At 46.8% G+C, this 237,363-nt stretch overlaps 4 protein-coding genes, 1 long non-coding RNA gene and 1 pseudogene across 23 annotated transcripts; 1 reads left to right on the top strand and 5 right to left on the bottom strand.

Moving 5' to 3' along the window:
* Positions 1 to 3,090: 3,090 nt before the first annotated feature.
* Positions 3,091 to 32,586, bottom strand: LOC102451003 (cytochrome P450 2J2-like). 5 transcript variants are annotated; one of them, XM_075938136.1, is made up of 11 exons: positions 32,462 to 32,586; positions 29,853 to 29,980; positions 27,520 to 27,738; positions 18,909 to 19,071; positions 17,515 to 17,664; positions 13,338 to 13,498; positions 11,592 to 11,768; positions 10,931 to 11,072; positions 7,515 to 7,702; positions 4,627 to 4,768; positions 3,091 to 3,330 (listed from the first exon to the last, which is right to left on the bottom strand). In XM_075938136.1, exons 2-11 carry the CDS (start codon positions 29,883 to 29,885, stop codon positions 3,152 to 3,154), a joined length of 1,554 nt encoding a protein of 517 aa, XP_075794251.1. In that variant the 5' UTR covers positions 29,886 to 29,980; positions 32,462 to 32,586; the 3' UTR covers positions 3,091 to 3,151. The 5 variants fall into 5 exon arrangements, with proteins under 5 accessions (XP_075794251.1, XP_075794250.1, XP_075794253.1 ...); XM_075938135.1 differs by having other exon boundaries at positions 27,520 to 29,665; positions 32,462 to 32,585; XM_075938138.1 differs by lacking the exons at positions 29,853 to 29,980; positions 32,462 to 32,586 and adding an exon at positions 29,604 to 29,621.
* Positions 32,587 to 43,166: 10,580 nt separating this feature from the next.
* Positions 43,167 to 49,075, bottom strand: LOC112543926 (uncharacterized). Its single transcript, XR_012906322.1, has 3 exons — positions 48,627 to 49,075; positions 47,131 to 47,306; positions 43,167 to 45,885 (listed from the first exon to the last, which is right to left on the bottom strand). It is a non-coding gene; the product is annotated as an uncharacterized LOC112543926 (long non-coding RNA).
* LOC102451242 (cytochrome P450 2J2-like) lies at positions 44,488 to 59,278 on the top strand (annotated as a pseudogene).
* Positions 59,279 to 60,654: 1,376 nt separating this feature from the next.
* CAPN10 (calpain 10) lies at positions 60,655 to 85,168 on the bottom strand. Of its 8 annotated transcripts, XM_075938133.1 has the most exons (15): positions 85,037 to 85,168; positions 83,894 to 83,970; positions 83,604 to 83,805; positions 81,006 to 81,137; positions 80,175 to 80,371; positions 77,231 to 77,448; positions 76,520 to 76,661; positions 73,691 to 73,857; positions 71,122 to 71,405; positions 69,121 to 69,323; positions 67,392 to 67,444; positions 67,189 to 67,274; positions 65,392 to 65,591; positions 63,807 to 63,852; positions 61,640 to 62,089 (listed from the first exon to the last, which is right to left on the bottom strand). In XM_075938133.1, the coding sequence occupies exons 3-15, from the start codon at positions 83,745 to 83,747 to the stop codon at positions 61,982 to 61,984; spliced, it is 1,980 nt and encodes a 659-aa protein (XP_075794248.1). In that variant the 5' UTR covers positions 83,748 to 83,805; positions 83,894 to 83,970; positions 85,037 to 85,168; the 3' UTR covers positions 61,640 to 61,981. The 8 variants fall into 8 exon arrangements, with proteins under 8 accessions (XP_006138506.2, XP_075794247.1, XP_006138507.2 ...); XM_006138444.3 differs by lacking the exon at positions 61,640 to 62,089 and adding an exon at positions 60,655 to 61,632 and having other exon boundaries at positions 67,189 to 67,444; positions 85,037 to 85,163; XM_075938132.1 differs by lacking the exon at positions 61,640 to 62,089 and adding an exon at positions 60,655 to 61,537 and having other exon boundaries at positions 63,768 to 63,852; positions 67,189 to 67,444; positions 85,037 to 85,162.
* A 2,799-nt stretch (positions 85,169 to 87,967) lies between these two features.
* RNPEPL1 (arginyl aminopeptidase like 1) lies at positions 87,968 to 118,954 on the bottom strand. The gene is made up of 11 exons (XM_006138520.2): positions 118,199 to 118,954; positions 107,639 to 107,779; positions 106,917 to 107,068; positions 103,689 to 103,805; positions 98,021 to 98,256; positions 96,839 to 96,952; positions 94,616 to 94,728; positions 93,162 to 93,270; positions 91,891 to 92,118; positions 91,547 to 91,689; positions 87,968 to 90,779 (listed from the first exon to the last, which is right to left on the bottom strand). The coding sequence occupies exons 1-11, from the start codon at positions 118,823 to 118,825 to the stop codon at positions 90,507 to 90,509; spliced, it is 2,253 nt and encodes a 750-aa protein (XP_006138582.2). The 5' UTR covers positions 118,826 to 118,954; the 3' UTR covers positions 87,968 to 90,506.
* An 8,283-nt stretch (positions 118,955 to 127,237) lies between these two features.
* ABCC5 (ATP binding cassette subfamily C member 5) lies at positions 127,238 to 214,950 on the bottom strand. Of its 8 annotated transcripts, XM_075938121.1 has the most exons (30): positions 214,813 to 214,950; positions 212,440 to 212,620; positions 182,767 to 182,924; positions 182,380 to 182,535; positions 180,330 to 180,477; positions 175,548 to 175,781; positions 175,277 to 175,450; positions 171,605 to 171,752; positions 170,546 to 170,694; positions 169,570 to 169,677; positions 165,767 to 166,117; positions 163,615 to 163,686; positions 162,968 to 163,092; positions 160,862 to 160,934; positions 160,021 to 160,224; positions 159,162 to 159,305; positions 156,335 to 156,437; positions 154,656 to 154,840; positions 148,362 to 148,508; positions 147,807 to 147,936; positions 146,833 to 146,986; positions 146,569 to 146,697; positions 144,159 to 144,345; positions 141,826 to 141,915; positions 137,952 to 138,141; positions 136,863 to 137,022; positions 132,821 to 132,899; positions 132,373 to 132,486; positions 130,513 to 130,677; positions 127,238 to 128,855 (listed from the first exon to the last, which is right to left on the bottom strand). In XM_075938121.1, the coding sequence occupies exons 2-30, from the start codon at positions 212,566 to 212,568 to the stop codon at positions 128,754 to 128,756; spliced, it is 4,308 nt and encodes a 1,435-aa protein (XP_075794236.1). In that variant the 5' UTR covers positions 212,569 to 212,620; positions 214,813 to 214,950; the 3' UTR covers positions 127,238 to 128,753. The 8 variants fall into 8 exon arrangements, with proteins under 8 accessions (XP_075794236.1, XP_075794237.1, XP_075794238.1 ...); XM_075938122.1 differs by lacking the exons at positions 180,330 to 180,477; positions 182,380 to 182,535; positions 182,767 to 182,924; positions 212,440 to 212,620; positions 214,813 to 214,950 and adding an exon at positions 178,061 to 180,229 and having other exon boundaries at positions 175,548 to 177,769; XM_075938123.1 differs by lacking the exons at positions 180,330 to 180,477; positions 182,380 to 182,535; positions 182,767 to 182,924; positions 212,440 to 212,620; positions 214,813 to 214,950 and adding an exon at positions 178,061 to 180,229.
* Positions 214,951 to 237,363: the final 22,413 nt, after the last annotated feature.

The raw sequence follows: 237,363 nt of genomic DNA, 5'->3' as shown, positions 1-237,363 counted from the left end.
CGCATTTCTTCAGCTATGCCCACCCCATCTGTGGGGCTGCAGGGAGCCCTTCTTGGGTTGGCTAAAACGCCCATTTACCAAACCAGGAGCAGGAAGTGCAGCTCGGAGGGTCTTTGCTACTGGGGCATGCATCGCGGTTCCTTACTGCTATGCAGGTGGTCTCTCCTGACTCCTTCGCGCAGCAGTGGGTGCTCTCCAGGGTTCTCTGCTCAGGATCCCTGTTTGCTTCCCCTATTTTGAATCTTTGACTTTCACTTCTGTCCTCTCCGACCCGCATCTGTTCTCTTTTCAGGCCCTGAGGTCCTCCCCAGATTGAGAAGCAATTAATTTGTTCTAGCTATAATTAGGCTCCCTGTTTTAGGATGCAAATCAGCCTATATTACCTGGCTGCAGTATGGGCCCCTGGGCAGTTGGACTAGTGTAGCTGCACCTGGCTCATGTTCTCTTCCTGCCCTTGAGGGCTGGCATTGAAAAAGACAGACCTAAATGTTCAAAGACCTGAAGCAGGCACTCCGACCACATGGTGCTGCCCTACATGCCTGTTCACTTCTAATCTCTCTTCCCCCTCTCAGCCCTGGAAGCCCTTCTTGGAAGTTGGGTTCAACACCAGAAAATATCAGATCACTTATTGAGGGGCTTAAATTTCTGCTCCTGGGGAGCAAATGCCTGCTGCCTTCAGGCTGACACTGGCCCCACGTCAGGCTTCTATATGGTTACAATATTTGCTAGCATAACAACTCAGGCCAGAACAAAAGACAGGACTATGCAGCACTTTAAAGACTAACAAGGTGGTTTATTAGGTGATGAGCTTTTGTGGGCACCTAAAACACCATCTTGTTAGTCTTAAAGTGCTGCATAGTTCTTTCTCTTGTTTCAGCATGATCAGACTAACACGGCTACATCTCTATTACAACTCAGGCCAGAAACACTTAAGCATGATTTTCTCAACCTCTTCACTTGAATTATCCAACAGCCAGATGAACTCTGCTAGATAATAAAGATTATCTTTGTTTTTCTTTCCAAATTCCATTTTATTTAATGGGTGTGTAATCTAATGAGTCAAGAAAATATATTTTTTTAAAATCTTATTTTTAATGAACAACCATGGCCATTAGATGGCGACATTGGCTTGCAATTACACTGACTATTATAACTGCCTATCTGGAGTAATGTGCAGTTCAGAGATGTTCCATTCACCAGCAGAAATTGGTCCAATCAAATATTTTACCTTACCCACCTTGTCTCTCTGAGAAGCCTTTTAAGAGCAGCCCTGGGTTTGGGGTAGCTCTGATGAAATTAGGGTTGTGTGAAACACTAATTTGGTTTGGTTTGGTGGCAGATCTGGGAGGAAAAATAATCAGGAACAGAATTTTGTCTCAGGGTAAGCTGAAATGAAAATGTGGAATTTTTGACAAGCTGCAATGTCTAAAAAAAGTTTTGTTTCACATCGCCCAAAATGAATTTTTTTTTTATTTCAATTTTCAGGCCTATTTTAAATTAAAAAAAATAAAATAAAATGGAGGGCATTGCCAAAGCAAAACACCTTTCCAAAACAAAAAGTCAACACATTTTTTTTTAAATGCTGAACAAACTCTTTTGACCTCCAGATTTTGTTTTAATTCTGACAAAAACAATGAGCTGTTCTAGACCCAGATCTGCAATTTGTGTTCATCCGCCCAAATCTTCAGTTTGCAATGGAAAAAGATTTTGTAATGGGAATGATTTTGCCCAGCAGGGGTGGATGAGAGTTTTGCGGGGCCCACAGCATGGGACCTATTGAAGCACGGGACCCAAGGCAGCACAATTTTGCCAACAGGTAGTAACGCATGCACGGGGCCTATTGAAGCGCAGGGCCCAGGGCAGCCGTACCGCTCGCCCTGCCTTATATCCGCAGCTGTTGCCCAGCTCTCCTTGTGCTGTCTTGGTCGCATATTTTGAAAAGCACCCCTGAATGCCCAGACTTCTGCTGACATTTTGGGTTCTTGGTGCTTCTGAGAGACACAGAGCCTCTGCAAGTACTGCTGCTCCCTTAAGTGTGTCAAGCTGGGCTCCCAAAGTCTGAGACGGTTCAAATCAGTGGCTGCTTTTTAAACTGTGCTAGAGCAGTTTCAACCTTTTTTTATAAAGTACCCCTTTTTAAATATATATATATATATATACACACACACACACACACACACACACACACACACACACACACACACACACGGCTCGACGATCCCAGCAAAAGCCACTCGCCAGACCCACACTGCACATGCGCATGCCCCGCATTGAGCATGCGCGCGCCGCCAGCAAACGGGGCACCAGGCTGAAATCTACTCGCCACAGGTGAGTAGATACAATACTTTGTCGAGTCCTGTGTCTATATATATATATATAAAAAAGTACCCCCAGTACCTACAGTTTTCAGACACACAATTTTTTTCTACCATTGCAACACGTTTGTTTAAACAACTTAATCGTAGCCGGGTGGGCGATGAAATGTTGGGGTGTAAAAAGTACACAAATAATAAAGCGCTGTAAAACTTACAACAAAAATTCAGTTTTCTCCAAATTTCAGTTGTGCTGACGTACCGCCCAGACGTCTCTCGTGTCCCCCTAAGGGTACTCGTACCACTGGCTGAGACACACCGCGCTAGAGCACTGCTCCGTACACTCTGGGCAGCACTAAGGGCTGTGGGAGGCACGCTGCACTCCAGGCCACGCTCAGGGCTGGCCGTCCCTGCCCTTCTGCCTGAGGCTCTGCCCCTTTCAGAAGCACAGAGCTGCCCACCCCCCCACACACCCCGTCCAGGGGCCTGCAGAGGCTGTCAGAGCCCCTGGGTTTGGGGGAGAAGAATTCAGGGATGTGTATGAGGATTTCTGGAAATGTTGGGTCACAGAATCAGGTTTAGAAGGGACTGGCAGGGTCAGTGACTTTCAAGGAGGAGGAGTGGGAAAAACCCATTGTCATGGGGCAGGCACATCACCTGATGCAGCTCCCTTCCAGCCCTTGTTTCTACATATATATATAAAAAAATACTCCCTAGAGTCTCCCTGCCAGCACTCAGCTTCCTGGCCAGCCATAAATAACACCAGGTGCTAGCACTCTTTGTTTTGTCGTTTGTTTATTCGCTACAAGAGACACCCCGGCTATCGGCTTTCCTGCCACCTAGCGAGGAATAGCACAGATCTTATAGTGGTGAGGCTGCAATAGGCCACCCAAAATCCGCTCTGTGTTAATTTCAGTCACTCCCTCCGGCAGGCTGAACGTGAAGGCCCGTAGCAGGTTGGTGAAGAAGATGAAGAGCTCAGTCCGTGCCAGGCGCTCCCCCAAACACACACGGTGCCCTGCCGGGGGAGAGGGGACGGGCAGTTAGTGAATTTAAAAAAACCTGTTTCCTTTCTATTGCCTGTGTAACTCTCAAATGTGAGACTGAGAAATTTCAGGTGTGGCCGGATTCTAGTCCTTAGGGAGGAAGGAAAAATGAGAACTGTTTAAAGAGCAAAATCACATTTTACCTGTGAAGTCAAAGCATCCAACTGATCACTATATTTGGGGTCTGGAAGGAATTCTGCCCTGGGTCAGATTGGCAGAGACTCGGGGGGGGTTTCATCCTCCTCTGCAGCAAGGGTCACGTACAAATTTAAACTAATGTCAATGTGAATTTTCTGTAACTTGACCTCTTTAAACCATGACGTGAGGACTTCCCTAGCTCAGCCTGAGACTGAGGGTCTGTTACAGGCAGGGCTGTCCCGAGGGAAGCACGAGACCCAGGGCAACTCCCCCTCCAGTGCCCCAGGCATGGGGCCCAGGACAACCCCCCCCACCACAGGCCCTGCCCCATCCCTGCTCCTGCCACAGAGAAGCTGAGTGCAGCAGACCGGGAGGCTGCCAGGCTGCTCTGGATCCCGCCACCCACACGGTGAGTGTGGGGAGGATCACCCCTACTGTTGCCCCATGTGAAGTCCCCATATACCCCTAGGTCCCTCCCATCCATAAGACAGTTTGGGCAGCTGCCACAGGACCCCCAAAAGTGCAGGGCCCGTGGCGGCGCCCAGAACCATCCTGGTACAGGAGGGAGGGGCTGTGGCCGGCAACGTGCACGATTCTCCCTCCTGACCTTACAGTCTATGAGTCTCTCCAGCAGTTGCCATTAAAAAGTCGATATCTGAATGTTAAAGCATGTTAACAGAGGGGAAGCCCGTCTCTCAGCGGCCACGCTGTGGCAACTAGCGGCAGTACGGGTTGCCATTGCAATGCTGTGGGCTGTGATTTGCGGACAAATAATGCAATTGTGCAGGAGAAGAGTCCGCCGCAGCATCCTGAGGGGAGTTTGCCATCCCAAGGACAAAGTATTAGCAAGCTTTAACTATACCTGTCTGTCATAGGTGACTTAGAATCATAGCGCACTAGAACTGGAAGGGACCTCGAAAGGTCATCGAGTCCAGTCCCCTGCCCTCATGGCAGGACCCAGCATGGTCTGACCATCCCACTTGTAGTGGTCCCTGGGGGTGCACCATCTCCCTATGGCCCTACCAAAACTGTAATTGCTAAATGGGGTGCCCCCTTGTCCCCTCCCTGCAACCCTCTCCCCACAGGTACCCCTGCCCCATGAAAAATGGTTCCGCTGCCGGTGCCTTTACCCGCTGAGAACGGTAAGAAAGCATCTCTGCTCATGAAGTTTCCCTCCTTGTCCAAGAAGTGAGCTGGGTTGAACTGACGAGGCGTCTCCCACTGCTCAGGATCAGCCAAGACAGAACAAATATTTGGCAAGATGACGGTGCCCTGCAAGGAAGAGCATCTGGCTGAGTTCTCGCCCTCAGAGAGGTGGTTAAAGAGGCGGTTTTCAGTCTTGTGTATTGCTGTGCACAGCATGGCCCCTGGGGAGAAAGCTGTCTCATGGAGCCAACTGGAAGATTACTGGGTGCCACCTTTTTATTTCTGAGTCACCTGCTAGCAGTGGCCAGGCAGCTGGCCACACGGAGCCCAAGAGAAGAGGCAGTTCCCCAGCATTCTCCCTGCTTTAATACTGGGGAATGCTGTAAAATGTTAAGGAAAATACAGGACAATGTAGCACTTTAAAGACTAACAAGATGGTTTATTAGATGAGGAGCTTTCGTGGGCCAGACCCACTTCCTCAGATCAAACAGTGGAAGAAAATAGTCACAACCATATATACCAAAGTCACAACCATATACAGGCAGTCCCCGGGTTACGTACAAGATAGGGACTGTAGGTTTGTTCTTAAGTTGAATTTGTATGTAAGTCGGAACTGGCTCCAGATTCAGCAGCTGCTGAAACTGATCAGCTGCTGACTACAGGAAGCCGTAGGAAGAGTTGCTCTGCCCCCGGCTTCCTGGAATCAGCCGCTGATCAGTTTCAACAGCGGCTGAATCTGGACTCCTGGGACAGAAGAGCTGGGGCACTGCCGGGTAGGTCCCCGCAGGACCAACCCGGCAGCACCCCAGCTGCTCTACCCCAAGTGTCCCGCAACAAAAGCCTGGTCTGCTGGGGGGGGGGTGCACTAGCTGCGCCCCTCCCCCCCAGCACAGCAGGGAGACCCGAGCAAAGCCACACAGGCGGCGGGACCCCGCTGCCCGTGCGGCTTTGCTCCTTTGCCCCGGAGCAAAGCCGCACAGGCGGCGGGTTCCCCCGCCTCTGTGGCTTTGCTCCTGTCTCCCTGCTGTGCTGGGGGAGTTCCCCCCAGCACAGCAGGGAGACCCGAGCAAAGCCGCACAGGAGCAAAGCTGCAGAGACGGGGGACCCCACCGCCTGTGCGGCTTTGCTCCGGGGCAAAGGTGCAAAGCCGCACGGGCAGCGGGGTCCCGCCGCCTGTGCGGCTTTGCTTGGGTCTCCCTGCTGTGCTGGGGAGTCCCCCCCAGCACACCAGGGAGACCCGGAGCAGCTTTTCTCGCCCCGGAGGACGCGGTGGCGGGACCGCTGCACTCTGGGCGGTCCCGCCGCCCGCGAGCTCTGGGACGAGAAAAGCCCCGTTCGTAAGTGCAGATCCGACATAAGTCGGATCCACGTAAGTCAGGGACTGCCTGTATACAATTAAAAAAAAGAACACATATGAAATGGTTGAAATGGCAAGAAACTGTTTTTTCTTTGTGATCCTGTCTAATATCTGTTTTGTGGGCATTCAATCACAAAGAAAAAACAGTTTCTTGCCATTTCAACCAGAAAGGACACTGTCTCAACGACTTAATTACCTGCAACCTGCTTCAAAAGCCTTTTAAAACTGCACTTGAAAGGGAATCCTCTGAACTGTTATTCATGCTAAAATTCGACACTTTGCACGTGGGTCTTAACAAAGACTCTAGTTATCTTACCCATTACAAAGATAGCTTCCCCAATTATCACCTCTAATATCATTAGCTCACAGACATTTACCTCCCCCCCCCCCCCCCCCGCATCTCCCTTCTGTTACGAAATTTGATTTGTCCTTTTCATATGTGTTCATTTTTTTAATTGTATCCTTTGGTATATATGGTTGTGACTATTTTCTTCCACTATTTTGATCTGAGGAAGTGTGTCTGGCCCACGAAAGCTCATCATCTAATAAACCATCTTGTTAGTCTTTAAAGTGCTACATAGTCCTGTATTTTGCTTCAGCTACCCCAGACTAACACGGCTACATTTCTATCACGTAAAATGTTAAGACTTTGAATCTTAAATGCTTCAGATTAACAAAGTAATATTCATCTGTCAAAGCTGCAAATCCAGTGAGTGTGTAAAGGTGGGCACTCACCCCCCACGCTGCCTCCTGCTGGTCCCTCGGGGAATCAGCGCTCCCACCTCAGAGCGCTCTCTGCTGGTCAGTGCCCCAGCCTCTGGCACAGGTCCTCTGCTGGTTCAGCTCCGTGTCCCTTCCTGGCCACGGTGCCCTTTCCTCCTCACACTGTCCTAGGAAATTGTCCCTGCACTTTGGGGTCCTCCCCTCCCAGGGAACCCCCAATTCCCCTAGACCCACCTTGGCTACTCATCATTGGCAAGGGAGTGTGGACCTGCTGCCTTTGCCTATCCTGGCTGTCTCCCTGCAGGCCTTGTACTCACAAGCCTTGCCTCGGGCCCAGCAGCTCCGGCTCCCCAGCTCTGCCTGCCTTTCCCCGGTCCTGATAGTTTCAGGCTCCGTCTGTAGCTTCCCTGGCAGCCAGGTCCCTCCTGCTCCACAGCGAGAACCAGAGTGTGTGTGTGCTCCTTCCCTCTAGGAGCCCTTATATATACAGCCCCAGCTGGGCCCTAATTATCTGTGTCTGCCTCACCTGCAGGCACCCTCCCCGTCACAGGCTGAAAAATAATTTGCAAATTAGAACCAGCATGACATATGGAGAAAGAAACACTGCATCTGATGAGCCCCAATCTTGTACTTTGCATCACGTTACAGGCACGTGTGCAAAGGAGGTGCACGTTGCTGTCGCACGTTGCCCTCGTGCCGATGACTTCAGAGGGTGCCAGGAGAGGAATGTGAGATTCCTAGTGACCCCTGTGATGGGAGGGGAGGGTGTAAGCATGGAGAGCGTCTCTGTACCTTTGGGACAGGTGACCCCAGGAGCGTCGTGTCCTTCACACACTGTCTGGGGACCCCGACCGGGGCAATGCAGTGGTAGCGCTGGATCTCATGGATGACGGCGTTGGTGTAGGGCAGGTTCTTCCGATCCTCATAGCAGATTAATTGGGAGGAACCCAGCACGACATCCAGCTCCTGCTGGACTTTCTCTGAGGGGAGACATTCTGCTTGATGCAAATGGAAGGGGACGTATTTGGGCAGCGAGTGCATGCCAGGCATGGGGATGCCTATTCTGGGGCTCCGTCATTTCCCTGCAGAATTCCCTTAGGCTGAAGGAGAACTTACTCTTTCAATGCTGCTAACTGCAATGGGCCACTCCAAGGGCATCAGCCATGCTGGTTATTCCTCCAACTTCACCTCTAAGCGGGACCTGCGCTTTCCCTGCAGACTCGCAGCTGCTGGTTGAAACTCGGTGTCAGGGCCAAGTTCAGAACCCCGCTGCCCCTTGCTTTGCTGCGAGAGGGAACTATGGCTTGTTGGCATGTCAAACCAGCTTTTGACAGCAGTAAACGCTTCTGCAGATACCGAGAACATGAGAACGGCCACACTGGGTCAGACCAATGGTTCACCCAGACCCGTATCCTGTCTGCCAACAGTGGCCAATGCCAGATGCCCCAGAGGGAGGGGACACAACCGGTAATCCTCATGTGATCCCTCCCCTGTCACCCACTTCCGGAGAAACAGAGGCTAGGGACACCATTCCTACCCATCCTGGCTAATAACCATTAATGGACCTAACCTCTATGAATCTATCTAGCTCTTTTTTGAACCCTGTGAAAGTCCTAGCCTTCACCACATCCTGTGGCAAGGAGTTCCACAGGTTGACTGTGCCAGGGCACCAAGGCAAGCTGCAGCAGCAGCATCCCAAAAAGCCAGCAGTGCTGTGGAAGATTCTCCTCACTTCATTCCCTTGTTAAACCCCCCTACTTGTCTAATGCGCCCAGCAGCTGATCAGCAGCCTGATGCAAATCCTCGTGTCTGGTACCATAAGCCCTGCTGGCTCAGGGAGCTGGAACTGCAGATGGAGGGGTGGAATGGGGCACCAAAAGTCTCCGCTGTTCAGGAGTTAGCCAGGCACAGAACAATGGCCGATGAATATGTTTATAGCAGGCAAGTATATTTGTCACGGTTCCTTAACCTGAAAGTGACCAAATAGCCTGAGCACAAAACCCTTCCAAGGCAAACAGGAATCACCTGGTATTTGTCTGGTACCCCGCTCTTCTTAGCAAAGTCCACCCAAGAGAAAAGCGCTGTCGGTGAGCCGAAATCGGGTTCCCCCTAGGGCAGCAGGCTCACGTGTATGACTGAGCTGGGGGCAGCTGCCCTCTTGCCATGCTCAAATAGCCGTCGCTGTTTTGTAAGGGCCGCTGAGCGTGACCCTAAGAACCCCTCCACGCCAATGGATAAAGGGGGAATAAGATTATTCTGATACTGCTCTGGGCATTTGGGTTCCCCAAAGGACGTCATGGGACATCTTAAATGAAAACCAGCACCATGCTGGTCATTGCTAGTGCTGTGAAGTGTCTGTGTCTGTGTCGTGCCGAGGGCATATTCGATTCAAAACAGAGCTAGATAAATTCATGGAGGCTAAGTCCACCAGTGGCTGTTAGCCAGGATGGATAGGAATGGTGTCCCTAACCTCTGTTTGTCAGAAGCTGGGAATGGATGACAGGGGATGGATCACTTGCAATTCCCTGTTCTGTCCATGCCCTCTGGGGCACCTGGCATTGGTCACTGTTGGCAGACGGGATCGTGGGCTAGATGGATCTGTGGTCTGACCCAGTGTGGCCATTCCTATGGTATATCTATATGGGAAATATAAGTCAGCTTATGTCAGGTCAACGTACAACCCCCACAGTAATTGAAATGGGCAAGAATGACAGTCAAGAGCTGATGTAAGGAACACAGGGTCTATACCAGTGTTCCCTGTATGCTGGGTGCTTGTGCAGCTGCTCAGAAGAGATTCAGATGCCACCCAGCTGATTAGCAGAGTGCCCACCGCTAGGTTTTGTTTCTACGGGTGGTGCACACGCTTTGGTGCACATACAATTTTATTCCGCACATGGATGGAAAAGATTAGAGGGAACATTGCTCTCAGTGGTTCTTAACCCATTTATCATTGTTGGTCATAGGTTGAGACTCACAGTGCCCCGCACCTAGAAATCCCTCCACTGAGCAGAGCCCGGGGCACGGGGCTCGTAGCTGGGTCCCAGCCCCGCAATACAGGGCCAGACAGCAGGACCTCACAACCTAGACCTTTCTCAGCATAGGGCCACCCCCCACTCCGAATCCCACTGTGTGGGGCCAAAACCTGCCACACAGGGCTGGGCAGCCAGATCCATTGACCCACCGCCTGGAGCCAGGCAGCTGACAGCTGGAATCTGGATCCCACTACCTGGGGCTGGGCAGCTGGGTCCTAGACCCTGCTGGCACCGTGAAGATGGGACCCCAGACACAGGGCCAGAAGTGGAGCCCCACCTACAACCTGGGGGTGCAGCAAACCCCTAATTCCCTCACTGCCCAGAGCCTCCCCAAACCTGCCCAGGGACCCACCCTGCTCCCCAGCAGCACTCATTAGCCCTGTTCCTGCAGGCTGCCAAACGCTGTCTCCCCCTCAGCCAGCCCAGAACAGCAAATTTAGTTTTTTTAGCAGCCAGCGGAGCCACAACTGTGTGTTCATTGGGCTGCATGTGGCCTGCCGGCTGAGAACAGCTGGTCCCCACAGACACTGTGTCACCCTAACTACACCAGCGGAAGCGCTTTGCCTCTCGTGGAGGAGTTGTTGTGTCAGTGTAGCACGGCACTTACATTGGTGAGAGCAAGGCTGTTGCGGTCACCCTGATTCTGCACTGTAGGCCAAGCCTGAGGAAGTATATGTGTGCACTGAAAATATGGTCCTACAGTCTGTATCAAGGTAGAGCTAACAATGACGTTAGGAGCCAGGGCCACAGCTGGGAATGGAGCCATGGCCAGGGGCTGAGGCTGGGGGTGGGGCCAGACACCACCCCCCACATGGAGAGGGAAGGGGCAGTTCGGGGCAGGATGAACGCAGGACAGGGAGAGGAAGAGCAGAGCTCGGCTAGGCCTGGATTTCCCACCGTAAGGTCTCTGAGCTTTACTGCAAGGACCAATCCTGCAGTGGGGATGGTGAGGGAAACGGGTGGCCTAGCATCTCCAGAGAGCCTCTCTATTTCTAATGTCTACAGTTCGCTGTAGGACCAGTGATCTGACTGCATTTCTGGCTGCAGCTCAACTGATTCAGCAGCCGTCAATGGGCAGTCTTAGAACTCACATTTGTCTAATAAAAAGGGGCAGAACCGGGTCACTTCCCACATGCCAGGCATCCAGGTGTGTCCCCTCTTTGGCCTTTCGCTCACCTTGGACATCGGGATGGAGGACCAGGCTGATCAGTGCCCAGCGCAGGGTCGTGGCGGTGCTCTCTGTACCAGCTATGAAGAGGTCCAAGATGGTGTGAATCAGGCTGTCTTCGTCAAACGTCGAGGTGGGGTCATCTCTGCACTGCGGGTGAGAGTCAGAGGGATAAATTAGGGCTGTGGCGGAGGAGAGTCCAAGTGGCGTAACTCGCTCATTCTTGTGACCCCCTGCTAGCCTACATTTGATTTCAGAGAATCTCAAAGAACAGAACAAATGTTTTGTCCGATGCTTGTCGGGTTCTTGTTTTTGTCACTTCCCATCACCTCCTTCAATTCTAGTTCTGCTCTGGGGTCCGTCGCAACACCCTTCAGATGCTGCTTGGGCTGTGCCCTTTGGACAAAGGATCCTGCCTCTGTATAGCTGGGTTTTCTGGAGACTAATGAGCTGCAATTGACACTGACCTGTCTTTAATCCTCTGCCTGCCTAAGCGGGAGCCTTCTAGATTTCTGACCCTGCCACTCTCCCACCCATCTGCACACCTGAGGGGCCACACAGATCCCTCCACAAGCTGCTGGTTTTCTGTTTTACTCTGCAGCAGTATGTGCTGGAGGGGTGCAACGGCCTCGCAGAGGAGTTAGAGCCGCATCCGGCGCAGAAACGTACTTTGACCATCTGGGCCAGGTAGAAGTCAATGAAGTCCTGCGGCTCATCTGGTACCCCTCTCTCTCTGTGGCACCTGATCTCTTCCTTTGCAAAACGATACATAAACTCGTGGGATGACACCATCTTCTTGTGAGGCCCTGGAAGGTGGTCCATGAGCCAGGGGAAAGTATTGTACAGCTGAAGGAAAGACACAAAGAAGCTGGTTTCATTCTTTGCCATTACCAAGTTCCTGATGGAGCTCTCCAAAGACCCAAGTGCCCAGTGTGGGGAATTTTGCTACGAGATCAATTGCTTTGAAGGACACATTTTCAGTATCGCGTATGGGGATTCCGCCTATAAATGCCAATTAACATTAATTATAGATACCGATGGTTAAAACTCTTTAGAAAGAGTTTTCAGTGTCCAGAAAGGACAGTCGTTTGGATAGACAGAGGGAGGGAGGGAGATGTGCCAGGTTCCCCTTGTTACGTCTTTTTCTTCTGGGCTTAGAATCATGGAATAGGTGGAGAATAAAGGCCTCCTGAAGGCTTGTCTATCCTGATCCCAAGATCAATGCTTAAGAGATCGATCTTCTGATGTTCAATTTAGCAGGTTTAGAAAGGACCTGCTAAATCGATCGCCTCTTCATCGACCCCGGTACTCCACCAGATCGCAAGGAGTGAGGGAAGTCAACAGGAGAAATATAACCCTGCCCCTTCCTGCTCTTATGTTTCTCCCCTCCCCAGCTTGCCACCCTGCCAAGGACTCCAGCTGTGACCCTCTATGAGCCTGTGACCCTCCAGGGGCCTGTCTCTTCCACAGAGACTTGTCCCCCTTAGCCTGTCTCCCTGCATCCCATTGCTCCCACTCACCCACTGCATCATGCTGCAAATTAAATGGCAATTTGGAGCAGGGCCTGTGTCCTCAGGTAGCCCCGAACGTGCTGTGTTCAACCACAACAACAGCAAAAACAAGGCGCCAATGACATCGAGAAGGGTTTGGTGATCCAGGTGTCTCCAAAGAGCAGATGGTGTGAGACTGGACAAGCCGCTGGGGGGACTTTGACCTAAGCAGGCTGGCTGGGTGGGCTTTACACCAAAGGGATTTTGTGTAACTCAGGCGCCCTGGGAAGTATTTTCAGACTGAGTAAGATGGTGGCCCGGGGGCCCTGACAGGTCTTTTCAGACCTGAATTTCTCTCATTTTAAGATGAAGGTATTGGGGGGTTTCGGGGCTCCGACAGCCGGACGTTATTAAATGTCAGCATAGCAAATGACAGTGTAATGGGTATCAGACCCTGCGTTTGCTCTGGGTCAGTCACCAGGGGGGTGAGGTGATCCCCGTGTTTTAGTTTACCCTCATTAAGCCACCTCTCTGGGTGTGAGTCGGTCACGGAGCTCACAGTCTCAGTGGTTTTAAGAGAGGTCTGTGTTTTTGCCCCATGGGTGCCAGGGCTGCTGTTAAGGGGCAACAAGGAGCACAATTACCCAGGAGCTTTGCAAATCTAAGTTATGGGCCCTGTGGCCCATAACATGGCTTCTTGGAGCCCCCTGTGGCATGGGATAATTGCCCTGCTTGCTGGCCCTATGTACATTCCCACAATATAAAGTTTGCCCTGTCCATGCTTTTTACCTGTGTCAGAATCATAGCCATAGTCCTGTCTAATTCAGCTGGCAACTCTGGGCAACCATCTTCTATTTAGGGAGGGGACTGGCACAGATTTGGGGGCGGGGCCAAAAGAAATAAGAGGGACAGATGGTGAACTCACTCTCTCGCTGAGGGAGCCCCCGGATTTGAGCAAACAGTCATTGGCTTCAAGCAACTGCTGCAAGGTCTCATCGTCAGTGGAGAAGCGATGTCCCAAAACCACAGCACAAATGACGTTGGAGAAGGCTTGGCTGAAGGAGACACTAGGGTCCAAGGGCTGTCCTGCAAACACAGTTATCAGCATTAATGTCGCCTGCTACCGGGTTTCTCCTGCTGGGATAAGACTCAAGTCCTGGAGCCTGGGACTGAACAGGACTTGTCAGTCGTGAACATATCTGAGTCTGTGATTGCAGGATCCAGCATCATTCACCGATAAACATTTAAAAAGCCAATCAAAGAAAACTTGAACTGGACACAAATCAACTCAGTGCCAATGGTTCAGTGCGTTAAAGGGACCCTGCCCATCTCTGCAGCTGTCCACACAGTGGCAGTACATCACTGGTAACTCGGTGAAGTGAGCACGGCTCCTGGCCGGTAACACCCCTCATGTGCCAACAGGGTCTCCAATCCTGGGTGGCGTGAGAGAGACTGCTTGGCTTGTTACAATTTCCTCCCCAGCCCCTGTGAACTCCCACTAAACTCACGAGACCAGATTTTCTGCAGTGGCTGGGATGTGCTTGGTGCAGCAGATAGGAGGATGTGGAGCATCAGGGAGCTGGTTACAGCTCCTGGATTCTCTGCTTGGCTCTTTCTCTAAGGCTGTGTCTACAAGGGGAAAGTTTGGTGACGAAAGTCCCGTCGACATGCAAAAGCTGGCAAATGTGAAAACCAGTCAAACTGGTTTTTCTGCCTCCCATTGTCGACATTTCATGACCACATGGCTAGCTCCCCTTTCGACAGACAGAGCAAAGCATTGTGGGTAAGCATCCCACAGGGCAGAGCTGATCCCTGAACTTCTTGGGCTTCCCTTGTAGCTCTGGGCGCTCTCCGTGCTGAGGAATATCAAAGCAGCACAGCCGTCTCTCCAGCCCTCCCCCTGCAGCAGCAGTCGGCCTCCCGCTGTGTTCCTAGCAGGGCAGAACAGGAGCATTCCCATGATTTGTTCTTTGTTCCCCAAAGGGAGCAGCTCACTTAGCTGTCAAATACTTCCCAGAGCTTTGAAAGGGGAGGGACACCTGCCTGCAGGGCAGCAGAGATCACAAAACACTGAGCAGAGCCATCAGGGCTGGAATTGTGGGATACTGGCGGAAGCCAGGTCTCTCGACAAAACAAACAGCAGAGTCCACATTGGCTCAGTGTTGACAATAAAGGGAGGGGAAAAGACTAAAGTTCCAGGGGTGGAAGTTTTTGTCACCAAAACTGAGTATTTTTCCTGGCAAAAGTCATACGGCAGTGTAAAGGCTCTCACTGTTTTGTTGCCAAAGGTAATTTTTTGGCAACAAAAAGTGCCAGTGCAGACCAGGGCTACACCACTCCAGCAGGCCAAAAGAAGTAGAACAAGGTGGTAAATATGTTCCATTGTTTTGTAATAAGCTGTGAGCAGAGTATCCTTTAACGTAGGCAGGCAGCCCAGCTTCACAGGTGATTAATCAGCCCTGCCCAAGTCAGAGACTCAGGGCTTCATGGACGGACTGGGCGGGGCTGATTAATCACCTGTGAAGCTGGGCTGCCCGCACAGCTTAGAGGGAACTGTGGCTGTGGGACACCTTGACTATGGGTCCATCGTACGTGTCACCAAAGCCCCCTTTGCTATTTCCAAGCTAGTTGCTATGCTCACTCCCCCAATCATTACAGACACTGGCATCCATTTTACATTCATTTCCAGGATCCATCACTCCAGTTAGACCCAGTGATAGTATGGATACAGTACTAGGATTTAGTTGTTGGTGATCTCACATAGCACTGGGCTAAGGCTGTGGGGTTACTTCTGTCCTAAGTCATCGTCCATGGCACCTGAGCAACTGCACTCATGTTGACGGCAGGGTGGAAATTGGTCCCATAGGCTTGATCTCAGAGAGAGCTGGGGCTTTGCAACATTGGGGCCTGGATGAAGGCTAGAGGTCTTAACCCAGACAAGATGGAACATAGCATGGAGTGGAGATGATGTAACAGAAATTAGCTATGTAGACAAGCAGGGGGATTGGGAGAAACAGAGGGGATGGTGGAGTTGCTATCATCTCTGATAGAAGAGGTTCCATCGCCCTTCTGTAGGAGGGCTAAGGGTGTTTCTGGCTTCCCTGCTGTTTTGGATGCTAGAAAAGCAACAGCCAAGAGAGTATTGTCACCTAGGTGTGGGAAAGAGATTGTGATTTTCCTCTCACATGGGGGCCTTGCCATAGTTCTTACTTTTTAGGCACACAAAACTGCCCACCTTCTGTTTGTTAATCTATTACTCCGGGGGCCTCTGTCATCACATCAGAAGGAACAACACAACTAAAACCAATGGCAATGTCCGTGGAAAACTCAGGCCCCAGCTTGACAGAGTCAAAGGTCTGTACTGTGCCAAACTTGCATCCCCTACTGCCAAAAACCTCCATGAGGCTCCTCCAAACACTCAGGTGAAAGGGATGAAGGTCAACAGTACCAGGCTATTTCGGACCCGGGGGGGAACCTTTTCCAGAGCTGAGGGCCCTCCACGGAAACGATCTAACAGTGCCCCTTGCAGTAAGTCAAGGGCTGTCCAGCTCACCAGGACACTGCTGACTGTAACGGTGGCAGCGTGGAACAGGGTGGAACAGAGAGGCCGTCCAAGCTTTGTAGGTCAAAGCAAACACCTTCAATTCTACCCAGAGGCAGCAGACCCCCTTTTCCCAGTGCAGCTCTCCGAGCAGCGGTGCCTAGACCTGTGGGTAACAGACACCGGTTATCCAAATCTGGAGGTGTCTTTCCCATCGTCCTCTTGCCTTGCTCCCTCTTGTTGAAGGAACTGCAGCCTCTTCTCCATGACTTGGCCCTCCCGCCAGTTCACTACATAGTTCCCCCTACCGGAGGGGTATCAAAATGGCGCCATGCAAAATTGGCGAGGAGTCCTGTGGCACGTTATAGACTAACAGATTGATTGGAGCATAAGCTTTCATGGGCAGAGACCCACTTCCTCAGATGTATGCCGGTCCTTGCCCATGAAAGCTTATGCTCCAATAAATCTGTTGGTTTGTAACATGCCACAGGACTCCTCGTCGAGTCTGCAGATTCAGACTACCCCTCCGATACTTGACGCCATACAAAATGGCAGCCTTTGCTTCACTGCTCTGAACACACCCCTTCTTCACTGGCTGGGCCCGTCCTCTGCTCTGGGTTCATGCTCAGGGACCCTCTGATCAGCTGCCAAAGCACTTCAATTCCTGGTTACTTTTCCTCTGAGCTTTCCCCTGCATTCCTGGCTTCCCTGCTCTCCGAACTCCCTGCTCCCAGGGAGTAACTGTGGTCTATTCTCTGTCGGCCCAACACACCTCCCTTCACCCAGGCAGTGACTAGCCTCCAGTTCCTGCCCAGCCGAGCTATGTCTAATCAATTCCCTGCTCCTTGGCTCCTCCTCCAGGTGTAACCTAGGCCGTTAATTGACCTACCTGGCACCTTAACCCTTCTGTGGCTTGTGTGAAGTGGACATCAAGCCTTTGTTGCCTCGGGAACGGATTAGTGAAATATCCTCCATGGGGGCTGCCTCTGAAGACGATGCTGAAATGTCAGCTAGCGCACAGTGCAAGCTGACCACTTTCTTGGCGGTTGTTCCTACAGAAAATTCACTACCCCCTGGCTCTGTAGCCAGCACTGGTTTCCAGTTCATGTCCGGATGTGAGTCAAGGTGTTGGTTTTGACCTAGAAAGCCCTCGGTGGTTTGGCTACTAGCTACCGTAGTGACCGGCTTCTGACAGTTGAGATGGGGAATATTAACCCAAATGCCTTGTCTGATATTAAACCCTCTGAGGTTTAGAAGCCAAGTGACCTCTGTGAGAAGGCCTCCCCTCCAGACTTCACTCTTCCTGTGGGTCTGACAGGAAAATAGGGTTCTGGGAAGCAGGGGCGGATGAGGTGCCGTGGGGCCCAGGGCAGCGCCGCGGGGCCCTAGGCAGCAAAATTTCGTGCCCCCCCCCTTTGACACAGCGCATGCGCCGTGGTGCCAAGGCGCATGCGCGGGGCCTCGGGAAGCGCGGGGCCCGGGGCAGCCGCCCCGCTTGCCCTGCCCTAAATCCGCCGCTGCTGGGAAGTGAAAAGCCCCAAACATGCTGGCAATGATGTACCTCTCTCACTCGTTAAGTACTCCACCAGGTAACGGGCCTCCTCTTGGATTAGCTGCTCCAGGCCTTTCTTGCCCATCCCCAAGTTCCGCAGGGTCATCAGCCCAAAACGTCTCTGTTGCTTCCAGGTGTGACCGCTCGTCAGAATAATACCTGAGGCCATTGAGAATCAGTGATGTGCATATAGCAAAATCATTCCCCTCGTTCGAGTTCAAATTAGATAATATATGTTCTAACATGAGACCAAAATCTAAATGAATGAGCACTTGGTTAATTTCTTTAGCTGAGGCTTTGGGCACGGAACAGATTGTGACCGCTCCTCTCCTATTTGGAGGGGTTTGTGGCTTTTTGAACAGAAAGCAGAGCTTCAAACACACAGGATACAGTGTTCATAATTCATGGGTGCCCTGAAAATGTGAGGTTCACTTTGCAGCTGGGGACATACACAGAGAGATCGGGGAGGGGGGTTACTTCCCAGATGTGGGGTGAGACGGTTTCAGTGCAGAACGTGGATAAAAAAAATAACTGATGGTTTTGTTTGAATGACAGCACAGGGCTCCGATTTGTAGCCCATCAAGTAGGAAGATCCTGTCCACGTTCCAAAAACCTTCACACTATGAATATCCCAAAATGAGTGTTGTAGCAAAGTCCCGTCTAGTGCAGCAATTGGCCACCTAGGCTAGTGAGTGGGCTGCGTGAGTGGCCCTCCATCTCAGTGGGCCGCAAGGTTGTCGTCACCAAGACCGTCTCCCGGGAGAGAGTCGTTTTGCTCACTGCGCTTGCGTGCCTAGAATGTGCAGGGTGTGCCGACTGAACTGTAGCAGCGCTGTGATTGGATATGAGGGAGCTCATGGCTCTCTCAGTCAGTGTTGTGTGCAGTCAGCATGCACCTCCCTTCACGTGTGGGTAATACCATTAGGAAAGAAACGTGGACAGAAACCAGTGGAATCTGGCAACCCTGCACGGGGGCAAGAGTAAACAAAATGTCTCGCAGGCCGCACGTAGAACCCCAATGGGCTGCAGGTTGCCCACCACTGGTCTAGTGGGACACTGAATGATGCTCATGCTCCAAGATGAAAGCCTGCCAACAACAGTGCTGCTCACAGGACAATGACTAACTAAAGGCCTGTGCATTATTTAGATGCCTAACTCCCACTGATTTTGAAGATCTAGGCCCGAGAGACCGTGAAAGGTTCAAACACGTTCCTTCACACTCAGGATTTGGCCCCTTCAGTGACTGCTTGCCCCATTACTCGTCCCCAGACCAGCGATTCAGGTAGATATTGTTGAAGTTTGGAGACACAGCTCCATGGGGAGGTAACTATGGAATAATGGAACCTCCACTTACAATGGGCACCCTGATTTTCTGCACAGTGTCTGTAGATAGAAAACGTTACCCTTGTCACTGGCCTTTTCGTTGAAGAAAGGTGTTGTTGGCCGACCGGAAACATCTTCTGGGTTGTTGGTCAGACCGTCCTTCACTGCTTGGAATCCATGCAGTACAATCACGGGGCTCTGTCCCAGCCACAGGGTGAAAATATTCCCATGAATCTGTGCCAGCTAGAGACACGATCAATGTTAGGAAAGCACATGCCTGAAAAACTGCATACAATAAACTGTGACCCCAGAACCTCTTGATGCCCACAGGGATGTCCTGATTCTGGTGTTAGGGGGTAGCAAGCAAGCAAGATTCTGGGTGGGTGTTCCCCCTCCACTCAGTCCTGAGGCCCTGCCCGCTGTCTCTCCACTTCTTTGCATCCATGCTCCTCCCCCTCCTCCCTGCCCACAGTCAAACAGCTGATTGGTGGGGGGCTGATCAGCTGATAGCTGGTGGATGGAGCACCCACAGAGCTGACATGTAGGCTGGCATGTCCATCGTGGTTCACCCAAAAATGTCACGTGAAGTCTTACAGGAAAGCGGGTGTCACACTAGTTATTAACATCTGGGTGAAAAGCATGTACGGATATTATAGAAGGAGTTATGTATACCTCAACTCAACATAGATTCTTAAGTCTGCATGAAAGCATTAGTCACCATCAGAGGTGAAAAACAAACTTTTCTGTCAGAGTTGTTCATTCACCTAAGTGGGTGTCAGGATGTAAATTGCACACAACGTAAGCTAACACAATGATTAGCCATTTACACACAAAGCCAGAGGATGTGAAATCAACAGGAAAGGAGCACAGAAGAAAAACACAAGCCACCGAGGAGTTGTCCTGTCTCTGAGTAAAGACAGCGAACTTTGCAGGTACTTCTACAAGATAAAGAAGTCATCCTGGCAGCCTTCACTGAAGAAGACAGAGCTTATTACTCAATGAACTAGAGGTCTCCACCAGCCATGGTTGAAAAAACGGAAGAGAACGTCAGGTGAGATCAAACTGGTTTAGGCAGGACCTCTTAGAAAAGTTTCATCTTTAGAAGGCAGGCTACGATGGTGTTTGGTTCCCACTCTCCTTGCCCTCTACGACTTGAATCTCTGCTGACAAACATATTCTTGTTTTCAGTAGAAACGTATCTAAGTGCTATGGTGTTAAGCAACATGCTGCTCCCGAGCTGACTCTCACAAGCTGGCATGTGCCTTTGGGCAGAGCAGACACAGGTGCCAATGTTCTCAATTCCCAGCGGCACTTGACCCCTACTCCACTCCAAGCCCCAGCCCCAGGGGAGTCGACAGCCTGCTCGGGCCCCAGGGCAAGGTGGGGGGAGCTCAGCTCTCTGCTCCCAGAAGGGGTGGGGCCTCAGATGGAAAAGGTGGGTCCAGGGCAGCCAGACCTCAGTGTCACCCAGAGCGTGGTACCCCCCTTCCTTAGTGTGGCACAGAGCACATGGAATAGGCCTCCAGGAGTGATTTGGAGAGCCCAAAGCAGCAGATGCTGCCACTATCCTCTTCCCCCCCCCATCAGGGGACCTGCCCATCCCCACCCCACCTCTTCCTAAGACCCTGCCCTTGCTCCATCTCTTCCCATTCCACCTCCTCCATCTCTTCCCGTCCCTGCTGTGCCCCCCTCCTCCCAGCACTTCCTGTCTGCCACTGATCAGCTGATCTACAGCAGGTGTGAGACACCTGGTGGGAGGCAGAGAAGCTGATTGGCAGGGTCTTCTGGTGGGCGCTGAACACCCACTTTTTTTTTCTGTGAGTGCTCCAGCCCCCCGAGTACCCACAGAATCAGTGCCTGTGAACACAGACGTGGTAATTCTGTGGGTGTTCAGCAGGGAAGGGACTGGAACGTCTGGAGTGCTCCAAGAATTCAGGGTGGGCGAGGTATACTGTCGCTATGTATACCTACTCAGCCCAGTCTGCAGGGACATAGCAGGCCGAGCTCATGTTGATAGAGGCTGTGGGTTTCAGGAAACTGACAGCAAGCACAGTCGAGACTCATTCATGCTAAGGGCAGGTAGTAGTGAAATTTCTCACGGCCCTAGGTCTTCGATGGGAACATTACACAAAGCAGTGGCCCAACTCTCTTTAGACTGCCCCTCAGAGGCTCTGTGATGGAGAAGTCCCTGGCTCTGTAGCACTTTCTCACTGAGACCTTATGCCATGGTGCAAGAAACGAAGCCAGAACATAGGAACTGGGTCAGACTCAGGGTTCATCTAGTCTAGCGGCTTGTCTCTGAGGATGGCCAGAAGCTTCTGAAAAAGACACAAGCAATCCCAGAGCGGACATGTACCTACCAGTAGAGGAAGGTTTTTCTTAAAACTCTGTGTTCTTATCTGATTAAAATATAACCATGTAGACCATTGTTGCTACCACTGTTACATAAGTGCAACCAATTTTATATGAAGCATGTCAAGTAAAGTGACAACAAAAAAAGTTACAATTTGCTAAATATGATTGTTATTTGTAAGCATGTATCATTTTTGGAAATTTTGAAGTTATGAGTATATCCATGGGTGGATGCAGAGGGCTCACATGATGTTTACCTGTTGTGTTCCCTCCCTCTGGGGCATTGGCCACTGTCGGCAGAGAGGATACTAAGCTAGATGGACCTTTGGTCTGACCCAGTATGGCCGTTCTTATGTTGACATCCGCAGCTCATTTTTGTGACTAGAGATGCAGATGCCGATTCAAAGTTTTGTATCCGCACAGGGCTCTACCCATCAGGGGGATCCCAGTGCCTGTCATGTAAATGAAAAACACAGTACAAAAGGAGTATTACAAATCTGCAAATCAACAGACATTTCCTCTCCTGCATCATCACCAGCTGCACTCTTCACTGAGCAGAGCGAACACCGTCTGAAAGCACAGTCCAGTCGAACAGTCGGTCAGCAAAATGGGGCAGATTTCAGACCAAGAAAGGAGCACATCTCAAAGGTTGGGGCCCATCAGAGAATGATCTACCAGCGTCCCCTGTCTGAAATGCCTCTGCTGATCTCAGTTGCTGCCTGGGGAGCATGTGAGAAGGAAGTTAATTAAGTACATAACAATAATTACCTTCTCCAGAGTCTCAGGATGAAGTTTAAATCCCAACAACCACAAGTTCCCAATGAAGGGGAGGGGAGTTGGTCCAGGGGGAAGCTGCCTCCCTGCCCATTGCAGTTTCAGAAACTGCACAATCAAGAGAAATGCAACTAGAGCCACTAAAAACTCACTGATCCCGAACATCTTCTCGCTCTTGCCTTTAACATCTGGCTCTGGACAAACCTATTGGAGCAAGCAGGCTAAGTTCTCGCTTTGCTGGAATCTGACTAGTTCCCAGAGAGCTTTCACCCCTCCTATGAGCCCTACTTCCTGTTTTGTTTCTCTTCCTGTAGACGCACATTGGACTGGAGTCTGGAGACAAGCCAGGCTCAAGTTTATCTGAGCAAACTTTTATACCACATACTTTGTCCTCACCAGCCAAACCACTCCCACGAGACCTTAACCTTTGAGTTCCCAACCATGGCAGTCTCCTTGGCATTGGGAAAAAGTGTGGATTTGGGAGCTCGCTGAGTGAAAATTATGTGTAAAGTTATTTGAAAATGTTATTACATAACAGCTACATCTAGGCATGAGATTTCATTTGCTGAAGGTGAAGCCCCAGCCCCTCCGCGGCTTTGCAAAGCCTCGGGGGAAGCCGGCGGCGGGACAGCCCAGGCGCACCTGGGCTGTCCCACTGCGGGCGTGCTCCAAGGCTTTGCTCCCTGTCTCCCTGGTCTGACCAAAGACCAGGGAGATGGGGAGCAAAGCCTCGGAGCATGCCAGCAGTGGGACAGCCGCGGCGCGCCTGGACTGTCCCGCTGCCCGCGTGCTCTGCGGCTTTGCTCCGCGTCTCCCAGGTCAGCAGACCAGGGAGACGGAGCAAAGCCGTGGAGGACTTGGGCGTCCCGCCACCCCCGTCTCCCTGGTCTGCTGGGGGAGGGGTGCAGCTAGTGCCCCCCCCCAGCAGACCAGGCTTTTCTTGCCTACCCCTGGGGTAGAGCAGCTGGGGGCTGCCGGGTTGGTCCCGCAGCGCCGCTCCGGACCAACCCGGCAGCACCCCAGCTGCTCTGCCCCAGGAGTCCTGATTCAGCCACTGCTGGTCAGTTTCCTTGGTTGAAAGTTGTGGAACTGCACATTATTATTTATTTTATGTATTATTTATTGTTATTTCAAATTGGATGGATTTTGTGCTCATAGAGGGAGCAGAATACTTTACTTCAGATCTGTTTTGTACATCTAAAAGGAGAATGTTTTCTCCAATTAAATTATTATTAAGGACAGGAATGAAGGTAAAATAATGGATGATCCTAGAGGAAGAAAGAATAGTATTTAAGAAGTACTGACATTTTCTGAAAATGCAAGACCATAATCACCAGCTGAAGAGGAACAAATCTAGTTCAGTTTTTCAAGTCTGATTTGTTTATTTATTAAGCTTTTTCCTACAGCAAATTTTGCATCAGATGATATAGGTCAGTTCTACAGCCACATGCCCTCTGGATTAATTGGTCTCTTCATGCGTGAAACTGTATAATGTGCAGGATTGAGACTGCCCACTATTTTTAAGATTGTCCAATATTTTGCATTATAAGACTCTGTTTTAGTTGCTTGTAACTTTGCCAAACTTTAATTGTTTGGGTTGAAATTTTCCACACAAAGGTATCCTCCAAGCAGAAATTGTTTGAGAAAATGTAAGCCAAAATGTTTCAGCCATGTCTAAGAATGTGTCTTGGAGAATATATGTTGTTTTGCCCATATTAAAAAATGTATGGTAATCTTTTCTTTGAACCACTCTGGTGCCACTCTGTTAGAAATTTGGCAAGGGGTGGCCTTAATGTCAGAGATGTACCTTTTGCCATTCCTATAAAAATATGCCTGAATTTGGCCAAATTCTGACTGTTTGAAAAATCACCATTCAACCATCACCATTAGAAACTTCGTAGATTTTAACAGCTGACTTGCCTAAAACTTGCATCCACATTGGGCATATTCCAGCCCAGATGTGAGCAGGCTTTCCCTGCAATTGCATCTGTAGACTCCTTTGGTCAGGTCTGGCTGGGATCAAGTACCAGAACTGAAAGCAAGGATCTATGTCTTTTGAGCACTCAGTGACCCCTTTGCTGGATCCAGGCAGCATGGAGGAACAAGCTCCCTGATTCAAATGCTGAAGAGGCATGAGCCAGACTTGAGGCTGTGTGTGCAGGGAATTACATTGGAGCAAGGAGCCTGTGGGAGGGAAAGTGCATGACTTGGAGGATGTGGGGTTGAGGGGGAAATTGGAACTGGTTGTTGGGGTGAAGAGAGAGACCTGGAGCTGGAGAGGAAGACTGGGACTGGGTGGGCGAAAAGACAGGGTTTGGGAGATGGGGCAGACTGAGACTGGCTGGAAGAGGAGATTTAGACTAGTGGGCCAGGATACCAGGCTGGGGGACCACAGAAGGAAATGGGGGAAAGAGAAGAACTGAGACTGGATGAGGAGATGGAGGAGCCTGGGACCGGCTGGGCAAACAGTCTGGGACAATGAGCCAATCTGGGGAGCGAATGTGGGACTGTAAGCTAATGGGGACAAGGAATGAGTGTGGAGGGGAGGGATGACTGGAAGCCAAGTGACAGGAGGGAGACAAATAAGATTAGGAGCCAGGAGGAAGGGAATAGGATTCGCTGGGCAAGAATACTGCACACAAGGAACTAGGGAGACAAGGAATGGGCATGGCTGGGCTTTGAGACTGGAATGGAAAATGTGAAGGGAAAAATTAGGTTTTGATGTGCAAGGAGGCTGGGATAAGAAGTTAATTTTTTCTCTTCACTGGGTTTTCAATGTGCACATTTGCTAAAAGAGACATAAAGCTACTATTAAGAGTTCTGGTACTGCTACTAAATATACACCTCTATTCAACAGTAGGTCAGCATCATTAACACCACGTTTCTGACACGCAAGGAGGTAAAGTGACTTTTCTAAAGTTACCTGTGGTCTAGTAGCAGAGCCAGGAATAGAACCCATGTCTTCTAAGTCCGGTGTGCTTTCTATCACCAGTACCACTATATAGGCAGTCCCCGGGTTACGTCAGTCTGACTTAAGTCAGACCCCTAGTTATGAACTGGGGGGGGGAGGCCCAGCTAGTGCGGGGTGCCTCCCCCACTGTCGCTGCCTCCTGCGGCGCGGAGGGCACTTCCCCCCAGCAGACCAGGGAGACACGGAGCTAGCGCCCCGCCCCAGCAGACCAGGGAGACTGGGAGTGGCTTTTCTCGCCACGGAGGACGCGGGCAGCGGGACCGCTGAGACGTGCCACGGCTCCGCCGCCCGCGTCCTCCGCGGTGAGAAAAGCCGCTCCACGTCTCCCTGGTCTGCTGGGGGGGGGGGGATGCAGCTAGTGCACCCCTCCCCCCCCCAGCAGACCAGCCTTTTCTCGCCGTAGAGGATGCGGGCGGCGGGACCGTGGCGCGTCTCGGCGGTCCCGCCGCCCGCATCCTCCGTGGCGAGAAAAGCCGCACCGCATCTCCCTGGTCTGCTGGGAGGGGGGCGCAGCTAGTGCGCCACCTCCCTCCCAGCAGACCAGGCTTTTCTCGCTGACGCCTGGGGTACAGCAGCTGGGATGCTGCTGGGTTGGTCCCGCCGCGCCAAGGGTCGGCGCTACCAGACCAACCCAGCAGTACTCCAGCTGCTCTGCCCCAGGCGTGTCTGATTCAGCCGCTGCTGGTCAGTTTCAACAGCAGCTGAATCTGGACGCCAGTTCCGACTTACATACAAATTCAACTAAGAACAAACCTACGGTCCCTATCTTGTACGTAACCCGGGGACTGCCTGTATTACAAATCTGCAGATCAACAGACATTTCCTCTCCTGCATCATCACCAGCTGCACTCTTCAGTGAGCACAGCGAACACCGTCTGAAAGCACAGCCCAGTCGAACAGTCGGTCAGCAAAATGGGGCAGATTTCAGACCAGGAAAGGAGCACATCTCAAAGGTTGGGGCCCATCAGAGAATGATCTACCAGCGTCCCCTGTCTGAAATGCCTCTGCTGATCTCAGTTGCTGCCTGGGGAGCATGTGAGAAGGATGTTAATTAAATACACAACAATAATTACCTTCTCCAGAGTCTCAGGATGAAGTTTAAATCCCAACAACCACAAGTTCCCAATGAAGGGGAGGGGAGTTGGTCCAGGGGGAAGCTGCCTCCCTGCCCATTGCAGTTTCAGAAACTGCACAATCAAGAGAAATGCAACCAGAGCCACTAAAAACTCACTGATCCCCAACATCTTCTCGCTCTTGCCTTTAGCATCTGGCTCTGGACAAACCTACTAGAGCAAGCAGGCTAAGTTCTCGCTTTGCTGGAATCTGACTCATTCCCAGAGAGCTTTCACCCCTCCTGTGAGTCCTACTTCCTGTTTTGTTTCTCTTCCTGTAGACGCACATTGGACTGGAGTCTGGAGACAAGCCAGGCTCAAGTTTATCTGAGCAAACTTTTATACCACATACTTTGTCCTCACCAGCCAAACCACTCCCACGAGACCTTAACCTTTGAGTTCCCAACCATGGCAGTCTCCTTGGCATTGGGAAAAAGTGTGGATTTGGGAGCTCGCTGAGTGAAAATTATGTGTAAAGTTATTTGAAAATGTTATTGCATAACAGCTACATCTAGGCATGAGATTTCATTTGCTGAAGGTGAAGCTCTCCCAGAAATCAATGGGTTCTGATTTTAACCCAACCCCCCTCAAAGCTTCTGAGGCGGAAGCTCTCTTAAGCTCCGGGTAAAACTTGCTGCTGTGTGACTGTTTATAATTGTGTTTCCCGGCTGCACCTGTTCTCTAGACCTTTAATCATTTTTGTTGCTCTTTTCTGGACCCTCTCCAATTTCTCCACATCTTTCTTGAAATGTGGTGCCCAGAACTGAACACAATACTCCAACTGAGGCCTAACCAGCGCAGAGTAGAGCAGAAGAATGACTTCTCGTGTCTTGCTCACAACACACCTGTTAATGCATCCCAGAATCATGTTTACTTTTTTTGCAACAGCATCACACTACTGACTCATATTCAGCTTGTAGTCCACTATAACCTCTAGATCCCTTTCTGCCGTACTCCTTCCCAGACAGTCGCTTCCCATTCTGTACGTGTGAAACGGATTGTTCCTTCCTAAGTGGAGCACTTTGCATTTGTCTTTATTAAACTTCATCGGCTGCATCTAGACTGGCTTGATTTTGAGGAAATACTTTTTCCGTTAAAAGTATTTCCACAAAAGAGCATCTAGATTGGCACAGATGCTTTTGTGCAAAAAGTGCTTTTGTGCAAAAGCATCCGTGGCCCGACTAGACGCGATTTTGCTCAAGAAAGCCCCAATCACCATTTTAGCCATCAGGACTTTTTTGCACAAAACAGTTCTTCCCTGTCTACACTGGCCCTCTTGCGCAAGTATTCTTGTGCAAGAGGGTTTTTTCCCGAGCCGGAGCGTGAAAGTATTTGCGCAAGAAGCACTGATTTTGTACATTACAAAGTCAGTGCTCTTGTGCAAATTCAAGCGGTCAGTGTAGACAGCTGGCAAGTTTTTGCACAAAAGCACTCGCTTTTGCGCAAAATCTTGCCAGTCTAGACGCACCCCATCCTGTTTACCTCAGACCAGAAGAAGACTATGGTGAGTTGGAGTACCATGTCTTGCTTCAGCTTAGGTTTCTTTCCATAGTTCAGTCTATAACCAGCAACAGCGATTGCAAGCGCTGCAACAGCAAGTGGTATAAATACAAAAAGTTCATGATGGTTTCCCGGATCCACACCAGCGCTGGGAGGGATACATCCCACTGGAACACTGTTCAGGGCCATTGCCTCAGTTTCCTGTAATAAAACAAAAAGTTTGCCGGTCTTGGATACAATCCAAGCCTCAGTAATGGTTATTGGTGTTAGCCCAGCGTCTGCAGTGGTCCAGACTCCTTTTCCCTTGTAGGAGTGCAGTACGCGGGTTTGCATTCCCAAACTGGGGTGTTTGATTACCACAGTGTCTTCAGGTGCATATTTAGAATCTTTGAGTGGCACAGTGTGGCTAGGAGAGGTTCTCCCTGTAAGGAAGAAATCTCTTACTGATCGGACTGCCCGTAGGGGTTTGCTCTATAGTATTTAATCTGTTTTCTCATTTGCCATTTGGGTCCTCATGGATTCTTTACTTCCCCACTCCCATGGGTAGGCACGGGGGAGATGGAGATTCACTACCATAAGGGCTGGTTGGTCAAAGCTATCCTATTCTTCAATACTGGCCTTCTAATTTAATTTAGTTCCATTAATTAACAATCTAATTAGTCTCTGGTCTAAATATCTGGTTAGGTCTAGTGAAGTGGACACAGAGCTGGACAAATCCTTCAAACTATTCAGGATCAGTCGGTTAGCTTGGCTGGTGTCTAGGCCTTTACAGGCACTGGATATTACTGCATTTACCAGCCTGGATTCTCATACAATTTCTGGACTATGACATAAGTGTTGCTGACAGAGTTTCCAGGCCTAAACCAATCTGCGATGGTATCTGTTAAGCCCTGTCGTTGCCTAATTAGGCACTTGCCAATTTGATTAGCCAGTCTAGCACACAGCTGGTCTATACCAGTGTGGAACATCACTAAGGTAAGGACCAGTGACAGTTGTCCTGGTTCTGGGACAGGGGTATGTTCAGGGCATGATGCACAATTGGGAGGCTCTATTTTGTCCTCAAGGACCTGGTTAATAATATGGCAAGTTAGCAATGGCCATTGTTTAACAAATGACAGCCATGCCTCAGGGGTTACCTTTGTCTGGGCTTTAAGTGGTAAGCCCCAGTGGGAGTCAGTAGGTCCAACTCCAGTGGCCTAATGTTAGTGTTTAGCTTCTTTCCCACAATATTCCATACAAACTTTAACTCAGAGGACTGTGTAGTCTTTGTCCTCGTAGTGTTCATGTTGTTACAATAAACAAAATAATTCTGTGTGAATGAGGGGAGGCCCAAGGCCGTGTATTCTCATTGCGATTAGCTTGTATTTTTCCTATGTATGTGACTTGAAGGAGGTTACGTTGATTACAGTCGCTGTTTCTCTTATAGGACCAAGCATGGTTCACAGATGTTTAATTGTTAACCCATGCAATTCCATAATTCTTAAGGCCTTTTAAGGCATCAGGCACCAATGAGTAGCAGGGCAAGTAGCTGTTGTTGCAATGGTGAGGTTACTAGTTTCCTCATTGTTGTGGGCATCTTTACTTAAATATGCTGATATCTTACTTACCCATGTTGTTACTTATAGATTTCTTATTATCTCTGGCTAAACCACTTTTATGGTTAGTGTGCAAATTTACAGAAGCTAAATATTTCATTTGTGTGGCCATTAAAACAAAACCAATCTGGTGGGGGAGAGGGCTGGTACCCCACTCCCAGTCCTCTGTTCACGTGATGCACTCTTTGCTTCCTTCCAGTTTCTTCTTTATTTACCTGTGGAGACATTGTTAACATTCTCCTAGCCTAAACAATTACTAAACTATCATCCCTTCACTAAAGTTTAAAGTTGCCAATTGATTGGGCCCAATTATTAATTTTGTTGGTTTAAATTCATGCTTCTGCTTTACTCAAAGTATCCTTTCATTAAAACAATATCTTACACACAACAATATTTGCAATTCGTATTACAATTAAGACACACAAGACAAACTTGGACAGAACACAAACTTATTGTGTCATGACACAGAACCATGGTTTTTGTTGTTGTTGTTTGTTGTTTTTCTTCAGCTGGCACCAGCACTTTCTGATGATCTGAAAGACAAGAAAACATTTCTACTCCCATCGGGGTGGCCTATTATAACTTAAAATACTGCCTAAGATCTGTTAGGGGAACCTGTTACAGCTAGTTCCTTAACACTTCTATGGGCGAGTGAGCTACAACTTTCCTAGAACAAGGGTGCTTTATCGGTACTCATGACCTTCCACTCCCTCGAATTACCTTTGAGTTGCTAGCCTTCCCCAACAGTGGCATGCCTCAGTTTCCCTCTTGTACCACAGATTAGGATTAATGTGTGAGGCTATAATGCTTTTCTTTAGCACGAGGTGTTGGTTGGCCAGTTACTGTTCCTGCAAGCAAAAAGATTTTATTTTCCTAAAAAGAATCATATGTACAATGTTACAGGCTTACTTATGAGGGACAGTTAGTTTCACACCTCTTCAGAACAGAAAGGCAGTCTGCACTTACTTACAACCTTGGATCGGAGAGCAAGCTAAAAGTGTTATCAACTCAGCCTTGACCATAGACACAGTGAAGTTTCAGAGTTTGGATTCTTAAAACAATAACTTGGTTTTCTTAGAGAGCAAATTTAACCTTAAAAGTTGAATGCCCAACACAAGCACTAGCCAATTTGTGCTTTGTCTGTTTGCAATTTTAAGCAAGAGGACATTATCCAAAACAAAATAAAACTAGTTAATTTGAAACCCACAAAATAAAGTTACAATATATAGAGCTCATTCTTTTATGCAGTTAACCAATTAAGTTTCAGTAGAATCCTTAATTTTCCTTTTGCAGATTTAACAAAGTGTCTGTAGACAAATGTTTACATTTGATTGTTTCTTTGCCTAGATGGTTTGCACAGTGCTTAAGAAAGAGGCTGCAAAGAAACGAGGTGTCATTTTTAAAGCAGGTTTCCCTTCACATATTACAACAATCGGTTAATTCTTTCTACACTCCCTCGGAGTTCACTTTTTTACCTTCACATGCTTTTTCCTCTTAGGATGCATCCTGATTTCTGCTAAATGACTTTTCTCAATGGCACAGGTTTGTTCAGTATCAATTTGGTAAGGAGGTGGGCTTTCCAATTAGCTCCACACACACCTCCTGATTCCTTTCAGTAGGTAAATCTGACTGTGTGTTATTGCAGTCAGCTATTACTAATTTTAAACTTCTCAGTATAGGGTTTTCATAACATCCATGCTGCAGCAGAGTCGGTGGTGTAAATAGAGTGCTCATCTTTGGACAGTCATTTTCTTTTGGGCTATTCCCGGTGGCAACTCTTTTCCCTCTAATATGGGCTTAATGCTTGGGAGAGGAGTGTGAAGTGTTATGGCTTGAGTTTGGATTAGCTCCTCTGTTTCCCTTAGTGCTGTGTAGGCTGTCAAAAGCACTTTTCATAAAGCGTGTAATTTAACTGTGACCCTTGCCATAACTTCGAGCCAAACTGTATGGGGCGGCGGGGTACAGTTTCTCCTTGCCATAAGGCATAGGACATCCCTGTGTTTCCCACAGTGAGGTACAAATGAAATGGGGCATTAGGGTAAATCAGACCCATAGACTGATAAGTGCATATCTTGTTATCAGCTGTCTCTCAGAGCTTCCTCATGGGGGGGGGGGGGGGCTCATTCCCAGCGAGCATGCTTCCTGAGCAAATTATACTGGGAGTAGGTACAAATTAAGATTCCCTGTTTTTCTAAATCTTTAATTAGTTTACAGACCGGAGCCATAGCTTCGGCTGGAATGCTGTACTGTTTTATCTTGGTTACAGTGAAAGGCGGGAGAGCGGGGGTTTGAGCCAGCAACGTTTTAAAGCCAGCTCCAAAAGCTCATTTTTCTCTATTAATTACTTTCTCCTTCCCCTTTTTACCCTCAGGAGGAGCCGTTCCTGTAGGTGCTCCATGTCCTTATTTAGGGTTCGCACCCGGGTATCCAGGTTCTGGCATTGCTCCCAGAGTTCGTATCTCTCTCTCTGCACTCTGATAAGCTCTGTTTCTAACTTCCAGTAGCTAGTACAGGCTGCTTGCCACACACCCTTTAACAGCCAGATGCAAGCGCCTTTCTCTAAAATCTCTTTATCCCATTTAGGGTTGCCCCATCCCTCTCGGGCAAACTCCTTTTCTATACAGCTAAAATCCATGTCAATCGTGACAGGCTTCACGTTGCTGTATATGAACCAATAACACAATCCTGCCGACTACGCCAATTCTGTCAGCCGACGGTCAGGGCAGTGTGTGTGTGTATGCTTCTGAGAAAAGGTTTAACGTCCGTGTCTTTACTGCTAGGACCGGGGTCCCATCGCAGAGGGTAGCCAGCAGGCCAACAGACGCCCCGTTATATAGGAAGAGCTTATTACACCTTAGATTTTAGCTGCTAGAACACAGGGGTTCCTTCGCAGCAGGCAGCCTAGGAAAGGCTGAAAAGGTGCCCCAACGGATCTTGTCACCTGGGAGTGACACAGATCCAAACGCCCAAGCTTTCCCTATGTCTGTCCCTTTATGACCGGCTGAAGTTCTTTTAAATTGTGCTTGGTTCTGTTACAGCAACTGGAGGAGTCAGGTTAAAGCTTAAACAGTTACAGGTTTATTAAAAGACTTATAAAAGTATATGGTTACAATGGCTATTGCTCTATTTCTTAAATGCTAGCAAATATATATATATGTCTTAAAAATGATCACAGGAAAAAGGTAAAGATAGAAAATAGAAATAATGGTACCAAATGACAGCTTAATCTTTAAGAGCTCTAACACTATGTGTATATATATATATATATATATATATATATATATATACACACACTTAAGCAAAGGACCACATCCAGGTACAATTTTTACCCCTTTCTGTGCCTCTCGACTCCAGCGTGTCAGGCCAGGGCCGGTCTCTCAATTCCTAGGAAAGACGAATACGAGGTGGGCGTCCCCTCTGGAACCTCGGGAGATCAAACACCTAACCCAACCAGCAGATAGATGGTAGATTGACACTCAGAGAAAATGTGCTGCTGGACCCATCTATATACCCCTGGGGGCCCGTATCCTCTTTCTTATCTAAGAGGCCAAATTCTACTGGTCCGTTTTGTGGTGCCAGTTCTTACAAGCAAGTTTCAAATTAATTTACACTTGCAAGAGAGATAACTAAATTGTGAGTACTAGACATTTTTTTACTGGGCGAGAGATTCCTCCCCCCGCGGATGGATGTGTGTTCGTATCAATATGGGTTTGAGTCAAGGGCACTCCTTGGCAGCCTCTTGGTCAGCAATTGGCGTATCTCTGTTTACAGCCATTCATGGTCACAGCAGCCTGGGCCTTCTGCTCTGTGTGCCCTGTATGCTCCAGGCAAGCAAAAATGGATGTTACAAGGGGGGTTCCTGTCTGGCTACAATCATCTGCAAACTTAATAAGTGTACTTTCAATGCCAATATCTAAATCGTTGATGAAGATATTGAATAGAGCCAGTCCCAAAACAGACCCTTACGGAATCCCACTTGTTATACCTTTCCAGCAGGATTGAGAACCATTAATAACTACTCTCTGAGTACAGTTATCCAGCCAGTTATGTACCCACTTTATAGTATCCCCATCTAAGTTGTATTTGCCTAGTTTATTGATAAAAATATCATGCAAGACCGTATCAAACGCCTTACTAAAGTCTAGGTATACCACATCCACCACTTCTCCCTTATCCACAAGACTCATTATCCTGTCAAAGAAAGCTATCAGATTGGTTTGACATGATTTGTTCTTTACAAATCCATGCTGGCTGTTCCCTATCACTTTACCACCTTCCAGGTGTTTGCAGATGATTTCCTTAATTACTTGCACCATTATCTTCCCTGGCACAGAAGTTAAACTAACTGGTCTATAGTTGCCTGGGTTGTTCTTATTTCCCTTTTTATAGAGGGCACTATATTTGCCCTTTTCCAGTCTTCTGGAATCTCTCCTGTCTTCCATGATTTTCCAAAGATGATAGCTAGAGGCTCAGATACCTCCTCTATCAGCATGGAATACAAGCAGCCAAGCGCTTCAAGCAGCATGTGGAAGAGTAAAACTAGCAGTGAGCTTTAACCTGACTGGCTATGCAAGTGTTCTGCCCCTTTGCTCCTATCTGTGCATAGGCCTGAGGGTGCTGCACTAGCCAGGATGAAAGAGTCACTGCCCTTCCTGACAGGGTCTGTCAGAGCTTTGCCATTCTGTTTCTGACCCATTGAGCCTCGCAGGGCTGCAGGTTAACCCTTTCTTTCTGCTGCTACACCTCCAACTTCAGTGAGACAGCTAACAAATTCCTGGTCCACCCTAACTAAAGCCTGACTCTCTAATGCCTTGTTTCACATTTTCTTTCTCTGCTCTGTGCAGGAGGAAACCTGGGCAGTGATCAGTAATGAAGTGGCAATGGGCTGCAGATGAATTGTCCCAGGTCTAATAGATCGAGAAATGGACTCCACACACCTGAACTGACACAACCATCAAAGTGGGACGTAAGAAGAGAAGGTGAAAATTCACAAGCACATGCCTGCCAGCCTAATGGCTCTTCCAGTGCTTTGTGGGGAGGTGCAGCCCAGCAAATGGAAGCACAGATTTTATAGGGGTGGGGCTTGAACGGACCCTCCGGAATGGACCTGGTGTCAATTTCCTTCACTCCCTCCGGCAGGCTGGACGTGAACGCCCTTAGCAAGCTGGGGAAGATGAAGATCTCAGGCTTTACCAGCTGCTCCCCCAAACACACACAGTGTCCTGCAAGAGCAGAGGGACAGTAGTTAAGATGGGGAAATGCAGGGAAGGCGGTTCCATTTGAAAAAATGAATTACAATTGGACTGAATGTGTTCTAATTCTTAAGTCCAAGCTCAACCTACTTCTCACTGGTGGAAGAAAAATACCACCTGCTTCAAGTGAAGTCAGTCAATTAGTGCATCTGGATTTATTGGGGTCTGAGGATAGACCTAGGCACATGCGGCACAGTTGGTTCTGTTCTCTGAAACATGTGACCATGTAGGAAAGATGCAGTCACTTTCCATGTAACAGCTACTCTACCGTGGATGATAATAGTTATTGCCTTCTGAATTCTAAATACAACAGAATTATTTGTACTAACAAATGGGAGGGCCAATGCATATTCATTACTTTTCCAAATTAGCAAGTGAACGGACCATTAAAATCAATCTCAGAATATATCTTCCTTTATTTTGACGATTATTATTTTAGTATGAATAAGAACAAAAAAGTAGCCACACTGGGTCACACCAGCGGTCCATCTAATCCCGTATCTTGTCTTCTGACAGTGGCCAAAGACAGAGGGAATGACCAGAACAGGCCAATTATTGAGTGATCCATCTCATCTTTTGGCAATCAGAGCCTGAACCCTGGGGTTGCATACTGACCATCTTGGCAAATAGCTAATGATGGACCCATCTTCCATACATTATTTTTAATTCTATTTTTGAACCAAGTTATACTTTTGGCCTTCTCATCATCTCCTGGCAGTAAGTTCCACAGGTTAACTGCACTGTGTGATGAAGCACTCCTTTATGTTCATTTTAAACCTGCAGTGATTGCTTTCATTGCATGACCTCAGTTCTTTGTCTCATATGAAAGTGTAACTGACACTTCCCTGTTCACTTTCTCCACCCCAGTCATGATTTTATAGACCTTTATCATGCCCCGGAGTCATCTCCGTTCCCAGCTGAAAAGTCCTGGTCTTTTTAATTTCTCCTCCTATGGAAGCTATTTCATACTCCTAATCATTTTTGCGGCCCTTCTCAGCACCTTTTCCAATTCTAATGGATCTTTTTTTGAGACAGAGTGATGAGATCGGCACACAGTATTCAAGGTGTTGGTGTACCATGGAGTTATACAGCGGCATTATGATATTTTCTGTTTTATTATCTCCCTCTTTTCAAATGGTTCCTAACATTCCATTAGCTTTATTGAGTGCTGCTTCATGCGGAGCAAATGTTTTCAAAGAACTGTCCATGAGGACTCCCAAGACCTCTTTCTTGATTGGTAACATACAATTTAGAACCCATTATTTCCTGAATTTCCAATATAATGATTGCCATTAAAATATCAGTGTTTGGATTTTTAAGTAGCAAAAAGGGTCTCTCATATGCTACAATGTGGAACCTTGCGGCATATCTTGACATTTTCATCACACCCAGGCTGCAGTTGTACATTTTGCAAAAATAACAAAGTTCTAACAATACAAGAGCCCCCTACAGCAATGAGGGGCAACTTAGGCTAGTGAATGGGCTGCGTAAGTAGCCTCCTTCATCTCTGTGGGTGGCAATATTATCATAACCAAGATGCTTGGTGGATTCGTGCTCCATCCCCACTTCTCCCCCTCCCCGCCAGAGCTGGAGCGCCACAGATCAGCTGTCCATGGCTCCTCCATGCTGGTAGGGAAGGAGAAGAGCAGGAAGTGTGGGGCTCTGGTGCCCTGGTGCGCAAGAGGCATGTGAGGGAGGGGAGCGGGAGGGAGTTTATGGGCCACAGGTAGAGCCCCTAGGGGTCACATGAAGCCCACCGGCCACAGATTGCCCACTACTGCTTTCATTTAACGACATGCTATTATGTCATTAAAAATGTTCACTGGTGCATGTTTGCTGTAAAAATACAAGTATATGATAACGCAGCAGTAAAAACATCTGCAGACAGAGGTCACTGTCGAAAATGTAGCTTAGGAAACAGAAGCTACTTTGGGGAAGAGAACAATCAGTTTCACACATACAGAATGGGAAGTGACTGTCTAGGAAAGAGCACTACAGAAAAAGAAAACCTTTCCCATTTTCTCTAAAGGAGATTCATGCCTTACTAATATACTAGAGTTCTTTGAGGGGGTCAACAAACATGTGAACAAGGGGGATCCAGTGGATATAGTGTACTTAGATTTCTAGAAAGCCTTTAACAAGGTCCCTCATCAAAGACTCTTAAGTAAAGTAAGTTGTCATAGGATAAGAGGGAAGGTCCTCTCATACACTGATAACTGGTTAAAAGACAGAAAACAAAGGGTAGGAATAAATGGTCAGTTTTCCGAGTGGAGAAAGGTAACTAGTGGGATCCCCCAAGGGTCTGTCCTGGAACCAGTCCTATTCAACTTGTTTATAAATGACCTGGAGAAAGGGGTAAATGGTGAGGTGGTAAATTTTGCAGATACCAAACTATTCAAGAGCTTCAGGGGGTAGCCGAGTTAGTCTGTTACAGGAAAAAAAACAGCAAGCGAATGGTCTGGTAGCACTTTATAGACTAACAAAACATGTAGATGGGATCATGAGCTTTCGTGGGTACAGCCCACTTCTTCAGATGACCGGAGTTATGATTAGAGGACAAGGAAACTTAAAATAAATAGGAGAAGGGAAGGGGGCGAAAGAAAGATGTTCTGTCGCCCACCCCCCTACCTCTATGCATAAAGTATCAGGAGAAAGGGTGCTAAACCTGGGTGGATAAAGATCACAGTCAATGGATGGATAAGGCAGGAAGGATACCATTCAGAAAGTAGCTAGCACCTTCATTGATAAAAGTTCCACCACCCCATATCTTAAGTCCATAATTAATTGAATTGGATTTGCATATGTACTGTGATTCCAAGCTTTCCCTAAAAGCGGCGAGGAGTCCTATGGCACCTTATAGACTAACTGAAGTGTAGGAGCATAAGCTTTCGTGGGCAAAGACCCACTTCGTCAGATGCATGTCTTTGCCCACGAAAGAAAGCTTATGCTCCTACACTTCAGTTAGTCTATAAGGTGCCACAGGACTCCTCGCCGCTTTTGCAGATTCAGACTAACACAGCTACCCCTCTGATACTTGACAAGCTTTCCCTGTAGATTTGGCTCGAGGAACTGGCCAGTGACAAGACTGCCACCTTCAGATCTGTGAGATTATGGTTAGATAAACAGAAATGTTCTGCCACTGGCTTCTGAGTATTTTCTTTAAGTATATCCCATTTGTGTCCATTGATTCTTTCACGTAGAGAACGTCCAGTTTGACCAATATATATTGGGATATGTGAAGATATGTATATCTTTAAAGATGGGGACTAATTTAGCTACAACTACTCAAGAGAGAGAGATCTTGGAGTCATTGTGGATAGTTCTCTGCAAACCCCCACTCAATGTGCAGCGGCAGTCAAAAAAGCAAATAGAATGTTAGGAGTCATTAAAAAAGGGATAGAGAATAAGACAGAGAATATCTTATTGCCTCGATATAAAACCATGGTACGCTCACATCTTGAATACTTCATACAGGTGTGGTCCCCTCACCTCAAAAAAGTTATATTGGCATTGGAAAAGGTTCCAAAAAGGGCAACAAAAATGATTAGGCATTTGGAATGGGTAACACATGAAGAGAGATTAAAAAGACTTGGGCTTTTCTGCTTAGAAAAGAGGAGACTAAGAAGGGGTATGATAGAGGTCTAATACAATCACGACTGCTATGGAAAAAGTGAATAAGGAAAAGTTTACTTATTCTCACATAAGAACATAAGAACGGCCGTACTGGGTCAGACCAAAGGTCCATCTAGCCCAGTATCCTGTCTACCGACAGTGGCCAGCACCAAGTGCCCCAGAGAGGGTGGACTGAAGACAATGATCAAGCGATTTGTCTCCTGCCATCCCTCTCCAGCCTCTGACAAACAGAGGCCAAGGACACTATTTTATCCCCTGGCTAATTGCCTTTTATGGACCTAACCTCCATGAAATTATCTAGCTTCTCTTTAAACTCTATTATAGTCCTAGCCTTCACAGCCTCCTCTGGCAAGGAGTTCCACAGGTTGACTATGCGTGGTGTGAAGAAGAACTTTCTTTTACTAGTTTTAAACCTGCTACCCATTAATTTCATTTGGTGTCCTCTAGTTCTTCTATTTAGGGAACTAATAAATAACTTTTCTTTATCGGCCCTCTCCACACCATTCATGATTTTATAGACCTCTATCATATCCCCCCTCAGTCTCCTCTTTTCTAAACTGAAAAGTCCCAGTTGCTTTAACCTCTCCTCATATGGGACCCGTTCCAAACGCCTAATCATTTTAGTTGCCCTAGGTATGTCTACACTACCCCCTAGTTCGAACTGGGGGGGGGGGTAATGTAGTCATACGGAGTTGCAAATGAAGCCCGGGATTTGAATTTCCCGGGCTTCATTTGCATAAAGCCGGCCGGCGCCATTTTTAAATGCCGGCTAGTTCGGACCCTGAGCCACGTGGCTACACGCGGCACGGACTAGCTAGCTTGGATTAGGCTTCCTAATCCGAACTAGCTGTACGCCTCATGGAACGAGGAACGAGGTGTACAGCTAGTTCGGATTAGGAAGCCTAATCCGAACTAGCTAGTCCGTGCCGCGTGTAGCCGCGCGGCACGGGGTCCGAACTAGCCGGCATTTAAAAATGGCGCCGGGCGGCTTTATGCAAATGAAGCCCGGGAAATTCAAATCCCGGGCTTCATTTGCAACTCCGTATGACTACATTACCCCCCCCCAGTTCGAACTAGGGGGGTAGTGTAGACATACCCCCTTTTCTGAACCCTTTCCAAGGCCACAATATAAGAACTAGGGAGTCACCAAATGAAATTAATAGGCAGCAGGTTTAAAACAAACAAAAGGAAGTTTTTCTTCACTCAGTGCACAGTCAACCTGTGGAACTCCTTGCCAGAGGGTGTGGTGAAGACTAGGACATTAACAGGGTTTTAAAAAGAGCTAGATAGATTCATGACATATATTTTGTACCCTGGCATGACTGTGTCCCACTGACTGTCCTCATTCCACCATGTTTGTGATGCTTAGTATATCATACTGTGAGCAAAACTTCTTCAAGCATCAACAGCATGGTCAGCTGTTGTAAAAGATGGCACAAGTAGACATCATATCTCTGTGCCCTGAAAAATGTACAATCTAAATGGATACGAGACTCACTTGTCCAACCCAGAAAAGAGAGCTAGCTGATGGATTTTCCTCTCTCCCCCACAGATATGGGTTATTACTCACATCATCCGCTTAGCTCAGAGAAGTTAAGTGAGTTCAGATCACACAACATATCAGGAGCATAGCTGGAAACAGAACCAAGGTCTTCCAACTCCCTCTCCACTGGAGCGCAGCCTTCACAACACTCTTATTTTAAAAGATGCTACAATAAGTCCTCTGCAGCAGTGATCCCAAACACAGCAATGATGCTATTAGCTGCAGTATCTCAGGCCATTACTTGAGCCTACTGCAGTATATAGGCTAACCCCGTGTTTGTGTCCATGCAATTAGCAAACCATGGTTCTTGAACAAGCTTCTAAGTTCTGTGTATGTAAACAAAACACATTCATTCACACAGCAGGGCACAATCATCGTGTGAGCAAAGCCTTTGAGAGATTTGTCAGGGTTCAAAGGCATAGGGACTAGTTTTACCTGGAAATTCCAATATCACTACCCCCCCATGACTTTCCATTCAGAGGATCAATCACTTAGCTCAAAGTTATTGTAACCTTTGGACCCTGGCACAGAGTTATTCTGGAACTGATAGCAGTGAGTGCTGAAACCATCAGAAAGGGGGGGGGGGGGAAGCGGTGGTTATCTACACTATGCCCTCTCTTTTAGCTCCCCAGATGCAAAAGGAGAGAAGTTTTTAAACAGTGCTGGGTAGCAAAGGCTTTTCTGCTTTCAACCCACTCTGTCTTTCCTTCTTCTTTGCCCTCCTAACACATCCCCGAGTTTCATTTCCCTAGGATATTAATGGAGAGAAGGAAACACACTGGCAGACTGTTCTCCTTTGAGCACCATCTTCTAATGGCTCTTCTGTTCCCAGATTGTGTGTGTATAGTAAGGTATGTACATGTGCAAAATTCTGGGGCAAAATTTCTGGGTGGTCTATGATGGGTTAGACCACAGAAATCCCCTTGGTTTATTCCCCAGTGAGATGATCACATGACTACGCCCACCTTCCAGTGCCCTGGGGCTCCCTTCACCCTGTCCTGCTGGGCCAGAACTTTTGGTCTCCCCCAGACAAAGCACCCCCTTGCAGAGCAACACAGATGCTGAATCAGTTCAGCTCAGGGAGGGCTCAGCTACAAGTTCTCAGCAGCCAGAAAACCAATCCCCCAAAGGGACCAAAACCCTACATAAATCCATCTTACTCGGTGTAAAAGTTTTATACAGAGAAAGCTCATCAGGTCAGGCTGACCCTCTTTATCAATGAAAGAGAGATATGCACAGTGGTTGCTGCCCCTTCTCTCTCCCGGTAACAAATATTTATATTGGGCTTGACAATAAACAAGTGTTTTATGAAGTATAAAAAGTAGAATGTAAGTAGTTACAAGTGTAAATAGATCAAAGTCACTAAATTTTTATGAACAAAAATGCAAGCTAGTTCTAATACACTAAGAAACTTGCTACATGCAAATTCATGCCCTAAATTGCTGTTCTCATCTCAGGCAAAAAACTTTAAGTCAGAGTTGATCTTTCTTTGGCCTGGGTCCACACTTTCTTCAAAGTTTTTTTTATTCTCTGAGGGTGGGCCAGGCAGTTTCAAAGGCCAGCTGAAGACAAAGGAACATCTCCCCATTGCTTAAATAGACTTTCCCCCATCTCCATGGAAAGTTACCAGGTTCAAGATGGATTCCAGTACCAGGTGGCATGGTCACATGTCTTCAAAGACCAGCCACAGTTTTGGCTTATCGGACAAAAACAATCATTCAGAGATTGTTGGTTTGAGTACTGAGTTGCTGTGTCAGAAGCATCAGTAATGGCCCTCGTTAGCACATTTAGAATTAAAAGCAGATTCACACTTTATATTTCTAACTTCACAGACAGGAATGATCCATGCACAAAAATAGGATGCACAGATTCAGCAGATTGTGACTGTAAAGCTGGTACGTTATATGACCATAAAGCAGCTTCAAGTTATGCATATTCACATCCATAAGCCAATTTTCATCAAGCATGGGGGCATCCCATGACAGTAGCCCATCAACAGAGTTAAGCGGAGGCTGTCTGCAGAGGGACTTCATCAAGGGTTATGGAGCATCTCCACCGTAAAAGGAGCGTGTTATCTGGGGCCCTAAGTAGTAGATTGCCTACCAAATTGAGCTGAAGATTAGTCTGGAGCTAGTAAAGAAGGCACAAAGGGATACTGTGATTTATATACTGACTGCAACAGCTTAAAATTGCAACAGCTTCATTCACATCAGAGGGAGGGGGAAAAATCCCTCAGAGGTTTGAAATTAATTAATCAGATGTTCCCCAGATAGAAATAATGGGACATAATTCAAGACTGAAGGATGGAACATGCTCTATATTTGGCACTCTAATTTCCTCTCACTCCACCTGCAAAGTGAACACAACAAAACAAAAGCCTACAGCTGTCAGGCATAATCACCCCTGTCACTCAGACACCTGTTTGGTGTTCAGATGAATTCAGTGGAGTTCATACTGTTGCCTGCCTTAACGAAGTATTGGCACTAAATTGTTGGCTCTGAGCGCAGATTCACAATGTGTCCAAAGTCTGATTCAGTAACCTGGAGTCTGCTGAGGAGATATTAGTCTGGAAACTGAAGCTGGCACACTGAAACAACTGCTTAAATATGATATGACACTTGCTTATTAGTGGGCAGTTTACTAGAGCTCCTTTGAGTTGACTTCTACACAGATTCATTCCTCAGGTGCTGAAGAAACATTAATTATTTACTTTCAAAGGTGTCAAAAATCAAATACACAAAGCAGCTTATCCAGAAGCTACATACATTGGAAGATTTGATCTTCCGCAGGCAGTCAACAGGGAAAGAAAGGCCAGTAACAGAAAGGGAGTGAAAAGACTGTACTAAAGGTCCAATTGTGAAGAAATGTACACACCACAAACAAATAATTCTAAGAAGTGTTGCATATCTGGGAGTGGCCCAAAACACACAACCCAAGTGGCCCATGCCAAGTCTGTTAGCAAATTTGATATCCTAGCCAGCTGCCATGATCTGAGCCTTCCTGAGCACACACCTTGTTCAACACTAGTGTCTCTTTGAGTCCCCAGGAAAGCTTTTTACTCCAATCATCCTCTCAGGATGCTTGCCTGTCCATAGAGTGTTCCTGGCTATTTCTCCTAACTTTATTTTGAGGGCCTGCAGAAACTTTTTAAAACCTATCAACTGATTCCACCTCCAGCTTCTGCTGGGATGAAATAAACATCTGGACTGCATCTAGATTGGCAAGTTTTTCTGCAAAAACTTGCCAACTGTCTACACTGGCCGCTTGATTTTGCGCAAAAGCACTGACGTTCTACTATCCGAAATCAGTGCTTCTTGCACAAATGCTTTGACGTTCCCGTTCGGGCAAAAGCCCTTTTCCGGAAATGTTTTTGCACAAGAGGGCCAGTGTAGACAGCTAAAAACTGTTTTGTGCAAAAAAGCCCTGATGGCGAAAATGGCGATCGGGGCTTTCTTGCGCAAAACCACGTCTAGATTGGCACGGACGCTTTTCCGCAAAAAGTGCTTTTGCAGAAAAGCGTCCGTGCCAATCTAGACGCTCCTTTCCGCAAATGTTTTTAACAGAAAACTTTTCTGTTAAAAGCATTTGTGGAAAATCATGCCAGTCTAGCTGTAGCCCAGATGTTTTATCAATCAGGCGAAACATAAACATCAACCTAATATATGTTCAGAAACCTCCCTACTTCTTATTCCAGTAGCCAGAGCCTATTCTTACAAGGACCTAGCCCTGCTTCCTTTCACAACTGCAGTCTAGCTTTCCAACACCCTGTAAGATCCTTCTCCTGCAACCCTTAGCAGACAACCCTTCAAATTCCACCCTCCAAATCCCAAATGGGGGGGGAGGGGAGGGGAGAGTGTCTATCCAGGAGTCCAAGTCTTTGTGTCTTGTGCACACAGCACCATGTTCTTTTTTGACCTTTGTCCTATTATTTATCCCATAATATGATTTTGCTTAATATTTGATCTTATGACCACATCTCTTACCAAACCAGCATCACTCATTTGTCGCATCAGCTCATGTGCCAGCTGCATTCATTCGCTTTGGCCCCTCTCAGCTATGGTGCTCAGAGAGTGATCCATCAGGTTCACAAGTGGCTTGCCTTCAGCCAAGAGAATACCAGTCTTGCTGCTCCACCAAGAAGGGGACAGGGAAGACGCTAGGGTTGAAATCCTGTTCCCAGCCAAGTCAATGGGAGTTCTGATTTTTGCCCCCAAAATGGAAGGCCCTCAAGAGGTGTTTGTTTTTAAATCTAAACTGTGAATTTTTCCATCTTCAGGCTTTCTGCACAGAGAGCAAATTCTTCCTTGCCCATTTGCACTGTTTTGGTATTCCCAGTAACAAGAATCATGTTATACTCTTACTATTCACTAGCTCCATTCAAAGTGGCTTCACTTGGATATATTTTATCTTCAAACTGTTTTCCTATTTTTTGTCTTTAAACTAATTTCCTTATATAATTAGTTATATTATCTTGTTTCGGGTTGGTTGCTTTGCTAAATAAGGTATTAATTCTATAGTTTCTTGTGTATGTCTTCCCCCTTTTTGTAATTACTGCAATCACTTCATAGAAAAGCATGATACAAGGAACATATTCCTAGTTGTTTTTAATACACCACTATATGAGAAGCTCTGATACCAATGAATCACAAGTACAGAGCCAATAGCATGCAGTGTCGATAGCCACTCTAACTAGAAGAGATTCTCATTGAAAGGAAAGACCGATCGCACTAAAAGATCACAAAACAGGGGGTGGGAGTGGCTTGATGAACTGAACTGGATCACATATTTCAAAGTTTACTAAAAACCACTTAGCTTGGCAAGTGTAGAGTATATCAAAGAGAAGAAACAATAGAGCGAGCAAGAGATGACTGGAAAAGGCAAATGCTCTTAGCAAAGAACAAAACCTACCCGAAAGTGAGCCCAGTCTATGCAACTCCAGAACAATTTTCAGAGAGACAGTGCTCCAGGGAGAAAGGAAACTAATAAAGCAGCACAGTGAGATGCTGGGAATTACTGAGGTTTCAGTCTGTCTGATTGTGTTTCTTCTGATTGCGCAGTTTCTGAAGTTGCAATGGAGATGTAGCCGGCTTCCTCCTGGACCAACTCCCCTACCAATCATTGGCAACTTATTGCTGCTGGACTTCAAACTTCACCGAGATAATCTTGTTAAGGTATTTGTTTTTGCAGAATTCTGTACTTGACTAAAGTAGAGGGGCTTGGAATGATTGGATTTAAAATTAGTACTGCACAGGAGTTTCCTAATTAATCATAGGGTATTCTCCAACCCGACTTAATTATTACTCAAACACAAGACAGTTGAGGAACAGCATTACAGGGGAAAAAAGAATCATCACTTTCGATTTGCTATTTGTTTTCTTTGCACTTGCTGTTCTAAGAATGTCCCAACAGGTATATTTATAATGCACAGTCTCTATTATCACAAGCCCAGTGTGTAAATAGCAGTGAGAGCCCAATCCAAAATCCAGTGATATAATGGGAGTCTTTCCATTGACTTTGTTGAATTTTAGATCAGGCCTTATGGTTTCCAAAGTGGTTCTGAGACAATGTAGATATCCTGTTTTGCCAAAGGCAGAACCGCTCATCCCTTGTCTGGTATTTCTTTCTTACTGAGAGTAGCACTGGGTAACAGATACAGAAAATTCAGCCTTCTTCTAAAAATCACTCATATTCTATTGATGGTTGGGACTCACTCTCTGTGATATAGAATCATAGAATCACAGAATACTAGGACTGGAAGGGACCTCGAGAGGTCATCGAGTCCAGTCCCCTGCCCTCATGGCAGGACCTAGTACTGTCTAGACCAGGGGTTCCCAACCTGGGGTACGCGTACCCTCAAGGGGTACAAGAAGCTTGTCAAGGGGGCAGGGAATATTTCATAAATAACGAGATTATCCTAATTGAGATATTCCAAAAGTAGTAGTGTTAGTGAAAAAAGTTGTGGATTCTAGAGTCTGGAATTTATTTCCTTTCATATTGAATAGGGGGTATGGGAAGGTTTAGTAAAAGCCAAGGGAGTACGGGGACTGAAAAAGGTTGGGAACTCCTGGTCTAGACCATCCCTGACAGACATTTATCTAACCTGCTCTTAAATATCTCCAGAGATGGAGATTCCACAACCTCCCTGGGCAATTTATTCCAGTGTTTAGCCACTCTAATAGTTAGGAAGTTTTTCCTAATGTCCAACCTAAATCTATATTGTGGGTATCTCAATTTACAAGGCATTCATGACAGGACTTTTCTTGCAGGCAGCACTGTCTCCAGACAGTGAGAACTTTGATCTCCATACCATGACCAATTGTACAACCTAAAACAAAACAAAACAAAACCAAAATTTGCAGCAACCTAGATAGGTGGTTCTAAGCAGTGTTTTTTTTGTGATGGTACTGCCCGGAACTCAGTACCTGCAAGCGGTACCAGTCAGAGCTCAACAACTTTTCCCCTGGAATACCAGCACTTTTTTTTTTTTAAATAAAAAAAGCACTGGTTCTAAGACAGAGCAGGAAAAGCTGTATTCCTGCTTTGCTGAAGTGTCATTCTCTTGAGAAACAGTTTAAATAATTCCAGTGGTAAAAAATTCACTTCACACTGTTTCAGGAGAAAATACAAGTATACTCCAAGAAAAGTCAATGAGAAGAAAGATAAGAAAAATCGCAGGGAAGCAGTAAGAAATGTAAAGTGCAAAAATTGTTTGCTTCTCTCAGTGTCGATGGCGGCAAATACAATTCACAATAAATGAAAAGAAAAAGAAAAAATAAAAAATACAGGCAGTCCCCGAGTTACGCGGATCCGACCTATGTCGGATCCACAGTTACGAATGGGGTCCTCTCCCTGGTCTCCAGCAGACCAGGGAGAGGAAGCAAAGCAGCGGAACACGCGGGCAGCGGACAGCCCAGACGCGTCTGGGCTGTCCGCTGCCCGCGTGCTCCGGGGCTTTGCTCTGCTTTGCTCCCCGTCCCCCTGGTCTGCAGAAGCCTTTTAACAGATCTGCTGGCGGCTTTCAATTTTTCTGACTTACTGTGTTTGACTCTCCAGTTAACCAACATCTATGGCAACATCTACACAGTATGGATGGGAGAGACCCCCATCGTGATACTGAATGGATTTCAAGCTGTAAAAGATGGTGTTGTCTCCCATTCAGAAGAGATTTCTGGACGGCCTCTCTCCCCCTTCTATAGGGATATGATGGGAAACAAAGGTAAAAGATGCTGCTTTTTTGCATGGCATAATAATGAAGTATGAAGGTGGCATTCTAAGGAAGAGAGTTCTTCCCCGGACTGTCTTGCACAACTGGATAGCAGGGTGCCATGAATAAATGGAATACTAAGAGAGAGAAAAATAAAACAAAAAAGACAAATCTTATATTACTTACTCACATAACACACCATTGACTATGCCGCTTTTCATTCCATAGGATTCAGAAAAAGATTTGCCTACCAATATGGCCTTAATTTGGCTTAATTTTTAAAGAGACAATGTCTCCACATACCACTCACCCACAACCTACATATACTCAAAGGTGTGCCTATAGAATTAAGCAAGTCTCACCCACCAGTAGAGGAGTTATTCTTACAGCCCTGCAAATCTGGAGATATCCGCTTTATATCTGCAGGTATCAAAATCCACAGCTCATATTTCCAGATGCAGATGCAAATTTTGTATCCGCGCAGGGCTCTGGTTATTCTATCCTCTCCAAAAGCTGTCTCCACGGAGCTTCCAGTGACATGACTATAAAAGATATATAGTTATATTAATGGTGATAGAAACCTAAACAACAAATCACAGCTCAAAATCTATGAAGTATGTTATTGTTTCCTCTTACTAGAAAAATACATCTTAATGTAAACTCATCTCTGATATAAAAGGATTTCCCTTCCTAGCAAGAGCAGAACAGTATTTCTGTTGCTCTCAGGCATTTTCCTGACAAGTGGTCACACCTGGAAGCAGCAGAGACGCTTCGTGATGACATTTTTAAGGAGCCTGGCACTGGGTAAGAGAACCCTGGAGCACCGAATACAAGAGGAGGCCAGACACATGGTTGAGGTCTTTGCAAGTCACAAAGGTAAATTCTTTTAAAGATTGAAATGTAGAGCTGTTCCCCTTTCTGTAAGGCAGGCTGTGGGAGTGATCATGGATCTAAAAACACTTCTGTTCTAGAACGAGGCAGAGATGGTACCTCATACTGGTTTCTTAATTGCCTAAGAGGACGAAGCACGTTAGGAAAGTGCTCAAGTTTTAGTGTTCATATTGACATTTTACCTTTTTTTTTTAACCAATACGCCAAAACCAGGGGGAAAAGCTGCATTCAGGGCCATAAGGGCAGGAGCTGTAGGGAACAGCCCAGAGTTGAAGGGGGGCAGGGTAGGGCGGCAGCAAGTAATGGGCCTGCTCCTGCACTCACCAGGAGATTCAGGAAGCAGAGCAACCCAGCCCTAGCCTGCTCCACTCCCCTGGCTCCCAGCCACATCATTCAGGGGAAGGGCTGGGAGAAAGGGGTGGAATAGGAACAGGGCAGGGGCAGAAAGAGGCAGGGCGGGGACAGAGCAGGAGCAAGGGCTTCGGAAAGTGGATGGAGCATAGGCAGGATGGAGGTGGAGCTGGGGGTGTCCCAGGCTCTGCATGCCCCTAGAGATGACCTTGCTGGGCACAGTCTATGGGGGAGCTGGTTTTGGGATGGGACTGATTACTGGAGTTGGCACCACCCCATACGCAGCATGCAGATGCCTAGGGCACCACAACATTTTGTGATGCCCTATAAGGCTGAATATTTTGTGTACTGGTAGGTACAGCCTGGGGTACCTCAATGTCCAGACCTCTTCCCCCCAATGGCTAATGGGGCTTTAGTGTGGACTCAGGCCCATCCACTACTCTGGGGTCCTAGCCCAGGGACCCTGTAGATAGCAGCTGTCTGCTGGGTCCATTCATTCAAGTTCCACCACTGTTATAATTCCCTGGGCCACTTTCTCAGGGCCCTGCACTCTCTTTGCCCTCACCTGAGGACTTTGTCCAAAACAGAATCCTAGAAACCAACTCAGCGCTCCTACTTACTCTCTCCAGCACCTGACAGTACCACCTTGTCTGGGGTTCTGCAGCTCTGCCAGCCAGCCAGCCAGCCAGCCAGCCATACTGTCCACGCTCCTACAGCTCAAGCAAGGAACTGACCGGCTCCCTGGCCCAGCAGTTCTCTTTATACTAGCTTGCTGGACCCTGATTGGTTGTTTCTCACACAGCCACTCCAGCGAGCTGGGAGGACTTCTCTACTGTTCTTTTCAAGGGCAGAGCATGGCAGGTTCAAAAAGCCTCCAGCAGGGGGCCTCAGGGCCTAGTCCACACCATTATACATGCCTTTCCTTTTCTCCCATGAAATTTCATTCAGTTCTGGATGAAATATAAACCACTGAAAATCATCATCCCACGTCCCTCACTCGTGTTCTTCAGTAACCATTGTGGCAGAACACCAAGAGAATAATAACTGAACATAAATATTCTAAAAAATCATATCCACACCACCACAGAAGCAGCACCCCATGCTGTATGTCCTGTAGCTCCAGAAGCAGCAGTCTTTGGTATAGCGATGCAGATTCAGGGTACAAACAAACCCCAACGATGTATGGGAAGAGGGGCTGTAATTGTTACTAGCGCACAATAGATGGCTTGTTTTTTCCCCTTTTCCTTCGGAACTGCCTTCCAGAAAGAACACACAGAAAACCACATAAAAATCAACTATTTAGGTTGCAAAGTCAAGCACCTGAAAGATAGAAAATGCCAGATTTAAGACTGTAGTATGTAATATCAATTTAGAATGAATCCAAGTATATGAAATGAATAATCTACCTTAGATTTTAATTACTGCTTTGGAAACGTGAATATTTAGAAATCGTTTGTTAAAGCCCCAATCCCAACTCCCACTATAATCAATCAAAAACAACAAATAATCTGGTGGAAGAACCTTAAAGATTAACAAAACATGTTGATGGTATCATGAGCTTTCGTGAGCACAACCCATTTCTTCAGATGACATGAAAGCTCATGATACCATCTCCATGTTTTGTTAGTCTTTAAGATGCTACCAGACTATTTGTTGTTTTTAAGTTTTTCCTGTTACAGACTAACTCAGCTATCCCTCTGAAGCTTGTAGTCAATCAGTTTTTCTATCTTTTCTAATGGGAGCTGGATCAGACCCTAAGAGAGGAGCGATATAACAAATCTTTTTCATTTTACAAACATGCTTTTGACCCACGAGGTAAGCCTTGTGTTGAACCACATTTGTCGCTGAAAAAATTAACTAGAAATTTTAAAATGGCACCAGAGCTCCTGAAGTGGGTCATTTCAAATGATGGGTCATTTCAAAACTTGGATGAAACTAAAACTTTGGCGGTAAAAAGGAAACATTAAAAACTCCTGTCTAGAAACTTGAGAAACTATGCTTTTATTTCAATCCATGGCTCAGAGAGGAGGAAAAAAAAGCAGTCATTCTACAAAACATGATGGACCAAATAGGGAAATGCAGATGCAACGTTTGTTTCCTCCAAACCTAGTTAAGGACAAGGAGTAACAAAAATAAATTCCAAGAATCTCTTAAAAAATATCTTACTCCAAAAGAACCAAAGGAAGCCCTCTCCAGGATCTAGTTCCTCTGTTTAGTTTACATTAAATAGAATTCACTCCTTTGTAAAATGTCTCACTTATCTAAAAGTTATTCAATCTCCTTTATGTTGTACAACTGCTAGAAGTATTGTGCAGATTCCTTCATGTCTCAAATTAACTTTCCTCACTGTAGTCCATTCAATGGTTCTAACTGACATCAGCTGTATTTGCAGGGAAACTTTTTGACCCCCATATCCACATGATCCACGCTATCGCAAACGTGATTTGCTCTGTGAGTTTTGGTCATCGCTTCTCTAGCGAGGATGATTCTTTCAACCGGCTCATCAAAGCCATCTCTTCTGTGGTGTACTTTAATGCCACGACCTGGGGCAGGGTGAGCATTCGGTTATTTTAATTCTTATCACTGTAAGTTTATCTGTGTTAACTGGGAATACCAGAGGTGTTAATGGTTACCGTATAAACATAGCACAGAGATCAACATCTGCCACAGGACATAATTTAAAGTATTGTGCAGGATTTTGGCTTTTGAGGCAATAAATATGCACTTCTTCATTCTCATGTCTTATTTATAGAACCCCATCAGTAAACCATCAAGGAGGCAGGTGGCACTTCAAAGACAAACAAATTAGAAATCTGGTTCAAGGCACACAAGTTTATGTAAACATCTCTTGGTTTACATAAACAGTCAATGGTTTGGAAATCGACTGCCAATAGAATTAAGGATTTGTACTAATAACTCAAGTCTTAGTGTGACTTCAGAGCTAATTAAATCAGAGTGGATGGCTCTCATTACAACAGATAATTTCCCCCTCAGATATTCTCTTTCATCTTCTTATTGCTCTGGGAGGTGAACCACATCCATTCTGATTTAACTAGCACTTATGTCACATTCCCATCTCTGTCTCCCTGCCTTTTTTCTTTTCTTTTCTCTTCAAGCATCTGAAGAAGTGAGTTGCATCTCATGAAAGCTTATGCCCTAATAAATGTGTTAGTCTTTAAAGTGCCACTGGACTCCTTGTTGGTTTTGCTGAAATAGACTGACATGGCTACCTCTCTGAAACCTGTCATCAGAAAATCATGTAGCCCAAGACTTGAGTTATTAGTACAAATCATTAATTCAGTTGGAAGTCGATTTCCAAACCATTGAGTGTGTTCCAAAACTAAGAGATGTTTACATAAACTTCTGTGCCATGAACCAGATTTCTAAATGCTAGCACTAAACCTAGCAAACACTCACTCTTGGAATGCAGATTTTGTATTTGGAAACTGAGACATAAAAGTACAGTTCATAAAATCCAAAACTTTGAAGCCCTGCCATTTTGAGCAGATTTCTGATCAGTCTTGCTCAAGATCGGCTCCTCAAAGCCTAACTGGATGTTCTATACCACAGTATCTGACAGAATTTAGGTTTAAACATGGACTTGTCTAACATTTTAACTAAACTGCATGTCTTTTATATGGATTAGGGATGTTAAAATGCGATTATTTACTAATCGAGTAGTTGATAAGGGTGGGCAGTTCCAACGTGCAGTCTGGCTCACGCCGATTCACAGCATAACCTCCCCAGCTGCCGCTCTGCATTTTAGAGCACAGGGAAGTCTCTTATTAAAAGACCCATGGAGCAAGGACTGACCCAGCTTCTCTGTGCACTGGATGTACAAAGAGTTGAGGGACCCAGAGCCCAGCCTGAGCCCCGGCACCCGAATTAGCTGACAGGGGCCAGCCGAGGGTGTTTCACTGCAGTATAGACAACTTAAAAAACAGTCCACCAAAGCTTCAGGATAAAGACTGTGGTCAGCCATGATGCAGGAGCATTCAACATCTGGAGGTGGTCCAAGACTGTGGATTAAATTTCCCCAGGCACTAAAAAGCATGACAGATCTAAGTACTTTCTGCACCTCCTGAAAGTGCATTTCTTTAACCTTGCCTTCTCTTACCTAGACTCACACCACAACAAGTATATTTATGTAAAAAAACACCCTACTGAAAGAAAACACTCCACTGCACACGCTTCTCCCTTTGGGGGGCAGAATAAGAGAACAAACATGATAGGTATGCGGACACATTGTTTAATGAACACCAAAGAGCGCTCGGCTACTACCATGAATGAGCAGAGTATATGAATATAGAACAGAATATCAGTTTAGCCCAGCTCAGAAGTGACCACTTAAAGTAGAGGTTAAAAATTTCATATTCCTGCTAGAATTAAAAACCCTCCAGTCCTTTCATGAGTTTAAGTTATCATGATACTTCAAACTCACTCAGGTTCACTTGATTATATCAAAGAACTCACATCATCTCCCCTATGTTTTACCCATAGTTGTATGATGTGTTCCCATGGGTTATGCATTATCTCCCAGGACCTCACCAGAAAGTGTTTGCATACAATGATTTTATGCACAATTTAGTTAGAAATGAGATCCGAAGTCATGAGGAGAGATGGAAAGCAGATGATCCACAGGATTTCATTGACCTCTACTTGGACCAGATAGCAAAAGTAAGTACCTGTACTCTGTCTAATACTAGTTGTTTCTTAGCCTCACTGTCCGCTGCAAAGAAACTTAGTTGAAGGATTGTGTTACACAGGTTGAAGCTCTAGTCAGGCTTTCTCTGGTCCAGTCACTTCCATGGTCCGGCATGCTTTTAGTTAGCTGGATGGCCTCTTATCATGGGTGTGGTCAACTTTCCCGCCGTCCCATAAAGTCCGTTGACAGCCACCAGTCCTAGCTCTCAGTGTTCTGTGCTGTCATTTAACTCTAATTTATTCCTAAATGTCTTCTAAGAGCCCAGTAACCAGTGGAAGTGTTGGCAATGCTGCTAGATGATATTAACCTTCTGTGGTTCAACAATTTTTCTGGTTTGGTCAGATTCCGAGGGTGCGGGACTAGAGATGTTCAACCTGTAGATTGATATTTCAAATCTTCCTGTAACTGGTGACTTCTGAAGTGGTTTTGGTTCCCCTCCACATTTGATAGACATGAGAAGTTTTCATCCAGCAACACTAACTGGGTCAACTGCCTCCTGTGTGCCCCTTTTGGGCTAGGGGAGGTGCTGCATTACGCAGCCTCAGTTTGTGAAAGCTTCTTGGTTCCTCAGTCACTTCAAAAGAGGCTTTCACAAATCCAACAGCAGCACTTCTTGGGGATGGTTTTAACATCCCAAAGTTACAAAACAACCACAAACTTTTCCATTCAGCCTTAACCCAGGCAGAGCTCCTTTTTGCTGAGGTATTGCTTCCTCTTCTTCTGACCACCGGAGGAGATGCAAAGCCTCGCCCCCATCTTGGTGTCTCGCCAAAAAGGGGGGGAAAAAAACCCACCAGAAACTTTCAGATGAGTCTTTCTACCCAGCCCCAGCTCCTTTTCTCAGGAACCACTGCAGGAGACACTCTTCCTGCATCTTCACTCTGTAACCACCATTTGGTCATCCACCAGCCTCTGTTTTTCTACCCTCATAGAGGTATGGGTTTAGTCCAGGGGCGGGGAACCTTTTTGGGTCAGGTGCCACTGGCCCATAGAAAAATCAGCCAGGGGTGAGAACCAAAAGAGAAAAACCAACCCGTTCCCAACTGAAAAGGAAAAAAAGACACATCCCACATACCCCTCATTCACCAGAGCCTAGTGAGGGCCAAGCTAGTAGATTTTGTGTGCTCCAACCTCATGGTGGGATGATAGAGGGGCTGGAGCACCAGTGTGGGCTCTCCAATGCTGGGGGGGGGGAGCCCTGAGCCTTGGGGGTTGGATCCCGGCAAGCCAGGGGCCACATATGGCCCCCAGGCTTTAGATTCCCTGAGCCTAGCTTAGTCACATGCCTGCCTAATGACTTGATTCATTGTCTCCACCAGAGGCGGATTAGCTGCATCACAGGTAGGCTAAGACCAACCTCCCTTTAAAAGGGCCAGCCAACCTGTGAAAAATGTTAATTACTACATAGTCAGTAGTACCTCTCTAGAACCTTCTGCTTTCAAATCTTGTGAATGTCACCTACAGACCAAAGATGACCCCACCTCCACCTTTAATGAAGATAACATGGTTCAGAGTGTGGTTGATCTTTTGGTGGGAGGGACAGAAACCACAACTACCTCTCTGTGCTGGGCTCTCCTCTATATGCTGCAATACCCAGATATCCAAGGTATGTGAAATGTGCATCAAAGGGACACCCATTAAAGTTTGCACATGGTTACTAAACAAATATTAACTCAGACTAACAGTGTATTGTAAAACAAAGTGACCTGCCAGCATCGAAAATCAGTGCTCAGCTGTTAATATCTAACAGCAGCTCGGAGAGGAGAATTTAATCACAGAATACTAGAACTGGAAAGGACCTTGAGAGTGAACGGGGCAAGAAATATTTCAGATTTCTATGAAATATTATGAAAAGAAATGGAAGTGTGCTATCTCTGCTCCAGCTACCTGAAATGCAACACCAGCAGGGCTACGTCTACACTGGCATGATTTTCGGAAAAGCGTGTCTAGATTGGCAGGACGCTTTTCCGCAAAAGCACTTTTTGCGGAAAAGTGTCCGTGGCCAACCTAGAAGCGCTTTTCCGCAAAAAAGCCCCGATCGCCATTTTCGCAATCGGGGCTTCTTTGCGGAAAACACTACTGTGCTGTTTACACTGGCCCATTTGCGCAAGAGGGCTTTTGCCCCAATGGGAGCAGCACAGTATTTCCGCAAGAACACTGACGATCTTACATGAGATCGTCAGTGTTCTTGCAGAAATTCAAGCGGCCAGTGTAGACAGCTGGCAAGTGTTTCCGCAAAAGCAGATGATTTTGCAGAAAAACTTGCCAGTCTAGACACAGCCCAGGTGTTTAGGCTAATTAGTCTCTCTCCTTCCTACTAAGACAATAGAAAGGGGAGACAGCAGGCTAAAGGGACAATTTCATGAGTAAAACATGTTGGGCTCGTCTACACTGGCCCCTTTTCCGGAAGGGGCATGTTAATTTCAGCTATCGTAGTAGGGAAATCCGCGGGGGATTTAAATATCCCCCGCGGCATTTAAATAAAAATGTCCGCCGCTTTTTTCCGGCTTTTCTAAAAGCCGGAAAAAAGCGGCGGACATTTTTATTTAAATGCCGCGGGTGATATTTAAATCCCCCGCGGATTTCCCTACTACGATAGCTGAAATTAACATGCCCCTTCCGGAAAAGGGGCCAGTGTAGACGTAGCCGTTTATTTTTTTCTTACTAATACTTTCCTCATTGACCGACTGGAAACAGTGAACAGCATATTTTTTAAAAATTACATAAGCTGACATGTATTTATAACTTTCCTGACAAAAGATAAGGTGAATATAATGGAAATATGTCAAAGTCCCTCATTTCATCTATTTCTGGAGATGGGAGCATTCAAGCACTTCTGTAAAGATTACTTTGAAAAGAGAACTACTATTTGAGAAATAGTCTCGAGCTCCGAGGACACGCTGCCTCTCTCTCTAAGGACCAAATTCAAACCAATGCCAGGATCAAACCATAGTCCAAAGCATCTCATAGCAAAGTATTCGTATTTTTATAAGCCCCTGCACTGTGTATGTCCAGTCAAGGGGGACACAGCATGTTAACACAGCTTAGTAAAGAGTATATTGGAAAGAAAATCAGAAAAAGGGATGAAAAATGTTCCTCAGTTGTAAGTAAAACCAAGTATTTCTCTGCAGAGAAAGTCCAGAAGGAGCTAGAAACTGTTCTGGAACCTTCCCAGCTAATCTGCTACGAGGACCGGAATAAACTGCCGTACACAAATGCTGTGATTCATGAGACTTTGCGTTACAGCAACATTACTGCTGTCGGGACCTTTCGACAATGTGTGAAGGATACAGCAGTGCTGGGGGTTCCCATTGAAAAGGTACAATGGTATACGCCAGGTTAACACCACCTGCATCTTTTGCATCATTATTTAGAGCACATCTACACTACCGACTTATATCAACTAGGGATGGTAAAATGCATTTTTTTAGGCAAACGTGTCACCGCTGAAAATGTCAGTGATTACGCATTTACACGAGGGGAAAGGCAGCTCCTCAGGAGCCACTTCATGTGGGGAGCCAGCTTTTAAGCTGGTTTCCTGCCCGTACCAGATCCTGCGGAGCCACCTCACTCTCACCGCCCCATGTTGCTGTCTCTATCAGAGGCAGCAGTGCAGGGAGGGCGGGGAGGAGGTGTAGCGGGGGGCAAGGGCCTGAGTGTAATCATGAAGGCTAACCATGTATACAAGTTTACACTTTCACATCCCTAATGTCAACCTATGTGAGGCCAACTTGCAGTCAACCTATGTTAGGCCCAGCTTACAGTAGGGTTGGGCAAGAGGCTGTCAGTGGGCCAGATCCAGCCTGCTTAGCCCTTTCATCCCACCTGTGGCAAGTCCCGGCCCTGCCTCCTAATGCATTACCTGGGAGTCGCTGCAGAGGCATGAGCCCTTTCAATTCCTGCTATTTAAAGGGATTGTGTCTCCCTGGCAGCTCCCAGGCAATACGTAAGAGGCAGGGCTAGGAGCTGTGAGCCCTTTCAACTGCTTCTATTTAAAGGGCTCGCACCTTCCAGGTGGCTGCTCAGGCACGAACCCTTTAAATAGAAGGAGCTGAAAGGGCTCACAGCCCCCGGCCCTACCGCTAACACGCTGCCTGGGAGCTAAAGAGGAGGCACGAGCCCTTCAACTCCTGCTATTCAAAGTCTCCGCCCCTTTTGCCTGAGGCCCTGCCCCTTCCGGCCCACAACCATTTCGGAAATTTTTGAAGTGCCCCCCCCTTCAAAAATTATTGCCCACCCTGGGTTAGACAGTCTATGAGCCACACAGCTGCTACATAAGGACATAGCCTTTTGAAGCTACATTGATTTACCCCAAGTGACACTCTCCTCTGGTCTTGTTTTCTATACTTTGCTAACAAAAACTAAACCACAAAGAGAAGACAATTATGTTTTGCTTTTTTTCAGAACACAATTGTATTGCCAAACTTACACTCTGTTGTATTCGATTCTGAACACTGGGAGACCCCAGGGAAGTTTAACCCAAATCACTTTCTTGATTCTGATGGCAACTTTGTAAACAATGAAGCATTCTTTCCTTTTTCAGCAGGTAATGCATTGACTTCTAACTCTGCCAGGTTTGTGTACCTTGAAGTAAGAGCGAAGGAAATTAGCTGTTCCAAGAGTTAAAAATATGCACGACTCGGGTAAAATTATCTGACTAATAAACTGCAGAGATTTAGATTCAGTGTTCTAATGTAATAAACACAAAAGTTGTGCACATGTCTAGCATTTCACACCTACACATAATCAAGTTGAAGATGCAGAAAAACAAGGGAGAAACCTGTCTATTGAGGTACTTACATGGCCCATTTCCATAGCAACTCAACACTTCACAATCTTTAATGCATTTATCCTCACACAACCCCTGTGAGGTACAGAAGTGTCATTATCCTCATTTTACAATTGGCAAGCTGAGTGACAAGAGTCTACAGGACATGCAGGAAGTCTGCCAAGGAGAAGAAACTGAACCTGGGTTTTCCAAAGCCTAGAGAAATACTATAATCCCTCGACAAACTTTCCTCTCTGGTAGCTAGAAAAAAAATCAGAACTCTAATTTCTTCTGTGGAATTTCACTAGGTAGATCTTCAGTCAGAATCCGACTCTTTATACAGCAATGTTACACACTACATGGCATGAGAAACAAATATCTAACTTTTGATTACATAAAGAAACAGACAAAAGCACTAAGGAATAGACAGCTGACCAAAAATTAACACTGCAAGTATGCACGCCAGATTCTCTGGCAACCAGGTTGGAAACAAAGGCAGCATAAAGCAGCATATAGGTCACAGTAATTGGAGATTTAATTGGAAAAATAAATTTAAAAATACTGACAGAGCAATCAGCCACTAGACAAAATGCTAACTGAGCCAGCAGCAATGTAAAAAAGGACTGCGGGTTCAAAGTAGGTGACGGATTAACTATGAATTTACTGTGTCATGCTGTGGCAATAAAAGCAAACACTATTCTGGGATGTATATACAGCAGTCGGATTAAAAAGAGTGAATCTAATTTCCGAAAGTGGCTGCTGAAACTGTGCAGATCCTGCTGTCATGTACAACGAGGCACTTGAACAACTGCAGACACACAATTGAGGCAATCATTTAAAAATTGGGTATGACACGATGGGGGAGGGATGGTTTACACCGGTTAGAGTGAAGCAGAAGGAGTATCACATTGGCCTGATAAATTATCAACATGAACTAGAGTTGTACGGTTATTTTCCTATGCACATCTTCAAAATGTTGCCACGATTTTTTTCCAAAGTGACGTCTACGGGAGATAAGGGTCCTCATACCTCAACTCCTACACTGAAGCATCTTGGACTTGGAACAGATCAGAGGAAGGGAAAGGCAAGAGCCAGGATGCAATCACTGTGAATATAGTACCTACTGACCGAGGCTATGCCTACACTTTGAGGTGTTGTTTCCAATTCAAGCCAACATAACACTAGCTCTGAGCGAGCTGGTGTACTAAAAGCAGAGTGTAGATGCAGCAGCACAAGGGATGTGACATGGGAAGAGTTAGCTGCTCCATATATGTACACATCTCAGATGCTAGCTACGTACATGGGGCAACTACCCATTCCTGCTAGTCCCACGGGGCAGCCACATTTTAGTTTAGTGCCTCTGCTAAGTCACATCTTCAAAACCTGCCTGTGAGTTACATCCCGAGCTTGAAGCATAGATATACAGTTAGCATCACAGATGTTGCTTGACCCGAGTCTGGTTTAAGGAGGTGCAACCTGTATACAAATTATTTCCCTCAGAGGCAGCTTCTCACCTTAGAGAGTTCATGAGACTCAACAGAATTTTGTTTGGAAATTCATTTTGACTCATTCTGTGCAATCATTTGTAGAAGTAATTCCTTGCTCTTGTTTCTTCTGTAGGGCACCGAGTATGTCTGGGGGAACAGATGGCAAAAACTGAGCTCTTCATCTTCTTTGTCACCCTGCTGCGGGCATTTACATTCCAGCTTCCAGAAGGAGTGAAGGAAGCCAATATGGACTATATTTTAGGGGTTATATTACAACCACATCCATATAAGCTCCATGCTATTCCACGTTAGTCTGAAATGAACCATAAAGCGGAGGTGATTCTTCCTTTTTAAAATAGCCATCCTATACTTTATCTTATTAAACGAATTTGATCATTCAATATTGTGACAATGGCCGGAGATGTTTTTATTTAGGAACACAGACCTGCAAAATTTTAACTTTTAAAAAATAAATGCATTTGCCAAAAATCAAGAGCTCTTCACTGTACACAAGTGGAAAGTAACATCTATTGAAAATATTTATCTACACTATTTCTACATGGTAAAGATAGGGGTGAATTAGCTAAGGTATTTTAGAAAGTCCGCATTACCATGCAAAGCTTACTAGAGATGCCTGCTCAATGTACTAGTAAGGTGTTGAACTGTATTTTAAATGTCAAAAACAGCAGAACATGAAATGGCATTATATGAACTGATGATTCAGTCCCACCTTTGCTGCACAATTGTCTAGATGCAATAAAAATGCTTAATTTTAACTGAACTTCCATGTACTTCTTTCTTTCAAAGTTAATTGCACATGTTTTTAATCTAAGGACTATCAATGCACTTTTGGCACCTTTCCTTTTACTCTCTCTTGGGGAACTAGTCACAGTAATAAAGTTAAGCATGTGTACACCTGAAATATTAGGTCCTCTCATTTCCTCTCAAAATCGCTGTTCTTTTGAAAATCCCTTTAGTTTTGGTAATGTGACATGTAACTTTAGTGTCAGATTCTTTTCATATGCCTTCTTTCCTTGTGAGATGTGTACTGTCTCTTCAAAACTGCTTATTCATCTGTTTTATTATATCAATCATAGCATCTTGAACTAGCTTTTGTTTTTGTAAATCCCTCATTTCCTCTTACAACTCCATTTTCTTTTGAGTGGAACATCATTCTTCTATTGGTTACTTCAAAGGAGGTCACTGAACTGTTGAGAACTTGATAAATTAGATAAAATTACCTCTATTTTGCTGGGAGGGGACACTCATAAATATGGCATCATTCTATGCAAATTATGAGTTTGGTGCATTTGATACTATATTTTGTTGGGTACCCAATCCATTGAGCTCAACAAAATGCATAGCCCCTGACCGATTCCACTTCCGAAAAGGTTTTGTTGTTTTCAGCTCCAGTACATGGAACCTAGTTTTTTCAGTTTCTGAAGTTCAATAGGAAAAAGTGTAAGATTCTGGAGTGCAAACTGAAACTGAAAGTATTATTCTGCATGTGAATCTGCTGTAAAATCAGGTAAGAAGGGAATCAAATTCTCAAGATCTGCTTTTCAACACCCACTTAATGGAAATCAGGTGACTCTATAAGATTGCAATGCTTGCTGCACCATAAAGGTTAAAGAAACCTAAAGAGATTGAAATGATCAATTACATTAACAGAAAACACTGTAAACTCATTAATATCATCTTTCTTTTATTACAGAAAATACAATATCTAAAAAACCCACACTTAAGTAACCAATGTTTTAACAGCAATTAAGAAGAGTTTGTTAACCTCATGGTATGCTACAGTAAGAGGAGCTCTCTCAGAAAACATTCTGGGTATCAGTAACAAAAATACTGTCTTGTATGAATTATCAAACTAGCAGCTTTGCAAAAGTCATTGTTCTCTTTCCACCCAGATGTTCAAATGGTGCAAGACAAACTCACCTAAATTCCTCTTTTCCAACTTACAGTTTCATGACAAATAGTAGCAGGGCCCATGATAAAGTGCTCAGTAATAAGATTGGCAGTGATTACAGACCTTGTCTATCCCTATTCCAGTGTACTTTGTTGGCTCTTATGGTCTTCCTTTCCTGAAAAGGGGACTTCAACGTTTCTTTTCCATATACTCCTCCTCTTCTCCTCTAGTCTCCTGAGGTTGATCTGTAAACTTGATATTTTTCACCAAATAGTCTTTCATTATGTATATGCAGATCATATTTTTTACTGTTTTAATTTTAAAACTGCAGCTTGAATTATATGCTCACATATCCTTTGTCCATATTTCTGGAGAACTGAGGTATAACAAGAAGTCCAGTTGTATGTTGCTGGTTGTAAAACACACAGGGAAGACAAGTGCTCATCAGGAAGAACATTATTAAGGAGGTATTTTTACAGAGCAGACATCACCTGGCTGGCAGTCAGGAGGAATGGAAAACCACTGGGCTCAGCATACTTTCTGGTTACTTCATTTCAAACTGAAACTATCCAGACATCAGACTTTTGTCTCTCCACTGTTTGTTATGATGTTGATGCAAGAATTCCACATTACCTTCTCATCACAGCTGTAAAGGAGACCTACAAGAAGAGGCTGAGTTGAAGCTATTTCATAGGTTACAATCTGTAGCTTTGTAATGTGTTAACAGTCTCAGGGGGGGAAAGGTTGGCCTTAGCTAGACAGAGAAAAGAAAGTTTCAGGAATTAAGGCCAAATATCATTACACATTCTCTTTTTGTTAAATTGATACATTTACATGGCCTCAAGACAGTAATGCAAACCCTGTAACTTCAGTGTAATCTGGAACCAGACTATATAGAAACCATAAATATACACAATGCAGTACACCAGTGGCATCAGCTCTACAGATCTCTTTGTTCTATTTTCCACTTGTCCCAGTGCCTGAGACACACAACTACTTGAATGAAAAGCAATGGAGCTCAGAGGAAAGGGGACGGTCTCATGATGCTAGTGGCCTTGTCACCGCTCCTACTCAACCAAACAGCAGCTGTAACCAAAAATGCTTTAATATTCGACTAACAAGGAGTCTACAACTTTTCTTTTGGATGGAGAGCCAGCACAGTAAGCCATGTTTCCATCTCCGTCAGGCTGAACTACAGCAGTGCACTCCACCTGGCACAGAGCAGGAAGGACACACAAAAGCTTTAGTTAACACACAGCGGCTGATATTCTAGGTGAGGCAGGCTAACAAAACCACATCACAAAAATGGTCTATGCTCTCCACTGGATGTCCTTCAAATACCTGAACTGCTTCTAGGTCCTAGTCTTTCTAATCTTCACCCAGGTAGGACTTGTTAAACTCCTCAGAGATCATCTCTTCCAGTATCTTACCCTGATAGCTGCACTCAATGAGGTGACTGGGGCTGTCACCTCCAAACTGAAATTGTCCGAGGTTTGAAGTAGGGTATTCTTTGGGGATGGCCACTGGCTGTGTACTCTGCCACTGGGCAGTAGGGTAGGCCCAAGTCTTATTACCCTTAGGAAGCAATGTAAGAATTGTCTCTCTAGATAGGCCCATCTCTCAGTAACAACATTTGCCAGAGACAGGCAAGAATCTTACCCAAGAATGAAATGAATAATGAACAAGGAATGGAAGTGCTAATATTAATTAGTTTATAGTTCCTAGATTCTAAAGTAATAACTACCATTATAAACGTACATATATGTCTTTTCCAGCTCCAATTTCTGTGAAATACAGAAAGTCCTGATTTGGGTTTTTGTGTGGTTTTGCTGATAAAGTATAGTCATGGGTCAACAAAACCTAGAGCAGGAAAATTAGTGAGCCAACTAATATCTGGTGTGATGTGTGGGTGTTTTTTGTTTGCCTGTTTTTAGTGTGTGCCCCTTTCCATCTTCAAGATTGTATCTGGTTGGTATCTGTCTTGCCTAATAAGTAAATACTGTTATCAAGAACACACACTGATCTAAAATACAAGATTTTATTTTAAATGGTTGCAAAAAATTAATATTTTTGGAGCTCTCTCACCCTCAAATAAAAATATCATAAATGCCAGGAACGGAGAACTCATTCCAAAGTCTGAAACAACAGTATGTGCAGAAAAAAAAGTGAAATGTTGAATATGTTGCATTAACTTGGCCAGAACAGCTCATAGCCCAGGGTGAATTATCATTATACCATAGTGTGTAAAAGCAAACACAAATGTAGACCTTTTAAGGTGTGTAGGGCAATCACCTCCAGGTCTTCTCCTCTCTTTTCCCCATTTATTCTTGTATTGTTAATAGTACTAGTACTTCTAGTAGTAGTAGTTTCTAAACACTGCAGTAATGCCTAAACATCCAATAGGGTGGGGAAAGGTATTTCATGTAGCAGTAAAAAGGTAAGAATGATGATGATCATATGAAGGGAGAAGACTATTTTGGTCACCACTCACGCTGTTTCCTGCAATGTCTCTACCTCCCTTGCCCCCCACAGAGATGGTGTCAGGGGGAACTGATTTTTAAGATGGCTCCCCCCAGCACTGGCTCCTGTGCCCCCCCTGCTGCCTCTAATAGAGGCAGGAAGGGGGGGGGGGCGGAGTGACTAGTTGCATCACTAGTCAACTATCTGATAAGCTTATGCTTATTGGATAGTCAACTAGTCACTTACAGCCCTAATTATGTTTGTTTGTTTCTTTGCAGATAGAAAAATGCAGACAAGTTTACTGATGTGCCCAAGATCGAACAGTCAGCTTCAGAGTGGAATCAGAACTTTCAAATTCCTGTCTTGCACAGTCTCTGGCACAAAAAAATTAGCTAGTTTGTGTGTTTGCCTCTCTGTCTTCCAAAGTACCTCAATCTGACTGCCACTGATAAATTCAATGTCACCTACTTCTTGCAATATTTGTCCAAGGGTCTCCTGGCTCTGAATGCATTTCCTATTTGAAAAGAAAAAGAAGAAAACAATTACTTTAGTGCAAACCATTATTCATTTCCTACTGTCTCATCTCCCAGGAAACTCTACCTGTGTTTTCGAGACCCAACCTCCCTACTTTCTACAGACCTTATATCAGAGCCCCTCACAGTCCTAACCTACTTCCCACTGGTGATGCACGAGGTGGGGGCAAAGGGGATATGTGCTCCCCCAAAACACTGTGGGCAGGAGGGGCAAGGGGCCAGAGTCTCTGGGTGGCCCGAGGACTAACGGGGGAGCCTGGCGCTGGCAGCAGGGGTCAGATTCCCTCATACTCACTGGCAGTGAGGGATGGAAATGGAGCAATGCATCTCCACTTCCCCCCTCTTCCCCCCAGCTCCCAGACATGTGACTCGGGGGAGGACAGGAACTGCCCCTTGCACTCACCAATGGGAAGCACTGCAACACAGGAAGGAGCCCGGGGAGTGAAGTCATGCAGCTTTTCTTCCCCTGCCACTGCCAGTGAGTGTGAGGGGGCCTGACCCCTGCTGCCATTGCCAGCCCCCACCCTTCTACTCCTCCAAGCTGTCATTCAGAGGAGAAAGCTTGGGGGAAGGAAAAGGGGTGGGGTGGGGCCTGGGGAAAAAGGGGCACTGTCCCAGTTCTCCCTGGGTAGCGTGGGAAGGAGGTATGTGACAGTTGCCCCCACACCAATCACCCCTGCTACTTCCTGCAGATTTTCTCTCTCAGTTCTCTCAGGGTATGTATAGACTACATGGCTCTGTTGCCAGAGCCATGTAGATTAGTTTACTAGACATACCCAAATGAAGGGGCGATTTAAATAATAGCCGCTTCATTTAAATTTAAATGGCTGCTGCGCTGTGCCGATCAGCTGTTTGGCGGCACAGCGCTGTAGTCTGGACACTCCATGGTCGACATCAAAGGCATTTGTTGACCTCCCCGTTATGCCTCGTGGGATGAGGTTTACTGGGGAGGTCGACAAACGCCTTTGATGTTGACCGCGGAGCGTCCAGACTACAGCGCTGTGCCGCCAAACAGCTGATCAGCACAGCGCAGCAGCCACTTCATTTAAATTTAAGCGGCTATTATTTAAATCGCCCCTTCATTTGGGTATGTCTAGTACTGTAAACTAATCTACATGGCTCTAGCGACAGAGCCATGTAGTCTAGACATACCCTCAGACTTTTTGTGGCCAAGTGTTCATGAGGCTAATACCTCACAAGAGGGGCTAGTAATTATGGCATAGATGAAGTTAGCCCTATTTCCCTTAAAGGGCCCGGTCACAAGTAGTTGTAGGCAACCCTTAGTCCCAAGAGAGAACGGGCATGTACCCCTGAGAGGTAAAGAACGTACTCAGCTGGCTTTATGGCAATCACAAAATGTGGCTGAAGAGATCCCTTGAGACAGACAATCTGTGATACTGGTATAAAGATGTTATAATCAAAATGGAAACATTACTATTATGAATTATCATGTAGTGTTGTCCTATGGCTTTCTACATATGAATTTAGAAACCTAAAAACACATAGCTATATATTTTTACCTGTCTATTTTGGTTGTTATGATCACTGTAAATTTGCCTTCAGTATTAGGCAAGTAGGTTGATGGTACAATTACATAATTCCCTGCAGAGAGTTTACAGAGCTGGCTCACTTCCTGTGAGTAGCAATGAGGAACACAGCTAACAAGTGGCTCCAAGTGCAGAAAAGAAGAAGTGTGTGATTTCCAACTGCTATTAGGCACCTGAAGAAATTAAAATAATTTCAGATCTCACACCTTTAAAACAAACCAGTATGATCCATTAAAAAATCCACCCAGTCAAATACACACCTTATTCCATATAATGACCCTGTTTGCTCAAGATCACTTAACAGACAAGAAAAAAATATTTTAGAAGGTGGGTTTCACACCTATTCACCAAGATTGAATTTCAGACACCAAATATTCGAACTATTTGCACCTGTGCACAAATGAAAAAAACCCGCTCACTTTAAAAAAAGTGAGCAATTTCATACATAGAATCATAGAACACTAGAACTGGAAGGGACCTTGAGATATCATCAAGTCAGTCCCCTGCCCTCATGGCAAGACCAAGCACCGTCTAGACTATCCCTGACAGGTGTCTTCTTAAATATCTCCAGAGATATAGATTCCACAACCTCCCGAGGCAACTTATTCCAGTGTTTAACCACCCTGACAGTTAGGAAGTTTTTCCTAACGTCCAACCTAAACCTCCCTTGCTGCAGTTTAAGCCCATTGCTTCTTGTCCTATCACCAGAGGCCAAAGAGAACAATTTTTCCCCCTCCTCTTTGTGACACCCTTTTAGATACTTGAAAACTGCTATCATGTCCCCTCAGTCTTCTCTTTTCCAAACTAAACAAGCCCAATTCTTTCACACTCTTCCCTCATAGCTCATGTTTTCTAGACCTTTAATCATTTTTGTTGCTCTTCTCTGGACCTTCTCCAATTTTTCCACATCTTACTTTATATGTGGTGCCCAGAACTGAACACAATACTCCAACTGAGGGCTAATCAGCGCAGAGTAGAGAGGAAGAATGACTTCTCGTGTCTTGCTCACAACACATCTGTTAATGCATCATGTTTGCTTTTTTTACAAGAGCGTCACACTGTTGACTCATATTTAGCTTGTGGGCCACTATGACCTCTAGATCCCTTTCTGCAGTACTCCTTCCTAGACAGTCACTTCCCTTTCTGTCTATGTGAAACAGATTGTTCCTTCCTAAGTGGAGTATTTTGCATTTGTCCTTATTAAACGTCATCCTATTTACCTCAGACCATTTCTCCAGATCATTTTGAATTATGACGCTATCCTCCAAAGTAGTTGCATCCCCTCCCAGCTTGGTATCATCTGCAAACTTAATAAGCGTACTCTCTTTGCCATCATCTAAATCACTGATGAAGATATTGAACAGAACCAGTCCCAAAACAGATGCCTGCGGTATCCCACTTGTTATGCCTTTCCAGCATGATTGTGAACCATTAATTGTTAACTAGCAACAGTCTTAGTGTTAAATAAAACCCTTCAAATGAACAGAAAATCTAAAAGTACTGACTGCTGCATGACTTCTGAACCCTTGTCATATCCTGGTTCAGTGGAATCAGAAATGTGGTTGCTATGCTATCAAATCATTCATTGTTATACCTTAAGCTCTACTATACCTGTGAAATAATCTAGCTCAAATGTCTAATTGTGTGGGCCCAAAAGGGATCATTTATAGGCTGCATTCCCATTCTCCAAGGTAAAAGGCACCTAAATAAATTATGAATTTTGTTTATTCGTGTAAATGAAACAATCACATTGACTGGGGTAAATTATACCTGGAAGATATGAAACCCTATTGGACGAAACTTGCTATCTTGACAGTGCTGGCGGAGGGTGACTTTCACGTTGCGCTCTCCTGTTTCTAAAGGGATGGAGAGGGGAAAGCAGGGATTGGTATGGAAGGAGTGGAAGTTCCTGCTACCTCCAGCACTTTGGCCATTTTTCCAGCATCCTTGTAGCTGCACAGTCTCCCATTCACCTGGTGAGAGCTCTTCACAGAGGGCAGCATCAGCGGGTGGTGGTTTTATCTCACTGTCAAATGTAAGACAGAAAGGAAAACTAGTGCACGAAATGCGAAAGGTTTCCATGACTGCAATTCATCATCCCTCCATGCAATTCACTATCCTAGCTGAGCAATCATGGAAATACTATTAATGAAAAATACATGTCAAAAAAATGCAAACGCTTGCCAGTCAAGCATTCCCAGTAACAGTCAATCTAATCATCACATATAATTAAATGCAAAATCTGAACATTTGCAGAACAGAGAAAATAAAGTAAAACTTAAGATCCTGACAGCACCTTTAATCTGGCCAAATTGCACAATGTCAATTTAAAGTATACACACATTAATATGTATTTAAGCAATAGCAATAGAAAATACAACATGCTGAACTAGTTACTGTAAATTAGCAAATATAACCCACAGGTTATACACATTTTTACAACCCCCCGGCCCCGCGGGGTATACATGTCCGCATCTTTACATGTTGATTTTTACTCCTTGGAGTCCCCGTGGGAACATCAGTTCCCCTAAGTGGCTTTTCCCAGCCCCCCAATAAAACTGGGTCAGCTCCGCTGCAGGGGGACAGGGTGGGTCTGACGAGCTTCCAGCATGCCTGCACTGCACTCTCCATTCCCCCCGCCTGGAAGAGGGTGGGTGGCGCCTGGCTGCAGCTGCGCGGGGTGGGCCTGGGTGTGAGCACGGCTCCCCTCCCGCAGGCCAGCCAGCTCTCTGGCAGCAGGATGGCCATCGCCTTGTGTCTGCTCTCTACCTCCTCACCTCGGCGCTGCTGCTTAAGTGCCCAGAGCTGCTGCACCGGCCACATCTCCCACCGCGGCATCAAAGATCACTTTTTATGAAGGCAGCAGAAGTCTCTGCGGGTTATTTACATCCGTGGGTAATCTAATTTTTTAAAAATTTTATTTAATTTATTTATGTATTTTACATTTTAGGTGTAACAAAGTGTAACTGAGATCTTTGGGGAATAAAGTAGAAAAACTGCGGGTAATACATGGATGCGGGTTATATTCGCTAATTGATTAAATTTATCTTTTCAATTCCCTATCAATGATGTATTTAGTTTCTTAATTTTCCATGAATTTATATTTTTGCATTTAAATTTCCCTAATTCTCCTCCCCAACAGATCAGGGGGAGAAAGAAAAGAGGAAAATACAAAAACAATGTAGCTCCCAGAGTCCTTCTCCACTGCCCACAGAGCTCCAAAAGACATCTACCCTGGATGAAGCGAGAACTCCACAGAACTGTGTAACATTCAAAATGTACTGATGCTTGAAGTAATTGTGCAGCAATGTGATTCTTGTATAAGACACACCAGACTCTGGATGAAGTATGTTCTCCACAAACTACACACTACGGAGAACTACACCGGTTCACCTCTGAAAAGGGTACTCTTTTTCCAGACTCTCTCTCTCTCAGGTCAAAAAGAGATTTAGATCGTCACCCCCAGATACTTTAAGGGAAGGATTTCAGCAGCTTGAGACCCCCAATCATAAAGCTAGGAAAGGTGCACATTAAGCAGCCACACGAATTACCTGTTCTCAAAAGAATTAACACCCTTTTTACATGGGCTTCCCTTAACTGTAGTTCAGGTCACATCAAGCCCTCATCAAGGGCATACTCTTTACATAAACTGTTTGCAATGTTTTCAGGGGGTTTGCTAGGTCTCTTCCTTTTTTAACATACCTGAGGCAGATTCTCCCTGTTGAGAATACACGAAGCAGAAAGTCTCTCTCTGCATCCTTCAGAAAGGTGCTAGGGACAATAAGGTAATAACCAGGGGCAAGGTCACAGCGCACATGTACTTCTCTGTCATAAGAATGGCAAATGGTTCCTACAACTGGAGGAGCAGAAAGAGTCTTGGGCAGATTAAACCGCTTCTTCTCCACCTAGAATAGACACATAACATGGCATAGCATTATAGGAAAGTTGACAAAATTATAGCAAAATTAAATGGGATCATATATTCAGTTAACAAACCCTAAGCCCATAGCACTATGAGTGTGTGCTTTGCCACCTGGCAGATCATGCGCATTGTAGAGTTATTTCCAACCCTGTCTCAAAGGATCCAAATCAGGATAGCACTTGGGAGGGTGAGCATTCTGGGGTGGGGGAATGAAATCTGTCTCGCCCTTGAGCAGATACTCGACAGAATTTCACTGGGGACTGTAGTCCCTGCTGCCACATAGCTTCCCTGTGGAACTTAATGTCAGAAAGGAGGCAAAAAAGGGTCAGGTAAATGCAGGGAAATGGTTCACTATGTCACTCATGCATCAGCCAACAGAGCAAACCAGGCATAGCACTTTCCATCACCTCAAAAGGTCACAGTGTATTACTCTGGGATATTCATCCTAGGAGTTCACAGGAAGAAATCTGTCCTAGGTAGAATTGCTTTTGGGGGCATGAGATACAAACTGGCCCCATTCAAAGCAGATCCAGCATGCCTCAGAGCCCTCACCGGAGAAATTGGCCCACAGGAACACAAAACTCAGACACACCTAATAAGCTCAGAGTCTAGCATGTAAAGTGAGGTGCTTTTAACTGTTCTTTAAAACAATAAAGTGAAAACAATTTGCTTTAATTTGCTCTCTTCAAAATAAAAGAACTGAGTAGACTGGAGCAATTCAGACCCAGGCTGGAAACCTGTCTGCCACATGTCAGCTGAAAAGAAATATTTTCAGTGAAGGGCAAACATTTTAATTCTTTTGCAACATTTTAGGTGTAACAAAGTGTAACTGAGATCTTTGGGGAACTAATGGGTAATTAAGAGAGAAATACTACTCCTATTTTGAGTTTGGCCTCCCCATCAGTAAAATAAGCTTTCATCCACTACTAATTATATTCTTATTTACAAAAGTCAAGAAAAAACTATTAAAAGAGATTTTCATAGAGCAAACTAAATGTGGAAGTGACGTGATATTAATGAACCAAGAGGCATTGATCAATACATAATTGCCTGCATAAAAACACATATGTGAAGTTTTTGAACACCTCAATGACAGCCTGAGTATGCAAAACAGAGTTGCACAACATTGCATATATAAGTGAACAGAATTATTTTTAGCTGCACTTGACACTTCTAGAATTAGTGTTCTTCCTATTGCATACTGTGTTGCATTCTGTGTACACACATTATTAAACAGAAAAGCATGAAGTAAAAAGTAACAAAAACAAGTAGGGTGGTGAAAGGACTGACTTATGAAAAAAATAACAAAGATTTTCAGGTGATAATTAAGGGAAGGGTATAGATCAGCATACAAACATGTGAAGGGTGTAAACACCAAGACAAGAGAGGAACCTCTTAGGCTAGTACAAGAGGCTGAACTATAAGAAAGGAACCAACATTAAGAAAAAGAAAAATTAGGCAGATTATCAGGAAAAACTTTTTAATATTGCAATGTACTGACAGTGGAACAGTCTCCAAAGAGAATTAGTGGAAGCTTCCTTGTTTAGACTGTTTAAAATACCCTGAATAAAGCACTGATAGATGTGTTGTAGGCAACAATCCTGGAATGACCCTGTGATATGGGAAGAGTCATCTAATAGGTCTTTTACACCCCTGACTTTTATAAACAATTAACTCATGGAATTGCTATAGCAAATGAATGATTATGGCAGATCTTCCTGTGGTTCCAGGAACATTTCTTCTTGACCCAGCTAGGAGTTTGAGGAGTTACCCCCAATTACCTTCCAGACGTGCAGTCCCACTGCCTGGTAATTCTTCCCTTGAATGCCTTCAGTCAGAGATGGGCCTTCCTCTGCTAAGTGGGTCAGATTCTGAATTCTTCCAGCCCAATCAGCACTGTACTTCCGGGGTTTCTGCAGAAGAGCAATGTAGACCTCACTCTGCTCCCATATCCTCAGCCAGAACTTGGGGTTAATAGGGAAGCTGCTATTGTTACGGCAACCACCAGCAGACTGGCCTTTCACCCAGGATCCACACAGGTGCTGTGTATGACTCAGCACTTGCTCTAATAAAGAAAAAAGGTACCACGCATTAGCCATTGAAAACAATTCATTTTTGTGGCTTCAGTCCCCAGACTGAAAGCATTGCTGTGGCAATGCCACTTTCTGCGAGTGAATGTTCATGGCCATAGTATCTCAAGAGATCTGAAATCCAAGTCAGAGTGGAAAACTAAGGAACTTTATCCTTAAATTAAAGGTCATATACAGAACTATTTCTACAAGTCTGAAATCTCAAACTTGTCTCTCTTTTGGATACAGGGCTCCCCAATACAATTTTCTTCAGGAAAGCACTACCCCCCCCCCCCCCCCCCCGCACCAAGGGGCCAGACATAGCACACAATTCTTCAGCCTAAAATGAAAGGCTTAAAAACTTCTGTGCAATCTCCTTCTTTCCTCCTAGCAGTAAGGGACACAAGAAAGACTCACAGGCAGGGAGGGAAGAGAGTAAAATACTGATACTTCTGCTTTTAAATACTTTATAAAAGTTACTGGAGGAAACAAGAACCATAAAATAACCTAGATACAGATCATCTAATCTGCAAACATAGGCTGATGCATACGTCAGAATTACAGTTTGCTATTCCATACATCATCTTGAGGTGGGAAGAATGTGTAAGTGAGACACCTACACCACTGGAAGTATGGAGGAGGGGGAGAGCTAATATTTTAGTTAACATGACCTTAATTCAGCAAACAATCTACATTCTTCAAAGCACCTAAGTGCCTATTTTAGATATTAGCACATAATTTAATACTTTGGTGAACTGGAACTGACTTACAAACGTGTTTACATGTTCTGCCAAATCAGATCAAAATGCTAATTACTAGTCTTTCCTTGGAGAAAGCACAGAACCATAGAAATGAAGGGCAGAAGAGACCTTGAGGAGTCATCAAGTCCAGTCTCCTACACAGAGGCAGGATTAAGTAAACCCGGCTCCATTCCCCAAGCTTCTGTTCCTCTAGTGCTGCTCAGACAACCCAATTCAGAACCAGACTCTCCCCTCATGTGGCATCAGCAACTTAACTCCCCAGGCCTCAGCTACTGCACTGCTCTCCAGACAACTAGCTTGACAGCTTACACTTCCGTTTTGCCCCCTCCCGCCTGTGAGCTGAGCTCCAGCTACCACTTGCAAACCTCCTGATGCCTGGGCTGCACTGAATGGTGCATGGAGCATGCACTTTAACCGTAAGAGTTAGAAACGTTTTGTTAAATGGATGAGATTTCAGAGCACAGTTCTGCATCAGAGAGATCAGCAGAGCCTCAAAGTACATGAGTTCCTGAGGCTGGCATAACCACATTCACTTACAACCGAAGTTTCCTCTAAGCTGTGCAGCCATGCAGGTGCTGATTAAGCCTCATGTAGGGGCTCAAGGCTTTGGCAGAGGAAAGGCCCCTCTCTCCCTGACAACCCCAGCATAGACCTGTCCATAGACTTGCAGCTGGGGGAGAGGAATCCCAGTCCCAACCCAGGAATGGACCTGTTGTGACCGTGGTGGTCTCACCCGGCCCCAAGCTGTTGCAGTGAGAGAGGGCCAAGAGTAGTCCTCTCTCAACAGGATAACTTGCATACTGAACCCCTCATCCCCAACCCCAACCCAGTGCCTGCACCCCCACCCAGAGCCCTCACTTCCCTCCACTCCAACCCTGAGCCCCCTTCCACACTCCAAACTCCTCGTCTCCACCCTGTCACACACCCTGCATATGCAGAATGAATTCTGATATGTGCACCAATATGGAGGTGATGTGTTACGCATCATCTCCATAATGGTGCATAAGAAAATTCATTCTGCACATGCACATAAATTGGAAGGAACACAGCTTTGCAACTCTTAAAATCATTGGAAAATAAGGAAGCAGATTTTTCCTGTCAATCAGAGAAACATAGAGAAAGCAGAAAGTTAGTAAGTTTAGTTTAACAAACAAGAAGGGGCCAGTCCCAGCGTACACGTATACTCAATAAAAAAAAAAAATTAAAAATTGGAAACCCCAAAGGCCTAATGCTAAACAAATCTACTGTTGGCCCTTTTTAATTCAAATCAGACTTTCCTATTAAACCAATCTGATTTGTTAAGAATAGTTCCTTTGTCCACAAGTAGGTGTTCCCTGTACACTAAGCACTTGGGCAGCCACCCAGGAGAGATTCAAATGCCACCCAGATAATTAGCAGTGCCCATGGCCAGCTACATGAGTTTCTACTGGACGTGCACATTCACACATGCCACAGTGCCCATAAAATTTATTCTGCACATAGACAGAAAAAATTAGAGGGAACATTAGTCCGCATAATACCTGTATAGAGGCTCTGAAATTGTCCCTCTTCAGTGACTGGAAACCCAATGGTAATCTCATCAAATTCCTTGAAAAACTCTTCCTCCTCAACCCAGAATTCTCCTTCCTGGATCTGGGAAAGCAATTCTGAAGCAACTACTGGATCCAATTGGCTCCACCCTTGACCACTGCAAAAAAATGCACAAAAGTCTATATCTAGGCTTTTTGCTCAGACTCCCAATAGAGTCCAACAAAAATCTTCAATGAAAAAGAGGTGTTTAATGAGAAAAAACATGGCATTTTTTCATTTTCATTTTACTGTTGTGTTCATCCATACAACACTTCCTCTAGTTATTCATCAATTGGGACTGGAAACAGATATTACAGAAAGGCAATCTCCGCAAAGGAAGACCAGAAACTAGCCAAATCAGAGAGTGAGGGATTATGGAACATGCCTCCAGGTAAAATAGCTAATTTACTTACAATGAAGAACATTGAACAATGTGCAAAGTACCTCTATGTTTGTTTATTGTTTAAAAAAAAACCCCACAGGTTTTAGAAGTTTTGCATGATGGAAAAAGGAAGTGGAAAACAGAACTCCAAACACAAACCAGTGATTCAACAAATAACATCAAATATGACTGTTTTAGAAGGGTTTTTGGTGCCACTTATGTAGCCCCTTATATCACCAACATACTATTTCCATAGAGCAGTTGGGTGAGATATTTTTAGCACGTTGGCTACCAAGTTACTACAATGTTGAAGATCTGCCTCACCAACTAATAGTCCTTCTAATTGCTGGGCACCTTCAACTCCCATTAACTTCACTGATACTGAAAAACACTCTGCACTTCATAGAACAGGGCACTACTTTAAGTCCTTGGAGGCAAGACATGTGTCTTCCTTTATATTTTATGCAACCAAGATTTCCTCGTTTTTGTTAAATACAGGGTGGAACAGATTGTTTAGCATAACCAATGAATACATAATTCAAGGAGAAGTGACTCATTTAACACACCTTTCCAGTCACAAAATATATATTAGGTTAGTGGTCTTCAACCTGTGATCTGTGGACTATGTCTAAGAGGTCCAGAAAAAGTGACTATGAAAATAAAATTTCAGATCCCAGAAAAGGCATTTTGTTTTTCTGATCAAAGGTACATGAATACCCCCACCTAGTGATCAAAACCTGAAAATGTTGTCATCATCATAAAAGTCCACCGTTAGCACCCTGCTATATCAAATGCCACGTTGAGCATGTGCAACATCTATAATTTACTTCCATTCAGTCAATCTAAGACTTCTATGGGAGGGGCCCGCAGTCCACAGGTTGAATTTCCAAAGAAAGTCCACAATGCCACTCAAAATTTTTTTAGGGGTCTGCAAATGAAAAAGAGGTTGAAAACCACTGATGTAGGAGAAATGAGACAGCCATTATGCTCTCAGAACCCATACAGAAATATGATAAAAAGACAAGCACAATATCACCTGTGGGTGAACACTTTTCAGTCATCAGCCTCAAAAGCAAACTTGCACAATCCCTTCATATCATGAGCCTAAGAGCACAAATTCATACATTTTCTATATACCAAAAATCATAGACTGACTAGACATTGGATTTATGGCTTATTTCAATACTCTATAACCCATGTATCCCTCCTCCCCAGCACCAAAAACCACATTTCCTATCAACATAGCATGTATTTGGAAATCTAGATTTCCAGACCCAAAGGCTCAAAAAATTAAGACAACAAGAACCATGATGTTGTATAATAAGGACATTAAAAAGCGGGTACAGGAAAACTCCAATTGACCGGCATCCAGTGGTCTGGCACTCCTGATAGTCTGGAACCCGGAAGTGTTCCGGCCAGCCGGACAATTGGAGCTGCTCTGCCCACATCTTTCCCACATCTGCCGCTGGTCAGTTTCAGCAGTGGTGGACCTGGGAAGCCCTGGGGCAGAGCACCCCAGCTGCTCTGCCCCCAGCTTCCCCAAGTCCGCTGCTGCTGAAACTTACCAGCAGCTGACTTGGGGAAGCCGGGGGCAGAGCAGCTGGAGTGCTGTCGGGTTGGTCCTGCAGCATCGCTCAGGTGAGGGGCAGCACTGCGGGACCAACCCAGCAGCACCCCAGCTGCTCTGCCCCCGGCTTCCCAAAGTCTGCCACTGCTGACCGGCGGCGGACTTGGGGAAGCCGGGGACAGAGCAGCTGGAGTGCTGCCGGGTTGGTCCCCTAGTGCCGCCCCTTACCTGAACGGCGCTGCTGAAACTGACCAGCGGCTGACTTGGGGGAAGCCGGGGGCAGAGCAGCTGGGATGCTGCAGGGTTGGTCCTGCAGCACCGCCCTCTCTCATGCTGCGCAGTTCCCCGCCGACCCCCCCCTTCCGGTACTCTGGCATATCTGATACTCTGGCACCGGAAGTTTACTGTAATTGGGTAACTGTGTAACTGCTAAAAATTTCAGCCATTACATGCACCTGTAGCGCATAGCAGCAGCCAGCTCCCCGGGAAGCAGCGCATACCAGCTCCCGGCTCCTGCTCCTAGACACAGAGCCAGCAATGTGGGGCAGCAGCTGGCTTCCTGGGACCAGGGCAGAAGCCTGCATGTAACCATTAATGGTAATTGATAAGCCCAGGCTTATCAATTAACCATGTAAACAGTTATCCTATAACATTCCTATTGTATACTGAACTCAGAAAAAGGTTTTACAACACAAGACTATCATAAACTCTCCTCTGTGGTTGCCTATTAGGAATGTTACTTTTAGTGTTACATTGTGTGCTCAGAAACAGTAAATACATTTTCATGGAAGTACCTTAAAAGAATATTCTAAATGAAAACAAGCCCTTTACCCTTCTCTCCAGTGTCCTTTCCAACACCGCCTCCCCCAAGGGTTTCGTATCCGTAGCAAGATGATTTCCTTGCCCGAGACTCTGGAGAGATGAAGCATATCTATGACAATAAAGGCATGAAATTCTCCCAGTTCACTGGCACCTGTGCAGGAAAGATAGCCATCGTTAGTAGGCAGAAAACTAGCTAGCATTCCTTTTCAAGACAAGAGGAAGTAAATGCTCCACCCGTTGTGAAAGAGATTCATTTTCTACTCAAGAAAGCTGCTACAAATCCACTGCTCTGTCTGTAAACACAATGGATGAACATGCAGCCCACACTGCACGCAAGCAGTTATTTGTCTCTGATTCATGTATCTATGAAGAGAAGATTGAAGAAAAAAAATCTGGACCATCAAAATACCTAAAAACATACAAACGAGCTGGTTTTGAGGATCCACAGAGCAGCGGTGCTGAAGCACTGCTTTCCCTCATGGATTTGCCAGTCATGATAAATTAGCTTCCCTACCCTAAGCCTGAATAGCATTCTTACGTCTTCATTTCTCCAATCTTCAAAACAATTAAATCAAGAAGCACCAGTGGCAGAATTTAAAGTCACAAAATATTAGTGCAGCTGAATTATTATAGGACAAAATTGCTGGTTACCTTGTTTTCTGAAGCATATGGTTTACTTGGCTTTGCTGTGTTTAAGAATCTCTAGAACGTCCATATTACCTTGCCTGGAGCTGAGGACTGAGCAACTTATCATGCACCGTTCCTTCAGGTTCATCAGTCTCCTAAATACCATCTTCTCCAGAACTCTACCAGTCCTCTCTCTTTCCATGCTTCTTCCAGGGTCTGTTAATGTCCATCTCTCAGCTAGACCTCCAGTCAAGTCAACTAAAGCATCTGCCACCTGCCCTGCCCACAACTGCTCATAAGACCCATGCACCCTATAAAAACAAAAAAGAAACAGTGGCACATACTTCAAACTTTACTCCTAAAATGAATATTGTTCTGTCTTTATTTTAATGACACATGTCCCCATTGAGAGCCTAATGTTAATATGAAATAAAAGGTGCCACTGTGGCTATAGAAGATGTAGGGCAGGGATCTCAAACGCATAGATTAAAGGCCAGAGCATATTTGTAATCCAGCCTGGGAAACCCTGTGGCCCAGGGGGCATGTCCAAACCCATCCCCAAAGCCCTGCCCCTTCCACCCCACGCCCTTGGCACCCCATCTTGAGGGATGCGGACCCAAGGATTACCAGAGGGCCAGGCAGGGGGTGATAGCAGTGGTCATGCCCCTCGGCACTCCCCGCAGTTGCAGGAGCGCAAGGGGCCCAACTGTTACTGCTGCCCCACGCCAGACCTCCCTGGTAATCCCCATGACCACATCCCTCTGGGGACGGAGTGCCATGGAACGGAGTGGGGGTGATGGCACTCCATCTCCAGGGCCGGATTGTGAACATGCTCTCGCCCCTGATGTAGTGCCATCAGACACGTCACATATTCAACAAAGTGTCTAGGTGACTGCTGGTGCCCCGGGCTGTGATTCTGTGAGGTACCAGATGGCCCTGTCCAGATGGTGATGGTTTTGTATGATAGTTTCATGACACAAGGAAAAAAATCGCTCCCCCCCATTACTCCAGTGTAACAGATCATTCTGAGGTGACGGTTGGGCTCCACCATGGACCAGTGTTTAGTATATTACTTTTCAAACAGAGGCACTTGAAATGACCTGAAGCCATTGAAATGAGATGTTTGAGGGAGTGAGAGAGAAGACACTGCTGGAACATGTGTGGAAGGATGACATCAGGAGTCAGACCAAGATCTAAAGCTGCAAGAGAGGAAGTTGTGACGGTGTGGGCATGTCTGAAAGATGAATAAGGGAATATTTTAAAGGGGGCATTTGGGACTATAATACACTGGCTGAGAACAAGAAGATAGCCAAGGAAATGGTTGATAGACTGTGTATGAGAGGATAGAGTCGATATGGAGTGAGTGTTGGCCCAGCCAACCTGGAAAGACTGACAGGCTAGCCAATCCCGATTAGATAGGAGAAGAGGAAGAAAAAGATGACATCCCACTGCATTATGGAAAGCTTGGTACAATCCTTTTCTGTACAGAAACTGCTCGCGGCTTGTTACTCGCATCTCATCATCTTCGGATTTTAATCGCCCTTCACAATGCACAACATAGCTGATAATGTTTTGAAAATAACGTTTCTAACATACTTCCCCTCAATATATTCGTTGTTTGCTAAGCATGCTCAAACTAGCTTTTTTCTCCCAGCTGTTTTATTTTGTGGGGTCAGGGAGGATGCGTTATTATTTGCAGTAACTATAAAGCAGAGTACATGAACACACAGAAAAAGTATTAAGCCAGATTCATACGATTTCTGTATGAAATGGTCAAAAAATATTGACCTGGCAAATCCACGGTAAAAAGAAAAGTTAATGTGCCAAAGGTGCCTTTGCAGAAACACGTACCTTAACTTCTGCGTATCTATAGCTAGATGAGAGTAACTTCACCTAAAAAGGTGTTTGTCCTTTGCTGGGGGCTAAACAAACCCTTCTCTAAGATGTTCTAACAGTCTGGTGTCCATCTTATCCTAAGCAATTAGTCTCTAAACTGTTTGGTTGGTCTGCATCATAGACTGGGCTGAGATAGTATTTTTCTGCTTTGTTTTATAAAACAATGGCCCTACTGTCAAACATAAAATAACAAGAAGAAGAATATTTCGAGGTCCATAACTCCTGACAAAGCCAACAAACAAGTAAGTGGCCAGGTATGGTTAGGCAACAGTATGAGAGAAAGAAAAAAATATTCAGGGCTTGAGCATCAGTTAGCATAAAATGGCGTAGCTTCATGATTTCCCACGAGCAATACATATTTAAAATAGCTCACGATCTGACCCTTGATGTCTACCTTAATCTTTTCAAATAATGCAACAGGGAAAACTTTCTTTTGTCTGACTAAAGTAGGCAATCTGCAGCTAATAGCTAACTGAGCATCACTGCAGTCTATCAGTTGCAGGATCATTTAAACTAGGGCTGTAAAAGGTTAACCAATTAACCAGTTACTTGGTAAGCATTAGCCTTACTAGCAATGCTTACCCGGTAACCGGTTAATTGGAAGACCCGAGGGGGCAGGAGCTGAGGACCAGCCAGCAGAACCCTACGAGACCAGAACAGTTCTTCACCTGTAGTGCAGCAGGGCCCCAGTCAAAACAGCCCCCTCCCACCCACCGAAAGCTGGGCCAGAAGAGCTCCCTGCCCTCAAGGGGCTGTCCGGACCCTGGTTAACTGACTGAACGATTAAAATTATACTGTTTAACCAGTTAACTTTTTAAATGAATATTTACATCCCTAATTTAAAAACTCTTATTTTTTTATTATTTCACAATTCCTTTCAGTAAGAAAATCTCACTCTATGTGACAGCAGAACTGTATCTGAGTGATCCTGGAAAATACTGGACTTCTACAGAATCTAATATAGGAAAAAAGCCTAGCAATTATCAGTCTCTATTCAGTAAAACATAAACAGCTCAAGTCATAGAGAGGGATCTGGAAGCCTACGTGGCAGAAATGAAATCAAATCAAACAAAACACTATGTAGAAGACATGCTCCTCATTACTGCAATTTAAGTCACCTCCTCCAGAGAAGTTTACATACTTGGCATAGACCTTTTCCAGTAAGGGAAGCCAAAACACATCTTCTCTCTGACACTGGGAGAAGCAGAGTTTTCCCCCAAGGCAAGGCAGGCGATCATCAATGGTTACTTCCACCCAATGTCCAAACTGCCAGATTTGACAAGTGAAACAGCCTGTGTACGTCTCATCTGTCCAACTGGGCTGACCTGGAGGGATTACCTGGGAGAAGACAATATTAGCAAAATCAAGTAGGGATGTAAGCGATTAGTCCACTAGCCAATAAGCATAAGCTCATCATATAATCAAGTAGTAACTCAACTAGTCGCTTCCCCTCCCACCTCAGCAAGGTGCGGGAGGGGAGGAGCCGGAGCTGCGGGGAGCTGGCTTAAAAGGTCAGACTCCGACTGCTGCCCTTGTAGGTCTCTTGCTACATTTCAAAGGCTGAAGCACTGCAGTGGGAACACGCTTGCTCTTCTGCCTTTTAAATATAGTAAGAGCCGTGGGCAGCTATAGCAAGCGCCCTACCTCCCCCTTATCGACCAATCGAGTAGTCGATGGAAACTCCATCGACTACTCGATTAGCTGATTATTCAAAATGTAACATTCCTAAAATCGAGACAAACAGACTTTCTTTTCAGGAAGCCACCACTTAAAACAAGGTCAATTCTAGCTATTCTACATCTTAGCATAGATACAAGTATGTCATAACACACCAAAAATTAAAGCCAGAGCATCAGAGTACCATCTTAGAAATCTCACTGCGTTGGAAGAGGATAGGGAAAAATAAAAATGTTAATGGAGCATACAGGAGACTCTGCTAGGACATAAAACATTACAAGAAACTTTTCTATACCTTAGTTAGCAAGTATTTGCTCTTCTGCAATGCAACACAGGCACACAGGAACCAACAGTCTCCCAAAATCCCTTGCTTCACTTGCACCTCCTGTGGACTATCTGAAAACAATCGAGGAGTAGAACAAATTTCCTAAAATAAAGAAGCATTAAGATTTATTTTTTCAACTGTCATGCAGGAGAAGCCAAACAAGTCTGTACTGTGGGATTGAATGGCTCAGGAGATAGTTAACACAATAAAGAGCCTTACACCTTTCCTTCCTTTTTGAAACCAGCACAGATAAGCACTGACTGACAGTTGTTACAGTATGACTATTCAGTAGGTGACCTGTGTGAAATAAGTTTAGCAGGTCTCAGTCCAGATTTTTGTAGATAAGAGTCCATCGTCATTAACAGACATTACGCTTTACAATCTCCGCAAAGGAGTGACTGAACAAAGAGAGAAATTAATCCACTCTATATTAGGGATGTTAAAAAGTGGTTACACAATTACATGCAGCAGCAGCCAACTCCTGGCGTGCACTGGTTCCTGCCTGCCTACTGCCTCTGTATCAGAGAAAGCCACGTGGGGTGCCAGCCAGCTCCCTGAAAGACACCAGCTCCCGCCTGCAGCCCTGCACTGCTGCCTCTGATACAGAGACAGTAGCGCAGGGCAGCAGCCTCTCCCAGCATGCACCGGCTCCCGTCTGGAGCCCCACTCCTGGAGAGCCAGCTGCTGCCTCTGATACAGATGCATCAGCACAGGGTGGCAGCTGGCTCCTCAGGAGCAGAACGGGATTCTGTGTGTAACCATGAACATTACCCAATAAGCCCAGGCCTATCAGTTAACCGTTTACATGGTTATATGCTCACACCCCTATTCCCTAGTAGCTGTGCAGGTCACAATTCACAAGCAAGGTTGAGATAAATTAGTAGGAGTACAAGCTATGAAAGAATTCAGCATCCCAATACAAAAAACATTTTGTCTGGACAAGGAAAACTCATTTTGACATTGTTAAGCAAGCTACTGATCTAAACTGCAAAACAACCAGTTAGTCTGATATGCCGAAATTAAGAAATGGGTCTCCCTTCACGTTTCTTGTAAATGTTACAGAGGGCAGAAAAATGAATGCATTAGCTCTCCTAAGCTGCTGCTTTGCTTCTTTTCAACTTGGCTAGCTAAGCCCCACACTGCACTCGGGGAAATAAGCTTATTAGTTATTATTTATTTTACCATAAGGTGTAGGAGCCCCAGTCATGGACCATGATGGTCCATGACTCCCCTGTCCTACACGCTGTATAAGCAAAGATCAAAGAGAGGGTTGCTGCCATAAAGAGCTTACAATCTAAATATAAAACAAGAAACAACAGATAGATATAGACAATAAGGGAGTACAAGGAAACAATGAGTCTCAGCAGACAATGGTCTTGGCACACGAGCAGCTAGCTTGTCAGGTATTTGTCAGCAAAGGAAAGTAATTAGGTAGTTTTGCAGTCCTTATGGTGCACTGCTCCCAAGAATGAGGGGAAACACAGGAGAAAGGACAAAGGTGTTAGTTTGAAAATGTAACAAATGGGCTATGGAGATCGGCATCAACATCTCAGTACCAAATGAGAGATGATTGAGGGGAGATAGGTATGAAGGCCTTTGAAACTGAAAACAAGCAGCTTATGTTTGATGAGACAAGGAAGGGGGAGCTAGAGGAAGGATTCAAAGAGAGGGGTGACATCACTGAAGTGCCAAACTAGAAGAATAATCTTTGCAGCAGTGCTCTGAATGGATATGGGAGAGGCAAATAGCATTTATCAAGGCAAGAGATTTTCTGCAATCAATATCTAAGATGATGAGAATCTGCATGAGAATTCAGCTGATGTGCAGAAATACCGGGCATGATTTAGACATAGCCTCGATGTGCAAACCAAGAGAGCTGCCTGCCCCATTCCCACTGCCTCCCACAGAGGCAGTGGCAGAAGCAGGTGGGGCTGATGCTTATGGCTTTTTAAACTGGCTCCTTCTGAACACTGGCTACAGCTCGCCCTCGCTCCCTCCTCCCATCTCCCACCTCCCATGCTGCTGCCCCTATCAGAGGCAACATTGCAGGGAGGGTGGGCAGGAGAGGTGCCATGGAGCAACCTCTGTCCGTGGCAGGCCCAGGCTCTCCACAGACAGAGGTTGCTCTGTGGATGCCGGCGCAGCTCCTGTCTGTGGGGAGACTAGGCCCACCACAGAGAGGGGCTGCTGCCTCTGTATCAGAGACACAATGCAGGGTGGCAGGGGGCACCCCGGGAGTGGGACCAAGAGTACACTGGCTACCAGCCCCACCTGCAGGGACTATCAAATAGTCATGTAACCACTAAAATTTGATGTGGTTACACGACTATTCAGTTATGCACTAACATCCCAGAAGTGGACTGTACCCACAAAAGCTCATGATACCATCTACTTGTTTTGTTAATAGCTGCTAGACTATTCACTGTTTTTTAAGTTTTTTCAGTTACAGACTAAATCGGCTACCCCTCTGAAGCTACTAGAAACGATAACTGAACACTAGGCCATTCACTCATTAATGGAAAGTCAAATTTTGCTAAACCATTAAGCTATCACATCTCAAAAACTCACCTGAGGTCTCAGCCAGGAAATCTCCCCTCTGAATTGTGAGAGTGGGGTGGAATAGTTAAAAAAGACAGAGGTGTCACTTGCTGGAAACGTGGGGTCTTTGTAAAGATTTTCTTTTGTAGCTGATGGCACTCCATCTCCCAGCATTTTCAACACAACTGACGCTCTGTCGACACTTCCAAGACTTCAAGTTTCCAACTGAAATCTGCAATACAAATTAAAATGAACCAAGACTCATAATTTTGGAAGTGGGTGAATAAGGCTGGTAAACTCACAAGTAAAAAGTCACTAACCATTTCCACTTAGGGGTTTGAACCATGTTAGCTGAAATTGTACTTAAATTCAGTTGCAGGCCCTGTAGAATCCAATACTAAAAAAAACCAAACAAACACATCAGTCTGAGTAGTTGTCCCAGTGCAGCCTGACCCTTCCTCTCATTTAAGTAATCTCCTCACGAACTTACAGGCCAAGCTAGACAGAAGAATGAGAGAGAGATAAACCTTATTGGGAGTACAGACACCTGCTACTGCTCGGGCTACGGTCTCAAAAGGTATTTGTTAATGCCTTTCTCTGCACATCCCTGGCCAGATATCTCCCTAAAGTTCTTCTCCTAAAACTTCCAAGACCCTTCCCCAACTACATGCCAACCCAGACTCCACCTTCATAGATCTCTCTCAAACCAGTCTCCCCAGACACATTCTCCAGAGATCTGTCTAGATTTTTCTTACACAGAACTCCGTCCCCAGCTCCCCCCTTTCCCACACAGGCACAGCCATGCCAAACCCCTCCTCACACCCCTTACTCCTCCTCACCTGCCCTCCCAGAACCTTTCCCCACAGGACTCCCCTGACACCTGCCCTCTCAGACCCACCCATTTCAACGTTCCCTAGACCCCTCCCAACGCACCTGCCTCCTCCCTCCATGGCCCCCTCCCCCACACAGCCCCCCACAGACACTCACCCTCCCAGCCCCTTTCCCACACCCCTCCCAGCCCCTTTCCCACACCCCTCCCCCACAAACACTCACCCTCCCACGCCCCTTTCCCACACCCCTCCCCCTTCCAAGCCCCTCCCAGCCCCTTTCCCACACCCCTCCCCCACAAACACTCACCCTCCCAGCCCCTTTCCCACACCCCTCCCCCTTCCAAGCCCCTCCCAGCCCCTTTCCCACACCCCTCCCCCACAAACACTCACCCTCCCAGCCCCTTTCCCACACCCCTCCCCCTCCCACGCCCCTCCCCCACACCCCTCCCCCTCCCACGCCCCTTTCCCACAGACACTCCCCCTCCCAGCCCCTTTCCCACACCCCTCCCCCACAGACACCCACCCTCCCAAGCCCCTCCCCCATACAGCCCGTGGCCCCCACAGCCTCCCAGCCCCCTGAGCCGGGCCCCAGCTGCCATCCCGGCCGGGACCCACCAGCTGCCGACCCGTTACCTGGGCAACATTCGGGCCGCTCTACCCACTCCAGTGACAGCCGACTCGACTATCAGCCAATCAGGGGCAAACACGGGAGCACGTGGCACCGGAACACCAATTATAACCCCTCCCGGCAGACTTACGATCCCAGCTCCCCGCCACTGGCTCAGGGGACTACCGATCCCAGCATGCACCGCGGAGCAGAAAGACTACAGCTCCCAGCGTGCCTGGCTCCTGGGCTTTCCCCACGTGGCGGCGGAGCCGGGAGGATTTCTACAGCTGTCGCTTGCAGCACGTGTCCAGCCAGCCCTTGCGCGGGGGAGCAGCACAGGCAGCCGAGCGCCCCGCCGGACTTCAGCCTGGAGCCCAGGGCGCTGCGGGCGGGTGGCTCGGCCCCGCAAATGCTGGGAGGCGGCAGCGGGGCCGCGTTCGACTAAGGGGAGCCCAGAGCACCAGCCAGGGCAGGGGGCAGCTCCTCCGAGCCCCTCCACTCTCAGCCCCGCTGGAAACTCGAGCCTGGTCCTGTTGCAGGAGGGACGTGATTTCAAGCCTGGCCTGAAGCCAGCTTCCCCTGGGCAGGAGAAACCCCAGCCCTCTAATGAGTGACCCGCTGGGACCTAGTGCTGCTGCTGCAGGCAGAGCTCTCTCCTCACAAACATCTTTAAAGAACGAGTAGTACTGCGTCTGGTTTGTTTTTAAAGTGGCAGACTAACCCGGCTTCCCTTGGGAGCCTCTCTCCTCAGCCACTCAAAGCCATTCTTAAGAAAGCTAAGGCGAGACCACGAACGATGGGGCCTTCCCCTCCATTTTCCCCTCTGTGCGCAACAGGGATGGAATAAGGGGTTTGGCTGCTCCTGTTTCCCTCTGCACTAGCTGGCCTAGCAAGGAGCAGAGGGAGCTCCTGGAACTGCTCCCATCCCACCTCAAGCTTCAAGATGACAGTTCTACTCCTCTGACCCACTTGCATTCTCTAAAATAAGGGTCCGGCCTGTCTGTGCAGGAGAGGACTTTCTCCCCCCCTCCCTCGGGACACCACAAACCTCACCACTTTCTACTCCCAGTGCAGGCGTGTTTCTCTGACCCACTTTCTCTCTCAGAAATACATAGCAATACATACTTTTTTTAAAAAAGAAAGCCTATAAAAAGACACTACAGTGCACATACTTCCCACACCTGCTCCTTAGGGAAAGGATGAGAGAACCACTCTGACAGAGATTGGTCATGTTGCATAATAGATGACTGGAAAGTGCTCAGATACTTATACAATGATGGTCTCAGGCTGCTCCTGCAAACACTGCATGGGTAAGAGACTGCTGACAGCAAATAACGCCTTCATTTGGCAGAAAAAGGCACAGTATGAATCCAAAGCTAGACTAAAATTAGGCACTTTTTTTAAGCAACAAAGGTTAATTAACAATTGGAGCAATTTATCTAGGGCAAAGAGATTTTAGAAAGATATTCACTCCAGCATTTAAAAGATATGCTATAGTTCAAGCAGAAGAACCTTATACAGCCATTTCTTCTACAGCCTATGTAATGTAGGATGTCACACTTAGACCATAACGGTTTTTCCTGGCCTCAAAACACATAAGAGAATCAGGTAAAACAAATATCACTAGATTTATAAAGGGTTTAAAATGTCAGAGCAGGAGGCTGCCTAAAGAATTTTCTTACTTTATATCAGCAAAAGGAAAGCTTTGCCAGTCACAAACACGCTTCCATTTTTTATCCCTCTGTAATAGCAATGCACCCCTAGTTCATTGAGGGATTCTGAGCCCTTTGATAATGGAACATACAATATTTTTACCAAAACCTAAGCATGAGATTTTGGGTGAGCTAGAGAACAATTTTCATGAAAACAATCTCTCCATGAGATTTTACAGAGATCAGGGTGAAAACACCAACTCAAATCTTGAATTCTTTATTCAGGAAAAACATCTATTGGTTTTGAGGAGTGTTTCTTTCCCATCCATGCACTTATCTCAGCTGGATTTTGTAGCCAATGTACAAGTAGTGGGATATAAGTTTAAGGCAGATATACGAGAAGCCTACAGAAGACATTAGCTTAAGCATTTAGCACAAGTTAGGCCTCTTAGGTTTTAGCATAAATAAGTTGACCAAGTCACAAGACCACAGAGGATATAAACTGTAATACGCACGTCTCCTGAAATTCTGAATAAAATGCTCATAACTAACCACAAGAATTCAGTTGATGCCAGTTTGGGTATTTCAGAATAGAAACATAAACAGATGCTTAGCCACAGGGTTGCTAATAGTAATGGATGTATATGTCAATATGTTTGAAATAGTAAATAGTAAATATATTAACCTATAGAATAAGGACCTCGCAACATTATTAGGACAAGAAAATTAGTTATGAGCAAAGGAAGCCAAACACTTATGAATATTCATGGCAATCACTAGACCCTATAGTAGGGCTAAGCATGGCCTAGATGAGATAGGATAGGATCTCATAGGTTACCTCTGGTCTCCTTTGATCTCCACAAGGATTGAAAGAGTATGCCTCTGGCACAAGACTAGAAATAAAATTAATACTGCATTACTGTTACCTTCTTGTTTGGATCAGCACTTCTGAGTACTTACTATGTTAACAAAATTAATGAAAGCTCAGAACATTTTTAAGTGTGATTGTTGCAACTTAAATTGGGGTTTCCAATTTAACCATAATTCTAACCCTGGGACTAGTCTAGGAACTGTCAAACCTCAAAGAGTCAATTCATCAGCTGGGGATTATTGTTCATACACAACAAATAGATCCGGTAATAAATAAATAATAATTAATAATAATAAATAGCATTAATAAATAAATTACATTAGACTGGGGACTTTTGTCTGAGGCAGTCATGTTTTTGCCAGACAGCCTTGATGTAGCTTCTAAGATTCAGGTACACCTTCCGCAACAACAAAACAAAAGACAACACACGTTGCTTGCTCTTCCATCTGTTTATAAAATTCCACCAATTTTCATTAAAATTGCACAGCATTGGGATGGGCACAAAGGACAAGAATAGCCACCTTACATTAAGAAAAATGCTCAACTGGTCAGAATCGTCATGGTTGTTCAGTCTCTTCCCCAAGACTATTCCAGCACTCCCCACACAATTGTGTCTCTCTCTCACACACTCCATGCCCCACTACTCTTTCCAGCCGTGCTCCTCTGTCATGTTCCCTCTCCAGTCAACAGTACAATGCTCGCCGGGACAATGACAGGCAGAAAGGCTTCACACACCACAAAGCTTAGTTTAATTTGATATTTAATCATAAGGCATCAATGTAAATTTAAAAAATTTCCACCAGGGTCATATACATTCTCCCACAAAATAAAATGCTGTAAGACCAAGGCCTGGTGCTGCAAATGAGGCTAGTGGTCACAGGCTGTCACTGCCGGCAGTGGTGTCCAGGGTACTCAGTGCCAAGAATGGCAATAAAGGAAGCGGAAAGGTCAATTTGCATAAATCAGCGTAACAAGGTAATAGGGAGTGAAAGGAAAGAATTGTACGGAAAACACCATTGCAGGGGTGAGGGGAGGGAGGAAAGGTTAATCCCAATAAAAGAGTAAAGAGCACAGCTTGGAGATGCCACGCCCCAGAACGCTGATGGCACATTTTGGAAGTGTCTGTAGAACTATGGAGGCCTGAGTTTATTATTGCTTTATCCCAGCTTGGCCCAGGCTAAGGCGAATGTGAAATCCAACGCCATTTAAGGCCAGAAAAACAGCTCAGTAACAGCACCTAAATCCCCATCCGTACATGGGTGTAAATTGATTTCATTTGGTGTAATGTCTCTCAAGTTTTCTTCCTTGCCTGTGCTATGTACGTCTTTCACAGCAGCCCTAAAACATGCCAGAACAAATAACATTACATGGAAACCACTGGGGATGTCTCTAGGAGTGGGTAAAAACAGGAACTTAAGCCCCCCTCAGAAAACACAAGCAGACTTATTTTAAAATCATAGTGTTTCTTCCCAAAAAGATTGCTTCCAACTCAGTTCTCCTTTAGCTGAGACTACTCCGAAGCTTTCATGCTTTGCTTCAGCTAGCTTACTTGCTACAATGCTACATCATTTCCAAGAGAGCTGCAGGGAGCCCCCAGAGAGGCACTTAGAAACTGCCCACATTTTAGTCCCGAAAAGGTTCTTTAGAACCTATCGTCCGTGTTGGGTCATTTGTTGGGGCTGCACTAGCAATTCCCAAAGGACTCTCCGTGTGTTTTATCTCTGATGAGCAACTAAAACCATGCTTTGCCCACGGGGAATGGGCAGTGGAGGTGTTCTCTCTCTCTCTGTTAGTAACAGTCAGGTGTGCCTTGCCAGCGATCCTGAGAAAGCACCCTGGGTCGGTGCCTTGGCATTGCATTGCCCTTAGGAGTCAGAGAGCAAGCTTGGGTACAGTGGGGTTTAGGCTCCAGCGCTTTGCATCCAGAGAAAGGTTGCTTCCTTCATCTTTCCTCTAACAGACTGTTATTCAGAGCAAGGGGAAAAAATATATAAACCAGAATCAGTATGGTCACCATCTTCATGGTTGTCTTGCAGGTCCAGTGCATGCAGGTGATTTTTTCTCAATTAAATAAAGGTCCCATTTCTTATTCTCGAAAGAGAGTCAACAGGAAAAACACGGGTTATTTGGAGGATGCAGACACTCTCCTTGCCAGGGAACTAATGAGAATTGAAGCTGGACTTATCAAAGGAGTTTAGGGGATTTAGGTCTCCAACTTCCATTGAAATTCAATTGCATTTGGACACGGAACTCCATTGCGCCCTTTTGAGAATCCCAATCTGTTTGCTCATCAGTCCTAGTCAGTGCAAAGGGAACAAAGATGGTAGGGTTGAGTGAATGGGGAGGATTTTAAATCTTCCATGCTGTTTCCATGCTCTCCATACAGAAACTATATATATATATATATGTATCCATCTAGATGAAACCCAAGTGCTGTTTTAAACTAGATTCTCACCTTACGTAAGGATTAGTTCTCCACTGCCCAAATCCCACGTTTCTGTCTCAGTAAACAGCACAAGCAGAAAACATGTTGGCTACCACTTTAAAATCTTAAAAGACTATTCTTTACAGAGCTCTGGCCCTAATCCCCTTTATCCTGCTTTTTGACCCTGATGCTACACACAGCAGGTACTGCGTGTCGCCTCAGTTTACTCAACACAAACCAGTTCATAAGAGCCCCCAAGAAGAAAACTGTCCACTTGCAGAGGGAAAACGCCATGAAATCCCTGCCCATGATGCAACGAATCAAAATAGCCATCCCACTGTAGTTCCTGCTCACTTCTGAAAGAGATCCCTGAAACCCAGCTGTGTCGGGCACTTGAAGGCACATTTGCTGTGTGTCTGGGGAATTTTTAAAACATCCAGTCACAAAAGACTGCAGCTGTTAGGCTGAGAAAAAGGAGGCAGCGTCCTGCATTTTTCCTCTGTTCCTGTCCGCTGCCTTAAGCTTCCTGCCTGGTATGAGATGGTGATCTAAGCAGACACGTTAACATCCCTGAGTGAAATGGCACTGTTAGCGGCCTCTGAGGGCTTGTCCTCAAGCACCATAGTTGGCGTGTCTATGGCAACTGCTGTAGTGTCTATGGTGGGAAGCGGATTCAAGCCCTGTGTCAAGATCTGCTGAATGGTTTTCCGCAAGTTGGGGTGCAGCTGGTGCTGGGTCTGGTAGAAAACTTCTAAGGCAAAGGACTTCAGGGTGCCAGTGCAGAGGTCCTCATACAGTGGAATTGTGTACATTCGAGACATCTACAATACAAATAAAGCTGGATAACATAATGCATACAAAGGGTAAGCGACTCAGCTGGGCAAAGAATGCACCAGCCAGTTCTTCACAACAAGATCAGAGGCAGTCACTGTATTTCTTCACACTCACTCTTTGTTAAGACTTTTATCAAATTACATTAAGTCAGCTCAACCTGAAAGAGACGGGTACCAGTAAAACAATAAGGCTTCTCTTTGAATGTCTGTCTGAGAACAGTTAATTCCATGACTCATGCACAACAAACAGCTCATCCGGCAGGCCAAAGAGAAAGGACACAGGGATCACATGCCCTAACTTTTCACTTCTGCTCAATCCTGTAACTAACAAATGGAGCTCCTAGTCTATGGATATTTATCCACTGGACAACAAAACTATCACACACATCAATATGGGTTGCAGTCTCTGTTGTACAGGCCCGGAAAAGCAGGGCAGAAGTGATGGTGGTTTGGGCAGAGCTGGGCTGTGGCGGGGAGCCAGAGCAGAAGAGTACAGATTATGCATAGAAAAGTCACAGGACATCCTCGCCAATCCTTCTGTGCTAAAGAGAAATAAAGTCAGGACCATGTTGTGTTCTCTCACTGACAGCCATCCCCACCCACGAGGAGGTGAACCCCACTCAGCTCCTTCACAACACACCTGATCTATACTTGGCCAGGAAGCAGAAGTTCCAAGGTCTCTTTCACGTCGCATGATTCATGCACATGTCTCATGCACTGAGAGGTGCAGTGTTTTTTAATCCAGCAGTTAGTACCTGGTATTCCAAGAAGTGTCGGACTTTGTAAAGATCTGGGTGATAGTCATTTCGGACTACGATCTGCAACCAGCGGATACGGATCTCTGCATTCATGGAGTCTAGCTGAGAGGAGTAACAGTCTGAAAGCTTTTTTATCACCTCTGAAGAAAACACAGAGAGAGCGCGAGTTTGTTACTGGAGGTATTTTGCCAGGTTTAAAAGCAATTAGGTAAAAGTGGATGAAAAGCATTAAGTTAGGGTGAGGGACTATGTGTTAGGTAAGCGAAGTAAGCTAAAACATTATTTCCTTCACACTTTGCCCAGGAACACTTGGCTTGCTGCATTATTGGTGCAATACTCACCATGAGGCAGCGGTGACCCATCCAGCAATCTGTCCAAAAAAAGCACAGTTTGGAACGTTCTCCATTTAGTGATGTCAACGCTGCTGGCAGCAGCAACGGCATCAAGAGGCTCTGTGGTCCAGAGTTTGAAGAGTGTCTCCACTGGTCTGATCAGACTGGATCCCTGAGATAAGTCTGGCTCAACTAATGGAGGTCCTGTAGCATTAAGCCAACGTTCAAACTCCAGCCCTGGAATGAGGAGCACCGAAAAGGTGAAGCAGGAGTCTCTGCAGCTGACTTGACTTTCTCAAGACCCAGGACTGCTTCTAGCATAGTTAAGTAGCTTTAACAACAACAACTGGATCAACTTCTAATGGTAGCAGTACAGCAGGGTAATATCCTCTGTTTGTCTGGACAAGAGAAGGATCACGTGATGATTACCTGTTGTGTTCCCTCTCTCTGTGGCATCCAGCAGACAGGATACTGGGCTAGATGGACCTTTACTCTGACCCAGTATGGCCATTTCTATGTTCTTATCCTAACAATGACCCTATCAGGCTTAGCTATTTTTCTGCATTGACTGTATAGCAGTTACCTGGTTCCCTTCCAACCATAACACATCTCTATCTAATACTAGCACTTAGTCACCATAGTGATGGTAACTCAAATATCCAAGATGATAATGTTGAGATAGACAGAAAGGAAGACGAGGCATTTTTTATTCAACTTTCACACTCCCCTTCATGTGTGTCACTCTTAGCAATTCTAAGACCTCAGTTCTGACAAACACTCAAGTAAGCAATTGAGGCAGGTCTACAGAAAGGGGACAAGTTACTGCCCCAATAGTGGGAATGGAAGTGATTTCAGATTTATTTCCACGATCCAAAGAAAGACCAACATAATCTCCTATAATGCACAGAGCCCTACAAACCCACTTGTAGAATCAATGGCAGGAGAGCCCATTACAGAAAAGCATTTAGAGATGAACTTTTGGGAAGTATACAGCCTGCAGCTTCATAGCGACAGAAATGTGCGTCTAAATTCCATTTCTATTTTACTTACAGAAAATATTTCTCTTCTATCCTCTTTCTCTAGCTTTGATGACTGGCATTATAAGCAGAGCGATAATGGCATGAATTACATTTATAATGATCTGAATGCCAAAGATGAATAAGTAAGGAAGTTTCCATTTTCTTCAGATCCAGCATTTCCTTATACACCATCTAATCCAAGCCTAGCCTTGTTCCTTTCAAACTTTCTTTGCTTAAACAAAGAAACTCTCTCTTTCCCACCTTCTTTGTTGTCAACACATTGCTCTTTCAGTTCTGGAAAAAAATTCAGGAAGGAATCCAAAAGATCTTGGGCTACAACGCTGGTGAACTTGTATTTCTCAATGTATGCCTGAAACAGAATGAAAGAGTGAATTATGGTTAGGAAGACAGTGAGAGTTGGATGAAGAATCATGAGCCTTATGTGAAAATACAGAGATGGTAGAGCGAGCACAGTTATTGGAAAGGGGTTCTGGTACAAAAGGACAGTGAAGAGGAAGGAAGATCTGTACTAGGAGCTTTCGTGAAACTCAAGGTAAGAGAACAATGGTGCAGTCATGGAAAGGTTCCAAATTCAATACAAACTGCACAAATCAAGAGTTCTGCCACATGAAGTGTCCACAGAAGGAGGGGACGGTTTCAGCACATTCACACTTGTGAGAATTAGGACACAATTGACCACCAAGCAAGTCACCAACAGGATACAGATTACAGGAGACATACAAATGTCTCTGTACATGCTTGATGGATTAAAGAAGAGAAATAAGATGAGTTAAAGGGAAGAGAGTAAGAGAAAGAGCACAATGAGGTGGCAGCAATGTGAAAGGAAAGGAGAAAAAAGTTAGAGAAGAGCAAATGAGCTTTGATGTCAATTTTTATACAAAATTCAGTAAAAGACCTCAATGTATACAGCATTTGCCATGGTGCCATTAGACACCAAGGCTTTCCCACCTATTATAAAAAGTGCTCTCTCTAGGGAATCCTGATCGTTGGATTTGCTAGCCACGCATGCAAAAGCCACAGCAAACTAAGGCATCTCTGTAGCAAACTAAAGGGAATCCCATCAATAACCAACCTATTCCATGCGGTGCTTCCCATTGACTTGAAGCCCTAAACAATGAGCTGCAAAGATACACTAGTTGTCAGAACACGGTTAATTAAGCCATTGGCAATCTCATGACACCCTCGCAGCTTGCAGGTGGAGATGGTTTGGTTCATGGCCATGTGGAGATGACCCGGGAGATTCTTTTCCTCTTTGGGTGTCTGGCAGAAGGAACGGCAGTACTGTTCTTCTGTCTCAGATCTAACTGCCTCTCTGCCCCTCATCACTTAGGCCACGCCTCCCCTATCACTTATGTGGCTCAGAGATGTGAAGAAAAAAAAGCAACTCCCTGAGGGACATACGTTTCGCCAGCATAAGTGTTAACGGGCACAGCACAGTGAGAATCTCTCCTGCCTGCACAGCTCTGCCGCTCATTCAGGTGGCTTTATTAGGCCAACAAAAGTTCTCTCCCCCCCATTAGCACAGAGGAGCTACACGAACAACCTTTTAGCAGCACGGCGGCATCGGTACAGCTGTGCCACTGTCCGCTTGCTAGTGCGCACATGGCCTTAGCTGCAGTGACAAAACCTGAGGCCACGGCAGTCAGCAACCCAAATGGAAAAGTGCGCAGGATGAGGTATGTATTCACACTAACTCTGAGGAAGGAGTCAAAGTGTTTGGGGTCTCCGCAAAGCTGGGACAGGTAGTAAACAAAACAGTAGCCTTTCTCGTAGGTGAACAGGTTCATCAGATTGCTGGGATTCACACCTGAAAGTAAAAGAAAAACAGCAGCATTGTAGAGCGCTGTATACTCTGGGATATTAGCTAAATGCCTATGACTTGAGTCATTTCAAATTCCAGACCAGTCTCTAAGGCCTCCCTTTGGAAGCAGATCTTTTCCTCAGACCCATATTCTTCAGTGCAAACTTTAAGAACCTTCCGCACACACAAAGTGCTGCTAATTGCCTTATTAGTGACTCTTGAGATGCCAACAGATGGAACCTTCAGTATTTTTCAGTCTGCCACTAACATCTTACATGATTTTTTTTCTCTGTGTAGCATGTAGCCTGTATGAGTACCTCATGGTCTGGTGCTCACTATCCCCTTTGCACTGTGAAAAAAATATATATAAACAAGGTACAAAGACAGAAAACCAGCACCAAAGAAAAACACATAGTAAGGGTGTAGAAATACATTTAGCTGACCAGTCTCTAATATTGCAGAGCTGAATCAACAGCAAAGCAAATCATGATTTTTTAATCTGTGCCTATATTCCTATCTATGCACAAGTATATCTTCTTACTATATATTTTAGAAATATGTGTCTGTCTGTGAGCCTATTTAAGAACTCCTCCTAAACGGTAAGAGCTAGGACCAAATTTGGTATGCAGCTTCCTCTTATCATAACTTAAAATGGGGTAAGGGTTTGGTTGTGCCAGGACAATGGGATGTGCATAGAATTCAATAGTATCTGATAAAATAGAAAGGGAGGTGTCTGGTAGTTATACTACAGAATGATCACAGCAGGGTGTGCAAGGGGCCACTGATGGGGACTGGGATAGCTATAACCCTACTGGGGCAGCAGGAGACAGCTATCTACTATATTTGAGAGAGTTTGTCTGTGTGTCTGTCTTTCCCCAACTGAGAGACATGCATCCCTCTCCCATCAGTACCCAGTGCAGCAGCCATGGACAGCCAATTCTTACTTGGCCCCAAGCTGCTGTGGGGAGAGAGGCCTGAAGCTGTCCTTTCTCCTGGGGGCAGCCCACATACTGACCCCCTCATCCTCTGCCCCGCCCCAAAGCAATGATTTAAATGAAGAAAAAGAAAATGTATTTAAGTTAAAAACCCGAGCCACGCCGGGTAAATGGTCTAGTACAAGTATATAATTATTATATATGTGCACAGAGCATCTAACGGAGCAGACTTTCACCAAGGTTGCTAAACAAATCATTTCCACTAGAACAACTTATTTTGTCATGTTAAAATTTTCAAAGGCATTCAGTTTTCAGGGCAGAAACTTTCCACATTTGGTCCAGATTTATTTTGGAAACTGAAGAAAAAAACCCCCAAACATCTCAGTTTAAAAAAAGTTTTTTAAAAATACCGTTAAAAAACCCCTATTTATTTTTAAAGACAGGGCCACAGTGAAAAATGCCAGAGAATTAGATGCTCACCAAAGGCAAGTTCCTTCATTTATATTTAAGTCAACGATGGGCAACCAAAAACAGCGAGTGGACTGCCTGGGCGAACCACCTTCCTCAGTGAGCCACTGGGGCCTGTGGCCTGGTGAGGTTCCACCTGCAGTGGGGTTCCACGGCTGATTCGCAGTGTTCCAGCTCTGGGAGGGTGGGGGAGGAGCAGGGACAGAGCGTGAATCAGGCTATTTATGGGTTGCTGGAAGGGAAGGGGAGGAGTAGGAAGTGCAAGGCTCCGGTGCCCCAGTGCGCATGAGAGAAGGGAACAGAGAAGGGGTCTGCGGGCCACAGGTGGAGCCCCAGTGGGCCGCATACAGTCCAGGGGCCACAGGTTGCCCACCATGGATTTAAATTGTTCTTCAAATTTAACAGATTGCAAATATAGGCCAACATTTTCAAGAGTTGGGCGTCTAAACTTAGACTCCTGAGCAGCAGTCCCTCTAATCTTTTCCATCTACGTGTGGGATAATTTTATGTGCACTGTGGCACATGTGAATGTGCACCACCGGCAGAAACACAAAACCTAGCTGTGGGCGCTCTGCTAGCTGGGTGGCCTTTGAATCTCTCCCAAGTGGCCACACGAGCACATAGCTGACAGGGAACATTGCTCCTGAGGACATATTTAGGCATTTAAATATATGATCTGTTTCTCCCAACAGCATCTCCAGGAACAGCCATACCTGGCTCCAGCTTAACCTGAAGCTTGCTAACTGGGTTGTCCTCCCCAAGAAGTTTCATCTGTCTGTGGAGGGCATCAAGACGGAATGCAGTCTCCAGGCAGGTGAAGGCAGCACCTGCCCCACAAGAGAAATTATACACGTTATCCAATGTCAGGCAGATAACTGCATCACCAGTACATGTAAAAGATACAGGCTACTTGACAGTGAAAGACAAATGTCACAACAGGAGAAATTCACATAGACTTACTCACAGGGGCTATGTTTAGACTGCATCCCTCTGTCGACAGAGGGATGCAAATCAAGCACTTTGAAAGTGCAAATGAAGCCAGGATTTAAATATCCGGCACCTCATTAGCATAAACAATGGCTGCCGCTTTTTTCGAAACAGAGCTTTTTCGAAAAAACGGCAGTCTAGACACGATCTTTCGAAAATACAGCCCTTTTTCGAAAGATCCCTTATCCCTCGAAAAAGGGTTGTATTTTCAAAACATATCGTCTAGACTGCCTTTCCCCCCCTAAAAAAAAGCACCGTTTCAGAAAAAGCGGCAGCCATGTTTATGCTAATGAGGCACGGGATATTTAAATCCCAGCTTCATTAGCAATTTCGATGTGCTTGATTTTTTGCTGTCTTTCACCAGTGTAATTGTGACCACTCAGGAAAGAGACCTGAGCAACACTGTGGAGTGGTCAATGCACAATGGCAGTTAAACAAGGGAACAAAAGGATACTACGGAATCCAAACAACACTGACAAATGCAATGAAACATAATGGATTCCTTTGTGTAAATTGATGGCATCCTCTCCTGAGTTCTATTCTGGTAGCTCTGCCTCAAAAACATCCCAATAGAGGTGGAGTGCAAAAGGGGACAACAAAAGTGATGAGAAGCCTGGCAAGGCTGCTGAGCAAGACTGAAAAGAATGGGATTGTTTACACAGGCCTCAGAGAGAAGCCAGCAGGTGGCCTGCGTGACCTCTCATCCCAGACAAGCCCCAGCCCACACCAGCTAAGCCTTCTAATATTTTATATTAGGACCCTGAAATCCCAGCTCTCAGCTCCAACGGGTTGAAAGGAAAATCTTCATGTGTCTCCTTCCTCTTCGTCTACCAACCTTTTTCCCACGAGCTGGGGGAAGAACAGCGTGGGTTACACATGCCAAACAAAAACAATCGCTACAGCTATACCACAGGTCTCAGTGGTGATCCGGCGCTGTGCATATGTGGCCAGCCCCTCGCTCAGCCACATCTCCTCCCAGGTGGCATTGGTGACGGCATTGCCAAACCAGCTGTGTGCAACCTCATGAATGATGTCGATGATGAGGAACTCGTCACTCTCCAGAATGGAAGAGATGATGAAGGTCAGGCATGGGTTCTCCATGGCAACAATGGGGAAGGATGGCGGAAGGAAAACAATATCGTATCTGGAACGGAGAGAGAAGAGATAGGAGCCGAATTAATTTATCCAAGACTACACAAGAACTTTGCTGAAGGAATGCTTATCTGAAGGCTACTGGGTTTTCCCCATTTCACCCCCTAGCCCAGTGGTCTCTAACCTTTTTACACTCAAGATCACTTTTGAAATGTAAGAACAAGCCAAGATCTACCTCCCCATCCTTCCCCCAAAACCCCACCCCTTCCTTGAAGCCCCGCCCTCTCTGTTCTCCTCCTCTCCATCACTTGCTATCCCCAGCCCTTATACACTCTCAGCGTACAGCTACACTGCCACTTTTTTTTCGATTCTTCTGTAGGAAGAGGTTTTTCCAACATTTGGCCTGTCTAGACTGGGTCAAATGTCAGAAAAGCCCCTTCTTTTGGAAGCCCCTTATTCCTCATAGAATGAGGAATACAGGGGTTACCGAAAGAGCATGTTTGCTCTTCCGCTAAAAAAAGCAGAAGAACAACATGTCCCTAGATGCGGTAGAGTTTTTCCAGGATACCTCTGGAATCCCGGAAAAACTCCTGAAGTCTAGCCATACCCTATAACTGCATGTCGGGGTTCCCCCGATCCTACACCCCCATAGCAGCCAGAACAGACTCCACCAGCCAGTAGAACAGAGGGGGTTTATTGCTTCTCCAGGATACAGCCCAGCACAGATGTGATGTGGTTACAGTCATCAGGGCCAGGCTGCCTCAGACCCCTTGGGTTAGGCGGGGATCCATCGCCCTCTCAACTCTCAGCTTAGTCTGTTCCCTTCATCTTTCCCAGCCAGAAACTGCCTCCCTCCCAGACTCTGCCCCCCCCAGCCAGGTTGCCGTCTCCACCTCCCTTCCTTTGTCTCTCTCTCTCAAGAGCCTTGTTATCTGCTCACGCTGGGACTAGGTGTCCAGGCCAATACACATGTGGGTGAATCAGTGGGATTCACACATTACAGCGCAGGGGAACCCCGGGTTACAGAGCAGACCGCGCCCCCACTGGGTGGTGGCAGAGCGGCACTGTATGTGAAAGATAATGTAGAATCAAATGAAATAAAAATATTAAATGAATCAACATGTTCAATAGAATCACTATGGATAGTAAGTCCATGCTCCAATAATAAGAAATTAGCAGTAGGGATATATTACCGACCACCTGACCAGGACAGCGATACTGACATTGAAATGCTGAGGGAGATTAGAGAGGCTACCAAAATAAAAAACTCTATAATAATGGGGGATTTTAATTATCCCCATATTGACTGGGTACATGTCACCTCAGGAAGAGAAGCAGAGATAAAATCTCTCAATGGCTTAAATGACTGCTTCTTGGAGCAGCTGGTACAGGAACCCACAAGGGGAGAGGCAATTCTCGATTTAGTCCTGAGTGGAGCACAGGATCAGGTCCAGGATATAACCGTTACAGGGCCGCTTGGGAATAGTGACCATAATATAATAACATTTAACATTCCCGTGGTGGGAAAAACACCTCAGCAGTCCAGCACTCTGGCATTTAATTTCAAAAAGGGGAATTAGACAAAAATGAGGAGGTTAGTTAAACGGAAATTAAAAGGCACAATGACTAGAGCCAAATCCCTGCAAGCTGCACGGAAACTTTTTAAAGACGCTGTAATAGAGGCCCAACTTAAACGTATACTCCAAATTAGAAAACATAGCAAGAGACCTAAAAGAGAGTCACCATGGCTTAACCACCATGTAAAAGAAGCAGTGAGGGACAAAAAGGCATCTTTTAAGAAGTAGAAGTCCCATCATAGTGAGAGAAATAGAAAGGAACATAAACACTGTGAAATCAAGTGTAAAAATGTAATAAGAAAAGCAAAAAAAGATTTTGAGGAACAACTAGCCAAAAACTCAAAAAGAAATAAAATGTTTTTTAAGAACATTAGAAGCAGGAAGCCTGCTAAAAAGCCTGTGGGTCCCCTAGATGATCAAACTATAAAAGGAGCAATCAAGGATGATAAAGCCATTGCGGAGAAACTAAATGATTTCTTTGCTTCAGTCTTCATGGCTGAGGACGTTGGGGAGATTCCCAAATCTGCACTGTCCTTTGTGGGTGATGAATCTGAGGAACTGTCCCGGATTGAAGTGTCAGTAGAGGAGGTTTTGGAACAAATAGAAAAACTTAATGTTAACAAATCTCCGGGACCGGATGGCATTTATCCAAGGGTTCTAAAAGAACTCAAATGAGAAATTGCTGAGCTATTATCTGTGGTTTGTAACCTATCCTTTAAATTGGCTTCTGTACCTAATGACTGGAAGGTAGCCAATGTGACACCAATATTTAAAAAGGGCTCTAGAGGCGATCCTGGCAATTACAGACTGGTAAGTTTACCTTCAGTACCGGGCAAATTAGTCGAAACAATAGTAAAGAATAAAATTGTGAGGCACGTAGAGGAACATAATTTGTTGGACAAATGTCAACATGGTTTCTGTAAAGGGAAATCCTGTCTTACTAATCTGTTAGAGTTCTTTGAAGGGGTTAACAAACATGCGGACAAGGGGGTAACTAGTGGTGTCCCCCAAGGGTCAGTCCTGGGACCAGTCCTTTTCAACTTATTCATAAATGATCTGGAGAAAGGGGTAAGCAGTGAGGCTCAGATCTAGGGTCGGGGGAAGAGGGGGAATTGCAGGAGTGTTATGATGCTACAGCCAGATGGGGGTTTGTTGGCCAGGCTTTATATTTAAATAAAATACTATGTCAAACACAAAAAGTTTCAGCATTGTCTTTATTTATGAGAAGAGCAGGGAACCTGTTTTTAGTCAGGGGTCACTGACCCACAGAAAAGTCAGTTGGGGGCGACAAGTGAGATGCAAAAAAATAACTCCTCCAAACCCTCCTCCCCCCAAGCCTCACTAATGTGGCCCCAACTGTGCTGGTGGGAGCAGGGGACATGGTGCTGGGGAAGGGTGCTAGTGGGTGCTGGGGCAGGGGACAGGGTGCCAGTGGGGGCAGGGTTCTGTGGCTGGGGTCAGGGACAGGGTGTTGGTGGGGACAGGGAGTCTCCAGCACATGCCTCCCCCCTCAGGACTCCTACCCCCCTAGCCCCCCACAGAGGAGGGAAGCCCTGACGCACGCCTCCTCTGGAGACTCCTACCACCCCCCCACTGAGGGGTGAAGCCCTGGCACACGCCTCCTCCCAGGACTCCTCCCCCACCTCACAGAGGAGGAAAGCCCCAGCACGCGCCTCCTCCTGGGACTCCTCCCCCCTCCCCCCCCCCCCCCCAGAGGAGGGAAGCTCTGTCACGCACCTCCTCTGGGGACTCCTACCCCCTACCCCCCCATGCAGCAAGTCCCCAGTGCGCCACAGACCTGGGTTGTGCTACCGCGCCGGCTGTTTGGGGGAGGGGGAGCAGTCAGTGCACTTCCTGAAACCCCGGAAGTGGCACGCAGCTGCTGGACTTTCTTCCACCCCGCAGGAAGCTGGCACTACCTCCGTTGTCGCTGGAGGTAGGTAGTGGGGCTTCTTGGGGGGGGAGGGGAGAAATGGGAGGGACCCCAACACCTTGCGATCAACTGGTCGAGCCCTCCCAATCAACTAGTCAGTTGCAATTGACAGGTTGGTGACCATGTTCCTAGCCCACTACTTAAGCCCTCTAGCCAACGCATTCCAGGTCAAACTGCAGCAATACTGACCTCCCCACCAACTGATCAGCATAGGCCCAGTGGGCATCAGCCAGAGAGCCCTGCATTTAGCTTTGCTGGGTAGGAAACCTTTCCCCTGCCTCTCCTTAACAAAGAAATACAGAAGCCCTGTGTACATAGCTAACCCAAGAACAAAAGCAATTCCCTCAAATACGACAGACTCATCCGAGAGTATCAAAGCCAAACTGAACTCCAGCCAGTGGTGATAGAGGGTGTGGGGCCCTCCCTTGCATGGTGCTGAGCGCCATCAACTCTCACTTCAACAGGAGACGAGTGTGTTTAGCACCTCACCAAAGGCTCTCTGCACCTTGCAAGACTGAGCGCCAAGCGAAGCGCTTGGCTAGGTGAGGTTCAAACCCACCTTGTCCCAAGGACGTAATACAAAAGTAAAAGGAAAGGGCTGGAATGAAAGAAATGGGGGAAGTGTTCCGGCTGCAAACTCCAGCCTGCATCTGGCTCATCAGCTGTTTGACTCCCACTCTCAAGCACCTGCTAAGGAGCGGGGTTTGCCCTGCTCCGAGCGGCTCCCGGAAGCAGCAGCATGACCCTACTCGGGCTCCTATACATAGAGGCAGCCAGAGGGCTCTGTGCACTGCCCCAAGTACCACTGTAGCCAATAGGAGCTGCAGGGGTGGTGTCTGTGGATGGGGATGAGAGCAGAGAGCTGCATAGCTGTGTAGGACCCAGCAGAAAGGGGAAGATACCACTAGAGATGCCAGGTGTCCGGTATTCACCCGGACAGTCTGATATTTTCGCCTCCTGTCCGGTAAAAAAATTCAGAGAATACCAGACACCTGAGATATCTGGTATTCTCTGAATTTTTCCCTGGCCAGGAGGCGAAAATGCCGGGCACCTGGCAACCCTACAAACACTCAACACCCTGAGCCCGCCCGTTCCAGCCCTGTGGGGCCCACTGCAGGCAGAGGCTGCTCCAGCTGGCCAGAACAGTCTCTGTCTGTGGTGAGCCCGGCCCAGCCCAGGTTAGATGCTGTGGCTCCCCAGGAGTGGGGCCGGCAGTCCCGGCCGACCACACTCCCGGGAAGGCAGCTTCACCATGATACCATAACCTCCCCTCTGGGCAGCAAAGCCTCCCCCACAAAAGCGGAGCCGGCAGACCTGGCAACCCGCGAGGCTCTGCAGTGGAAAGCAAAGCTACGCTATATACCGCAGAGCTCCCAGGCGTGTGTAACGCTAAGATTTTAGTGGTTACATGGTTACCTCCCTAGTAGACATCAGAAACATTTCTCACTCAGCTGGGAATTCCAACGCTTCCTGGGGACATGCGGTGTGAACAAGGATATTGGAGACTACTCACAAAAGAAAAGAGCACTGAGTCAGCATATCGGCTAGAAGAACCGGTTAGGGCTAGGCACAGGCAAGTTAGCCCAAAGAGTCTGCAGCTTTCTGGAAGGCACTGAGCTTTGCCCCGTGCCGCATCCTTTACACTTTCGCTGAAGACTGACTAGCCAGCTGAGCTTCACTGGGCTTCATAAGTGAACTGAACAGAGATGTCGTGTTGATAGCAGATGGTCCAGTCATTTCCTTTTGGAAAATTAAGCTGAAAAACAAGCTAGAACGTCTGAGCCTCTGCACTGACCTCAGCCAAAAGCAGGTCCAAAGCTGAAGCAAGACTCTCCAGTCAGTTATTAACTCCACATCATACATTCCTCAGAGGCCTATCAGGCCTGCCAGATAGAGCTCCATCACCGTGTGCCCTTCCACAGTGTTTCACCTGCATTCTCCTGTCGGTAACCAGACGGATTCTATGGCACTCACCTTCCCCATATGTAGGGGCCATAGAGGCTCTCTGCAGCACTCAGCCAGCGCTCCACCATGCCAGACAGCTTGCTGATGGCTGTTGGCAGCAGACAAGGCTCTGCCCACACCCTGCTCCTGTCACAAGGCAGAAAATGGGAGCCCGTCATTCAAACAGAAGGAATCTCTCTCCAGCAGAACAAAACCTCTTTCCACCACGCTTCCTCGTCACATTTGTATTCCAGTAGTGAAGGAAGGGGTCTTGGGATAGGATCAGGGCCTTTCTGTGCTAAGCACTGCGTGCACTAGGGATGTGAATGGTTCCCTGGTTAACAAGCAGGGTCCGCGGCAGGCAGGGGGGCACTCCAGCCTGTCCATTGCAGCCCTCCCGCTTGCCCCCGTTTAACCGGTTAACTAAACGGGTTTTTACACACAGGAAAAGAAGGCCACTGCCCCAAAGATCTCACAATTTATTGAGACCCAAGTTGATGTAATCATTGGAGGAAACCTGGAAGATCTGATGAGGGCAAGTAATAAAGCCATACCAATTAATACTATGTTAATGCATGACACAGTGCCTACAAGCCCCCAGCTGGACCCGGACCCCTTGGCGTAAGTCAGGGGTGGGGAACCTTTTTTTGGGTGGGGGGCCACCAACTCACAGAAAAATCAGGTGGGAGCCACACACCAGTGAAAAGCAAAGAAAAAAAGCTCATTGATGTGGCTGCCAAGTGAGGAGAAAAAAACCCCTCACCAATGTGGCCCCCCAACTGGGAAGCAGGAAAAAAAAAAGACACACCCCCTCCCCTCAAGCTCTAGCCCCACGGAGGATGGGGAGGAGGAGGCAGCACCAAGGCTCAGACCTTCAGGGCCAAATGAACTCTTCTGCTGGCCTGGGGCTAGTAGATTTTGTAGAGTCCCCCAGGGTCTGGGGTGGGACCAAAAACGAGAGGTTCAGTGTGCGGGAGGTGCTGCCAGGGAGCAGGCTGGGAGAAGAGGTGCGGGGTCTGGGCGGGAGGGAGGGTACAGGAGAGGGATGGGGGTTGGGGTGCAGGGTCTGGAAGGGAAGGAGGGTGCAAGAGCAGGATGGTGTGAGGGTCTGGGTGAGAAGTAGGGTGCAGGAGTTGGAGGAGAGGTCTGAAAGGAAGGGAGTTCAGGAGCGGGGCAGGGGTGCAGGTTCTGGGCAGGAGGTGCAGTGCAGGAGCAAGGTAGGGGTGCGGATTCTGGGCAGGAGGTGCAGTGCAGGAGCGGGGCAGGGGTGCGGGTTCTGGGCAGGAGGTGCAGTGCAGGAGCGGGGCAGGGGTGCGGGTTCTGGGCAGGAGGTGCAGGGCAGGAGCTGGGTAGGGGTGCGGATTCTGGGCAGGAGGTGCAGTGCAGGAGCGGGGCAGGGGTGCGGGTTCTGGGCAGGAGGTGCAGTGCAGAAGCGGGGCAGGGGTGCGGATTCTGGGCAGGAGGTGCAGGGCAGGAGCCGGGTAGGGGTGCAGGTTCTGGGCAGGAGGTGCAGTGCAGGAGTGGGGCAGGGGTGCGGGTTCTGGGCAGGAGGTGCAGTGCAGAAGCGGGGCAGGGGTGCGGATTCTGGGCAGGAGGTGCAGGGCAGGAGCCGGGTAGGGGTGCAGGTTCTGGGCAGGAGGTGCAGTGCAGGAGCGGGGCAGGGGTGCGGGTTCTGGGCAGGAGGTGCAGTGCAGGAGCAGGGCAGGGGTGCGGGTTCTGGGCAGGAGGTGCAGTGCAGGAGCGGGGCAGAGGTGCGGGTTCTGGGCAGGAGGTGCAGTGCAGGAGCAGGGCAGGGGTGCGGGTTCTGGGCAGGAGGTGCAGTGCAGGAGCGGGGCAGGGGTGCGGGTTCTGGGCAGGAGGTGCAGTGCAGGAGCGGGGCAGGGGTGCGGGTTCTGGGCAGGAGGTGCAGTGCAGGAGCGGGGCAGGGGTGCGGGTTCTGGGCAGGAGGTGCAGGGCAGGAGCTGGGTAGGGGTGCAGGTTCTGGGCAGGAGGTGCAGTGCAGGAGCGTTGCAGGGGTGCGGATTCTGGGCAGGAGGTGCAGTGCAGGAGCGGGGCAGGGGTGCGGGTTCTGGGCAGGAGGTGCAGTGCAGAAGCGGGGCAGGGGTGCGGATTCTGGGCAGGAGGTGCAGTGCAGGAGTGGGGCAGGGGTGCGGGTTCTGGGCAGGAGGTGCAGTGCAGAAGCGGGGCAGGGGTGCGGATTCTGGGCAGGAGGTGCAGGGCAGGAGCCGGGTAGGGGTGCAGGTTCTGGGCAGGAGGTGCAGTGCAGGAGCGGGGCAGGGGTGCGGGTTCTGGGCAGGAGGTGCAGTGCAGGAGCAGGGCAGGGGTGCGGGTTCTGGGCAGGAGGTGCAGTGCAGGAGCGGGGCAGAGGTGCGGGTTCTGGGCAGGAGGTGCAGTGCAGGAGCGGGGCAGGGGTGCGGATTCTGGGCAGGAGGTGCAGTGCAGGAGCGGGGCAGGGGTGCGGATTCTGGGCAGGAGGTGCAGTGCAGGAGCGGGGCAGGGGTGCGGATTCTGGGCAGGAGGTGCAGGGCAGGAGCCGGGTAGGGGTGCAGGTTCTGGGCAGGAGGTGCAGTGCAGGAGCGGGGCAGAGGTGCAGGTTCTGGGCAGGAGGTGCAGTGCAGGAGCAGGGCAGGGGTGCGGGTTCTGGGCAGGAGGTGCAGTGCAGGAGCAGGGCAGGGGTGCGGGTTCTGGGCAGGAGGTGCAGTGCAGGAGCGGGGCAGAGGTGCGGGTTCTGGGCAGGAGGTGCAGTGCAGGAGCGGGGCAGGGGTGCGGATTCTGGGCAGGAGGTGCAGTGCAGGAGCGGGGCAGGGGTGCGGGTTCAGGACAGTACAGGGGATTGGGGCATCTACCTGGCACAGCTCCTGGGGGCCCACAGGTGTCTCTGCATAGCTCTGCACGCTGCAAGGAAGCACTCCCTGTAGGCGCTGCCCCCCATCATTCCCACTGACTGTGATTCCCAGCCAACGGGAGCGACGGGGGCAGCACTCAGAGCTGCTCCTCCTCCAGCAGGCCCTTCTGGTGTAAGTGTTGTGTAAACCCAGGACAAAAAGACAGTCCTACGAGCTCACACCAAGTACAGCTCCTGCAGTCCAACTCGGTGGGGTCTCTACACCCATGTAGACCTCCAGCTCGCTGAAGGGTCACAGCTCTCACTCCCTCATGGTAGCCCCTCGCGGCATTAACTCTGACCCACACGACTGCCCAACCCAGCTTCACGTGGACACAAGGCATAAAGCAGAAGCAGCCAGCTGTTAATCTCACCTGGGGCCAACGTCTGCCGGTATGAGGTCCCCTGCCACCAGAGCCACAAGATAGGCAGGAACCGGATATTCCATATAAAACTGGTATACGCCCTCCTCCTCCGAATAGGTACTTTGGGTGGCACTCATCAGCACCTGGATTCCTGCAGGGGCCTGAAAGACCAACACACAGCGGCTTACGCCGGCTGAGCTGACTGGGGCCAAGGGACCAGACTCGCAGAATTTACTTTTCCTGGAAGGATGTAATTCAATGGGTGGGAGAAAGACAGAATGACGGCAGATAGGTGGGAGGAGAGGGGGGAATTAAATTTGGGTGAGCTGTATGGGAAGTGACCCTGACTAACCAAACTGCAGAACGCACATGCGGCTATTCCCCTTCCTGGAGCGCCCACAGGCTCCATCCACCCACAAGGTCACAATTCCTGGCGCAGCTTTTTCAAAGCCGAGCCCTCCCCGTCACCGGTGGAGAGCGTTACCCTCCAATCATCCTTGCTGGAAGCTACCACTCAATCTAATTCTCTTTCCGAACGTGCACTGCAGAATGAATGGTCCGGGGAGCTCGGCTATGGGAGTGCAAGGCTTGGGATTCGCTCCAGAAGGGCTATGCGGGTTCTGTTCGGGGACGACCCAAAGTCTCGTGTCTCCTACCAGATCCCAGTGACAGCTCACGGGAGCACTGTGCTGTTCCTGCCCAAGGCTGCTCACGCCACTGGAGTTACCTACCTTGACTGTAGCTGAGTAGGTGCATTTCACCGCCGGCGTGTCGAAGCAGGGGAAGAAGGACCGATTACACACTGAATGGCCCTGGGTGAAGACAAATGGCTTGGTATTGCCACAAGTTAGGTCTGGGTCCAGCCACCAGATCTGTTGGAACGGAGGGAGCAGAGGTAAGCAAAAGGAACACAACTGAAACAGGGGAGGGGAGGGGAGGAATTAAAAGGTATAATACTGAAAGAATCCGAGGGAGTTTAGCGATTCTTCATTTATACGCCTGGGATAATGCGTATTTCCATTTCCCAAGTCCCTTCCAGCTACCATACACTTGCCATCGCTCTCCAAATGGAGTAATTTTTCTACACAGCGCAGTGCCCAGCAAATCATAACCCTCCTCAGCTCAAGCCCTGCAATAACTGGAAATAAGGATTTTCTTGGGGAGCAATCCGCCCCCCAAACCTACAAAAACTCTCTCCTGGAGTAAAATGTAATGCCAATGTTAAAAAAAAAGTGAGAACCTATCGGATCAGTCATGCAGGCTTCCAAAAGTGTAAATATCATCATGGGGTGGTAAGTGATTAGGGATGTAAGGGTTAATCGGTTACCCACTAAGCATCACCCTTACTGAGTGATGCTTATGGGCAACCGGTTAATTGGTGGCTGGACATGGGGCAGGAGCAGACCCTCACCTGTAGCACAGCAGTCCTGGCAGGAGCAGGCCCCTATCCATGTTGCAGTGTGCCAGGCCCAGCCGGAGCAGCCTCCCGGACTAGCCTAGCCCAGGCAGCCCCCACCTGTGGCACAACGGGCTTGAACCACCCACTAAGGATATAAGCGATTGGTCAGCCAGTGATGCGACTAGTCGCTTTCCCTCCTTGCTGCTGATATCAGAGAGAGTCAAGGCGGCGGAGGGGGAAGGGGGAGAGAGCAGGAGCCAGCGCTGGGGAGAGTAAGGATGGTAATTGGCAACTAATTGACTAATCGAATAGGGATCTTCCTACACTTCAAAGACAAAAGCTTTGCATGGAACCCAAGATCAGCTGGGAACTCCAGCTGATGCTGGACTCCAGATGGCACTGACCCTTTGAAAAGCCGCATGCAGCCTGATGCCGGGTTCCCTGCAGCGTTTCAAAGCAAAAGCGCCACGTGCACCATGGGATCATCAGGGGAGTCCCCATCTGATCCCTGGCCCCGGGCTGCATGCGGCGTTTCAAAGCAGCAGCGCCGAGTGGAGCCCGGGGTCTGGCCCCAGGCTTCAAGCAGCACTGCCGCTTTGAAGTACCTCTACCTCTTCCCACCCCTTGCTGCCTCTTTCTGATAGAGGCAGCAGCGGGGAGGGAGCAACTAGTCGACCAGCATGTTGACTAGTCTTTCACATCCCTAGGGGGAAGCCGGCTTAAAAGCCAGTTCCCTCCAGCACTGTCTCCACAGAGGCATAGCAGGAAATGGCACGAGCGAGGACTGAAGCAGTCTCCACTCGCGCCACTTCTGCTGTGATTCTGCTTTTGAAATGTACAAGAGCCCCAGCGGGCCCTGCACTCCCTTTGAGGATTCCGCTTTTGAAATGTACAAGAGCCCCACTGGGGCTCTTGTACATTTCAAAGGCTCAAGCACCACAGGGAGCACAGTGCCAGCAGGGGAGTCCCCTGCTGGTCCTGCGCTCTCTGCCAGGCTTCCTTTTGAAATGTATAAGAGCCCACTGGGGCTCTTGTACATTTCAAAGGCTGAGGCACACAGGGAGTGCAGCAGGGCTCTTGCAACAGTTCAATAGCGGAGGCGCCCTTATAGACTAATCGAATAGTCGATGGAAATCCCATTGACTATTCGATTGATTAGTTAATTAATCTAAATGTAACTTCCCTAAAATGCACAACTATAAATTGAGAATAGCTGGCTAGGCAGTAGTATTGCAGAAAAGGTTCTGAGAGTTACAGTAGCTCATAAATGGAATACAAATCAACAGTTGCAAACAAACGAATATTCTTGAGTCGATTACCAAAAATATCATGTCTGACATAGAGAAGCAAGTCATTGTTCTGCTCTACTGGGCTACAGCAAGGCCCCACTTGGAATACTGTGACCAGCTGGGGGCAGTGCACTTACAGCAAAATGTGGACATATGGGACAGAGACCAGAGGAGAGCAACAAAAATAACAAGATTTCAAAAACCTGACCTAAGAGAAAGGGTTAAAAAACGTGGGCATGTTTAGTCTTGAGAAAAGACAACTGAGGGGGGCCTGTTTGGAGTTTTCAAATCTGCTAAGGGCTGTTATGAAGGGAAAAGTGATCAATTCTTCTTCAAGCCCACTGAATATAGGACAACTAGTAATGGGCTTAATCTGCATCAAGAGAAATGTAGGTTAGATATTAGGCAGGGGCGGATGAGAGTTTTGCAGGGCCCAGGCTCTATTGAAGCGCGGGGCTCAGGGCAGCACAATTTTGCGCATGTGCCACGGCCACAGCTGACAGGTAATAGCGCGTGCGTGGGGCCTATTGAAGCACTGGGCCCGGGGCAGCCGCCCCGCTCACCCTGCCTTATATCTGCCACTGGTATTAGGAAAAACTTTCTAACTCTAAGGATAGTTAAGCATTGGAACCAAGGGACGCTGTGGAATACCTGTCAATACAGGTTTTTAAGAGCAGCTTAAACAAACACTTGTCAGCAATGGTCTACACAGGGGGATGGACTAAATGCCCTTTCAAGATCCCTTGCAATCAGTATTCCCCGTAACCTGAGCACTTGGGTTGCTGTGATTCAAATGCCACCCAGCTGATTAGCAGAGGGCCCACTGCCAGCAGCATGTACTTCTACTGGTGGTGCACATTAAATTTATTCCACACATGGATGGAAAAAATTAGAGGCAACGTTGCTTCCAATCCTGCATTTCTATGATCAGTGGTTCCCAAAACAGCCCTGCTAACCGCAGCACCACTGAAATGCAGCTGTCTCTGGGGGAAATGGACAGTGGTCTAACAGTGATACACTGCGTGCATATCGCATTCAGAAAGTAAAAAACGTTGGCCAATGACACCACACAATGCCTTTTTTTTTTTTAAACAGAATGTGCAATGAGATCTTTAGTAACCAGAAAACCAATCAGCACCTGTTTTTTCTCTGTCTTACCTGGAATACCCCCAATGCACACAGGCAGGATAAGAACTGTATGCAAAGAGAGACTCTTCTGTTGCCTTACATTAGCTTCAGGAATACTACTACTGAGTCATACTGACAAACCCAATTCATTCCAACCAGAACATAAAGAGATAGCACTATCTCTTTGGGCCACTCAGACTGTGCAAACAGACCTGTTACTGAGTCCAGGCTGTGCTGCTAGAGGTGCTGGATAGTACCCAAGGTAGGGACCTAGACTGGGGGCACTGACCAGGGAAGGTATGGGGGCGAGTACAAGGAATTAGGATGAACAAGAAACTGGGCCTTTGCATTTTAATTTGTTAAAATTCTTAGCATTTTCTTAAACGTTGTAAAGGAAAGAACTTACAACACAGATTAAAAACTCCCCTTCTCCAATACCCACATTCCTTACCCAAGCGAAACACACCTCCCTCTGATGGACTGCTAAGATCTGCAAGGAAGCAGCCCTGATTGGATGCACCTCATAAGCTCTGCTGAAGCAGAATTCCTCTCTTATAGGCCTTCCGCACCAACATGATTTAAACTAACAGCTCCATTAAAAAAGGAATGTCCCAAATTTTAAAAGTAACTTAAAAAAGAAATATAGCTAGATGTGTGTTTCAGTAGAGTCCACTTAATGCGCAAAAACTTGTATTACATTCTCTTTAAAAAAAAACCAGAAGAACAGTGAAAAGATCTAGTCCACTTTCACTACAACACAACTCTTTGTCCTTCACTCAATACCCCTAACCAATTTATAGCACCCTCTTAGCTTCAGATTTGCACAAACACATGCCAAAGTAAAACCAACCAAATTATAAAATCCTATTTCCTTTTCAGGGGTCCATCTGAATATTCTGCAACATGAACAGGCTACAACATTACTCAGTGCTACATACATATTAGCTGCAACATAGTTAAAAAGTATAAACTTTGCGACACCTCATATAGTTACATAAACCAACATCATTTTACAATCAGCATGTATCCTCCTATCACAGATCACTCCAATCCTGTTCAGAAAAATATCCCTTCTATCCAACCATCACATCCCTCTATGCTGCATGATATTACCAAGGTTAATGGTAGCTTAATTAGCCCCACAAAGACCCATGTCCTTGTGCTGCCGCCTGCACAAGATAGAAAAAACCTCACCCTTCCCCAAAGCCACATCATAATGCACCTTTCCTTACCTCCAACCATGGCTTCTCCTGCAAGATGTTTCCATGTATGTGAAATACCCAGCCTCCCCTCCCTTACAGAAACAAGAGAGTGGCTGCTTTGCCCAATTCCCTCTACTGAAAAAAAGATGGTTTCCCGCAGTCTGGCTCTCCCTCCGCACATGCACAGACTAGGGATGTGAACAAGACTAGTCGGCTAGTTGCTTCCCCCCGCTTGCTGCCTCTATCAGAAAGAGACAGCAAGGGGCGGAAAGAGAGGTCATCAGATCCAAAGCAGCAGCGGCACGTGAAGCCTGGGGCCAGACTCCAGGCTCCACATGGCGCTGCCAGTTTGAAATGCCATGTGCAGCCTGCAGCCAGCTGGGAGTCCAGCTGTATTCACACAGCGTTTCAAAGCGGCAGCGGAGTGTGGAGCCCAGGGTCAGCAGGGGAGTCCCGCGCTGACCCCAGGCTCCATGCAGCACAGCTGCTTTGAAACGCCGCAGGGAACACATGGCCAGTGGGGGACCGTTTGAGTTCCACACTGGCCCCGTGCTCCTCGCAGCGTTTTCGCCTTTGAAATTTAGCAACAGCCCTCGGGACTTTAAAAGGGGAAGCTTCCTTATCAACTAATCGAATAGTGAATGCAAATTGCATCAATTATTCGATTATCCAAATAATCAAAATTTTTAATCCCTAGCTCAGACAAGAAGTGGGGCACTGATGATACATCACAAGAAACTAGCACAAAGCTTCGTATTTTACTGAACTAGATAAGTGTTTGTACCTATTCGCTGAGTGCCCCTGAGGCTGACAGCAGTGCCTCCTACAGTTTTGAAACCTCTATGTATTTTTGTTAGTCTCTAAGGTGCCACAGGACTACTTGTTTTTACAGCTGATACTGTATTTATTATTAGTCAAGCCACTGGAAACTAGGGATGTTAAATATCTTGTAATTGAATAGTTGTGTAACCACATGAAATCTTAGTGGTTACACGACTATTCAATAGCCCCCGGGGGTGGAGCCAGAAACCAGTGCACTCCCAGGGAGCCTCTTGCTACCCCATGGCAGGTGGGAGCCAGTCTGCTGGGGGAGCCAGTTTAAAAACCTGCTCCCCACGTAGACCAGCTGCCTGCTGCCCTGCACTGCTGCCTCTGATACCCTAAGCTCAGACGTCCCGCAGAAAGGGGTTGCCACTGTGGACCAGCCGCTGTCCATGGCGAGTCTGAGCCACCACAGACAGAGGCTGCTTTGCAGCAGCCTTCTCTACCATAAAGGCAGCAGCATGGGGGGTGAGAGGAAGGTGGCAATTTGCATCGACTAGTCGATAAGGGCACTTCCCCTTTTAAGCCAGCTCCCCCCAGTACTGGCTCCTGCCTGTCCCCTCATGCTACCCTCCTGCTGATAGAAACATTAATTTATTATTTTATAACATCACCAACGAATGTTCTAGGGGGCCTCACAGAAAATAGTCCCTGCCCCCAAAAACACTCAAAGTCTCAAAATCTAAAATTATTTAGCCTGCAAAGAGAAAAGAGTTTGTGAGGAATTTACTAATATACTGACAAATTATAAAGAATGAAAATAAATGACTCTGAACTAGGCATGTAAGCGACTAGTCAACTATCAAACAAGCAAAAGCTTATCAGATAGTCAACTTGTCCCTCAACTAGCCGCTTCCCACCCCCTTGCTGCCTCTATCTGCACACCAGCCTTTTAAATGTATTAAGAGCCAGCAGGCTCTTAATACATTTAAAAGGCAGACCCACAGTAGGGTTAACTCCCGGGCCAGGAGCTAACCCTGCTATGGCTCCCCGCATACTGACTCATCGAGTAGTCAATGGAAAATCCATCAACTAGTCAATGAGTTGATTAAACTAAATTTAACATCCCTACTTTGAACACAGTGTCACTTATGCTTAAAGTGCAGCACTCACTAAAAACAATTGTCAAAAATGGCACCACATCCCCATCATTCAATTGCTCTGAAGCCACAAACACTGAAGCAACGTTAACAGACAGCATCTCAGACATGATGGAGCTGAGCAGGTGTTATGTGAAGGCAGAATTTGGCTAGCGAAGTATTTAACACAACGTGCAAGTCAGAAAACAAATGTGGTTTTGAGTTTGCATAGCAAGAGTGAGACAACTCAAAGACATAGGGATACTCCACAGGCTCTGCTGCCAACAACATCCTTAGGACATCATGTTTCTTAGCTCTAGTTCAACAGTATCAGCCCACGCGACCAGAAAGATACCAAAAAGGCTGCAAGAGAAAAGCACAAGGAAAAAGAATAAAGCCGCCTCACACACGGCCCATGATGGTGGGACTTAAGGATCTTGATGAGGGTCTGGATGCAGCATCCATGCCACTTCTCCATCCACGACACAAGACAATTGTGCACCTGTGGAACAATGCAGCCAGCAAAATCCAGCACGAAGATAAAACAGCCTGTGGAATCAGCTACCAGAACACACATGTAGATCTAATTTACCTTTTTGATACACAGAAGCTGCAGCAAGGAGCTCTATAAGAACCTCCAAGACGGAATATACATTGTTATACAGTTCATGGGGTGACAACTAGTGAGACTCCCTTCTTACTTGTAAGCTGAAAAAAATTGATATGGAGTTGTGGGGCTAATTTTTACTGTGACTTCTCAGGACAGAACTGTACTTGAAATATCAGCACATTTAGACACAAGGAATCATCACTAAGTAGCAAATAGCATATGCAATTCACTGCTATGGTTCACTCACATTTTTAAGCAGCTGGATAATTTTAGACCACTGAATGTATTTGCAGAGTTATAATCCATGATAAGACCTAGATGCCAGTGTTCACAGTGCTTTAGAAATATGGTGTGATTAGGTACTTTTATGCCCTATTGCCTGGCATTGTCATGAGAGAATCCCCATCCCTACCTTCTGCTACCACAAATGTGCAATTGGCTGAATACATTCCATTCCATCAGACATCAAGCAACATCACAGGCAGGATGAAACCGATCTGATCATATCAACATGACAAATCTCAAGGGAATGCTTATCTTAGGGGGTCACCAATTTCATGGCATGGTGAGCAGCGGGAAATGCCAAACAGACAATCTGGGCTTGATAGAGACAGAAATCACAGCAATTCGAATCATTTCTTTGTAGTCTGAATTTTAACCAACTTCTCAAGTGGCAACATTGCAACATGCTCTAAATCAGGCAGAGAGGTGACTCTTTCGGGACATTTCCAGGATGACCATCATTCCTGACCCAGTAGCTGGGGACGTCAACAAGAAACGTTTTTATCGTACACCCGGTAAAGGCTCTAAAATCAAGATGATACTTGATGGGAAGCACTCCAGAAAGAAGAATACAGAAAGGAAGGTCCCGTGGTTACTGTGCTAGTGTGAGACCCAAGTTCAACATCCAACTCTGTCATAGGCTTCCTGCATGAACCTGAGCAAGTCACTGAGGCTCTCTGGGCCTTTGGTCCATTAGGGATAATAGCACTGTCCTACCGGACAGTGCAGGCTGCAACATGCTCAGGTACTACAGCAGTGAATGGGGACCTGATAAGTACCTAAGATAGAGAAAGACAGAAAACTCTGGTAAACCACTTCTACCTGGAAATCTGTTCTTTTCAGCAGGGTGTATGACTGACTACCTGTTGTCTATTAAATTATTTTGCCATAAATGGACTTTTCTGTTTTTTTCCCCCTTAGATTTTCGTTTGAATAATTTTCTGCAATTCTAACAATTACATGTGCTAGTCCAGGTATGAATAAAGACATTACCTGGCTAGCACACTACTTCCACATCCTAATGACTTAAAAAAACCAAACAATGGGTACTTAAGAACAATCTGCACCTTCTCTGACTTTTCCCCCCCCTTGTTTCCTTCCTTCTCCCTCCTCCCTCCCTCCCCCCCCTATTTATTTTGGAACTGGATCTTTAATAACTCAATTCATCTGAAGAAGAGGGTTATATCCACGAAAGCTCATGATACCATCTACATGTTTTGTTAGCCTTTAAGGTGCTGCTGGACTATTCGTTGTTTTTTAAGTTTTTCCAGTTACAGACTAACTCGGCTACTCCTCTGAAGCTTTTGATGTGCTAGTCCTGTTACTTTTGTGACCCTCAAACTAGACACAGAGCATTATATTCAACAAACAAGCTAAGATAGGTAAAGGTAGGTCACAGATAAAAAGAGCATGTCCCTCGCACAGTATCATCAAAGCTTTGTCAGTCTCACAAAACCCTCACGAGACGCAATTACATTTTGAAAAGGATCATATGGAAGCCAAGTGAACAAAACTCCTTCAAATTATAGCCAAATACAAAGAAAATAGATAATGAACTTTTCAGCTATAAAGAGAGCTGAATTTAACTTAATTTAATAAAGTTCAGTAGTTGCTTACATACATTCATTTCCCTAACTCCTTGGTATTTCAAGATCAGCTGGGTATTGACAGAAAATTGAGCATCCAAGTGGTTACAGAGAGATGGGAATCCAAAGGAGCAGCAACATTTGTAAAGATCTCTCTTTACTCCAGCCTGTTTAGCATAACTGTATTGTAACCCAATCAAAGACTGCCAAAGTCATACATATCCTATAGAATGTCTTCTCAAAAGAATACTGGTACACCTGTTATTCATGCCTGAATTGTGTACTTAATGCAAGCACCACAATTCCTGCTTCCCGCTACTGTTTACCAAAATGTAACAACTGTGTATATAAAGCCTATTTTTTGTGAACATTTGGCAAGTCTACTGTCACATGGCTTATCTCAGATTGAACCTTTCTAGTCTGGCGCCCTTGGGACCTGACCAGTGCTGAACAAGAGAATTTGCTGAACCACGGGAGGTCAATATTGTCTAGCAGCGTTACCAACACTTCCACTGTTTGCTGGAATCTTAGAAGACATTTAGGGTAAATCAGAGCTAAACAACAGCACAGAACACTGAAAGCCAGGACTGGTGGCTATAAACAAACTTTATGGGAACACGGGAAACTTGGCCACACCCATGATATCCAGCTCACTAAAATCATGCCAGATCACAGATGTTGCCAGACCAGATAGTGCCGGACTGGAGAGGTTCCCGTAGCAGATACCTGGCCTGCTCAGCGGCATTCTGACCGAAGCAGAAAAAAGAAATGTACAGCAGCCAGATCCACATTACAGGCTTTTGCTGGCATTGCTACATCAGTCGGGGTGGCATGAGGGGTTATGTGTGTTCAACACACATGTGCCAGCAAAAGCCTGTAGTGTAGATGCAGTTATTCCAGCCATAAGGAAGAAATGCTTTGGCAGTATGGCTACCAATATGGCCATGTCTGCAAAGCACTTCTAGTGAAGAAGACTTGTCTGAACATACACTACTTGCCAACAGCTATGTTAAGGGCTTAACTCCGAGCTGTTTATGCCCAGAGAGGCAATGAACAGGGGTGTCATAGAAAGAGCAAGTGGCTCCGTCCGTGCAGGTGATGCAAAGCACCTTTGCATCCATCCCAGGAGGTGCCTTAGATGATGTTTATTCAGTGTCACATCCTGAGGTAAGTCCTTGTGGAGTGAAGAGAAATGTCACAAATGCTGAATCAGAAGGAGCAAACTGAGCAGGAAGGGAAAAGCTGCTGTTTACACACAGACCATCTGCTAATCAGAAAAAATGGCAGGCTAACGGGGTAGCAGTGAAGTACTAGTTCTCACACACATATGTGCCAATTTAACAGATAGCAAATTATAGGTAACAATTCAAAAGAGATACTAGGAAAATAAGTACCGCCATGATAGCACATAGGGTAGATGCCCTCTCGTTCCTGCCACTCCACTTGTTTGCTGTCATCTCCCCCTGTGGCTCATCTAACCTAGAGGGCCAGTGCTTCAGACTGGAATTGTGTGTTCACAAGAGCTACCCACACTTATGACAACACATAGATAACAAGACAGCGAATTGCCATCAAGCCCCAAAATGGGAAACCAGATCCACTGTCACTCCCACGTAATCAAACCGCCCACCGCTGCCATCCACAGAAACAAATGCCTCAACAAGGCCACTGGGGCTGGGCCCAGACCGCAGCCCAAAAGAAAGCCACAAGACAAGGCACCACTGGCTAGAGAGGACAATTTCAAGCCACTCCACCTGGGTACCCTGGCAAGAGCAGCAAGGCCTTGGTCCCTGTACCTCTGGGATGACACAAAGGCTATCCCTCCCACCCAGGCTCCCAGTCAGGGCACCCAGGCCCCCCCTGGAAGAAGGGGCGCAGCCTGGCGGCTACTTACGGCTGGGCCGTCCGTGGTGGTGTAGCGGACGATGATCTGGAAGGGCTGGTGAGGCTGCAGGGCAGCGGGCAGGGAGATGGTGAGGGAGGAGCCGTAGTCAGTGAAGGGGTCTACCCTGAAGACGAGAGGGCAGGAGTGGGAGGCTGCGGACGGGTCGGGGAAGGTGGGGAAGGGAGGCGGCGGCAGGTCGGGCTCAGGGTCAGGCAGGCGCTCGGGGCCAGGGCTCAGCTCCGGGGTGGAGGGCGCGGAGAGCGGGGTGGAGGCGGTGGACGGGGCGGACAGGGAGGAGGCGGAGGCGGCGGCGCGGGGCAGCAGGGGGCTGGCGGGCTCCGGGCCCGGGAAGGCGAAGGCGCAGGGCCCCGCGGCGCGGCGGTAGGCGGCCGAGAGGACGCGCAGGGCCGGGTGCGCGTCCAGCACCAGGGCGCGGGGCCGGGCCCGCAGGGCGCACAGCTCCAGCACCAGGCAGCCCGCCAGCGCGCGGGCCGCGGGCCGCAGCTCCAGCCCCAGCTGCAGGTGGCGGAGGCGGAAGAGCGGCGCGCTGGCGGCCGAGGCCACGTCCGGGGGGGGCGGCTCGGGCGGGGGCCCCTTGCGGCAGCAGCACAGGCCGGGCGCGGCCGGAGCCGCCATGGAGCGGAGGAGGCGGGGGCGGCGGCCGCTCTGTGAAATCCATGGGCGGGGGGGGGGGAGGAGGCAGGCCCCGGGCCCAGGGCCCCGGGGGAGGAGACCCGCGCAGGCCCCGCTCGGAGCCGGTGCAGCGCCGGACCCGGCCGGCAGCGCGGGGCGGGCGGCGGCCGCCAGGGGGCGCCGCAGGGCGCGGGCGGCCGCCAGGGGGCGCGCGGGACGGGGGCGTGGCCCGGGGCCGGGGGAGGCGAGGGCGGCAGCGCCCCCTGCCGGCGGCGTGGCCAGGCCGGGTTGCCAACCCTCCAGCGTGGGCCTGGAGGCTGCAGGCGTTCGCCGGGCATCGGGGAGCACGTCCCCTCCAGGAAGGGGCCAGCCCCAATTGGCAACCCGGTCAGGGGCTGGGCTGCTGGGGGAGGGGTGTCAGGCGCCTCGCTCTTCCAGGGGCAGCCTGCACCCCCACCCACCCACGGCACAGATGCCCTCTCCTGCAGGGTCAGGCCACCCCAGTGTGCACTGGCCACACAGACACCCCCTCCCTGGGTGCACCCGTGGAACAGAGGCTCCCTCCTCTGAGCAGCCCCTGCCATAGATGGCCCTTCCTACACCCAGCCTCCAGCCGTGGCACAGACACCTCCTCTGGAGGCAGCCCAGACCCAGCGACCAGCCACCACACAGTCACCTTTCCTCCCACAGGGGCAGCCCATGCTCCTCACCCTCCCATGGTTCAGCTACCTCCCTGCTCTGGGGGGCAGCTCTGACCCACTGTCCACCTGCCACACAGACACGCCCCTCCTGCAGGGAACGGCCCTGACCTGCTGTTCACCCATGACACAGAAGCCCCTTCCTCCAGCGACTGCCTGAACCCGGCCTCCCCCCACCGCACAGACATCGCTCCCTTCTCCAGGAGGGCTGCCCAGGCCCCTCATCTGCCCAAAACCCCATTCAAAATGTCCTTCACAACAACTGCCAGTCAGACCACAGCTCCCCACAACCAAACTCCAAGGCTATGTCTACACTCGCGGCTTCTTGCGCAAGTAATATGCAAATGAGGCTAAGCGTGGAATATTGCCGAGCCTCATTTGCATACCTAATGAGCCACCATTTTTTTTCCAGAAGAGGCTCTTGCACAAGAAGGAACGTCTACACTGCCCCTTCTGGCGCAAGAAAAACCCTCTTGCGCAATGCCGTTACACCTATTACTTTTCAGGAAGAACGGCATTGCGCAAGAGGGTTTTTCTTGCTCCAGAAGGGGCAGTGTAGACATTCCTTCTTGTGCAAGAGCCTCTTCTGAAAAAAATGGTGGCTCATTAGGTATGCAAATGAGGCTCGGCGATATTCCACGCTTAGCCTCATTTGCATATTACTTGCGCAAGAAGCCGCAAGTGTAGACATAGCCCAACTGTCACCATCCCCGCTGCCCCAACTCAGACAGTCCTAACCCCATCTGTGGCTCCCAGCTGTCACCCCCGTTTCCAATTGCCCCTTTTCTTACCAGCCATTTCTCCATCCCAGCTACCCCAACGACTGATGGCTCAGCTCCCAATGTCCTAGCTCTCCCTCCCCAATTATCTACCTCAGCCTCATGCCACACAGAAAATTCAAACTCTTAGCCCGGATCTGCACTAAAAATGTAGGTTGGCCTAGCTGTGTCACTCAGGGATGTGAAAAATCCACAGCCCTGAGCGATGTATCTATCCCGACCTAACCCCCAGTGTAGGCATGTTAGGCTGATGGAAGAATTCTTCTGTAGACCTAGGTCCCGCCTCTTTGGGTGGTGTATTATCATCCTGTGCAGATGGTGATAGAGATGTAGCCGTGTTAGTCTGGGGTAGCTGAAGCAAAATACAGGACAATGTAGCACTTTAAAGACTAACAAGATGGTTTATTAGATGATGAGCTTTCATGGGCCAGACCCACTTTGATCTGAGGAAGTGGGTCTGGCCCACGAAAGCTCATCATCTAATAAACCATCTTGTTAGTCTTTAAAGTGCTACATTGTCCTGCATTTTGTGCAGATGGGACTGCTGGGAGATCCCCTCTCCCTGGTGTAAGAAGACAACAGCCGCACAGCCTTAGGTGCCAATAAGGCAGTGGGCTAGGGCACTCCACTGCAGGTGGAGGTGCGTGGCACAGCTTGTGGTGCGCTCTGGCGGCCTGCCTCCTCCCATGCCCTGCAGGCATGCTCCTAACTGGGCTTCTGATGCGTCTGCACCTGTCCTGCTGCCCCCTCCCGCCAGGCAGCGCATGTGCAGTCCCTGGCACACATTGGTGCCTGCAGCCCACGGGAAGAAGCCAGGGGGAAGGAGCGGTAGAAGTGCCTCCCCCACTCCCCCCCCAGCTTCCTTATAGCAGTGAACAGGAGCAGTGGGACAGCCACCAGCCCCTTCCCTCCCCCCCCAACACACACACCCCAGTGTCCTGCCCTAGCCCCCCCCCCAGTCCCCTGCCCTGACTCCTGCATCTCCCCCACACACACCTATTCTCCTGCCCTGAGCCTCCTCACACATACTCCCACACCCCTTCCCTCCCACAGGGTGTTAACATGTTTTGTGTAAATATATAACAGCGGAATGTAACAGTTGCAGTTTATACGCAGGGGTGGTTCCACGGCTGCCGGTGCATGCAGGGAGCCAGCTTTTAAGATGGCTCCCCGCGAGCATGGGCTCTCCCCCACCGCATCTCTCGGAGGCAGCAGTGTGGGGGGGCCAGGCAGTTCCACAGGAGCCAGCTCCCCACGTACCCCCACTCCCGACTGCCCCTGCTCCGCTGCCTCTGATACAGAGGCAACGGTGGGGGTGGTGCATGTAACTGAGGGTTAACCAATTAGGCTTATTGGTTAATTGTGCTCACAGATACACATTAACATCCCTTCCCCACATACATTCCTACCCTCCAGCCCTGACTCCTGCACCTCCCTCACACACACCCAGCCTCCTGCCCTGATCCCCCCCCACACACACATACAGCCTTCCCTGTTCTGATCCTCCCCCCCCCACACACACACAGCCTTCCCTGCCCTGATCCTCCCCCCCCAAACACACACACACACAGCCTTCCCTGCCCTGATCCTCCCCCCCAAACACACACACACACAGCCTTCCCTGCCCTGATCCTCCCCTCCCCAAACACACAACACACACAGCCTGCCCTGCTCCTCCCCTCCCACAGCCTTCCCTGCCCTGAGTCTCCCCACAGCCAGTGTTCCCTGTCCTGAACTTCCCCCCACACATACAGCCTTCCCTGCCCTGCCCTGATGTGGCATTATTGGATTTTAGTTGGAATATGCAGATCATTGTTGCACCCACATCTGTGCAAAGTGGGCCACGGGAGGTATCTACTGAAAGCTCAGGCTTTGCTGGTTCTGTGTATGTTACTCATAAACCTATATGATTTTTATATGTGATAGTATTGGCTCTGTACTTGTAGATTCAATGTGCGTGGCTGGGAGACAGTGGCAGGTGTCGCCCATCTATTGTGAGGGGTGGCTACTCAGTGAATAGCCATGCTGTATGGACACTGGTCCTTAAATGTTGCCTAATGAAGTCTGCTGCAAACTTGCAGACCACCAGGTACGCCATGACTGTTTGCCGGAAAAGGACACGGTCAGGTGTCTTGCTCATGGGACAAACTCCATTTTGGAAGGTACCTTCACACAGCAAGAACAATGGAATCCCCTCCACCCGGGCAAGATTATAAAAGATTTCTCCATTTGTCTCCTGCTGTTGACTTCAGAAGCATCCTTGTTATGAACAGAGGGCCACGAAGGAATGTTTGACCCATCCTAACATAGGAGGTACTCCAGAGACTTTTAAGATACCAATCTATTATATCTCTGCTAAGAGGCTGTATCAAGAACTGGGAGATGTATGTATGTAATGTGATTTCTTTTAACAATTGTACTCTCAGCCTTTTCTTTCTTTTTGTTAATAAACCTTTAGACTCTAAAGGATTGGCACAGCAGGCTCTTTTGGGTAAGAGCTGAGGTATAAATTGACCTGGGACTGTGGCTGGTCCTTTGGAACTGTGAGAACCTGTTCCGAGTTGTAGTGATAGAGATGCAGCCCTGTTAGTCTGGTGGAGTGAAACAAAAGACAGGACAAGAAAGCTCATCACCTAATAAACCATCTTGTTAGTCTTTCAAGTGCTACATCGTCCTGTCTTTTGTTCCGAGTTGGTGAGATTGGTTTTTATAACGTCTCATCTGTGTAAGGTGCGGTGCTGGCTGTGGTACAGGTAACAACGGAGTATCCAAGGTGATTGTTTGCGTGACTAAACGCTGGTCAGAGCAGCAGCTGAACTGCACTTGGTGATTGGTTGGGTACCTTAGAGAGAAGGACCCCTGGGGTTGGCTGTAAGTAGCCTTGATTCTAAGCAATTGGCCCTGATTTGACTTCCGACCACTGGTACATCACACCTGACTCCTACACCTCCCTCCCACACACCTCAACCCCCTGCCTTGCCTCCTGCACCTCCCTAACATACACCCAGCCCCCACCCACAAGTCTCCTCACAGCTTTGCCCCTGCCCCAAGCCCCCCCAGAGAAGGTTACGATAGGACAATACCTGTAAGAAAAGTAAGTTACTTTCACCCTGAGCAGAGCTCTAGCCTTTCAAGTGTAGACAAGCCCTTATTCTTCTGTGACCCAGCTGACGCCATCACTCCCAAGTCATGCAGACCAGCTGGTCCCACTTTAAACTGCTACTTGCTGACCAACTGTTCGTACCTGCCTACTTCCAACTACTGTTCCCAACGCTTGTAGTTCAAACACCCTACGCCCAGGCCTGGCTCCCCTGTCCCTACCAGCATTCCTTCTGCTCTAGCTGTGTGTGTAGAATGACAGCTCTCCAGTCAAACCCCATGGGCGCAGCAGCAATGGCAGGCAGAGTGGGAGACTGGCGTGGTAGCACCAGGGCCGAGGACTGAGAATCGGTGCAGTGTTCCACCTCGGGTACTTTCTCTGGTTGTGGATGCGTAGGGCTGGCACTAGCTTCCGCGGGAGCCTACTCAAGAGTGGCGCACGGAGCAGCACTGACTGAGCTCTCTGAAGGAGGCTGGATTGCCCCTGTATACAGCTTCATAGACACCCACCAACCCACAGCCCGCTTGGAATTGTTACAGAGGTCCCTGGAGACTGATCTCCTCGCCCCAAATCATCCAGCAGCAAATTCAGAGGCAGCCTGTCTTGCCAATATACAGTAAAATGGCTGATGCCCATAGCTCTGTTCCTAGCCACTCCATCACCACGGTTTCCTTGAAGTTAAATAGGAGATAGAGTTTTGTTGCAGTGACATCACCGGCTCTAGCCTCCCAACTTCCAAACCCCAAGGGATTAAGAACACAGAATGTGTGGGTGGGTGTTCACTGCTAACACTTACCTGACCATTCCGGAACAGACTAATATGGGTCTAGGCACCACGGGATTGAGTCTGTTAGAAGCTTGATCAAATGTTACTAAATGTTTTGTTACGGTTTGGGTGCAGTAGAGAACAGTTGCTCATGTCCAATCCACATTAGGTACATGTGCTCTCCTCCTGCGCCGCTGCTGGAAATTTTTCCCTCAGCAGAGACTTTTTGCCTTGAGGGAGCAGCTCTGGTGTCCCCAGAATGGTGCCTCCATGTTGTGGTATAAGGGGTGCTGCCCACCCTCAGTTCCTTCTTAGCAGAAATTGCAACATGGGGAAGGAGGGCAGGTCCTGGAATGGAGATGAGTAGCCCGTCTTGAAGAACACCAGTTATGAACAGGCAACGGTCTTATCTTCAAGTGATTGCTGATGACTATTGCACATTCGGCGACTCCAAGAAGCACCCTTGGAGGTGGATAGGAATTCACAGCTGCCTAGATTGTAACACGGCTCTTCTGAACCCAGTTGTCTCTGGCCTGCTGAGGGATGACGTAGCGAGCCATAAACATGTGAACCAAAGACCACATCACGGCCCTACAGATGTCCTGGATCAGCACCGTGGGCCAGGAAGACTGCCAAGGATGCCCATCAAATGGGCTCTAACAGTGGGCGGCAATGGGACTTTTGCCGATTCATAGCAGGTCCGTATGGTGATCTAGTTGGAGATTCTCTGGGATGACAACGCCGGAAACCCCTTCATCCTTTTCTGCCATGGTGACAAAGAGCTGCGTGGACTGTGCAGAAGAACTTGGAACGGTCCAAGTAGAACACCAGAGTTCTCCTGCTACCCGGGGCATGTAACTGCCTCTCTGCTGCATTGTGTGGCGAGGCACAGAACACAGGCAGGAATAGGTCCTGGTTCATGTGAATAGACCCATTGCTGCAGGTGGAAAGGGGCAGAAAGGATAATTGCCTTGGAGCCCGAAGACTCAAAGGTGCCCTGAGCTTCTGACTGATGCCACCATTATGTCAGCAATGGTGGTGGCCAGATCACCACTCCACATGGCTCTGAGGGGTTCTGGCTGTGGTCTGAGCAGCGCAGAGGGCTGACTGTCTCGGCCCCACCCCTTCCTTGGTGAGGAGCCAGCTCTCCCCACCTTGTCCCAGAGCCCACGGTGGTCGTCAGCCCCGCTGTATGTGAAAAGAGGACTCCACCTTGGGCAAAAATGCTGGGTTGGGACATGCAGCTGAACCTTGACTTTGTGAAAGACCATAAAGGGCAGCTCCAACAACAGGGCCTTCATTTCTGATACCCGTCTTGCCAACGTCATCACCACCTGGAAAGCGATCCTGAGTAAATTTCATCCTATTTATTTCAACTCAGTTCTCCAGTGTGTCAAGGCCATTTTGAATTCTAACACTATCCTCCAAAGTCCTTCCAACCCCTCCCAGTTTGGTACTGGCCATTTATGGATTCTGTATTTTCCAATGCCTGACTGGGGAGGGAGAAAGCAGGGCTTTTTATGGCAGAATGGAGCAGTCTACCTTATCCAGTTCCAGTCTTTATCTTGTCACTCGACCACCACATTCTCTCTCCACACCGGTTTCTCATCTTCCTCCATTTGCCATGGTCTAAGTCAGGGCTACTCAACATGCGGCCTTCAGCCCGTTTGTTTGCGGCCCATAGTGCTATTTGGGTTTATGCAGGGCTCAACATGCAGCTGGGATCCTTTGAACATGCTCCACAACGGCAAGGCATCTCCCAGGAAGGGTGAGCACTGAAAGATGCAAGCGGACAGGCTGGCTGGAACAGACAGGTACAGGGTGTCGGCATTTCTAGTCCTTAGGGAAGAGGTGCCAGGAGCACCAGGGCATTGTGGGAAGTGCTGGCTGTTTAGCCTTGTAGGCAGAGCGTGAGGGGTGCTGAGTGGCTCACACTGGCCACGTTTGGGTCCAGCCCTGCAGCTTAAGACTTAATCTTTGTATTCATGCCTGTCAGTGTGAAAGCTTTTTGCATATAGATTTGCGTGTATATGCAACCACACTTAAGTTGCAGCCCTCTGCATGTGCCAGGAGTATCATTATGGCCCCCCAGGGCTTCCAAAGTTGAGTAGCCCTGATCTAAGTCCTTACATCCTGTTTCTCTGGTCTGATATGGCTGCTCCCCACGACTCATACGCTACCTCTCTTACCCGAGCCACTTCCTTGTGCCTCCTAGCTCTCCCCCGCTCCCCACCACGCTGAATCCACTTCTCCCGCAGTTCTTGTTGAAAGAGCTGCTCATGCCCTTAACTGAAAGTGCCCATTCTTTGGCGGGAAACCTACTGCTCACCTTTGTCCTCAAGGCAGCAGATCCATCACAGAGAGCAACAAAGGCCAGTGAAGTGCTCTGATAGAGAGCACTGCAGGAGCGAACACTGTCCCTGGTCCCCCAGCCTGAATACGCTTTGTTCAGGTTATTGCTTGTGGCAAGTACTGCAATAGGAGGCGTGAATGATGCTTTATGTGCTGCTCATCTGCAGGCTGACTGCCAGATAATGTTGCTACTTTTGTGGTTTCCCTGCAATAGCAATGGCTGGGCTACGAGCCCCAAGTTCTTCGCTATTATACTCAGGCCTAGGTCTGGCAACTCTGTATGGAACACACTCCCGGAAATACAAGGGGTGGTGCAGACAGAGAATGGGTGTTTGAGGAGACCTGGGCATAAGCAGGATGCAGTCTAGGCAAGTAGGGTGGTTAAGTACGCTCTACAGTCCTCTCTCAGGCTTCACTCCTACTACAGGATAAAATATAATGCCATACTGAGGTCTGCTCTGCTCCCTGTCCTCCTCAGCGCTTACATTGGTAGCTTACATTGCCCCGTATCAGGCAACGTGGAAATAAACCACTGTACTCTTCTAGAAACTGATCCATCCTAAAGGGAAAGTCAGCTGCAGATGAGAGTTCTGTTGATGAACCAAACAGAGAGCAATTCAGCAGCGGGGCTTCCACCAATGCCCACAAAGGCCCGGCTGTTCAGCAATGACTTACATGCCCCCTCTCCCCCCTCCAAAAAAAATGGCTTCACGCAACAAGTGTACAAAACCCAAAATAGTTTTATTCACTTTTTCGGATTTTTGCCTCGACAAGACATTTTGCAAACATGCTAAGGCTACAAAATGTCCAAGTTGACAAAGACATGCAATGCTGACCATTCGATAAGTCACAGCTATAACTGGAGTAGCCATGCCCACCTGGGCCCCTGGAACAGGGATGGTGTACAGTAATCATGGTAACGTACCACACAGGACTCAGCAACCTGAGGTAGGTCTCTTTACAGTAAGAAAATAACTTCCTTCCAGTGTCACACCCTGATCAGCAGGAACCTGTTCAAAGTTGCAGAAGACTTTGGGGGTTAAGTTAATAAGTGTGTAGGACTGAAACAGGAAATGCTGATGTATTTTAAGCATAGTGTAAGTGAGCAGCACGAAGAGTGTTATGTATTCCATTAAGAACCAATCTAAACCTGTAAGGAGCATTAGCAGCTTCAAGATAAAGGATTCAGCTGGAGCAGCATGGGACAGAAACGACTTTACTGCCAGCAACCTGGGGTTTGGATTTGAAGGTCAAAGAGCAATTGTTTTACTGTAGGTTGTTCTATGAACATTTAGATTCTAGTCACGAGTTAGATCAGCAAAGCAGGCAGAGTTTGGTTACTGTAATAGAAACGGACCCCAAACTCCATTCGGACAGTAGGGAAAGAGCTGCATTCCCATTATTGAACCAGGACGCTGCACAAGAAAGAGCTGCTGCATTCCCACGATTGCACCAGGACATGAGTGACCATGCAACATTCATGTGACCCAGAGCGGTCTTCTCCTCAAACCACTCAGGAGCCTGTAAAAAGCTACCCTGGGAAAGCATCATGAGAAGCAGCAGCAGCTGCCACCGTGAACATTAGTGATGCTCCAAACAGCTTTGACAACAGCTACGATGCACTAGAGTTACACCACAAAGTCCTTCCCCCCTGTGCAGGACGACAATGATGGGACGCTGAAGGACATTACTGCAAAGCTTCACTTCCATTCAGACACGCAGAAAATCCGGCACTACGAAAAGACCAACCGTAAGAGACAAAATGGCGTCTGATACAGTCTGATAACAAAGCCAGCTCTCTAGTACCGTAAACTGTACAAAAATGATAGAAAAGAATATGCACTGTTATTAATACAGTGCTCATTTTAATATAAAATAAACAGCTTACATTTCCACTGTAAATATAGGCTATGTACAGAATTATGTATAGATATAGCTACATGTATAAAGCTTCATTATAGGCCTCTGATACATTTATAACTATGGCTCCCTGAGCCACTTGTAGAGTGCATTTAGTAACAAAAAAAATTTAGTAATATGAATATGGAATAAATACAATAAAAACAGGAAGAATTCTTACAGGGGTTTAAAAAGTCTCCAGCTTGACACATTGTGCTAAAAATTAAAAAGATGGAAAGGCAATAATCTGCTTTGAGAATGAGGAAGAGGCGGAGGAGTTGGCCTGCCACAGGCAGGGAGTGGAACCCTCCAAATTAAAGTGACTTGATCCTGAATTTTAGCCCTTGACAGCAACCTTGTTATCTGCAGCAGCGAACATGGCATAGAAGCGCGAGTTCTCATTGGCCAGAAGGGCAGACGGAGTGTCGAATTCCACTACCTATAACAAACAAGGTGGGGAGTTGGCATTAATGACATTCAGCATGAAGCAGGTTACCAGAGCAGAGGGAATGCCCACACCACAGTGAGGAACCAGGGGACTCGAAGCAAGGGACCGAGCCCAGGGCAGTTATATTCCAAGCCCCAATCGGACTGCCCGCCCACATCGCCTGCAGAGGCCACACAGACGGACGGCACGATTCCATGGATTCCCACCTGCTAGAAAGGCTGAAACGGATGACAGCCACCTGCTTGGCTCTTTATCCGGGCCTCCTCTTGCAGATCTGGCTTTAGCCTGCTAATGGCGCCCACTTTGAGACTTTTGATTGTGTTCTGTGAGGACTGAAACCTCTTTTCCCTTCCCTCTGGCATTTTCTTACCATCATCAAGTTTCAATTTTTTCCCCAAGCACCCAGTTCCCCAGGAAGCGTCCTTGCCTAAAGGGCACTGTTCCGCCACAAAGGAGAGGGCGCAGGACAAAGAGGGAGGCATGAAGGGCACTGGGCAGTGGAGGAAGGCAACAAGAAGAGCAAGTGATTACCCAGATGGCACGGATGCCTCTTGGTCCCTTTACCACATTCGCCTTAAAAGTCTGGATGTGGCAGCTGCTCCATGGGCCAGCCAGGCTTTTAATGAGAATTCGTGCTCCTACCTCCCTGCCAGCCCAGCGTGCAAGAGCAAATTTTGACACCCCCCAGAAACAGGACAGTGATAATTGGCATGGTTCTCAAAGTGTGAACCGCAGACCACTAGTGGTCTGTAACAGTCCTGCAGGTGGGCCCCGGGCTCGGGGCTTGCCCCCCATCTCCCTGCAGTGGGGAGCCCTCGCTGGTGCTCCAGCCTCACATGTCCCCTCCCCCCATGCAGTTGGCTTCCTACTGTGGGGGTGAGGGAGAGCCCTGAGCCTCGCAGTCAGATCCAGCTTGTGAGGGGAGGAAGCACGCTGCCACTCCCCCTCCCTCCTACCTGAGGAAACCACTTATCTGACGGCTTTCCCCGCTGCTCCCATTGGCTGGAATCCCAGTCAGACCCCCCACCCCAGTGATCCAGATGTGGAATAGTCTCTGGGGGGAGGGGAAGGGCAGGGGTACGTCTTGACACTTGGAACATTTCAAATGAGACTGGACAAAACACTAGGAATGTACAATAGCAAGCAACCCTGCACTGGCTCCAAGAGGCAGACTTGATGGGACCCAATGACTCTTTCCTTTGCTGACATCTAGGACTTCACAATATTTTTCATGTGTTGAGTTGACTGTACAGAGCACCCACGTGAAAATCTGAAGTCTCTCGCCCAGCCAGCTGTTACTGTAGGGCTGCACAACAGCACTAGGGCAAACAGCACTGCACCCTAATGGAGATACAGGCTGCTCGCAGACACGTTGGAATTAACTGGCCTGTGGCGTTGTGGAGATTGCTCCCTCATACCTGCTTCTAGATGGGCTGGGTGTTTTTAAAAGAGACATGGGAGAAGGAAAATCTGGGCTTGATGGCGCAGTCCCTTATCCCAAGTCCACGGGCTAGAGCCAGAGGGGTAAAAACACACAGCTACCAATACCACGGCTTTCCACACTGGGGAGGCACAAGCGCAGCTGGCTATGCAAGCAGCACCAGCACGCTGCCAAAGTAACCAACAAAGGCCAAGTGCTACTAGTTACCTGTCCTTGTGTTAGCACCATGATCCGATCGGAGCCCAGCACAGTGTGCAGACGGTGAGCAATTGTCACCATAGTGCAGTCTGCAAAAGCCTTCCCGATAGTCTCCTGAATTAGTATATCTGTCTCTGTGTCCATAGCAGCTGTTGCTTCATCCAGTATCAAAATCTGCAAGCGGCACATAAAGCAGGCTGTTAGGTTACAATGTACCCACTTCCCCCAGTACAGGGGCACTCACAGCCTGGGCTGAAAATACACCTGCTGACTGCCATGACAACAAGGATGACTGATAAGCCGAACATTGCCACTTGCGCTTGAGGAAAGCATCTTGTGTATGGCCTTGGGCACAGTCACTCCCTGGGCCTTATCTGCTGGGAGCATTTTTTGACTGCATGTCCCACGGCCCTGTAACAGAAGGGGCTGTGGCTCAGGGCCAAACAACAGTCCCATTCGGTTCTGTATTCAGCATCTGAATCTCAGATGTGAACGTTAAGCGTTGAACTATTCCTGACGGAACAAGCCCCTCTAGGTCTCTCGGGGAAGAGCTGTTGGAGAGAGAACAGGATGAGCAGAAGCTAGGCTGTTTGCATTCCTCATCAGCTACCTCTGACTTAAACCACTGTTCTGTACAACTGCTCACTCCTTGAAGAGCATTAATGCTGGTGCCGACTTGACAACAGGTCTCACTAGCTTGTGTCAGGCAACCAGCCTGAGAAAGGAAGAGATTCCTTACCTTTTCCCACATCCCGCCCTGCTTAGCTGAAGCCCATTACCACAGAGAAGGTAACTCAGATAGGATTTATTGTTCCATTTAGTCTCTGCTTCCCCGTTTCCAAACAGATACAATTCCCCTTGTATAGACTTCTGAGGATACCTCCTCTCTAGGTTCCATCCCCACCTGGAATTAGTCAATTTTGTGCCTTAATAGCCCAGAGAGGGTCAATATTAAACAGACTCCCTCTTCCCTGTTCAGATCCAGACAGACAACCACACTACAGGAATGGCAGCTCACCAAATCTCATCGGCTAAGCTAGGGGGGACATGGTATTTAATGCACTACAAGACAGACCCAGGGCACTGAAGATGGAGGTGTTGGGATCTTAGAGGAGACCAAAGGTCCTGCCCAGCTTGCACTAACTCTGATGGCCCAAGTTGTGGTGTGGAAGCGGGAGGGAGGTTCGCTGTACTGATGGAAGTGCCCTTTTTTGACAACATACAAACACAGAGGAGGTAAAAACTCGATGGCAGTTAAAAAGAAAAAAGGCAGCTTAACCCTGAGTCCTGGTCAGATTCCACTTGGGTCCATCTGTTCTGAGCTACCTAAAATCCTTTCTTCACTGAAGTTATTATTCAGTGGCCCTCCGAAAGAAACAAAAGCCTTTATAATTAGGGCAGCGTGGACTGGCCCTGTGTTCTACCCCTGGGGGTTACATTTCAGTGGAAGGGAAAGTGATCTTTGTGCTGAAAGCAAAACACTTAGATACCTTCTGGATGAACGGAGCAATGTAAAATGTCAGCTCCGCAACCATCTTGGCCAACACTACCAAAGAGAGGGAGACAGGACTTAGTGCTCTTGTGCAACAGGCCCAAGCCCTAATGCTAAGCCACAAGAACAGCCTAAGACTCTTGCTACTCATAAGTAACATCTCTCTGGACACAGCACTTGGGAGGCCTATGCATCCATCTGCCCAAGGAATGCCTGCCCCACTCTCCTAACCCCACCTACTCCGTGGGTTACATTAACTGCCAGTGCAGCTGCCTGGACAGCAAAGGAATCATAACAAGGATGAAGTCGGCCCAGAGAGAAGTCTTCTCATGCTGCAATGACTGATCTCTCCAGCCAGGTCTCCCTCAGACACTCACCTTGCAGCGACGCAGCAAGACTCTGGCTATGCACAGTAGCTGTCTCTCCCCCACAGAGAAATTCTCCCCATTTTCCATCACTTCTGCTTCCAGTTTCATGGGCAGCTGAACAACCTGACAGGGGAAAAAGGGGAAAGATTGAGGTCACTGTAGTGAGATGTTGCACCACCACCAGGCTGTCCAAGTGCTTTCGCCCCTCCATTTCCCAGAAGAAATTGCTCACACTAAAGCACACACAGAACTGGGACCCGTTTAACTTAATAGGCATGATAGCTTGAGTGTCTACTCAAGGCCTAAATGCCTCATGTATTATTAATATGAATATGAGATCGAAATCGATCTTCAAGTCTTTAAAAGGGGCAGTGGCTACTAGGGGGGGCACAGATAAGATCTTTGTGTGTCTAACATAACCATGCCCTTCTCTTCTCCCACAGTGCATAAAACTTACACACTCCTTCATGTGAGTCCTTTCCAAGGCATCCCAGATTTGCTCCTCGCTGTACTGGTTGAAAGGATCCAAGTTTGATCTAGTGGATGAGGAAGAAATTGTAAGAAGACTCTTTCACCAATTCAACACTGAATGTCAAAAGTGTGGAGAAGATGTCAGCAGACTGGGTATTCACATGGATGTAATTTCTGAATATGTTGCAGGCCTTTATGAATGAGACTTGTTCGCTTACTTTAAGCTAATGTTTACCTCTTGAAATCATTAGAGCGTTCTAGTCTAGCCCTACATGTCTAGAATTCTAGTGCAAATTCACAGTAGTATTATCAAAACTGTGGCGTTCTTTTCTCCTCAGTATAGACTAGGGATATTAAAAGTTGTTTAATATGGTAACCGTGTATCTGCTAAAAATCTTAGCAGCTACACGCATTGCAGATTTTGTATATAGTTTTATACATCAGAGCCTGCAGCGAAGCCTCCCCAGGAGCCAGCTCAGTGTAATCGATACCATTAGCCAATAAGCATCCTCTAATCAGTTTAACGGTTATTCAGCTACACTCTAATATCCCTAGAATGGACAGCTTATATCCACCCACTGCAACAACAGAATTCACACCACAGAAGTCAGACACTGCTGGCACACAACAGTTAAAATGACTAAAACAAGAATCTGAGGGAAATTTAAGGTACATAAGATCAGCCATACTGGATCACAAAGGGCCATCTAGCCCGGTATCCTGTCTTCCGACAGTGGCCAATGCCAGATGCCCCAGAGAGAAAGAGAACAGAATAGATAATCATCAAGTGATCCCTCTCCTGTCACCCATTCCCAGCCTCTGACAGAGGCTAGGGAGCCCATCCCTACCCATCCTGGCTAATAGCCACTGATGGACCTAATCTGTATGAATTTATCTAGTTTTTTCTTGAATCCTGTTACAGTCCTGGTCTTCACAACATCCTCTGACAAGGAGTTCCATAGACTGACTGTGCGCTGTGTGAAGAAAAACAGTTTTAAACCTGCTGCCTATTAATTTAATTTGGTGACCCCTAGTTTTTATGTTGTGGGAACAAGTAATAACTTTTCCTTATTCACTTTTTCCATACCAGTCATGATTTTATTGACCTCTATCATTTCCATCCCTTAGTCTCCTCTTTCCTAAGCTGAAAAGTCCCAGTATGTTTAATCTCGCTTCATATGGGACCCGTTCCAACCCCTAATCATTTTTGTTGTCCTTTTCTGAACCGTTTCCAATGCCAATATTTTTTCTGAAGTGAGGCGACCACAGCTGTACCAGTAGTGCATCCGAGGGTACTGAGGGAGTTGGCAAATGTCATTGTGGAGCCTTTGGCTATTATCTTTGAAAAGTCGTGGAGATCGGGAGAAATCCCGGATGACTGGAAAAAGGCAAATGTAGTGCCCATCTTCAAAAAAGGGAAGAAGGATGATCCAGGGAACTATAGGCCGGTCAGTCTTACCTCGGTTCCTGGACAAATCATGGAAGGGATCCTTAAGGAATCCATACTGAGGCACTTGGATGAGAGGAAAGTGATTGTGAATCCATGCTGACTATTCCTAAAGGGCAAGTCGTACCTGACCAATCTGATTAGCTTCTATGATGAGGTAACTGGCTCGGTGGACATGGGAAAGTCAGTGGATGTGATATACCTTGACTTTAGCAAGGCTTTTGATACGGTCTCCCACAATATTCTTGCCAGCAAGTTAAGGGATTGTGGATTGGATAAATGGACGGTAAGATGGATAGAAAGATGGCTAGAAGGCCGGGCCCAGCCGGTAGTGATCAATGGCTCGATGTCAGGATGGCGGTTGGTTTCTAGCAGAGTGCCCCAAGGTTTGGTTTTAGGACCGGTTTTGTTCAATATCTTTATTAATGATCTGGATGAGGGGATGGATTGCACCCTCAGCAAGTTTGCGGATGACATTAAGCTGGGGGGAGAGGTAGATACGCTTAAGGGCAGAGATAGGGTACAGAATGACTTAGACAAATTGGAGGATTGGGCCACAAGAAATCTGATGAGGTTCAACAAGGACAAGTGTAGAGTCCTGCCCTTGGGACGGAAGAATCCCAAGCATAGTTACAAGCTGGGGACCAACCGGTTAAGTAGCAGTTCTGCAGAAAAGGACCTGGGGGTTACAGTGGATGAGAAGCTAGATATGAGTCAACAGTGTGCCCTTGTAGCCAAGAAGGCTAATGGCATATGAGGTTGCATTAAGAGGAGCATTGCCAGCAGATCCAGAGATGTCATCATTCCCCTTTACTCCAGATGCGGCCTCACCAAAGCCGAATATTGTGTCCAGTTCTGGGCCCCCCACTACAAAAAGGATGTGGACGCATTGGAGAGGGTCCAGCGGAGGGCAACCAAAATGATTAGGGGGCTGGAGCATATGACTTATGAGGAGAGGCTGAGGGATTTGGGTCTGTTTAGTCTGCAGAAGCGAAGAGTAAGGGGGGATTTGATAGCAGCCTTCAACTTCCTGAAGGGAGGTTCCAAAGAGGATGGAGAGAGGCTGTTCTCAGTAGTGACAGATGGCAGAACAAGGAGCAATATCCAGGTTGGATATTAGGAAAAACTATTTTACTAGGAGGGTGGTGAAGCACTGGAATGGGTTACCTAGGGAAGTAGTGGAGTCTCCATCCCTAGAGGTGTTTAAGTCTCGGCTTGACAAAGCCCTGGCCGGGTTGATTTATTTGGAATTGGTCCTGCCTAGGGCAGGGGGCTGGACTTGATGACCTTCTGAGGTCTCTTCCAGTTCTATGATTCTATAGTATATGTTTTTATATAGAGGCAATAAGATGTTTTCGGTCTCATTCTCTATCCCTTTTCCCTAACATTCCGTTTGCTTTTTTGACTGCAGCTGCACACCGAGTGCATGTTTTCAGAGAACTATCCATAATGACTCCAAGATCTAGCTCTTCAGTAGTTGTAGCTAAATTAGTCCCCATCATATTGTATGTATAGGTGGGATTATTTTTCCCAATGTGCATTATTTTACATTATCAACATTAAATTTCGTTTGCCATTTTGTTGCCCAATCACTTAGATTTGTGAGATATGTTTGTTGACCCCCTCAAACAACTCTAGTAAATTAGTAAGGCATGATTTCCCTTTACAGAAACCATGTTGACTTTTCCCTACCAAATTATGTTCTTCTATGTGCCTGACAATTTTATTATTTACTATAGTTTCAACTAATTTGCCCAGTACTAATATTTGTCTTACTGGTCTGTAACTGCCAGAATCACCTCTTCAGCCCTTTTTAAATATTGGTGTCACATTAGCTATCTTCCAGTCATTACGCACAGAAGCGGATTTAAAGGATAGGTTGCAAATTCTTTCAGAACTCTCGGGTGAATGCCATCTGGTCCCGGGGACTTATTACTGTTCAGTTTATCGATGTGTTCTAAAACCTCCTCTAATGACACCTCCATCTGGGAGTAGGGAGACTACAGAACACAATGGTCATGCCCAACTCACGCTCTTCCTATACCCAGCCTGAATTCATATTTCACTTGCTTCTGGGTCACCAAGTTGTTATTTTAAACGCCCGTTAGAATTGGTGTACTAAAATGAACAGTTAGAAGTGTCCTAATTAGTACACCATTCCTAGGCTCTTGCACTACACAGACTGAAGACAGGAGCAGGCCAGTGCCAGAAGACTTGGCTTCTACTCTGAAACAGCACATCACACAGAACAGCAAATGGCAATTCAGTGGTACCATGTCTGCTGTTGCTTAGCAAACCAGGATTCTAATCTGTTTCACTTTGCTACTAATCCACAAGTGGTGCAAAATGCAATGAGAAAATGAACACAACAGAAGGGATGTGGTATGCCACAGAAGAATCAGACAGGATGAACTGCTGTATGTTACACTAACTGAGTCACTCTAGTTCGTGTCTGGGGTTGGGGAAGCACTGCTTGCAACATTTAAAAACTGACTGCAAAATACACCATAGAAATAAACTTTCAAGGTTCAAGTTATCTTACTGGCCCTTTACCATCTCCATTGTCTATGGTCTCACTGACCTCACAGTTCCACTGAACAACACAGGCTCCTGAGGGATTATTGAGAGTTTGCTGCGGAGATCAGCTAAACCAATGTCACTGATTTTCACACCATCAATTTTAATGCAGCCTCCAGACAGTTCAACGAGACGAAACAGCGCCATTCCAAGAGAGGACTTCCCTGAATGGATGGACAGGAGAAAGAAAGAAAAAAAAGTCAGCCATTGGTTCGTGGGAGCAGCAGCTTAGCACAGCCTATACTTCAGGGACAATTTAAAAGAATATAAGTGTTTTAAAATATTGATAAAAAGCAGCCTCCTAGGAGTTCTGGTGGGTCTCATCCAGGCTGGGCTTCAAGTCCTAAGCAACAACACTTCCCTCATTTAGAAACAAGAATATTGAAACTAACTTCATATCATCCTACTCAATTGTGGTTTTAAATAAAAAACATTTTTCACGTTACTGGCCTCTTCAGAAGAGTTGGGGCAAATTTGGCTGCCACATCCAGGCAAACAACTCCCAGCAAAACAGAAACAAGTATATTAAAAGAAAAAGAGTTGGCTGAGCAGACAAACCCAGTAGCTACTCAATGCTGGGCAGCACCTGTGGTTGGCACTGGAATAAACTGCCTAGGGAGGTTGTGAAATTGCCATCACGGGAGATGTTTAAGAGCAGGTTAGACAAACATCTATCAGGGATGATCCTAGATGGTGCTTGGGGTCTGGACTCAATGACCTCTAATTGTCTCCTCCAGTCTTAGGACAGAAAGGTGTTACTTAGGACTATGCTGGCTGGAGCATAGTTGGATTTTCCCTCTTTGAGAGCAATTTTATTTTTGTTAGAGTCTTCATCTGAGAGAGTCCCACTCCAGGCGTGCAAGTGCCTTATGAGCGTGTTCACAGGGCGCATCCAGGGGGAGGGGGGGAGTATCTGTGTGAACAATTCAAAGAACCAGTTCCATAAGGTAAACTGTTCTTGTCCAGCTGGGAACCCAGCATCCCCTTCAAATGCCAAAGCATCTTTCAGTGGTGCAGCTCAATAAGAGCTAACCCATTATAGCCCCACGTCAGCCAACAAAGTTATTTAACGTCACCCAAAGCCCCACCTCACCTGACCCTGTCCGTCCCACGATGCCAATCTTCTCCTTGGGTTTGATCGTAAAGGACACTCTCTTTAGCACCAGCGGGAGGTTCTCTCTGTACCGCATCTCTGCGTTTTCAAAGACAACTTCACCTTCTTGGGGCCAGTCCACAGGGGGAGCTTTATTCTTAATTCGAGCTGGAGCCTCCAGAGAAAGGGTCTTTAGAAATAGAAAAGAGAACAAAAAGTGTATTTTCCAGTCAGCAAAACACATCCATATGGCAAATTGTTCACTGCAGATCTGAACCGGAGTTGGTTTCTCTGTATTGTAGATTCCCTCCCTTCCTTCTTTTCTCCCTGCTGAGCTAGGGGGAGGGTGGAAGCTGTCCCCCCAAAACAGATCCCAGGTCCCTAGGATAATGCTCAGCATTTCCCCATTACAGGTTCAGCCCCACATGCGGCTTTAAATGAGCATTTAAGGAAGGCAATGTTGCCTAGTGGCAAAGGCACCCGACTAGGCATCAGGAGGCCAGAGTTCAATTTCTGGTTAGAACATAAGAACAGCCATACCAGATGAGACCAAAGGTCCATCTAGCCCAGGATCCTGTCTTCTGACAGTGGCTAATGCCAGGTGTCCCAGAAGGAATGTACAGAAAAAGCAATCAAGTGACCCATCCCCTGTTGCCCACTCCAAGCTTCTGGTTCTGCTACTGGTCTGCTGGGTTGCTTTGGGCAAGTCACGTTCCCCTTCCCATGCCTCAGTTTCCCCATCTGTAAAATGGGACGTTTATTCTTAATTCAAGCTTTATTTTGTAAAAAATGCTTTAAGATCTACGGCTATAAAATACTAAAGAAGGGCTAGATACCGTTTACAGACAGAAACCATGAAGTTCTTGGGAGCCTGCTGTGAGATTTTAGGGCTGTGGAACACAGCAACTCCTTTCAAATCACAATTTCACGGCAAGGCTACATAGTGCCATAGAAATGCTGATTCGCCTACATTTGCTGTGCTATGGTCATGCATTAGTTCTGCACATGGTCACGGGTGATCTATGTACACAACAGTGGTGCAGCCAGAAAGTGGCCCTGACTTCGGATGGATGGGTAATGACGGGGCAGGGTTAAGCCCCAGCACCTGGGCAGAGCGGGGTAAGCCCCGACTCTGCTCTATGGCTAGAGCAGAGTGGGCCGGGGTAAATGCTGGCACCCCGGCTGGAGTGCTGAGTGGAGCAGGATGAGGCTTGGCACCCCAGCCCCATTCCCCAACTGGAGTGCTGGGGTGGCCCACGCGAGCCCACCCATGGCTATGCCCCTGGTACACAACATGTATGAAGTGGATAAAATGTGCAATTTAACACATGGTGCCCCCTACACTTCAACTATCAGCCCAGCTAGGTACTGGGTTTCCTTGAACTCGTAAAAGAAATCTGAGTAGCCACACTGAAAACAAACCAACCCCAGGGCTACAGGGGGCACAGAAGCTGCTGGCCAGGCTGGCACGCAGCAAAAACTGATGGGAAATGACAAGCCAAATGTGATTTACATTACAATCAAAAGAGTCTGAAATCACTTCACAGTCAATGACCCTCTAGAGAGCCAACAAGGTAGGAAATCATGAAAGACTTGTGCTCAGCAGAGGCCAGCCAGGATGTCAGAGACAGGGACTTTGCAAAACCCTAGGAAAGGCCTGGGGTTTGTCACTGAAGAAATGGCCATGACAAACACAGCACTGCTCTGAGTGACACTGGGCCATTCGCAGGCGTGGGAAGGGGCAGGAATGACCTAGATGGTCACCACAGCTTCTGCAGGTAGCAAGCTTCATCTCACACGGCTGCAGAAGATTTTTAGTTTCCTTTTATTTCTTTGAGTAACTACAAAATTGAACTGGTTTCACTCCCTCATACGTGCAGTCTCTTGAGTAGAATAGGAAAAACCATCCTGCATATGGGCTGTTTATAGGCCTGGAGTTTCCAGAGAGCTACCTCTCTAGGTCTATCATCTGAGATCTGCTGACTCACTCACGCCAGATCAACTCTTCTGCATTGCTCCTTAAAAAATTCCACAACTTTCAACATATTTTTTACAGCAGGCAGTTGTGTGGAAAGCCAGAGTGACTCAATGGGGACACTGACTTTAAGCACTGAGCGAGGAGAGTCAAGTGTTAAAAAAGCCTCTAATGAAGTCAACCCATAAAGTGACTTAAACATGCTGGAGAGTGGGTATTATGCAGCTCCCCTAAAATACTGGGGGCATTTCCCCCAGTGAGCCCCTCCCACATTTCAGTCCTTGCTGCAGGACACCTTGGCAAATATTCAGAGGCTAATTAGACTTCCCTGCCCTGTACATTTATTTACCAAGCAATTGAATTCTTCGGCCCCAGTCCCGAAAACACTCAGCACATGTTCTTCCAATGCTTACTCATGTCAATTCCAATCAGGTGTGTGCATGCGTGCATGCACATGCACAATAGCCAGAAGATTGTTCCATAGCACCCTCCATCAGGTCGGCCTACGTGTCATCTAGCACCTTCATGGCGCTCAATAGAGGGCCCCCTACCTAGTTCCTTCTTACCACCGGTGACAGTTAGCTGGCACGTCCCATAGTCTGCTTCAGCACGCACTCCTCTCTCCACCCTTCGTATATATGAGGAGAAAGAGGAACGGCAGGAAAAAAGCTTCATCCATTCTCAGGCCAAGGCTTTGGCCAATCCAAGCCACCTGCCAGCCCCAAACAGGCCTTTGGACAATGTGGTTGATGACGGCACACCAGAGCGAGAACTAGAACCACCTCTCTTCCTCTTTTCACCCTCACTATCCCACACAGTGGACAGGGGATACTTAATCCAGTTCTGTGCCCTTCCACTCTTCCCCATCTTCCTTCCCTCTGGTGACGCTTCCTATGAAGAACTTCTCTGGGAGGCGCAGCTGCTCCTATTGCTTGGGGAAGTAGAGCAGGTCCCCAAGAGTTGATGGGCAAGGGCTTCTAATACCGAAAGCCAAGAGAGGGCTCGGGCCCATCCTAGACCTGCAGAGACTCAGATTCCTCATGGTCAGCCAGGAGGTTGTCTGAGCTGAAGGCCTCAACATCAGAGCCCCCCCTACACTACGTTCCATAAGAACAAGGTGCAGTTCAGGCCTCATCTGGCTTTCCTCCCAAACAGTGTCTCCCTGTTCCACATCATTCAAGACATCTTCCTCCCAGCGTGCTATCCAAAGCCTCACTCCAGCAGCAAGGAGCCAAGCCGTGATGCATTGGACGTCTGCAGAGTGCTAGCTTTCTCCAGCGAGAGAATCAAGCCTTTTGTGGCAGTGGTGGATAGAATGAAAAGTCTCCCTGTCTCCTCCAATAGATTTCATTGAGGATCATGTCTTGCAGCTTCGAGTGCTACAACTTGACACAGGTCCCCGCCCCTCCAATCACTGCACATTCCATCTGGACTCAGGCTTCTTCAACAGTATTCCTGCCACAGGTTCCCACCCAGAGAATCTGCAGAGCAGTGATGTGGTCTTCTAGACATACTATGCAACCAATCAGCAGACACAACGCGGCCTTTGGAAGAGCAGTGCTCCAATCAGCAGTCTGATCCCACCTCCCAAACTTGGGCTTGAGAGCCACCTGATTGAAATGGATGGGAACAAGCATGAAGAAAAAAAAAATCTTCCAGCTACCATGCACGTATGCACACACGCGCCAGAGAAGGGGAGTAATCTTTTAACTAAGTGCACCACTCGCCCTAGTGAAGTCCATTTTACACACATGCGTGTGTGCAGGAGCAGGGCTTTATTTTCTATTCTAAGGTAGGTCCCAATGCAGATACCGGCCAGTTCTCCCTCCTCTCACGTCAAGAGCCTGAACAGCACCAGCGAAGGGCACAAGGGGGTAAGAAGGTGAAATGCCACCTTACCTTGATGTAGTGATTAATCCTCTCCACTGAGGTGAAGCGAGCCTCTGTTTCTGAGGCCAGTCTGACTGTAAACTGGAATAACCCTGTTAACTGGGAAAGGGGAAGAGACATGGATGGAACCATTCACATCACAGAATTCCACTGGATTTGTTTATTCTTAACATATCTAAATGCTTTTCCTAATCAATAACCAGTGGAACTCAGATGCCTAGCTGCATAATAACCCTACTTGTGGTAGCTTAATAATTAAATATTAGAAGGCCTACAATGTCCATCAGTAATTGTTTTGCCTGGGGATCACCTGAAAAGTCAGCAAGGTGATGCCAGACACTGTAGCCAGACAGGAATCCCCTTGTAACATCCATTTTTGCTTGCCTGGAGCATACAGGGCACACAGAGCAGAAGGCCCAGGCTGTGTGACCGTGAATGGCTATAAACAGAGATATGCCAATTGCTGACCAAGAGGCTGCCAAGGAGTGCCCTTGACTCAAACCCATATTGATACGAACACACATCCATCCGCGGGGGGAGGAATCTCTCGCCCAGTAAAAAAAATGTCCAGTGCTCACAATTTAGTTATCTCTCTTGCAAGTGTAAATTAACTTGAAACTTGCTTGTAAGAACTGGCGCCACAAAACGGACCAGTAGAATTCGGCATCTTAAATAAGAAAGAGAATACGGGCCCCCAGGGGTATAAAGATAGGTCCAGCAGCGCATTCTCTTTGAGTGTCAATCTACCATCTATCTGCTGGTCGGGTTAGGTGTTTGATCTCCCGAGGTTCCAAGGGGACGCCCACCTCGTATTCGTCTTTCCTAGGAATTGAGAGACCGGCCCTGGCCTGACACGCTGGAGTCGAGAGGCACAGAAAGGGGTAAAAATTGTACCTGGATGTGGTCCTTTGTTTAAGTATATATATACATAGACTTAGAGCTCTTTAAAGATTAAGCTGTCACTTGGTACCATTATTTCTATTTTCTATCTTTATTTTCTTTGTAACCATTTTTAAAATCTGTATTTGTTAGCATTTAAGAAATAGAGCAATAGCCATTGTAATCATATGCTTTTATAAGTCTTTTAATAAACCTGTAACTGTTTAAGCTTTAACCTGACTCCTTCAGTTGCTGTAACAGAACCAAGCACAATTTAAAAGAACTTCAGCCGGTCATAAAGGGACAGACATAGGGAGAGCTTAGGCATTTGGATCTGTGTCACTCCCAGGTGACAAGATCCGTTGGGGCACCTTTCCAGCCTTTCCTAGGCTGCCCTCTGCGAAGGAACCCCTGTGTTCTAGCAGCTAAAATCTAAGGTGTAATAAGCTCTTCCTATATAACGGGGCGTCTGTTGGCCTGCTGGCCACCCTCTGCGATGGGACCCCGGTCCTAGCAGTAAAGACACGGACGTTAAACCTTTTCTCGGAAGCATACACACACACACTGCCCTGACCGTCGGCTGACAGACACTTAAGGCTACGTCTACACTGGCCCCTTTTCCGGAAGGGGCATGTAAATTTCACCAGTCGTCGCAGGGAAATCCGCGGGGGATTTAAATATCCCCCGCGGCATTTAAATAAAAATGTCCGCCGCTTTTTTCCGGCTTTTAAAAAAGCCGGAAAAGAGCGTCTAGACTGGCCCCGATCCTCCGGAAAAAGTGCCCTTTTCCGGAGGGTCTTATTCCTACTTCAAAGTGAAATTTACATGACCCTTCCGGAAAAGGGGCCAGTGTAGACGTAGCCTTAATGTTAATACTATTCTCTTATTGGACCAACTTCTCTCGGTGACAGAAACAAACTTTCAAGCTAACACAGAGTTCTACGTATGTGCAATAGCCTGTTTCTCACACCAGCAGAAGTCGGTCCAGTAAAAGATATTACCTCACCCACCTTGTGTCTCTAATATCCTGGGACTAACATGGCTACAACACTGCATAATAGTAAAGCTCTTCATTTTGTAGTTTCACCTTATTACAACAAGGGGGCACAAAGCCCAACAACAGAAGTTATAGCCATGTATTCTAAGATCAAAGATAGATCAAAGTAATACCTCATGAGGCCTCCGATTGGCCAACGTGCATGTTAATTCTCTAGAAATAGCCAGGAAAGAAAAACATGCAATATGCGATCAAGCACTCAAAGCAGCAACAATCTCACACTCCTCCCAGCTGTCCCAAACCCCTTGGAAGGGCCCTAATCCTTGATCACTATTGCTCCATTATCAACAGAACCATCAGTGTGTCTGCCCTCTCCCATAACACTGCATTCAGTCAGCTGCACCAGCATGCACCACAGTTAGAGATTCAGTCAGATTCTAGCGCACAGATGTGGACAGCACCTCACCTGGACAGCGTAGGAGATGGCAAGCCCAGCGTATGCGGGAGGAATCTGGCCATGCATTAAGACAATCATAAGGCCGGTGGTGGTGATGAGGGCAATGCTGATCACATCCAGCCGTATGGCCAGCCAGCGCATTGCACAGCTGAACAAGTAAAATGGTGCTTGATTGTCATCCAGCAGTTCTTGGTATCTGGAAGCAGAGAAGGGAGAGATGTGTAGCAGCTGCATCTCTTTGAAGTTTTACATTTAATGATGCCACTTTTAATGCTGCTGCATGAAACTGATATCAGAACTCATTGAGATGGACTAGCCCTGGTTCTTGCCTCTCATGCAGTGCACTCTCCAAAGCAGATGGGTGGCCACTTCAGACAGGGAACAGAGATTCATTCACTCACACTCACACCTTTAACTCTCCTATATCACCTGGGAGATCTGCTTATCTTTGTGGTTCAAGCCAAGAACAAGCTGAGAAATAGGCCACAACCGATGGCTCAGGATCCAACTCCTTTCCCCACAAACTGAGCTCCGTTGTGACGGGGCATCTGCCCTGCACTGGCCCATTAAGGGGTTAAAACCCAGCTCTAGGTGAGGGCTGGAGCCAAAGAGCAAGCAGCTGCAGCAGGTAGCTGCCAATTAGGGCCCAGTGGAGGTGCCTATAAATAAAGGCTCATGGAGCGGTGCAGAGACACTCTTGCTCTGGCTGGGGAGCAGGAGGGACCTCGCTGCTAGGGAAGTTGGAGGCTTCCTGATTTAGAGCAGGGCTGGGGAAAGTCAGGTAGAGCTGGGGAAGCTCTGGTCAGGCAAGCTCCCAGGCTGCAGGGCCCGAAGCAAGGCCTCAGGGTACTACAGCTGCAGGAAGGCAGCCAGGGCAGGCAAAAGCGGCAGGTCCACACCCCCTTGCCAATGATGGGTGGCCACTTCAGACTGCAGTTTGCCCCTGTGGCAGGGGCTAGATGAAGACTGGCAGTGGGTCACTGAGGCAAGGTGGATATAGGGGGACTGTGGGTCCCCAGAGGGGAGGACTCCAGAGAGTGGGGGGCACTGCGGTAGGGCAGTACCCAGGTAGGAGGGTGCCATGGTCTGGGAGAGACTTGGACCCCGATAGAGTGGTAGAGAACAACAAGTAACAGCAGGTGAGACATCAGCCAGAAGGGGGAGCTCCAGCACAAAAAATGCGAATTCCCTGAGTGACCAGCAGGAGGCGCTCTTGGTGGTGAGGCCAGCTGTTAAATATCTTCCAGGAGAAACTGAAGAGTTACAAGCAACTAACCACATAAAACCTATAGTGCCTCAACACGAGGGATGTAACGAGTATTCATCTAACCAATAAGCCTAGGCTTACTGGTTAATCGAGTTGACTACTCGCATTTCCCCTCCCACCTGCTGCCTCTGTACCAGGGGAAGCAGGAGCCAGTGCCAGGAGGAGCCAGCTTAAAAACCTGTTCCCCCCCGCACCATCACTGTGGTGCCACTTGACCACCCCCCCATTATGCCGCCTATATCAAAGGCAGCAGTGGGAGGTGGGGGGGAAGCAGGGGAGTCTGCTCCAGCAGCAGCAGGGTTGGCCTTACCATGAGGCAAACCATGAGGCAGCCGCCTCAGGTGCCAGACTGTGGGGGGCACCCCTAGGACCCAGAGTGTAGAAAATTGTGTCTGCTGCTAGTGCAGATGTATTCTCTCTGCTCTAGATGCACAGAGATGGTGGAGTGCTGTGCTGGAGGAAGGAGGGCACAAGAGACATAACAGGCAGGCAGGCGAAAAGGTGGCATGGGGGGGCATCATTTGAGCTCCCCACCTCAGGTGCCAAAACGTTGTGAGCCAGCCCTGAGCAGCAGCCTCTGTCCATGGGGAGCTCGGATGTCAGGGGCTGCTGCCACCCCACACTGTTGCCTCTGTATCAGAGGCAGCAACATGGGGCAGCAGACAGCTGGTCTGCATGGGGAGCTGGTTTTTAAATTGGCTCCCCTTGTGGACCGACTCGCGCCTGGCATCCCCGCACTGCTGCCTCTGATACAGAGGCAGCAGTGTGGGATGGCAAGGGGCTCCCTGGGAGTGGGACCAGAGCACACTGGCTGCCAGCCTCACCCCTGGGAACTACAAAATAATCAACTGATAGGAATTCATGCGGTTAGTTGACAATTCTGGTACCTGATAGCTAACATCCCTACACAACACTGAGCACAGAAGTACCATTTCAGAAGATATTGTACACAGATAGCATTTAACAACACTCGTTGATTGTAACAGATATTAGCATCTTATCTGTGGTTCCAGCTCTGCATGGAACAAGGAAACACGGCTAAAGGAAGGTGACTGTGAAGGCTAGAGGTTCACAAGACCAGCTGCCAGGTTTTCAGATCCTGTCACACTGGCTCACACCAGCTTTATCCCATGCCAAACAAACCATACCGACCTGTGCAGGAATTCCTGCCCTCTGTTGTATGCGTGGATTGTAGAGAGACCCTGTATGCTAGACGTAATGTGAGACAAGAACGGAGACTGTGTGATGTTGTCCAAGCGCTTCAGCTCACGAATGAAGACTCTGGAATATAGAAAGGGGCAGCTTGGAGGAACGCACACAACCATCCATACCGCACTGCGCCAGCCTGAAGAATGCATTGCCCAATTCACTTATGACAGGGAGGCTCTGACCCATGGAAGTGACTGGTGAGCTTACCTAGACACAATGTGCAAGATTGTGAAGAGGATGAGGAGGGGTCCCACTGCCACCAGAAACCATGGAAAGACCCCAGCGATCACCCCAGCGCAGAAGAATACCAGGATGACATTCTGAATGAACATTTCCGCTTGAAAAGGCAAACGCACATCGACTGGAAGAGATGGAGAGAGAAAAAAGGGAGGCCTTGGGAACAGGGAGCCACATCACCTAAACAAAGCAATCCAGTCCAGCTTCCACAAGATCACACCCTTTCGGGACACTGGTTTCCAAGACTTATTTAGGTATAAAGTCTTGCTCTTTAAATGAGGGTCTTTGTCTTCTACAGTGCTAGCGATCTTCACACTTACTCCTCCCTTTGCCCCACAAATAAGGTCGCTGTTGCAGCACGCTTTGCTCTTAACTTGCCATAAAAAAAGGCACCAAGGTTTGGATGGGATCGAGAAGGTGGAAGATCAGGAGCACCAGGACATGACTGGAGTCACCAAAACCAACTTTATTACGTAGGGCCTGGCCAAACCTTCAAATCCTGCCCGCATCCTTCTTTCAAAACAATCTAAGAGCTTCTGGTGCACAGAGAAGTGAACATTTTTATTTTGGAGGTGAAAACATACCAAAAAACCCTGCAATAGATCAAATTCATTTCATCCTAGTAATCCTGTGGGCAGTACCCCAGCACTAGCTGGTGAGGGCTATGTGCACCAGATTTATGCATGAAATTAGTTTGCTATATTTCTTTTTGGTCTGATCTGATTTGTGGCTTTCCACTCACAGGAGATACCCTATAGCCTAACCCTGAGATGGCCCAATTACTGATTTGTCTATTTCAAATATGCCATGTACACCAAAGGCTTGTAATATCTAGACACACTTTCAGGTTATCTTTGTCTCTGCAGCCAGTGATTAGCATGCACATGTGATTTTACTGGGAGGTCTGAACACAGACTGTGTTCTGTTATGGCAGACAGACATACCTTCATCCATATCTCTGGAGAACCTATTGAGAATCCGCCCAGTGGGTGTCGTGTCAAAGAACTTCATGGGGCTGCGAAGAATCCGTCGGAAGAGCTCATCATGGAGCCTGGAGGAAGCTCTAAGTGTTCCCTGGTGACACAGCAAAGAAGGCTACTGGGGGCGTGTAGGGATGTCTGGCTAGGCTGTCATTCACTTCATGCCCACCACCAAGCAACTGAGCTGCCGTGCTGTGACCAAGGGGCCAAACCTCGCATCAGTCACCACCAAAAGTAAATCTCTGCTTTTGCAGTCTTGAAGGCAGCTACAGAGTCTGTGCTACTATGTAGTAAAAGGAAGATAACGATCCGAAAGAGGCTTTAACAGTGAAGATGGTAGTAGCCCCAGGTGAGGGAAGGTTGCAGTCAGCTTATGCTTGGGCTGGCCCAAATTCGGGAAGTCTTTCTTAGGCACTGAAGGCAGCCTCCTCACAGTAATACCAAGAAAAGAGACTCAAAATGCCAGCAGCCCCAGCCATGCAGAAACAGAGGGAAAAGACAATTGGCCTTGGTGCGTACCTTGACAAAGACAATCCCACGAACAGCTTTCAGAATCAACATGACTGCCATAGAGAGCGCATAGATGCCGGCATAGTAGCGCATGTGAGGGTTGTCTTTCATACTGTTGCTCACAACAGTTTCATTTCCCAACGTCATGGTGGTGTTCTGTGGGAAATCCAAGATCCCAGTTACATAGTTGTACAAGAAGAGCAGGCCAAAGGCTCACCGTGCCTGGGGCAATTTAAGGACTCTCTCTAGGGTATATATTTTTAAAAAGACAAGACAGTTTTTTATTTTAAAATTTTTGCATGGAAAAAAACCATGGTGAATCTGGAGTGGCAGAGAAATCCAAGTCCTCTCACACACACCCCAAAAGGGAAACTTGCTATTCTCAAATAGAAACCCAAGATCCTTTTAACTGACTCAATGACATAGCCACTGTCTGCCTACATACGCACCTCAGATACAAATCCATGCCAGCCATGACCCAGCGCATCATTACACAAAGCATTGTAGGAACACACAATGATCCCCCCCGGGCTTGATACAACGACCCTTTTATCTTTACTGCAGCTGCATTTGGGACCGAGTATTGTATCAATAAATTGGGTCTATCAATATGCCCAGATCACTCTCCTTCTATTCAACTAATCCAGTGGTGTTTAACTACCGGTTTAAGATGTTATTTCTACCCAACCACACCTGGGTATGCTTTGGCACATGGTATTTCACCTGTAGCTCCATCCCCCCCAATCACTGTCAGAAAATGAAGTGACTTTTCATGTTATAGCCTCATCTCAGTCATTAAGCCAGTAGTAATACATAACAATTAAAATAAAGACCAGTCTTCAAACTTCCATGAAAAGAATGCACCCTAACTCCAACTCTCTTCTGCCTGTAAGTCTCCTGAATTAATCTCTCTATGTAAGTCTTCACTACAGGCTGGATCGATGGGCAGTGGTTGATACAGCGGGGCTCAATTTATCACATCTAGTCGACTGCTGAATGCTTTCCTGTCAACTCTGGTACTCTGCCAGAATGAGAGGAGTAAGGGGAGTTGATGGAAGAGTTTTTGCTGTCGATCCTGCATGGTGTGGACTCAGGATGTAAGCGACCCAGCACCATCTCTACGAAGGGCAGAGGAGGCAGGGGAGTAGCGGGGACTGGGCACAAGCTGGGAATCAGCTGATGCCCAGCTCTTGCCCAGTCTCAGAGGCAGTGCCTCTTCTTTTTAAATGTATCCAGCTCTTAATACATTTAAAAATCAGAAGCGCAGCGGGGAGGACCCAGTGCGAGCTGGGACAGCTGATTCCTAGCTTGCACTGGGTCCCCACTACTGCACATCAGCCTTTTAAATATATTAAGAGAGTGTGCTGGCTCTTAATACATTTAAAAGGCAGAGCCGCAATGGGGTTAGCTCCCGGGGCCAGGAGCTAACCCCTCTGTGGCTCCTCTACTTATCGACTAACCCTAGTCGATGGAGAATCCGTCGATTAAACTAAATTGAACATCCCTAGTGTGGACCCTACAGTAAATGGATTTATGCTACATTAATTTGACTTACACTACTAACAATTTGAATTGTATAACCTAGATCAACCTGTCCCCATACTGTAAACCTGCCTACTAGCTGTATTTAGGGTATTTAAAGTTTCATGTGAAATTTTATCTAGGAACTTCCTGAAAAAAAATCTAGATACTGAGTTGATATGATGTAGTATGTTGTCTTCAACACTGAACAGGAAACAGATTCTTCCAAAAAAGGAGCAAGAACCCTACAAGTAGGGAAATGTACAATAATTTGAGCCCCCAGCCATCCCCTGAAGTTCTCACCCTAATCCCTAGTAGTTAAAAGAATGTCTTAAATACTGAAGCAGGATTTTGTATTCCTTCCAAAACTCCTTGTTTTTATTAACTGTTATAATGGTAAATATACTCGTTACCCATACAAACCCTCAAATATTCTCTGAATCTTACTTCAGACTCACATTTCATTTAGAAAACTAATCACACTGGGCTTTTTTTGCAGCCCCCGGGTACATTAATAAGAATCTGTAGAAAGTCTTTGATACTGCTAATGATTTGATTATATGACCTCTAATCTCATTCTCTTTCACATATGGTACTTGACGCTTTACTGACCTTCATCCTTGCCAGATACTTACTCAATTTCAGTCTTCTCTTTTTTCTCATTATTACACAAGCACACAAATCGGGAGCTAACAGCGGGCTGTTAATACTCTCCTTGAACATGGAGCTATTGTCCCTCAGTAGAAAAGCATTCCTGTCACTCTATAAGGGCTGGTGGACTTGTAGGCACCCCCAAACTTGCTACAGCCACTGTAGGGATGTTAGCAAGTAGTCTACTACCCGATAAGCAAAAGCTTATTGAGTAGTCAACTGGAGTCTCAACTACTCGTTCCTCCCGCCCCATGAGAGGCAGCAGGGGGAGGGAGAGCAGGAGATGGTGCTGGGGGGAGCCAACTTAAAAGCTAGTTCCCCCCCAGCACTGTCTCCGTCGTGCAGCCTGTCCCCCTGGCCAAACGGGGGCTGCTGCTGCCAAGTCACCCCTGTCTGCGGCAGCCCGGGCTGGCCACAAACAGGGGCTGCTCCAGCAGCAGCCCCTGTTCACAGCGGACAGGGCTGTCTGCCACGGACAGGGGCTGCTGGACTCAGCCCAATCCTGGACCGAGCAGTCCCAGCTCACACTAGTCCAGGACCCTGCATCTCTTCATTTTAAATGTAGTAAGAGTCCAGCAGCTCTTACTACATTTAAAATGCAGAAGTGCAGCACAGGTGGCTCCCAGAGCTGGCACGAGCCAGGACTGCTCAGTCCCAGCTCAAGGCGCTACCTTGAGCACTTACTGACTAATCATGTAGTCTATACAAGTTGTATCGATGACACAGTTAGCATTGGCTACACAATTAGCCAGGGTAACCGCAATTTAATTCCTTCAACTACTGCTCCCCAGAGCTGGGCATGCAGTTCCCGCTGCATGACAGTCGTCCCTTCTTTGGAAACCTGATCCATCACTGGCAGGGCACTTGGGGAGCTCACCCACAGCCAGAGATGGCCATGCCTGGGTGAGTGTCTGCTAAACTGGAGTGGGCAGCCTGTGCTGGTGGCGCTGGCTCAGGAGAGGGAGCTGCAGCTTTTGCTGTGGGACTGAACAAGCATTCAGGCTCTTGAGTGCCTGGGTTAAAGAAACAGCAAGCTACCCATTCTCCACACACACACACACACACACACACACACCCCTCCACATTTACTCCCCTCCCCCCGATCTGGCAGTGCCTCATTCATTCATAGAATCATAGAATCATAGAATAATAGGACTGGAAGGGACTTCAAGAGGTCATCGAGTCCAGCCCCCCGCCCTCAAGGCAGGACCAAGCTCCGTCTACACCATCCCTGACAGATGTCTATCTAACCTGTTCTTAAATATCTCCAGAGAGGGAGATTCCACCACCTCCCTTGGCAATTTATTCCAATATTTGACCACCCTGACAGTTAGGAATTTTTTCCTAATGTCCAATCTAAACCTCCCCTGCTGCACTTTAAGCCCATTACTCCTTGTCCTGTCCTCAGAAACCAAGAGGAACAAATTTTCTCCTTCCTCCTTGTGACACCCTTTTAGATATTTGAAAACCGCTATCATGTCCCCCCTTAATCTTCTTTTTTCCAAACTAAACAAGCCCAGTTCATGAAGCCTGGCTTCATAGGTCATGTTCTCTAGACCTTTAATCATTCTTGTCGCTCTTCTCTGTACCCTTTCCAATTTCTCCACATCTTTCTTGAAATGTGGCGCCCAGAACTGGACACAGTACTCCAGCTGAGGCCTAACTAGTGCAGAGTAGAGCGGCAGAATGACTTCACGAGTTTTGCTTACAACACACCTGTTGATACAACCTAGAATCATATTTGCTTTTTTGGCAACAGCATCACACTGTTGACTCATATTCAACTTGTGGTCCACTATGACCCCTAGATCCCTTTCCGCCATGCTCCTTCCTAGACAGTCGCTTCCCATCTTGTATGTATGGAACTGATTGTTCCTTCCTAAGTGGAGCACTTTGCATTTCTCTTTATTAAACCTCATCCTGTTTACCTCTGACCATTTCTCTAACTTGCTAAGGTCATTTTGAATTATGTCCCTATCCTCCAAAGAAGTCGCAACCCCACCCAGTTTGGTATCATCTGCAAACATTGGTATCATCTGCAAACATTGCGTGCTTGTGTGTGTTCATTGCCAGTGCATTGAGTTAGGAGCCAAATTGCTTTGGATACTTTCAAAACAACTTGGTTCGTTGCAGTGGCACTAGAGCCACAGGAAGAGTGATTCCCCCCACCTCCCGAAACCCAACTTTACCGATGTTTTGAATTTTCAGATTATTAGATTGAAGTTTGGTTTGACTGGAGGGGAAATATGGGCTTGGTGGACTAGGGAAAAAAGGTTGACTTAATTTTGGATGGTTGGTCATTTTGTTTTAAATAATTGCATGGGGGGTAGCTTGGGGTTTTTTGCATGTACAAATGACTAATTTTAAAATATAATGTAGTACACAACCCAATTTAAAGTAATTTGAAATTCGTATTATATAGCCAGTGATTTTTGCATTTATTGGCTTCTTTTTTTCCGCTGTTTATTTCTGATCTCGTTTTTCTGTCCTGCAACATAGCTAAGCACCTCTGTTTATTTCAACAGCCCTAGGTAACTGTGCTTCATTACCCATTGTCATAGGCCTACATTTTTTACCTTCCCTCAGTCGCATCTTATTAAAAAATAGATTAGAGCAGTTTTTTGCTCCCTATAATCTAACTTTTTTTCCCTAGCAGCTAATTTAGAACAATGGGTCATTTATCCCCACTGGTTTGGACGTCCATGCTGGAACACCACAGATCATCACCACGCTACCAGGAATGAATTTTACATAATCCACACAAGTTCTCTCCTCCACCTATTTAAATGCCAGCCAAGTTTCAGTAATGGGTATTTTGATAACATGCACACTAGCCAGGCTATTTCACTTAATGACCTTCCCTTATCATGCGTGGCCTTCAGATCCTTAAATCTTCCCAGACTCAATCTAAGCCTCTCCAATAGGAAAATGCTGCATCATCCTAGGTTGTCCTCTCCAGCGCCCAAACTATTCTTAATTATTAATATCTCACCGCTGACAAAATAAAAGGGTTGTCCCACTGGCTGCTCATACTGACAGCAAAATGATCTACAAAATCATAGAACACTAGAACTGGAAGGGACCTCGAGAGGTCATCGAGTCCAGTCCCCTACCCTCACGGCAGGACCAAGCACCATCTAGACCATCCCTGAGAGATGCCTTTCTAACCTGCTTTTAAATATCTCCAGAGATGGAGATTTCACAACCTCCCTGGGCAATTTATTCCACTGTTTAACCACCCTGATAGTTAGGAAGTTTTTCCTAATGTCCAACCTAAACCTCCCTTGCTGCAGTTTAAGCCCATTGCTGCTTGTCCTATCACCAGAGGCCAAGAAGAACAATTTTTCTCCCTCCTCCTTGTGACACCCTTTTAGATACCTGAAAATTAGCTATTGTGAGGGCCCTACCCATTTCGCCATCATGAAAAATGCATTGGACCATAAAATAAGCCCTTCCCTGTGAAATATGTCATCTCCATTAAAGGAGACTTCCTACCTCCGATTGGGTAGGGGAAAGACAGGATCTGTCCCTTCCCTACAAACTGCTCTGGCAATGGGAAGGGGTGGGGGGCACCAGATCAGACCCTCTACCTCTTGGAGCTGCCTGCAGCTGCAAGAAGCTTTACAGTTGGTGCCTTCAGAGTCCAGCTCTGAAGACAGCACAGCTGGCAGGACAGCACTCTCATGACCCAACCCCAGCTCCTTTTGGGTCAGGACCTCAAGGGTACAAGACTGTGACATACCAGGTTGCAACAGCTGAAAATGTGAAATTTACCAATTTTCAAATCCTACTGCAGTGAAATTGGCCATAATAGACTGTGAATTTGGTAGGGCCTTAGCTATTGTACTTAGTGCTTGAAACCTCCAAGGTAGCCCCCCCGTTCTGCTTCTTTTTCATACATAGACGGAGTCAAGGAAGAAGAGGCCGACATCAGACTGCGGGAGTTGTTGCCTTTTTCCCCTGTGGATTTCTGTCAGGCTCAGGGACCAGGTCTCATCTGAAAGAAGCATCTCCCGGAGAGACCCTCCTTACTAGTTTCAGAAGCAGTGACGGTTGCTCTAAACCACCCCAAGCCATCTGTGAATGCAATCCCCTCCCTGCCTATCAAAGAGAAGCTCCCAGGCCTCTTACCCCACTGCCTTGCTTGATCCAGTAGCTCAGCCACCAGTTGCTGAACGCTGTGCTGCCCACATTCAGCACAAAGAGAGCCAGGATGATCAGGAACGCAAAGGGGCCTCCAGCTGCCTGGATATAAATACCATACACAGACCATGGGACAGAGCCTTTGCCCTTCTCTTCCAACTGTATCAGCTGACCTAGGAAATACAAAAGAGCAAAAAAAGGATGAGAAGAGCTGCTCCATAAAACTTCAAACGTTAAGAAAATAATTGCATCAGGAGCTGGTGTCAACATAGCCCCATCAGAGGAACACTCACTGAATTGCAGCGAGTCCCCAAACTGTGGGGCAGGCCTGCCCCAGCTTTGCATCCAGCCCTGGCCCCAGCCCCAGGAGAGGCATGGACAGATTCCATTGCAGGTAAGCGAGGCACCACAAAGTTTGTACAGCGATGTTCTGCGAATGCAGCCAGTTGTCACTGTGCACACAGAACTCCAGGATTCAGGCAATAAAAGAAAACCACAGAAGACATTCCAATGGCAGAGTCATGAACAGCCTGGAAAGTATGTGAGAGCTCCCACATGCGATTGGTGCCAAAAATCAGTATCTTTGGATCCCTACCAATTTATGTTCACAAAGCTCTGGTGGGAAAGATCAGACCTTTCCATTCTTCATATACCAATGCTAGGTCCTCCCCAGAATTCAGCATGCCATCAGGTTAATGCAAATACCCCCCTCGCAATCACAGGGAAGAGACATGGGAGCTAGGGCTGCTGATAGCTGAAGCCAGCACATGTCCAGGATAATTAAATCTTAGCACGCCAACTTCTTTAAATTGGAATAGCGCTGAGCAGACCAGCTCGTATTTCTAACTAGAAGATTTAACTGGCCTTGCTCAGGTCCTTAACTCAATTTTTGTTTTTCTTTATTTAAATCATTGCTTGCGGGTAGGGCTTGGGATGAGGGGTTCACTATGCATGCTGTCATGGGGAGAAAGGACTATCCCAGCTCTCTCACTGCAGCAGCTTGGGTCCAGGTGAGAAGTGCCTGACCAGGGCTGCTGTAGCTGACAGCAGGGGAAAGGGTGCGTGTCCCCCAACTGGGGGAACACACATGACAGACGGACCCAGCCAGGCTCAAGTATAACATTCATAGCGATCCCTTTCTCCACCCCTGCCCACTGCTGTTTCAATGAGGTTAGAGCTGTCCTGGTCCCCATTTCTGGTCCCTTGCAGACACATGCCCCCCCCCCCCACCATGGTCATTATATAGCATAACTTGCCCTGCTCTCCATTCCATATCCCCAATTGCTCTCATGTGGTCATTATATAGCAACCCCCTCCTTTTCTGTTTTATGAGAAACAATCCCATTGTCCTTGCACATCCCACGGTCCTGGCACATCCAAACCCTGACCTTGGGTTATGGCTTTAAGTAATGAAAGGAGGAAGCTGCCCACCACATGTGGCGGTCCCAGCTCTTACCGTTTAGGAGGAGTTCTTGATGAACAGACAGAAAAACAGAGAGGCAGACAAACTCTCTCAAATATACAGTAGATACTGTACCAATGCACTGGCCTATGTGCTAGCAGCAAGCTGAGGGTCAGCTTTCAGAACTCAAAGCTCCAGAGAGGAAACATTTCAGAGTCACTAACGTAGGCTATGATTAAAGTCAGAAAGTCAATTGCACAGTTACCTTCCTCCTTTTTCACCACTTTCTCCTTCTTCACAGACCCTGCTTTGGTGCTTTTATCCTGGGGTCTCTTTAATGAACTGCTCGTGTTCTTCTTTAGATTATTCTGTAAGAGGAAAAAAGCTACACTGAAAACTACGTTGAGAACTGTTGCTTTAGTATGTACCATTAAAAACATAAGCACAGCCATACTGGGTTGATTTGGTTAGGATGGGTCCTGCCTTGGGCAGGCAGCTGTACTTGATGACCTCCTGAGGTCTCTTGAACTGTATAATTCTAAGCCAAAGATCCATCTAGCCCAGTATCCTGTCTGCTGACAGTGGCCAATGCCAAATACCCCAGAGGGACAGAACAAAACAGGTAGTCCTCACATGACCCCTCTCCTGTCACCTACCTCAATACAAACAGAGGCAAAGGACACCATTCCTACCCATCCTGGCTAATAGCCATAGATGGACCTAACCTCCATGAATCTATCTAGCTCTTTTCTGAACATTGTTAAACTCCGAGTCTTCACCACATCCTCTGGCAAGGAGTTCCACGGGTTGACAGTGCACTGAGTGAAGAAAAAACATTATGGGCTGAATCTGCAGCTCTCTGTTTTATGTGGGCTACATTGACATAACATATATATTACTCTGTGGATGTCACATGGGCCACAGCTGTGTCCTGATTTGGGATGTGAATGGTTAACTGGTAAGCTTTAACAGGAGAGGCTTACCAGTTCTGGTTAACCAGTTGGGGCTGGAGGGGGAGGGTGTCCACGATGGGAAGGTTGCTCCTGCCCGCCACCTCCCCCTTTAATCGGTTAACCAGTTCCCTAATCCTGACTCTGCCACAGGCTGAAAACCACTGCACTAGAGCCATCTATTTTTTCAGACCAATAATGAGATCAGAACCACCAATATTCACAATTCCTTTTTCAAAACACATGCTTTCCAAGGAGGACAAAGGCTTCCAGTAGCTTAAAGCACAGACCCAGAGAGGACATTCATTGGAAAGAACACTTGTCCATCACCTCTATACATGAATAAGTAAGTGCTCCCCTCCTATTGGCCTGGGCTGCTATTTGTACCTTGGTCATGTCCCAAGGACCCCACCCCAATCAGGATCAGAGTTGGGATGTAACCAGTTCACCCACAGCTGGCCCTGCCCAACTCAAGCAGCCACCTGTCCATGCCATGAGCAGGAAGTGGGGGGTCACTGCAGTCCTGCCTGCCATGCCACGCCACAGGTGGGGGCCACTCCAGCCCAGGCACCCTGCCTGCTGGATTGAATTAAATGCAACATTTAACTGATTCAATGGGATTCTACATCCCTAATGCACATGGGAGGATGTGATCCCTGTCCAAAAGAGTCTACAATCTAATTGAGACATCTCTCTCAGAAACTTCCCCAAGCTCCTTCCAAGTAGGTATAGTCATTGTCAATAGTCTCTTCCAGATACAGAGCTGCTCCCAAGACGGCCTAAGCAGCACTACAGAGCAAAATGAGATCCATACATCCCCAGACACTGAGGCACACACACAGAGAGTGAACCAGGGTCATTCTCCCAAATACGGAAGCTACATTCTGTTCCGGGACTGAACAATTCAATTTTCAGCTCAGCCTCACTGAAACTTACACGTCTTCAGGACCACCTTCCCAGCCTGCATGCTACATATCCACTGCCCATTCCACGCGCTGGTGCTTATGGCGAGGAAGTTGAGTCCAGCCAAGCAAGCAAGCTGGAGAATCTCACATTAACCATGATCACTTCAATTTCTAAATGACAGCACCACAATCTTCACAGCACTGAGGAAGGCCACATGAGGTAACGGATTACATTCCTCTGCCTCTACCATCAGCACTGTCAAGCAGAAAATCCTATCAAGCCCCTCCTATCACTAAACCTATCTCCAGCCACATCACAATTCCATCTCAGCAGGATGTCTCAAGTCTGATGTGTGTAAGAGGCATGTATTCAATCCATGAAGCAATCGGCCTCTTGATAAATACAACAGATTATTTTTCTAATCTAATTCAATTAAGATAAGGGTATTGATTTAGGTTAAAAATTCAGAACGTTCAGATAACGCTTCCCAATAAAAAGTAAGAACACTGCCAACTCCCAGGCATGGCTGTTGAGGAAAATACTGTGGTACAGTGGGTGAGAAAGGTAAATGGCTAGAACTGTTAACACTGTAGAGACAAACTCCATCTCCCATTCAACAGTTCCCTGTTACAGGGCTTGAAACCTTTTCTGCAATTGCATCAAGGGTGGCCCCTTGACTCAAGTAGAGCACACAAATCCAGCTGCATTTATGGTAACTTCTCCTCAGCAGTCCCCAGTAGCATTTTTGGTGCCATTTTCAATCAGAGGAAGACATGTCTGGAGTGAAATTCCAGCCTTCTGCTGAATAGGACTTTTGGACAAGTCATGTCACTTCTGTTGTGTCTCAGTCCTCTCAGGCTGGAAAAATGCGTCAGAAGCCAGAAAGAAATATCTTAAACTTAAGAACTGGAGTAAGTTGAGCTAACTGAGGAAGACGCCTTCTAAAAATGAAGTGCACAGTAAGCAAGGGGATAGGCAAACTCCTTTCTGAACCACAGCGTAAACTGGTGCCTTACTTCCACATGAGATAAACTAGTTCAGGGACAGGACTGCAATAAGAGATCTCATCTCTAGAACAGGGACCACGATACTATTTATTACAAAGTGCCAATCCAATAGAAAATGACCTGCAGGAGACTGACCTGCCAAATCAACAAACCAAGTCATTTTCCTGCCCTCTTTCAAGTGACTAAGCACAGGCCCCTGTCATGCTATTTAAAAAATGGAGTGGAGTACCTCAATATGCGGTGGTTCTCCCAGCTGCAGGCTATTAAAAATGGCTGCATAGTCTCCATTTAAGTTCATCAGTCCCTCATGGCTTCCTCTTTCGGTGATACAGCCTTCTTTCATGAAGATTACTTCATCACAATCAACAAGGTACTGGAGACAAAGATAGAGAGAACATGGCTTCATTACCTCAGATTGTCAAAAAACAAACCCTCACATTCTTTTCAGTATTCTATTCAGCCAGCCTCTTAACAGTACACACTGGACTGGTAAGAACCCTGCACTAAAACTAGAGCACTGCAGTTATGTCCACCATACATACAACACACAGCTTAAGTGACTGAACAGAGACTTTCTGCACAATGTCGGGGAGATGCATTCAGGGTGCCTGAACGCTACAAGTTGTGACATACCAGTTACAATGGTGTTTTCTGAGCAGAAAAGGTGGCAAGAACCCAGTCTCAAGAGTACAATTTATTTACAACACTTAGCTGGATTCACAGATATCATGAATACACGGCTGTATATCCCCATGTATTCTATAATGATAAACTGGCTTTATACACTTCAGTATTCAGGTTAGTAGAAAAGTTGCTTTCAAGCAGGTCGCCCCTCTCCCAGACTCATCTTCAGCCAAGCATTTCCAGCTCCTATTAGCCCCCTATCAAGCAGCACCACCTATTTATCTCTCTGCCAATGCTCTGTGTACAACACACAAATAAAAACTTACACCTTCTCCCTGAGGCTGCACAGTTTAACAGACCAGAGCACAGGAATACAAAGTAAAAGGCCAAAGTGACTAACCAAAAAGCTTTCTAACTGAACAATTAGAGGAGATCCAAGAAAGGAACCATAGAGGATACTGTACCTGAAGCTGATGGGTGATGAACAGGACCGTTTTTGACTTCAGATGCTTCCTTATTGCACTGTTAAAAATGTGGTTTCCCACATGTGCATCTAAGGCACTAAGAGGATCATCGAGGATATAAATATTCTTGTCACTGTACAGGGCTCGAGCGAGACTGATCCTCTGCCGCTGGCCTCCACTCAGGTTAGCCCCTCTTTCACCAATCTGTATTATATGCACAAAGTTATTACATTTGGAAACATTTACCACAAGACCCGAGGCCAAATTCATCCCTGGTGTAACTAATACAGTAAATGGAATTAACTAATACAGCTGTGCTCTAGCACCCTAATAAAGCTGTTCATCTTTAAAATGCTACCAGACTCGTTGTTGTTTTTGCTGAAACAGACTAACATGGCTACCTCTCTGAAACAGTTAATGGAGTAATAGTGAATGGGTCACACTAAGATTTAGGGGACTTATTTGTTGCAAAAGGAAACTTAAAGTGAACATTTCTAACACTAACATGCTTGAAACATTCCTATTAAATAGCCAGAGGAGACTATGGTGTTTTATTAATTATTTATCATCCAAGTTTTAAAAGGTCTCGTTCTAAGGAAACAAATTCCCAGCACAGTGAAAAATTCCCACACTGCCAACACTGCTAAGTTAAAAAACATGGAGTAATCAGTCTCCATACTGTCCAGGATCTAGAATTGTATGTTTCACATGGAGCAAGAAGAGGATTTGCCCATCCATTTAAAAGCTTATCGGTCTGATGACCCAACCACAATACAGCATGCCAGGCTAACATTTTACTCTACCATCCCAATCACTATTTTATCACCCCCAGGAGTTTCACCTCAGTCAGATCCCCGTTAGGTAGGATGGCTAGGTCTGGTCTCAAACAGCAGCCATTCAGCACAGTGTTGTATCTAAAGAATACAGACAAGACAAGCTGTGAGCGCTGGAACTTACGAGGGTACCTTACTAATGGAGCATTATTTTGATTCCCACACAAACACCAGACAATCTTGTGACTTTGAACAATTAAGAAACAATTAAGCGTATGCTCGAATACATCTGTTAGTCTATAAGGTGCTACAGGACTCCTTGTCGCTAATTAAGAAACAGTCATTCACTTTCTCATAACTACAAGCAGTCCCCGGGTTACGTACAAGATAAGAACAAATCTACAGTCCCTAAGTTGAATCTGTATGTAAGTCGAAACTGGCATCCAGATTCAGCCGCTGCTGAAACTGACCGCCAGTTCTGACTTACATACAGAATCAACTTAAGAACCCCAGGAGTCCCCAAGTCAGCTGCTGCTGAAACTGATCAGCAGCTGATTCCAGGAAGCCCGGGGCAGAGCGACTCTGCCTCGGGCTTCCTGTAGTCAGCGCTGGTCAGTTTCAGCAGAAGCTGACTTGGGGACGCCTGGGGCAGAGCAGCTGGGGTGCTGCTGGGTTGCTCCAGTAGCGCCGCTCCTCGGTGCTACTGGACCAACCCAGCAGCACCCCAGCTGCTCTGCCCCAGGCGTCCTGATTCAGCCACTGCTGAAACTGACCAGCAGCGGCTGAATCAGGACGCCTGGGGCAGAGCAGCTGGGGTGCTGCCGGGTTGGTCCAGTAGCGCCCAGAGCGGCGCTGCGGGACCAACCGGCAGCACCCCAGCTGCTCTGCCACAGGCGTCTGGAGAAAAGCCTAGTCTGCTGGGGGGGAGGGGCGTACTAGCTGCGCCCCCCCTCCCCGACCCCAGCAGACCAGGAAGACGCGGGCGGTGGACCGAGACGCACCGCGGTCCCGCCACCTGGGTCCTCCGCGGCTTTGCTCCCAGTCTCCCTGGTCTGCCAGGGAGATGGGGAGCAAAGCCTCTGAGGACGCCAGCAGCGGGACAGCCGCGGGGCGTCTGGGCTGCTCCGCTGCCGGCTTCCCCGAGGCTTTGCGAAGCCGCGGGGGGGGGGGGGGAGGCTCGGGCAAAGCCTCGGGAAAGCCAGCAGCAGAGCAGCCCAGGCGTGCCTGGGATGCCTCGCTGCCCGAGCCCCTCCGCGGCTTCGCAAAGCCTCGGGGAAGCCGGCAGCGGAGCAGCCCAGGCGTGCCTGGGCTGCCCGAGCCCCCCCGCGGCTTTGCTCCGCATCTTCCTGGTCTGCAGACCAGGGAGACGCGGAGAAAGCCCCGGAGTACACGGGCGGCAGGACCACGAGGTCCCGCAGTCCGTGTCCTCCGGGGGAGCCCCGTTCGTAACTAAGTCGGGGACTGCCTGTATTGTTCTTTGAGATGTGGTGTTCATGTGCGTTCTAATCAGGTGTGTGCGCACATGTACACAGTAGCCGGGAAATCAATTCTCTCCTCCCCCACACCTGGAGCAGAGAGCCACATGGAGCAGCAAGCCATTTTGAGCAACTTGGGACTATGGAAGGCAGGGAGTCTGACACAAGAACCTGCAGGCCAGGAGCTGCCTAGGTAAATGCCTCCCAGACAAGAAGAACTATTGATCTGCCTCATGAGTAAATAGCAGATAATACTTTGGGATCAATTTCAGAAGCACTAGGAGAAGCACAGTGAAGAGAAGCCAAATTCACTTGAGAGGCTATGCAAGCACAGACTCTGGGAAGATCCCTGAGGTGGAAAGTTGTGGCCTTCCCCACATTCAAAGAGACCATTAAAGCATGAGCAGATGTTGCTTTGGTAGGAAGAGAGCATGGCTAAGGAAGCCACAGAGTGTACCAATCCAGCATCTTGCCACGGCAACAGCTACCAGGAGACCTCAGTGTTTTAGAGGGAGTTAAACTGCCATCCTAGAGAGGATGGGTATAGAAACACCGACTGGCATCTGTCATAATGAACTTCCCCCTCTGCTGCAGGTGTCTTGGGCAGGGAGGTGTAAGTCCACCCAGCACCAGTTTTCCTGATGCTGGCCTGAGAATCCCTAAGCTTGCAGAACCAGCCAAGTGTTCTACTTGACAAACCTTTCTTCATCAAAGTCCTTCCCAAAAAGGATGTTGTCTCTCAGTGTAGCATTGAGAATCCAGGCCTGCTGGGGTACGTAAGCAAAAGTCCCATTCACTGCAATGCTACCCTCCAGCAGGGTCATCTAGAAGACAAGACAGAAGGTACTGAAATTATACTGCTCCAGGAGCATGTGTGTGAATCCCTCTGCATCGAACAAGAAAAAAAGCAGAACCTGCACAGAATGCAACTCAAAGATCCAGTGTGTGTTTGTTTTTGAAGGTGCCACATAAAATGCCATATGTTTATTCTGAACTTCTCGGGAGCTTGAATTTCAAATACTGCACATACATGGATTGATTGCCACAAGGGCTCAGGGCCCAGTAAGGCACCTAAATGAAGTAGCTAGATCTTCCAAATGGTTCAGCGCTTGCAATTCCCAAGGAAAGCAGAAGAAGCTGTTCTTGTGAAAATCTGTTGAACAACCCAGAAAGCTTTCATCTTATGGATTATAGACATTTTAAGACTGTAACCTAAATGTTATCTGTTTGATCAGTGTACAATTGAAACTATAGGTCAGATTAATCAAATGGAGTGAGACGAATTAAACAGCTGAAGATCCCAGCAAAGAAAAAAAGGGAGAAACCATAAAAATATACATTCTTACGTGTCCTAAAATGGCTGATATAATGGAGGTTTTTCCACTCCCCACACTGCCGCAAATCCCAACAAGTTTCCCCTAAAACAGAAAAAAAATATGAGTTTTGGTAACACATTACTCAACCCACCTAGACAATCTGCAGTACCTCAAACAGAGAAAAGGGATTGAACACTAAAGCTAATAGAAATGGGTATATTAGATGAGAGGAAGGCTAGACCTGGTCAATCTCTCATTCTAATTGGTGAATACTTTCCATCAGCAAACAAAATTTGAGTGAATATGAAAGGCAGATGCCCTGAGCCACTAAGCTTTCCTCTGTGTGCAGACAGATAACCAGTTCCTCGCCATAGGACTCTGATACAACCAAATGTAAAATGCGGAATTCACCACAATACCAGAAAGATATTGCTTGACTGAACAGAGTCCTGACGGGCTGCCTGATCCAAACAGAGTCTTTCCGCTAACTTCAGTGAGTGTTGGATCAGTCCTAAAATGACCAAAGGGTTGAAGGAACTGACTTACAAGGAAAAATTAACTTAGCCAAACTTTTACAAAGAGATAACTAAGTGGGAGGGGAGGAAAAAAATAACTCTCTCTTAATATGGTACCAGTTTAACACTGAAGAGTGAATACAGATGTTCAATGCAATACATAAATCAGGAATCCTGGAAGAAGAGAGATTTAAGCGATCAAGTAGATACCTTCCTGATCTTGAGAGAGATTTGGTTTAGAAACAGCCTCTCTAGGAAGAGCTTGGAAGCTTATCATTTAGAATTTTTAACAATAGACTGGAAAACACACTCGGAAATGGGCAGTAGGGAGTCATTTTACCTTGGCTCCAAATTGGAAAAAGGATGGGATCCGAGAAATCTTTCTAACTAACTGCCAGCTCTAAGCATTAGTCGTATATGAGTCCCAGTCAACAGTTTAAAAGTGCTGAATGGTGCTTATCAAGGAAAGTCCTTCTGACACCTACATCAAATGCCCAATGAATGTGTCAGAATTACTCTGATTACCGGAGAACAAAAATATAAAGTATTGGTTTAAACAAATTGTCAGGTGCAGGTACTAGAAAAGAACACTACTGGATTCTTGTACGTATGCTTTTCCAATAATGTAGCTTTATACTATCACACATCAATTTAGTCTTCTTTCAAAGTTACCGAGAACTCCTTATGACTATGTGGTCATGTTGTCTAAGTCACAGGGTTTAAAATGCACTCCCATGGGACTACACAAAAGGATTTTCTGAGTTTTTCTATAAGTAGCTCTGTAGAAATATAAAAAAAAACCCATTTATTAAATGCACTCTGGATTCATATTGATTTTTTTTGTTCAACATTATTGTACTTTTACCCATCTTGAAGTAGAACCTCCGGTGCTCAGAGCATCTGTAAGTTCCTCTGTAACCTTCTACTGCAGTACAACAGGGGACTACATGTGTTTCAGCGAAACACCTGTGCTATGCTAAACCACAGCATTCCATTCTTTCCCATGCACAAGTCCCTCAGTTTAAGTGAACACCTGCAAAGTTACAGACAACTTAAGAAAATAACTTTTGTGCTGAAGACCCTTGCGGCCATGTTAAGTTCTCTGCATATGTAATGGCTCGCTCATGACCAACACCATGCTGAAAACAAAACCTTTACTGAGCCCATGGCAGGAATGACAGAGCCCAGCATTCTACAACGTTGTCTCTAGCAACTAAGGGGACCAGTTTGCAATGATCCAGGTTGATAAAAGTGGCACAACTGCTTGGATCAAGTTGGAGCATTACAGACTATAATTTACTGTTGCCACAGGCTGCACCAGCATGTTAGAAAGATATCGCAACGCTAATCTGCTCCATTTAGGAAGCAGAAAATTCCTAACTGTCAGGGTGGTCAAATATTGGAATAAATTGCCAAGGGAGGTGGTGGAATCTCCCTCTCTGGAGATATTTAAGAACAGGTTAGATAGACATCTGTCAGGGATGGTGTAGACGGAGCTTGATCCTGCCTTGAGGGCGGGGGGCTGGACTCGATGACCTCTCGAGGTCCCTTCCAGTCCTATGATTCTATGAATTTAATGCAAATTAAGCACTGCCCTTCCCACAGGAGTGCCAGGCAAGGGGGAGGGGAGGGGCTCTTGCAAATATGCTATAGACTTTCCTCCTCACCTTTTCAATCTCCAGGTCGATATTGTACAGGGTTCTCTGAAGCCGAAAGTTAACCAGATGGATATTCTTGTTCTCCTCCTCAGGGCTAGGATGGTCATCACTGTCCACCAGAAGATGTCCCTTCTGCTCAGCCAGCATTGCTTGTGGTCCCTCATGTTGTAGCTTCATTTTCTCTTTCTTGCCCTTGGTGACCTTCTTGTCTCTTTTCATTTTAGGGGTCAGCTTTGGTGAGCTCTGGACACTGGCGTGGGAGAAGTCCCAAGCCAAGGTAGCATTTTTCACCTCTATCGCGATGTGAGGACTGGATGGTTTTTTCTTTACCATATGAACCTCTTCCATTAGAAACAAACTCTGATAGGAGTTGTGAGAGAGGTGTAAAGATGAGACATCTGGTCAAGACTGGGGGACAAGGCTATGGCACACTCACGCAGCAAAACACATCAGGCTATACAGTGGGAGGAAGCTGAAGAGCAAAAGGTAGCTCATTAGTGTAAACTAACTCCAGGCCTGCTAAAGGGCCTGGGCATTCCTGAATGTGGTGGAAGCTTTCAATACAGTAAAACTTTGGCAGAATTATTGTATTTGGGTCACTGATTTGTATGCAGGGGGGGAGCAAGAAGGGAGGTTAGTACTTTTAAAGGTATTTGCAGTTACTTGCCTTATATTTTAAGATAAAAGGCATGATAGAGGGCATAAAAATGAAGGAGAAGTGCTCAGATGGACACCAACTCCTTACAGGCATTCCCCATAATTAGGAGGATGGGGTGGCTTATTTTACCCACTTGCTGAAGAAGTACACTTTCTACTGGAAAAATTCATCTGAAACAAAGTTGGCCCATTTGTGAAGGCTTGGGAATGTGTAGCAGTAATAACTAACGTTACGTCCACTGTATAGTTTTCCACCACATCCATCACTACAATAATAGATTCTGTAGAGATTCGTCAGCACAGTTCAGTTACCAAACCCACATGATAAACAAATAGCTTTCAATTAGATAAAACTGCATTTTGAACTGAACAGGCTCTTTTTAATTATGGCCATTTTAACATGATTCACGCTACTACTCATGAGTCACCCCTCTGAATCATGCACCTGCAAGAAAACCTCAAACATATTAGAAAGCCAAGTAGTCAGCTACATCTGTATTTGTAGGTAATACGACAGCCAGCATGCCACCCTCTCTGCCCATCTGTCGGTGCAGGAGCATCAAAGATCTTGAGTGATATGACCTCATTCCCTCCCCTCATCACAAAGAGACACTCCCTTTGGTATTTTTGAATTTAAGACAGCCTGATTTTAGGGTGATTCAAAATGAGATTCAAATGAAGAAAGTGCCTCACAAGCCTTTGGATTTCCCAAGTATTCCAGTGTAGATTGCACTGATTGTACTTATGCACAGGCTTCTTTCATGCCCTTTAATACATGACATCCATCTAACAGACATCACAGTATGCAGATTTTGGGATACACCGTCTTGTATGGAAAAGTCAGCGAGATATTAAAAGCCTAGAACTGTGTAACCATCTAAGAAATCAAACAGATCTGTCTTATCCAGGGAGTCTGCACTGGAGAGAGCACACACGAGATTGAGGGAGGAGTATTTCTGTGATCTGAACTGAAAGTCTACTGCCTTAGATTTAGTTTAGACCAATTACAAGGTTCTATTTTATTCCCGTAATTCTTCATGACACATGTATATAGATCTATCTATCTAAGCAACCACCACTTTAGGTTAGGCATTTTCCTCATGGCAATTAGTATTAAAGCGCAGAGAAACCTGAGGCTTTGTCCCTGACAACTACATGTCTACTATACATTTGAAAGAGTTTGTCTGCCTATCCGCCTGTTCAAGAACTCCTCCTAAATGGCAAAAGCTAACACCACCACATTTGGTATGAAGCTTCCTCTTATAACTTGGAGCAAGGTAAGGATTTGGTTGTGCCAGGAAAATTAGATGAGCCTGGTATGGGATCGGTTCTCATAATGGAAAGGGAGGACTCTGCTATATAATGACCACTTGAGGGCAGCAGGGATATGGGATGAGAAGCAGGGACAGTTATACTGTATAATGACAACAGGGGGCAGCAAGGGGCCAGAGATAGGGACCGAGACAGCTACAAGCCATTGGGATAGCAGGGACCAGGGGTAGAGAAAGGGAAAGCTATCTACTTTTAAGTGTGTCTGTCCCTCAGCTGGGGAACATGCATCCCTCCCTCAGCTGTGCCTGCTGGAGCTTCAGCAGACACAGAGAAGCACTTCTCACCTGGCCCCAACCTTATGTGATGAGAGAGGAATAGGGTAGTCCTCTCTCCCTGGGACAGCTTGCATACTGAACCCCTCATCTCCAGCCCAGAGCAATGATTGCAATGAAGAAAAACAAAAATTAAGAACCTAAGCAAGACCCCATATCATCTAGTACTTCATATGCAAGGAAAGAGAAAGTCGCTACTCTCTCCTATTCCATTCCCACTCCACATACACACACTATCTTTAGATCCATTACGCTCTTCTCTCTAGCTGCAAACCTTTACTAATAAAAAAGGTTTAGATTAGAACCACCACCTAAGCAAATTAGACATGTATTGGTAGTACTGTATGGCCAAAAAACATCGCCATGTAGAGCTACACAGATCATGGGACAGATGGGTGACAGGGCCACCAATAACTGACAGATGTTAGGATGACACATTCCCTTATTCTTCATTACAGGCTTTCTTGTACCTTCCTCTGTAGCGCTTGCTATTGGTTACTGTTGGTGACAGGATACTAGTCAGACAGGCAGGGGGCTGCTCCAGCCCTACCATGGACAGGGGCTGCTCCTGTGTCCAGATCAGCCGCCCTCCCTGGGGACCCCGAGCATCCCGCAGGAAGGAGCTGCTCCAGTGATGGCGAGGAGCCAGTGACAGTCTCTGCCCCAGAGTGGGGCTGGCAGCCAGCACCCAGCTCCTCCACGCTGTTGCAGGCAACTTCAACCAGACTGGAGGGGTCCACAGCTTGGATCCCACTTTAGTCAGTTACCCAGTTAAACATCAGGTGAACCTCACAATTAAACCAGGATTTTACTTCCCTAGTATATAGGTCCAGATATTTTAGTTTGGGCCCAGTCTCAAGGAGCAGAGAAAGAAGTGATCAAAGGACCTTAAATCATTTAAAAACCAAGGCAGTAAAATCCAAAAGTGATCCTAGTGACAGACACAGATATGCTCACTAAAGACTTACCCCTTGGATGTTAAGATGACTCTTCAGATGCTCTAATGGAATAGAATATCAATACCTCAAACTTTTTTTTAAAATGACAAATAAAAATGTATCCCCAGTTCTTGGAAAGTCCCTCTGCACCAGTAACACAAGCAGGGCTTCACTGAGGAAATATACGGCTGAGTTCTAGAGATAATCCATTCTCCTCTATGAGGCTGCTCTTAAAAGATAGCATAGGAACAGCTGTACTAGATAAGAAGCATGGTCCACCTAGTCCAGTATCTTGTTTCCAACAGTGTCTAGCACCAGTGCTTCACAGGAAGATGCAAGAAATCCTGCCGTCATCTGATGCAAGATGGCCTGCTCCCCTAGATAGTCTCATCTTAACTCTTAACAGGATGAGATTGGCTTAAATCCCGAGTATGAAGTTTTATATCCTTTCTGCAGGGGGTAAGAAATACACAATACCCACAGAACAACTTCCAGCCCACTCCAAAATAGCCTTGGCATTAAAATCGTTTCATAGCATAGTCAACTGCATTCATGTACTGTAAGAGATGCTCCACACTTAAGGATAAAAGTATATAGCCAAAAGACCACTCACCTTAAATCGGTCAGCAGACACCGACGCCTCTGATAGAGACTTCACAGAAAAAGGTGTTACTTTGAGAGCAAAAGTCATTGAATTGAAGACTGTGACCACTGTGAAAGCCTAACACAGGACAGACAAAATAAAACTGTTTGGCTGTAGCATCCACTAACAATTCCAAGTCACCAACAATTAAGGCCCATCAACAGTAACAATTTAAGGCCATTCCATTGGGGAAGGAAAGATATGCAATTCAAGAGCCATTTAAATACAACATACCTAACCTGCGCTCCACATGCAAATACGTATCCCCTAGTCCTCCACTCAAGATCCCACACCACCTCCCTAGCTTTAGAGAACTGGTTGTCCAGCCACTCCCAGGTGGGCAGAGGAGGTGGGACTTGAACCCGCCACCAGGAAAAGGTAAGGTCCTCACCTCACAGTGTTTTAGAATGGAGAGATTTATCCTAGTTGTTTACAGTTCCATAGGAAATGGCACAAACAGAAGAACTAGAGAGTGCTGAAGGTCACAGTTTTAGCCTCTAACATCTAGAGATCTTCAAATTCTGCCTTACGTCCCAAAGGAAGATAAATTGGTCTCCTACAACCAGCAGCACAACTTCAGCAAAAAAGTCTAGTGTCTCAGTCTTCTTTTTGCAGAAGCCTGTTTCCCCCCTCCAAGAGAACGCAGGTGCAAAACATGCCTGCACAACAAAGATACTGGTCTCCTTCCCAAATGAAAATTTGGCCTGGACTTAACAGCACTGGGCAACCTGTGCATGGGAAGGTTGTACAACACCTGTCTTTACTCTGTGCCATCCATCATATGCTCTCTTCCGGGGGCCCAGCCAAAACTCAAGAGATCTGGAGTATTTTGAACTGCGCCCACTTAAGAATACAAAAGATTAAGCAAGGAAGTTTAAAGCAAGGAAAGCTACTGCAGGAGTGATACTATAAAATAACATCCCCAACTCTGTGATGAGCCAATTACCTGAGCTGCTGTGAGATCATAACCAAGGATCATATGGACAGAGAATGTCACCACACTGGCAATAACCACAACAATGGGAGCCACTCCCACCGTGATACTCTGGAAGTAGCCTGCACGCTCTAAGATTTTACGTTCTTCCTCTCGGATTTCTAGAAATGCAAAAAAACAAAAACCCAGCACATCTGAGGAACAATTCAGACAGATATAAATGCAGCAGGTATAATCAATGCATTGGGAACAGTATGGCTGTGTCTAGACTGGCAAGTTTTTCCGCAAAATCACCTGATTTTGCGGAAAAACTTGCTAGCTATTTCCACAAGAACACTGACGATCTCATGTAAGATCGTCAGTGTTCTTGCGGAAATACTGTGTTGCTCCCATTCGGGCAAAAGCCCTCTTGTGCAAATCATTTGCGCAAGAGAGCCAGTGTAAACAGCACAGTATTGTTTTCCGCAAAAAACTCTGATCGCGAAAATGGCGATCGGGGCTTTTTTGTGGAAAACTGCATCTAGATTGGCCACGGACGCTTTTCCGCAAAAAGTGCTTTTGCGGAAAAGCGTCCTGCCAATCTAGACGCGATTTTTCCGAAAATGCTTTTAACAGAAAACTTTTCAGTTAAAAGCATTTCCGGAAAATCATGCCAGTGTAGACGTAGCCTATGAGTAAGAGAGAACTCCTTCCGCTTCAGCATTACTCATGTTCTAGAAAGTGCTTCCTTTACAGAGGGACGAAGTGGAAACATAGCTCAGTGAGGCTGGAATTTGGATCACTCTTATTACATTTCAAAACTGACCAATTTGTACTAGGTCAGTCAAAATTAGTGCACATAGTAGAAGCCAGCCCAACATTAATAAAGCACTTTACGCCCAAGCATTAAAGAGAACCCACAAACAGCAAGGTGAGACGTTGGAACAGAGAGCGCCATGTCAGCCCATTGTTAACAAAAATGAAAGGACATCTGAGGGAGGGATGACACATGCAGGAGCAGCTACTGAAATGAGCTGGGAGAGCCCATGAGGATGGGGCTGGGTGATGTGTTTACAGAGTGTCTATACTTACTTTGAACATTCTGAGAGAATGCTTTGACCCAGGCATACATTTTAATGAATTTAATATAGTTAAGAACTTCATTCATCTTCTGCACACGCTCATCAGTCACCGACACACATTTTCTTCTGAAATAAGCTGTGAGCCGTGATACAAACATCTGAAACAAGGAGAGACACATCTTAGCAGCAACTCAAAAATGGCAAATGCATCTAATTCCCCTAACTAGACGAAAGCAAGTAGACTGACAAAAAGACATCAGTAATAGGGATGTGCACAACTAGTCACTTCCACCCCCCCTGTTGCCTCTATAAAAGGCAGCAAGGGGAAGGGGGGGGAGGGGGAGAGAGAACGCAGGGAGTGCTTCAAAGTGGTAGCACCGTGTGGAGCCCGGGACCAGGCCCTGAGCTCCACGCAGTGCTGCTGCTTTGAAACGCCATGTGCAGCCGGGCCAGGCTGCCCGCAACGTTTCAAAGCGGCAACGCCGCATGGAGCTCGGGGTCAGCTGGGAACCCTGCATGGAGCCCAGGGTCAGCAGCGCTGCCGCTCTGAAATGCTGCGGGCAGTGCCAGGCCAGTGGGGGACTGCTTGAGTCTCCCACTGGCCCCGTTCTCCCCGCAGCACTTTCGCCTCTGAAGTGCAGCAGCAGCCCTGGGGGGTTACTTTAAAGATGGAGGTGCCCTTATTGACTAATTGGACAGTCAATGCAAATTGCATCGACTATTTGATTAGCCCATTAATCTAAATTTAACATCCTGTGATAGGGCCCCTGCCCTGCACTGGCCCTTTAGGGGCAAAACTCAGGCCCAGAGCAGGGGCTGAAAGCAAAGACTCAGCTGAGGCCATTAAGGCTAATGAGAGCCCAGCTGGGGGCTATATAAAGAAGTACAGTTTGCTTCAGAGAGGGGAGAGCAGTGAAGAGCTGGCAATGGAGGAAGTTCCCAGGAAGGAGAACAGTATTGGGGCAGCCAGGAAGGGCTAGCGGAGTGTCGGCTAACGTGCTCCGTGGCTGTAGGGCCTGGGGCAAGGCCCGGGGCTTGGAGGGTGGTAGCAACGCAGCCCAGGTAAGCGGGGCAGCAGAGATACATCTGGTGCCGGTGATGAGCGGCCCGTACAGACTGCAGCTTGCCCTGAGATAGGCTAGATGAAGACAGTCGGTGGGTAACTGAGGCACGGTGGGGAGTACGCACCCTAACACATCCCTAATCCATAAGAGGACAAAGGTTCAAAAAAGAGCTAGATAAATTCACGGAGGACAGGTCCATAAGAATGGTGTCCCTAGACTCTGCTTGTCAGAATCTGGGAATGGGCGACAGAGGGTGGAGCACTTGATGATTCTCTGTTCTGTTCATTCCCTCAGGGGCACCTGGCACTGGCCACTGTTGGAAGACAGGACACTGGACTTTATAACTAACTAACACCATCCTTGACAAAAGTGATGAGCTGGAAATGCCCTTTCAGAGCATCCCACTCCATTCAGCAAGCAAAAAATGCACTGAACGCTAGGCTCTCTCTAGTTTTATACTCAAACAAGTTAGCTTTATTCAAATTTCCGAAAGGCTGTCAGTGCTTTTACTAATATTTAACAGAACAAGATTTCTTTAACATCCCTCAAGTACAAATACAGACTAACCACAACTAAAAAACTCTTGCATCAGAAGAATACAAGGTACCTAACACATCTACATCCCATACTCCTCAACTCATTCCCTTCCGGGCCAAGAACAGAAGAACGTAACATAGGAACGGCCTTAGGTCCATCCAGCCCAGCGTCCTGTCTGCCGACAGTGCCAATGTCAAGTGCCCTAGAGAGAGTGAACCAAACAGGGAATGATCAAGCCATCGCCTCTCCTGCCATCCATCTCCACCCTCTGAAACAGAGACTAGGGACACCATTCTTTACCCATCCTGGCTAACAGCCACTAAGGGACTTAGCCTCTACGAATTGATCTAGTTCTCTTTTAAACCCTGTTATAAACCTAGCCTTCACAACCTCCTCAAGCAAGGAGTTCCACAGGTTGACTGTGTGCTGTGTGAAGAACTTTCTTTTATTTGTTTTAAACCTGCTGCCCATTAATTTCATTGTGGCCCCTAGTTCTTATATTATGGGAACAAGTAAATAACTTTTCCCTATTCACTTTCTCCACAACACTCATGATTTTATAGACCTCTATCATATCCCCCCTTAGTCTCCTCTTTTCCAAGCTGAGAAGTCCTACTCTCTTTAATTTCTCCTCCTATGGGACCCGTTCCAAACCCCTAATCATTTTAGCTGCCCTTTTCTGAACTTTTTCTAATGCCAGGAGACCACATCTGTACACAGTATTCAAGATGTGGGTGTGCCATGGATTTATATAAGGGCAATAAAATATTCTCCAACATATTCTCTATCCCTTGGGCCTTGCACATGCATGAGCCATTTCTTTAGTACACCAAATCTTATAGCAAAACTACTGTACAACAGTGGCCAAATATATATAATTAGCAAGTTTACTAATCAGATGCAAGGCAGGATGGTATCCATGTCCTCAGACATCTCACTCTGTCAATACTTTGCGCACTACCCTGCCCCCAGGCCAATCAGGGGCTGGGGGCAGAGAGAGTGCATGAGGTCTCTTCCTGCTAAGCGCCTACAGGGAACTGCCAACTGTTTTAAAACAGCTGGCATTTCTCTCTAGGAGGCTGGGCAGGAGAGGAAGGAGGAAGATTTTTCAGGGTCTCCCAACCCAGGCCAATCAGGGTGTGTGGGGCGGGGGAAGCACAAGAAGCCTACTAGCACCCATCCTTCCACCTAAGGCCCCGCCCTTTCTGGGGTGGCCTGGAGCCATTTCAGAAATTTCCGAAGTGGCCCCCTTCTAAAAATTATTTCCCTCCCCGGTCTAGTTTCTTGGTCACTCTTTCCCCAAACAGTCCCACTTGGACAATAACACTTCCTCCTCTAGGCACTGAACACTTTGTCCTAATTAGGTTAGCTCCATTGTTACGGAGCAATGGAAAGGTCTTCGTGGTTCACAGATGGAGAGACTGTCTTATGTATTTAAGGCTCAGAACCACAGGTTTGAAGTTTAATCGGAAACCAAAAGAGGATGTGGAGGACAGGAATGGTGTGCTCTTGGCTTCCCGGCCTGCTGTGGAAGTAAGGCACCATGTTCTGAACAAGCTGGAGAATCTGCATTGTTCACCTTCAATCCCAAATGCAGTGAATTACAAAATCCAGCCTGGAAGTGTATCACATCAGGATTTAGTTGCCGATTTCTACTTTCAACTCACCAAAATTTCCTTCCATCAGTCACTTCTATTGTTATTTCTAAATTCTCTTTATCATTTGATTTTCTTGCCTCTGAACTAACGATGTTAAGAGGTGGGTAACTGACTAATCATGTAGTTGATACAGCTCTTAAGCCAGCTCCCCCGCAGCATCAGCTCCTGTTTTCCCACCCCCTTGCTGCCTCTGATACAGAGGCAGCAAGAGGGGGAGCGAGTAGTCAAGTACATCCCTTCTCTGAACTTTTACTTTTTAATGTCTTCTAAATTCTTGCAGGAGCCTGAAGGGATTTAACCCAGTATCCATCAACACCTTCCATTCTGTACACAAATACTTATATTCTTGGAGTGAAGCAGGAAGCACATTTCAAGAATATTTCCAGGCTATTTTGTACAAGAGTTTGAGTGCCGCTTACTCACCATTGCTGGGTAGAAGAGGATAAAGACAGCAGATCCCAAGAAGGCTGTTGGTCCTAGAATAATGACATTATAAACCATGCCTAAGATGGCAATGATTGGGCCCCCAGCCAGCAAACTGCCAACTGCGGCAGCCTCAAACATTCTGTGCCCATCAGTGGAACAGATGTTTATGAGCTGAAAAACACAAACAACATAAGGGTTAGCCTCAGGAGGAGGTAATCAACAACTATCCTCTTTCTATGGTAATTTCCAACAGGGTCCTGTAGCTCACCTCCCCCAGAGACTTCTCCTTGATATTCTTCAGCTTGAGAATTTTCTTGAACGCCATTGTCAGAATAGCCCCCCGCAGTCTGACCCCAGTGCGATAGTTTAAAGCCCAGGTAAGAGCCAAGGACCAGGAGCGCACTATTTCCGTCATTAAGATGCCAAAAATTAACAGCAAGCTGTACTGCAGGTTGGACTCACTTCGCTGTGTGTATTCCAAGAGATGTTTCACCACAAACGCCTACAGGAAAAAATGCAAACTCGCATGAACATCCCACTGTACCAGAGGCACCATGCAACAACTTATGTTAAGTTAGAAATGAGTGGGCTACTTTGTGTTTCAATGAGCAATTTGTATTATATGGAATCTTCTTTCTAGAAATAAAAAATGGTCAATACACACAGTACTGTTACACAAAGCCCTGTTGAGAGCAAAGCAGAAAGTCAAATTTAGCAGTTATGGGGGGATTTAAATTTGGAACCTCATTCCTTGCAACAAACTTCTAATTCTTCATGTCTTCTAACTTAACATAAATCTGTCAGTTAGTTAAAAGAAATGCTTTATCATATAGAAAAAAGTTTAAAATAGTCTGCATATATATACACATTTGAACACATTAAAAGACATTCCTTTATGCGACATTAAGACCTTTTTTCTTTGCATCAAACGTGCTTATTTGATAAAAAGGAACAGTGTACCTACAGTTGTACTGGGGAAGAGTGAGAAGGACATTTGCAAAACATTCCTGAAAATAAACATCAGCAGTTTAATAGTAAAGAAAAGAACAAGCAGAAAACATAGGTAAGCGACACCAGACTATTTAAAAAAAAAAAAAAAGCTGTCCCACCACCCACCTCCCGCTTCCAAAAACAAAAATATTTTACCTCAGGAATCACATTTCAAACATCACCTGCCGAAAGATAGAGCAGCCCAAAGAACCTCCGATTCCCACCTCCAGTTGTGAGTTAGTCAACAGCATAGTATAGTATAATATATAAATAACATTCATCAGCAATATTAAATACTACCAACTGCGATATAACAGTCTTTTATTTAAAAACAATAAAGTGCCATGTTAAAATGGGCAACATCTCACAAACACTGTACAACAAGAGCATCGCATAAACATACAATCTGAACATACAAGATAATTATAAAAGGCTAATACCTAACAAACAGTCTAGCCTTTGACACAAACTAAGTTAAAACTACACACACAAAATTAAAGATACAAAACAGAACCGATATATGTTCACAAAGTCCGAGAAGAGAGTGAAACTTGCAGTACTAATCAGGCAGGCTCCAGGGATTCTGAAATTTGGTTTAAAAGGTATACTACAATAAGGCCTCACCGATTTTCTAAAGAAGGCTTTTCAACAAAGATGCTCAAAGACGTTGGTGTTTATACGATTAGATGTTGGTACTTTTATACAGAGCTGAGAATTACCTTTGCCCACAACACAACAAAATGTCAAAAATTTGAGAGATCAAAGAAATGATTTGGAAAGCCTTTCACAGTCAGTTGAAGTCCTCTTGGCTAAAATAGGTTTTGCAAATAAGAGTTCTGCATAGCGTGAGCAGGGAGGAAAAACAAAAAGGCACTACTTCAGCAAAGGTAACAGCAGCTACAACCCAGCACTGAACAACAGATAAAAATGGAGGTTGAATGCATTTGTCCTGAAGTGGCTGATTCTGTATCCCAGAACCAAGGAAACATGCTGTATATAGTTTTGCTTATTCATTTTCGAAGTGTGAATTAAAGCCAGATGTCCATCAGGTTCTGAAAGGGCTCATCGAGAAATTTACTCACTAGTCCCTGATCAAATGTGAGGAGCTCACATTCACAGAACTACTGTATTCCAGATTTTTCCTCACTTATATATAGCTTTACATCAACTGTTTTGGCCTCAACTGCATAGTTGGTTTGCAGTTACTAATGAGAAGATTATTGGCGTCTTTTCGCGTACTCAATCCAACATACACAACTGAGTCACTGAGTAGTGGGAGTCAAAAAGCCCCCTTTTTCCTCACGAGCTGTAACTCAGCATGATCGCAGCGCAGCAAGCATTTTCTCGCACCCCCACAGCACTGCTGAAAGTCTCCAAGGAAAGGTGTGTAAAGATAGCAGATGTTTCCTGGGGTCTCTTTCCTCCCAAAACCTTTTAAGTGCAATTTTTCAGCACTGTTCTATAGAATCAGCATCTCCCGTGATGAGATAAAAGACAATGCTTATATTATACCAAAAAATAAAAATTTCAAAGAAAAAAAGAGAGGAAACAGCAGATTAAAGAATTTGAAAGAGGAAAAAGAAGAAGTCACAATATTTAGCATTTACATTTCAAAACATTCCATTTGAAGAAGATTAATGGAAAAAAACAGCAAAGTTCTTTACAAAATTAGAGACACAGCTTTAAAAATTACATTTAAACTAATGGGGTACTTCTGCGATTGTTACCATAGTAGTTCGTATTAGCTGCTTGGCTGTCTTAAGCATTCCCATTGAATAAACATTACCTTACCTTTACTCTTGGCGTTGGATTCTGCCCAGCTTGACTGTCTCATTCTGATCGCAGAATACAGCCATCCTGAAAATTCTAAAGAACAGCTTCTGTCATTGGTTCCACTACAGAGAAAGATGCCCCACCCACATCCAGTATCTGACAGCACAAAGCAAGCTGCAACTGGAGCGGAACTAGAAGAGTGGGAAACTTACCTCAAACAGCTTACCACTCCCCCCTCCAATAACTGTCTGAACGATCAAGCTGTACTCCACTAAGATAGCAAGTTTCCCCATCTCCCAAACAGGAAGGCTAGTTCTGAGCAAACATACAAATTGTTCAGGCCTGGAGTTAAACTGATTTTGTTTAGTAAATTAGAAATAGTCTTTGCTCCTCCCCCCTGTTCTGAACATAAAAGATTTAGCAGCTGGTTAAATGGCAGCAATTATATCAACTGGAGATAAAAGGTATCTCGCTTGCACTGCTGCATTCTGATGGTTATTACAAGGTATTCTGACACAGGAAAATAAGCCCGAATAGGCTACAAAGTTAGAATGTGCCAGATGTGCAGGATTCCTGAAGGAGCTCTTGGCTAGCATGAAGCCCAATTATGAAATCCAATAAGCACCCCCACCAGTTATAACCATCACAGTGCTTATTAGTGAGACCACCACTATGCCATTTCCACTCCCATTCCAATGTCATGGAAGTTCAATTCAGAATTTTCAAGTTTGGGAAAAGTTTAACTCCATTTTGGTAATTTTCACCAATACAAGTGGACAAGCTAAGTGCTTTTTCCAAATATCCCTTCTCATTTCAATGAGACTGAAAGGGTGTATCAGCACAAAAAAGCACTGATACTTCAGAGGAGACAGCACAGGTGTATCACCAACATTTTCCATTTTAAAAAGCAGTGGGGAGGGTGGTAAAGTCTCATCTTTCATTCCAATTGATGGAACCCAAAAGGGCACTTCCCTCATTAGAGAGCAGTCCAATTTTGACTAGATACAGGCAAATGTTCAAAGGATAACTTTAAAGCATCCAATTTGAGCATGAATTGGAACCTAAAAACCCAAACTATTGAAGTTTTTTTCCATTCAGTAGTTTGGTTCTGACAAATAGACAAAATTATACTAAAGAAATTAGGGACAACCCTGCTGTAAGTTCTCTGCTAAAGACAAGAGCAGCTACTGGGCCCTGTAGTGAAACAATGACAGAAGCTCTTCTTGGGAGAACCTAGTTCTGTTAAAACTTTAATATTTCAACATTTTGATAATTAATAGTGCACCCAACAGGTTGTTCAAGTGTTTCATAATTAGCACAAGTTATTATCATTTATTATTGTGAAACAAGACCAAGGAAACAATTATTGTTATTCCTATTACAAGAAACAAAGCAAACTTTTAAAAGGTTCAAAAAGCAAGAAAAACATTTTAGAAGACTTTTTACCTAATGCACCCCCGTTGTACTTACCGAAGTAATGAACCTCCATCTTAACAGCACACTGAAACATGTACTACAAGCAGTAATACTGCTCCTACTCCTCAAGGGAAATTTGTAGAGAATAAATTTAGTCAAGATCGCAACTGTAAATCTGCACAAAATGTGCAACAAACAGGTGACAAGAAAATGATGTGAATGTCAAGTCCCCTATGTTGTATCTTCATTACTAACTAGTGGAAGCAGCAGCAGTTCCCAGTGGCAGTTCCATATTCTAATATTTCTAAACATAACCCGCCTGATTAATCCTTGTAGCACTGATAACGAAGTTTGCAGACTTCTCCTGAGCCCCGTCTCCTTTTGTTTTTAAATGAGTGTGAACCATTAAGTTTAATTTCTTGCAGACTGCACTATTAATTCCAATGCTCTACAAAGTGATGTCCTGCCTACTCAAATGTTACCTCCAAAATAATTATTACCAATCTCAAAGCAAAAAACTTTAGGAGAGAGTTTAGTGCAATGTGATCACACCAGTTAAGGAGGAACTTTAAGCTACACTCGAAACCACAGAGAAAAGCCAAGTGTGTTTTTTCTTCAGGACACCTAAATCTGCTACCTCGCCAGAAACCTGGTCCCACCATTCAGTAAGTGATCCACCAGCAGGATAAAAGCTATCTTGGATTGCTGCTTCGTTCTGGAAATCATCATCTTCTTTCAGCAAACTGTAAGGACCAATATTTCTAACTAATCATAATGTGTCAGTGACCCTGTAATGAAATCTTAACATGTTAAAGCTGGCCATGGGATGGAGCCCTCTGTGGTGGTTATAAAAAGGATGGCTATTACTTACTGGTCCACTGAAGCCTGCAAGCTGAGTGATCATCAGACACACTATGGAAATTATGAGCCTGGTGCGGCAGAAGATCCATACAACCTTCCGGAGAGAAGCATCTTCGGGTCCTGTTTCTTTCAGTTCTTCCTGCCATAACCTCTCTAACCTAAAAGAAGCACAAACTAAGGATGTAAGAGTTTAATCAGGTTAGCAGCCATATGAAGAGTTTAAGAGCCAGGGTGGCCCCAGGAGCTAGGGCAGCCCCAAGAGCCCCACAGGGCCAGGAGCTGCGGCAGTCCCTGGGGGGTGGGGGGGCCAGGAGCAGCAGCAACCCCCTCCCCCGCAAGAGCCGCAGTTAACCATGTAACCAATAGAAATTCTATCAGTTACACGGTTAATAATTTTTTACATTCCTAGCACAAGCCATGCTGTTAGGAATCTCCTTACAGGACAAAAAGTGTCATCTCAAAGGTTCTTCTCTGGTAAATCTCCTATCACACATGGCTGAACATCACAAATCCTCAAGTATCACAACATGCATAGCATCTTCTACACAACCAGGGAAAATAGTTATATCCTGAATCTCCATACAAAGAGGCAGAGCAGAACTGAAAAAGTTAAGAGTATTTTTTTTACTTTACCCGGAGTCCTATTAGGAATCTCATCACTTCCCCCCTTTTTCTACTCTATCATGCAATAAAACTTTGGACTAAATCTTATAGCTCTTGCCCGGAGTAAATAGCCCACTGGTCACAACAATTTAGCCTAAATGCAGGATTTGGCCTATAAATCAGACTATATTCAGTTAGTATCAATGTTTCTCATCATTAATTCACAGCATTGCATGTTCAGAATCTGGGCTGACACACACTGCACTTGTTTAAAAACACAAAGGCTGTGTCTAGACTGGCAAGTTTTTCCACAAAAGCAGCTGCTTTTGCGGAAAAACTTGCCAGCTGTCTACACTGGCCGCTTGAATTTCCGCAAGAACACTGACGATCTCATGTAAGAAATCAGCACTTCTTCCGGAAATACTATGCTGCTCCCGTTCGGGCAAAAGTCCTTTTGCACAAAGCTTTTGCGCAAAAGGGCCAGTGTAGACAGCTCAGATTTGTTTTCCGCAAAAAAGCCCCGATCGCAAAAATGGTGATCGGGGCTTTTTTGCACAAAAGCGCATCTAGATTGGCACAGACGCTTTTCCACAAAAAGTGCTTTTGCAAAAAAGCGCCCGTGCCAATCTAGACGCTCTTTTCTGCAAATCCTTTTAACAGACAACTTCTCGGTTAAAAGCATTTGCGGAAAATCAGGCCAGTCTAGACGTAGCCAAATAGTTCTGATAAGGAGCAAAAATGGGAAAATGGTTATAAAAGGCCCTGGGGGACAAAACCTGCTCAGTAACAGCAGCGTGATTCCCACAGTAAGGCTGAGATTAGGGATGTTAAATTGCAGGTAATAAGCTAATCAATTATTCAATTAGTCGATGGGGGGGGGGGGAACTGCAGAGACACAGCAGGGATAGCTCCCGGCCCAGGAGCTAACCCCACTGTGGCTCTTAATACATTTAAAAAGCAGAAGTTCAGGGGCGGGTGGTGGTGAAATTGGTTCCCGCAGCTGATTCCCGGCTCGCAACTGGTCCCCCGCTATGCCTCTTCCTCCCCTGCCCCTACGGAAACAGTGCTGGGGAGAACCAGCTTTTAAGCCGGTTTCCCCCCCAACACTGGCTCCTGTTCCCCCCCCCCCCCCCCGCTGCTGCCTCTCTCTGGAAGAGGCAGTAAGGGGGAGGGGGAAGCAAGTAATTGAATCACTAGTCAACTACCCTATAAGTATATGCTTATCAGGTAGTCGACTAGTCACTTACATCCCTAGCTGAAACACCAGCATATCTCAAAAGGAACTGGAGCAAGAACGATAAATAAGACTAAGATCCCTTCCTCTTAAACCCTTTCTATTTGACATGCTTTTCCAATGCCAGTTCATGCAAATATCTGCAAAAACACCAGGCTAGAGTATGTGTCAGCCTGCAAAAGGAGGGAGTACAGGGAAAAGAATATGGAACAAGAGAGCTTACCTTCTACAGTTAACATCTGAAGACTCATGCTTTGACAAAGACCACACATCATCCATAAAAAGCTCTCCTTTCTTGTATGCTGTACGAGCCAGAGGAGTGAGCCATGAAAAAGTCATGCAGGAGAAAAGTCCAGCATTGTCTACTGGATGCTGGTGTCTAAAGAGAGAGAAAAAACTGCAATATCCTTCAAGAAAAACAAAATCCCTTCCCATTACAAGTATCAAGAGAATTTTGCATAGGGCACACAAAGTAATACTTGCTAAACACATTTTCAAAGAGGACACTTCAGCTTTAACCAACAAATATAAGAGCTGCAATCGCACCGACACACAATTTTCAAGAAGGCTGTGGTTTCCAAATCAGTTCTTCCTTAGCACAAGGTCTTACTTGGAAGTAGTCCGTATGGGTTTTAGCAAGCTCAAGCCATGGTGATATTTGCCCTTGTGATGCTCCTCGTCCAACATTCTCAGGTGGGAATGCATGGAGCTGTCCAGCGGAAGGCCTTCTGCCCTTGCTGCTGTCTCCAAGGCATCTTGACATTCCACCTTTTTACAAACGAAACAGTGAAGTCAGAAATGTAAGGTGATTATGGGACTCTTGAAAGTCAATCATTTCTGTCTCCAGCAATTCATCATCTGTTAGTGCAGTCATTGCAGCTCAAGACCACTGGGGACAAAGGGAGAGCTTGGGAGTCACAAACCAACACAGGATTCCCATATAGTCTAGTTCTGCTTTAGCTCCCTGGATTTCTAGGATAGTGCAATTCAAACAATAGCATGGTAGCCATATGTTTTAGGCTTCAGAGGATGGAGAACATAGACTTGCCAGATTAGCTCAGAACAGTGGTCTGTCCTGTCCTGTGTCTGGTCTCTGGACCAGTACTAAATACTCATGATGGACAACTATGCAACAGCATGCCCAATGGAAAGGACTCTTCCAAAGTTCAGGCAGTTGGTTATTGGCTTACAGCCTATAACATGAGGGCTAGCCTACCTTATTAACTTGTATCCTACTTAGCGTAACTCAGTATCTGTATGCATATGCAGGGCTAATCCTTTTCAGAATCCTATTAAGTTCCATGTGTTTCAAAAATTCCTTGCAATAGTTCAACAGGTTAAATGGAAATACTTTTTCACACAATGTATATTTATTACTTACAAAATATTGCCATTTACAGTCTCATAACACAGATCAGGGCTATCCAATGAAAGGCAAGGGTACTGAAGGATATATTGCTACAAAATATTGCCATTTACAGTCTCATAACACAGATCAGGGCTATCCAATGAAAGGCAAGGGTACTGAAGGATATATTGCTAAAATGTACACTAACTCCCAAGGCTCAGTACTGCTCCCACTAACTTTAATTGGAAGCAAGAAAAAGCTCATTTACATGAAAAAACCTCATAACGAAGTAATCTAGGGTGTGTCCAGACTACAGGGTTTTGTCGACAAAAGTGGACTTTTGTCGACAAAACTATATCTGCATTTACACTGCCTCTGAGTTCTGTCGACATAACATCGACAGAACTCAGTTTTGTCGACGGCGGTAAACCTCATTCTACGAGGAATAACGCCTTTTGTCAACAGAGTTCTGTTGCGAGAAGGCATTATTGCATCTTCACTGTCCTTTGCATCTACACTGTCATGTCGACAAAGCAGCTTGCTTTGTCGACAGAACTGGCTGTAGTCTAGATGCTTTTTGTCGACAGATGCTTTGTTGACAGTATCTGTCTACAAAACTTCTATCGACAAAAGCCTGTAGTCTAGACATACCCCTAGTTCTTAGACCAGGATGCTTTGTACAGAATCCTGACTTTAAAACCTTTACCACTTTTCACACAGAAACAACCCACCCACTTCCCCATTAACTGCTTGATCAATGGTGAGATTATTCTACTTCTTTGAAAATATCAGCTGTAGCTAGGTAGAAGTCTCCTGAAACAGGATATCCTCTGGGTTAACGGTCCTACAAGGCCATGAACAACAAGCATTTGATTCCCATTCTCTCTGGTTATATAACTCTTAGATATGTTGATATTTGTCAGATTCAAGCTCATAATCCAAGAACATGCAAGCATTACATTAGTGGGTCTCCATATAACCCCAACACATAAAAGAGAGACAAGGACAATACATTCAGAGGGGGGGAAAAAAAATTCACCCTTCATGTATTTAAATAGCACCCCAAAGTAGGTCAGGCCCACTGCAGAAAGCCTTTCGGAAATACATGGTCCCTCCCCCAAAGAGCGTTCCATCTTGCATCTAAGCACGCTGCCCTCTCGGACAGAAGGTAGCTAACAGCAGAGAGTCTGAGAAGAGGACAGAGGAAGGTTATAGCAAGATGAATGTGTGGTGACTCAGGCATATGCACAAACTGAAGGCTGAGTGAAAAGTTTTATTTAATATAATGCAACTGACTCACTTCTTGTGGGCAACACCTTCCTACTAAACCTACCCAAATCAACATTCACTCTTCGTTTAACAAGTAACAGCCAAGATCGGTTAGACCCTCCTTACTGCTGCATCCAGCAAGTTATTTTCCTCAAATATATCAGCACAGATCTGTGTCACTTTCATGTCACGTGGAGCATAAATAGCACTATGCACAGAAGCTTTCCTTGATACCACAACCCACCACACAGACACCCCAGCACCAGCAGCTCTACACTTACCTAACCAGAGCTGATTTTTCAGCACCCTCCCAGGGCCTGAACTTCTACCCACACCATAGAACCCAATACCACACTAACATGTGGCGAACCAAATAAACTATTTTGCTGATGCTGCCACAAATATTTTTTCACAGCAAAGATGACACCACCTGCTACTGACACGTCCCCACCAACAGTCATAAGGAAACAGAGTCATATCCCTATGAAACCATACACTTAAGCATTACATTGATTGCTTCGGGGTGGGGCTGGGGGTCGCCTGTCTGTGAAATCCTTAAACATTATATCCATTGCATTCTCTCGCCACTCAAAGGACTGCTACACAGTCCTTGGAATAATCCAACCACCAGACAAAGAGGGCTCTATTGTAGTCTTCAAATGTGATGACTGTCAACAAGGCCAACTGACAACTCTCCACCACCACCCCTACTATAAAAAGCTCAGAAAAACTCCCCCAGAGCACAATACGCTCAAGAACCTACGGATATAATCAAATCTTTCCCCAAACACCTGGAAGAGAAATGCCACAACCTCATTCCCCCATAAGTCCCAGAGTCTTCTACTTGCTTCCCAAGATCTGCAGACAGGACAACCCAAGCAGATGCATTACCTACCACAACGCTGTTACTGAATGACTATGCACAGAAACCATCCTCAAACCACTGATCAGCTTCTTCCAGAACAGTTGACTTCCTCCAGAAACAACCTCCATCAGAAATTTTTTGCCACCGTGGATACCATGTCCCTTATGCACCAACATCCCCTACCATGAGGTCATCGCTGTCTGCTTCAAATATCTACAGGACAACAGACAAGACTCAGATATTCACCCCAAACTTTGCCAAACTCATCCATGTCATTCTCACCATTAACAATTTTACATTCAACAGCCACCACTTGGTCTAATCCATGGCAGATCCCCAATACATCAACTTCTTTATGAGTCCTTTCAAGGAAGAATTTCTGAACAAATGCACCACAAAACAAATGATACATGCCAATGACATACTCATCTTTGGGACTCCCTCAAATTTCCACCACAACTTCAATAACCAACATTCATCCACCCAACTTTCTCTAGATCACTCCCACACACACCAGCATCAACTTCTTGGACATCACAATCAACTCCAGCAATGGAACATTAAGACAGCTATATACAAGACAAGACATTTGCCAGTCACCATGCTTACCGTCACAGACCTAGTAACCTCCCAAATGCACAAAGAAATCTTATCTACACCCAGGCACTCAGATACTACAGAATATGCTCCAAGAAGAATATCCATGGTATACACCTTAACACACTTACAACTGCTCTCATTAAACAGGGATGCCCCACCAGACAAGTAGACCCCATCATGGAACAGGTCACCCTAAGACCCCGAGGGAACCTACTCCAATAGAGAATAAAAAAACCTCACCAGCCAGACATCCCTAGTTGTCACCTATGGCCCCACACTGGAATCCAAATGAGGTATCATTAAACTATTACAAACCAAACTCAATGGGAAGCCTCTTTCTGAAATAAATCTTTCCCAAACCCCCTTTCTGGCATTCAAGCAATTCCCCAAACTCTTAAGCTTGTCATCAGAAGAAAACTCCTCACAGATCAAGACACGCCAACTCAAACCCCACACCCTGCCAGAGTAGATGCAAACCCTGCAGAATGATCAGCATGGTCTGTGAATCACCACTCTTCACAAAATCCATGGGTCCTGCAGATGATCACAATATGTAGTGCACCCCAGTCAGCGCCCAAGATCCCAACAACAACTATGTCAGTGTAACGACACACTCCCTGCACTCCTGAATGAACTTGCACAGAAATGATAAATCACAAGTGACAAAACACACCATATTAACCAGGGCTAAACACTTTCTGCAAAACAATCACTCCCTATTTGTTCTTGCAATTCTTGTCCCAAAGAAAACCTGCAAGTTACCTTCAAAAGACAAGTCTGGAAGCTTAAATTCAGAACTTAGCTACACACTAAAAGTCACAGACTCAATAAAGATAAGTACTTATGGCTCATTACAACAATCAAACTCCATCTGAAATAGGGATGTAAGGGAGTAGTTGACTAACCAATAAGCCTAGGCTTAAGCTGACTTTTCGACCACTTGCATTCCCCACCCGCCACTACCTCTGTAACCAAGGTGCAGGGAAGGAAGGAGAAGGAGTCAGTGCTGGGGGGAGCTGGCTTTTAAAATCCGGTTCCCCTCAGCACCATCTCTGTGGTGCCACCTTCCCCACCCTGTGCTGCTGCTGCTGCTTCTACAAGAGGCAGCAGTGCAGGGGGGGCAAGGGAAGCTGCGGCAAAGCAGCCTCTGTCTGCAGAGGGCCCAAGCTCACTGCATGCAGAGGCTGTTTTGTGGCAGCCTCTGTTCACAGCCAGCCCTGGCCCGCAGGAAGTCCCAGGTCTGTGCTGGGACCCCTCCCCCCCCGCCTCCGGACAGGAGCTGCTGGACCCGGCACGAGCTGGGACTGAGTAAGTCTGGCTCAATCCTGGTTCGCGCTGAGCCCTGGACCTACCCCCTCTGCAATTAAACTGCAGAGCTGAAGCAGGGGGTAGCTCCCAGACCCGGTGCGAGCTAGGACTGAGGTTTCCTCCCTTAACTAATAATGTAGTCAATAGAAATTCTATCAACTACACAAATAGCTAATTTCTCACTTCCTAAAATCCCTAATCTAAAGAAGTGGGTTTTGCCTGCGAAAGCTCACGCTACTACTTTTTCCTTCCCCTCTCTCCCTTCTCCCCTATTTATTTTGGGTCTGCACATCCTAAACTCATAACTCCAGTCATCTGAAGAAGTGGGCTGTGCCCATGAAAGCTTATGATACCATCTACATGTTTTGTGAGTCTATGAAGTGCTACCAGATCTTTTGTTGTTTAAGTTTATCCTATACAGACTAACTCGGCTACCCCCTGAAGCTTCTGATACTACTTATATATTTTTGTTAGTCTAAGGTGCTACAGGACCATTGTTGTTTAAGGGTTTTTTTGGTTACAGACTAACGCAGCTACCCCTCAGAGTCCTTTGTCCTAGGATTGCCAAAGTGGTAACTGTCTCCTTTGCCTTGAGCAGCCTCTTGCAATTTGTTAACCCCTGTCAAAGCTATTCCCCACTGTAGCACGATGACTGCAGAAGTGGAAGCCCACAAAAACAACCCAAAACCTGATCGCTACAGGCTTTGGTACAAAAACTCTCCCCAAAATCCTAATACCCAGGTTTTGGGGAAATCCGCTGCCACCATCAATGGCTTTTGAACCCACAAACAGGGGTGGACACTTGAAACCAACCCCATGGCACCCCAAGCTCTTTTCTCTAAAGAGCCTGAAAAGAAAAGAGAAAATACAAGCTGCAGTCTGTGATTGCTCTCCCCTCATCAGAGGCATGCAGATCCCACACAGGACACAGAAATGAACCAATACCAGGTTAATTAAAAAAAGAAGGAACTTTTATTATCAAAACAATACTCCAGTTACAACCATAGTTGGAATGGCTAGATGGTAAGAGTCACCAAATTTATATACTCATGAAAGATTCCCCCATGGGCCAAAACTTAGTTGTAAAAGAGAGGAAAAACCATCTGTAACAGCACAGACAGCCAAATTCCCAAACCAGAAAACAATAAAACCTGACAGATATATCTAGACTTTACTCTACTTACACATTATGAAGAGTCTTTTTCTTGGAGAGAGACATGTCTTCTGTCTCCCTCAGTATCTAGAAAGCAAAACTGGATCAGAGACAAAGGAGAGAAAACCCAAAAATTCCCTTTTCTTAGTTTGAAATCCCTACCTGCATTTGTATTGGCTGTCCACTACCTGGCTAGGTACAAGGGACATAGTTAACTCCTTAGTCCCCAGGCTGCTGCCCATCCCTCATGGTTAGGACAACCCGTTATGCTTAACATTCTGTTCCACCTTGTATTTAGCTGTGACACCTTCCCAGATCTGAAGAGCCTAAGTAAGCTGAATAACTTGTCTCTTTCACCAAGGGTGTGTCTAGACTACCTAGTTTTGTCGACAAAAGTGGACTTTTGTCGACAAAACTATACCAGCGTCTACACTACTGCTGAGTTCTGTCGACATAACGTCGACAGAACTCAGCAGTTTTGTCGACGCTGGTATACCTCATTTTACGAGGCATAACACCTTCTGTCGACAGAACTCTGTCGACAGAAGGTGTTATTGCCTGTAACATTGCGTCCAGACTACGGAGTTCTGTCGACAAAGCAACTTGCTTTGTCGACAGAACTCAATGTGTCTGGACGCTCTTTGTCGACGGAAGTTTTGTCGACAGTATCTGTCGACAAAACTTCTGTCGACAAAACGCGGTAGTCTAGACGTACCCCAAGAGAAGTTGCTCTAATAAGATATTGACTCCCCCCCCACACACACACCTTTCTCTCAAATTCTAGACAATCCAAAGACATTTTTAAGCAAACACTATGGAAACTATTTGGTTACCCTGAGCTATCACTCCACAGAATTTCTCTCAGCATGCACAGAAGTGACTAAATAGTACATGAATAGAAACTGCTTTTAAAAAGCCATTAAAAGCAAGCAGTTTTAAAATGTTAAATTGGCCCAGCTACATCATTTGGGGGTGTGAAAAATTCACCCCCTGGCAATGTAGTTAAGCTAGCCTCATCCCTGGTGTAGAGAGAAGTAGGTGGACACAAGAATTCTTCCACTGACCTAACTACCACCTCTCAGGGAGGTGGATTACCTACAGCAATGGGAGAACCCCTCCTATCCCAGTAGTGAGTGGCTACACTGAAGCGCTACAGTGGTGAGGATGCAGTGTTGCCTTTGTGTCAGCACAACGAGGTTTCTGGGCACATGAAAGACTTCCATAACACACACATACTGATTGTACTATCAATGCACAGCAAACTTAGCTAAAACAAGGCTATCAAATAATGTTGCCCTGGGCTTCTGAACTCTAAATTGATATTATTTGTTAAGCACACTGTCTGGACTGATCGCTCACTGCTGCACCAATTTCTTTTATTTTACTTGGAAAGTAAAGGCAGCTTATACATCAGCAAATATATGAAGGCAGCGGCTTCCACTAGCATCTGCTGGAGTCAAAGACATCTGAGCTGTGGGCATGCATACCAATAAGTAGGGTAATTCCTGCCATACTTCTTCTAATTCACTAGAAGCATGGGAGGGATAGCTCAGTGGTTTGACCATTGGCCTGCTAAACCCAGTGTTGTGAGTTCAATCCTTGTGGTGGCCATTTAGGGATTTGGGGCAAAAATTGTCAGGGATGGTACTTGGTCCTGCTATGAAGGCAGGGGACTGGACTTGATGACCTTTCAAGGTCCCTTCCAGTTCTAGGAGAGAACTTTCTGGGTGTTTGGCTGGTGAGTCGTGCTCAGGGTTTAGCTGATCGCTATATTTGGGGTCAGGAAGGAATTTTCCTCCAGGGTAGACTGGCAGAGGCCCTGGAGGTTTTTCGCCTTCCTCTGTAGCATGGGGCACAGATCACAGCTGGAGGATTCTCTGCATCTTGGGGTCTTCAAAGTATTTGAAGGCTTCAATATCTGAGATATCGGTGAGAGGATTATTCTAGGAGGGGGTGGGTAAGATTCTGTGGCCTGCACTGTACAGGGGGTCAGACTAGATGATCATAATGGTCCCTTCTGACAAAGTCTATGAATTAGGCAATCACCATTTATTTATTTAATCTATCTTGCTATTGCAGGGTTGGGGGTGATATAGTATTTAAATATAGATACCTTAAAAGCAAATCTAGATTGCAAAGTCACACCCTCAATTAGTTAAGAAGTGACAGGTTTAGAGATGCCTTTTGCACATCCATCCTGTGACTTGAGTAAGGTGGGACCTGTGATAGCAATGTGTCATATTAGTAAAGAATATATAAATCTATAAGTGCACAGGAGACAAATTACAGTTGCCTTTTTACTGGGGTTTCCCAACTTTCAGGCAAAAGTTATTTCCCAGGAGACTTTGTTTTGTTTAATTATATTATGTGTAACTGTAATAAGGCAGACCCTCCAAAAGGAATTGCACAGGTTGGAAACCTGAACCTTCAACACCACAGCACAGATCACTACTATGTGAACCATGGGACTAACTGCATTAAGTTGGTAGCAGGAGAAGCCTGTTTTCCCCAGAAAGGGGGGGGGGAGGAAGTCAGAGGGAATGGACCACTGGGTCCAGGTGATGGGTCTAGGGAGCTGAGCCTGATCTCTTCCTCATCTTTAGACTTGAGAGCTTCTGTCCCATGTAGTGTCCCAGAATGAGGGGAAATGGGTGGGGTTATGCATTGGGCAAGCCCAACCCAGAAATCTCCCCACTCCCACTCCAACTATGTAGGGGATCACAGACCACTCGGGAGCTGCCTGGTCAAAATGGAGAACTAGTCTGTGTATAAAATTCTTCTGGGATCTTGTCTACAATTAAGAGATTGAAATGGCTAAGAGTTTTATCTGACTAGTTTACTGGTATCATCAATTACCTACACTCGTTTGGCCCCAGAGACTCCGCCGACTGCAATTCCATTATTTTTTCAGGCCCGAGAGTACATCAAGAAGCATTTTTACACAAGAAACAAGAACATGTCCCTAAACCAGTTCTCACACAAAAGCACAGACAACCATGTGCACTCACTCCTGCAACTGGAGTCCATGTAAAAGGGGTCAAACAAGGACTAACATAGCAGCAGGACTGTAGCTCAGGATTAAGTGCATTGGCAGAGCTGCATTTATTGCAAGGAACAGAACAGGATGGTTTATCTGCCACTACTACTCCAGGGACATCGGCCTATTTGCACTCTACATGCACTCTGTGTACAGCAGAACTCCGGGATAAACAGAGCTTTAGGAGTATGATATTAACAGCATCTCTTACTGTCCACTTCCTTACTGGGCTAGGCTTCAAAGCTAGTGTTAGTTTGTTTTGCATGGGGGCAGGGAAGTGTTACAATTAAGTTTTTCTTAGAGGATTAGTGTTACAGTTTTTTCCCCTCCTGGATTTTCTTTTGTTCAGACTGCGCAAACTTGCAGCTACACCAGTCTGTCCTCACACCTCCCGGCCAATTTTCTTCTGATTATCTAAGCTGTAGCTATAAAAACAGGATAGTTTCAACAAGCTCATTGCATAATTTGTATTTAATTATATAACCAATACATCAATGTGCAGTGTAGCCCACCACCAAAGACCTCAGTGGGAAAAAGAGGACTTTTATTTCCCATTTTCACCTTCTACGGGGAAAGGGGGAAGCATTATTTAGCCACCTGAGCACCTACACTCCTTCCTTGACCCACAAGACATTCACAGCAAAGTGTTGTGACACAATGAGTGTGTGTTTAATGTCTGCATGTTTTTGACAGGTCACTGAAACAATGCATTCACCTAATGCAGGGCAACTCACTTTGGAAGCCCCCAGGGCCACAATGATACTCACAGCACACGTGGAGGGCCGCAACTTAAGTGCGGTTGCATATACATGCAAGTATATGCAGATTGTATTCACGCCTGACAGTGTGAATGAAACTAAGATTAAGCCTTAAGCCGCAGCATCGGACCCAAATGTAGCCAGTGCGAGCCAGTCAGCATCTCTCAGGCTCTACCCACAAGGCTAAGCAGCCAGCTCTTCCCACAATGCCCCGGTGCTCCCGGAACCTCCTCCCTGGGGGCTAGAAACGCCGACACCCTGTACCGGTCTGTTCCAGCCAGCCCGTCCACTTGTGTCTTTCAGTGCTCACCCTGCCTGGGAGATGCCTCGCCATGGAACGTGCCACATGTTGAGCACTCTGCTGGCCCGTGGGCCACATGTTGAGTAGCCCTGACCTAATGCATATGTATGAAAAGGGATGAGACAGACTTTCATTCCTGGATTTTTGTCCTAGGCATCATAGCAGGCACATAACCTGTGATTCCTGACATATACAGTGTTGGTTATGCAGCTTTTCACTTCACGTCCTTCCCAGTTACATGTAATGGAAGAGTGCACGAAAATGTCATGGTGCCTCTTAGTTTCAGCTGCACCACTGCAGGAGAAATGAAAAACAGCTTAGTATGTTCCACCCACCCATCTCAATTCAGAGGCAATGTAACTTTTCTATTCAAGTGAGCAACTTGAAAACCAATTAACTGTTCAGATTTGCATTGAAGCTCTCCGGAGACAGATACTGAAAATCCAATCATCCCCTATAAGCCCACACACTGCCATGACATGTGATTTGGGGATCACCATCACTAAAGGCCTCTTCCTATGTGTGGTTGCTTATTTTCTGAGCCAGGCTAAAAGTGAATGCTTCCACTACAAAACCACACATATACAGTGTCAAAGTAAGGGCATGTAAATGCCATTAAGATTAAAACACAGGTACTAGAGCAGTGTTTCCCAAATGGTGCTCCGCGGAACCCTGGGGTTCCGCAAAGTGAACGTAAGGGTTCCGCGAGAACCCGAACGCTCCCCTCCCCCCACCCATAAAGAGACAGAGGAGCCCGGCACGCAAAGACGCTGGCTCCTTCCCCGCTCCCCTTTCAGACATCTCCCGCGTCCCCCGCTGCCGCTCTGCTTTTACCACCAGACCTAGCAGCAGCAACAGTTGCTTGTCCCGCTTCTGCCCGATCAACCCAAGATCCCTCTCCTGCTGCTGCTCTGCTTTTACCACCAGAAAAAGCAGAGCGGCAGATGCGGGAGAAGGATCTTGGGTTGATCGGGCAGAAGCGGGACAAGCAGCTGTTGCTGCTGCTAGGTCCGGTGGTAAAAGCAGAGCGGCAGCGGGGGACGCGGGAGAGGGATCTTGGGTTGATTGGGCAGAAGCGGGACAAGCAGCTGTTGCTGCTGCTAGGTCCCTTGGTAAAGGCAGCATGTGGGGGGGGGGGGGGGGGAGGGAGTACTATCAGTGAGTGGAACACCAGAACTCCTACTCACTGTGAGGATCGGAACAAATCCCCATACACACTGTGAGGACACGTGGCTCCTGTGTGTGAGACTAAGTTTAAGAATTCAATCTAATATCAAAATTCCCCATGGATCGTTGGTTAAAAGAAGGAACTTTTCTCTTTAAAGTGAGTACTTCAAACTCCAATATTTTTACTGAAACCAGCAAGGAAAATACTGAGGCAGCTCAAGTTAATTATGAAAAATTTCAGCTGACTAATAAGAAACACAGGTATTGTGAGGACTATTTGGCATTTGGATTCACAAGCAATGGAAATGAAGATGCTCCAGGTGCCCACTGTGTAGTGTGCAACAAAATATTATCTAATAGTTGTTTAGTACCTGCTAAATTGCGAAGACATTTTGAAACAAACCATCCAGAATACAAAGATAAAGACATTAGTTTTTTTAAGCTTGAAAAAAGTAAACTCTTCATGTCAAGAATTGCCAATTTTGATAATGAAAATACAACAGAGGCATCTTACAAAGTAAGCTATCGTATATCGCTCACCGAAGAAGCACACACTATTGGGGAATCACTCATAAAACCATGTGCAAAAGATTGTGATGCGTATGTTGGATCAGGAGTCTATTAAAAAAGTTGAGGCTGTGCCACTATCAAACAATACCGTCACATGTCGTAGTCACGATCTTGCTGCTGACATCGAGAAGGAGCTTATTTTTCGGCTGCATTTATGTCATGCATATGCATTACAATTAAGACGAGACCACTGACGTTGCAGGTCTTGCAGTTCTGCTTGTATTTGTCTGTTATGATTTTAATAGTTCTATTGAAGAAGACTTACTTATGTGAATTTTTGCAAACCAATACAACTGGTGAGAATATATTCAATTGTATCAATAACTTTATGAAAACACATCAAATAAGCTGGGAAAAATGTGCTGATGTGTGCAGTGATGGTGCCAAAGCAATGGTAGGAACAGTGGCTGGCGCTGTAACACGAATAAAAAATGTAGCACCAAACTGCACCAGCAGTCACTGCATTCTCCAGACACGCTCTGGTAGTTAAGAATATTTCTCCCTCTTAAAAATGTGTTGGACGAAGCAGTACAGATTATTAATTATATAAAAACTCGACCATTACAATCAAGACTGTTCAAAATTATGTGTGAAGATATGGGTAGTCAGCACACAGCCCTGCTTCTACATACAGAAGAAGTCAGGTGGCTATCGCGAGGAAAAGTGCCGGTTAGATTATTTGAATTGCATCATGAGCTCTCCGCAAATCTGATGGATCACAAATTCCAACTGTCTGATCATTTAACAGACTTTTTGTGGTTATCTAGAGTTGCGTATCTTGCAGACATCTTTACAAAACTAAATGAAGTAAATCTGTCGCTGCAAGGAAAGAATGTAAATATTTTTAATGCGAAAGACAAAATTTTGTCATTGTCACGGAAGCTACAGTTTTGGATCTCATCTGTAGGACGAAATTATTTGGATTGTTTACCAACTCTGAATGATTTCCTTGAAGAAAATGGATACAAACTTGATGAAGATATTCGCAGCGACATTGCAGATCATCTCCGCGATTTATACATGAACAAATATTTTCCAAACATCAATGACAACAATAACTGGATTCGAAATCCATTAAGTTTAACAGAAAAGCCAGTCAGTTTTTCTACACAAGATTATGAAAACCTAATTGAAATCGCTTCAGATGGCCAATTAATACAAAAATTTAAAGAAGTTTCTGATTACATTTTGGAGTGACTTATGTCAAAGTCAAGAATATTCATCTTTATCAAGACGCGCAATTCATCAGCTGTTACCCTTTGCCAGTACATACTTGTACAAAACTGGGTTCTCGAACTATGCAGCAATGAAAACGAAATACAGAAATCGACTGAATGCTGCGCCAGATATGCGAATCCAACTTTCTAGTATTAAACCAAATATAAAAAGAATTTGCCAAGAAAAGAAAAACCACTCTTCGCATTGAAAACTATGAATATAATTATTATTTGATATACAAAAAATAAAACTATATTTAATATGATTTTTGTTGAATATAAATGAATGGCGTTCTATTCAATATGTTGAATTTAAATGAATGGTGATCTCATGACCGTATTTAGCATCTTATTACTACCAATTGTGGTGTACTGGCAGTCTGTGTGTGTTTTTTTTTTTTTTTTTTTTCTCTCGACAAACTTAATCCCTGGCTAGGGGTTCCTTGAAATTTTTCTGAGTTTGAAAGGGTTCCGTGGTCAAAAAAAAATTGGGAAACACTGTACTAGAGGATTTTGGTGCCTAGGAATCAGGGAGTGAATTCAAGCAGCAGTTCCCAACCTTTTCCAGATGGGGACCCATTTTGACAATTCAGGAAGACTGGGTGACCCAAAGCAATTCAAAAACAGGGGGAAGATGGAGGTTAGAGCCACCTGGGACGACCCTTTTGAAATGCAATGGTGACCCATATTTCGGTCCCGACCCATAGGCTGGGAAACCCTGAGCTATAGAAGGTCTGATCAGTTCTGAACATGAGTTGAGTGTGTTTAGAAATGGCCATTAAATGTTAACTGCTTTCGGTGGAGTATTTAAACCACATGTAGGAATATGTACCTAGGACCTGACCATTATATACATATTCACAAACAGGTAGATTTGTTTTAATAAATATCTTGACTACCTGACTTATCCATAACATAAAACTATTCACTATCAACATAAAACTATTCACTATCACTAATTTACACTACATGGATGCAAAGAACATATACGGGCCTTAAAATTGTATCTTTAAAATTCCAGGTCTTAAAAAAAATGAGGAGATGTGGGTCAACTCACAGATTACTGGAAGGCATCATTTCATTTTACAGAAAACCCCACAAAAGAGCATTTGAAGCTTCATCTTAGCTCTGAACCAATCATTTACATTCTGTCCCCCTTCCGGCAATTTGTTTCAATATTTAATCTTGACCACTAGGGCATACCATAGTAGGAGAGCAGCAGCTATAGTTAAGACCTGCATAATGGTTTCCATTCTAATTCATTCTCCATGAACCAACTGTCAGTTCCCAGGCTGAAATTTCATGGCATATTTCACTGGGTTTATTATACCCTCACAAGTAGGAGCAAAATCAGTTGAGCCATTTTTTGGCAGAGAGAAAGAGAGAGAGAGAAAGAAGTTTATCCTGTTCTGTAAGAATGGTAGTAGCTCTTTTGTACCAACCTAGGGTTGAAATCACTGTAGAGCAAATATTTCAATGTGGTATGATATCTCTCACTGAACAATAGTATTTGTGCCTGCTCTGGAAGAAATTGGTTTGATTTGACTAAGTTATAAGACTCCAGGAGAAAAAGGAACACACTAAGCTGGACACACAGATTGGATTTTTGCTAAACTTCAGAGATTCAGCTAAGAAAGGATGCATTGTGTGTGGATGTGTAGCTGCAAACCACTGAAAATCTTGGAGATTGATTAAGGACTGAAGTTGCGAGGGGGAGGGGGGAGAGAACAGCTGGTGCATTGAACTGGAGCAGTAGCATGCGATTGTGTAACTGAAGAATTGTGGAAAAAATACATATGCACAAGGAGAAAGTTAAGTTTGCACTCAGAACAACCTGCATTTCCAAAATGGAGTGCTCCACAGTGCAATCTGACAGTCATTTGTGATGCAGCCAGGCCAGCTGATATCAAATCCATGACAACTCACTCGTGAATATCAAAGAAATATTAATGTTTTGTCTTCACTTGCATGCAACCTGTTATTTAATATCACATTACCAGAGGTGGAAGTCAGCTGGTGTGCCCGAGTGCACTGCTCTGGCAAGGAGCCAGTGGGCTTCTGGAGCTCTCGGGGGGGGGGGGGGGGTTGCCACGCTAAGCAGCAGGTAAGTTAAAAGGGCTGGCAGGGAGCATGCTCCACTGTGGTCTAGAACTGCCCCTGCTCCGAGTGCCCTCCAAGGAGGGCAGGGGGAGCTGAAGCCTCACCCTCCGATTTGTACCAGGACATTGCTTGCTGTTCCCCCCTCTCATTGCCAGGGAACAAGAGGAAAGCATACAGCCTGCTTGCCTTCCTCTCTCTCCTGGCTAGCGAGGCCAGGGCACAGAGGAGTGACCCAAGGCTGTGCACTTGCTCCTTGCTCCCTGACAGTCACAAGCAGCCTCCTGATACAAGTCTCTCTCAGAGGTGGCTGAAGCTTCCCTCTGCCCTCCCTAAATGGCACCCTTGCCCCCCATCCACTCCCCACCATGGGCTGTGGAAGGCATTGCCTTCTTAAACTGCCAGGCATGGCCCCACCCACTCTGCCCCCAGAACACCTACTGCTTCAGTAGGACTCCCACCTTTCTGGGAGTGGAGTGTTGCTGCCCGAGATTCAGCTGTGCTATGGCTAGGGACATGGGGAAAGCCAGCTTCCCGCATCTACCAGCTCCCACCTGTCCCCCCAACCGCTGCCTCTGATAGAGGCTTTTTCTTGTGCCCACAGCCTCTTGGAGTGTGATGAGGGACATAGTGGTATCCGCCTCCCTGGTATTCCTGCTCTCCCAGGGGCTTGGGGCTCAGGCCCCTTCCTAAGGCTCCATCCTCTTGCCACAGGGCTTCAGGTTCCAGCTTTGCCCACCCCACCCCTCCATGGGTCAGCTCCAGCCATTCCTGTGCCCTGGGCAGGGGGCACGCAGAGCATCTGCATCCCCCCCCCCCCGGCGCGCCTTACAGCTGCAATCAAGCGCATGACGCCTGATGGCAGCTCTAAGGGGTGCCGCACAGTCCCCGGTGCCTGATGGCAGCTCTAAGGGGCGCCATGCAGCTGCAATCAGGTGCCCTCCATAGGTTGGCACCCTGGGCAGCTACCCGGCTAGCCCCACTCTTAATCTGGCCCTACCTCCATCGCGTGCTGCCTTCTGATTCACCATCCAGGAATTAATTTATTCTCGGCCAGTCAGAGCTGAATAAACATGCTGTGTAAAGCGCAACTTGTATGTCTATGACATTTATTGCCAGCTGGCAACTCTGTAAGTTAAAGTGATTTGGGGGGTGGGATGTGGTTTTCCTAAATCGAATTCAGAACTTTAAGAAAAGAGTTTGAGCAGCCACTAGCAAGACTTAATGAACATACTCTGAAGCCATCAACAAAATTGTCCTAAGAATCCCTGCCTTAGAGATTCACCCCATCATTCCTCATACTCACAGGTCAGTGTAACTGCTCAGAGGCGGATGGAATAGTTCTCACAGGGGAGAGGAAAGCTCAGAAGCTTGAAAAATAAAAAGTGCTGAAGAAAACATGGCACTTCCCTATTTCCTTCCTCTTGACGGCAGAGCTCACTTTTTCTCCTCCCTACACATCCCCCTGTGCAGGTATGTTCTACTAAAAACTGAAGTTCCAATAAGCGAATGGTCATTCAGTTCCTGACAATAGTGCAGAAACTCCACTGCAGGGCAGTCAAACTACTGAGAAAAGTGAACATGGAACTGGATTTTTAGAACCACTCTTCCCCCCCCCCCCCCCCCCCCCAGCTCTTCCTTCAGAGTTCATCTCGTCTCCCACTGTAGGATACTAGGGATGTGACTGACTAGTAGAATAGTGATAGAAATGTAGCCGTGTTAGTCTGGGGTAGTTGAAGCAAAATGCAGGACAATGTAGCACTTTAAAGACTAACAAGATGGTTTATTAGATGATGAGCTTTCGTGGGCCAGACCCACTTCCTCAGATCAAATAGTGGAAGAAAGTAGTCACAACCATATATACCAAAGGATACAATTTAAAAAAATGAACAAATATGAAAAGGACAAATCACATTGCAGAACAGAAGGAGGATGCGGGGGGGGGTGGGAAGGGGGAGGAAGGAAGGTAAGTGTCTGTGAATTGCTGATATTAAAGGTAGGGAGAGTGGGATGTTTGTGAGTTAATGGTATTACAGGTGATAATTGGGGAAACTGTCTTGATAATGGGTGAGAAAGTTCAAAGACTTGTTAAGTCCTTGTCGGTAAGTGTCGAATTTTAACATGAATGACAGTTCAGAGGATTCCCTTTCAAGTGCAGATGTAAAAGGTCTTTGTAGCAGAATGCAGGTGGCTAAGTCATTTAGAGAGTGTCCTTTCTGGTTAAAGTGGCAAGAAACTGTTTTCTCTTTGTGATCTTGTCTAATATCTGTTTTGTGGGCATTAATCCTTTGGCGAAGTGTCTGAGATGTTTGTCCAATGTACATAGCAGACGGACACTTTCGGCACATGATAGCGTAGATTATATTTCTGGATGCGCAGGAATATGTGTTCTTGATCTTATAACTCACTTGGTTAGGTCCAATAATGGTATCAGCAGAATGAATATGTGGACAAAGCTGGCAACGGGGTTTGTTGCAAGGGAAGGTACCAGGGTTGGTATTAGTGTGGTATGTCCTGTGGTGGTTGGTAAGAATCATCTTGAGGTTAGGTGGTTGTCTATAGGAGACTATGGGTCTGTCTCCCAGAGCCTCTTTGAGTATGGTATCCTGTTCCAATATAGGCTGTAGTTTCTTGATAATGTGTTGGACAGGTTTAAGTTGGGGGTTGTAGGTGATGACAAGTGGTGTTCTATTGTTGGTTTTCTTGGGTCTGTCTTGAAGTAGATGGTTTCTAGGTATTCGTCTGGCTCTTTCAATTTGCTTTTTTGTTTCTCTGGGTGGGTAGTTGAGATTTATAAATGCTTGGTAGAGATCCTGAAGCTTCTGGTCTCTGTCAGTGGGGTTAGAGCAGATGCGGTTGTATCGAAGGGCTTGGCTATAGACGATGGATCGTGTGGTGTGTTCTGGATGGGAGCTGGATGCATGTAGGTAACTGTATGAGTCAGTGGGTTTTCTGTAGAGAGTGGTGTCTAATTTTCCATTGTTGATTTGTACGGTGGTGTCCAGGAAGTGGATCTCTCGTGTAGAATGGTCCAGGCTGAGGTTGATGGTGGGGTGTAGGTTGTTGAAATCTCTGTGGAATATCTCCAGTGTTTCTTGGCCATGTGTCCAGATCATAAAGATGTCATCGATGTACCGTAGGTAGAGGAGGGGTGAAAGGGGACGGGAGTTGAGGAAACGTTGTTCTAGGTCAGCCATAAAGATGTTAGCATACTGTGGGGCCATGCGTGTACCCATGGCTGTGCCGCTGATCTGGAGGTATAAGTTGTTCTCAAACCGGAAATAATTGTGGGTGAGAACAAAGTTACATAGGTCTGCTATCAGGTTGGCAGTAGTGTCCTCTGGGATAGTGTTTCTAATTGCTTGTAATCCGTCTTCATGTGGGATGTTGGTATATAGAGCTTCTACATCCATGGTGGCAAGGATGGTATTATTGGGGAGGTTATCGATGTTTTGTAATTTCCTTAGGAAGTCAGTAGTGTCTCGGAGATAGCTGGGGGTATTGGTTACGAAGGGTTTGAGAAGAGTGTCTACATAGCTGGATAGACCAGTAGTGAGCGTGCCAATACCAGAGATGATGGGACGTCCGGGGTGCCCAGGTTTATGGATCTTGGGAAGTAGATAGAACAATCCTGGTCGGGGGTCAGAAGGTGATTCTGTGAGGATTTGTTCCCGAGTAGCTGTGGGGAGGCTTTTAAGGAGACAGTGTAGTTTCTTTTGGTAGTCCAAGGTGGGATCAGAGGGGAGAGGTTTGTAAAATGTGGTGTTCGAGAGTTGTCTGGTTGCCTCCTGGTTATAGTCGGCCTTATTCATAATGACCACAGCACCCCCTTTGTCAGCTGGTTTGATTACAATGTCCAGGTTGTTTTTGAGACTCTGGATGGCATGGTGTTCAGCGCGGCTAAGATTGTGTGTCGCTTGTTGTCGTTTGTGAATAATGTCAGTCTGTGCGTTGTTGCGGAAGCTGTGTATATAGAAATCCAGATTGTAATTCCGACCGTCAGGGGGAGTCCATATAGAATTATTTTTCCTTTGGTGTTGGTAGGGGGGATCTGGTAGGTCAGATTGATGTTCAGTGGTGGTTTGGAAATATTCTCGGAGACGGAGGCGGCGAAAAAAAGCCTCAAGGTCACCACAAAATTGTATCCAGTTTGTGGGGGACGTGGGGCAGAAAGAGAGACCCCGGGACAAGACAGACTCTTCTGCTGGATTGAGTTTGTAGCTGGAGAGGTTAACAATATTATCCGGTGGGTTGAGGCAGTTGCTGTTGTAGCCAGTGGTATGGAGCAGGTTAGAAAATTTATTGTCTTTTCTTTGTTGTAGGGAATAGAAGTGTGTATAGTAGATTTCTTGTCTGGTGGAACAAAAGTCTTGCAAGGTGTCAGTCGGTGTGGATGTTTGTCTTGAGATGAGACGATCTAAGTTAGAAATGTCATTCTTGATGGTTTTCTGTTTCTTGTATAAAATACTTATCAGGTGGTTTCTTAATTTCTTGGATAGTGTGAGGCAGAGTCTTTCACTGTAGTCAGTGAAGTATGTTGATCTTAGTGGATTGTTCACTTTCAGTCCTTTGGGTACGATGTCCATTTTCTTGCACATATTCCTGCGCATCCAGAAATATAATCTACGCTATCATGTGCCGAAAGTGTCCGTCTACTATGTACATTGGACAAACATCTCAGACACTTCGCCAAAGGATTAATGCCCACAAAACAGATATTAGACAAGATCACAAAGAGAAAACAGTTTCTTGCCACTTTAACCAGAAAGGACACTCTCTAAATGACTTAGCCACCTGCATTCTGCTACAAAGACCTTTTACATCTGCACTTGAAAGGGAATCCTCTGAACTGTCATTCATGTTAAAATTCGACACTTACCGACAAGGACTTAACAAGTCTTTGAACTTTCTCACCCATTATCAAGACAGTTTCCCCAATTATCACCTGTAATACCATTAACTCACAAACATCCCACTCTCCCTACCTTTAATATCAGCAATTCACAGACACTTACCTTCCTTCCTCCCCCTTCCCACCCCCCCGCATCCTCCTTCTGTTCTGCAATGTGATTTGTCCTTTTCATATTTGTTCATTTTTTTAAATTGTATCCTTTGGTATATATGGTTGTGACTACTTTCTTCCACTATTTGATCTGAGGAAGTGGGTCTGGCCCACGAAAGCTCATCATCTAATAAACCATCTTGTTAGTCTTTAAAGTGCTACATTGTCCTGCATTTTGCTTCGACTGACTAGTAGACACACTAGTTGATTAAGTCACTCCCCCACATTTGCTGCCTATCAGAAAGGCAGCGGGGGGTGGAGTGGGGCGGGGGGGGGGGGGGGGTAGGGCTTCAAAGTGGCAGCGCTACATGAAGCCCTGAGTCAGCAGGAATGCTTGAGTCCCCTGCTGGCCCTATGGTCCCCGCAGAGCTTTCGCCTTTGAAGTGTAACAGCCTGCACTTTAGTCAATAAGGGCGCTTCCCTCTTTTAATCAAATAATCGATGCAAATTGTTTCAACTATTCAATTAGCCAATTAATCAAAATTTTATATCCCTATAGGATACAGCCCTAAATATTTACCATTGTTTGTCATCTTACCTATTGCCTTGTCTCTGTACCTCACTCTCACTGTTCCTTCTCTGTTCGCTCTTTTCCCGTGTCCTCTGGCACAAGAGCACAGCATGCACAACTGCCATAATGGCAGAACCAACCCACTCCCTCTGGTCAGTATGCTGCTCCCTACGTCTACACAGGATATGGGCACAGTTCCATGGAGCAATGGGAGGCCAGCAGCAGGAATTACTGGACCAGCATTCCTATACCGTAACAATTTACTCACAGCATAGGGTTTCAGCTCACCAGAAATAGCACAAAAGTGGAATGTCTCCTCCAATACATGTGAGATGGAGGCTAAGTGCCTGGCAGAAGCCGGGATGAGTTTTAAAGGAGTACTTTTCCATCTAAGGAGGAAAGTTATTAACACTCCAATAAGCTCTTAGGATATGTATACACAGCAATTAAACACCCGTAGCTCACTAGTGCCAGCTGACCAGGGCTTGCAGGTCTTGGGATGTAAAACTGCAGTATAGATTGCTGAAGCCTGAGCCCAGGGAACTTGCAACACTCCAGTCTAGGGTCCAAAATGTCTACACTGCAATTTTGTAGCCCCATAGCCTAAGACAGCTGGCATGAGCTGGCCACAGATATTTAACTGCAGTATAGACACTAGGAGTGTTAGATAGAGAGTAAGACAGTGTTTCCCAATTGGTGCTCCAGGGAACCCTGGGGATCCGCAAAGCGAAAGCAAGGGTTCTGCAAGGAGCCGGCACTCCCCCGCCCCCTGTTAAAGAGACAGAGCCATGGCGAGGGCTTTTTTTTTTTTTTTTTTTTTGCACTCAACAAAATGCGGCAGGGGCCTTTTTTAAGGCAACTCTAGGGGTTCCATGACCAAATAAAAATGGGAAACACTGGAGTAAAGAGAATAGTCAACTAATCACATGAGTTCTTAGCAGTTAGTTGATTATTCTATAGTCCCTAGGGACAGGGACAGTAGCTAGTGCAATTCAGCCCCACTCCTGGGGAGCCCCCTGCCACCCCGCATTGCAGCCTCTGTATCAGAGGCAGCAGCGCAGGGTACCAGGTGGGTGCTAGTCCATGAGGGGAGCCAGTTTATAAACCTGGTGAGGTAGGGAGGGGAAGGCTGCCATGAAGCAGCCCTTGTCCACAGCAGCCTGAGCTGGCTGCAGACAGAAGCTGCTCCGGCAGCAGCCCCTGTCCACAGGAAGCTCAGACCGCCCCCATAGATGTGGGCAGCAGCATCCCCTAGCGGGCCCAGGCTCACCGTAGACAGAAGCCGCTCCATCGGTGTGGAGCAGCCTCTGTTCGCGGTGAGTCTGGGCCCGCTGCAGGCAGAGGCTGCTGCCATGAAGCAGACTCCTTTGGGTCCCCTCCCCCACATTACTGCCTCCGATAGAGACAGACGACGGGGGGGGGGGGGGGGGCAGAAAGACAGGCAGCACCATGGAGCCAATGCTGGGGGGAACTGGCTTTTAAGTCAGCTCCCCCCAGCACTGACTCCTGCTTCCCCCTCCCCTTCTTGTTGCCTATGTGAATTAAAGTAGTCGATTAGATTAACCCAAGTGTTCCGCAGAACCCTGGGGTTCTGCAAAGTGAAAGCAAGGGTTCCACAAAGAGGCAGCACTCCCCCGCCCCCTCTTAAAGAGACAGACAGTGGGAATCATGGCAGCGGGTTTCCCCGAGGAAACGTGGCCCTAGGGGTTCCATGGCCAAATAAAATTGGGAAAAACTGGATTAACCAATGAGTACAGGTTTATTGGTTAATCAACTAATCATTCATATACCTAGTAGATGCACCCTTAGAGCCCCCGTATCCTACTGCAAGCTTTGATAAAATGAATGGTTCCTTGTGGTCCCAGAATCTCCAAGTGCAAAATAAAAACACATTCATTAATTTCCAAAACACAGAAATTTAATTAGAGCACGGGATGTGAAGTCAGATTTCTGACTGCAAGTTTTGGAGACTGTATCTTGTATGCAATTTCTTTTATGTTTGCTGCAGTACACTGAACTATATGACTGTGACCAGAATTAGACTTCTCTTCGTCTGCTGCAACTTGAGTAGTAGGTAACTGCCAAATACTACAACACTTTATATCTGAACTTGTTAAATGCATCAGGTCAATGCACAAAGATGTCCTCCCATGTGTTGAGAGATTTTAGATGTGCAAGCAAATGCCTCAAGCTGGTAAACACAGTTGTAAGAGTAGCAGAACAGACTATCAACAAGAAGTTTTCAAGAGCTTACATGTAAACAGCCACATTTGCTGTGCCCCTGTGTATCACCTCCACCACAGCCAAATACTGACGGATCTGCTCACTTGGGCGGCAATTAAGCAAACATTCAGAATTGTTATCAAGATGACATACTTGGCACAAGTGTGCTACTGGTGTTTCAACCTATTTCTACAGCTAATCCACTAGGATTAGCTTCAAACCTCACCTACAAATAAAGCCACACAGGAATGCCTTGATAAAAAATGCCAGCTCAGAACAAATTCTGAAGCCCATTTGTGCAAAAATATATAAAAGATTATTGGGGGGGGGGGGGGAAGAAGAGAGAAGAGAGGAAGACAGAGAGAGTGGGTATCAGCATTTTCCCCACAGAATTTGATCATTTTCCCCCAAAGCACTTGAATCTCAGTGAGATTGATTTGTGGAGCTCCTGGCATAGATATTAGCAAGGCTTCTAGAGTAACAGCAATAGTGCTGGCCACTGACCACCATTATTTTCAGAGTAGAGCTAACTGAAATAATGTGTTAGGTGTTGTCACATTATTAGATTTTAAATAGGGAAATGCAGATCATTGCTGAATCTGCTGTTGTGTGTTTGCCCCAAATTCTGGGCAAAGTGAGGTGTCTAATGAAAGCTCATGCTTTGCTGATTCTGTTTATGCTACTCATATACATGTATGATTTTTATATGTAAAATTATGAATATGGGCTCTGTACCTGTATTTTAAATGTGTTCTGTCTGGGAGACAGCAGCAGGCATTGAGCGAAAGTCCACTGAATAGCTATGCTGCAAGAACAATGGGCTCTTAAGTGTTGCCAATAAACACCTGAGGAATTTGGATGCAAACCTGCAGATCAGCATATATGATGGCTCCTTGCCTAAAAGGACACGGGCAGCTTAGTTGATCATGTGATCAGCTCTATTTTGGAAGGCACCACCACTCAGAAGAACAATGGGATTTCCATGCACATGGGCAAGATTATAAAAGGATCCTGGAGGTGCCTCCATCTTTGTCTTCAATCCTACTCTTAACTTCAGAAGCATCTTCGCTGTGGTCAGAGAGCCCAGAAGGATCTGTCGACCCATCCTAACAAACGATGTACTCCGGAGACTCTTAAGACAGCAGTGTCACGGAGCGTGAGGGAGAGTCACCAGGCCCCACACCCCCATCCTCAGCCACATGTGATTTTTAGCCAGCAGGTAAAACATAGGTTTATTGGTTCACAGGGACACAGCGTAGCTCAGATTTGTAGTTACAGGAACAAGGAGCATTCAGTACAATCCACCCTTCTCCCTAAGACAGAAAGCTAACTCACCCACTTAGCAATTGCTCACACACACGTTTAAGGTTGCCAGGTGTCCGTTTTTTGCCCAGACAGTCCGTTATTTGGGTCCCCCGTCTGGTTAAAAAAAAAACCAGAAAATACCAGACATGTGAAATGTCTGGTATTTCCTGTTTCCCTCAGATGGAAGCCTGTCAGGGACAATTTTCCCTTGTCACAGGGGCGGGGGAGTGAGGCATACAGGGCTTTTTTGGGGGAGGGGCTTAACTTTGGTCTTCCCCCTTCCCCCCACAAAATTTTTTCCAGGTGTTTTTTTTTGGGGGGGGGAGGGGAGGGGGGGAAGAGATGCTCAGTATTTTTTGTTAAACCATCTGGCAACCCTAGTCAGAGAAACAAGTGGCTGCCTGGAGATAAAGGATGTTGGGGTGCCAGATGGTTTAACCAAAAATACAGAACATCCCCCCCAAAAAAAAAACACTAGGGGGAAAAATAAGAGGGAGACCAAAGTTGAGGGGAAAAAAAAGACTCCGAGAGTTAAGCAAAATAAATAAATAAAAACAGCATGGCCCTGTCAGTGCATGCAGAGTCAGAATACAGATAGGAACAGGGGAGAGTTTGAGTACTAAGACTCAGGGAAAGCATTGCTTCCCCTTGGTCTTTAGGCTTTTTGCCGGTGGCCATTTTGGTTTCTTGATCAAGCCGGAATGCAGCTTCCCTGTGGGAACCAGGTAAGCAGGAGGTCCGGGGGCAGGAGGTGTTGGGAGCCGGGCCCAGTTGCCGAGTGTGTCATAGGGTTGCCAGGTGTCCGGCATTTTTGCCTCCTGGTAGGCAAAAAAAGAAAAAAAAATCAGAAAATACCTGACATTTTAGGTGTCCAGTATTTTCTGAATTTTTTTTTTTTAAACCAGGCAGGTGGTGAAAAATGCTAGACTGTTCGGGTTAATACCAGAAACCTAGCAGTCCTCTCTCTTACAGTGGCCACCGAGCAGATCTGACAGCTGCAAAACCGGGCAGAGCCGCTCCCAGACCTCAGTGCCTTGGGGCAGCTGCTTCAGGCCCAGCTGGGGCGCTGCAGTGCAAGGCACACTCTGGCTTGGCAGGTGCACTCTGTGCGCTGCCACTCTCTCCCCCTGCGCCTCTCCACCCCACTGGGGAAGTGGCAGCAAGCCAGGTCTGGCAGAGTTGGGGCTTTCTTCATTTTTCTATGGGTCAGGGGCCCTTACCCAAAAGTTTCCCCACCCCTGCCATAAATAAAGAAAACATTGAAACCTTGTGTTGGACATGTTAATATTTTACTTTATTTAAAATTAAGTTTGATAAACTAACATGAGAAAGTTAAAACGCTTAAGTCTGTTTATTGATTTAAATCAAACCAGGCTCCCTAGCTGCAGCACTAGCAAAATGTCTAAGGTGTAATTATGTAAATAATGGTGAGTTTCCATTAGTAACTGGTGGTCTGTGGAAAGGCTTGCTGAGCGCCAGGTGGTCCACAGAGTGCATGAGCCCCTTCCCCATCCTAGGAGAGCAGCACAGGCCAGAGTAGAAGGGTTAAAACTTGGCACACCACTTCAGAAAGGTTGCAGACCCCTACATTAGACTTTTAAAAGGATGTTTTGAAGCCTCCAATATATATTTTCATATAATCTGGTAAAATACGTTGGCTTTTTTGCATTAGTAAAATGATTGTTTGTGGATCGCTGAAACTATCTTAATATTTGTTAGAGCCAGAGAGTACCAGTCACCTTCACCTGGAAGTTACACTGTGAAACACAATAGTTCTAATTAGCACATCTACTTGTACAGCAGCAAAGTGTTTAATGCATCTTACAAAATACAACATTAAGGCCTCTTCCACAACATGGCCTTTAAAAATCCAGAGTGACAAGAACACATGTATACAGGCAGTCCCCGGGTTACATACAAGATAGGGACTGTAGGTTTGTTCTTAAGTTGAATTTGTATGTAAGTCGGAACTGGTACATATTGTAGGGGAACTCTAGCCAAACATTTCTCCAGAGCTCAGTTTTATTCTCCCACACCTCACTTCCCTCGGTCCTTTATTCTCAAGCTGAGGTGTCTGCTGAGAAAAGCCGCTCCGCATCTCCCTGGTCTGCTGGGGGGAAGCAGCTAGTGTGGGGTTACCTCCCCCCGTTTGTAAGTAGGGATCCGATGTAAGTCGGATCCATGTAACCCGGGGACTGCCTGTAATTTGTTATTACAGACTTATCCATCTTGGTTCTGTAAAATTTTCATTGGAGTTTTCATTTTAGGTTTCCAAAACACTTTTTGCAGGTCCACATTCACATTTCTATGCCAATGCCTCCATCACACAGCAGGAAATCTAGGGAATTAGTCTTACTTGTACAACAAGGCACTGGGAGTTCAGATGTCAGGAAACTTTGAGATAAATACAATATTGTTCTTCAAAGGCAATCTCTTTCTGTCCATGCAACCAGGACCTGGTAGTGCTGTAGGCAGGATACCCTTGGCAAATACCTGCCATCCCTACAGATTTAGGAATAGCCCTTTCAGCCTTCTTTTGACTGAAAACTGATGGAGCAGATGGAACCAATAGCATGAGAGTGGGGACTCCCTAAGACAACATGACAAAAAGTCTTCAGTCAGGATTGGAAAGTGAACTGATTGACATGACAGCCACCAGAAGCCTCTGGGGTCTTGGCTGTGCAATGGCCCATATGTAATCCTTTTGCGCCCAGGAAAGGAGGCAAGTGAACATTTTGCTGATCTCAATGTATTAAGTAGGATGTGCACGTCAACTGCTTCTTAAAAGAAATTTTTAGCACACACGGAAGTCTGAACTTGAAAGTCACACTCCGAGGCAAGCCTAGTCCGGTGCAGCTGCAGCCCTGCCTGGAAGCAGAAGACAGACCAAAACTAACAGGCCCTGATGGTTTGAATTCTCTGTTAGGACCCCAGAGAATTATCACCTCTAATATCATTAGCTCACAGACATTTACCTCCCCCCCGCCCCATCTCCCTTCTGTTCTGAAATTTGATTTGTCCTTTTCATGTGTGGTTTTTTTTTATTGTATCCTTTGGTATATATGGTTGACAATTTTCTTCCACTATTTGATCTCAGGGAGTGGGTCTGGCCCACGGAAGCTCATCGCCTAATAAACCATCTTGTTAGTCTTTAAAGTGCTACATAGTCCTACTTTGTTTCATTTTACTATTGTTCTACTCCAGCCCTTTCTAAATCTTACTTCCCCCTCCACCCTCTTTGAGACTTACCTGTTTCCTGATTTTTTTTAAGTCATAGCTTCCTGATTAGTCCTCCTGTTAACCATTCACCATTTTAAATATAAAAAGATCCATAAACCCAGCCCTGCCACTCCGTCCAGTCTGTAACCCTGGACTATTCTTGTCCTATCTTGGTTCTCTGCCTTCCATTCAAAATTCCACACTTGGACAAAGAGTGTTTTCCATTCAAGAGGCATCCTCAAGTTCCACTCAGAGGGTGCATGGCGTTTCCTGACCATCCACAGCAGGGATCTCCTCAGTTGGATCAGGTGAAGATGCATCTCCAAAAACTCTCCTGAACATAGTTCAATGTGAATCTCAAAGCAAATGACCATGAAGCTTATTTCTTCTTAACTGTTTCAAGAAAATAACTTCAAGCATAACACTCCAATCAGTACAAGGCATACTGGGCTAGCTGCAGCCTTGTAGGAGGTAAACAGCAGCTTAAATAGGATCACTGCAGAGCAGAAGCTGTATAATCATGTTCTTAGGATGCAGGCCAATCAGAAACAGCATCCTGATATGGCTACAGCTGGACTGAAAAAAATCCATTGGCTAGGAAAGAAACAAAGCTCCCCACCAATGGTAACACTGTTGTCACCACCAATTCCACAATGAAGAGTTGCTACTGGATAATGTATATTGGGTTGTAAGCCAATCATAACATGATCAATGCTGCTTAGAAGCAGCATCCTGCTTCAGTATCATTGCCTGCACTGAAGCAGCAGTCAGATGTTCTGACTTGCCATGAACAATGTCTGTTATCGATATTATGCTGAGTCACAGAGACGATGCAGGCACTAAGGGAACTGCAGTGAATGCCGGTACACACCGTACTCAGCAATCTGCCCCAGCGCAGAACAGACCATTCTAACACATTCCATCCCCTAGTAATGCAATGCTTTAGCCAGCTGCCAAAACACAACTGTCTTCACACTTACCTATCTTTCTTTATTGGCATTTTGCATGTAAAAAACACAAGTCTTTACAACCACATACTCAATACTTGCTTTAAAAAGGAACCATTTATAGACTTCTCAAAAAAAGCACAACTGGAACCTATTTTTCCTACTGGGAATTCAGACAGCTAAACGGTCTTATTTGTTTACTATGAACCCTGACAAAAATTAGCATGTCCATTAGAATTTCATATTGCATGCACATAGATTTTTGCAGTATTAATCTCTTAATTTGTTGTTTAAACCAGTATTTACTTCCTTAGCATTTAGATAATATTAAAAAGATGTGCGCCAACAGATTTCAAAGAGCATCAATAATCCTAGTCAACATCCCTAATCTAACTTGAAATGGCATAAATAACTGCTTTTGAGCTACACTTTCACAAGTCAATCAGGATTGCCAAGATTTATTGAGTATGTGGTTTTTTCTGCACACAAACACTTCAAGATGCATCAGTTCCTCCTGTTAAGGTTATCAGGTAGTTTTACATCTGCATAACTCCCAGAATGTAATTCTTATTAACCCATCAGAAACACACTAGTCCAAATAACATTGGAGAAGACTAACCCAGCAGCTGAATGGCCACGCCAATACCAGAGATTGATTCTTAACTGGCAGGAGCAGTGAACTATTTCTGTGTATAGTACAGGAAACAAACAGCAGTGAGTAGTAAAATAACTAGAGATGTAGTGGTATATGGACTTGTATAAAAATATTAGTTTATTCTTTTAAATACAAAGAATTCCTACTACTACTGTGGCAAGTTAAACATCTGCTTCAGGAAAATAATCCTAAAGACACATAGTGCATCATTAAGAATGTCTTTAAGCTGCCAGCTTTGAATGGGGCATGATCAGCAAAGAGCTCTATTTTCTTACCATTTCCGTATTCACATCATCCCAATGGTTAAATTGGATCTGTAAGTACCGATCCCTCTTGATTACTATCACCACAATTACATAGATAGCCCCATAAACGTGCATAAAACTGTCCACGTCAGAATATTTAGCATAATTCCATCTGAGTATATTAACAAACAAACATTATTAAGATGCATCTCCTAAGCACTAGTCTCCCTCACTGATGCAATTTTGCACCAGAGGTTAATATATCTACAGCCTTCCTTCAAATGACCTCTGATGAAAGAGGCAGGATGTCCATCATTGACCTTCAAGGTAACAAACCTGAATAAAGTTGTCATGCCAAGAGAAGGGTTGCAATATGTAGTTTATTAAGCAGTTGCACACACATGGAGAGTGGAAAGAGAAACTGACCTTATATTTAGCTTGCTGGAATTTCAGCCCTTCCTGCTCTTGGCATCGCTCCGAGCCGGCTCTCTCCCTTACATTTCTATACCCAGGACTGGGTATAACGTACTCTTTTCCTAGGTCGATGTCCTTCATCTTCTCCTTCCGTAAACGCCAGGGTTTACAGTTTTATTTTCACCTCAAAAATCTAAAGAGAATTAAAGTCCCACTTTAAGGCACATATCCTACACCCTATACAACACTGCATGATTTATAGGAAGCTTTTTAACCAAAGGGCTTGGACAGCAAATTTGAAATCCTATTATAACAAGTGATCTAACTACTTTTACTACAGTGCCTTGTGGAGAACTGATCCATGAGCACATGGATCCCTGACTGAGCTAGTTAAAGTAACCACCGAACTAAAGTGACTCAGTGCAGAAGGGCAACAACATATCCCCCACTTAATTTTCAAATGTGTGTTTTGTTACGTAATCTTAATTGCTACACATTAGTCACTTGGGTCTAGGAAATATGGGTTGTCATAAATGTTTCAATTTTCTTGATTGTGTAGTTTTACATATTAGCATTTCAAAATACTATGCTAGTTTCAAAACCCATAGAACATACAGCAAGCAGTTCTACAAATCTAGCATAAGATATCAGTCTTCTCAACAGCACCCACAGACACTATGAAAAAAAGCGTATTCTCTAAAATATTTTTCCTCCCACACAAGTACTATTCATCTTACTTTGTAAAAAATTTTTAAGCATCACAATATATTTTCCATATGTATACATTTATTTATAAAGAAACTCTGCACTGTTCTTTTCAGACTAAGTCAAGTCTTTCAGGTTCCAGTAGCAAATTAATTCATCCATAAAGCTGTGTGCCTTAAAGTGACCTTGACATTACATTTTATACCTCCATACTTGTTGATTTAACAAAACTAGTCACCATGAAAAAGGTCACTTCAAATTCATACTGCAGCAGGAAAACTAGATCAGCAGGTCCAGCCTGGTGCAATGGATTATAACTTTATCACAAGCAGTAAAAAAATCCATCATCCACTCATATTAGTTGTGTAAAGATGGTTATCCTATTTCAGTAACATGCCCCTTTGGCTCATAATTACATCAACCCCCTATTTCACAACGTAGGTGAATCAATACCTTTTATTGGACCAACTTCTGTTGGTCCAATACAAGATACTACCTCGCCCATCTGGCCTCTCTAATATCTCGGGACCCACACAGCTCTCTCAACCTACATGCAGAGCCCCCGACTGTTTCCCAGAGAGACCCACCCCCTGAAGCAGGAATCCATTGAAAGCACAGGGGGCTTCCATTCCCCCTCCCCTGCCTGCCCGCCTGGGGATTTATTTGTCTGCGCTGGGCGAGCAGGATTTTGCATCTCGCCGCCGCCAGGGCCTCTGCGTGCAGGCAGCGTTGGCTGTACCTTGCGGGATGCTCCATCATCTCTTCTGCAGCACCCTCTGCGGGGCCAGCCGCACACGGCACCCAGCGGCTACAGGGCCAACGCCGGTAACGCAAGGACACCAGCGGCCACCGGGGACCCCGCATCCCGCACCCCCACCCAACACGGGGCGCCTGCAGCCCACCGCCCTGCCACTAGCCACGGCAGCACCTGCACCGCGTCAACAAGGGAGGGGTCGCCGGCCTTGCCCGCCTGCAGCCCCCCCGCTGCCACAGGCTGCATCTGCCCCCCCGAGGGGGATGCGACCCCCCCCACACACCACAAGGAGGGGAGGCTCCCCCCCGCCACAAGGGTAATGCCCCCCCGGAGGGGGATGCGGCCCCCCCCCACACCACAAGGGGGGGCTCGCCCCCGCCACAGGGGGAATGCCCCCCCGGAGAGGGATGCGCCCCCCCCACACACCACAAGGAGGGGCTCGCCCCCGCCACAGGGGGAATGCCCCCCCGGAGAGGGATGCGGCCCCCCCACACACCACAAGGAGGGGCTCGCCCCCGCCACAGGGGGAATGCCCCCCCGGAGAGGGATGCGACCCCCCCACACACACCACAGGGGGGGTTCTCCCCGCCACAGGGGTAATGCCCCCCCGGAGGGGGATGCGACCCCCCCCACACACACCACAAGGGGGGGCTCCCCCCCGCCACAGGGGGAATGCCCCCCCGGAGAGGGATGCGACCCCCCCACACACACCACAGGGGGGGGTTCCCCCCGCCACAGGGGTAATGCCCCCCCGGAGGGGGATGCGACCCCCCCCACACACACCACAGGGGTAATGCCCCGGGCCGCCCGCTCCCTCCGGGGCGACCCTACCTCAGCTGTCCCGGGCGCACGGGGGTGGGGCGAGAGGGGGTAACCCCCCCCCCCCATGACGGCCCTGCCCTAGTCCCGCCCCCACCCTGCGTTACCTCTCCCGGCTCCTGCCCCGCTGCTGCGGCTTCTGCACTCCGCGGCCCCGCAGCCAAGCCACAACCTTATAGCGGCGCCGGCACCCGCTCTGCGCCTGCGCCGCAGCGAGCTGGCCCGGGGGCACGCCGGGAACCGTAGTTCCCCTAGCGAAGGCGGCGGGGCCGAGCCCATTGGGCAGGGACTACGTTTCCCACCAGCCGCCGCTCCCCTCCCTCCCCCGCGCCCAGTGCTGCTGCCGCAGCGCTGGCCGGGCCTGGAACGTTCTCTGCGCTGTGTGGCCCCGCACGAGCCGGAGGGGGAGGGTGGAAGAGAGGCGCTGACCCCCGGGGAGGGGCAGGCGCTGGGGTGCGACCCCTGCAGGGCGGGAGGCCCAGCAGCAGCACGCGGGGGGGGGGGGTCGACCCCTGCAACGGGGAGGGGGGGTACCTCTGCAGCAAGGAGCCCAGGCTCCTGGGGGGGGGTATCTGCTCCTCACTGGCAGACACTGCCCTGCTCCTGCCCCACGCATGCCCTAGGCCTGCCTGCAGCAGGGCAGCCTGGGGACCCCCCCTGCCCCCCCCCAGACACCCTGCACCTGTAAACCCGGCTAGTGTCAGCGGGAAAGGACCCTACTGCAGCCACCAGAAAACTCCAGGAGCCGCGTTCTCCTCGCGTTCTCCTCGCCTTCATCCACACTACGTCCAGGCTCCAGCGCAGCCTGGAATAGCAAAATACATGGGGCCTCTTCCCTTTGCCTGTGACCGAGGGGACAGGTACAATTACCACAGACAGGCACCTACCTCCTGACTAACTGGACCCCATTCTGTGCCCCTCTCAGCCTTCCTTCATATGAACAGATTGAGAGATGGGATACGTCACTGGAAAAGATTGCTTATGAAAAGTTGCCAAGACCTTTAAAAACAAAGGCTGCGTCTAGACTGGCAAGTTTTTCCGCAAAAGCAGCTGCTTTTGCAGATAAACTTGCCAGCTGTCTACACTGGCCGCTTGAATTTCTGCAAGAACACTGGCTTCCTACTGTCTGAAATCAGTGCTTCTTGCGGAAATACTATGCTGCTCCCGTTCGGGCAAAAGTCCTTTTGCGCAAAGCTTTTGCGGAAAAGGGCCAGTGTCGACAGCTCAGATTTGTTTTGCACAAAAAAGCCCCGATCGCGAAAATGGCAATCGGGGCTTTTTTGTGCAAAAGCGCGTCTAGATTGGCACGGATGCTTTTCCGCAAAAAGTGCTTTTGCGGAAAAGTGTCCGTGCCAATCTAGACGCTCTTTTCCGCAAATGCTTTTAACGGAAATCTTTTCCATTAAAAGCATTTGCAGAAAATCATGCCAGTCTAGACGTAGCCCCAGGAGACTGTAGTTCTTTTGAAAAAACCCTCACCCAAGTTGAGCAATTCTGTTTTACTTTTAGAAGTTAATTTTGGTTCATGTCTTGGGTAAGTAATTTATACAAATGGGCACCTGTTTATAACACAAACTGTTCTCTGTCAGTAAGTTTCTTCATCAGAGCTGGTGTTTTTCACAATTCTGAAACAGTCACAGTAAAATCAGCACGTGGGAATCAACAACTACATTGGGCCCTGAATGTTTTGGATCCAGGAGGTAACAGTACAAATAGGCTTGGCAGAATATTTAACAAGTTCTTTAGATAAAAAAAGCTTAATTGACTGTTTAAATGTTCAGTTGTGTGAAAAGTGGGATATCGAATGCTGAAATTTAAAAGGTTAAAATAAATTGTCAGCATCACATGTTAAAAAAGCAAATATCCTTACATCAGACTTGGTTCTCAAATGCCATTTCTCTTTGTTTTTTTGAACATTCCAGGTCATTAAGCTATGGCAAAAAAATTTCATAGATTGTATGTATGGAACTGATTGTTGGTAATGGTCAGTTTCATTCACACTTTGACTGAAAAATAATCCTTCCATGTCTATATTTAATTGCAATCCTTCCGCCAGGTGAGCCAGAAGCAGCCAGAGTTAGATTTAATATCTAAGCAGTCCTCTCCATCTATCCATAGAACAGGCACGAGCTCCCACCCAGTAACCTGGGAAAGTCACACATCACCTCTGGGCACCTCTGAGAAACAACACTTCCCAACTCACAAGCCCAGAGTCTGAAACTTTGTCTACACGCTGGCTATGTCTACACTGGCATGATTTCCCAGAAATGCTTAAAACGGAACAGTTTTCCGTTATAAGTATTTCCGGAAAAAGCACGTCTACATTGGCAGGATGCTTTTCCGGAAAAGCACTTTTTCCGGAAAAGCGTCCGTGCCAATGTAGACGCGCTTTTCTGCAAAAAAGCCCCAATCGTCATTTTTGTGATCGGGGCTTTTTTGCGGAAAAGAAATCTGTGCTGTCTACACTGGCCCTTTTCCAGAACAGTTTTCCAGAAAAGGACTTTTGCCCGAACGGGAGCAGCATAGTTTTTCCAGAAAAGCACTGATGCTTTTACAGGAGATCGTCAGTGCTTTTCCGGAAATTCAAGGGGCCAGTGTAGACAGCTGGCAAGTTATTCCGGAAAAGCGGCAGACTTTCCGGAATAAGTGGCCAGTGTAGACACAGCCTTTCAGTTTAAAGCGCAGCACTTTAAACTGAAAATATGGCCACGGTATGAGCGCTGGGAGATGTAAACCATCTCTGGGAGGGAGCTAGCTAACCATTCCCAGCACTGTAGCCTGGTTTACACTGGCCCTTTACAGTGCTGTAATTTGCTGCACTGGTGGGGAGGGGGAGGAGGGAGTTATACCCCTGAGCCAGAAAGTTACAGTGCTGGTACCAGGGTAGCCTTGGCCTGCCTGTAGAAAATAAACTTAATAAAAGGGAGGGAAGTAACTTGGGATTAATTTGGGAAACCACCACAGACAGGGTTCATAAATATAAACGTAAGTAAAAGTCCCACTTACCATATTTGAACTTTCAAAAAAAAGAGGACACTCCTGAGAAGGAATGTATCTGTATCTACCAACTCATATTGTATTAATGTGTTATATACGCATTAAAACAGCGTGAGTTGGTAGATACTGATACAGATACACTCCCCCTCTGGAGTGTCCTTTTTTTGAAGTTCAGATATGGTAACCCTAACCCCAAGTGGGTTGGGCAATGTCCTTTTCCTTTCAGGTTCTTAAGTCCAGCAATCTAAATGTCCCCTTCACATGCCCAAACCTTCTCTGCACCCCACTCACAGTTGCTGCCCTCGGGCAGGGCAAACCCAGAGTTGAGAGATGCTTCTGCAGAGCTCACCTCCCATCCTGGGTGGGGGGAGATAAAGAGGCCTCTTACTTCAGTGGTCATTCACCATCGCTGCTCACTGCTCTCCACCATCACCCTGCTGGCCACTTGTCACACCTTTTCACCACCACCAGCCGGTCAACCCTGTAGACTAGGGGAAGGTCCTTTAGATGTGAGCAGGCTAACGCCCGCCCACCTCCCAGGCCCCAATAGATAGAGTTGTTGACTCGAGTCCCACACCTTGAACTCTAGTCCGACTTAAGTCGCCTAGGGAACTCGACTTGGGTTCATTGTTTGTGACTTGAGACGACTTGAGATTTGCCAATTTTGTTAAATTGACTTGGTGAAAAATTGTCCGAAAATGCTGATATTGATGGCTTGTACAAAAGTGACTTGACATTTTTTAAATTAAGACTTGAGACTCGACTTGGGACTTGACTCAAAAGTGACTTTAGGGACTCGAGACTCAACTTGAGACTTGAACTGTAGTGACTCGAGACTCAACTTGGACTTGACAATGACGACTTGAAGACAACACTGCCAATAGGACCACCAGGCAGTCAATGACTGACCATTGACTGCCATCAACCTCTTGTCTATGACTAAAGCTCTGCAAATGTGCAGATATACGCATATCCCACTCATTTTTGCAGAGACAGATGCAGATACAAGTTTTTATATCCTTGCAAGGCTCTAGCTGTGACTTCTGCTCAGTCTCAAAAGATTTCAGCTCCTAGAAATTAAGAAACAACTACAACACAATCATCATAAGAAAAGAGGCTCTTAATGATGCCATTTAGCTCTGTTTAAGGGGGGGAGAATAGAGAACAGGACAAACCAACCCAGGCAAGGGAGCATATACAGTAATTCCTCATTTAACACTATAGGTATGTTTCAGAAAATGATCGTGTTAAGTGAAATCATATTATGCGGGGTCAAATTTCCCATTGAAAGTAATGGAAAAGGTGGGGGTTGCGTTTCAAGAAGTGGTGTCTCTTGGGACCAGGACATAAGCTTGGGGGAGACAGGGGACTGGGTTACAGCAAGGAGGGGAGGTGTTCGGCTCTGGGGAAGGGAAGGGAAGGATAGGGGAGGGGATTGGGTTTGGAGTATGCCCCTGTGATGTGTCTGCCAGGACCCGCACTGCATCCAGTGAGGGGCAGTCACCGGGGAATGGCGCGGCGAGCAGTAAACCCTCCACCGCTTTGCAGGGAGGCAGGGGAAGCCCCATGCAGCCACTGGTGATGGGCCGGCTGGGGAAACCCAACCACTGGCCTGCATGCAGGGGCAGAGGAGAGGGGGCAAGGCGTCCGGCAATGGGGAGTCAGTGGGGAACAGCATGGCGAGCAGCGAACCCTCCGCCGCTTTGCAGGGAGGCGGGGGAAGCCCCGCACAGCTGCTGGTAACGGGCCGGCTGGGGAAATCGTGTTATTCCGGGGACGGTCGTGTAATTCAAAAAACTTTCCCTAAAAAAAAAAAATCGTGCTATTGCGAAAACATGTTAAGCGGGCATGTGTTAAATGAGGAATTACTGTACAGCCTCCTGACAAGAAGGACTTTCCCTGACCACCCCTCCCCCTACTCTTAAAGCTCTGAAAGTTGAACCTCGTTATGCAGGGGTTCTTTCTGCTAACTTGAGCTCTTTCCTTGGGAACAATTTAGGACAGTCCTGCTTTTCAGTATTCCCTCAAAGTTACAGACATTAGTAACCATTTTTTAGCTATCCCTGATTTTAAGACAAACATAATGTGTGACGTAAGGATGTTACATTTTGATTAAACTAGTTGATGGAAATCCCATCAACTGTTCAATTAGTTAATAAGAACTTCCGCGTTCGGAAATGTACAAGAGCCCAAGCAGCGGCTCTTGTACATTTCAAAGTGGGAAAGCAGTCCCGCTGATCCTGAGCTCCATGCAGGCGCTTCCCCTTTGAAATGTACAAGAGACCCTGCTGGGGTCTCTTGCACATTTCAAAGTTGGCCATCGCTGCGCCCCTGCCCCCTCCAACAGAGCTGGAGCTGGGTGGGAACCAGCTTGTAAGCTGGCTCCCTCCAGCATCCCCTCCGCTTCCCCCCTTTGCTGCCTCATTGTGATAGAGGCAGCAGGGGCAGGGAAGCAACTAGTGTACAGAATGTCCGATAAGCAAAAGCTTATCAGATAACCAACTAGTGACCTCACACAAGCTAAGTGGATTTCAGTGAGCAAAATATCACTCCATCTGATGAATATCTAACAAATCTAAGCAAAGTAGGCATAAACTGTAGATACACCCAGGATCTCTTCCCCTTCCAATTATCTGTCAAGGAAGCATTCCTTCAGACTCTGATTACATAATAAAAGCACCACCGACTATTATTTTTTGGATCAGGGGCTGCTAACCCACAGACAAGTCAGTTGGGGGCTGCACACAAGTGAGGGGTGAAAAAAAAAAAGGTAAGCCTATGCCTAATCCCAGGAGCATTTATGGGCACACTGACACATCACTCTGGCTACGTCTACACTGGCACCCTTTTCCGGAAATGCTTAAAATGGAACAGTTTTCCGTTATAAGTATTTCCAGAAAAAGCGCGTATACATTGGCAGGATGCTTTTCCGGAAAAGCACTTTTTCCGGAAAAGCATCCATGCCAATGTAGACGCGCTTTTCCACAAAAAAGCTCCGATCGTCATTTTCGCGATTGGGGCTTTTTTGCGGAAAAGAAATCTGTGCTGTCTACACTGGCCCTTTTCCGGAACAGTTTTCCGGAAAAGGACTTTTGCCCGAACGGGAGCAGCATAGTTTTTCCGGAAAAGCACTGATGATTTTACAGTAGATCGTCAGTGCTTTTCTGGAAATTCAAGGGGCCAGTGTAGACAGCTGGCAAGTTATTCCGGAAAAGCGGCTGATTTTCCGGAATAAGTGGCCAGTGTAGACACAGCCTCTGAGTCAAAGCTATTTCTGGTAAAACTGAAAATCATCTCCATGAAGGACACAATCTACTGGGACTGGAGAACCATGAGCCAGCTACGAACCAAAGGCATAAGAATAGCATGGAACGCAGAAGGGAAAGCACAGGACAGGATGTAGATCAATCATGAGTCTTTGCTTAAAAATATTCCACTGAGAACTCAGCTGTGCAATTTCAAACCGGTTTGGTTGGAATTTTATTGTGTTTGGGGAGTATTTCATGGCAAATGATATGGTAAACTGTTTTATAACAACGGTGGCTATTTGGACAGGAGCCAGAAGGATAAACAACCTACAATGCTTTCAAATGGACTTACAAAACAGGGCTCCTACTTACACCTCACAGAGTTCTGGCATAAACCTATACATAATTAAACAGCATAACAAGGTACAGAGAAGGAGAGAAATAAATCAAGAACTCAGCATGGTTTAAATTCAATATAAATCACTTATTTTAGTGTTTTGACATGGGTTCTCTTGACCAGAATAAAGTATCTGCCAAATATTTTTAAATGGCCACGAGGTACAGGACACCTGGAACAAATGTTGCTTCCCAACGAGGCGTTTGCCTTGAGTCTCATTCCAGATGTACTTTGTCCTCCAGCACAATAGGGAAGTGCCCTCGATCCCAAAATGTTTGCATTGTGGTTTTTCAAAGACCTGAGTGCTGCATTCATGTTACCAGTGGGGTCTTTTCGGAACCCAGGAGAGCCCAGAGTAGCCTTTGATTGTGTCTTTGGAGCCTGAATTGTGGAAGAAACTGGAATGGAATTTAATTTTTGTTTTCCAAGTAGGAGACATAATATGGAGAGGCAGCATGGAGGGACAGGGAGGATGGGCTGAACATTAGCAAATGCACCAAAACCATTGAAAATGAGATACTGCAAGACAAGTGGAGGCCATCCCAAGAAATGCAGTAGAAGTAAAGTGTGCTATGGCTGTGACTACACCGATTTTCCTTTATGTATCATCTTTTCACTAACATAAGAGAAACTCCACTCATGGGAGAAACAGTAGGCGCACTAGAAAAATGGGCATTTTAACCAATATCACCTAATTCTGCTCTGGCAGGTTTAGGCCACATAGGAGTTGGAACATCAGCAGCCTATTCACACTTACATTCCTATGACTGTAGATGCCCCATGCTAACCTGTGGATGGGAAATTTGAAGAAAAATACTAGTGTAGATAGACTTAACAGTAGGTTATGTGTTGGGTCTCTGGTAGTGCCCTAGCCAGAAAACAGGCATGTACTAGTGCTACCAGTGAGAGGAGTTACTTAATTTAACTCCAGTGGCAGCAATTCATGCTGTTAGTGCTGGATTCGTTATCCACCCACCCCAATGATAGCAGACTTTCCTTACAGGCCATGTCTATAATTTAAAATGTCACCAATTCAGGCTCTGGGATTTTCTATATTCAGTCCCAGACCAGGGTTTTTAAAAAAGTGACATAGCCAAACCAAGGGACCAGTGACAGCTTTTGAGACTAGTGTCTAGGGGATAGCCAACTCCAGAAAATGTTTTCAGCCAACAAGTGGCATGCCTTATGGGTGCGTCTAAACTGGCAAGATTTTGCGCAAAAACTTGCCAGCTGTCTACACTGGCCGCTTGAATTTGCGCAAGAGCACTGACTTTGTAATGTACAAAATCAGTGCTTCTTGCGCAAATACTTTCACGCTCCCGCTCAGGGATAAGCCCTCTTGTGCAAGAATACTTGCACAGGAGGGCCAGTGTAGACAGGCACCTTAATTTTTTGCGCAAGAAAGCCCGATGGCTAAAATGGCCAACGGAGCTTTTTTGCGCAAAAGTGCGTCTAGATTGGCACAGATGCTTTTGCGCAAAAGCACTTTTTGCGCAAAAGCATCCTTGCCAATCTAGACGCTCTTTTGCGGCAATACTTTTAACGGAAAAACTTTTCCATTAAAAGTATTTCCGCAAAATCATGCCAGTCTAGATGCAGCCTATGAGAGCTGGGATTCAGAGCATAAAAGGTATCTGTTTCCCGCCATGGCAGATTAGAGGATAATGATCTTCAACCACCTCACTCTGATTACCAGCCTGCTGTTGCCCCTTGAATGCAAACATTATTTTAGTGTCTGGAGAACCACTAAGAAGAGGCCAACGCTCTAAGCAATCTGAAAGGTGAGGACTTGTGCAGAGAGAGAGCCAAAGCCAGCTCCGATCAGCTGGCCTCCAAGCTTGCAGAAAGAACCAGGAGCAGAAGCATGCCAGAGATGGAGAACTGCAGAAGGGAGGGAGATGAAGCTTAAACCAAACAAAGTTACTGTATGATCTAAGCCATTTGGCTTTGATAAAGGGGGCGTAACCAGGTTATCCAGAAAATCTAAGTCCAATATATAGTACGATGATGGTTAGCTGCTATTTACAACACATCCATCACTATATCTGAGCACTTATATCCACCCACTCAAAGCACATGTTACTGAGAATTACTTCCTTACATTACCTGCATGCCAGTTTCTTAGGTAGAAACAAGCAGATGTTGCTTAGTGCTTCAGGAGTTCTTCCCAATTAAAACTCAGTTGCTAGTTCAGGTATTCCGACAAATGTGGTTTGGAACGTTAGAACAGTGTCTCCTTTTAGAGCCACACCACCGCCCACCAGGGGAAAGCATTGCCAGGCCTGGCCTTACCATGAGGCGAACTGAGGCAGCCGCCTCAGGTGCCTGACTCTGGGGGAGGGAGCGCCACTAGGACCCAGGGAATTGAGACCTTTCAAAGTTTTGGCCCAAGCAAGGGGGCATGGGGCTTTTGAGCTCCCCGACTCCGGTGCCAAAATGTTGTGGGCCGGCCCTGAGCATTGCAATATGCACAACGGCACAAAAATAAAGTTGTGCTGCAGTTTAATGTTGCCCAGACCCCAGACAAATCCAAGCAATATCAGCTACACAAAGGGGAGAGTTGACAGAGATTTACTTCAATACATTTCCCGCTACTGCAGGATCAGCTGCTAATTCTGCATAAGGGAACATGAATTGGAGGCTGTTCTCCTAGTCCAAGGAAATGTGCCCACACAGGAGAAACATGCATGGGCTGATTGTCCAAGAGACCCGAGTTTTGGAATAGCAGGATAGCAGAGATGTATAATTAAGTCTTCTAGTGCCTGTCTAGCCTATCAGGATTGCCATCAGTTCCAGCCTCTCCCCATCCTACGAGACTAGCTGGTAGGGTGCTCAGTCCCCATATTTCATTCAGGTAGCAAGATGCAGTCTCTTAAAGTTGTCAAGGACAATGCATAAGTTGGATGCCACCTGCCCTCTGTTTAGTTTTGTTCTTGTGCAGCTTGCTGTTCCGGGAGCTACTGTGTCCCCCTCTGCACAGTGCATGCGGGATACAGCTTTGCCACAGCAATTCCCACACAGGGAATTCAACCCAAGCTGCAGAGCTCATGTGTTTAGTTCCCCCAGGTTCAATCACTAACATGGCTTGTGCTTTGGCTTCCTCCCTGAGCCCTGCATTCAGCTGCAACACAAGCTACAGTATTGGGAAATTCATTTCCTTTTTCTTGAGTCACCTACGAGTCCCATGACCTTCTGTTTGGCCCGAGGCACCATAGTTCCCACCAGCTCACATGCAAAGAACAAGCCATGGGGAGGGCTGAAGGGACTGCACTTCTCAGCTTGTCCCCTGTTGCTTTGATCCACTTTATGGTGGTTGATCTTTTATGAGAGCTGAACAAACACTCAGTTCCACACCCCTCTGATTCCACAGACGACACCTCAGAGCGTCTGCAATGAATTAGATTCAGGCTGCTCACTGATAGATTGGTCGGGCACCCCCCTCTTAGCCCCTCAAGATCCAGATCTGGCTATTATCCAACTCCATTTAGGAATGCCACTCAGTCAGTTGTAACCGGACACTAGGAACAGTGTAGCCTTTTGGACTCTCACCCATGTCAGCTGTGCCAACGCCAGAACATTAGCCTGACTGACAGATAGCAACAGGTCCTATAATTGAAGCCCAAACTGAACAGGATGTGTGTGTGTTGTGTAGCCTGGGTTGGAGGTGTCAATGACAAAGCGGTCACTTCTGCTTTCATGTAAGCTGGGGATAGCCTTGTGATACTAGTCATTACGAACAGTGGCAGTTTTGTCATGGCAAGAAATGGGGAAGTCTTTCATATCTGTAGCATATACTGTACTGATGAGCCATTTGCTATGGGAAATGAGTTAGACACTTTCCATGTGTTTTATGCTACTCAAATCATTAATTAGCTATTTCAAATTCTTGCAAATCCAAATTCTCCTACACTGTCCATCTCAGAGCCTCAAAGATGGTATTCGAGCTCCCTCTGCAGAAGGCCCATGGATGCAGAAATCTGGAAGAGATTAATGACCATTGTGTGACTAAAGGTCAGGGGGGTGGTAGTTGTGTTAGTCTGTAACTTTAAAAACAACTATAAAAAAACCAAGTAGCCCTGTGTCACCTTAGAGACTAACAAAAATAGATATACTATCATGAGCTTTTGTGGGCAAAACTCACTGTTCTCCCCATGCTTCATGAAGCTTGGCTTATGAATATAAGTATGTATAACTCAAAGAGGCTTTAAACAATATCTCATGTAACCTATCCATTTTAATAAGTCTCAGAAGGGTAGCTGTGTGAGTAACTTTAAAAGCAACCAGCAGTCCTGTGGCGCCTTAGAGGCTATCAATTTTAACATTACAATCTGCTGGATCTGCAGATCCTGTTGTGGTCATGTGTCACTCTTGCATGTGAAATCAGAAATCAGAAGTATGAGACTGTTTACCGTTTTAAATGTGCTGAAGAGAGCCATTACTAAACTTAATGACTTCTAAACAGCCTTGTTTGTCCTGCAAGTCCAAAGGTATTGGACTAGTAAGAAATGTGACCATACCAGTAAGTACTAGAATTCCATTTTGACCCAGGTATTTTTCTAAAGAAGGGAGAATGTAGAACAAAAGATTCCTGCCCCCGGAGAAAAGACTGTTTAAGCTAGGGGAAGCTATCAGGTATTTGTCTTCAGCTGGCTTGACTCTCTAAAAAAGGGCTGGGGAACCCACATCAGGGTAAAAGTCTGACCTGAAGATTATGCCTAGAACAAGAACAGCTCATTAGGGTAAGAATCTGCTTGAAAATAAGTTTTAGTGAATTAGCACTATCTAGGAGTCATTTTAACTTAGTAACTTGCTTGTATCTGTCTGCTTTCACTTGCAGCCACTTAAATCCTACTGTTTGTACTTGAGAAAAAAACCTACTTGTTTACTATCAGTGTAAAGAACTATTGCCTGGGGGCGTAGGAAGGAGTGCTCCAGGTGGGGGAGAATGACCAGTGTGCATATCTTTCATTCATAAAAAGGTCATGCCTCCCCATGAGCTGTCTTTGCTTAAGATTTTACAGAGAAAGACTGATTTATTTGGGGTTTGATCCCTTTTGGGATTCTAGAGCTCTATTCTCCCACAGCTAAAGTGGTTCAGTGTCTGCATTGCTTTTCTGGGGGTGGTATCTCCACTCTGTGCCTTGTCTGGGGGGAAATCAAAGGATCTGGCCCAGCAGGACAGAGTGATGGGAGCCCCAGAGAGCAAGCCAACAGGCATCAGTGTCATGATCAGCTCGGGGAAACAATCCCATGGGGACTTCTGTGACCGCGCCCCAACACACATGGATTTCATTGCTTTCAGGACAGAGTACAAGCGTCCGCCCTTTCCTGTAACTTTCTCAGAGTAAGTCTATGTAAACATACAACAAGATTATGCACTCTCCCAACCAAGGACAATCAGTTTCTGCACAAGCCATGCTAGTATCAAAGGGATGAGTCCAGGAGAGAGACAAATTCCCAGAGGGGCAGGCAGGCAGAAAAACAAAGTTACATATGCTAGCACTCAATTTTTCATCATGCTTCAGAATTAACCCCTGCCTCCCTTCCCCCCACTCCACCCCCACACCGGTCTGAATTGGGCAGCTCACACTTTCAGAGCTGCGGACTCCAGGAAACATCACAGCATGTGTTTACATTTGGAAAGCTTTTCCCAACCTTAAAGACCAAGGTTTTTTGCTTAAATGAGAGATTCTGAAGTTATGTGGCCATTTAAAAATACTTTACAATTTTGCAGCAATGTAGGTCACAATAACATTATGCGCAAGGCTCTGCTTACCTTGTATTACTGGGCTATTTCTCTGTGCCTTTGGGGCTTGGCAAAGCTCAGAAGTCTTGCCAGAGGCTGGTCTCACTGTAACAGTCAGGTCTGTGTTAGAGAGCATTGGTTGTGTGAGATTCTCAGTTTAAAGTCAATGTCTAACGCAGTGGTCACCAGCCAGTCCATCGGGATCTACCGGTAGATCTTGGAGCCTCTGACAGGTGATCCTGACTGGTTTGGCCAAGAGGCTGTCAAGTCCTGGCCCTTCAGCTGCACCTCCGACTACTGCTGCGCATCTGCTGCCCTTTCCCTTGGAGCTGCCTCCCCCCACCTCTGGGAGCCTCCTGCTTGCCTTGCAGGTCAGGGCAGGGAGATGTCAAGGTGCCCCCTCTCCCACCCTGTATCTTATCTCCACAGAGCAGAGAGGGGGCACAACAGGACTTGGGATGGAGTTTGTTGGCTGCTTTTGGGAGCAGGGCAGGGCCGGGTGAGCCTGCCTTAGCCCCACTGTACCACCACCCAGGAGCCACCTGAGATAAGCAGTGTCCAGTCAGAGCCCACATCTTGAAACCTTACCCCAATCAGAACCCTCTCCTGTACCCCTAACCCTGAGCACCCCTGCATCCAAACACCCTCACAGATCCTGCACCTAGAACTCCCTCGGGCACCTCGACTGCCTGCCCCAAGCTCAGCTCAGAGCCCCTCTCGCACTACAAATCCCTTAGCCCAAAACCAGAGCCTACTCCCCAACCCACTGCCCCTGCCTGGTGAAAGTGAGGGAGGATGGGGGAGATAAGGAGGATGGAATGACCAGGGGTGGAGCCTCGGAGAAGGGCACAAAGGACACAGGACAAGGGTATTTGGCTCTGAGGTAGATCTTGGATTGCACTTAAATTCAAAAAGTAATCTCGTGCTTACAAAGGTTGGAGACCACGGGTCTAACGGGAACCTCTCAGCAGAAGAGGGTGAACTGTTCTCTTGTCTAGGTCAGACACTAAGGAACATGGAGGAGTCAGCAATCCATCTAACTTTACCTTGCCTTAAGAGCCCTTTCTGTATCGTGGAAGAGATAGTGCACTGGTTAAATCCAGTTTGAAACTATTTTTGACTGATCAGATTAATGACAAGGTCAACTATTGCTAAGGCAAGAATAAAATTAAATCAATGGAACAAGCCCAGAGCAGTTAATCTGTACTTCGTGTGGGACTGTTTTCTCATGTTAGAAAACCTGATAACTTCAGGGACAAAACATAGGTTAAACAATAGCAGTGCAGCCGACTCTTAAATGCAGTGCCCACTATCGTAAATACTGCTCATGCCAGACCCAGGGTCACTGCTTAATTAGAAGAAAGCTGTTTGCAGCTAGAGTTAGAGGTCTGCACATTGTTGCAGGCAAGGGACAACCAAGCCAGAGTTAAAGCTAAACCTAGCCAACCTCTAGCTGTTGGCTATTAAAGGAACAGAATTAAAATCTAAGAAGGCTAAAGCCAAAAGGGCCAGATATTCCTCTTGAAATCGGATTAGACCAGTGTTTCTCAACCTTTTTTTATAAAGTACCCATTTTAAAAAAAAAAATTATAAGTTCCCCCAGTACCTACAGTTTTCAGACACACACAGTTTTTTTCTATCATTGCAACGCATTTGTTTAAACCATGGGTTCCCAAACTGGGGGGCGTGAAGGAATTCCAGGGAAGGGGGGCACAATGCAAACCAACTTCCCCTCCCCCGCCCGGTCGATCTCCCCCCCTAAGTTTCGCTGCTATTTTTGTTTTGTTTTTTGGCCCCGGTCAGTTCCTTTTTTTTTTGTTCAACAAGTTTTGCTGCTATTGGGAGCGGGTGGTGAGAGTTTCTCAAAAATCAAAAAGGGGGCGTGATGGCAAAGAGTTTGGGAACTACTCGTTTAAACAGCTTCATCAAAGCCGGATGGGCGATGAAATTTTTGGGTGTAAAAAGTACAAAAAGAATAAAACGCTGTAAAACTCAAAACAAAAATTCAGTTTTTTCCAAATGTCAGTTGTGTTGACGTCCCCCCCCCCCCCGACTTCTCTCCAGTACCCCTAAAGATACTCGTACCACTGGTTGAGAAACACTGGATTAGACTCTTCAAAGTCAAACCCTCCCTCCACCACCACCACCCCCAGTTCTGGGATGTGGAGTGGGTTGATAGACCCATATCTGGCACTCAGAAAACATAGGAAGGATCTCCCCCCGCCCCCAGATCTGCCTGAGTTTTTTTAACTTGGCAAATATACATTGTGAAGACAAAGGTTATGTCAAGGGCCAGGCCCCAAGAGGCCATGTTCCTAGATTTGTTCAGTGCTGTATTCTGGCAGGTTGTATTTACATTGAAACCAGCCAGGGCCCACCGAACAATTCCAGTCTAGGTGACTCTCACTGTGGCCAAATACATGCCCAGGCAGCTGTTAGCTGAGAATTCGTTTCTAGACTGAGGAGCAGTTGGAATCTTTGGCAGAGACAATCGTAGGAGAGAGCACTGCTTTCCATGGACTACCGAGGCGCCTACAGTCTCAGCCTCCAACAGGGCTCTCTGGATACTCTTGTTCCGGTAGGGCCGGAAGACAAGAGTCCCTAGACAGACAAGTTGGGGGTGCTCCTGCTTCTGGGGGGACATGGGGACAACCAAAGCAGTGACTAGTGTACTTGCTAGGTCACATCAACATGTGGTTTTGTAACTGACAGCTGCTTTCCTCTGTCAGCAGAATCACTTCTCAGGGCCCCATCGATGGAAAAACACTAATAAAATACAGATTGAACCAAACCAGCCCCATGGGACAGCATGTGCCGGGAAAAGTTCTCCCCCACTTCTCCTCCACGGCAGGGTTATTATAAAATGTAAAAAGATAAAGGCCAGATAAAAATAGGCAAGAATGAAAGTGACTGTTAAGGAAAACGTCAGGCTCATCTATATTAGTCAACTGCAGGACCAGAGTCTAAATCTCATGCTAGGTTTCATATTAGATCACAGCCACTTTTTGCACTACTTTTAACCTTACTCTAGATACTTCGGTGCATGCGAAGTTTTATTGTTCCTCTGACCAAGGGTTAACACACTGGGCAAACTTTGAAACCCCACCCTCCAGCCGCCATTCACCCACCTCACAAAACACGGAGGGCCAAGGCCTTCAAATTTGCTTCTCCCCATAGGCACCTCCCCCCATGTCCCTGCACCCCAGAGTTTTTGGTTGCACAAGGACTGTGATGTCCCTGATCAGAGCCCACCCCCTGGGGAGAAGGGGGCTTCCTGTCCCACACTAAGCATGCCCTGTCCCACCTTCTGTGGGAGGCAGGGACCAGGACATGGGCCTTGCAGGAGACCGATTCTGTGGACACAATAGGGTAGGCCTGTTTGGATCTACCAGTCGAACTGCGGCATTAATTTGCTTCTCTTCCCTGTTAGGCCTCCCTGCCACAAGCACAGCAATCTGGCCCTGAGCCCAGTGCTTAATGTGTAATGAAAGAGCCTCGAGCAATTTTTTTCCCTCACTTTCGTAAGTGATGCAGCAAGCCCAGCGGCATGCAGCTCAATCTTGGCACAAATGAAACACTGCCTGAGCCTCCCAGGCAACTGCTCGGCACCCAGCAAGCCCGCTGTGACACCAGATTTTTTCAAGGGTGCTCGGCCCCACCCATGCACCCAGCGTGCTGATCCTTTGGAAAATCCAGTCCCTGGCTGAGGTCAAGAAAAGCTGGGGTTTCAAAACTCAAATCCCATTTGCACATGCTGAGCCCTCCTGGAAATTCATGCTCTTGTTACAGCCATCACCAGGAAAAAACTTCTAGCTAGTGCAGGGAGAGCAGCTGCCCCCTTTTCAGGCTGAGCCCTACCCCGCCTTGCATTCATCACTTGCAATTGCTAACGTGGAGTAGAATTTTTTTAGGCTAGCCTGGTTCACTTTAGCCCTTAAGCATTTTCCTAAGCCTCCCTCCTGACCAGCACTTGGGCCACTAGAAGAATGGCCGAGTCTAGAAACCCCTTGTAGATAGCCACGAAGAGAAATACACCAGTGTTGGTTGAGCTAGTACGTCTACATTGCAATTCAATACCTGCAGTGGGTCCATTCTGCTGGACTGGGGCTGTTTAATTGCAGTGTAGATGTTCAGACTTGGACTGCAGCCTGAGCTCTGGGACCCTCCCACCGCAGAGTCCTAGAACCGAGGCTCCAGGTGGAAGGTCTCTACACAGCAGTTAACACAGCCTCGTGAGTGTGAGCCAGCTGGGGTTTTTATCTGCAGTGCAGAAGTACCCTAGAGGAATAGGAGCTCGCCTCGCCTGTTCCTGGCCAGCACTGCCTGCAGCTGTGATAAGACAGCATTCAGCAGGATGGGGCTCTCCTGGGAGAGAAGGGATTAAAACGAGGGCCTCTGAAGATGGATGCAGGTAGCAGAACGTGCCCAACCCAGGATCATCCAGAATTGCAGCTGGTAGGTGAGGTAGGAGTCTCCGTGCTCGCTCAGCCGACAACCTGGCTAGAACCCTGCCCAGTAGCTAGCGCTTAGCCTAGACCTCAATGCTGCCCACCAGCACCAACCTGCCTCCAGACTCCAAGCACAGACCAATCAAGAAGCCATCCCCAGGCTCGGGGGCAGAGGCCTTTTGCCTCCATTTAAGCTGCTAGGTGGCGAGGCACGTGAGAGGGAGTGTTCCCCGTAAGCTGAGCGCTTGTGCAGCCACTTGGGAGAGATTCCAATGCTGCTCCGCTGATTAGCAGAGCTCCCCCACCTGGGTTTGTTTCTACTGGGGGTGCCCATTCACACGTGCCTCGGTGCACATAACAAAATTCATTCCACACATGGATGGAAAAGATTAGAAGGAACATTGGACCCCTAGCTGGGTTTTGGCTGCTTCCGGAGAGCATCGGAGCAGGACTAAGCCAGCTGTCTAGAGCCTCAGTTCCACAAAGAAAAGCAGCTCATCAGTGTCTGACCCATGTCCAACAAGGCGCCAGTATTGGCAGCAGAAGAGCCAGCCAGATTTAACAGAGTCATGTGAGTCATCATCTTGCGTGACTCAGGCCCAAGAGCTGCAAGGGATAGTGCCAAACTCCAGTCAAACTGGCTGTTACGGACAGATGCAGCTGCAGGCATTTTGGACCTTGTGAAACCCAGGAGACTCTGGCAGAGTTCTTCTCTTGGGATCCAGAGGTGGCCTGGTACCTGCTGGGTGACTGTAGGATACAGAGCCTTCAGCACTAGGCTGCTGCTGGTTCAAAATCACTTCAGGTACCACCAGCAGCAACCATCTGTTCAGTGGTCTCCACATGCTCCATCTGGTGGTCTCCCTTCATTGGGCAGTGGAAACACGTCTCATCATTACCCCCTCCTCCCAAGTGGCACAAGTCAGGGACTACATGGCCATGGAGATTGAGTTCATCACCCCAGAGATGGTCCTGTAACAATATGGCTTTTCTGTAGCCATGTTGGAAGGCCTGTGCTAGGCCTGAACCAAAGCCGCCTTTTGCAGCCAGACTGAAGAGCAGGAGCCATTAATGTAAGGCCTGGAGTCACATACAATTTAGATGGAAATGTGAGTATTAAAAGGTGTCACACCAGGCTGTGAGGAGGGGACTTTGCCCCGACAGCTGTCACCAGATAAAGAAACAGATCCCAAGATGGGTAAAGAAAACTTAAGTAACACCATTCTGTCTGGCAAGAAACGGCTTATCAATAGAGAATGTTGTGGCTCATAGTCATTACACTTTCCTCTTGTTTGACTGTGTGATCTCTGTCTGGTTTGTAATGGTTTCTGTCTGCTGTATAATTAATTTTGCTAGGTGTAAATCAATTAAGGTGGTGGGGTATGATTGGTTAGGTAATTTTGTTATGATTGGTTAGTAAAACGATACTAAAATAATTGGTTACAGGAGAGCTAAGCAAGACTCAGGATTCATTATATAAACTGGGGTTCAAGAAGGAGAAGAAGATCAGAAGTAACAGAAGGAAGAAAAGGCTGGAAGATGACCAGGAGGAGGGGGAAGACTTGGAAAGAAGAACTCCCCTCCGAGGCCCAGCCTAAGACCAGAGAGACTAATATTGCCGGGCCAACCGGGGAAATCTGCCTGCAGCCGGATTGATGAGCATGACACTGTGTGCTTAGCATGTGTATTCTGCTTGTTTGGGAATTATCAATAAATAGAGGCTAAGGATATTATTGTGGTAGGCTCTTTCAGTGGCTAAAGATCCTGCAAAACCCTCAGGAAGATGCGCCCTGAGCCCTAGGAATTGGGTAAGGGTGGGTGTGTAAATTAACAGGGTTGCACCTTGAGCCCTAGGAACTGGGTAAAGGTGTGTCCCCCTCCAGTGTGGAAGGGATAGAGAAATTTCTGCGGGTAACAGCCCCCCAAGTCAGAGCTGGGCCACGTTGGTGGGGCAGGGGAAAGAAGGGGAGTTTGTGCTGCCAGTACCTGTCCTGTAAGCGAGAGTTCTAGGGGTAAGGAGAACACCCACTGGTGTTAAATAGGCCAGCAGCCTTCAGATACATCCCACACCAATTCAGAAGCTGCTGGCTGGAACAGACCAAGGGGCTGCAGGGGCTGTTGTGGTTCTTTTATTTAGTGCATAGGCTCCAATAGCAGAAGCCGGAGTCTCATAAGGGCTCAAGGCTGTCAGTTCACAGACACAGCAGTGAAACCGGACAGCCCCTTCTGCCAGTCTCTTGTGCTGACCCGCTCGCGGGGTGTCCTGAGCGTGTTTGGGCTCTCCTGTGACACTGCATCTCTACAAACATGGTCACCGGGAGCAGCAGAGACACCTCAAAATCCCAGAGCCAGCCCTGAAAGCAGGGCCTTGGCTCTGGAGGAGGAGTTAACACAGGCTGGACCAGGGGTCTAGCTGTATTGGCCACGTAGGGCTTCCATTTGCCCTCCTGGTAACTCACCTGCAGGAGCAGGCCTCTCTGGGTCACCCTGCTTGGTTCGACAGCCATACTAGAGCTCTGTGGTGTAACATAAGTGCACCATAGAGCAATCCAACTCGGCCGGCCCTGGGGCCCAGCGATTCAGAAGGGCCCGGGCCTGACTCCCAGCTGCCACTGCTGCTACTGTGTCAGAGCCCTGGGCCCTTCAAATTGCCCAAGGCCCAGGCCGCGTGCTCTGGGCAGCACTGAAGGACTGGCTGGAGGGCCGGGATAGCCACAGCCCTGCCCCTTCTACCAAGGCCCCACTTCTTCCAGGAAGAGAAAACTGCCCTTCCCTCACCTGGGCCAATGGCCCAGCAAGTCTGTCAGCACCCCCTTAGTCCCACTCCCTGGGAGGCATCCCTGATGATCACAGGGTGATCTAAAAACACTGCTACAGACAGACAGTCATCAGGGGACACACGTTCCTTCAACAGTTACATGGAAAGTGGTGTGCTTGACCTCAGGCCAGCTCAGCTAGGCAGTCACCTTGTGTTTGATCAGAATAGGGTTAAAAGCCCGGGCCGTGCAGTTACTCAGAGCAGCCGGAAGGCTTCAGACCAGCCACCCAGGTGGGATTCAGAGAGACGCTAGCAAGTCGGCATGTGTGTGTGTTACTCACCAGCGCCTAGGGTTGCCAGATGGGCTCCCAAAAAATACTGGACACGCGGTATTTTTTGGTCGAGCAAAAAAAAAAAAAAGGAACGCAGGCTAATAACCCCCATTCTGGGGCGCCCAGAGCGCCAATTGCAACCCCGCTTCCCAGCTGGGACTCCCATGCTAGGAGGCGGGGCCACAATTGGCACTGGGAGCCTGTGATTGCACGGAAACCATGTGGGGGCGAGGGGAGTGGCTGGGACTCCCAGCCACTCCCCCCACCCCAGCTAGGGTTCTGAAGCACCCAGAGCGGCTGCTGCTGGTACCCTGATGGCAGGGAAGGTACGAACAAACACTTGAACTATCTCACCCATTACCAAGATAGCTTCCCCAATTATCACCTCTAATACCATTAACTCACAAACATCCCACTCTCCCCACCTCTAATATCATCAATTCACAGACACTTACCTTCCTTCCTCCTCCCCCCCGCATCCCCCTCCTGTTCTGCAATGTGATTTGTCCTTTTCAGATGTGTTCATTTTTTTAATTGTATCCTTTGGTATATATGGTTGTGACTACTTTCTTCCACTATTTGATCTGAGGAAGTGGGTCTGACCCACGAAAGCTCATCATCTAATAAACCATCTTGTTAGTCTTTAAAGTGCTACATTGTCCTGCATTTTGCTCCAGAGCATGGTTACTGTGGTGGGTTTCTTTGCTTACCACAGCAACTGCTCCCGGTGTGCTGCCTCCACTGCTGCTCGCTCCCAGCAGCATTGCAGGGGCGGGCACACACCAGGGCTGCAGGAGCAACATTCAGTGTACATGAAGCAAAAAACTTGACAGAAGTGGTCCCAGGAGACCAGCAGGTTCCATTATCCTGGAACCTGCCTGGGGTGGGAAGAGGAACAGGACAAAGCCATTGAGGTAAGAGGAAGGAATGGCAGTGCCTGCCCCCCATCAGCAAATGACTCTGCCCCACTTGATCTGGAGCCAGGAACTCTTCTCTTTCCCAAAGACCCCATCCCTTAGGATGGCCCAGGGCCCACACCTGAGGAATAGGCTTGGAGGGTCAGAAGAGATTCAGAGATTTAACAACACTGGTACAATCTAGTCTGACCTCCTGCCTAACAGGCCAGACAGTGTCCATCAGCACCTCTTCCATCCAGGCTGGGCTACTGTGTCTTTCAAGAAGATCCAGTGTTGATTCAAATACTGAAGAATCCAACACCGGCCTGGGTACGGGGTTCCAGAGGTTAATCAACCTCACTATGACAAATTCATCTCTCACAGACGCTTGCCTTACTAAGCCTCAACTTCGAGCTACTGGTCTCAGAATGCCCTTTTACTGCTAGAGTAAAGAGCAGTCTGCTTGTACCTCCAAGAGTCAGATTAGCCTGTTTGGTTCACTCTGTTTCCTTCCCAGGGCTATGGGCATGGTGTGCAGATGTTCCTTTGACCAGCTTAACAACACTCTGCCCCCATCTATACGCATCAGGGGAGAGGGCTCCTTCTCTTAGCCTGCCCAGAGCTGACACAAGGGTCATGAGAAAGGCAATGCAGGAGGGAGTTTGGCCAGCACCAATTCAGAAACAAGACCAATGGTTGATCTCCTAAAGGGTTTGCAAGATCCCTGGAATCCTTTCAGACTGAAATTCCCAAACGCATACTGCAATACATTTCACAAGGGAAAACTGCCCTCTCAGGTGTCCCTAAGCTCCCAAGAGACATAGGATAACCAGCAGCCCAGATGTTTGCATGAACCCTACAAAAACAAGCCAGCACACGCAGATCTGAGTCCCCAGTCACAGAGGGAGGAGTCATGAGCACTGGCAACAAAAACAGCTTTTTATTTTAAGCACTGAAAGCCCCTGGGCAAGACTCTGCATCCTCCTCCACCCCGGGACTCTCCAGAGCGCTCATCTGGTTTTGCAACAGCATTGCCCAGGTCAGAAAGCCTCAGGCCTTTGGCTGCTCGGGGTGTCCCAGGCTGTTGGGAGGCACAAGCAAGGGATCCCTTTTGCCCTTAGCAGGGCTTGTGCTGAGTTTCACACTATTTCTCTGCACAGCTCAAAAGAGAAAGCTCAGACCCCTGAATCTGAAACCCAGCGACCTGGGGATCTTGCATGCAGAGGCACAGCAAGGGGGTTATGCGCCTGGGGGGCAAAGACAAAATTTGCGACTTCCCGCCACCACCACCATGCAGCCCTGAACCTGGTGCACGGCTGAGCCCGACCGGGGGGGGGGGGGGGGGGGAGAGAGCTTGTATCCTGTCTTCGCCCACCCCCTGTGTGAGCAGCAGCAGTTCTCCTGTTGACACAGCACTATTCCAACAAGAATTTATGGCAGCGTAACTTATGTCATTCAGGGGCAAGCCTTTTGACCGGGGAGGGGCAAAGGGGACTATTGCCCCAGGGTTTAGTGATTCAAAAGGGCACAGGGCTCCCGCATGCACGAACCCACCAGCGGAGATAGAGGCGGGTTGGGCTGGAAGCGGGGAGGAGGCTCCAGTTGCCGCCAGCAGGCAGAGGAGGTGCAGGCGAGTCGAGGGATGACAGGGGGAGCGGAGGGGGGACTAAATTGGTGCCCCCCTAGCATGGTGCCTGGGGGGAACTGCCCCCCCCCCGCACTACGTCATTGCTTACACAGCTTCTGGGCTGGGCTCCGTGGGGAGGCGGAGATGACATGGGCAGTGTGGTGGGGGGAGAGGGAAGGTCAACAAAAGCCCACATTACTAGCTACAGC

Source organism: Pelodiscus sinensis, chromosome 10, assembly GCF_049634645.1.
Source record: "Pelodiscus sinensis isolate JC-2024 chromosome 10, ASM4963464v1, whole genome shotgun sequence".
In the NCBI taxonomy this organism is placed as follows: Eukaryota; Metazoa; Chordata; order Testudines; family Trionychidae; genus Pelodiscus; species Pelodiscus sinensis.
This window is presented reverse-complemented; position numbering and strand designations above follow the sequence as displayed.

Bases quoted from the DNA above. Each gene is read 5' to 3' on its own strand.
- LOC102451003 (XM_075938135.1), bottom strand. From the start codon at position 27,870: ATGCAAACCCGCGTACTGCACTCCTACAAGGGAAAAGGAGTCTGGACC. The intron at 11,769-13,337 runs GTGAGTTCACCA...TCTTTCCTTCAG, and splicing joins GGGGCTCCCTCAGCGAGAGA to CTGTACAATACTTTCCCCTG. The intron at 7,703-10,930 runs GTGAGCGAAAGG...GTCTCCCCTCAG, and splicing joins CCTCCATCCCGATGTCCAAG to AGAAAGTCCAGCAGGAGCTG.
- CAPN10 (XM_075938129.1), bottom strand. From the start codon at position 83,747: ATGCTGGGAGATGGAGTGCCATCAGCTACAAAAGAAAATCTTTACAAA. The intron at 76,662-77,230 runs GTAATATGGACG...TTTCCTGCACAG, and splicing joins AGTCCTCAGCTCCAGGCAAG to GTGCCAGTGAACTGGGAGAA. The intron at 71,406-73,690 runs GTATTATGCGGA...TTTCTTTATTAG, and splicing joins ATTTCAGAGCCTCTATACAG to AGCAAGTGCTGAGTCATACA.
- RNPEPL1 (XM_006138520.2), bottom strand. From the start codon at position 118,825: ATGGCGGCTCCGGCCGCGCCCGGCCTGTGCTGCTGCCGCAAGGGGCCC. The intron at 96,953-98,020 runs GTATAGCTGTAG...CTTGTGGGGCAG, and splicing joins GATCACCACTGAGACCTGTG to GTGCTGCCTTCACCTGCCTG. The intron at 90,780-91,546 runs GTACTAACTGCT...TTTGTATTGTAG, and splicing joins GACACTTCTTGGAATACCAG to ATGTCTCGAATGTACACAAT.
- ABCC5 (XM_075938121.1), bottom strand. From the start codon at position 212,568: ATGAAGGACATCGACCTAGGAAAAGAGTACGTTATACCCAGTCCTGGG. The intron at 175,451-175,547 runs GTGAGCTACAGG...TGTGTTTTTCAG, and splicing joins AGGAGAAGTCTCTGGGGGAG to CTCATAAACATCTGTTCCAC. The intron at 160,935-162,967 runs GTTTGTCAAGTA...TGTATTCTTTAG, and splicing joins AAGGACTTTGATGAAGAAAG to ATACAACACTGTGCTGAATG.